Below are 288,358 nucleotides of genomic sequence, written 5' to 3'. Positions count from 1 at the left end.
AAGAAAAATACAAAATTGCCTTCAGATATACAGTATTCATAAATGTTCTATACAAATATATTATGGTATTTGGTTGAAAAGGAAATTCAGGAGGCTTCTTTGTAAAAAGATCAACATATAATCATCAGTATCAGTATAAATCAGCAATACATGCTTAGAAAATATAATTGACCAGGGATTTATTTACAGTAGGCACCAACGATAAACAAAATCCTAGTATCCAATGGCCTTGTCTACAAAGCAGACATCTTTTCCATCTTCCTTGCTAACAGAATTCTTGTGGTATTCAGCTTCTTATCTCTGAAAGCAGAGGACACCATTCTCAGCTCAGCAGAAAATCCTATAGAAGACTAAGTTAATCATTGACTTTTACCTTTCTTTTCACACACGATTGGTTTTTGAGTAGCCAGTGAGACTGAGAAAGGTATTGGTGTTCCTCAGAAAGATTTGTTGCTTTTAAAATGTTACACTAGCAGCTTTTCAACTAGTTCTTTCCATGTCGGTATTTGATGCCCATGTGGCAGCCACCCAATTGGAAAGAAGGGAACAAGCCGAAGGACAAAAGAGAAACACTGAGGCTGACTGAGCTGAAAGGTGGAAAGAACCCAGATCCTGGATGATTATGGAAACCACAGAGTTGACTAAATCCATAAGATAGCTACTCTAGAATTCTTGCTGTAGACAAAAATTATATATTATACATGTTCAAGCCTTTCGAGGTTTTTACTTGCTTCTGGATCTTCATGACAAAGACATCCAAAACAAATAAAGAAAGCAATAGACTCAGGATATTATTCATGATACATCTAACTATCAAGAATTAGCATCCAGAAACAAAGTACTTATAAATTAATAAAAAACTATGGACAATCCAATAGAAAGATCAGCAGATGATATAAACAGGGAATTTACAGACAATGACAATAGAATATTCATGAAAATAATATAAAACAATGCCCAACTCAGTAGAAATAAGAGAAATGCAGAGTAAAATAAAGTGAGCATTTTTTCCAACTCATCTGACTGGTAATAGAAAAAGAAGTCTGACAAAATTAAAATCACGTGGATGACGGTATGAATAATGATCAACTTTGGAGTCTAATAGGAGAATGAGTTTATGTAGCACATATAAAAACAGTTATACCATGTCTGGCTGAAAATGTCCATATCCTTCAATTCAGTAGTTTATCATCCAGATATAATTCTTAATGAAACTCTATCATAGGTGCACAGAAACACATATACAATAACACCTGTAGCACTTTGTGATATAAAGAGCAAACTGCTTAAATAAACTGCTTAAATATCTGTTATAAAGAGTGTAATAATAACATTTATTCAATGGCATAGTATACTGTAGTTGAAATAAATAAAAATACGTACAAAACTCAGATGCATTTTATGCAATATAATAGTGAGAGACTTAAAAATGCAATACTACCTATCCAGTGTAATATCCATTAATAAGGTTGAAAATACGTAATACATGCTCTGTTTTGGATGCACAGTTACATGGAGAAGCAAAAAAGACACATTGGGATGATAGCACTACATTAAGGGGAGTAGTTTCTTCTGCATCATACAGAGAAACTCCAAATTTTTGTAATCTTTTGAAGTCTTTTGAATTCTTTTGAAATTCCACATTTTAAAAGTTAACATTTCTAAAACTGATCACTTGATTTTCTGAAAAACAGCCCCCCAAAACGCCTTAAAATTTTAAAAATTAAAAACCTTTCCTTTACCAGCATTCCTCAGAATTCATTATTAATAACAAACCCTTTTGTCCAGGTGCACAAATGAAAATCCTTGGTGGCACCCCCAGCGTCTTGCCCAAGATCATTTACAGCCAGCTTCGTGACTGTGTACCCAATGCAGTTGCTTTGAAAAGAACCCTTCCTTTAAATGGGTCCACACTAACGAATGCTGTACTATTGCTGTCTCAACATTAATACATATTGAATAATGTGTCCTGCATTTTAATTTTGTATTAGGTTCTTCAAATTATGTAGCTAATCCTTCTTGGATCTAAAACTGGGTTGTCATTCTCTGATAAATTCATTCTTAATCAGTACACTCTTCGACTTCTCTTCTGAGATAGGCAGGGGACTATTATTCATTTCTTCAACAAATATCAACTGCATCTCTGCTGTGTGTTAGATACTATACTAAACACTGAGAATACAATTGACATGAATAAGGCAATGTTCCCACAATCACGAAGTCTATTTTAGTAGAGACACATACAATAAATAAATTAATAATCAAAAACATAGGATAGTGATACATTCTATGAATAAAATTAAACCAAAGTAATAGGGTTGAAAGTAACTTGTAGCTGCTGTAGATTGGTCAATGAAGGATGACATTTAGAAACAAGATCCATTCCTGGGCACAGTGGCTGAGTCCTGTAATCTCAGCACTTTGGAAGACTGAGGTGGGAGGATTGCTTGAGGCTAGGAGTTCAAGACAAGCCTGGGCAACATAGTAAGACCCTGTCTCCACAAAAAGTAAATTAAGTGAGCTTAGTTGGGCATGGTGGCACATGCCTGTAGTCCTAACTACTGAGGAGGCTGAGGTGGGAGGATTGCTTGAGGTTGCAATGAGCTGTGATTGACCACTGCACTCAAACAGAGACAACATAGCCAGATTCTGTCTGTAAAAAACCTTTTTTTACAGAAAATCTGAGGAGAAGGCACCACTTATGGGAAAGTCTGAAGGAATAATGTTTCTCTAAGTTCTACTTTTGCTCTTTATCTTCAGATGAAAAAGAATTGACCAAACAAAAAAAAGAAAATATTTATTAGTCTAGGAAATGAATTAATGTTATAACATTCTCTTCCTCACTGTAGATGCTTTTAAAAAATTTTTGGTTTCTGGCTAATTTATTTTTCAAAATGGAAATTGTATTTTAAAGATTATTGAGAGAGCTTAGTATCTCTCATACTGAAATGCCAAAGGAATTTGTTAGTGATTTATGTGTATGTAAATTGAACTCGGTATGCTTAGTAAAATCTGGCCATCATGCCAATTAATTGCAATGAGAATAAGACATAATTGATTAAAATACTGACATCAAATCTGGGTTGCCATGTGCTCTACATAAAAAGTGGCACCTGGACTCATGCAATGCAGCGTCATTGATCAGAAATTTACTTACAGCATGTGCTTTCCAAAATCAGTAGAAATATAAAATATTATAACTTAGAGGCTTTATTTCATAGACAAGGAAAGTAAGACCCAGTAGTTTCCTTAAACGGTCAAAGGCAGTTCAGTTCTTGCCTGGTGATTTTTTTTTAATTCAAAAGCAAGAATAATCAATTAAATATGAGATATCATGGCACATTTCTATTGAAAATGTGAACCATGGAGCAAGTCAGGAGTGCCTGAAGAAAATTAGATTTTTTGAAATGCTGATTATGTCCCACCTGATATACCCTTACCTTTACCACATGGAGACCCTAATTCTACCTCTGCATGCGACCCCTCATGCACTCCTTATTCAGGATGAAGAATGTAAGATCCTTATTTAATACTAGTGTTTAAAATTTTATAATTAAAACAAGGACCCATTAATGAGATCATTTTATTCTTCCTTATATTTCCTGCATTTCTTAAGAGTTGCAGACAGGCTACACTAAATTTCTCTTCACAAAAATAAGGGAAAGATACTATCAGCATATTTTGCTCAATTAATAACAATTTCTTTCACATGATTTTTTAGGAAAAAAATGTTCTCTTATACTGATGATCAATTACTTGTAATTGGAATCTACTTTCCTTCATTTATCAAACTCTACAGTACTGAAAATAACAACCCCCCAAAATTTGAACAAACAACTAGCACAGTCAGAAATAGGAAAATCCTTGTTTTTTAAGTAATTTGGGAAAGTTTTACTCTTGGATTTCTAGTTAGAAATCTCAAGGTGTGTTTTCACCTATTTGGAAACTCATTGGCTCCAGCTTCTTAGGGAGCCATATTTTTGACACTGGTTATTCATAGATAGAAAATAATTTTCCCAAACTCAGTTACTTTCTAAAAAGTCAATGGATTTTTGACGACAAATAGAGGAAGATTTTTAAAGGCCCAAGTATTGGGAGCTGGGTGAGACACCATCATGGTTTTCAAGCCAAAGACCCAGGGTTCCAGAGAGATCCCTCAGCAACAGGATGCCTGTGGGGGTGGAGATGGTGAGGAGTAAGGAAAAACTGGAAGGAGCACCTGGGAGGGCAACCAGCTCCTCCTTTCATCATAGTAGACTCTGCTTATTTTTTCTGTATATTGGGATTCAGAGAAAAGTGTATATTTTAAAAATTTAAATGATGACAAATCTAGTAAGCCACCCCTTTCTTCATCAAGATTTTTGTTGTTGTAAGAAACATAAATAAATTTTAAACAAGTTCAAGATGAATACACTAAAAAATAATAAGAAAGAAAAAGGAAGGCAGGAAGGGAGAGAGGGAGGGAGGAAGGAAGGGAGGGAGGGAAGGAGGGAGGAAGGAAGGAAGGAAGGAAAAAAAGAGAAGACAGAGAGTAAGGGAGGAAAAGAGAGAGGGAGCTGGGGGGTGGGGTGAAGAATTTGTTGAAAGTATAATAGAGTTTCTCATAGAATCTCAAGAAGAATACCAACAGCCATGGAGTGAGTAGGGCAAAGGCCATGGACTGGAGAGCTACCCCAGAGCTCCTGAATTTTTTGCCTACATTTCAATAATTCAGCCTGTACAGATCAATGGCTCTTGGTATCCCAGTTCCAAATTTCAAGGAGAATATGACTAACTCGGCTGACTGCTGTGGAACAGTGAACTATGGACAAGGGGAGCGGGTTCACAGGGCACAAAAGTGACTCCATAAAGGAGCAGGTCAACTGAAAGAAAGGTGGGACTGGAGGTACCCCACCATCCATCCCAGCACTGAGGTTGCTAGCAATTCAGAGAACATTGTTGGGTGTGCAGCCAAAGGTCATTGCTATGGGCTGAACTGTGCTCCACCAAAATTCATATGTTGAAGTTCTAACCTTCCGTACCTTAGAATGTGACCTTAATTGAAAATCAGGATTTTTATAGAGGCAATCAAGTTAAAATGAGGTTGTTAGTTTAGGCCTTACTCCAATATGACTGTAGTCCTTACAAACAGTGAAAATTTGGACATGGATATGCACAGAGGGAAGATGTGAAGATACAGGGAGAATGCCATGTGAACCTGAAGGCAACCATCTACAAACCAAGGAGAGAGGCCCAGAACAGATCTTTCCTTCACAGCTCTTAGAAGGAACCCACTTTGCCAACACCTTGATTTCTGACTTCTAGCCTCCAGAACTCAGAGAAAAAATTCTATTGTTTAAGCCACCCAGTTTGTGGTACTTTGTTACAGTAATCTTAGCAAACTGGTATGGTCATTATAAGAGATAGTGTCTCTGCAGGTTACAAAAATTCATCCCCCCAAAAAGAAACAATTTGAAGAGTCAAGTCACTTAAACTGCTGTGTTATTTCAGGAAAGCCACAAAAATGTTCAGAGTCCCAGTGTCTTTGCCTCATGGCTTCCCTGATGCTTCAACTACGTCCAGTTTGGTTATGAGATTTTTGAGGAAGAACTAACACATTGTATTTGAGAGTTCTCTGAAGAATGTGAAGCAATCTTAGAATATCTTCTAAGTTCTATGAAAAATCAACAAAATTGCATCTAGTGGTCTAATAAGATAATATTAATTCATTAATGGGAAAATTTATAATAGAAGCATTTTAAGCATTACTACTTTCACAGTTATACATTAAAGCGGTGAAAATAAACAAGACATCTTCAATTCACAGTGGTAAAACAACCTAAGTTAATAGAATCACTTACTTTAAAGCTTAATTATGTTTTTCAGCTCAGTAATGATTGCTTTTTCCCTTGTTTCTTAAAACCTTGTCATTTTGCCTAGTGAGAATTTAATAGCCATTCCAGTGATTAATAAGAATCTTTTTAATATTCAAAAACTTGAAAATATCTTGTTATATTACCTTATATTTAAGTATACTATAACATAGCCAAGATAGAAATATTACCCTTCATTAAGCCTAGTTTGGGGCTATTTATGATAACTATGATACCATAGTGTGGATTTCGGCTTCATAAAGCTAGTGTGCATATAAACATATGCACACACATGCAGCATGTGCTTGATCTAATTTAACAGCTCTTGCTGACCTATGACATGTTTTTACTGGTGTAACACTAGATCAGAAGCCATCCTATCTCCATGTTGGATAAATATGCAATTATTGAGTCTGTTGCACTTGGCATCGTAGAACTTGGCTTAGAGATTTTTGTGGGAGATTGCTTTGTGGCAACTTCCTTGAAATCCACTGTGAAACTTGGCTTTCTGCTGTGTATTTGCAAACACTCACATAAATAAAATGCAATTTCATTAGTTACTAAGTTGACTTTACCCAGATTTCACATAACATACTAACATGATTTTTCCTGAGGAGGTTTTTTTATTATAACTACATTCACTGTATTTATTAGGTTGAAGAGACAAGCTGGATTTTTTAAAAATTGATCTTTAAAAAACTACAAATCTAGCATACATCTTTTGAATGGTCAAACGATTTCTAGTTCTTTGTAAATAATAAATTAGTTCAGCATTGACTAAGTTCACTGATGTCATTTAACAAATGATCTACAGCTACAATTTTAAAAAATATCTCTCCTTACGTGTTCTTCTCATTATTCTTTTATATTAAATAATTGAAGCAAATATCTAATAGAGATACTGACAGGACTTGACAAAGCAGTTTCTTTGTTGTAACTCTCCTCCTACTCATAGCTTCTCTACATAGCTGTTTAATCTGTGTCAGACAAAGTGCTAAAAACACAATGCTGCATGTGACCTGACATAAATAGGTAATTTGACTTATACCTTTCCTTAAATTTACTAATATTTTATATGTGGTGCTAAAACACAGATTGATTTGTAGTTTACACATCACATAAAATGTGTAGATTAACTTATACTCCGTGTATCCTTACTAATAGACATTTAGCCAATGACCTTTTTACATTAGAGCTCCATGCTCAAATTCCAGACCATTTCTGAAATTATGACAAACTTGCCCTCCATTATTTACATTAGGAGGCTCAGAGTCATTTTATTATATTACCCTTTCTTGATCGTCCCCAATTCAAATCAATTTATGAAATCTTTCTACTTTACTTTTGAACATTTTTAGTCCTTTTTGTTCTCAGCACCTCTCCATAATGAGGCAACCTTCTTTATTTCTCATCTGCATTAGTATAATGGCTGCCTAACTAGTTCTTGCACCTTGTCTATCTTCTCATCCATCTCTACAGTTTCTTTTTTTTCTTTTTTCTTTCTTTCTTTCTTTCTTTCTTCTTTCTTTCTTTCTTTCTTTCTTTCTTTCTTTTCATTATATTTTAAGTTCTAGGGTACATGTGCATAACGTGCAGGTTTGTTACATATGTATACTTGTGCCATGTTGGTGTGCTGCACCCATCAACTCGTCAGCACCCATCAATTCATCATTTATATCATGTATAACTTCCCAGTGCAATCCCTCCCCCCTCCCCCCTCCCCATGATAGGCCCCAGTGTGTGATGTTCCACTTCCCGAGTCCAAGTGATCTCATTGTTCAGTTCCCACCTATGAGTGAGAACATGCGGTGTTTGGTTTTCTCTTCTTGTGATAGTTTGCTAAGAATGATGGTTTCCAGCTGCATCCATGTCCCTACAAAGGACGCAAACTCATCCTTTTTGATGGCTGCATAGTATTCCATGGTGTATATGTGCCACATTTTCTTAATCCAGTCTGTCACAGATGGACATTTGGTTTGATTCCAAGTCTTTGCTATTGTGAATAGTGCCGCAATGAACATACGTGTGCATGTGTCTTTGTAGTAGAATAATTTATAATCCTTTGGGTATATACCCAGTAGTGGGATGGCTGGGTCATATGGTACATCTAGTTCTAGATCCTTGAGGAATTGCCATACTGTTTTCCGTAATGGTTGAACTAGTTTACAATCCCACCAACAGTGTAAAAACACCAAAAGCAATGGCAGCAAAAGCCAAAATTGACAAATGAGATCTAATTAAACTAAAGAGCTTCTGCACAGCAAAAGAAACTACCATCAGAGTGAACAGGCAACCTACAGAATGGGAGAAAATTTTTGCAATCTACTCATCTGACAAAGGGCTAATATCCAGAATCTACAAAGAACTCAAACAAATATACAAGAAAAAAACAAACAACCCCATCAAAAAGTGGGCAAAGGATATGAACAGACATTTCTCAAAAGAAGACATTCATACAGCCAACAGACACATGAAAAAATGCTCATCATCACTCGCCATCAGAGAAATGCAAATCAAAACCACAATGAGATACCATCTCACACCAGTTAGAACGGCAATCATTAAAAAATCAGGAAACAACAGGTATTGGAGAGGATGTGGAGAAATAGGAACACTTTTACAGTCAATTTCAATCTGACTTCTATACATCCACCAGATCGTCTTTCTTAAAAGGAAGACATAATCCTGGCATTCTGTACTCAAAACGTTGCACGGATCGCTATGCCTAACAAACTGCAGATTCCTTGGTATTACATGCCTTTTAAGTTTTGTCCCCTAACTTTTATTCCTATACCTTACAACTCTAACCTCCTACTCTCCTCCTACTTCAGCCTATTCCTTGGTATTCCATGCCTTTTAAGTTTTGTCCCCTTTTATTTCTATACCTTACAACCTTAACCTCCTACTCTCCTCCTGCTTCAGCCTATCCACTATTCTCTGGACATGATCTTTCATGTCTCCAAACCTTTGCTTATGCCATTTTTATATGATACGTATACATATATCATATATGTATACATATATGATATATGTTAAACTTTTATAAAATTTTATAGAAATAGCAGAAAGCCATGTATGCTTATATACATCTATGTATATAGATGTATATATAAATATATTTATATACATATACATATATGTGTATATAAATATATGCATACACATATGCATACATGTGTAATACATTAATATATGCATATACATATATGATATACATGTATGCATGCTATACATATATGTATTTACATATATGTATAAATCATATATTAATATGCATAATATATGCATATATTAATATGTGTGATATATACATATGTGTGTATTGTATATGCATATATTAATATGTGATATACACATATATTGATATGTGTGATATATATGTATATATCACACAGATACATATATTAATGTATGTGATGCATGCATACATATGTATATCACATATACATATATTAATGTATGTGATATATGCGTACATGTGTATATCACATGTACATATATTAATGTATGTATGTATACATACACGTGTACATCAAATATATATGAATAAATGCATGTATACATATATGAGTATATGAATGTATATATGTACATATATGTATACATATATGAGTATATGTATACATAAACACATATGTATACATGCATGTGTATGCATGTATATGTATACATATACATATATGTATATATCGCATATACATATATTAATATATGTATATATCGCATATATACATATATTAATATATGTATATATCGCATATATACATATATTAATATATGTATATATCGCATATATACATATATTAATATATGATATATACATAAGTGGTTTTCTGTTATTTTTATAAAATTTTAACAAAATATATCAAGAACTTTCAGTAAATAAACCAACATTTTTCTAGTAGATTTTAATTCTACATTACAAATGAAGTTTCCCACATAGATACAAATTTTAATTTGGACTCTGTAATCTGAACCGTAAATCTATTTGTCATTTTTGTGTTAATAAAAAACTGTTCAATTGCAATATATTTATCCTACTAAATTGGAAATAATTTAATGAGTATACTATTGTCTGTATTATGTAATTTAACAAATGAAATTTAACATGTATTAGTTATATGCTTGTATGATCATTTGATAGTTTTTCCCTCTAGATTGTAAGATCGATGAGAATAGGAAATGTTCTCTTTTGCTTGCTCTGTGTCCCCATCACATAGCGCACTGCCTGGAATATTGCAGATACTTAAAGACATATGTTAGATGAATAAACAACAATTGAATGCACATATAAATTTATAGATTTTAAAGAATATGATACTAAACATTAAAATTATCATGCCACGGGCATTTCATTCCTTTATACAGAAACATATAATTGCAAAGTAATCTTATAGAGTCACTTTGTTGTATCATTTTAGGGCTTGTTTGTTGATATTGATAAAATACAGGTCCCCTATGCACATGACTAATATAAATGAAAGCAACTTAATAATCAACAGAGAAAATGATTCTGTGTCCAAGAAACTCTTCTCATTAAAACAGTCAAGATTCAGAGCTTTTAAGATACACTTCCGCTCCCTCTCAAAATGTTCACTATTTTATAGTGGCTGCTTTTGTCTGCAGGTCTTATGATAACCACTTTCTGTGAAAAGAGAGATTAGCTATTTTTAGATAACTGATATCCAACTGCGTTTTCTCTTTGATAACCAGAACTCAAATTGTTCTGAAAAATGAGGGTTCTGGATAGAAAGTCATTACCTATCAGAAGCATTTTATTTTGGAATAAATGCTAATACAATTTGTCTAGTCTAAACACCTCTAAAGTCCCACTGGCTAGGAAGAACAAACATTATCCCTGTATTTTTCAAACCAATTATCTCTGGTCATTTAAAGTCCCAGCCAAAGTGATTATTCAGCACTTTTCAGCACCCTTCCTGCATTTGTGGCATGGGCCTTAATGTATTCTTTATAACACTACATTACATAGAAACAAGAAATGAAATATTGAAACACATTTAACCTCTAAAGTCCAGGTAAGTATTTAACTTATGATATTCAATCCAATAGTGATTATTTTTCAAAAATTTTAAATGTATAATATTTGTCATTATAAAACAGTAATGTACTGAATTAATAAATGAGTCAATCAATTAATCATCTGATAATTAGACAAGCAGTCAATGAAGTCAAAGCCTCCGTTATCTGGAGCCAAGTTTTCCAACTTGGCTTAGTACAATTCTTCCCTTGCTGACATTGATGTCTCTCTTGGAATGTCTTCCATCATCATTTCTGTCAGTGGCAAGCCTCTCCATCCTTCAAGCTGCATCTGAAAGTCAGTCTGGCACAATGACGCAGGCTCAAGTTCTGACTTCAGACAAATTTAGTTTTATGTACCTGCTTAGTCACTTTCAAACTCTATGAGCTTGAATGAGATTTCTAAACAAACTTTCTAATCTATAAAATACAGATAATAATCGTGTTAACCTGATAGATTTATTTTGAAGAAAAGACATAGCATGTGAAAAATGTTTCCAACATTGTAGGTTTTCAATATATATTAGCTTAAGAACATATTGGATAGTATTTACTTTATGACTCCTTCCTTGAGTACCAGATCCCCACAGCATAGTAAAGTAGTAGTCTCCAAACTTGTTTGTATCTTAGAATCAAATGTAGGATCATAATATCCAGGATTGGGGGTGGGTGGGACACAGGCATTTATAATTTTTAAAGTTCTTTCAGTATCCAATGTACAGACAAATCTGGGAACTATGGCAAGAGTTCCCCAAACTGTTTGATCATAAGAATCAACTGGAATTTGTATTAAATAATGTTAAAAGCCTCTACCTCAGATCTAAGAATCTGAATCTCCAAGACAGAGACACATGAGTCACTATTTTTGATTTATCATAAGTAAGTCACATTATCAGGCAGGTCTGGAGACACACTATTGATAGACTGGATGTATAGCTATGTGCCCCATGATGACATTTCAGTCAACAATAGGCCTCATATAGGACAGATTTTAATACTGTATTTTTACTGTACCTTTTCTATGTTTAGATATGTTTAGATACACACACACCTATCATTGTGTTACAATTGCCTAGAGTATTCAGTACAATAACATGCTGTACCGATTTGTAACCTAGAGGCAATAGGCTGGACCATATAACCTAGGTGTGTAGTGGGTTATACCATCTAGGTTTGTGTAAGTACACTGTATGTTCACTCGACAATGAGATTGCCTAACGATGTTTCTCAGAACATATCCCTGTTGTTAAGCAACCGAGGACTGTACTTCTATATTAGATTCTCTTACTAATTTATGAACTCTTTTCAATGCAGGGGCAGTGTTTCTTTTAACTCTATATTTTCTAACATACTGGCTGCACATATTAGTCATGCAATACATGTTTGGAGTTGAATTAAAGAACATGAAAGTACAGTAAAGATTATAAATATATCTCCTAATTGAGACATTTCTAATTTGTATCAAAGGGTGGAGATGGAAATTAGTATTCAAATATAAACAGGTGCACATAATCTGACATCTCAAAAGTGTTGTCATTAGTCTAAACTTTGCCACCACTAAACTTCAGGACCTTGGAATGCCACTTAGCTTCTCTGGGCCTCAGTTACCTTATATGCCTAATGCTGTCCGTATGCACACAGATTAGATTAGATGAGATCTCTAAGTTTATTCATACTGAATGCCAAGCTAAGTCCACATTTTATTAAGTATGCATGAGGAGAAAGTTAAGCTACGTTTTCCTATTTTAAAGTGTCTCTCCATTATTCTTCCTGGAAATAATTCCATCACTTTTCTACAGCAAAACATTCATTCATGTTTTACGGGGCTTTTTAGTATCTGCAGATGAAATGTGCTCAGAGCCCTGATGCCATTGCCCATCCTACAGTGCCGGCAGCCTCTGCCACCACACTCTGCCGTCTACTCATAATGTCCAAGCTTATTTTTATTCAGGGGCTTCTCTCTCATTGTCTGGTTTGTGAGTTATGTGTCTGCTTTCTGCTTCCTGCCAGAATGTTCACTCCTCACCACTCGATCGTCTTTCATCAGTAGAGATACATAATCATCACACTCATTGATAATTCTCCCTCCACACCAAATGAAAAACATTTATTTTTGTTGTATTTAACTCTATTTCTTCTCACTTTTCCGTGAATCTAGCTTTAAGATTAAGATGATCAGATTAAGAGAACACATAAGCGATGTTAGTCCCTGGTCTTCCTACTCACATATTATAACAGAATCAACCTCTGAAAAAATGGAATTATTAACTTGATTTATTTTTCATAAGTTATATGGAAAAAGTATAGATACTGAAAAACATTTGATCACAGTAAACTTATATGACTATAACAGCACACACATAAGGGACAACATATGTGATAATAAGTACAATTTTTATTTAGCATAACTAAAATTGCTATTGTCTTCATTATTTGGTTAATAAAGATTTACTTGTTTTAATATTTAGGATAAAAGGGATATTAAGTGAAATTCTAGTGATTAAAATATAAATAATCTTTGGTATCAAAATATTTTTAAAAGAAATATTTTAGAAATAGAATCATGATATATGTTTTATATAAGAACATATTTTTCTTCAGTGTTGCCTTTTGAGAAAATGTAATTGAAAACATTATCAAAAAAGGTACTAAAATTTTACAACTGAGTCTAACCTGGTCTTCATATCAACACCCATTTCATTTCATCACTTGTCAGACTGATTGTTAGGTGCAGGTTAAATGTCCATGGCAATTCTGTAGGAAACTCAAATACCCATAGTGACGATTAATCATATAATATAATACCAGGAATACAAATATTTTATGGTGGCTGTATTTCTGTATCTGTGTGAAACTAGAGAAGAAATTTTTCAGTAAGACATCTGTAACCTTATATTGGCCCTAAGTTTTAAAAAATTAATAAATCTCTGTTCAATATTGCTACACATGTTAGAAGATAAAGAGGAAGATAAAGAAGAGCAAAGAATAACTCTCATTTCAATCTTTAAAGTACATATTGAGGACTGACTCTGCAGTAATGGCAATTGAAGATACAAAGATAACTGTCACAACACATGATTTTGAGATAGATGGTTTTAATAAACTCAGGAATTATACATCTAATTGAATTCTGTTCCTACATTCATGTGAGTGCCATTCCTCGGGGTAATCACTTTGAACAAATATACAATATTTTCTATAAGTGACATTACTCAAAACAATTTTGAAATATCTCTTTTGTTAAAGATATGCATCTTCCATATGACAAATTTACCCGTTAGTGGTGAGCTCTAATTTTTTATTGTTTTTGATAATATATGCTATTAGCATATATGTATCCATTGCAAAGTGGCTAAAAACAAAGACTGAGTCCAAAATACCTGTTTTTAAATCCCAACTCTACCAATTTTGACGTGTAGGACCTTGAACGAGTAACTTATCTATACATTAATTTATTCCTAACTCTGTACGTAATTTTCAGAGAAGTTGTGAGTAGTACATTTACATACATATAATCATTCACATATCAATATGTGTGTATACTATCATTGTATACATGTAACGTGCTATATAAATGTTTGCCATTATTATTATAATTAATTACAGGACATCCTTCTCTTAATGTTTTTTTATGAGAAATTTTCTCTGAACTTATTTTACTTTTTGCTTTGTAAATAATATCTTTAACCATAAGTATAGCTTTTTAAAACTTACAATTTTTTTTTTTTTTTTTTTTTTGAGACCGAGTCTCACTCTGTTGCCCAGGCTGGAGTGCAGTGGCCGGATCTCGGCTCACTGCAAGCTCCGCCTCCCCGGTTTACGCCATTCTCCTGCCTCAGCCTCCCGAGTAGCTGGGACTACAGGCACCCGCCACGTAAAACTTACAATTTTTTATAAGTATAGTTAATATAATAATTTCAATAAAATTCTTGGTATGATAATCTCAGTATGGTGAATAATAATTATTGCATGTTATTTCTTCCACATTGTTTTAGAATCATTTTGAAACGACTTTTAAGTTTTTGTATAAATTTGAGAGGGGTGGAGCAAGATGGTGAAATGGAAACCTGTACCATTGATCCTCCCCACTGGAACATCAGATTTTAACAACTATCTGCACACAGAAAAGCACCTTCACAAGAACAAAAAATCAGGTGAGTGATTACAGTACCTGGTTTTAACTTCATATAGCCAAAAGAGACGTTGAGGAGAGCCACAGAAACAGTCTTGAATCACCAACACCACCTGTCCCCCATTCCCAGCAGTGGCTGGGCAGCACAGTGAGAGATTCTTTGCACTTTGGGGAGCACGAGTGCAATGACTGGGGTCTTTACATTGAACTTAGTGCTACCCTGTCACAGCAGAGAATAAAGGTCCCAAGTTTCTCAGCAAGCCTCACCACTGTGGGCCGAAGGGCTCTGGGGTCCTATGTAAACTTGAAAGGCAGTCTAGGGCACAAAAACTGCAACTTGGAGGCAACTCTCAGTGCTAAGCTGTGCTTGGAGTCAGATAAATAGGGTAGCACGTGACCTCAGAGATATCGGCTGGCGTGGCTAAGAGAGTGCCTGCACCATCCCTCCCCCAATCTGAGTCACTGCAATTCACAGCAACAAAAGTGATGCCTTCCTTCTTCTTAAGGAGAAGAGAGCAAAGGGTAAAGAGGACTTTGTCTTGCATCTTGGTACCAATTTAGCCACAGTAGGATAGGTCACCAGGAAGAGTCATAATGTCCCCATTCCAGGCCCTTCCTCCTGGACAATATATCTAGACACACCCTTGGCCGAAAATGAATTCCTTGCTTTGAAGAGGAGGACCAAATCCTGGCAGGATTCATCACTTGCTGTCTAAAGAGCTCTTGGGCCCTGAATAACCAGCAGTGATACCCAGGGAGTATGCTGTGGCCCTTGAGCTCTGAGATGTGCGACTTCAAGAGTGCATTCCCTGCTGTAGTAACTACAAGACTCTTTCTTCTTTGAGAAAAGGAGTGGAAAAAGAAAGGAGACATTTACTTGCATCTTAGGTACCAGCTCAGCCACAATGAGGTAAAGCAACAAGAAGGCTTTTAGGGTCCCCAAGTCCATGGTAAGGCTCTTGCACAGCATTTTTGGACATATCCTGGACAGAAGGGAGGGATCTACCCTGAAGGGTGAGTCCCAGGCATGGCAGTATTCACCACAAAATGACAGGAGAGACCAGGGGTTTTAAATGAACATCAGCAGTGACCTGACAAAACCCCTGTGGATCAGTGGGGGTGGTGGCCACAGGAAGAGGCTCCTCTTCTCATGGAAAGGACAAGAAAGAGCAGAAAGAACTCTGTATTGTGGTGTGAGTGCCAGTTTAGATGGAGTAGAATGGAATATAAGGTAAACTACTAAGGTTTTTTACTCTAATCTCTGGACCCCAGACAACATCCATGGACTTGCCTGGGGCCTGGGGGATCTTACCATATTAAAGGGTGGGGCCTTGAGCAAGACCTAGAGCTATGCTTAATTCAGGTTCCACCCAGTGCAGTCCAAATGTTGGTGGACACATGGGTGCTTACAGCATCACACTCCCAACTCTGGGTGGTTCAGCACCGGTGAGAGACTCCATTTAGTTGGGAGAAAGGAAGAGAAAAGAGCAACAGTCTCTGCCTGGAAAGGTCAGGTCACCTACAAAGCAAAGCCCATCAGACTAATAGCAGACCTCTCAGCAGAAACCCTATAAGTCAGAAGAGATTGGGGGCAAATATTCAACATTCTTAAAGAAAAAAATTATCAACCCAGAATTTTATATCTAGCCAAACTAAGTTTCATAAATGAAAGCCAAATAAAATCCTTTCCAGACAAGCAGATGCTGAGGGACTTCATCACCACCAGAGCTGCCTTGCAAGAGCTTCTTGCAATTTAGTAATGGAAGCACTAAATATGGAAAGGAAAAACTGCTACAAATCACTTCAAAAACACATCAAAATATAAAGACCAATGACGTTATGAAGAAACTTTGTCAACTAATGTGGAAAATAACCAGACAGCATTATGATGACAGGATCAAATTCACACATAAATGTAAACAGGCTAAAAGATACACACTGGTAAATTGGATAAAGCATCAAGACCCATTGGTGTACTGTATTCAGGAGACCCATCTCACATGTAAAGACACACATAGGCTCAAAATAAAGGGATGGAGGAAAATGTACCAAGCAAATGGAAAGCAAAAAAAAAAAAAAAAAAAAAAGCAGGCATTGCAATCCTAGTCTGTGACAAAACAGACTTCAAACCAACAAAGATCAAAAAAGACAAAGAAGGGCATAACATAATGGGAAAGGGAAAAATTCAACAAGAAGAGCTAACTATCCTAAATATATATGTACACAATTCAGGAGTGTCCAGATTCATAAAACAAGGTCTTAGAGACCTACAAAGAGACTTAAACTCCCACACAATGATAATGGGAAAATTTAACACCCCACTGTCAATATTAGACAGATCAACGAGACAGAAAATTAACAGGATATTTAGGACTTGAACTCAGCTCTGCCTCAAATGGACCTAAGAGACATGTACAGAAATCTCTGCCCCAAATCAACAGAGTATACATTCTTCTTAGTGCAAGATGGCACTTATTCTACAATTGACTACATAATTGGAAGTAAAATACTCCTCAGTAAATGAAAAAGAACTGAAATCATAACAAACAGTCAGTGAGAGCACGGTGCAATCAAACTAGAACTCAGGATTAAGAAACTCACTCAAAACAACACAATTACATGGAAATTGAACAACCTGCTCCTGAATGACTCCTGGTTAAATAATGAAATTAAGGCAGAAATCAAGAAGTTATTTGAAATCAATGAGAAGAAGGAGACAGCATCCCAGACTATCTGGGACACAGCAAAAGCAGTGTTAAGAGGGAAATGTAATGCACTAAACGCCCACCTCAGAAAGCTAAAAAAATCTCAAATCAACACCCTAACATCACAATTAAAAGAGTTAGAGAGGCAAGAGCAAACTAATCCCAAAGCTAGCAGAAGACAAGAAATAACTAAAACCAGAGCAGAACTGAAGGAGAAAGAGACACAAAAAATTCTCCAAAAAGTCAATGAATCCAGGAGTTGGGTTTTTTTTTTTAATTTTAAAAGAAGATAAACCACTACCTAGACAAATAAAGAAGAAAAAGAGAAGAATAGACACAATAAACAATGATAAAGGGGATATCACCACTGACCCCACAGAAACACAAACTATCATCAGAGAATACCATAAATACTTCTATGCAAATAAACTAGAAAATCTAGAAGAAACTGATAAATTCCTGAACATATACACCCTGTCAAGACTAAGCCAGGAAGAAGTTGAATCCCTGAATAGATCAATAACAAGTTCTGAAATTGAGGTAGTAATTAATAGCCTACCAACCAAAAAAAAAGCTGAGGACCAGAGAGATTCACAGCCAAATTCTACCAGAGATACAAAGAGGAGCTGGTAGCATTTTTCTAAAACTATTCCAAACAATTCAAAACGACAGACTCCTCCCTAACTCATTTTATAAAGCCAGCATTATCCTGGTATCGAAACCTGGCAGAGACCCAACAACAACAACAGCAAAAGCTTCAGGCCAATATCCCTGATGTATATCTGTGAGAAAATCTGCAATATAATACTGGCAAATCGAATCCAGCAGCACATCAAAAAACTCATCCACCATGATCAAGTTGGCTTCATCCTTGGGATACAAGGCTGATTCAACATATGCAAATCAATAATACAATTCAACACATAAACAGAACCAAAGACAAAAATCACATGATTATCTGAATAGATGCAGAAAAGGCCTTTGATAAAATTCAACATCCCTTCATGTTAAAAACTCTCAAGAAACTAGGTATTGATGGAACCTATCTTGAAATAATAAAATCTATTTATGACAAACCCACAGTCAATATCGTGTTGAATGGGCAAAAGCTGGAAACATTCCATCTGAAAACTGGTACAAGACAAGGATGCCCTCTTTCACCACTCCTATTCACCACAGTATTGGAAGTTCTGGCCAGGGTAATCAGGCAAGAGAAAGAAATAAAGATATTCAAATAGGAAGACAGGAAGTCAAATTGTCTCTGTTTGTAGATAACATAATTCTATATTTAGAAAATCCATCATCTAAGCCCCAAAACTCCTTAAGCTGATAAGCAACTTCAGCAAGTTCTCAGAATACAAAATCAATGTGCAAAAATCACAAGCATTCTTTTACATCAACAATAGACAAGCAGAGAGCCAAATCATTAATGAACTCCCATTCATATTTGCTACAAAGAGGATAAAGTACCTAGGAACACACTTACAAGGGATGTGAAGAACTTCTTCAAGAACTACAGACCACTGCTCAAGTAAATCGGAGAGGACACAAACAAATGGAAAAACATTCCACACTCATGGATAGGAAGAATCAATATCATGAAAATGGCCATACTGCACAAAGTAATTTGTAGATTCAATGCTATTCTCATCAAACTGCCATTGACATAGTTCACAGAATTATAAAAAATGACTTTAAATTTCATATGGAATCAAAGAAGACCCTATATAGCCAAGACAAACCTAAGCAAAAAGAACAAAGCTGGAGGCATCACACCACCTGTCTTCAAACTATACTACAAGGCTACAGTAACCAAAACAGTATGGTACTGGTGCAAACACATACAAATAGACCAATGGAACAGAACAGCTACCTCAGAAATAGCACCACACATCTACAACCATCTGATTTTCAACAAACCTGGCAAAAACAAGCAATGGGGAAAGAATCTTCTATTCAATAAATGGTCCTGAGAAAACTGGCTAGCCATAGGCAGAAAACATAAACTGGACCCCTTCCTTACACTTTATACAAAAATTAACTCAAGATGGATTAAAGACTTAAATGTAAGCCCCAAACCATAAAATCCCTAGAAGAAAACGTAGGCAATACCATACAGGACATAAGCATGGGCAAAGACTTCGTGACGAAAATGCCAAAAGCAATTGCCACTAAAGCAAAACTTGACAAATGGGATATAAATAAACTAAAGAGCTTCTGCACAGTAAAAGATACTATCATCAGAGTTAACAGGCAACCTACAGAATGGGAGAAATTTTTGCAATTGACCCATCTGACAAAGGTCTAATATTTTGAATTTACAAGGAACTTCAACAAACTTACAAGAAAAAACAAACAACCTTATCAAAAAGTGTGCAAAGGAAATAAATGGACACTTCTGAAGAGAAGACATTTTTTGCAGCAAACAAACATACAAAAAAAAAGCTCAACATCACTGAACATTAGAGAAATGCAAATCAAAACCACAATGAGATACCACCTCATTCCAGTCAGAATGACAATTATTTAAAAGTCAAGAAACAATAGATGCTGATGAAGCTGTGGAGAAATAGGAACACTTTTACATTGCTGGTGGGAATGTAAATTAGTTCAACCATTGTGAAAGACAGTATGGTGATTCCTCAAGGATCTAAAACCAGAAATACCCTTTGACCCAGCAAACCCATGACTGGGTATATACCCAAAAGAATATAAATCATTCTACTATAAAGTCACATGGACGCATATGTTTATTGCAGCACTATTTACAATAGTAAAGTCATGGAACAAACCCAAATTCCCCTCAATGATAGACTGAATCAAGAAAATGTGGCACATATACACCATGTAATACTATACAGCCACAAAAAGAATGAAATCATGTCCTTTGCAGGGACATAGATAAAGCTGGAAGTTATCATCCTCAGCAAACTAACACAGAAACAGAAAACCAAACACCACATGTTTTGGTTTGAATATAGTGGGAACTGAACAATGAGAACACATGGACACAGGGAGAACAACACCCAACAGGGCCTTTGGGAGGATGGGAAGGTGAAGAGAGGGAACTTAGAGGACCAGTCAATAGGTGCAGCAAACCATCATGGCACATGTATATCAATGTAACAAACGTGCACATTCTGCACGTGTATCCTAGAACTTAAAAAAAAAAAAAAAGAAAAGAAAAGTTGGCCAGGTGCTGTGGCTCACACCTGTAATCCCAGCACTTTGGGAGGCCAACGTGGGTGGATCACAAGGTCAGGAGATTGAGACCATCCTGGCTAACACAGTGAAACCTCATCTTTATTAAAAATAAAAAATAAAATAAAATTAGCCGGGCGTGGTGGTGGGTGCCTGTAGTCCCAGCTACTCAGGAGGCTGAGGCAGGAGAATGGCATGAACCTGGGAGGTGGAGCTTTCAGTGAGCCGAGATTGTGCCACTGCACTCCAGCCTGGGCGACAGAGTGAGACTCCATCTCAAAAAAAAAAAAAAAAAAAAGACAAAAAAAAACACTGCCTAGTATTCCAGAGGATTCTTCTATATATTATCCAAGACTACCAAAATGGTATCTCTACAACTATGCAAAAACCACAGGATTACACAGTGTTATTGGCTTTGGAGCCCAAGTCCCTTTAGTTACCTGTAAAACCTTCCCAAGAAAGACAGGCACAAAAGAAGCCCAGGCTGTGAAGACTACAATAAATATCTAACTCTGCAATGCACAGACACTGACAAACATCTACAAGCATCAACAACATCCAGGAAAACATTACCCCAACAAATGAACTAAATATGGCACCAGGGACTAATCTTGGAGAAACAGATATATGATTTTTCAGACAGATAATTCAGAATAGCTCTTTTGAGGAAACTCAAAAAATTCAAGATAACACAGAGAAGTAATTCAAAATTCTATCAGATAAATGTAACAAAGAAATTGAAATAATTAAAAAGAATCAAGTAGAAATTCTAGAGTTGAAAAATGCAATTGACATACTGAATAATGCTTCAGAGTCTCTTAAAAATAGAATTAATCAAACAGAAGGGTTAGGAAACTTGAACACAGACTACTTGAAAATACACAGTCAGAGGAGACAAAAGAAAATAGAATAAAAAGTAGTGTGAAGCACACCTACCAGATCTATAAAATGGCCTCAGCAAGGCAAATCTAAAAGTTATTGTCCTTAAAATGGAGATAGAGAAAGACAGGGGTAGAATGTTGATTCAAAGGGATAATAACAGAGAATATCCCAAACCTAGAGAGAGATACCAATATCTAAGTACAAGAAGATTATAGAATATGAAGCAGATTTAACCAAAAGAAGACTACACCAAGGCATTTAATAATCAGACCCCCAAAGGTCAAGGATAAAGAAAAGATCCTAAAAGCAGCAAGAAAAGAAACAAATAACATCCAAGGGAGCGCCAATATGTTTGACAACAGACTTTTTAGTGGAAACCTTACAGGTTAGGAGAGAGTGAAAGGACACATTTAAAGTGCTAAAGACAAAAACTCTTTACCCTAGAATAGTACATCCATTCAAAATATTCTTCAAGCATGAACCAGAAATAAAGAGCTTCCCAAACAAACAAAAGCTGAGGGATTTCATCAATACCAGATATGTCCTATAAGAAATGCTAAAGGGAATTCTTCAAACAGAAAGAAAAATATGCTAATGAGCAAGAAGAAATCATCTGAAGGTACAAAACTTACTGGTAACAGTGAGCACATAGAAAACCACAGAACGCCATAATACTGTAATAGTAATGTGTAAACTACACTTGTCTTAGGTAAAAAGACTAAAGGATGAACAAAACACAGTAATAACTACAACTTTTCAAGACATTGACAGTACAATAAGACATTTAAGGAGAAACAACAAAAAATTAAAAAGGGTAAGTGTAGAGTTTTTATTAATTTTGCTTTTTCATTTTTTAGTTGGTAAATGCAATCAGTGTTCACCCATCATCAGTTTAAAATAATGGGTTATAAAATAGTATCTGCAAGCCTCATGGTAACCGCAAATTAAAAAACATACAATGGATACACAAAAAAATTAAAAGCAAGAAATTAAAGCATACCACCAGAGAAATATCACCTTCACTAAACAGAAGACAGTAAGGAAGAAAAGAAGAAAGAAAAGACTGCAAAACACTAAACACTCCACCAAACAACTGTTAGAACTCACGAATTCGGTAAAAGTTGCAGAATACAAAAGCAACACACAAAAATCAGTAGCATTTCTATATACCAACAGTGAACAATATGAAAAAGAAATTTAAAAAGTAATTCAATTTACTGTAGCAACAAATGAAGTTAAATACCTAGAAATTAACTTGAACAAGAAGTGAAAGATCTCTACAATGAAAACTATTAAACACTAATGAAAATAATTGAAGAGGACACTAAAAAATGAAAAGATATTCCATGTTAATGGATTGAAAGAATCAGTATTATTAAAATGTCCACATTACCAAAAGCAATCTACAGATTCAAGACAAACCACATCAAAATAATAATGGCATTCTTCACAGTTATAGAAAAAAATTCTAAAATTTACATGAAATCACAAAAGACTCAGAATAAGCAAAGCTATCTTAAGCAAAAAGAGCAAAAGTGGAGGAATCATATTACCTTATTTCAAATTATACTACAGAGATATAGTAATCAAAACAGCAGAGTATGGCATAAAAACAGACACATAGACCAATAGAACAGAATAGAGAACCCAGCAGTAAATCTGGGCAACTACAGTGAACTCATTTTCAACAAAAGTGCCAAGAACATACACTGGGGAAAAAATAGCCTCTTCAATAAATAGTGATGAGAAAACTGAATATCCATGTGCAGAAGAATGAAACTAGACCTCTATCTCTCATTATCATTTTTTTATACAAAAGTCAAATCAAAATGGATTAAAGACTTAAATCTGAGACCTCAAACTATGAAGCTAATATAAGAAAACATTGGGGAAATTGTCCGGGACATGGTCTGGGCAAAAATTTCTAGAGTAATACCCCACGAGCAAAGGTAGCCAAAGCAAAAAAATGGACAAATAGCATCACAACAAATTAAAAAGCTTCTGCACAGCAAAGGGAACAGCCAAGAAACTGAAAAGACAACCTACAGAATGGGAAAACAATTGCTTGCAAACTACCCATCTGACAGGGGATTAATAACCACAATATATAAAGGAGCTCAAACAACTCTATAGGGAAAAAAAAAAAAACTAATAATCCAATCACAAAATGGGCAAAAGATTTGAATAAACATTTCTTGAAATAAGACATATAAATGACAAACAGGCATATGAAAAGCTTCTCAATATCATTGATCATCAAATAAATGAAAATCAAAACTGCATGAGATATCATCTCACCCCAGTTAAAATGGCTTTCATCCAAAAGACAGGCAATTACAAATGCTGGCAAGGAAGTGGGAAAAAAGGAACCCTTGTATATTGTTGGTGGAAAGATAAATTAGTACAACCACTGTGGATAACAATTTGGAGGTGCCTCAAAAAACTAAAAATAGAGCTTCCAACAGCAATCCCACTGCTGGATATATACCCAAAAGAAAGGAAGTCAGTATATCAAGGTGATATCTGCACTCCCATGTTTGTGACAGCAGTATTCGTAGTTGCTAATATTTGGAAGCAACCTAAGGGTCCATCAACAGATGAATGGATAAAGAAAATGTGGTACATATACACAGTGGAGTACTATTCATCCATAAAAAATAATGAGATCAGTTTTTTTTTTGTTTTGTTTTGTTTTTTTGCAACAACATGAATGGAACTGGAGGTGATTATATTAAGTAAAAAAAGCCAGGCACAGGCCGGGCGCGGTGACTCAAGCCTGTGATCCCAGCACTTTGGGAGGCCGAGACGGGCGGATCACGAGGTCAAGAGATCGAGACCATCCTGGCTAACACGGTGAAACCCCGTCTCTACTAAAAAAAAATACAAAAAACTAGCCGGGCGAGGTGGCGGGAGCCTGTAGTCCCAGCTACTCAGGAGGCTGAGGCAGGAGAATGGCGTAAACCCGGGAGGCGGAGCTTGCAGTGAGCTGAGGTCCAGCCACTGCACTCCAGCCTGGGCTGCGACAGAGCGAGACTCCGTCTCAAAAAAAAAAAAAAAAAAGCCAGGCACAGAAAGATAAACATCATATGTTCTCACTTATTTGTGGGATCTAAAAATCAAAACAATTGTACTCATGGAGATATATGAGTAAAAGAATGGTTACCAGAGACTGGGAAATGTAGTGGAGAGATGGGTGGGAAGAGGTGGAGATGGTTAAGGGGTACAAAAAAATTGAGAGTGAGTAAGACCTACTAATTGATAACACAACAGTGGGGCTATAGTCAATAATAATTTAATTGTATATTTTAAAATAACTAAAAAAGTATAATTGAATTGTTTATAGGACAAAGAATAAATGATTTAGTGGATGGACATTGAATGTTCCATGATACAATTATCACCTGTACCAAAACATCTCATGTACCCCATAAATATATAAACCTATTATGTGCACATAAAAATTAAAAATTGAAAAAATATAAATATACATTTAGGAGAAAATAGTTATGTGATAGTTAATCATTCTACATAAGTAGATAGCTTGTCCATTTTCAATCTTTCTTTTAATGTTGCACATTAATATTTTGTAGATTACTTTCTATTATTATTCATAAGTATTTTACATTTTTGCTGCAATTTATTATGAATAAAATAAATTTCCATCACATTTTCTAACAGGCCATTGCTTATGTCTTAGGCTCTTTCCCCCAAAAGCAGATGCTGAGCAAGGATTCATGTGCAAGTAATTTGTTAAGAAATTGTTCCCAGGTAAAACCAGTAAAGGAGTGGGGAAAAGGAAGGAAGGGAAGGGATCAAAGACAAGCAAGGGTAGAATCTCAGACCTGCAAAAGACAACTTCCTCTTGATCCTGCAGGGAACTGTGGAGTGTCAGCTGAGAGTCATGGCAAGGAAGCTAGAACTGTCCTACCTCAAGATGTGTCAATCAATGATAAATGGATGTACCCACAAAGTACACATTCCCAACCAATTCTGGATGTCCATTCAAGCAAAGTAGGCATCAGTAACCTGAAGGCTGTTACATAAAAACAAGTGTTACAAATGCTAACTTTTAGAGGCAAAAGCACACTAAAGGCTTGGCACATAAAAATAGTAAATAAAACATATTAAGGGGGTCTTTGCAGAATACCCAAATTGTCCACTTCAGTCCAAGCCTTGAACTTCTTAGATCCACTCCCATAATATATTAAGTCCACTCCATCCAAAACAGATTCTTCAAAATCATGGCTGATCAGAATTTCTACGTAAAAGCGTAGAAAAAAAGTCTGCATTTGGAAAAGGAGCACAATTGTGATTATCTCCTGATGTGGTTTAAAATAATGCAGTCCTTTTCAAAGAACCATCACATTTTGTGTAGACCAACAGGAAGATATCAAAGAGGATGTGAACAGCATCACTGCCCTGCATCTTTGAGGTCTTTCATGGGCTACAATTATTTCTGCAATTTCCAAAAGAGTACAATGTTACTTTGGGGTTCAATATTCTGCCTGTGCGAGCTGGCAGGGAGGGGAAGTTCTGGCAGCTTTCACTTATCCTTTCTGTACTAATAACCCTCGCTCCCTGGCTTAGAGAACCAGTCTGAGGATACCGCCAATGTCAGTGCCAGGTAGGTCCATTTTAATTATACATTTAGGGTATAGAGACCCACACAGAGTGAGTCCATGCACTTACTGGATGCTGGGTGATTCATACTTGGTCCACACCTTCATTTCTTATCTATTATAATTGCACATTGGTATTGTGAGTACCCCAAAACTTATGTCAGTCCCCAAAAGCATGGCTATGCCATCTTCTCCAATGCAAAATCACCCTAATAATTGTCCTCATGTCACTTTTGACAAAGTCAGAGGAAGAGAAATGGTAGATTCCTATGGCAGTAGAGCAAAACTCTCCTTCAGTCAAGAGGCTTGAGTTCTGTAAACTGACTTAAGTCTAGAATGAGGGGAAAGGATGTGGTTCTTCATTGTGGTGACTCAAATCATGGATTTGACCTTTAACCTGAAAGTTTTCTTATTATGTATATCAAATACTGTTTTACTGGGTTGAACATTTACTTTATTTTAGGCACATGTGATTGACCCGATAGAGATCTCTGTGGGTAAAAACTTCAACCCCAGAGCACATTATACTTAATGTGCCCACCTAGCCTCTGGCAGTTAAACGTTGCATTTTCTTTATGGAAAGCTCAACTGAATGATGGCATCTCCAAACATTATACCTGACCTATAGAGGGCATCCCCATATTTCAAGAAGATGGACGGCCGGGAGCGGTGGCTAAAGCTTGTAATCCCAGCACTTTGGGAGGCCGAGATGGGCGGATCACAAGGTCAGGAGATTGAGACCATCCTGGCTAACCCGGTGAAACCCCGTCTCTACTAAAAAATACAAAAAACTAGCCGGGCGAGGTGGCGGGCACCTGTAGTCCCAGCTACTCAGGAGGCTGAGGCAGGAGAATGGCGTAAACCCGGGAGGCGGAGCTTGCAGTGTAACTAATGAAGTTTCTCAATAACTTAATGAAGGGGGCACCCTTTGGACCCCTTTAGGAAAAAACAAACTGTGGGAAGAACTAGTTGCATGTGATAAAGCCATTTCAGTTTGCCTATTTTTCTAAACCTTTGGATTAATTCCTGTATATTACATGAGGGAAGTTCTTGTGTCTCAACATCACACTCAGGTAAAATGTTAGAGCTTCTTTCACCTACCAAACTAGCACATGAAATTCAGACTCTGTTAGATGTACCTGCGTCAATATATTTGGCTTCATCCATTTATATGCATTTTGGAGTACAATCTACTTCCTTCCAAGTCACTTTGTACATATCCTCCTGGGGCATGCTGAAAATTGACACTAATCATAAGATACTAAACACAGGAAGGACTGCTTCCACCAGCAAAGAAAATTCAGAATGATCCAATTCAATGCTCAATATCATCCAAGTCTTCCGAAATATCTCTATTCCAAGTCTCAGGGTCCCACTCCTTCTCGATCAATGCCCTAACTTCACGAGTCACTTTAATGAAGGTGCAAACTCACCCTCGGCAATCCATACAATTAATTTTAGTTTCTTTTTTTTTTTTTTTCAGAGACATTATCATAGCACGTAAAGAAACAAGAGATAAATTTAAATTTTCCATAGGCATTATCTGTTTCTACTAATGGGACCTGTCTGAGAGTCCTATCACCTGAAAGTTTAAGGATGTGAGATATTTTATTTCTAAAAGTGCTTCCTTGCACTGAGGAGCAACCATCTCATGCTACAATGTTTTTAGTAATTATTGCAGTCGCAAGATTTAAACACAGCAGGCTTCAAGTGCACCACACATTTGCTTCACTGAGCACTTCACCACCATCAACTGCATATGAAAAGTTTGACAATAATATGTCCTGCATATCATGACTTATTTGGATACTATTTCCTTTCAGTAAGGATCTGAGCACTGCATTCAAGCTTAGTTGAAAAGAAAACTGAACCAATCCCCAAATACAATACAAATGTCTGAAAAGACAAACACATACTGGGAGATGCATTTAACTATAAATGGTTAATATCTAGAATAGAAAAATGAATTTCAACAATTTATAAAAGAAGGACAAACAACAAGAGAAAATAAGCAAGGCACGTTAAATGCCAGTTGTACACAGGGAACTGGCCAAAAGATATGGTAATGTGATTTACTCAGCATTTGATACTTAAGTAGTAGTTCTCTTTATTTCTATTTTTTGACTTAAATGTAATTTGTTGATATTAATATGTCAATATTAAGTTCTTTTGGTTAATTTCTTCTGCGTACTTTTACCTTTTGTCATCTTTTTTGGAACCTTAAGTTATTGGGTTTAACTTGCATATAGTTGATAATTTTTAACATAATCTGTAAATCTTTTTTCAGTGGTGAGAATCATCCATTTATGTTTATTGTGATTATTGATATATTTGGAATCTTTCTACCATTTTATTTTGTGTTTGCTGTTTGTCCTGCTTTTATAGCATATTTTATTTCCATATACGTTTGTCTAAGGTTAATTTCTCTTCTTTTCTTTTCTCTCTTCTTTCATAATTTATGCACCCTATTTCTATTTTTCTAATGGTTTTCCTGAAAATTTTAATATGAAAATGAAATTAGCATTTTCTCTTTCTGCTCTTTCAAACAACAAAAGAGACCTTACAACACTTTAACCCCGATCAACTCCAACTTATCTTTCATGATATTGTTGTGCAGCATTTTATATCTGACTTATTTAACACAAAATTAGACATTATTGTTTTATATGTTCAACATATGTTCTATACGTTTATTTATACTTGTTATATTTTATATTCTTTAGCATGTGAGGTTCTTTTTTCTCCATTTGATATTGCATCTCATAGTCTTCCTAGGATAATATTCTTTCATTTTGAAGTACATCCTTTTCAAGGTACTTCAGTGAGTGTCTATTAGAGATAAATTGAGTTTTTATTTGCTCTAATGTTTTTCACCATCATTCTTGAAAAAATATAAAAGTGCCAGATTATTTTCTCTCAACACTTAGAAAGATTCCTCTACTGTCTTCTGCCATCTATTGTTAAGAAATTTGCTGTTAATTTTATACATGTGTAGTCTCATTTTTTTCTGTGGCTTTTTAGACATCTCTCTACCTTTGGTGATCTGTTAGAAAACAATGATGAATTTCTGTATAGATTTCATCTTTGTTATATCTGTTTAAGACTTATTTAGGTTCCGTCTATGGATGGAATTAGGGCCATTATCCTTAGCAAATTAACACAGGAACAGAAAATCAAATACTGCATGTTCTCACTTATAAGTGGGAACTAAATGATGAGAACACATGTACACATAGCAGACAGCAACACACACTGAGGCTTTTCAGAGAGATGAGGGTAGGAGAAGGGAGAAGATCAGGTAAACTAATGGGTATGAGGCTAAATTTTGGGGTCATGAAATAATCTGTACAACAAACCCCCATAACACAAGTTTACCTATATAACAAACCTGTACTTGTACCTCTGAACTTAAAAGTTAAAAAAGGAGTCATTTATGCTTCTTTAATACAAAGATTAATGCCTTTGATTGATTAGGAAAAATCTTAGGCTTTATCTATTTAAAAAGATCCTCTCTCCCCTTGTCTCAATTTTTTTTTCCTAAATGTCCTATTAGATATATATTCAATTATATTTTTCATTACAAGTTGTTTTTGGTTTCTTTATAAAATGTTTTTATTGCATATCCTTATTTTTCATATTTTCCATTGCAATTGTTCTCATTCAGTGGGCTAATTTCGTGTATGTGTTTTAATTTTGATTGTGAATTTATATCCAGTATAACTTTTCTGTGGAATTTCCACCAGGCCTAGAAAAGGCTACAACTCTTTTCAGAAGATTTACATTTTCCTTCTAATGTAATTTAGCATCTTATTTCATGATGCTTATTTTGTTCTTTCTTTCTGTTTGTCTTTTACTGTGCATGCTATAATTCTGTTTGCTTTTGGAGGAACTTAAGTTCATGCCTCAGCTTGAGTTTCCCTAATCCACAGAAATAGTTAAAATTGGAACACCAAACCAATGTGGTTACACACTCCCAGAACCTTTTTATTGTTCGCCCACTGAAAGTAGTAACTAAAACAAATAAGTATTTTTGTATTCTACCTTTCTTCCTAAAAGGTTTTTCTTTTGTTGTTTTTGTTTGTTTTGCTTAGCTTTTTTCCATCTACTCTTTTATTAATATTTTAGCCCTTTTAATTTTCAACTTTCTTCAAGAGCTTCATTTTCAACCTCTCTCTTTTTGCCTAGGTCCAAGGCCTGGTCTCCTGGGAAAGCTTCCTGTTTTTCTGAAACTATTCTGCTGGGTAGTTATAGATTTCAGTTCTATTTCCAAATCAGTTTGCTAATTCTGTTTTTTGTTGTTGTTGTTTTTTGGTTTTTTTTAACTCACAAAGATCCCCTTACATTATAGTGAATACACTGAAAAAATAATGGTTTTACTTTATCCACATAGAAATGTGCATTGTAGTGAGGCTTTTCCAGACATGTATTCTGCATTATTGCCAGAAAAAGCAACCCTGAAATTTTAATTTTAAGTTCATCTTTGATTCAAGAGTTCCTTAGAGGATAACTTTTAATTTCTAAGAAGTTGTGAGTATTATTGTTTGATTTTGAGTTTTATTCAAGCGTTATTCTAAACTATGACCTGCACATTTCCCAAATTGGGGAATTTATTGGAATTTCTTGTATGGCCTACTGATACAGGAGTGCTGGGAAGGGAAGAGGGTGGTGCGTTTAAATGACAGAAGGGGAGAAGGGAAGTGCTGGTTAGCGGAGGGTGTGGTCTCTAGCTAGGACCTAGGTGAGGACAGGCACTCCTGCCTTCAAACCCAACGTTGAATTTTCCAAGACCAACCTGGCCCCCCACACCCCATCCTGGGCCTAGAAATATAAACCGAGATCCTAGTGGGCAGACACACAAGCGGCTGGACGTCGGGAGGAAGATCCATCGGCAGAAGACACAGGCGGCTGGACGTTGGAGGGGCGCACACCAGCAGAAGAGCACACTACAGACACCGGCAGGCGGGCAGGCTATCAACAAGGGGAACTATGCGGAGTTTGGATAGTGTAGTCAAAGGAGAGTCCAGCTCTCAGAGAGGCCTCCAGGGGAAAACTATCTCCCAATGGCTCCCCCATCTGCTGAGAGTGACTTACGCTCACTAAAATCTTAGGCTTGTGTCTGTTGGCTGTATGGATGTCTTCTTTTGAGAAATGTCTGTTCATATCCTTTCCCCACTTTTTGATGGGGTTGTTTGTTTTTTTCTTGTATATTTGTTTGAGTTCTTTGTAGATTCTGGATATTAGCCCTTTGTCAGATGAGTAGGTTGCAAAAATTTTTTCCCATTCTGTAGGTTGCCTGTTCACTCTGATGGTAGTTTCTTTGGCTGTGCAAAAGCTCTTTAGTTTAATTAGATCCCATGTGTCAATTTTTGCTTTTGCTGCCGTTGCTTTTGGTGTTTTAGACATGAAGTCCTTGCCCATGCCTATGTCCTGAATGGTACTACTAATTTTCTTTCTTCTAGGGTTTTTATGTATTAGGTCTAACATTTAAGTCTCTAATCCATCTTGAATTAATTTTCGTATAAGGGGTAAGGAAGGATCCAGTTTCAGCTTTCTACTTATGGCTAGCCAATTTTCCCAGCACCATTTATTAAATAGGGAATCCTTTCCCCATTTCTTGTTTCTCTCAGGTTTGTCAAAGATCAAAGGCTGTAGATGTGTGGTATTATTTCTGAGGACTCTGTTCTGTTCCATTGGTCTATATCTCTGTTGTGGTACCAGTACCATGCTGTTTTGGTACTGTACAGACACATGAAAAAATGCTCATCATCACTGGCCATCAGAGAAATGCAAATCAAAACCACAATGAGATACCATCTCACACCAGTTAGAATGGCAATCATTAAGAAGTCAGTAAACAATAGGTGTTGGAGAGGATGTGGAGAAATAGGACACTTTACACTGTTGGTGGGATTGTAAACTAGTTCAACCATTATGGAAAACAGTATGGCGATTCCTCAAGGATCTAGAACTAGATGTACCATATGACCCAGCCATCCCACTACTGGGTATATACCAAAGGATTATAATTACTCTACTACAAAGACACATGCACACGTTTGTTTATTGCGGCACTATTCACAATAGCAAAGACTTGGAATCAACCCAAATGTCCATCTGTGACAGACTGGATTAAGAAAATGTGGCACATATACACCATGGAATACTATGCAGCCATCAAAAAGGATGAGTTTGCGTCCTTTGTAGGGACATGGAGGCAGCTGGAAACCATCATTCTTAGCAAACTATCACAAGAAGAGAAAACCAAACACCGCATGTTCTCACTCATAGGTGGGAACTGAACAATGAGATCACTTGGACTCGGGAAGGGGAACATCACACACTGGGGCCTATCATGGGGAGGGGGGAGGAGGGAGGGATTGCATTGGGGATTTATACATGATATAAACTCATGCACATGTACCCTAGAACTTAAAGTATAATAAAAAAAAAAAAAAAAAAAAAAAAAAAAAAAAAAAGTATAAACCCTGAAAAAAATAAAATAAAATCTTAGGCTTATTCTCCTAGCCCTGGTGTGATCCGATTCTTCCAGTACACCAAGGCAAGAACCCAGCATATAGAAAGCCCTCTGTCCTTGCGACGAGGTAAAGGGTCTAATTGAGCTGGTTAACACACGCCTATAGACAGCAAAACTAAAAGAGCACCCTGTAACACACGCCCAGTGGGGCTTGAGGAGCTATAAACATTCACCCTTGCACACTGCCATGAGGTCGGAGCCCCACAGCCTGCCCGTCTGTACACTCCCCTAGAGGTTTGAGCAGTGGGGCACTGAAGAAGTGAGCTAGTTCCCCTGTCGCACACCCTGACAAGGGCACAAGGGAACTTTTTCCGTTTCCTTACTACTGTATCATCAATTTGATAAACATTTTAAGAAAAATGAAAAGGGCCGGGCGCGGTGGCTCAAGCCTGTAATCCCAGCACTTTGGGAGGCCGAGACGGGCGGATCACGAGGTCAGGAGATCGAGACCATCCTGGCTAATACGGTGAAACCCTGTCTCTACTTAAAAATACAAAAAAAAAAAAAACTAGCCGGGCGACGAGGCGGGCGCCTGTAGTCCCAGCTACTCGGAGGCTGAGGCAGGAGAATGGCGTGAACCCGGGAGGCGGAGCTTGCAGTGAGCTGAGATCCGGCCACTGCACTCCAGCCTGGGTGGCAGAGCAAGACTCCGTCTCAAAAAAAAAAAAAAGAAAAGAAAAGAAAAATGAAAAGGATGAAACCTTTTTAAAGAAAGAAATGTCGATTGTCATTCTAATAATTAAATCTATTATATTATGTATGCTTACTTATGTCTAATCACCTGTCAAAAATTCAAAGTGGTGATAACATGTCCTGAAATGATTGCATTGTTTTACTTTTTTTCCTTCTTCTCTAGCAATTTCTGTTCTGTATATGTCAAAACCGTGTTATTTGCTCCTTGGAGTTTGATTCTATTATATCTTCAGTGTGGATAATAACTTTTATCTTTCTTCCCTTTGCTGGTTTTGTTTTGGAATTATGTTTAATGAATATCAATAGTCTCACGCCTTTATTTAGTTCTTGTTCGCTGAATATACCTTTGTCTATCCTTTTATTGTTTACTTTTTGGTTATTTTTGTTTTGGGGTAATTCTTGTGTATAGTGCATATTTAGATATATTGGAGTTGCCACATTTTAACTTTTGTAATTTAATAGTGAGTTTAATCTTTAAATTTATCATTGTATCTGAAATATTTAATCACATGAATATCACTGTATTTCATACACGGTTTATTTTGTGGTTTCTTTCTGTCTCCTTTGACTAGTTTTTCCCTATATGGATATTCTGTTTGCTTAATTTCTATAGCAGTTTAGAAGCTACCGTGTTTTATGTTTCTACTGATTACTTAAAAATTTTATATTTAAAATGTATACTGTAATATATATGTTTAAAAATTTCTACATCAGTACAGAAGTGTTATCTATTGACTTCCTCCTATGATAGATGAGAAATGAAGCATGCTTTACTTCCTCTACCCAAGCCACCAACCCAAACCCACTTGTTAGTTTTAATAAACAATATTCTGGAGTATTAGGTTCAATTCAATATTAATGTATACAATGTATCTTTTTGTTTATAATTGTTTTTATATTTACATGAATTTTTATAGCTGTTGATTAAATACAACAATGTTCAAATAGTTTCAATGCTTACCAGCTGTATACTATAGCTTCCTCATTTTTGTGATATCTATTTTAATCTCGTGTTTCATGAAATATTTTTTTCAAAAGTGAATGTGGACAGTGTATTTTCTGAGAATCATCATGTGATAAAAGAACTTTCTGTTGCCAAAGCACAAGACCAATAATTTGGCTGGGTATAGGGTTTTTCAGTGCTAACATTTTCTCTCGAAAAACTATTCTATTTTTTTCCATGGTACATTTAGTAATGAAAGGACAATTCTGATGTCAGCGTTTAAATAATTTTGTATTTTAATGTGATTTTAAAACTATCAGATCAGAGATCCAATTGTCTTGAGGGAAACAGTGAGGGTATCAGAACCCTGCATACCAGCCTTTGCCTCTCTTCCATTTCTTCTGTTGTCTTCTCTTACAAAACAAACAAGCCTTCGCAGGATGAGGCTTTTACTATACGCATAGCTGCGCACACCAGAGAGAAGGTGTGGTGCCACTGTGGCGGGCCAACCTATGTCATCCTTTATGCTGTCAACTCTGTGCTTAATTTGAAAACTGTCTATGCTAGAAGGAATTTCATCAGCCCTCTAATTCTACTGGTGACACCCAGAATAATACGTTCAACAAAGAGAAAAGCAATCCAAGTTGTCTGCCCCCTGAAAACTACAAGTCTACTTTGCCTCCATCTTTCACTTCCTGGTTTAGGTAATGAAAACTATTTTATTCCCCATCCCCAGTCTTCCATATTCATGTATACTTATGAATCCAACTTTTGCTCTTCATAAAAGGAGATGCATGGCCCAGGCTCTAGTCTTGCACTAGTAGCACAAAGCAAAAACTCCTTAGCATAAAAGCAGATCACACAGATCCATGGAATACCTTCTGAATGGGTCTATTTTGACTTTTGCTAAACTACACTTTGGTTTTCTATGCCACCTGCCTTTCTGAAGGACATTAAAGGAAGCCATTCTATGAAACTCACACATTTATTTGTGATAAGATATTGGTGACGGTAGTGTTAATTATGCTGCACAGTAAGGCTATCACCTGCGGGTCCGGCTTTAACCTAGATTTTAAAACCTATCTTTTCCTTAGGCAGATACATTTTAAATCCTGTTCTTGTGTTATGTCTTAACATTCAATTTTACACTATTGTCTTGTAACTCAATTTTAGTAACTGAATCATGCTCTAGTAAGGCTATATCTTTAGTAGCAGGTCTTTGTTCTGTCTTGTCCTTACAGTCTTCCTGGGTGTTAGGGTACTTTCCATAAACTCAAAATTCTATGATAGTATGGTTTCTATTTGCTGTTAGAGGGACTGCTCTGAGATTAGCCCTTCCTGGCCGGTATTTCTCAGCTTACCGTTCTCCATGCACTTCTTGCTTATTGGCTGAAGCTTTCATCAGAGTCTGCTCATTTCCTACCAAGTGCCCACTGCAGGGGATTTCCCACCAAGTGCCCACTGCAGGGGATTTCCCAGATACTTTGTCATAACTCAGTGGACTTAATATGTTCCTAAGAACTTACATTCTTAAGTCCAGCCTGTTCCGCCATCCACCACACCCTCAGTTCTAATATCACACTTATTTTTTATTTATTTATTTATTTTTTACCAGAACTAAGGCAATTTTCAATTATCTGGATTTGCCTATGGGTATCTAAAATTTTATGCAGCAGCAATAAGTATTTGCAAAGGCATTAACTCAATATGCCATAATGTATGAGGGGTGGTTTTTCAGGCTCATTTCCAGTCATCTGATACTCAAATCCAGTTATCTGATACTAAAATCCAGTTTGCTAAAATTGAGATGGTGCCTACTCCACACCAAATGCTTTTACCTGCTTTCAGCGATTGACTTGTGCTTAGACAAATGTTTTTCATTTTCCTTAATGATTCTCACAAAGGAAATGATAAGTGCTATTCTTCACCACTGAGTAACACAAATAAGCAAGAAACAAAAAAGTAGCTCAATCTCTTTTGTTTACCCCTAAGTAAACCTTAACAATATTTCGACAATACTTTCCCAGTAAGTAGAAATTTATTGTTATTTTTATTGTATTTAAGTCAAGAAATGTCTATAAAACCCTGGAGGGATGAAATTTTTCAGAAATTCTCTCTGAATAGTCCCTTTAGAAAGTATGAATTGAAAATATTTGAATCTGATAATAAGGGATAAAACAATCTGACCCTTTCAATAAACATTTGTTTTGTTTCCATGTTAGTCATTTTATCTTCTTGAATCTTGAGCTTATATGATGACTTTGCACATAGTTACTTCTATTTATCAGTGAGCATTTATTGAGTGTCTTGTACCCGTAAGATCCTTTGTTAAAGACTTCATTTATACAAACTCACTCCATTTCACATTAGACCTCCAAGACAAGATCATCATTACCATTTTCTAGATGAGAAAATCGACCCAGATAGCTTCCTAATGCCTTTCACTGTCAAATGGAACTCTAACACAAGCATTCTGGATAGGTAAGGAAAAGAGACCCAATCACTAATATGGAAATATTGACCTGGAGCATAGTGATGCTGTAAAAAAATATATGTTTTATTTTATTTAAAAATAAAAATTTCGGGCACTGTTCTATTTTTTAATTAGTGGGCATAATTTATAAATAGTAACTCATTTGGTCTTCATGACAACAGAAGTAGTATTATTATCTCCATTTTAGACAAGAGAAAACTGAGGTACAGAAAAATTGAGTAATGTGCTCAAGACAGGAAGTGGTGAAGCAGAATTTCAGATCCCAGCAGGTAGGCTTCATGGTGTATCCTTGTCTTCACCATGCTAAAAACAATGTTAGGATAACATAGGCAAGTCTGTGCAGATTGATAACCAGTCATAATATTTCTTCATAATCTTTCCCACAGATCTGAGAATGTTGAATTTTGCAGGTAGCTCCACTGATAAAGACTATCAATGTTTTATGAACCTTTGTCAGGTCTTAAAAGACCTGTATAGTGAAGGAAAAAAATCATTGACTGATAAAGGAAGTTAAAATGAATGTTCATAGTGCTTTCTCCTTTGGAAAAGATACTTGCTAAGAAATGCATTATTCATTTGGGGGATCATAACAAAGCTGGGACATTTGAATGGAACATATTCATAGAATTATTGAATTTGAAATACAAAATGTAAAAAAGAGAACACTACCCATAAGTTGTTTTCTGCAGAAAAATTTTAAATCACCCTAGTTTTAAATCTTATATTCATACATCTTCAGCAATAATGAAGTTATTTATTTGTAAATAAGTGAAATAAACCCCATCTCATGATATGTACTATTAAAGGCGGCACCAGAATACATGTTTTAAATTTTATTTGATTCATTTATATTTTGCATTTTTGTATCTCCCTGCTGTTCCTTAGGAATTTATTTCTTGGACCTCTTTTCAGTTAGTGTCTGCCCCCTGTGGTAAGCTGAGGAGGCAGCAGTCAAATGCCTATGTTCCTGCAGGTTACAGTGTGTGTGAGGGCCCCTGCAGTTCAGCCCTGAGCCAACCCTCTGGTTTTCTTAGAAGGTGTGGCAGGTTCAGTGCAGGACTAGGGGAGGGGAAAACAGCAGTTGAGATGCCCCCTGAAGGGAGCTACAGCATGGCAGGGCCTGACACTGGCATCGTTTTGGGGCATCTGTGATTGCAGCTGGGAAACACGCTTGCCCAGGAAACAATCACGATGGAGTAGAGAGGCTTGCTGTTTCCTCTTTGTGTCTGGGAGACCACATTATTGCTTAGGCTTTTAAGGTTTGAAGGGAAGTGAGCTCATTTGACCTGGCAGAGACCATAATTTATCAATCTGTCAGATACAAATTTGTTAGAGAGTGGTTGTGCTCTGTAGAAAAACGTAAGTCAAAATGGTGACTTCATATATTTAATATTTTACTTTATTTACAAATAGCATGTCAATTATCCACAGAGAGCTATACATCTAGTTAAAATGCACAGTTATGCTAACACCAAATAGAAAGTATTTTTCTTTATTCCCAATGCTGATATTCTGGCAAGGTCTTTACTACATTTTTTTGTTAACACATTGAATATGTTTGTAAGCAGCCTGGAGAAAATAAGAGGTTAAAGGAAGTGAAGAAAGATGGAATGTATTAACACTGACTCTGAATGAATATATTTCACCTCTATTCATTGCTTATAATTCATTTTTTCTGTTGTGACAACATCCTAGTTATGGAAATACTGCTGACTTCAGCTTAGAAATGGAAATTTAAATAGCTGACTTGAGTCAAGTGTGTTGGGAAGAAGCAGGACAGCTCGCAGCCTTGTCAAGCAATGGAAGGCAATATATCAACTGAGCAGTTATGAGTCCTGGATCCACTCCCAGGTCTCTCACTCATCTGCTCCATGGCCTTGGGTAATTTGCTTAACCTTTGTGCCTGACAATTTCCACAGCCACAAAATGGGGTTGATTACATTACTGTGTGAGAAAACTTTCAGGTGCTTTAAAGTGGGGTACAGAGACAACAGATAAACACAGTGATCCCAGGGACTGCTCCTCCCCAGATCATCCTGTTAAGTGCTTTTACCACACAAAAAAGGAGGGGGTTGAGGGGACACAGGGAAACTTTTGGAGATAATGGATATGTTTATTATCTTGATTGTGGTGATAGTATTGCCAATGTACACATACCTCCAAACACATCAAACTTCACACATCAAACGTGCAGTTTTTTACTTATCAATTATATCTCAATAAAGCTATGTAAAAGAGGAGAGACAGAACTCAGTAAGCTATGAAGAAACATGAATGGGAAGGATACTTACAAGATGCTAGACATTTAAGAGGTAGGATGTTCTGGGAGATCCAAAACTCATCATCACTGAGGGCAATCTGCTCTGTAGGGACTTGCTCTGCCTGCAGGAAACAGTTGGATAATTTCCTTCCTTCCCCTTCCACACCCACATAATATTAGTGAAAAAAAAATTGGAAGACTTGATTTTCCTAGGGGGAATATTAAATCATAGATGAGAAGAAGAAAATATGACCTCACAATATTATACCCACTCTATATGTCATACATGTGTAAAGCAACAGGCAGTCATTCTCAAACATGAAAGATATCAAGGATTCTAGAACCCAAAGACCCTTCTCAAATAAACTATTTGACAATAACATTTAGCAAGTCAAGCAATACATCAAAACAAATAAATACGAAAAGGAGATGTGTCAGCATTGAATTTATGGTTACGAAAAAGAATATAAGTTTTATAAATTGGACAATATAAAAACACAACTTAAGAAAAATTGAGACCTAAGAGAGGAGGTTGTGAAGTATAATTATATTTGCAAAGCATGCTGTCAATCAATATTGTCCAATATTAAAATATAAAGTTAAAATAACACAATTACTCAAACTTTAAAAAAAAACATAAAAACAAGATTATTATTTCATAGCTATTAATTAAAATGATGTAGCGTCTATAGTATGATATAGTATGATTTGATATACAAAGACCCAACGTGTGATCCCACAAAACCATGACACACAGCTGATTAAATCTTTGATTTTCAACCATAAAACATACAAAGCTGCCTACTTACGCCTTCCCTTTTAGAATCCATATATTTGGGAGCTCCCTCTGGTGGTTGAATAAAATATAATTTTCATATTAGTAACGCTAAAAATGTTTAAATAAAATAAAAAGCTATGATCTACATTGAAATTACTTCCTGTAGAATATGAAAGTCTTCTTATTTTTAAGATATGATACCCATTGTGGTATGGTGATGATAGTGATTGAGGATGATGATGATGATAAAAAGAATTCTTTTTATTCAACTCTTGACTCGTGTTTATTGCCACAATAGTAGATAACACGGTTGGAAACAATCTGGCAAAACAAGCAGATAAGGCAAATTTCATTGGAAACAAATCAGATATTTTAAATAGTGCAAAAGTTAAAATTAAACTCCAGAAAGTAAAACGGAAATTGAGAAAACATACTGGGACTCACAAACAGTACAAAGTATAACATATATTCCAAAGTATAACAAACGACAAACAAACAGGGCATCAAAACAAGGAAGGTACTACATAATAACACTTTCATTATTACAACAAATGTGTCTCAACAACTTATTGTTTTACCTAATTCTTCCGTCTATTCTTCTGCAGAGTAGTAAGCAGAATGAAGTATTTCAGTGATACATTTCTTAACCCTAAAATCTCCTGGGGGAATCCTAATGTGCAGCCTCTGTCCTTTAACTGGATCAGGTCTTGTCATTGCCTACAGGCCTCTACCATTACTACCTAGGACCGAGTACTCACACAATGATGCCAGGAAGTACTTTGCCATCGCCAAGCCCTGGTGATTGATCCTCTAAGCACAGGATCTGATTTTCTCCTGAAATGCTGACTTCCACTCCATAGTCTGCCCTGTCCCTTTGCCTAACACTTTGTTTCCTGCTAAGATTTGAAGAATTTTCTGAACTCTGAGTCATGTGCCTGAGTCCAGAGACCGTATGTAGGTCAGTCCCTTTCTTTTTGCGTTGGTACCATAGGATGATGGTCCTGCTATCAAGGCTTAGCTCTCTAGGAAAGACTGACAGCCTGGCACCACCTTTCGAACCATGCTGTGAATCACACTTTTTGTGCCTCCACTTGTAGGATGGTATCACTTGGTGTGCATACCTCCAGAGTTAGGAATGAGAGGGATTCAGTATTTCAGTTACTCCGGTCACAACTGAACACCCTCCAATGGGGCAGTTTTGACAGTGAGGTCAGTGTTCTCAATCAGACTCTGGCAGAATCCCCAGATTCCAACATGACCTTAGCCAGCCTCATGCCAAAGAGTCAGTTGGGATACCTGCATCCAACCATGTAACTCCAAATTATTTCTACCACAACAACACTGAGAGTTAGTATGAGAAAAACATTCTACAAACTGTAAAGCCAATGTACATTACATATTAACAGCAAGTAGCTTTGCATATCCATTAATACAGTCCTATCAGATACATTGTGTGTTAAATAGAATCTGTGGGTCTTCCTGAGCTTCTGAATATCATGACTGAACATTGATTTTCAAACAAAATGCACTAAATCCTGAAGCAGCCATTGGCAGAACTCACTCCCAAATAGCCAGTCAAACTGACTATCAAAGCAGTAGCATTTGGTAGATGTAGGTAAAAGGTGCTTTGTTGCAACAAGTTTTCCAAAGAGAAAGTGTGAAACAATAAGATTCTGTCATCATTGTGACATTTTTACTGTATCAGAGAATATCTGCCAATCAAAATAAATAAGGGGCAATGGAGAATTAGCATACAATGGGGAATTAGCATACAAAGTTCTACTTGGCTTTGTATTTCTGATGTCTGCAAGAGACTATGCCCTAATGAAATCTGTACAAAGGGGTTGTGCCATGTCACAGTTTAATGTAATGGGCTGCTAATATATATGCACAATGCCCTTCTTTTTCTGGCTAGATGCACTTAGGTTAGTCAAAGTGTAGAACAAGTCTGCCCTTAATCACAAAGTTTGCTAAAATGCAATTAAGTAGAAAAGTCAGTGTGTCTTTATGCCTTTAAAAACTGATTGGCATCTCCGCAGTAGATGTGTGCATACATGTGTTCACATCTGTTTTTCAGTATTGTCTGATTTCATCCTCACAGGCCATTCATTTCAGCCACCTTATAACTTTTCCCATATACAAAATTCTTTAGCTCCTAAAAACAAAAAACAAACAAGCAAAAAAACCTTTTGTGGAAAATGTGGCCTGATGGTTTTTGTTAACACGAACTTATGCAAACAGAAATTGTCTTCTAAAAATTTTCACATTCTATTCACAGAAAAATATAGTAGCCAAATGAGTGCCTTCATCGGGACTGCTGATATAAGCGTCAGATTTTCTCCTAAATCATATTCTCCACCAAGAGCCAAGTGATACACCCTACTATGCAGCCTCACAACACATGTGACTCAAAGCCATGTCTCAGCAATATTACCAGTCACCACATTGGGCAATTAGGGGGCTGCTCTTGATTTATCAAAACTATGAATGTCTGCTGCTTCAAGGTGGAGAGTTCTGCTGCTTTAATTCACAACCTTTATGGGCTACAGCTCATATGGTGTCTTAGTTCATTCTGTGCTTCTATAACAGCATATCTGAGACTGAAAAATTTGTAATAAACAGAAATATATTTTCTTAAAGTTCTGGAGGTTGAGAAGTCCAAGATGAAGAGGCTGGCACCTGGTGAGAGCCCTCTTGCTGCATCATCCTACGGCAGGAGAGCAAAAGAGCACTCGGGTGAGAGAGAGGAAAGGAGGCCAACGACATCCTTTGATCAGGAATATACTCCTGAAATAACGGTATTAAACCACACATGAAGGCAGATCCCTTATGGCCTAGTTTCATCTTAAAGGTCCTACCTCTCAACACCATTGCATCGGGATTGTTTCTAAGAAATGAACTTTGGGGGACACGTTCAAATCACAGCACATGCTAAATAGCAACAACAAAGACATTCCAGTCCCAGGTCAATTTCCAACAGAGTAGTTAAACCTTTTTCCCTTTTCCTCCCACTTGAGAGATGATGTCAGAAATCAGTGACAATGACATCATAATAAGCATAACCTAGAACATGTTACATTTTGTATTTTATAAAATCATATCATATCACAAACTTAGAAATATTAGTAACTTGCAACATATCTCACAATGATTCACAATACATCCATATATTACAACAGCATGTTTTAAAAGTGTTGGTCTATAGGTTTCGTTGTAAAGCAATGGGATTTTTATAGCATTTTACATGCATTCTTCATTCAATTCTCACAATATCCTTATAAAGTAGCAGGTGAACACACGATTTCCCTCGTATTAAAATTTCCTTTCACACATTTATGGGATCATGAATTAAGCATGGGCCAAATATTTGCTGCATGGATACAGGAGAAGGGAGGCAGTGATTGCTTTTATAATTACATTTGCAAGGCTAACATTTAGATGACTTTTTATTTCTTCTTAACTGCTTCACCTATAATTAGGAAATGATGCTGTTATACGAGTAGTTTTTGGTGTTTGTTATACTAACTTATTTTTCCTTTCTCATAATTTATAGAAAAAATAAAGGCACTAAATTAAATAAGTTATAGGAAATACTGCATATTGTGTCTGTCACAATGTTCTTTTGCATACTCATGGTGTTGAAAAGTCCTTCAGTAAGAAACAACAGACACTGGGGTCTACTTGAGGGTGGAGGGTGGGAGGAGGGAGAGAGCAGAAAAGATGACTACTGGGTCCTGGATTAACAGCTGGGTGATGAAATAATGTGTAAAACAAACTCCCGTGACACCTGTTTACCTATGTAACCAATCTTCATATGTAACTCCAAACCTAAAATAAAGGTTAAAAAATAAAAAAAAAAATAACAACCAAGCTCCATATCTGAAAAAAAAGTCCTTCAGTAAAGAATTACGTTGAATTTTGTTTCACTTCCGTTATTAACATTTTTTTGACCGTGGAAATTTTGCTCCTATAAATGTTGTTAACATGATTTGGAACTGACTTCTGTAGAACATACTTTGAGAACTGCTACATGAAATGTTAACTGTCTCAGGGTTCAAATAATCAAGCGTCCTATAGATGTTTTACTCACTTGTTTTTACATAAAATAAAAAAAAAGTTTCTTCTTATGAGAATTTCTTATAAAAGATTCCTCCAAGAAACTGAGAGATAACCTAAAATAAATACAAATGAGAAAGAAAATGTTCATCAATTCTAAAACCAGTAAATACTGCCAACGATACACAAGTTGAGCATCCCTAATCCAAAAATTCCAAATCCGTAATGCTCCAAAATCTGAAAATTTTGAGCACTGACATGACACCACGAGTGGAAAATTTCACACCTGAACTCATGTGATGGGTCACAGTCAAAGCACAGACGCACAGCATACAGTTTACCAAGCATCCTCAAGAGAAAAAAGATCCCCCAGCCTGCTTCTGCTGCAATATATCTTTTCTGAGCACATCATGACAGTTACACCAAACAACCACAGATTGTCCATATGAATGGCGGAGATAGTGACACCCTTGCTTGCTGATTTAATGTACACAAATTTGTTTCATGTACAAAATTACTAAGAATAATGTATAAAATTACCTTCAGTCCACGGTCATGGGGTGTGTACGAAATATCAGTGAATTTTGTGTTTAGATTCAGGTCCCATCCCCAAGATATCTCATTATGTATATTCAAATATTTCAAAATCCAAAAGAAAACCTGAACTCTGAAACGCTGAGGTTCCAAGCATTTCAGATAAGGGACACTTACTTTGTATCACAACTTTCTGGCAGGAATCTCTGCTAGATACAGTAAATTTGAATCAGCATGAAGAAAAACACCAGATTGATATGAAACTTCCCTTCCTGAAAATGTGCAGTTTTCAGGGAAGTAATTAGAGCAAATTCTGACACCTCTCACTAACAGTAAGTAATTGCAGAACAGGCTGGAAGCACAGGCAGCTTTGGGGAAAATGGGTTTCTGCCATAGACTGTTGTTGTCCCAAGCTAATCAGACTCAGGAAAATGGACAACCACTCCTCAGTACATTGTTATTGTTTGTTTCTTCACTGATGCCGCTCTTCTTAAAAGTAACATATTTTCTCCAATGGGAGAAAGGGATTCTCAGAATCTAGAGACAATGGGAAAGGGATGGCAATGGGAAAGGGATCCTCAGAATCTAGAGACTTTTGAAGCAAGGTTGAACAATTTTCACAGATGTAAATGTTAATATGCAAGAAACAGGAGAAAAAACATAGCCTCAGCACACTGAAAGCCGATAGGCCCGAAGGCTTTTATCCAACCTGACTTCTAATCTAGTTAACATACCTGAATAATCCAAAATCAAAGGCATACTTCTTAGTACCTTCAACCCAGGCTACACACAACCCACTCCCCTCTTCTCCTAGCTCCCTCCACCAACCCACACACACTGGAACTTACACAACACCCTAGAACTGAAATTTAGTGCATTCTTTCCCAGCAAATATATAGAGAAAAAATGCAGAAATAAAGCTCTTCATGGCCATAAATCTTTTCCTACCTGCCCAGGTGCAGCGGAACTGAATTTATATTTAAATTTGAAGGATGAATTAAAATGGCAGCCAGATAAACAGGAGAAACCATGAATGATCTATCCATGCTATTTTTGGAACAAAAGTTGTCTTGTACAGTCTTTGTTCAAAGATGAGTACAAGCAAAAAAAAAAAAAAAAGAAAATGTTTTAAAAATACAGCAGAAAGTGCAGCATGGGAAACAGATTAAGCATATTCTTTGCAAATAGATTTATTTCAGGAAAAAGGAGAAAATTTTAAGGAGGAACTGTAGTGTCAAGGCATACAATAATACAAAGTTATACAATAATACAAACTGTCATACAATTATCATATAATTTCCCATTTTTCAAGTTCTCAGGAAAGCTATTAACTCTGTGTAAAGTGTTCAACCCCGTGCATATAAGTTTAAAAATCTGTTTGAAAGACATTTTTCTTAGAAAAATATAAGTGAACCAAAATAAATCAATAATAAAAGAAAGCCAACAAAGCTATTATAGAACAACAAGTGTTATAGAAGAATTCTTTCAGATTTCAAGGAATTTACTTCTGTGAGCTCAGAGGAAGAAGGAAGGCTTCACATAATTTTATACAAAATCCATGTAACCCCGAAGCAAAACTCAACCAAAAAAACCTACAAATAATAAAACCCCAGACCCATTTCAACATAAATTTAACAGTAAAATTTAGTAATAAGATGTTAATATTTGTAATCCATTGCTGTACTGAAATTCTATTAATGACCAACTGATGTTCATTGCAGAATATAAAAATGGTTTAATGCTAGAAGGTTTGTTAATATAATTTCTCTCATAAATAGACTGAGGAAAAGAATCTGTAGTCACCATATGTTCTAAAAAGTCATCAAACGCCTATTCAACTTTTTAAAAAACTTCTTAATAAAGACCTTTAGCATATTTTTTAAAGAAAAAAAAACTTAACAGCCAGAAATTGTCTCTCTCACCATTACTATTAATATTCTTCTAGGAAAGCTAGCCAAAGGAATCACTAAAAATATTTTCTAAGAATATTATGCATAAACAATCAAAAGGACTCAAATTCTGTTAAATTTTAACAAAATTTTAATAAAGACTCAAAATTTGTTAAATTTTATTTGTAGACAAAATAGTTTGCTACATAAAGAAAACAAGAATATTGACTAAAAGTAACTTAAGATAGAGTGTTCAGCAAAGACAGTTAAGAAATTAATATTTTTAAATGGAGCTTTTCTATAATAAATAAACAACTATTTAAAACAAAACAAAGATATTTCATTCACAATAGCAACTGTTATATGGTAGCCTTTCAGACATGAAATGTTACTAGGGAGAGATAGGACTGGATGTACTTTCTTCCTTCACTTTTTTATTGTCTAGATTTCTATATTTTTTTAAAAATGTGTTAATTTTATTAACAAAAACAAAACATATTATCAAAAACTAAATACCTATTTTCCTTAAAAATTAAAAAACTAAATACATTAAGATAAACATCAAGATATTTTATCATATTTTAATAGATCAAACAATTTAATAAAGATTAACTTCAGATAATTTATCATGCTGAAAGAGTCTTTAGAAGACATCTAACTCAAGCCCGCATTTTCAAGTAAGAAGTTCAGGGCTTTACTGGTTACAGGATTTCTTTAAGGTTTCTAGGCAATGGCAAAACCAGGATTAAAACTCAGGACTTCTGACTTTGAGTCCACAGTTTCTTTATTTTTTCCTGACTTCTCTTACCCATTCTACTCCTTGTTATATTTACAAGAGTAATTCTTAGCTATTCGTGATCTTTCTTCAATCTGACTTAGATTTTAGAGTATTAATGAAACACTCATTCAACTCACACTAATATGTTGAACTTGGAATCAAGATCTGTCAGTGAGTATTTAGGGATTCCGTGGAGCTTGGCACTGCAGAGTCTAGCATTTAGCTTTGCTCATCTGGCACTGACTATTCCGCCACAGCCATAAGGCGTTTATTTTCTGCTAAGTTAATAAAAGTAAAAATGGGAAAATGCTCCTCTTTCCGGGGGCTCCTCTAGCCCTCACTTTCTTTCCTGTTCACATAAGAACAGAATAGGTACATTTCCTACACATTCACAAAAGTATATATCCTTCTTGCCCATTCATTAAATATCCAGAATAAAAGGTTTTTATGGCCAGATGCTATCTATTGTTTATTTTAAAAAGTTTACATTAACTTATAATCAAGTCTCCATAATTCCAATCCACAAACTTGATTCAGAGACAACAGTTCCTTGTTTTAAATCTAGTTATATATCCAAGCTTAGCCAATCATAACCTCCACGGACAACATTAATTCTTAATATAATAACTAATAACAGTAAGTTACAAAGTATGAACAACTGGAGACAAGGATGATATATAAATCACAGGAGTGCAAGCAGTTCAGTTTAGGTAGAGAAAGAGACAGAGGTTCTGGCTGGATTCCTTGGGAAGCAGAGGCAGAAGAGGAGAGAGACTAAGAGTAGAACTCTACTAATTTTTGACCAGCCTAGAAGTACTGAACTACCCTGAGCAACAATGGTCAGAAGGACACCCCTCCTGCAGCCCCACCTCTACATTATTTGTACGTGCTGATTATCTAATCCATTCTCTGGATGATTATTTTCATAAATGTCTTTCTCCCTCCTCATGCTCAACATCTCTCCTACTGTCACTCTCACCCAATGGCTCTGCTTTCTACTTTGCTCAGAAAAAAAAAGAAGAAGAAAAATAAACTGAAGCAATCAGAAGACACTCTAACAAGCTCTCATCATTATATTTGCACCTAATAACTACCTTCACTCTGTTTTCCTTTGTTATAGATAAACTGTCTGCATTCTTACCCAAGGGCAACTCCTCAATCATTCACTGTGTTGCCTTAGGTTATGGTTAACCTATTCAAGGAACCAGCTCCCCAAATCTCTCTTCTTTCTCTTGCAACATCAATTTCCCCACTTCTATATTTTGCCATTTCCATCAGCATACAAGTGTACTGTTACTTCTACCATATGAAACTTTCTCGGCTCACTGCAACTTCTCTCTCCCAAGTTCAAGTGATTATCTTGCCTCAGGCTCCTGAGTAGCTGGAATTACAGGTGTGCACCAGCAGGATCAGCTAATTTTGTATTTTTAGTAGAGACGGGGTTTTACCACGTTGGCCAAGCTCATCTCAAACTCCTGACCTCTGGTGATCCACCCTCCTCGGCCTCCCAAAGTTCTAGGATCACAGGCGTGCGTCACCTTGCCCAGCTGAAACTAATTTTTTAAATGAAACACAATCATTTATCTGTTCCTTGTACCTTCAGGTCCTCCCTTTCTCCTACTCTTGTCACTCTACTGAACCGTGGCTAGATCAAAGTCTTCAGTGACCTAGATATTGCTAAACCACTGGCAAATTCTTAGTTTTCACCTTATTTGACTACCTAGAAACATTTAAAAAGGCTCATTACTTGGCTTTCAAGACAGACTCCTTATTTTCTTCCTCCCCTACTGGTTACTCCTATTCAGTTTCCTGTGTAAGCCCTTCCTCTTCTCCTAGACATTTTAATGCCCAAGTGCCCCACAGCCCAGTCCTTTAGCCACTCTTCTAACTACCTTCACTGCATTGGTCATTTTATCCTGACTCGCAATTTTCAACATCACCCAGTCATAGACAACCTTCAAATTTCTATCTGCAGCTCACAATTCTCCCGTGAATGCCACATCCATATACCTGAAGGTCTAAAATGACACCTACACGTTGGATGAACATATCCAAACAAACATTTTCTTCTCTCCCAAATGCTGCTCCCCTTTCTCATCTCTGTTAATAAAATTACCATCACTCCAGTGCTCACATATAAAACCGTGGACTTATCCTTGACTCCTCTCTGTTCTTCACACCCTACATCCAATCTGATAACAAATTCTGCTTACTCTACCTTCAAATAATCATAGGGTCTGGCCTCTTCCTAATATCCTCACTGTTACTATCTTGGAATAAGCACTAACTTCTATTAACTGGATTAGCACACCATTTTCCAAAATGGTTTTCCTGCTTTTCACCATTTACCCACTCCAGCCTGTTCTCAGCAACACAACCAGAGTGATCAGTTTAAAGTGTAATATCATGTCACTCTTCTGCTTAAACCAGTGCAATAAATACCTCCCCCCTCAAATTCTTACAATTGCCTACAAAGTCCTGTATTTCTGGTCCCACCATTACCCCTCTGATCTCCTCTGCTAATTCTCTTCCCTTTGATCTTTATTCTTCAGTCACAATGGATTTCCTGGTGTTCTTGAAATAAATGAGGATGTTTTTTATCTCAGGGTCTTTGCACTTGTTTTATATCCTACAAACAATCTGTTAACAAATCCTTATGACTCTACCTTCAGTTAACTCCAGAATCCTCACTGCAGCCATTAACCCTCTAGTTATTCCCTAGCCACCTTAAGTTGCTTTATTTTTCTTCATAGTACTTATAACCTTCTTAAATACCATGCAACTTAATCATTTATTAAATTTCATTGTCTATCTCCCCATACCAGAATAGAAGCTCCATAAAGGCACAAATATTTGCTGATTTGTTCACTGATTTATCCCCACTGCTTAGGGCTATACCTGAAACATAGTACATAATTAATAATCTTCAAAAAGATAAAATTGGAACAATAAAACCTTTAAAAAATGGTTTGTACATTAAGAAATTTAGAAATATAACCCTGTCAATATTTGGAAAACTTGTATTTAATGCATAAAATACCATTTTTGCATGTAAGTGTTCTTTGTCACCTTCCTCTAGGTGTTAAAACACAAGGAAATTCACAAAACAATGACTGATAGAGTTAATGCCCATCATTTTTACTTCTCTCTAATATTAAACCAACAGACCAATTCCATGTAGAGTTTCATTTGCAACTTCCTGGGAAATCAAAATAAAGATTAGTGCTTTGAGCTAGCATCATAGAACCTGTTTTTGCATTTGTTTTCTACAAATGCAAAAAAAAAAACCTGGTAATGTGGTTGCTATTATAAGCTCTCTGTATTGTTGGTACTAAGAACATCCATCTTCCTTCTTTCCCAGAACTATCACAGCCCAGCGCCATGAAAAATTCTTTGTAAGGTGAGTCAGGCTAAAGTAAGATGGTGGGATGGTCCATTTCATCAATGAGGAAGACCCGCTTTTAAAGCAGAAGGCTATTGACTTGGTAAGTAAACCTGCCTCTGACCAGGCTGCATCTCCTTGGGTCACCTGTGTGTAGATGTGTGTCACTAGCTCTCTCAACGTCCCTCTCTCTCTCTTCTCTCTCTCTCCCCTCTCTTTTTCTTTGTGTGTGTCTCTGACTCTTTCTCTTGCTGCCTATCTCTGTCTGTCTCTAGCTTTTTCTCTCATTCTGTCTCTGATTCCCCCTCTGTGTTCCCTCTGTTTCTGTCTCTCAGTCTCTCTATATCATTTCTATTTGTATCTCTCTCTTCCTTTCACTCTACCTCCTTTTTTTCTCTCTCTCTCGCTCCCTTTCTCGTGAAAGCGTGCACACACAAACCCATACTCCACCACCATAACTCAGACATACTTCTAATTACACATTTCTGAGTGAAATTTGTAGAACCTCGGTTTTACAGGCTTTTATTGATCTTGTGGTTCTCATCAGACCTTTGTGTTAAAGGAGGAACATCTACGTGTACTTAGTGAGATAATCAAGTATTATATCCTAATACAAATTTTAGAACACATGTCATGTAATGAAAAATATGGTGAGGTAAGTTTTTACTACCTGTGGTGTGTTTTTCTCTAAGCATAGTGGAAGTCTCAATGACTGTAAATTACTTATTGTTTCACTTATACAACTGCAAAACAATTCAAGGGTGTTTCTCATTTGCCTGGCAAAATGCTTCTCAATTTTCAATTTATTTTACTACCACAGGAAAGTCTGAATGACTCAGTGAATAAATAAATTGCTAACTAAAGAGGTACTGAGGAAGAGAACTGTTTCCTGTTCTACTCACAACCTGTTTGCATTGCTGAGTCAGGCATTTCCTCTTTTGACTTCCACAGAGGTCTCTGCTTCCCGCCTGTACACCTTTGGTGAGCTCAGCATCTCTGGAGTGGACAGATCTCCAGGGGGAGGCGAAGCGGCCAAGGTGTTCTGAATCCTCTGAATGGATATTTAACATCAAGAGAAGGTAGCTTAAGGAATAACTCAAAAGCAGATCATCAGAGTTGTCTTTTTAATTTAGGAGAAAGAGTCAAGTCAGTTTTAAGATGAATGTACTAATTACAAAGCTATATTCCTACCAGATAGCATGCAACAACATAAATCATAATGGAATATAGAATTTCATCTTTTAAAACTAGAAAATAGTAAATTCAGAGAAAAACCAATCTATCAGATTTTAGAAGGCCTTTCTCGTAAAATAAGAAAAAAAGTTTTAAATAATTATAGATTACTCAGTAGATAATTTTTAAACCTTTGGACATAAAATACATCATAAAATGATAATAAAAGGCAGTTAATAAATTGGAAATGGTATTTCAGTACCAATGACATGAAAGGGTTACTGTAGCCTAATATATAAACATGTTTTATAAATCAACATAAAGAGTCTACTAGAAAAATAGGCAAATGACATAAATAGCATTTTACCAAAGAACTAAGTATAATAAATATATAAATAACATATAAATGTTCAATAATTATCTGCAACTTCAAATTCACTGATAATGACAAAAATGAATATCAAAAATAATTTGCAATAATATATTTCTAGTAACCTAGGTTATAACACAGCACACATTAATTTCCAAATCTCAGTATTTTAGCAGAAGAAAACTGAGTTCTCCTTTGTAGTACAAGTTGATCACAGTTTGGAGAAGGGCTCTGTTTCCCAAAGTTACTTAGGGATCCAGATGGAGGAACTTATAGCTATTCCATCTGGGACCTGTGCCCTTCTTAGCCAATGAGGATGAGAAGAAGTCTGAGAATTACATATAATCTTTCCTCTGCCTTGGCTCAGAAGGCATATCACTTCTGCTCACAATTATTTCGGCTGGTATTAGTTATATGTGTTTTCAATTCCAGCATTACTCTCCTTGCCAGTCTCTCAAATAGGCAAAGGAAATAAAGAAGAAAAAGGAAGGAAAAGCAAGCAAGCAAGAAAGAAAGGAGGGAGGGAGGGAAGGAAGGAAGGAAGGGCTGATGAAGATATTTCTTGTCAAGAAAGCAGGTGAGTAAAGAGAAAGAGACATGAAGGTGGATGATACTGTTTGGCCCTGTGTCCCCACCCAAATCTCACCCAGAATTATAATAATGCCCATGTGTCAAGGCCAGAGACAAGTGGAGATAATGGCATCATGGGGGCGGTTTCCCCCATACTATTCTCATGATGTTGAACACGTCTCACAAGATCTGATGGTTTTATAAACAGGAGTTCCCCCAGTACAGGCTGTCTTGCCTGCCGCCATGTAAGACCTCCCTTAGCTCTTCCTTTGTCTTCTGCCATGATTGTGAAGCCTTCCCAGCCATGTGGAACTGTGAGTCCATTAAACCTCTTTCCTTGATAAATTCCCCAGTCTTGGGTATGCCTTTGTTAGCAACGTGAGAACAGAACAATACAGTGGATGACGCACTTGGAATTCTCCAAGGTATTTAGCTGGGGGATAAACAATGGTAAGACATAGGTTGGGGAACTAAAGAGAGGACACTTGATAAAGGTCCTTAAAGAGTGACCTTTGTCAGTATGAAGATAATGGTGATTACCGAAGAATGCTGCAATCACATGTGCATTTCGATAGATTTATCTGGCTACTGCAAACAAAACGGAAAAACTGGGGACTAGGAAATGAAAGAAGATGCTATTGCAGGGAGCAATAAAACCATAAATTACAATTTAAGAATGTCAACTTCACGACACATTTGGTAATATCTGTTATGTTAACTTAGGAGAGGGAAGTCATATTCCTATGTACACATCTTATAAAAATTTAGTCTTATAAAGCAACTTAATCAACTATATGACAAAATTCAAAGTTAATATCACAGCTGGGTCAAGAAGATTCAAAATATTTTTTCCTGGCTATTCATACCATCAAGAACTTATCCCAGCACATGACTTTTGTTGTTTTGTTTTTGGATACTGTGGCCTCTTTCCAGTTACTCTGATGAGGTGGATTCCTGCAAGCTGCAGCCTTCAGTAAGCTGGTGACCATCAACAGTATGCCTTCTCTCTTTCAAAGGCCCACAGGGTTCATGCAAACCTTTTCTGATTTCATGAAGGGAGTAGGATTCTTAGTGATGAATTCCTGAAGTAAGTTATTTTTTCCTTCTTTTATGCGGTCTTTCAATTATCTCCGTAGAGTTACTTCAAAGCCCATTTGTTGCCTTTTGCCTTTCCTCCTCTATCATTCCTTCAACTGAGAGACAGCACCATGTAGAAGTTAACAGCACAGAATGAAACCTGACTGCCAGTATTTAAATACTAGTGCCATTGTCTCATTAGTCCATGACCTTGAGCAAGTTGCTTAACCCCGCTATATATTAGTTTCTTCTAAAATAAGGATTAATAACAATATCCTAATAAGTGACAAAACTAGTCCTGTTCTTTACCCCTTCCTGGATGCATACACTTGGCACTTTGTGTATTTTTTCCATCTAGAAGCAAAGTCTATTCCCCACCTCTTGACCTAGGTGTTTTCACTTGATCTGTCCAATAGTATATGTGGGAAGTAACAGTGTGCAGTCCAAGCCTAGGCTTTAAGAAGCATTGCCTGCTTCCGCTCTCTCTCTCTCTGTTAGAACCTTTCTATGGCAATGGAAATAAGTCCAGGCTAGCATTTTGAAAATGAGAGACCATCTAGAGAACAGCCAAGCAGTCCTAACTGAGGCCATCCTATACTCCCAGTACCCATTCAACAAGGCAGCTGACTGTACACAGTTGAATGGACCAAATCAATGTCTTTTGAACTTGGCCAAGATCAGCAGAAACAGTGGCTTGTGAGAAAGAATAAAAAGATCTATTGTTGTAATTATGTTTTTAGAGTTTTATGTTTTGGGGTAGTTTGCTGTATAGCATTATTGTGGCAATACATAACTGATACACTATTTCACAGGGTTGAGGCTTAAATGAGTTTGCACATGTCAAGTTCTTAGAAGAATAGTTGGTATTTATTAGATTTTACTTAAATGTTTGTTTTTATTACTATTTTTGTACTACTACTAATAATAGAATAGAAATGGGATTTAGACTGGAAATACAGATCTGAGAACAAGCCTAAATGTGGCCACAGAAAACATGACAATGGATGGGAGCTAGGAGAAAACATTTAAAGAGCCAATGTCATCTGATTTTTTTTAATGATCAGTAGGATTTACATATATATACACACACACTTTAAGTTCTGGGATGCATGTGCAGAATATGCAGGTTTGTTACTAGGTATATAACAATACCTCTGGTGCCATGGTGGTTTGCTGCACCCATCAACCCATCATATACATTACACATTTCTCTTAACACTATCCCTCCTCTATCCCTCCACCCCCTGACAGGCCCTGGTGTGTGATGTTTCCCTCTCTGTGTCCATGTGTTCTCATTGTTCAACTCCCACTTATGAATGAGAACAGGTGGTGTTTGGTTTTCTGTTCCTGTCTTAGTTTGCTGAGAATGATGGTTTCCAGCTTCATCCATGTCCTTTCAAAGGACATAAACTTATCCTTTTTTATGGCTGCATAGTATTCAATAGTGTATATGTGCCACATTTTCTTTATCCAGTCTATCATTGATGGACATTTGGGTTGGTTCCAAGTCATTGCTATTGTGAATAGTGCTGTAATAAACATACATGTGCATCCATCTTTAAAGCAGAATGATTTATACTCCTTTGGGTATATACCCAGTAATGGTATTGCTGGGTAAAATGATATCCATGGTTCTAGATCCTTGAGGAATTATCACACTGTCTTCCACAATGGTTGAACTAATTTACACTCCCACCCACAGTGTAAAAGCATTCCTATTTCTCCACATCCTCTCCAGCATCTGTTGTTTCCTGACTTTAATGATCACCATTCTAACAGGTGTAAGATGGTATCTCTTTGTGGGTTTGATTTACATTTCTCTAATGACCAGTGATGATGAGCTTTTATTTCATGTTTGTTGGCCACATAAATGTCTTCTTTTGAGAAGTGTCTGTTCATACCCGTCACCCACTTTTTGATAGAGTTGTTTGCTTTTTTCTTGTACATTTGTTTAAGTTCCTTGTAGATTCTGGATATTAGCCCTTTATCAGATGTATAGATTGCAAAATTTCCCCCCATTCTGTAGGATGCCTGTTCACGCTGATGATAATTTTTTTTTTTTTTTTTTTTTTTTTTTGCTGTGCAGAAGCTCCTTAGTTTAATTAGGTCCCATTTGTCAATTTTGGCTTTTGTTGCCAATACTTTTGGTGTTTTAGTCATGGAGTCTTTGCCCATGCCTGTGTCCTGAATGGCATTGCCTAGATTTTCTTCTGGGGATTTTATGGTTTTCGGTCTTAGATTTAAGTCTTTAATCCATCTTGAGTTAATTTTTGTATAAGGTATAATGTAGGCATCCACTTTTGGTTTTCTGCTTATGGCTAGCCAGTTTTCCCAATATTAATTATTAAAGAAGGAATCCTTTCCCCATTGCTTGTTATTGTCGGGTTTGTCAAAGATCAGATGGTTGTAATGTCTGGGGTTATTTCTGAGGTCTCTGTCCTGTTCCATTGGTATATATATCTGTTTTGGTACTGGTACCATGCTGTTTTGGTTAGTATAGCCTTGTAGTATAGTTTGAAGTCAGGTAGTGTGATGTCTCCAGCCTTGTTCTTTTTGGTTAGGATTGTCTTGGCTATATGGGTTCTTTTTTGGTTCTATATGAAATTTAAAGTAGCTTTTTTTCTAATTCTGTGAAGAAAGTCTTGTGATCAAGACTGGTCTGTTCTGTGTTCAAGCCTGGTAGCTTGATCAGGATAGCATTGAATCTATAAACTAGTTTGGGCAGTATGGCAATTTTCATGATATTGATTCTTCCTATCCCTGAGCATGGAATGTTTTTCCATTTATTTGTGTCCTCTTTTATTTCCTTGAGCAGTGGTTTGTAGTTCTCCTTAAAGAGGTCCTTTATATCCCTTGATAGAAAATTGAAATATATCTTTATTTCTGCTATGTCTAGAAACCACCCCAAATTTAAAGAAATAAAAATTGTAAAATTCCACTGAGACAATGAGAATAGAAGGGGGGAGAACAGATGTCAACAAATTTTTGAAAGATATGAGTGGTAACTTAGTAAAAGAAGTGACTTTTAAAAAGTGCCTTCAGAGGTGATCTAATTGAAGACAATGGGTTTCTCTTAGCAAAAAGCCATTTTTCAGGTTGTATGGAAGGTGGGATGAGGATTGTGGCTAAAAATCGAGATTCTGAACACAAGTGTCTATGCAGCTTAGTTTTGATTCCATTCTCACAACTCTGCCATACAAAAATAAGCTATGACTGTTTCCATTCATCTTCCCAACTGCCTCACAGGAGTCTGAAATTTAGGGGAAAATAGAACCTGAGAGACTCAACTTTGGAATAGCAAGAAGAGTGCAAGAAGGACAATTGTGGAGAGAAGAAATCAAGGGGGTTAAGGAAAGTCTACATGCTGAAGAGTAGGCCTTTAGACTCCTCTCTCCCACCATTGATAGCTAGGCTTATCCCAACTACCCCCTTCTAAGAGACAGGAAGAATCTTCTCTGCTTTTAACCACAGAAACAGAAAAAGTAAAGGAAGAGGAAAAAAAGACAAATATACGGAGATAATACAAACACAAAATTGGCATTTAAATCTCTCTCTCTCTCTCTCTCTCTCTCTCTCTCTCTCAACAAAGGAAAATACCACAGCCATAAAACAAAAGCAGATTGGCTGGGCATGGTGGCTCATACCCATAATCCTAGCTCTTTGGAGGCCAAGGTGGTCAGATGGCTTGAGAACAGGAGTTCCAGACAAGCCTGGCCAACTGGCCAACATGCGAAACCCCATCTCCACAAAAAAAATACAAAAAAAAAAAAAAATTGGGGAGTATGGTGGTACATACCTGTAGTCTCAGCTACACAGGTGACTGAGGTGGGAGGATCAACTGATCCCAGGAGGTCAAGGCTGTAGTGAGCCATGATTGTGCCACTGCATTCCAGCCTGGGCAACAGAATGTGACTTTGTTTCAAAAAAACAAACAAACAAACAAAAAAACCAAAAAACAAAGCAGATTGATATACAAAAATAGGAACAGAGAAGAAGAACTCTTGCAAATTAAAATATACATCAGAAATTTAAATCCAGTAGAAGAATTAGAAAATAAAATCAGGGAAACCTCTCACACATTAAAACAAAAAAAGAAGTGTGGGTAATAGAAGAGAAAGTATAAAAAATTAGAAAATCATCCTAGGAAGCCTCATTATCTGATTAATGGAGGATTCAGGGGAGGAGAGGAAGAAAATGGAGAGTAAAAATTTAACAAAGAAAGCTTGCCACAATTGTAGGACATAAATCTCCACACTGAGAGAGATTAAAGCACAATAAATGAAATCCATAGAATGGCCCATTATCATGAACGTTTACAAAATATTAAGGACAAAGGTATAATCCTGAAAGCTTACACAAAGAAGAAATAAAGCCGAAGTATTGGAACTAAGACTAGAGTTAGAACTCTCAATACCAATACTGGAATCTAGAAAACTATGGAGAATGCCTTCAAAAAATCGAAGAAAAATTATTTTAGCACAGTACTTTATAACCAATCAAACTATTCATTAAGTATAAAAGTGAAATAAGGATAAGAGTATTTTAAGACATACAGTTTCTCAAAATATTAATCACTGTTCAATTTAGAGTGATGGAGAACTCAGAATTCAGAAAAACTTTTAAATGAGGAAAACAACAAGTTATGTGAAATAAAATTAAAATCTTAAAAGCAGCTATGTGTTAACAAGAAGGTGAAGAATTAACAGCACAGAGCCAGTGGGAAGACGAGAACCCCAAAATAAGTAAATTCTAACATTGCAGAGAAAAGGCTCTGAAGTTAAGCTAAGCTTTCTGCAGTGTCATGGGGCTATAGAGCAAGAGTCAAAGCCTGGGTTCCACTTAAAATGGAGACTCCAATTGATCATTTATTTCATTAAACTGAGACATAAAAATGTTGTACTTCCATCATAAATAGTAACTGAAAATAAATGAATGTTTCCATAGACTATTAGCCTGGTTGTTTGTCATCTGAATAATCCAGAAAATCTTAAAGCTTGAACTGAGATTAAAATGGTCCCAGACTATTATTTCCAGTTACTTGCAAAAAGTAAAAAAAGTCTTCTTTGAAGGAATATGCTTGTCATCATAGATTTCCAATTATTCTTACAAATTATGCTGAAAAACAATGTCCAACACACTTAAACAGGCATACAGGAAATAAGAATCCAGGAATGAAACCAAGCTGATACAACAGCAAATAGAAACATATCCACAAATGCTTGATATATACTACTCTTGATATACTAGGTTTATCATAAATGAAGTATAAGGCTATAAAAACATACATGCTTATATTATTCACAAAAAAATAAAATATCAAGTATAAATACTTCAGTATGGTGCTATAAACTATAAAAGTTGACATAGCAAATTTGGAAAACAACCAAATAGAAAATAAATAACAGAAAAATGTAATAACTTTGCAAAAAAATTCTATGGGATTTATAATTTGATTAGACACAGTTGAAGAAAGAATTAATAAACTAGAAGCAAGATTAGGAGAAACTAAATGGTAGACAAAGGGATGGAAAATATAAAGGAAGGGGTAGGGACTTTGAGAGTACAATGAGAAAGTATAACATCTCAGAAATAGAACAAAGTGAATATGGCAGAGAAAATATTTAAAGAAATAATAACTGAGATTTTCTAGAACTGATAAAAGATACCAAACCACAAATTCAAGAAGCTCCAAGAATCTAAAGTAAATGAATAAAGTATTATTAAAAATTATAAATAAAAATAATTCCAAAATTGGACATACCTTATTAAAACATTAGAAAAACCAATGAGGATTAGAAAAATCTTAAAAGCAGCCATAGGAAAAATGACACTATATTCAAAGAAGCAAAATATCTTATGGTCCCAGCGATTCTACAAGCTCGAATAAGTTTTACGATGTATACCGAGGGTCCCCAACCCCCAGACCGCGGAAGGATATAGGTTCCTGATATCTTGGGAACCAGGCCGCACAGCAGGAGCCGAGCAGCTGGCAGGAGAGTACAACCACCTGAACTCCGCCTCCTGTCAGATCAGCATTAGATTCTCACAGGAGCAGTACGCTATTGTGAATGTGTATGTGAGGAATCTAGTTGCACGTTCCGTATGAGAATGTAACAAATGCCTGATGATCTGAGGTGGAACAGTTTTATCCCAAACGCATCAGCTTCCCTCATCTGTAGAAAAATCATCTTCCACGAAACCAGGCCCTGGTGCCAGAAAGATTGGGGACCACTGATGTATAGTTTCAATAAGTGAAACTTTAATGCAGAACCAAATACTCACTGTGAGATAGGCCATTCTGTTGTTAGATAGCTCTAAATGTTAGAAAGTGCTTCTTTTGACTAAGTCAATATATCATAACTCTTGTATCCAATAGTATGCTGGTAAATGAGACAATATTTGTATCATTTGCTGATTTCTGAGGTGCAATTAATCTCACCATGCCTTACTTCAACCAACCAATGGGACGCCACTGTATGCAGAGCTGAGAAGAGATGCACACCATCACCTCTTGCAGGCCAGTATGAGCCAGCTCCAACATACAATCGAATGTATTCCTGATTGTATATTTTCTTGTCAAAGTTAAATATCTGTAATTCCCTGGTCACTTCTTCTATATAGTTGCCTATCTGTGTAATAGTCATTCATTCATTCAATGTGTATTTATTAAGAGTCTATTATTTGCCAATAAATATTCTAAAAACTAAGGATAAATCAGTCAACAACAACAACAACAATCTTCATAAAGCTTAGGTTATAGTAGTGAAAAAGACGAATAAGTAAATACACAATCTGTCAAATGCTGATAATGTGATGACAAAAATATGTGAGGATAAAGTAGAAGGAAAATGCTATTTTATATGGGGGAAGACCATATTATATCTTTCCATTCTGCCTCTCACTCTTTGTCATATGTTATTGATAAATTCATGAGAAAAAAATAGTGTGAAGACATTTATATTTATGAAAAGTTTAAGTAAAATCTGCATAGAATATAAGCACTATGAAAATGTACTATTGTAAAGCAGAGATTGCAAATCAAGTGTTGAAAGAACTGAGGCAACATTTAAAACATTGAGATGGTCCAGACAGTATGCAAATTTTCAGCCTAGTCTGCAAGACTGGAAAACCAGGCTATGCTGATCCTGCACTCCAGCATCCTTTACACGTAGCCTGAGCTCTCCAGCTACTACAGTATCCAGCAGACTGTCTGAACTCACTTTACATTACCTATCCAGCACATGCAGGCACTTGAATTTATAATTCTACCAAAATTAATTCATAATTTTTTTCAGAATTCCATTATTTCCTTTTGTTTCTGAATTTTTTCCAACTGTTTTCAAAAATCCAACTCATGATCCATGTGCAAGAATTTTAAAAATAACATGCTGGAGGCTCTAAAACCTACTCTAAGAGAGGTTTCCAAGAAACATTTTGAGGGATGGTAGCATGAGTACAAAAGTATAAATTCACAAGGTAAGCAGTGTGAATGGAAGAAACTGTTAGCAAGTAAATTTTCCAGTGTGTTAAAATACTCATAATAGCTTATAATGATAATTTGAGATACATATTATGCAGATACTTATATTATTGTTTAATGTGTGTCTATCCCAACACATGTTGTTCGTTTGTTCATTTTAGAGCACGATTTCTTCTTGTGATCATTTCTACACTATCAGCATACAGAAATATAATAAAATATGAATGACATTGTATATTTTGAAAATTTTTAACATATATTGGACAATGTGGGGAAGTATCACCAGATTACTTACAAATCAAGGCAAATATTTATTCATCAATGTGTAATGTGAAACTTATCAAATAATCATTCATCCAATTCTGGTAGAATATTTATCTTTCAATAACACATAACAATCGTACATGTTTGTGGAGCACAAGGTGATGTTTTGATACATGTATACATTGCATAATAATCAAGTCAGGGTCATTAACATATACATCACTTCAAACAGTTGTCAATTCTTTAGGGATGTTCAAAATCTTCCCTTCTGGCTATTTTGAGATATATAATACCATATTGTTGACTATAGTCCTTCATACTACTATGCCATTGATCCCAGAACTTTTTCTTCCTTTCTAATTTTAACTTTATACCCACTGGACAAACTCTCTGTATGCCCCCTCTCCTGTACCCTTGTTAATCTCTGGTAATCACTGTTCTATTCAATACCTCTATGAGGCCAACCTTTTAAGATTCTGCAGATGAGTAAGAACATGTGGTATTTGTCGTTCTGTGTCTGGCTTATTTCACTTATAATGTCATCCAGGCTCATCTATGTTGTCTCAAATAACATGACTTCATTTTTTATGGCTGAATGGTATTCCATTGTGTGTATATATTTTATTATCTTTTCATTTACTCATTGTTGGACACATAGTTTGATTTTGTATCTTGGCTATTGTGAATAGTGTTGCAATGCACATGGAAGTGCAGATATTCCTTTGACATACTGATTTCATTTCTTTTGGATATATACACAGTAGTGAGATGGCTGGATTGTATAATTTTTCTATATTTAATATTTTAAGGAAACTCCATATGGCTTTCCATTATGACTGTAGAAATTTACTCTCCCACCAAAACGGTAAAAGGGTTTCCTTTTCTCCACATCGTTACCAACACTCGTTGTCACCTTTTTGATAATAGCTATTCTAATCAGAGTGAGGTGATATCTCATTGTGGTTATAGATTTTCATTTTCCTGATGATCAGTGATGTTGATTATTTTCCAGATACCTTTTGGCCATCTTTATCTCTTCATTTGAGAAATTTCTGTTAGGGTCTTTCTCCCCATTTTTTATATCAGGTTTTTGTTTTGTTTTGCTGTTGAGTTGTTTGAGTTTCTCATATATTCTGGATATTAACCCTTGTCAGATGTATAGTTTGCAAATATTTTCTCCCAATGTATAGGTTGTCTCTTCACTCTATTACCTTTGTTGCACAACAGATTTTTAGTTTAAGGTAATCCCATTTGTCTATGTTTTGCTTTTGTTACTTGTGCTTTTGAGGGCTTAGTCAAAAAATATTTGCCCAGTGCAATGTTGAGAAGCATTTTCCCTATATTTTCTTTAGTAGTTTTATAGTTATTGGTCTTACATTTAAGTCTTTAATTCATTTTCAGTTGATTTTTAGATATGGTAAGGGATCCAATTTCCTCAACACTATTTATTGAGGAGGATGTCCTTACCCTATTGTATGTTCTTGGCAATTTGTTGAAAATGAATTTGTTGTAGGTGTACGAATTTATTTCTGGGCTCTTTATTCTGTTCCATTGGTCTATATGTCTGTTTTTTTGTGTGTCAGTAACATGCTGTTTTGGTTACTATATCTTCATAATATATTTTGAAGTCAGTGTGATTTGCTTCATTCTTTTTGCTCAGGACTGCTTGGATATTTCGGATCTTTTGTGGTTTCACATGAATTTTAGGATTTTTTTCCTACTTCTGTGAAAAATGTTACCAGCATTTTGATAGGGGTTACACTGAATCTGTGGGTGGCTTTGGATAGTATGGGCACTTTAAAAATATTAACTCTTCTAATCGATAAACACAGGATATCTTTTCATTTATTTGTGTCTTCCTCAATTTATTTCATTTTTTAAAAGTTTGCATTGTAGAAATCTTTCACCTCTTTAGTGAAATATATTCCTAGGGGGCTGGGCACAGTGGCTCACACCTGTAATCTCAGCGCTTTGGGAAGTTGAGACAGGAGGATTGCTTAAGATCAGGAGTTTGAGACCAGTTTGAACAAAATAATGAGACCTCATTTTTACTAAAAATAATAATAACTTTAAAAAAAAAATGGGCATGGTGGTGGCTGCCTGTAGTCCCAGGTATTCAGGAGTCTGAGGTAGGAGGACCATTTGAACCAGGGACATTGAGGCTTCAGTGAACTGAAATTATACCACCGTAGTCCAGCCTGGGCAACAGAGTGAAACCCTGTCTCAAAAAACAAACAAACAAAAATCTTAGGCATTTTATTTTATTTCATTTCATTTTATTTTATTTTTGTAGCTATTGTAAATGGGGTTGCTTTTTCTTCATTTCTTTTTCAGATAGTTCAGTACTAATGTATTAAAAACCTACTGATTTTTATATGTTGATTTTTTACCCTGCAACTTTACTGAATTTCTGTGTTAGTTCTAACAGACTCTATCTATCTATCTATCTATCTATCTATCTATCTATCTATCTATCTGGGTTTTCTATATATATGTTATGTTATATGCAAACAAAGACAATTGGACTTCATCTTTTCCAATTTAGGTGACTTTTATTTCTTTATCTTGCCAAATTGCTCTGACGGGGAATTCTAGTACATGTTGAATAGAAGCAGTAAAAGTGGGAATTATTGTTTTTATCCTGATCTTAGAAGAAAAGCTTTAACCTTTTCTCCACTGAGTACAATGTTAGCTGTAGGTCTGTCACATATGGCCATTATTATGTCTACAAAATTCGTTGAGAGTTTTATGAAGGGGTGTTGAATTTTTTTGAATGCTTCTTCTGTATCTGTTAGAATGATCATGTGATTTTGTCCTTTTTTTCTATTAATGTGGTGTATCACATACATTGATTACTTCCATTCAATCATTCCTGCATCCTGGGATACATTCCACTTGATTATGGTGGATGACATTTTTAATGTACTGTTGAACTTGGTTTGCTAGTATTTTGTTTAGGACATTTGCTTCTACATTTGTCAGGTATATTGACCTACAGTATTTCTTGTTGTGTCTTTGGTTTTGGTATCAGAATAATGCTGGCCTTGTCAAATGAGTTTGGAAGTTTTCCCTCCGCTTCAATTTTCTGGAATAATTTGAGAAGAATTGATATTAGTTCCTTAAATATTTGGTAGAATTCAGCAGTAATACCATTAGGTTCTGGGTTTATCTCTGATGGAGACTTTTAATTGCTGAATTAATTTTCTTACTTATTACAAGTCTATTCTACTTCATAATTTCACTTTGTTAAGTTATATGTGTCCAGGGATTTATCTATTTCTCCCGGGTTATTAAATTTGTTGGAATATAATTGTTCATAACAGTCTCTTACAATCCTTTGTATTTCTGTTGTTTCAGTTGCAATGTCTTTTTCTTTCATTTATCATTTTGTTTATTTAAGTATGCTTTTTTTTTTAAATAGTCTAACTAAGGGTTTATTGATCTTATCGTTAGCCCTGAGTTATGAAAGCCAACTCTTTGTTTTGTTGATCTTTTGTATGTGTTTAGTCTCTACTTCATTTATTATTGCACTTATCTTTATTATTTTTGTCCTTTGACCAATTTCGGGTTTACTTTTTCTAGTTTCTTGAGGTGTAATGTTACTTTGTTTTTGGAACCATTCTTATTTTTGCTGTAGGCATTTATTGCTATAAAATTTCCTCTTAGAACTGCTTTGCTGTATCCCATAGCTTTTGGTATGCTGTGTTTTCATTGTCATTTGTCTCAACACTTTTTAAAATATCTCTTTTAATTTCTTCATTTACTCTGTGGTTATTCAAAAGCATGTTGTTTAATTTCCATGTATTTATAAAATTTATGAGTTTCCTGTTGTCATTAATTACTAATCTTATACCATTGTGGTCAGAAAAGATTCTTGACAGGATCTCTATCTTCTTAAGTTTATTAAAATTTATTTTATGGCCTAACATATGATCTGCTGTGAAGAATGCTTCATGTACTACTGAGAAGATTGTGTATTTTGCAGTTGTTGGATGACATGTTCTATAAATGTCAGTTCGGTCCATTTGGTCTATGGTGCAGTTTAAGTCCAATGCTTCTTTGTTGATTTTCAGTCTAGATGATCTATCCATTGTTGAAAGTGGGGTTATGAAGTCCCCTTTAAATATTCTACCAAATATTTAAAGAACTAATACCAATTCTTCTCAAACTATTCCAGAAAATTGAAGTGGAAGGAAAACTTTCAAACTCATTTGACAAGGCCAGCAAATGTAATACAATACTATTATTGTATTACATTTAGAATATTTTATATTCACAATTCTAAAATATAAATAAACTTCAAAACCAACACCTTCACTAGTTTATAGAACATATTTTGTGGACTCAATTCATGCAACATAACCTTCCATCTGCTAAGACACAAAATTCTATTTATAATGCTGCCTAGAAACCACCATTAGTCATCATAAATATTGTTATAACAAACAATTCCCACAAACTGAACATGGCAAAGAAAAACAAGTGATTCTGGAATACTTTCTAGGGCCAGTATCCTCAATTTCAAATGATTTGTTTGCCTGTTTTTGAGAAGAAACAGGAAGAAAATAAAATCTAAAGTTGATCTAATAATTAAAATATTTTTCAATTTAATCATACAATTTAAAGGGAAATGTTTAAATAAATGTTTAACATAAGAAGCTAGTTTGTATTTAGCTAAATTTTGTTCCTCCTCACAGTCCTATGTTATTATATCTATTTCTCACTCTGGAACAAAACACACACACACACAAACACAAGCACACACATATTTAGCTAACATTAAATCCATCTGGAGACCATTTTTAAAAATAAAGTCTTATTTTACGTTGATAGTGTTTCCCTACTTAGATTGTATGATATTTCTGAGTATTAAATACCACAAGATAGGAACTATTTCTTATACTTAGAGCTGCCTTTTGAACATAGCCATATATGTAGATACCACTGTTGAGATCAGATATGCATGATGGAATCATAATAGTGGATTTGTTGTTTACAGTATGACTAAATTGAATATATCTAAAAGGGGGAGTCAGTCTACATCTAGAATTTCTTGGTAGTGAGTTACTCTAATCTATATCCCAGTTGCCAGTTGATGATAACAGAATGAAATAATACATTTAAATGTGATATTGATTATACCATTACTGAGTAACCATGATATCCAGAGACTATACTAAATTGAGAATAGAACCACAAATAAGATATGTATCTGCCCTCTGGAAACTGTGTAAGTATAACAATTTGACATGTAACAGTAGAAGTAGCCACTCATTCATGCAACAAACTTACCTTAAATACTTAAGGCAAGACAGGTACTGTGCTAGACTCAAAAGATACCACAAACAAAAGGGAAGTCTGTGCTTTCAAAGATCCCACATTGTGGGGATACAATTGTCAAAACAACTGCACTATATCCAATATGCACTTGAGAGAATAAAGACCTAATCCATATGAGTAATGTTACACAGAACATCCCTGAAGAAATAAAACCTAAGTTAACCTCACGCATGGAGTGGGAAAGGCTAAAAGTACAGCATGTGCAGAGGTTGGGAAGCTTGATAGTATGAAATAATTGAGGCTCTATCTGGTAGGACACATAAGTGATTAGAGGATGGCAGAATAAATTATGAAGAACTTTGTATTCCAAGCAGAGTGTACGTGTACAGTACCTCAGGAAACAGGAAGCCACTGAAAAACTTTAAACGGTTTTCTCAAAAACATCTGTTAAGGAGGTTTTGTAGTCAAGAAGAAATAGAGAAATAACCCAATCAAAGGCAGCAGGAATGGATGAAATGGGAGTTACTAGGAAGTAGTTGGTATCAATACGGTTTAGTGATTAATTTTATTATTCCCAGGTCTATAGTCCAGGTGATAAATATATAGTCAAAGTTCATACAGGGAGGACATATGGTGGGGAAAATGAGGTAGAAAACATGAGCACATTTTTGTGCATGTTGAGTCTAAGATATATTTAAGAAACTCAGGTAGAGTACTCTGTTGGATTATAGGGTTGGAACATGAAATCATGTATGACTAGATTGAGAATACAACATGTGGCCGGGCGCGGTGGCTCAAGCCTGTAATCCCAGCACTTTGGGAGGCCGAGACGGGCGGATCACGAGGTCAGGAGATCGAGACCATCCTGGCTAACACGGTGAAACGCCGTCTCTACTAAAAAAAAAAAAAAACAAAAAACTAGCCGGGCGAGGTGGCGGGCGCCTGTAGTCCCAGCTACTAGGAGGCTGAGGCAGGAGAATGGCATGAACCCGGGAGGCAGAGCTTGCAGTGAGCTGAGAACCGGCCACTGCACTCCAGCCTGGGCGACAGAGCGAGACTCCATCTCAAAAAAAAAAAAAAAAAAAGAGAGAATACAACATGTACACAATAAGTGTGATGCTGTGGTTAAAACCATTGGTGTGGATAAAGTGACACATGACAATGCCAAGGGCAGAACTCTGGGGAGTAGAAATAATATGGTCAACAGGCAGAGGAAGAAAATCCAAAGAATGAGAAGGCAAGATTAAGTCTGTAAAACTGGAATCAGGAGAGTGATCTCAGACTCAACATAGGAGGGAAAATATCCAAGAAAGAGAGAACAAGTGCCAAATGCATCAGAGATATCAAGTGTTAAAATGTACCCAAAATGCTTTTGCAAGACCACTTCCAAACCAAGTAGTTAGACATAGGGCATTGTTTTAAAAGTTATGGGCCATTCATATATAATTCAGGTAGTATAAAATAACAGCAAAAAGATATATATTTTCTGCTATGGAAAATATTTACCTATTGGAAGAAGATAAAAAAGAGTGGAAGGTATAAAACTGGTAGAACTTGAACATATAAAACTTCTGTGACATCACTTTCTATACAACTAAAGTTTTCAAAAATACCAAAGAAAACGAATGTAAGCAAATAAATGTAATCATATATTAAACTGGCAAAATAACCATTAATAGAATGCTGGATTATAAGTCACTTTAGAATACAGGATTTTGATGTCACATATGTCCTTAAAAGGATGCATTCATGAAACACAAATAACTATTAAGACAATTTAAATTTCCCTTATAAGTTATACTGTTTGGTATAATATCAGTATTGATATTTTATAGCAACTTTATTTATAAATATTTATTATTAAGTAATTAATATTTTCAATAAAAAGATAAAGTTATTAGTTTAAACTCAGTGAAAAAGCTAAACTATTAATTAAAATACAATTGGAAACATGAATGCAAACTCATAAGTTTTCTAGCTATACCCACAGAAATGACCCAGAAATGTTTAACATTTCTAGTGCCCAGGTTGTAGTTGCTAATACAATAATCAACTAAAAAACCCCAGAGCTCCAATGAATTAACATTTAGGGGACAGTTTTCTAAATTTAAACATTTGGATATTAAAGAATTTATTAAAATATAAATGTGGAAATCATTGAAAGCAAACCATGTTGCAGAACAATATTTATAGTATGATGTCATTAGGGTTAAAAATACATATATTAGAATGGACCTATGTACATATGTCCACAGAGTTAATAAAGACATGCAAGGCAGGACTATCCTTGAGGGCTTTGCCCCTGCAGTGAATGTCCGCCTGGACATCCAGGTATTTCCATACATCCTCTGAAATCTAGGTGGAGGTTCCCAAACCTCAGTTCTTTACTTCTGTGTACCTGCAGGCTCAACATCACATGGAAGCTGCCAAGGCTTGGGGCTTGCATCCTCTGAAGCAATGGCCTGAGCTAACCTTGGCTCCTTTTAGCCATGGCTGATGCAGCTGGGATGCAGGGCGCCAAGTCCCTAGGCTTCACACAGCAAGGGGCCCCTAAGCCCATGGAAGCATTTTTTCCCCCTAGGCTCCAAAGCCTGTGATAGAAGGGGCTGCTGAGAAGGTTTCTGATATGCCCTGAGACATTTTCCCCATTGTCTTGGTGATTAACATTCTTGGCTTCTGTTACTTATGCAGATTTCTGCAGCTGTCTTTAATTTCTCCCCCAGAAAATGGGTTTTTCTTTTCTGTTGCCTTGTCAGGCAAATTTTCCAAAGTTTTATGCTCTGCTTCCTCTTGAATGTTTTGCCGCTCAGAAATTTCTTCTGCTAGATACCCTAAATCGTCTCTCTCAAGTTCAAAGTTCCACAGATCTCTAGGGCAGGGGCAAAATGCCCCCAGTCTCTTTGCTAAAGCATAACAAGAGTCAGCTTTGCTCCATTTCCCAACAAGTTCCTCATCTTCATCTGAGACCACCTCACCTGGACTTCATTGTCGATATCACTATTAGCATTTTGGTCAAAGTCATTCAACAAGTCTTTAGGAAGTTCCAAACTTTCCCACATCTTTCTGTCTTCTTATGAGCCCTCCAAATTGCTCCAACCTCTGCCTGCTACCCAGTTTAAAAGTCAATTCCATATTTTTGGGTATCTTTACAGCAGCACCCCACTCTGCCACTACCAATTTATTGTATTAGTTCATTCTCATACTGCTAGTAAAGACATACACAAGACAGGGTAATTTATAAAGCAAAGAGGTTTAATTGACTCAGAGTTCAGCATGGCTGAAGAGGCCTCAGGACAGCTACAATCATGGCGGAAGGGGAACCAAACAAATCCTTCTTCACATGGCAGCAGGAAGGAGAAGGATCAGTGCCCAGCAAAGGTGGAAGCCCCTTATAAACCTATCAAATCTTGTGAGAACTCACTATCACAAGAACAGAATGAGGGAAACTGCCCCCATGATGCAATTATCTCCACCTGGTCCATCCCACAACATGTGGGGATTATGGGAATTAAAATTCAAGATAAGATTTTGGTGGAGACACAGCCAAACCATATCAGATGCATTCAAAGAACAGAAATAACTATGAAGACCATTTAAACTTCCCTTATAATTATATCGTTTGGTGTAATATCAGTATTGATATTTCATAAGAACTTTATTTATAAGAATCTATTATTAATAAGTAATTAAGTCAATATTTTCAATTAAAGTGAAAAGAGTAAAGTTATTTACTTAAATAAAATAAAAAAGCTAAACTATTTCTTAAAATACAATTGGAAACATGAATACAAGCTCATAACTTTTCTAGCTATAAGCACAGAAATGGCCCAGAAACAGATCTCCAATGCAACTAACATTTTGGGAGCAATTTTGGAAATTTAACCATTTGAATATTAGATAAAGAACTTTTTGAAATATAAATTGGAGGTCATTGACAGAAAACAAACCATGTTGCAGAACAATATGTACAGTATTATCTCATTAGGGTTGAAAATACATACATACAGTCATACATCACTAAATGACAGCTATTTGTTCTAAGAAATGCTTCATTAGACAATTTTGTAATTGTGCAATCACAGAGTGTCCTTACACAAACCTAGACTGTAGAGCCTACTACACACCGAGGATATAAAGCATATCCTGTTGTTCCTAGGCTACAAACTTGTTTAACATGTTATTACACTAAATACTGTAAGAACTTGTAACACAATGGTAAGTATTTGTGTATCTAAACATAAAAAAGGTACAGTAAAAATACAGTGTTATAATCTCATGGGATAGACTGTCATATATGTGGTTTGTCATTCACTGAAATACTGTTATGTGGTACCATACTGTACATAAACATTTATGTGTGCAGAGAGCAATTATGTAGTAGGGTATTAACAGCATGATTGTCACAAATTATATGAAGTTTTGCTTTAAAATTTTAATTCCATTTATTAAACATTTACATTTTGCATGTTTCTGTTTCATAATTTTTAAATGGCTATTTAAGTAGTAACATCAAAAACTGGCCAACTAGTTCATTGGTGATTTCAGACACAGCAGACAGAAGTCAAAGTGCAGTGGAGTGGAGAATAATAGGAGCAGAAACAGTAAGTGTAAAACTATGCAGAATGAGCCCAGTATGTAAGAACAGAAAGAGAAAGGAGAGTAACTGAGAGCGGACAGCTTGAAGTTTCAAGGCAGGCACTTGCCTTAGGACTCTAGTGCTGCCTTGGCTCTCTCCAGAAACCACTTCTTATTTGTATCCACATGGCTCACTCACTCATGTTTTTCACATCTTACTCAAAAGTTACTTTCCCACTAAGGCCTATTTAAAATCATAACACTTCCTCCACACCTCACACACAAATTCTCTACCCTGATTCTACTTTTTTTTCCCCGTAGAACTTAATAACTATCTAGCATTTTATACAATTGATATTCTTTACTATATATTGTGTAGCTGTTTCACTAATAGGTGAACTCAGTTTCAAAGAAATTATTTTTGGATATTGGACACTGATATATCTTGAGGACCTAGAACACTGTATGGCACATAAGATTACTTGATAACTGTATGTTGAATTAAAAGAAAAGTTATTTAGGATTGGAGAGACTTGAGCACATTTACAAGCTAATCTTTACTATTTCCAGAAAGAAGAATGAGTCTCATCAATGAAGTGCAGGACAACAGACCAATCCTTATGAGATTTCCTTTGATTCTTCAGACAGTGTATATAGTATATTTACAGTAGTAAACAGATAAAACCTGTTCAGGAAATCTTACAGGGCAGTAAAGAGTAAAACTGATTACCATTATGTGTCTTTGCCATTTGGCCTTTATTTCTTTTTCTTTCTTCTTCTTTCTTTCTTTCTTTTTTTTTTCAAGAAGGAGTCTTGCTTTGTTGCCCAGGCTAGAGTGCAGTGGTACAATCTCGACTCATTGCAACCTTCACCTCATAGGTTCAAACAATTCTCCTGCCTCAGCCTCCTGAGTAGCTGGGATTACGGGTGCGTGCCACCACACCGGCTAATGTTTTGTATTTTTAGTAGAGATGGAGTTTCACCATGTTGGCCAGAATGGTCTCGAACTCCCAACCTTGTGATCCACCCACCTCAGCCTCCCAAAGTGCTGGGATTACAGGCATGATCCACTGCACCCAGCCTGGTCTTTATTTCTAGTAACGAAAGATGCACACTGCTAGAACAAATAGCTATGCAAAAATTTTGTTGGTGCTTTTTCAGAGAAAGAAACTCATTGTCTTGGCAATAATGTTTGGGAAACACACAATGTTTGAACCACTACTTATTATCATGATAATCAAAATTCCAGTTAATTCCATTTCCTGATATAGTATATTGAAATAGCTGCACCAAAACCGTGGGAAAGTACTGAAAGAGAACTTCCAAAGAAGTGTACTTGCAAGAACAGTTTTGTGATAGAGTTCAATTATTTTCTTTTGCAGTTTAATATTCAATAAAGATGTTACAGGATGAAGAAAAGAAGAAGTTATATTAATTCAAATTCAGGCCAAGAAAACAAATATTTATTGAGGGTATTAAGGGCCTATAAAGACTCATTAAAAAATTTAAAGTCATAAAGAAGACAGTCATGGTAGTCAAGATTAAAACAACAACAAACAGGAAATTGCCCTGCTTGGTATCTCCTGATCTTTTCTAGATTTAACCCTTGGGGTTTTCCTTGGATTTTTCTTTTCTTTTCTTTTCTTTTTTTTTTTTTTTTTTTTTTTTGCCTTTTAATACTGATCCATGTGGCTGTTGAAAGTCTTCCATTCTATTGTTTTATGTTTTGGGGGTTTGGTTAGTTTTGGATTTTATTTTTAAATCACTGATTTAAATCTGGTAATTATTGGAGAATGACTGCAAAAACCTCTAGTCTCAACCATTGGCTTATTCTTAAATGATCGATACACCTGAACACACAATATTTTTGTTCTTGTTTTGCTTTCCCGTTAGACCTCATTGTAGGTTATAAGACCACTCAAATAAAGGGAAAACTATATGTACTGAAAAGCTTAAAAATAAAACTCAAATAGCTTAATATAGACAGATATATTTGTTTGGTAAATAGCTCTAATTTTGGCCAAGTGCAGTGGCTCATGCCTGTAATCTCAACTCTTTGGGAGGCCGAGGCAGGTAGATTACCTGAGGCCAGGAGTTTGAGACCAGCCTGGCCAACATGGTGAAACCTCATCTCTACCAAAAATACCAAAAAAAAAAAAAAAAAAACCCAGTGTGGTGGCAGATGCCTATAATCCCAGCTACTCAGGAGGCTGAGGCAGGAGAATTGCTTGAACCCAGGAGGGGGAGGCTGCAGTGAACCTAGATCGTGCCACCATACTCCAGCCTGGCCAAAAAGAGTGAAACTCTGCCAAAAAAAAAGCCCTAATTTCATGAAATATATTTTAGAATAGGAAAGTTATAAAAGTTTCTATTAGTTTAGAGATAGAATCAAAACGATCTCCTTTTCCTAATTTAGATAAAAACTTAAAGGTCTCAGAGAATGAAAATAATTCAGAATATCATTTTGAAATGATGAAAATAACAGAAAATATAAAATTTTACATTATGCTGATTAAAGCAATGTATTACCAAGGAAGATCAGAAAAAAAAAAAAAACAAAAAAAAACTATGTGGTTACAAAAGATAGAGAGAAGACAAATTATCTCTTTCTCTCTTCTGTAACTGGGACAGACTTATTTTCTTGCCCTTGGAAATGAGAACTCCAGGTTCATCAGACTTTGGACTCCAAGACTGAGAGTCCAGGACCAGTGGCCCCAAGGTTCTCAAGTTTTTGGCCTTGTACTGATTGGTATACACCATTAGTTTCCCTGGTTGTGAGGCTTTCAGACTTGGACTAAGCCATAGTACTGGTTTTCCTAGTTCTGCAGCTTGCTAACAGATGGCCTATTGTGGAACTTCTTAGCCTCCACAATCGCATTCTTCTGCTGATTTTCCATTTAAAGGATGGCTTTATAATTATTCATAATGTATTCAGATAGAGAACAAAATGGCAGAGTAGAACTCTCCAGTGATAATCCCTCCGCAGAAACATCAATTTAAATAACTCTTCACATACGAACATACTTTCATAAGAGCCAAGGAAGCAAGGTGAGAGATCATAGTTCCTGATTGTGGGACAACAATAAGAAAAGATGCATGAAAGAGGGTAAGAAGAAGAGTTTTGGATTGTTTGCATCACCCCTCCCCCAAACCCAGGCAGCACAGCATGTAGGAAGATACTGTACACTTGGAAGAAACAGAGGGAAGTGAGCACAGGACTCTACCTTGAACCCCAGCACTGGGCCCACCACAGTAAATCCAGCACTTGGGAGAGCCCCAGGGTCCCATATTCCAGACTTGTACCCCTGAAATTAACTTATAGGCCTGCCTTCCCTCATAACCAGTGGGACCACACAGGCTAAGGCTTCACTCTTAAGTGGCATATTCAATCTCTATCCCACACCACTGGGCTGATGTCAGGAGATCCAGGCTCCACACAGCCCTCTGTAGCAGGCAGGCCTCAATGGCCCTGGGCTTCCAGCTCATTCCAGCATTGTGCCTGTCATAGCAGGTTCCAGTTTTCTGGCAGTGACATGTCAGCCATAGCTGCATTGGAATTCTGGTCTACTCCAGCACTGCACTGGCCTCATCTGCCCCTGGTTTCTAGTCCATGCCAGTGCTGCACCAACCACAGTGGACTCCAAACTTCTGGAAATAGCAAGCTAGTCGCAATTTCCCCAACTTCTGGCATACATCAGTGCTATGCTTATCATAGGGCTTTGCAAGAAAAACAAACAAACCAACCAAAAAAACCAGTCTATAAAGAATAAGATGAGTACCTACTTTAAATACACAGACTTCAAAACACAACCACAAAGATCACAAACAATCAATGAAATACATCACTAAACAGACAAAATAAGGTGCCAGTAATAGATGCTAAATAAATGGACATGTATTAACTACCTGACAAAGAATTCAAAATAACTATTTTAAGGAAGCTTGGAGTACTTTAGGAAAATTCAGAAACACAATTCAATGAAATGAGGAAAACCATGTGACCAAAATGAAAAACTTGGTAGAAAAATTGAAGTAATAAAAAAACCAAATAGAAATTCTGGAGCTGAAAATACAATGAAAGAAATAACAAGTGCACTTGAGAGCATGAACAGCAGAATTATTCAGGTAGAGAAAAGAATCTTTGAACTCAAAATTAGGTTATTTGAAAATATACCTTGGGAGGCCGAGACGGGCGGATCACGGGGTCAGGAGATCGAGACCATCCTGGCTAATACGGTGAAACCCCGTCTCTACTAAAAAATACAAAAAACTAGCCGGGCGACGTGGCGGGAGCCTGTAGTCCCAGCTACTCGGGAGGCTGAGGCAGGAGAATGGCGTAAACCCAGGAGGCGGAGCTTGCAGTGAGCTGAGATCCGGCCACTGCACTCCAGCCTGGGCGGCAGAGCGAGACTCCGTCTCAAAAAAAAAAAAAAAACAAAAAAAAAACAAAAAAAAGAAAATATACCGTCAGAGAATAAATAAACAAATAAACAAATAAAGCTTACAGCATTTATGGAACAGTCTCGAAAGGACATTAAACGTTCAAGACATTAGACTTCAAGAAGGAAAAGAGAAAACTAAAGAAGCAGAAACCTTACTTAAAGAAATAGTAGCAGGAAATTTTCCAAACCTTAACATAGTTGTAAATATCTAGACACTAAAGATCAAAGGTCTCCAATCAGATTCAATGTGAATAAGACTACCCCAACACAAATGTCAAAACTATGAAAAATCAGTGACAAAGAGAGGATTTTGGAAGCAGCAAAAGAAAATAAACAAATAATATATAGGAAGTTTCAATAGAGATAACAGCAGACTTCTCAATTAAAACTTTACAAAAGCCAGTAGAGAGTAGGATGATTTATACAAAGGGAAAAAATAAAGAAAGAAAGAAGAAGCCTGCTACACACTTGCCAACCAAAAATACTGCACCTATCAAAGTTGTCCAGAAATATAGGCGTTATAAAGACCTTCCCAGAAGAACAAAAGCTGAAGGTGTTATAAGACCAGAATGGTCTTATAAGAAATGCTAAAGAGAGTTTTTCGGTCAGAAAGAAAAGAATGCTGATATGTAACACAAAAACATCTGAAAGTATAAAACTCATGGGAAAAAGTACACAAATTGAGAATACTCTAATATTGTAAAAATGGTGTGGAAATTATTTGTATCTTTAGGATGAAGATAAAAAGATAACACTATTAAAAATAATAGCTAAAAGAATTTGTTAAGGGATGTGCAATACGAAAAGATGTAAATTGCAAACAAAAATTTAAAATGTGGAGGGAGAAATGGAGTAAAATCATAGAGGTCTTTTGGTTTTCTTGTTCTTTTTTTTATTTTAATGAGTTTAAAATAACCTGTTACAAATACAAGAAGTTTTTTGTAACCTTCATGGCAATCACAAAGCAAAATCCTGTAAGTAGAAACAGACACACACACACACAAACACACACACACGCACATGCTCAAGCAAGGAGTCAAAACATGTTGCTAGAGAAAATCACTTAGCCGCAAAAGAAGACAGCAAGAAAGGAAGAAAGAACAAAAGATCTACAAAACAACTAGAAAATGGCAATATCTTTACCTATTAATAATTATGTTGATTAAATTATCCAATAAAAAGATATGGAGTGACTGAATGCATAAAAAAAGACTCAACTACTTTGTGTCTACAAGAAGATCACTTCACCTAAAAAGATATTCCATGGAAATGGAAGCCAAAAGAGAGCAGGAGTAGCTATACTTCTATCAAATAAAATAAGCCTTAAGTAAAATACTGTAAAAAGAGACAAAGAAAGTCATTATATTAATGACTCTTCTTTACAGAGGTCATTATATAAATGACCTCCTTAGTAAAAAGAGACAAAAATGCATTATATAATGGCATTTTCAGTAAGAAGACATAACAACTGTAAATATATATGCACCCAATTATCAGAGCACCTAAATATATAAAGCAAGTATTAGCAGATCTTAAGGTAGATATAGACCGCAATACAATAATAATAGGGACATCCCACTTTCAGCAATAGAGATCATTCACATAGAAAATTAATTAGGAATAATAAGACTTAACCTATTATACTGTAGATCAAACGGACCTATCAAACGTATACATAACATTCTAACCAACAGCTGCAAAATACACATTCTTCTCAACTACACATAGAATATTATTCAGGATAGATGATGTGTTAGGCCAGAAAACAAGTTTTAACACATTTTAAAATACTAAAATTGTATCAAGTTTATTTTCTCACTACAATGGCATAAAACTAGAAATCAGTAACAAAAGGAGCTTTGGAAAATTCACAAATACATGGAAATTAAGCAGCATGCTCCTGGACAACCAACGGGTCAATGAAAAAATTAAAAGAGATATTAAAAATATCTTGATACAAATGTAAGTGAAAACACAACATACCAAAACCTATGGAATAAAGCAAAAACAGTTTTAAGAGAGAAGTTTATAGCAATAAAACCTTCATCAAAAGAAGAAAGATCTCAAATACATACCCTAACACTGTCTCTCTAGGAACTAGAAAAGAAGAACAAACTAAGACCAAAGTTAGGAGAAGGAAGAAAACAACAAAGACTAGAACAAAAGTAAATTAAATATAGACTAGAAAAAATAAACAGAATTTTTTTGAATAGGCAAAACTTTAAGAGAGTAAGAAAGAAAAGAAGACTCAAATACAATCCAAAATAAAAAAGAAGAGACATTACAACCAATAAAACAAGAATACGAAGGATCATACAAGGTTATTACGAACAATTACACATTAACAAATTGGATAACCTAGAAAAAATGAATGAATTCCGTGATGCATACCTCCTTCCAAGATTATCAATTATCAAGAAGTAGAAAATCTTAACAGATCAAAAACAGGTAAGGAGATTGAATCGGAAATAAAGAAGAGCCTCCCACCAAATAAAAACCCAGGACTGGGTGGCATTATTGCTGAATTCTATTAAACATGCAAAGAAGAACTAATACCAATTATTTTCAAACTGTTCCAAAAAAAGAGGAGGATGGAATACTTACAAATTCATTTCATGAGGCCAGCATTATCCTGATACCAAAACCAGACGAAGACACTACAAAAAAAGAAAACTACAGGCAAATGTCCCTGATGAACATAGATGCAAAAAATCCTCAACAAAATGCTAGCAACCCAAATTCAATAGTACATTTTAAAAAGTCATTTGCCAAGATCTCATAGGATTCATCCCAGGGATGCAAGGATGATTCAACATTCATAAATCAATAATTGTGGTACATCACATTAATAGAATTAAAGGCAAGAATCATATGATCATTTCAATAGAGGCAGAAAAAGTGACAAAATGCAACATACATTAAAAAATAGGTATAAAATAAACGTACCTCAATACAGTGAAGGCCACATATGGCAAAACCACAGCTAGCATTATACTCAATGGGGAAAACTTGAAAGGTTTTTCTCTAAATCTAGAACATGACAAGGATGCTTATTCTTGTCACATCCATTTAATATAGGACTGGAGGTCCTAGCCAGAACAATTAGGCAAAAGAAAGAAATGAAAGTTCCAAACTGGAAAGAAAGGAGTCAAATTTTCCCTTTGCAAATGACATGGTCTTATATATAGAAACTATACACATATAATATATTGGAATTAATAAAGAAACTCAGTAAAGTTGCAGGATACGAAATCAACATACAAAAATCATTTTTTATACACTAACAGTAAACAGTCTAAAAAAATCAAGAAAACAATCCCATTTACAATAGCTACAAAAGAAATTAAATACTCAGGATTAAATTTAATCCAGGAGGTGTAAGATATCTACACTGAAAACTATAAAACACTGATGAAATAAATTGAGGAAGACACAAATAAATGGGAACATATTGAATGTTTATGGGTTGAAAGAATTAACATTGTTAAAATATCAACACCACTAAAAACAATCAACAGATACAACACAATCTCTGTCAAGTCACTAATGACACTCTTTACAGAAATACAAAAAGAAATCCTAAAATTTGTGTGAAACCGCAAAGGACCCCAAAGAGCAAAGGCCATCTTGAGCAAAGAGAGTAAAGCAAGAGGCATCACACTCTCTGACTTCAAAATATACTACAAAGCTATATTAACTAAAACCCATCATGGTATTGGCATAAAAATAGAACATATGCCAATGGAACAAAATAGAAACCCCAGGCAAAAATCCACACATTTATAACCAACTAATTTTTGACAAAGGAGCCAAGAACATGCAATAGGGAAAAGACAATCTCTTCAATAAATGATTTCAGGAAAACTAGATATCCAAATGCAGAAGAATGAAATTAGATTCTTATCTCAGATCATATACCAAAATTAACTCAAAATGGATTAAAGATTTAAATGTAAGACCTAAAACGGTGAAACTATTAAAAGAAAACATAGGAGAAAAACTCCATGACATGGACCGGGTCAATGACTTTTTGGATATGACTCCAAAAACACAGGCTACAAAAGCAAAAATCAAAAACTAGGACTACATCAAACTAAAAACCTTCTGCACAGACAACAAAACAATCAACAGAGAGAGGAGACACCTACAAAATGGAAGAAAATATTTGTAAATGATAGACTTGTTAAGAGGTTAATATCCAAAATATATAAGGAATGCAAACAATGCAATAGCAAGTAAACAAATAACTTGATTTAAAAATGGGCAAAGGATCTGAATAGACATTTGTCAAAGAAGACATACAAATAATCAACAGATATATGAAAAAAAGTTCAACATCACTAATCATTGGGGCAATTCAAACTAAAACCACAATGAGGCATTACCAAACTCCTGTTAGAATGTTCATTATGAAAAAGTCATACGATAATAACTTTAGAGTGGATGTGAATTAAAGGCAACACTTGAACACTGTTGGTAGGAATGTAAATTAATACAGCCATTATGGAAAATGGTGTGTAAGTTTCTCAACAAAATAAAAATAGAACTACCATATGACCCAGTGATCCTGCTACTTGGTATACAACCAAAGGAAATGAAATCAGTATTTCAAATAGATATCTGCACTCCTGTGTTTATAGCATCATTATTTACAATGGCCAATATGTATAATCAATCTAAATGTCCATCAGTGGATGAATGAATAAAAAAATATGGTGTATACACATAATGGAATACTATCCAGCCATAAAAAGAATGCAGTTCTGTGGTATGCAATAAAATTGATGATCCTGGAGGACATTATGTTAAATGACATAAGCCAGGCACAGAAGGACAAATACTGCCTGATCTTATTCATTCTTATGTAGAATCTAAAAAAGAGCTGATCTAGAAATAAGGAGAAGAATTATGGTTACCAGGGGCTGGAGTGGTTGTGGGGGAAGTAGAGGAGATGTTGGTCAAAGTATATAGAATTTCAGTTAGACAGAATAAATAAGTTCAAGAGATCTACTGTACAATATGGTGATATAGTTAATAACAATATATTATATTCTTGAAAAATGCTGAGAGTGAAGGTAAGTGTTCTTATCATAAAAATGATAACTATGTGGGGTAATGCATATGGTAACTAGATTATTCATTTCACAATTTATATATACTTGAAATCAGACAATTTTATCAGTCAATGCAAAAAAAATTGAAAACATTAAATGAGAAACACATAATTGAAAAACATTTTAGTAAAGCATAGGGGAGAATTGTTAGAAAAAGAAACAAGGAAATGAAAGCATACAGCCGACATTTAATAAAACGTTACTCAAGAAATAGATGACACACTGCTTCGTGGTTTGAAGAAGAAATCACCGGCACATGAAACTCCATGACTTAGTGTTTTCGTCTCTTAAAAATTTCAATTTTTGTGCTCTTCTCATTGAAATATATATGTCACTGCCAGATAATATATTAAATTATTTGGAGAAAACATTAATGGCAGTTCCAGGCTTGTAGGATGACAGTTAATTGACACATTATTGGCATAGAACAATGACTGATACCCCAGAAACTCAGGGACATATAATATCTTTCTAGATTATGATTTCATTACTGTTGCAATAAACCTAATGATTTTACATCGTATATGAGTTATTGGATGTACTAAGAGTCCAATCATAGTCTAAGGCAATGAGACACCTGACTTGTACCAAACCTGGCTTGCCTGAAGGAAAGGTAGTTTGGATTAATTTCTAATCTAACAATAAAAGGATTTCAACAAGACAGACTTCCATATTAGGAAGTCTTCCATATCAGGAAAAGAAGTCTAAATCTATATTAAATATTAGAATTTTAACAAGCTTCTCAGAACTTTAGATATATCAATATCAATCAGTAGCTGGTTTTGTAACATTCTTGGATGTTATCACAAGTTCTCTCAGATACTGGTTTTGTGTAATAACAGCAAGTCAAGACTTGTGCAGTCTGATGTCTCCCTTTTCCACAAGTCATACTTGGGTAGAATTTGTAAATGGAAAGGTATTCTGCTGACTACAGAGAATTCCAGGTTGAATAAGATAGTAACTGCTCTCCAAGAGCTCATAAGAACAGTTTGACATCTTCATATAGTAACTGGATCATATAAAGGGAATCTATCCAGTGATTTAAACAAAATATGTTTATATTTTTTTCAGTTTGCATGAAGAGATTTGTTGTAGGTGTATTCTTTTCTAATTAATGTTCTATAAAGGCAATGGTTAAAAGCATAGTCCCTCCAAAATCTAGCACAATCATGCATTGTATAAAAAAGAACTGCATATAGGACAGTGGTCTAAGATTATAATGGAGCTGAACAATGCCTATCACCTAGTGACATTGTAGCTATTGTAACAACTTTAGCACAACCCATTACTCATGTGTTTGTGGTGATGCTGTCATAAACAAACCTACTGCACTGCCAGTCCTATAAAAGTATAGCACATGCAGTACTGTATAGTACCCAATACTTGATAATAAACAATTATGTTATTGGTTTATGTTTTTACTATACTTTTATCACTATTTTAGAGTGTACTCCTTCCACTTATTAAAAAAAGAGTTAACTGTAAAACAGCCTGGGGCAGCTCCCTCAGGAGATATTCCAGGAGAAGGCATTGTCATCATAGGAAATGACAGCTCATGCATGTCATTGTTCCTGAAGAATTTTCCAGTGGGACAAGATGTAGAGATGGAAGACAGTGATGATGATCCTGACACCGTGTAGGCCTAAGCTAATATGTGTGTTTGTGTCTTAGTTTCTAACAAAAAAGTTTAAAAAGTAAGGAAAAAGCATATAGAATAAGGATATAAAGACAGAAAATATTTTGAACAGCTGTACAATGTGTTCATGTTTTAAGTCAAATGTTATGACAAGAGTCAAAAAGTTGAAAAAAAATTAGAAGTTTATAAAGTAAAAAAGTTACAGTAAGCAAAGGTGAATTTTTTTATTTCTCAGAATATATTGTTAAGCTATGCCAGACTGTATATACAAGAAAGCCCTGATTGCCAACAATGCAACATTAGCATATAAAGGGATTGGATAATGCAATCTATGTAAAAGCTACAGTTGCCCTCTCTGAAAGGCGATTTGGGAAATATTAGACTTCTTTCTTAGACAAGCCAATACTCAATCCAGAATTAGACGAGTGCCAATGGCAACATTTCAGTAAGAAACATAAATGTAGGTCCCAGATAGAGAGTGGATTCTGATTGCTCAGAATTATAGGATTTTGGGTCAGAAATTAAAGAGGAGGGAGAAATGGAGAGAAAATAAGAAAAACAAATCAACGGAGTATCTTGGGTTTCTAGGTTCCATGTTTTCCCCGTTCTGCGGAACCTAATTTTATCAATTAATATATAAATATGCTCAAGTGTTTCTTATAATTGAAAATAAAAAACTCCATGCCTTTCAAATCATTACCCTATCCGTTTTATTATTACCAAACATTTTGTAAAAGTTGTACTCTGTTACTTTATTTCTTTCTTCCCTCAACCCCTGCAAACTAGAATATTGTTTGCATCTACACTGCTCTTCTCAAACTGTTGCCATGAGGATCATGGATAATCTCTGCTCTGCCAAATTTAACAGACACACTTTTCAGTCTCCATCTTATTCATCCTCTTTGTGACATTTGGAAATACTGGCTACTTACTCTATCTTGAAATTCTATTTTCCGTTGCCTTCTGGGACACTGACTTCTGACTTTTCCACTTTGCTACCTACTATGTATTTGTCTGTTTTGTTGATGGGCACCCCTTTCTCCACCCCTTTCTCAACTTTTTAGGGTTGCTCATGCCCCAAGTTTCCTGCTAGCATTAGTTCTGCCTTCTGTCTTCTAACACACAGGTTGAGTATCTGAATTCATTTCCATGGCTCTGGCCATCACTGATATGCTAACATACCCATCTCCAGCAAAGTTCTGACAGTCTGACATGGCCATTTTGATTCAGCCTTCAAAATAAACCCTTTTTCGTTTTCATACTTGTAATGCTCAAAACTAATAGTGTCATCCTATCCCTGGGCTTCATCCATGGAATCAAGTAAGTTTTATTGTTGAACTCCAGTAAGTCTGTCAGAAACAAATATGTTTAAACACATATTTCACGTATTTAAACAGTTGACAGTTTTAGAAAACAATAGAATTCCCAATTTACTTTATGAAACTAGCGTAACCTGACAAAACTAGCCCAATATCAGTTGAATATAAAATGAAAAATAAACATAACCCAATTATGACTACAACTGTAAAATTCTAGGTTAAATATTACCAATTTGAATGTTGCATTATGTCAAATTTATGGTTTATTTAGGAATGCAGCAAAAAAACCCATGATCATGTAAATAGATGTTCATTAGTCATTTGGTAAGATTTAAATTTTATCAAATTACAGGTCATCCTCTCATAGCTGCTTGTTTGTTGGGCAGGTAAATTAGTCTTCATGGATCTGCATTTAACTATAAAAACGGGCCTATACTACTTTAAACTTCTGATTCACATAATATATCATGTTTCCCTTTTAATAATATTTTTCATCTTTGAAATTAGATATTTAACACCTGTTTTTCCCACCAAACTGAAATCACCTCAAAGACATGCACTGCTATCCACAATGTGTAACTTAACATGTATGAATGTGCATGACCGTTATAGAATTTATGAAACCCAGTGCAAAATGAAAATAAGAGTCCCTTTATCTAAAAATGAGGTATTTCAATACAGTGACAGCAGAGCATCAAATGAAGTACAAAGCCCTGTGCAATTACACAGATCATATATCCATAATGTTGGCTGTGTGGCTGTGTGTATGTTTTAAATATGTTGAATATTATTACTGGAAAGTTAAATAAAAATAACTTCATACTACCCATAGATACAATGATAGATAGAATTCAGATCACAGACTATAAAAAGTGGTCATATTAAGTTGGGTAAAAATAATTCAGATATTAATCAAAAAATATTTTCCGGTTTATAATTATTGACTATTTTGACTGAAGACTGCAGAACATTAAAAAGATATTGGTTAATGTTCAGTAATTTTCTCTTTAAATTGACATCATATAATTTTATTTGAACTTCTTCTGTTACATTATATTGATCATTCTGAGAATGTTGTCTTCTCTTTTAACATTTATTTACCATAATTCATAAAATGTATTTACTATTTTGTCTCCTTAAAGGCTTTTTTGTCTTGTTCAATGAGTCTATGAACAAATATAATAGTAACCACTCCATTTATTTAATCATAAAACATTAGCATTTAAAAAATTTATAAAACATTTTGTCCTTGTTCATCTATCTTATAAAAATAATATTCAGTTTATCAAAATATCAAAAGCTAATTTAAAACTTCATTTTGGATTTTTTCTAAATGGCACTAATTATCTCATAGACAGAAAAATAAATCATTACTTGATGTTGTTAGAATGTGCCCATTTCATATAACCATAACAATTCCCAAAGCTTTATGAATATTCTCTTCAGACAGATTCTTTATAGTTGGGGGCAGAATCCAGTGTAACATTTACATTGCCATTCCTGCAGCTCTGAATAACTTCCTTTCAGGCTTCCCAAAAGTTCAGGTATGTACAACCCTTATTTTGCCTGGATTTATGGTGATTGTGATAAAAAGGAAGACGGATTTCCTTTTGTGTAAATTATTGATGGATGCTCTTTTACTTTGTTTCTGGAAAGTTTAAAAAAAAAAAAAAAGGTGCAGGCTGTGAATAGTTACATACTTCAATGCTGCTGTTAGGGATTTAAAATAAATAAATCCCCAAGCTAGGCGTGTTTCATTATATAAATCATTTTTAAAGCTCACTCCAGTGTCATGTCTGTCCTCCTCCCCACCTCCCATTCTAGGTTCCAGTCAAATGGAAATATGTGGCTTTTCTCACTCCATTCTGTCTCTCTTTTCCATTTGCTTACCCCCTTCTCTTCCTCTTTCATTCTATTTCCTTCTGCTTTCATGCACTTTCTCTTTCACACATATTCACTCATGCATTCCCATTCACCTGTTCTCTCTTACTCTATCACCCTGTGCCAGCCATGGGCTAGAGACCAACTAAGTGGACGCTGGGCAACAAGAGAAATGCCAGTGTGGCTGGAGGATAGTGACATGGTGCCAGGAAACGTCAGAGAGGGCAGCAGGGCCCAGATCACCAGGGCACTGAGGGCCTGGTACCCAGTGGGAAGTGACCAGAGGGCGGGGCACAAAGTGGAATCAGATATCCTGCTGCTCTGAGAAGAATGAAGGGTTGCCGGCAAAAGTGAAAGCCGGAAGATCCCTTAGACAGTCTCTATAGTCACCTTAGGGTTAATTTTGGAGGTGGAGCAGACAGCACTTGTCTATGGATTTGATGTGGGAAGTGAGACGAAAAAAGGAAATCAGAGACCCGAGTTTCAGGCTTGAGCAACTCTGTTTTCACTAGTTCATTGCCATTCTTTTTTTTTTTTTTTCCTTTCTCCTTCCCTCCTCTTTTCCTCTTCCTTGTTCACACTATGATAGAATGTGACATACTCCTTATCAGCCCCAAGTTCATTCCTCTTCAAGTGTCAATTTAGAAGTCACAAACTCCTGGAACCGTTCCTGAAGTCCCCACACTGGGGCAAAGCCACACACGTCCTGTCGTCTCCCTCCCGGCATCAGTGTGCACATTATTACTTTATTCACAGGAGTTCCAAGCAGGAGTTTCTACAGCCCAAATGCAGCAAGTCTGTGTCTAAGCTCAGTTAGCTAAGTGAACTTTCGAAAGTTACTTAAGGAAGTCTCAGTCCCCACATCTGTAAAGTGCAGATAAGAAAATGGTCTGCCTCACACAAAGTTTTACCAGAGATGATATACATAAAATACTTAGCCCAACACTAACAGAGAGCAAATGCTAGATAAATGATAGTTGTTATTATTATCGCTGTTGTTACTGGTTTACATTATCCACCTTTATTTAAGCAGGGTTTCTGCAGAATAGCAGAAACCAAACTAATGTAGCAAATAAGCTACATAATTCAAGCCCAGGAAAAAGTTAACATTTCAGTGGCACACATTCAAGATGGTTAGTTTGATTTATTAACCAATTCAGATAAATGTGCACGTGGAAGTCATAGTCAAATGTTATTGTCAGTTTCCACGTCTTCTATTTAATTTGGGGTTTGATTTTCCAAATGTAACACTTACCAGATTAGGTGGACCCACAGGATTATTTTTCCTTGAGGTCTCACCTGAGCAGGTGCATGTACAGTAGACAGAACAGAAAGAGACTGATTAGAGAGGTTGGAGTGGTAGAGGGCGTGACCCTCTTAATCATTCTTCACTTCCTCTTTTTAAGAGACAACTTGGCAACGTCCACCACATCCGCGTCAACGCCTCCTTGGTGTCGTCCGCTTCCAATAACCCAGCTTGCGTCTTGCACACTTGTGGCTTCCGTGCACATATTAACAACTCACGGTTTTAGCTCCCAGTTGCCAAGCGTTGCCAAGGCGTTGAGAGGTCATCTGGAAAGTCTTTTACCCAGAATTGCTTTGATTCAGGCCAGTTGATTTCTCCTGAGGTGATTCGGAAATTCGCGCCCTCCTCTGGTCCTCGTCCAGGTGCGCGGGAAGCAGGTGCCCAGGAGAGAGGGGATAATGAAGGTTCCGTGCTAATTATCCCAAAAATCGAACCTGCAGACCAAGCGCAAAGTAGAAACTGAAAGTACATTGCTGGCAGATCCTACGGAAGTTATGGAAAAGGCAAAGCGCAGAACCAGGCCGTGGTGTGTGCCGCCCCCCCTGGGATGGATGAAACAGCAGGCGCGGCGTGGGTAAGAGGAACCAGCTTCAGAGATCACCCTGCCCAACGCAGACTCGGCAACTCCGCGGAAGACCAGGGTCCTGGGAGTGACTATGGGCGGTGAGAGCTTGCTCCTGCTCCAGTTGCGGTCATCATGACTACGCCCACCTCCCGCAGACCATGTTCCATGGTAAGCACTCTTCTCCCTTGCGCACAAGTTCGCGCGCCAGGCGCGCCGGGGCAATCCGGGACGCGCTGGGGGCCCCTGCGCCTAGGCAAGTCCGGGAATAACCTGGCCTTGCACTTTGGACCTGCGGAGAGCACTGGCTCTCCCACGGGCGGCCGCCAGCTGCGCTTGAGTATCCTGGCCCATAGTCACTTGAACCTGGGGCTGCTGCTGCCCCTGGCAGGCTGCGAGTAGCAGTCCCCGACGCCTGCTTTCTGTCCGGAGACGGAACGCTGTAGCCTCCGCGCCGCTCAGCGGTGGCAGCCTACAGCCGGTCTCAGAGGCAGCCAAATGCTCTCTGTCTGGCGCCCTTCCCGTGCTCCTGGACGCTCCAAGTTACTCACGCAGACGACCCGGGTTCGACAAGTAGCTGGGCTCTTGCAGCTCAGAACTCCCTAGAGAAGTGAAAGCGAAGCTCCCACGCGACGCGCTTTTAAACCCTAGGGAAACAGGTCTCCGGAAAACCCCATTTTTCCCCCTGAGTGAGGCTGGGAGTTTCCGACAAGGGCTGTACCTTGCGCCTATTGCTGGGAAACCAGTCCTGGGGCTGGCGCTGAGACAAGGCCAGCTTCTATTTTGTTGTTGTTGTTGTTGTTGTTATTGTTATTTTTTTTTTCCTACGGGCGTTTCTTGATGGAGGCAGAATGAAATAGGCATGACTCTGACTTCTAGGCCAGTGTTGAGACCTAGTATGTCTTATTTGTGCAGAATAAGGATTTAGAATGGACAGGGACAGAATTCAGGAGGGTTGGATTCGGATGGCAGTCATGTATGACCAATGAAAGAGCCAAAACAGTTACTGGAATAAAAAAAGAGGGAAAAGGGATGTGAGGGGAAAAGATCTGCTTAGGGAAATTGGAATGCTTTACAGTAACTACTTCCTCAAGCAAGAAGACAGCTGGGGGTGGGGGGGGTGCGTGCAGGAATAGGAAACTGACTGCTCTTTCTTTTGATGGCTACTCCATCAGATCATGACTTCTTTCCACTCCCGTGAGTAAAGAATCAAGAACTGACACAACCAAGGAGTACCAGCTCAGTAACAAAACACAGATAGGGATAGCGGAAAGAATAGCCGACATAATTATGGAAGACTTCTAAGGAGTGTCCTCCGGGAGCTTAATGTAAAACTAAAAATTGAGCACAACCCTATTTTCCTTGCAATGCCCATAGTTCTCCTGCAGTTTCTTCTTTCTGGGTCACCTTTGGTTCTAATCCTTGCAACACCTCTGCTCTAAAGTAGAAAGGTAAACCGAGAAAAGGAAGCTAGCGTGTGCATTTTTCAGAAAGAGTCTTTAGTTTCTGAAGTACAGCTATATGAATTATGGGTTATAAGTTTTCATTAGCAGACAAAATATTAAATTTCTAATAATAATGATTATAATGCATGGCTTCCTGCAGTTTGTTTCAAGAGATTTCACTAAAAGTTTGTTCCATCAAGAGTGCACGTAAGGTTACTCTTTACCCTTTGTTTTTGCCATTTCTTTTGAGAGTTGAAGTAGTTGAGGATCTACTATGTGGTTATCTGGTTAGGGTAATTTCATCATATTTGAGGACGAAAAAGTTGAATAGCAATAAAAACAGACTCTACTCGGGAGGCTGAGGCAGGAGGATTGCTTGAACCTGGAAGTCAAGGCTGCCGTGAGCCATGACCTTACAACTATACTCCAGCCTAGGCAACAGAGTGATGCCCTGTCTCAAAAACTAATAATAGAGAACTAACATTAGAAACCCTGAACAGGTATAAAGTAGAATTACAAACTGCATCCCATTAGTGTTTGAATATTTTTTAAAAACATGGAAAAGGCCATTTCATAGAACGAACTTACATGTCATATTCACACTCATGTATGTGACTTTTTTTCTGCTTTTAACCCTGACACATAACCTACTGTAATAAGAACAAATATTTAGTGTTTTTCTGAAATAAGAGCATATGATGCAGTATCACAGTTTGGCCAGGAAGTACCCTAGTGAGGTTCATGCACAAGAAGATAGGTTTTTGTACAATCCCCTTGACTACACATATATGGTTATTTTTTAAGAAAGCAATGTAGTTCAGTGCCTAAAAGCTGAGGTTCTAGACTCTTCAACGTGACAGACTTGGATTTGAATTCCATATCTATTATATACAGGAATTTTCCAGCCAGGCGTGGTGGCTCAAGCCTGTGATCCCAACAGTTGGGGAGGCTGAGGTGGGCAGATCACCTTAGGTCAGGAGTTGGAGACCAGGCTGGCCAACATGGTGAAACCTTGTCTCTACTAAAAATACAAAAAAAAATTAGCCAGGCGTTGTGGCTAGCGCCTATAATCCCAGCTACTCAGGGGGCTGAGGCAGGAGAATCACTGGAACCTGGGAAGCTGAGGTTGCAGTGAGCCGAGATCGCACCATTACACTCCAGCCTAGGTGACAGAATGAGACTCCATCAAAAGAAAGAAAGAAAGAAAGAAAAAAGAAAGAAAGAAAGAAGAAAGAAAGAAAGAAAGAAGGAAGGAAGGAAGGAAGGAAGGAAGGAAGGAAGGAAGGAAGGAAGGAAGGAAGGAAGGAAGGAAGGAGAGAGAGAGAAAAGGAGTTTTCTTTCTTTTTCTTTTCTTCTTTTTTTTTTTTTTTTTGAGACTGGGCCTGGCTCTGTCACCCAGGCTGGAGTGCAGTGGCGCAATCTCCGCTCACTGCAAGCTCCGCCTCCCGGGTTCACGCCATTCTCCTGCTCAGCCCTCAGCCTTCCCAGTAGCTGGGACTATAGGTGCCCGCCACCACGCCCGGCTAATTTTTTGCTTTTAGTAGCGATGGGGTTTCACCGTGTTAGCCAGGGTGGTTTCCATCTCCTGACCTCGTGATCCGCCCGCCTCGGCCTCCCAAAGTGCTGGGATTACAGGCGTGAGCCACCATGCCCTGCCTGGAGTTTTCCTACATAACTGTTTTTGTGCCCCAGATTCTCCATCTATAAATTTGAATAACTTGTAGTACTTACCTACTTCCTCATGAAGTGGTTATGGAATCAAATTATCGGTGAAAATAGGTCTAGGCAATGGACATTCAGTAAAAACTGGTTTTAAAGACTGATAAATACTGGAGTTGATGGATTGTAGAAAATTATTTATGTTCACTTTTACCCCCATAACTTAAGCATCTGAGGATTGAATGTATTATTTGGCTTACATTAAAAACCAACAAGAATTTTTAGACAGACCTCATTCTGGTTTAACCAAATTCCCTACTGAAAACAAATTCTCCAATTTCAGCCTCTTCAGGGGAAGTAAGGGCAATCCCACAAGCCCACTCTTGCCTTGCATTGTTCTTATGGTTTATCTTTTTGGTAACCTAAATAAAAGTTCAGGATGGTGGGGAGTGGGTGTGACAACAATGTCCAAAGCACTCTCAAACCAGCCAATCTTAATATGTTACTCTCTATGTGATGTAGGAGAAAGGTCTTCAATTACAGACCAAACTACCAAGCTACATCATTAATGGGAGAGCTGGGGACCTATGAGATGTGGGTCCAAGGCCCTAGGTATGTTTGCAGCATTGTCCCTGAGGCAATTTCAGATCTAAAGAGTTTCTGCATTTAGATGGCCAGGTAGATTCTTAGAATAAGGTGTCTGCGAGATGAAAAAGATCATTTAGTCTAAAGTTTTCATTTTAGAAATCAGGTAAGTGATTTTAAGAGATGCTGTTCATTTACACAGTCACACAAACCATTGTCTTGGCAAGTCAAAAGTCTCAAATGTCTATATTCCAAAACCTCTGTGCTTTTAACATTGCCACAGTCTGTCTGGGACTAATTATTCAATGACAACAATGGCAACAGAAAACACTCTTAACAGGCAAGACAAATTATGTTTCAAAATTGAGAAAGTATATGTAATACACAAAAAGACTGAATTTTCCAACAACCATCATTGGAAAGAGTGGACAAAATGCTATCCAGTCAATAAATAGGTTGATTTAAATGTGGGGAGCACTTGACTACAGAAAATTGTGGTGAAGAAGACAGCTAGTACTCATAGAAAGTAAAACAACCTCATGTATTAAAACAAAAGCTGGACCTTTGAAATAATATTTATGATAATGGTAAAAGTATCGCTTTCACTCTAGCATTTAATCATTTTATTATATTCTCCTTTAAGCTCATTTCAAGTTATATGTTATATAATTTTTCCCCTGTCATCTACTCCTCCTGAAGTATATCTTTTGGACACCTGTAAGATGACAGAGAAAATAAAAGTATGATTCCATACAATCTATACAAATCTGATTATAAGGTCAGAATCTGATGAATAACTAGCAATTGATCATCCAAATGTCCATCAACAGAGGATTGGATAAAGAAAATGCGGTATGGCCAGGCATGGTGGCTTATGCTTGTAATTCTGACACTCAAGAAGGCCAAGGCTGGAAGATTGCTTGAGCCCAGGAGTTCAAGACCAGCCTGGGCAAAAGAGTAAGAGCCATCCTCTAAAAACAAATTTTTAAAAATTAGCTGGGCATGGTGGAGCACACTTGTTGTCCTAGTTACTCAAAATGCTGAGGTAGGAGGATCTCTTGAACCCAGGAATTTGAGACTTTGGTGAGCTATGATCATGCCACTGCACTCCAGCCTGGGCAGCAGAGTGAGACCCTGTCTCAAAAAGAGGAGAAAAAAAAGAAAATGTGGTACATGTATACCATGGAATAGTACTCAGCCATAAGAGTTAAATCATGTCTTTTGCATCAAAATGGATGAAACTCGAGGCCATTATCTAAGTGAAATGACTCAGAAAGCCAAATACTGCATGTTCTTACTTATAACTGGGAGCTAAACAGTGGTACAAATGGACATACAGAGTGGAATAATAGGCATTGGAGACTCGGAAAGGTGGGAGAGCAGGAGGAGGATAAGGATTACAAAATTACCCATTGGGTACAATGTTCACTATTCAAATGATAGATACACAGACTTCACCACTGTACAGTATATTACATATGTATTATTAAGAAATCTGCTCTGGTCCCCCTTAAATCTGAGTGTACATTTTTAATTGCCAAACTATTTTTTTAAATTAGCAATCAATCACTGAGGAGCTTTAGGATGAAGGAACAGGAGTAGAAGAGAGAGGCGAAACTTCATTCAGAAGACAAATGTGATTACATGTTATCAATAGATTATGGCCATTGTTAATCAAATCCTGGTAAAGCAACAAATTCAGGTTAGCATCCATACCTGGCACCTACTATGCATGTGTTACAGAAAGACTAACTTGCAGATCTTTTTGGAAATTTACAAATTATATATATATATATAGACACACACACACACACACACACGCACACACACATACACGCACCCATATATACATATATATGTATTAGGGATTTTATATATAAAGTTCCCGACACATGGCAGGTACTCAATTAAAGGTAACTAGCATCATCATCATTATCTGTCTCCTGAGTTAATTCATGCTCATCATGCATATAGGCACTTAGTGGCAGAGTTATGAATAGATTTGTATAAATAAAATTATTGGATTTTTGTTTCTCTTATTTTCTTGTCACATATGCAGATGAGAAGTTAGATTTTTGTTTGTTTTCATAACTGCTGCCCAGACAATGTTCTCTATTTGCAATAACATTTGTCATTTGATTTATTGGGAGGTGTTATTGATTGTTTAATATGACAGATCATGATATAATAGATGACAGTGATACTGGAAACTTTGTGATATCCCTAACAGTCTTCAGGCTGTCACAATATTAGTTCCTTGGGTTTGAAGGAGTGTTGCTTGTGCTCGTAATCGGAGAAGGCACACAAGTGAAATGTCTTGCATTTGAGTACAATTAAAGTTCATTTGGGAAATTCCCAGGAAATATATCATCAATACGCCTCAGAGTTTACAAAAAGATATAAATAAAACAGTATGGCAGGTTTATGAAGAAATAGGTTCCTGTATGATCAGATTTTAATGTTTGTGGGAACCACTGGCTTTCTATGTTTCTGCCTGAAATAATACCATTTATTTCAGTCCTTTTGATGAGACAATTGCTCCTAATTGGGAAGAGTTATCAAAAACAGGTAGAAATAATTGGTTTCTATCTGAGGATGTGAATTTATTTATTGAGTTTTTCTAACATGACAAGAAGCTGGACAGCACTGTGTTTGAAAGGAATCTGAGTCTCTGGGGATTCAGAGACAGAAGATAGTGAAAGGATAAGAGAGGAGTCCCAAAATACAAACATAAACTTTGTAAGACTTTTGGGAATGTAAACCCTTCAGGGTTCATTATTAAAAAGAAAGAGTGCAGTTACAGTAGTTACAGTGCAATCCCTCCCACAGTGTTGCCTGCAATATCAAATAGACATACAAACTACCATCAAGTTTTACAAAAATATACAATTACGTGCAGTACATCATAAAATTTCAACAATATGTAACTCTTTGAAATGTAGCCTTTTCTTATGGGGATGTTCAACATAAATTCAAATTGATTAACACCCTTGAGTGCTTTTCAGAAGCAGTCTCTGATTTCATCACCCTTGTTTTACACTTTCCTAAAGAGTAATTGCAAAATAAAAAAGTGAAAGGACGCTACACTCCAAAACACTGTTCCACTTTGGTTGTTACATAAGTTCAACTTTTGGGGTTCTTCCTGTAGTATCTCCAAACCAAGATTATTTTTAAAATTATTAGAAATAAGTGGTCCAGTCCATTGAAACCCCACAATCAAATGCAATATGATATAACATTTAGCACATTTTTATTTACTGTTGAATTTAGTTTCTTTTAGGTATATCTTTGGACTTCCTCCCCTGATCCTTGTTCTGTTGCCAGTAGCATCATCTGATTGTGATATTGAAGGTAAAGATGGCAAACAATATGAGAGTGTTCTAATGGTCAGCATCGATCAATTATTGGTATGTGCTTATTTTGTTTTACTCACATTTTCATGCATTGGGAAAATTTGAACTTTTTTTTGGTATGTAGTTTTATATCAAGTATTCATCTTTCTTGACAAGAAAGTGAAATAACTACAGAATAAAATTTAATGAGCTACTAACTGCATATTTTTATAGCTGACATAATTATGTAGCTTAAAAATAATTCTTTTCTAGACTCTAAGATTCTCACGACTATTCATTTCGGTCCTATTCACTAGTAAATTTCTTGAAAGCATAATTCAGTATCACTGCCTAAATTTCCTCACCTCTCCTTTACCATGTTAGTCCCTGTAGAAGCCTTACATTAAGAGAGGGAAAATAACAGAGTAAATATTTAAAACTTATGGTGAATAGATGTGTTTTATTTGGATGTGTATATGTAGATGCATAGTTATTTATATGTGTGTATTTTATATCTATGTGTAATCAATAATTTGTTGTGAGTTAAATTGTCTGTTTTTGATGGGTAAAGCTTTTCTAATTAATATATTTTATACCTTAGAGCCAGCTTAGGTTTCTAGAAAATTTGAACAGAAAACAGAAAATTCCCATAGGCTCTCTCTCCCTCTGCACTCTTTCCCTTATCTTACATCAGTATGGTACATTTATTACAATTGATGAGCCAGCATTAATACATTACATAAGTGCATATTTAACATTAGGGTTCATTCTTTATGTTTTATAGTTTTATGGGTTTTGATAAATGTATAACATCACGTATCTGTGATTACATATCATACAAATCATATGGTAAAAATCTATCCACCAACTCATCCTTCCCTTTTTACCCCTGAATGCCTAGTAACCACTGATTTGTTTATATCTCTGTAGTTTTGCCTTCTTTAGAATGTCATGTAGTTAGAATCATGCGGTCTGTATGTGGCCTCTTTAGACTGGATTCTTTCACTTAGCAATGTGAATCAAAGCATCCCCCATACATTTTTGTGGCTTGATATTTCATTTTTTCTTATTGCTGGATAACAGTCTATTGAGTGACTATACCACAACTTGTTTATTTTTTCACTGATTGAAAAATGTGTCTCAGTTGCTTCCAATATTTGGAAATTATGAATAAAACTTCTATAAACATATACATGCAGGGTTTTTTGTAGACATAAGTTTCCAACTCAGGTAAATACCTACAAACATGACTGCTGGATCATATGGTAAGACTGTGTTTAGCTTTGTACAAAACTGCCAAACTTTCTTCCAAAGTGGCTGTGCCATTTTGCATCCTTACCAGCAATGAATGAGATCCTAATGACGTCCATCTTTGCCAGCGTTTGGTATTGTCAGTGTTTCAGATTTTAACCATTGTAATAGGCTTGCCATAGTATCTCAGTGTTGTTTTAATTTTCCATTCCATAATGACATACAATGTTGACCATCTTTTCAGATACTTATTGCCATTTGTATATCTGCTTTACTGAGGTGTCTAAACTCACATCTTTACTGAAATCTTAACAATATTGAGTCTTCTTAGCCATTATCATGCACTATCTCTTTTTAAATTTTTTTCATCATCTAATTTTATTATCTGGACAGAGAACAAATGAGTATTTGGCAACATTTGTAAATAATTATATGTGTGTAAAACTCTGCAAAAGAAGATGTGATTGAAAATGCAAACTTTCATCAGAGCTTTGTTCTTTTCATCATACAAATCCTGAAAATATTTTATTAGATTTATACCTAAGTATTTCATATTTTAGTGCTATTGTAAATGGTGTGTTTCTAATTTCAAATTTTAGGTGTTTATTCCTGGTACATAGGAAAGCAATTGATTTTCGTATATTAACCTACGTCCTGCAACCTTACTATAATCACTTGTTTGTTCTAGAAGTCTGTTATTGATTACTAGGAATTTTCTTTTTTTCTTTTGTTTTATTTTTTATTATACTTTAAGTTCCAGGGTACATGTGCATAACGTGCAGGTTTGTTACATATGTATACTTGTGCCATGTTGGTGTGCTGCACCCATCAACTCATCAGCACCCATCAACTCGTCATTTACATCAGGTATAACTCCCAGTGCAATCCCTCCCCCCTCCCCCCTCCCCCCTCCCCATGATAGGCCCTGGTGTGTGATGTTCCCCTTCCTGAGTCCAAGTGATCTCATTGCTCAGCTCCCACCTATGAGTGAGAACATGCAGTGTTTGGTTTTCTGTTCTTGCGATAGTTTGCTGAGAATGATGGTTTCCAGCTGCATCCATGTCCCTACAAAGGACACAAACTCATCCTTTTTTATGGCTGCATAGTATTCCATGGTGTATGTGTGCCACATTTTCTTAATCCACTCTGTCACTGATGGACATTTGGGTTGATTCCAAGTCTTTGCTATTGTGAATAGTGCCACAATAAACATACATGTGCATGTGTCTTTATGCAGCATGCTTTATAATCCTTTGGGTATATACCCAGTAATGGGATGGCTGGGTCATATGGTACTTCTAGCTCTAGATCCTTGAGAAATTGCCATACTGTTTTCCATAATGGTTGAACTAGTTCACAATCCCACCAACAGTGTAAAAGTGTTCCTATTTCTCCACATCCTCTTCAGCACCTGTTGTTTCCCGACTTTTTAATGATTGCCATTCTAACTGGTGTGAGATGGTATCTCATTGTGGTTTTGATTTGCATTTCTCTGATGGCCAGTGATGATGAGCATTTTTTCATGTGTCTGTTGGCTGTATGAATGTCTTCTTTTGAGGAATGTCTGTTCATATCCTTTGCCCACTTTTTGATGGGGTTGTTTGTTTTTTTCTTGTATATTTGTTTGAGTTCTTTGTAGGTTCTGGATATTAGCCCTTTGTCTGATAAGTAGATGGCAAAAATTTTCTCCCATTCTGTAGGTTGCCTGTTCACTCTGATGGTAGTTTCTTTTGCTGTACAGAAGCTCTTTAGTTTAATTAGATCCCATTTGTCAATTTTTGCTTTTGTTACCATTGCTTTTGGTGTTTTAGACATGAAGTCTTTGCCCATGCCTATGTCCTGAATGGTATTACCTAGGTTTTCTTCTAGGGTTTTTATGGTGTTAGGTCTAACATTTAAGTCTCTAATCCATCTTGAATTAATTTTCGTATAAGGAGTAAGAAAAGGATCCAGTTTCAGCTTTCTACTTATAGCTGGCCAATTTTCCCAGCACCATTTATTAAATAGGGAATCCTTTCCCCATATCTTGTTTTTGTCGGGTTTGTCAAAGATCAGATGGCTGTAGATGTGTAGTATTATTTCTGAGGACTCTGTTCTGTTCCATTGGTCTATATCTCTGTTTTGGAACCAGTACCATGCTGTTTTGGTTACTGTAGCCTTGTAGTATAGTTTGAAGTCAGGTAGCGTGATGCCTCTAGCTTTGTTCTTTTGGCTTAGGATTGTCTTGGAAATGTGGCCTCTTTTTTGGTTCCATATGAACTTTAAAGCCGTTTTTTCCAATTCTGTGAAGAAACTCATTGGTAGCTTGATGGGGATGGCATTGAATCTATAAATTACCTTGGGCAGTATGGCCATTTTCACGATATTGATTCTTCCTATCCATGAGCATGGTATGTTCTTCCATTTGTGTGTGTCCTCTTTTATTTCACTGAGCAGTGGTTTGTAGTTCTCCTTGAAGAAGTCCTTTACATCCCTTGTAAGTTGGATTCCTAGGTATTTGATTCTCTTTGAAGCAATTGTGAATGGAAGTTCATTCCTGATTTGGCTCTCTGTTTGTCTGTTACTGGTGTATAAGAATGCTTGTGATTTTTGCACATTAATTTTGTATCCTGAGACTTTGCTGAAGTTTCTTATCAGCTTAAGGAGATTTTGGGCTGAGACAATGGGGTTTTCTAAATATACAATCATGTCATCTGCAAACAGGGACAATTTGACTTCTTCAGGAATTTTCTACATAGACAACCATGTCATCTGCAAGAGTTAATTTTTTCCAAGGTTTCAGAGTTGTATCAATACAATGTGATTGATGTATTGTTTTAACATATAATTAGTCTTTTTTCAATTGGATTGAAACTCTGAATAGCAAAGGAAAACTCCCTCAAATGTTCATAAGATAGGAGAAATTGTCTAATCTGTCCCCCCTTTTACTCCACTGTCTCTTCTACATACTCATACTGAAGTGGCATGATGCCTTGAGGAATTTAGTGTTATACCTCTTGTAGGAATATGGAAACAAAAAAGAGATACTGCACTACACTGTACATTGTAATCCAGAGGTCCCTGATTTTGCCTGATTTTGACAAGAAAAAAAAATAGGGCATAGTAAATGTTAATTTAGATTTCTTGCTAATTTGGACATTGCATTAGATGATGCTACTAAATTAATCTTTTGAGTCAAGATAATATTTCTCATTTAATTTTATTATCTGGGCAGAGAACAAACTAGTGCTAGTTCAACATTTATAGACAACTATATGTGTATAAAACTTCAAAAGAATATGCCATTAAAATTCCATAAAAGGAGAGTTTCATCAAATAGACTCATGGCACATTTTTTTGGTGGGAGAATATAGAGGAGCTAATCTCATTAACATACAAAACAAGAACAAGTACGTCAGCACCAATAATAATACTATTTTCAAAAAACAAAACATGGCTACTCTTCTTAAGGAGGTTAATTCACAAGACATGGAAAAGAACACAGCTAGTCAGTCCAACTTAGTAGTTCCATAGTAACTTTAAGAATGTTTTCTATACATAGAAGAGGATAAATTTGAGGTAAGGAGAAAGTCTCAGCGAATTATTAATATCAACATGACTGGTAGAGCAGATTTAGTTACTCATTCACTCAGTGTGGACTAGATGCTTTGCAGACATTACTGTGTTTAAGTTTTGGGGAGACCACAATGGTAATAGTTATGAAGTGCTTGTTATGTTCTTAGTGCTTTCCACGTGTTAACTAATTTAATCCTTACAACACCCCCTGAGAAAGGCACTCTTACTACCTCTGTTTCAAAACAGAAGAATCTGAGGCCCAGGGTTACCCAGTTTACAAGTGACTGAGCCAGAATCTTTGTCTATGCTCTCTACCCAACTCTCCTACCTCCCAAGTACAATCTCTGTGATAGTTTATTCGTTCCGCAAACATTTATTTAGGGCCTGATATGTACAAGTTACTATGAAAAACCCATTTATGTGGGTGATGTTGGGTTTGGGTGTGAATACAATGATGGACCAAGTACAGATCCTTCTTTTAAGAAGCTTACATTTTGGTGAGGGTTAAAGGTTGGTGGTGTATAATGCAAGTTACAGTTTTAAAAGTAGGAAGAGTGACTACCTGTTTGTTAGATGTCTGCTTATCATCTAACAAATAGACTGGTTGTAAACCAAACTCAGAAACAAAAAAATGTAAATGGTGCTCTGGAAGTAGTAAAGAAGCAATTTTGGCCTGTGTAGAAGTTTCAGCAAGTTATCCAGAAGGTCTAGCTAAGATAATTGGTAAAAGTGGCTACACTAAACAACAGACTTCAATGTAGATGAAACATCCTTCTACTGGAAATAGGTGACATCTAGAACTTTCATAGCTAAAGAAGAGAAGTCAATGCCTGGCTTCAAAGCTTAAGAGGACAAACTGACTCTCTTGTTAGGGAGAAATGCAACTGGTGACTTTAAGTTTCAGCAAAATATTACTGCTCGTTGACAGTACAAAATTGGTCACCCAAGAGTATTGATGGATATTAATGTTTTCATAACTGCTAATATAACATCTGTTTTTCAGCCTGTAAATCAAAGAGTAATTTCAACTTTCAAGTCTTGTTATTTAAGATATATATTTTGTAAGGCTATGGCTGCCAGAGATAATGATTCATCTAATGGATCTGAGCAAAGAATTGAAACCTTGTAAACAGGATTCATTGTTCTGTAATAGATGCCCTTAAAAGCATTTGTGATTCATGGGAGGAGGTCAAAATATCCACATTAATAGGAGTTTGGAAGAAGTTGATTCCAACTCTCATAGATGACTTTGAGGGGTTCAAGACTTCAATAGAGAGAACAAATGCAGATATGGTGGAAATAGCAAGAGAATTAGAATTAGAAGTGGAGCCTGAAGATGTGACTGAAATGCTGAAATCTCAGGATAAAACTGGAATGGATGAGGGGCTGCTTCTCAAGTATGAGCAAAGAAAGTGGTTTCTTGAAATAATTTTACTTTGAGTAAAGATGCTGTGAACATTGCTGAAATGACAAGAAAACATTTAGAATATTACACAAAATTAGTTAAAGCAATGGAAGGATTTGAGAGGATTGCCTCTAATTTTAAAAGAAGTTCTACTGTGGATAAAATGCTTTCTAACAGTATCACATGCTACAGAAGAATCTTTTGTGAAAGAAAGAGTTAATCTATGTGGCAAACTGCATTGTTGCCTTATTTTAAAAATTACTACAGCCACCCAACCTTCAGCAACCACCACTCTCATCAGTCAGCATCCACTAATGTTGAAGCAAGACCCTCTACCAGCAAAAAAGTTTACAATATCCTGAAGTCTCAGATGATTGTTAGCATTTTTCAGCAAAAAAGTCCTTTTAAATTAAGATATATACATTGTTATTTTAGACATAAGGCTATTGTACACATAATAGACTACAGTATAATATAAACATAACTTTTATATGCTGGGAAACCAAACAACATTGTGTGACTCACTTTATTGTGATACTTGCTTTGCTGCAGTGGAACCAAACCCACAGTATCTCTGAGGTATGCCTGCAATAAATTATGCAATCATTATCACTATCTAATTCTAGAATATTTTCATCATTGCCAAAAGAAATATTCTACCTGTTAGCAGTAACTCTTTATTCCCCATCACCAGCCTCTGGCAGCCACTATTCTGCATTCTGCTTTCTGTCTCTAGGAATTTACCTATTCTGGACATTTCATATAAGTCTTGTATATAATTCATATGGATGATATGCAACTTTTTGTATTGATCTTGTTTGCCTTAGCATAATGTTTTTAAGATTAATCCATATGATAACAGGAGTTGGTATTTCATTTCTCTTCACGGATCAATAAAATTCTGTTGTATGGATATGCCACATTTTGTTTATTCATTCATCAATTTTTGGACATTTGGGTTTCCCATTCTTTGACTATGCAAGTTTTTATGCAATTCTCTTAGAATGTTCCTAGTAGTCAAATTGTTGGATTATATGGTCACTCTGTTAAACTTTTTGAGGAACTGCAAACTGTTTCTAAAGAGGCTGCACCATTTGCATTTCTACCAGCAGTTTGTTAAGGCTCTGATTTCTCTACATTCTCAGCAAAACTTGTTGTCATCTAACTTTTTTATTCGAGCTATCTCTGTGGGTGTGAAATAGTATCTCATAGTGATAATGATTTTCATTTCCTTGATGACTAATGATGTCAAGCATGTTTTCATTATTGGCTGTTATTATCAGCCATTTTGCATATCTTCTTTTGGAGAATTGTTTATTCAAAATTTTCACCCACTTTTAAATTGGGTTATTTGTTTTTTCAGTTTTATATTTGTAAGAGTTCTTTATATGCTCTGTATCCTAGAACTTTATCAGATATTATAATTTTTCCTCCCATCATTTGTATTATGTTTTATTTTCTTGATAGTGTCCTTTGAAGGACATTTTTACTTTTTATGAAGTTCAATTCATTTACTCTTTGTGCTCATGTTTTTGTTTTCATGTCAAAGAAACTATTGCTTAATCCAAGACAACAAAGATTTACAGGTATGTTTTATTCTAAGAGCTTTATAGTTTCAGTCTCACATGTTGGTCTTTGATTCATATTGAGTTAATTTATGTATATGGTGTGAGGTAGGGGTCCAACTTCATTCTTTTTCATGTGGTTATCCAATAGTTCCTGCATCTGATATTGAAAATTATATTTTCCCTCATTGAATGTCTTGATACCCTTGTTGAAAATAAACTGAACTCAAATGTATGGGTTTATTTCTGACCTCTCAATGGTAATCCATTGATATATAATCCCTATGCCAGGGCCAGACAATTTCAATAACTGTAGCTTGGTATTTAGTTTTGAAATCAGTTTTGTCTTTCACTTGTGTTTTTATTTCCTTAAAATCTTTTATACTGATGAAATTACTGATATTTATTTTATGGATTGACTACCTTTTTTTAGGGATTAGTATATTAAATAGCTTTATAATTTAAATGCAATATAAATCTCTCTAGTGATGTCATATCTCTGAGCAATTACTAAACCATGTGACTCCATATACTAGTAAGTATGGTCAAGTGAGTGGTATGGACAGAAGCAATGACAGACTGTAGAGAAGTGGTGGGGAGCTTAAGAGTATTCTCTTCCTTACAGCTCTCAAGATCCATTTTCATTCTCCCATTAGATTTTGATGATATTCTCATCATTTGGTAAGAGTACATTATAATATATTAAGTATAACTTAATTTATTAATTTAGAGACAGAGTTTCACTCCATCACCCAGGCTGGAGTGCAATTGTGTGTTCTCAGCTCATTGCAATCTCCACCTCCCAGGTTCAAGCAATTCTTGTGCTTCTGCCTACCAAGTAGCTAGGATTACAGGCACGTGCCACCACACCCAGCTAATTTTTGTAGTTTTAGTAGAGATAGGTTTTTGCCATGTTGATCAGGTTGTTCCCAAACTCCTGATCTCAAGTGATCTGCCTGCTTCAGCCTCTCAAAGTGCTGGTATTACAGGCATGAGTTACTGTGCTTGGCCTAAGTATAACTCTATAATTGTCCTATCTGTTTAAAACATCTTTCCATTCATAATTCCCTTAGTTTCTTACTTTTGATAGATAATTTTATTTTTATGTAGTGACATCTATATAATAAAATTTCAGAGGGTTCAATTTGGGCACCAAGGTGGGAGGGATCAGGGGCTGGTGTGAAATTTATACAGAAATAGTTTTCCTATAAAGCCACAAATAGGTGACACTTGGAGAAGAAATAACTTGTCTTTCCTCTTGAATAATGTTGGCATCCTCATCAAACATCACTTCACCAGAGATATTTCTGGACTCTGCAATTCCATTTTGTTTATCTATATATCTGTCCTGGGTCAGTACCAGACTGTCTTTGTTACTCTTTCTTTGGATAAGCTTTGAAATCAGGAAATATGAATCCTTCTACTTGTTTTTTTTTTTGTTTTTTGTTTTTTTTTCTCTTGAGATTGTTTTGGTTATTTCAGTTCCCCTGGAATTCCACGTGAAAATTTTAGAATCAGCTTGTCAAATTTCTACAAAGAAGTCAGCTGGGATTCTGATAGGGATTTTGTTTCATGCATAAATTAATTTAGGAATATCATCTTCTTAATAATGCTTAAAAATGCTTGTGGCCCATGAACATGGAATCTTTTATCCATTTATTTGTATCTTTTATTTATTTATTTATTTTATTTTATTTTATTATTATAATACTTTAAGTTCTAGGGTACATGTGCATAACGTGCAGGTTTGTTACATATGTATACTTGTGCCATGTTGGTGTGCTGCACCCATCAACTCATCAGCACCCATCAACTCATCAGCACCCATCAACTCGTCATTTACATCAGGTATAACTCCCAGTGCAATCCCTCCCCCCTCCCCCCTCCCCATGATAGGCCCCGGTGTGTGATGTTCCCCTTCCCAAGTCTCTTTGCTCAGTTCCCACCTATGAGTGAGAATATGCGGTGTTTGGTTTTCTGTTCTTGCGATAGTTTGCTGAGAATGATGGTTTCCAGCTGCATCCATGTCCCTACAAAGGACACAAACTCATCCTTTTTAATGGCTGCATAGTATTCCATGGTGTATATGTGCCACATTTTCTTAATCCAGTCTGTCACTGATGGACATTTGGGTTGATTGCAAGTCTTTGCTATTATGAATAGTGCCGCAATAAACATACGTGTGCATGTGTCTTTATAGCAGCATGCTTTATAATCCTTTGGGTATATACCCAGTAATGGGATGGCTGGGTCATATGGTACTTCTAGTTCTAGATCCTTGAGGAATCGCCATACTGTTTTCCATAATGGTTGAACTAGTTTACAATCCCACCAACAGTGTAAAAGTGTTCCTATTTCTCCACATCCTCTCCAACACCTGTTGTTTCCTGACTTTTTAATGATTGCCATTCTAACTGGTGTGAGACAGTATCTCATTGTGGTTTTGATTTGCATTTCTCTGATGGCCAGTGATGATGAGCATTTTTTCATGTGTCTGTTGGCTGTATGAATGTTTTCTTTTGAGGAATGTCTGTTCATATCCTTTGCCCACTTTTTGATGGGGTTGTTTGTTTTTTTCTTGTAAATTTGTTTGAGTTCTTTGTAGATTCTGGATATTAGCCCTTTGTCTGATGAGTAGATTGCAAAAATTTTCTGCCATTCTGTGGGTTGCCTGTTCACTCTGATGGTAGTTTCTTTTGCTGTGCAGAAGCTCTTTAGTTTAATTAGATCCCATTTGTCAATTTTTGCTTTTGCTGCCATTGCTTTTGGTGTTTTAGACATGAAGTCCTTGCCCATGCCTATGTCCTGAATGGTATTACCTAGGTTTTCTTCTAGGGTTTTTACGGTATTAGGTCTAACATTTAAGTCTCTAATCCATCTTGAATTAATTTTCATATAAGGAGTAAGGAAAAGATCCAGTTTCAGCTTTCTACTTATGGCTAGCCAATTTTCCCAGCACCATTTATTAAATAGGGAATCCTTTCCCCATTTCTTGTTTTTGTCGGGTTTGTCAAAGATCAGATGGCTGTAGATGTGTGGTATTATTTCTGAGGACTCTGTTCTGTTCCATTGGTCTATATCTTTGTTTTCGTACCAGTACCATGCTGTTTTGGTTACTGTAGCCTTGTAGTATAAAATTTGACAGTATTTTATAGTTTTCAGAATATAGGTTTCACCTTTCTTTTGTTAAAGTTATTCCTAAGTATCTTGTGTCTCTTTAATGCTATTGCAAATGGAATTTTTTCTTTATTTTATTTTAAAATTATCTATGATTTCTAACTCTCCACTCCTTGTATACTTACCTAAGTATGCGTCTTATTTCCCCATACTAGTCTATATCTATATAGTAAGGACAGATTTTATGTTTGAGTTATCTTTGTATCTCACAGACTATTAGCCCAGCATCTTAAACGTGGTGGTTTTTCAAATGTTTAATAAATAGTTTACGGATTGTTAACACCATAAATTAATGAGAACCCAGAGCTAATTTTGAATAATCTAGGAAGCCTGTTTTTTTAACATATGTTTCTTTGGAAATTTGTTATGAATCAAATGTCAGGTACTTTTCGATATCAATATGAACTAGTTTTGGATGTTGTACAATATTTTTATCCATAAAAAATTATTTTACCTAAATATAACTCATGTGGTTGAACTACATAACTCTTAGTCACCAGAGCAAAGGCTGCTTCAAAATATAAAGGCTGCCAGAAATGGCCAAATGCTTTCTAGAAATAACTCAGTCTAATTGTAGGCAAATACAGGGCTATCCTTTTATTTTAAATTATAAACCTATAAATCTAATGATTAATCAGTTATAATGGGCTTTCACAACTTCCAATGTTTTTAACTGTGACTCTATTCTAGAGGCTTTCACAGATTCAACTTTTGTTTTTGCACTGACAGCTCTCATATAGCCTGAAGTCTACATTTCTCCACGAACTCTAGGACCATTTAATTCAAATACCAAGTAGATATTTCTACCCAGATGTACTATGGCACCTCATGCCTAATAGTGAACTAATTTATCATCACATTTAGCCTGTTCCTGCTTCTGTATTCTCTATCTTAGGTAATCTTAGCATTTTCCCAGTCTTTCGATTCTGAAAGCCTTCATCTCATCCATCACCAAATTCTATAGTTTAGTATATCATCTTAACACCTGTATTCTCCATTTATTCTATAGACTTCTACTACTAGTCTTAGTTCAAGTAGTTGCCAGATCTCACTGGGACCACTTCTGCAGCCATCAATGGGCCCTGACTAACCTTCCTGCCTCCCCTGTGTGTCTGAACTTTTTAATGACGCTTGAGTTATTTGTCCCATTTCAAATCTGGTACCATTTTTCTTCTTCTTCTTTTTTTTTTTTTTTGAGACGGAGTCTCACTCTGTCGCCTGGGCTGGAGTGCAGTGGCCGGATCTCAGCTCACTGCAACCTCCGCCTCCCAGGTTTACTCCATTCTCCCGCCTCAGCCTCCCGAGTAGCTGGGACTACAGGCGCCTGGCACCTCGCCCGGCTCGTTTTTTGTATTTTTTTAGTAGAGACGAGGTTTCACCGTGTTAGCCAGGATGGTCTCGATCTCCTGACCTCGTGATCTGCCCGTCTCGGCCTCCCAAAGTTTTTCTTCTTCTTAAACTCTTTAATAAAGCATCTCTCCCCCAGCACGTATCAGGATTTAGTCTTGCATTTTATTGATTTGCTAACAGAAGTAGCCAAAGAAGGATCAAATTCTTGTCAATTATTACTTCAAAAATATGTGTAAATAAATGGACAATGTTTAAATAATTGTAGTTAACAAATAAAAGCAAATGTAAATTGATTACAATAAAAATTAGTTTTTTAATATCACATTGTGCTAAAATATAAATTTCCCGTTTATATGACTCAGTAGCATGACTAATCAGTTGCAATTTAACAAGAGACATTGCTTTTTAAGAGGCAAGGCATTTTGTTTTATGAATCACTTTTTTCTAGTTATAAAAATTAAATAAAAATAGACTAATTAAAATATGGAGACTGCCTGAGTAGATTTTAAAAACCTATGTTGTCTAAAAGAAACCTACTTTAAATATAAAGATACACATAGATTGAAAGTATTATGATGGGGAATGATACACGATGTTAACACTAATCAAAATGGGAGTAGCTATATTCATTTCAGTCAAAGTCAACTTCAGAGCAAGGCAGACTGTCATGGATATACAGAGTGTGCATTATATAATAATAAAGGGCTAACTATCCAAGAAGACATAAGAATCCTTGCTCTGTACATACCTAACAACAGCATCAAACTCTGTGAAGCAAAAACTGATAAACTACAATATATAATATAATAGATGGAATAGATAATATTCCATCTATTATGATAGTTGGAAACTTCACAGCCTTCTGTCAGTAACTGACAGATTCTGCAGGGAGGAAATCAATAAGGTTACAGATAAGCTTGAAATCACCATAAATCAACTGGATCTAATTGACAGTTATAAAATGCTTCATCAAACAACAGCATAATGCACATTTTTATCAAGCTCACATGGAATATTCCCTAAGATTGAACATGTACTGAGCCATAAAACACACCTTAACAAATTTTTATAAGTACAAGTCATGCATAGCATTCTCTCAACCAAAATGTAATTGAAATAGGAATCAATAAAATAAGAAAAATAGAGGGAAAATTCCCAAATATTTGGAAATTAAAAACACAATCTTTGATAACATATAGGTCAAACAAAATGTCTCAAAAGAAATTTTAAAATATTTTGAATTAAGTGAAAATAAAATAGATATTTGTGTGATACAGTGAGAACAGTGCTTAGGGTATTAAATGCATAGAAAGAAAAGAAAAAGATATAAAATCAATAGTCTAATTTTCCACCTTAGGAAAATAGAAATGAGAGAGAAAATTAAAACTAAATTAATCAGAAGTAAATAAATGATGAAATTAGAGATGAAATTGAGAACAAGACATTAATAGAGGAAAATCAATGAAAGCAAAACTGGTTCTTTGAAAAGATCAATAAAATTAATAAGCCTCCAGTCAGGCTGACCATGAAAATAAGAAAAAGATACAAATTACTACTATCAGAAGTGAAAAGAGAGCCATCACTACTGATTCCATGGGTATTAAAAAGATAATGAGGTAATAGTATTTTGATAGTTAATTTTATGCATCAACTTAGCTTGGCCAAGGAACACCAAGGATTGCCAGCAGCCACCAAAATCTATGAGAAAGTCATGAAATGATTTCGCCACAGAGCCTCCAAGAGGACAACCCTCCCAACACTTTGATATCAGACTAATGGTTTCCAGAACTGTGAGAGAGTAAATTTCTGTTGTTTTAAGCCACGCTGTTCTTGGACATTTGTTATAGAAGCCCTAGGAAACTCAAATAAGTGGTGACAAAAGTGGACAACATCCTGAAAAAAAATTCACTAACACTACACTTTGAAGAGAGGTCGTGGAAATGTCTACTGGAGAAAAGCAAGTGAATTGGGAAAATGACCCCTAAATATGGTAGTCTCTATGAAAAGCAAAACACCTCTTTCTCAATTGGGAGGAAACTTGAAGACCAAATGAGAACACATTATTCATGCAGGCCAGCTCACCATACACCATGATGCACTTTAACAAAAGGTAAATTGTTAAAAAGAGAGCACAGTGTTGATAACAGGGAAAGCCATGCATGTGTGGGGACAGAGAGTATCTGTAGAAAAAAAACAGTTTTATTATTCTCTCCTTCAACAACAATCAACACAGAAGACTTCTGTGACCAAATATGTGGGAGATTTTTCCCTCATATTCTAAGTAAGGAATCAATTCTGCAAAGGACACAAGCTGGTTGTCAATTCAATTATGACACTATCTACCTGGAGACAGCATCATATAACACAGGTTAAGGCTGTCTTCATGACTCCTCTTTCCCCTCCACCCACATTTCAGATGCCAATCATAAACCCTAGGTTGTCTAACCTGTGCTTCTGACCAACTGGCTGTACAATGGGGATCCTACAACCTGCTCCTTGGGTTTAACTAATTTGCTAGAGCAGCTCTCAGAACGTGAGGAAATACTAATATTTAGCATGTATTATAAAGAATATTACGAAGGTATAGATGAAGAGATTCATGGGCAAGTTATGGGAGAGCAGGTCTGGAGCTTTCATGCCCTCTCCGGGTGTGCCACCCTCCAAATACCTCCACATGTTCAGCTATTTGTAAGCTCTCTGGAGAGTTAGGCATGACTGATTAAATCATTGGCCATTGGTGATCAACATAACCTTCATCCCCTCTCCCCTCCCCAGAAGTTGGGGGATGGGGGTGGGGCTGAAAGTCCCAACCCTCTATTTACGCTTTGTTATCCTAGGGGCTGGGACTGGGGCTGGAGCTAGGGGCTACCTACGGGCTGCCAGTCACCAGTCATCTCATCAACCCTGAAAAAGACATCCCTTTGGAGGTTTCAAGGATTTTATGGGTTGTGTGTCAGGAATCTGGGAAAAAGACCAAACATGCACAGTCATATGACATAATGTTTCAGTCAATGAGAGACTGCATATACCATGGTGGCCCCAAAGATTATAATGGAGTTGCAACATTCATATTCCCTAGTGACATGATAGGTGTGGTAATGTCTTAGAATGGATTACTCACATGTTTGTGATGATACTGATGTAAACAAACCCATTGCACTGCCAGCCATATAAACGTATAGCACAGTAGTTTACACAGTAGTGTGCTAGGCCTTCACATTCACTCATCACTCACTCACTGACTCATCCAGAGCAACTTGCACTTCTGCAAGCTCCATTCATGGAAGGTCCCCTATACAAGTGTACTATTTTTAATATTTTATACCCTATTTTTACTGTACCTCTTCTATATTTAGATATGTTTAGACATACAAATACTTACCATTGTGTTATTATTGTCTATAGTATTTAGTGCATGCTATACAGGTTTGTAGCCTGAGAGCAATAGGCTATACCTTATAACCTAGGTATGTAGTAGGCTATACCATTTAGGTTTGGGTTTTATGATGTTTGTGCAATGATGAAATCATCTAATGGCACCATTACTTAATGACACATTTCTCAGAACATATCCCCCATCATTAAGTGACACATAACTGTATTTCACAGTGTCATCATGTATATGAGGAATCTCTATACCTTCTTCTCATTTTTTTGTGAACCTAAAACCACTCTGTAAAATAGTCTTTAATAAAAAGAAAGTGGACAGTCCCTGTCCACCAACAAAATTGACCACAGATTTTCCCACTTCTCAGTGCACTACCATTGCCACATACCCCTTCCCAAAAAGCTGTGTTCCCAGGCTTTCTAAGAGCACACAGAGCAGATAATACTGTGGCTTAACTTAGAAATTCAACAGAGAAGAGACTATAATAAGTGAGAAGAGGATCATGAGATATAGAGTCAAATAAATATCAGCACAGAGTGTTCCACTTTAAATTTAAGATGAAAATAAATTTAAGATGAAAATAAATTTAAGATGAATTTCTGTGATAACCACACAGAAATTCCACAGCAAAATAAAAAGAACTAAAAGAAACCTAGAATATGAGAGTTCATTCTGGAAGGAGGGCAGACACCAAGAAATAGAATAAAAACCTTCATTTGTACTTCACACCATAGTTTTAAAGTACACATGAATTTTACAAAAGAATATCAAAGAGTAGTTGATAAAAGAATGCAATGAGATGAAAGAGGATATTATACAACCAAGGAAATACATTGAAATACAAAATTATGCACTCCCTCCATTTTGGACCTGACAAAAATGTTAGCAATAACAAGAAGAATAAACAAAAAATATGAAATAGATTTGTTATAATAACCATGAATGCAAAGTAAAAATACAAATTACAAACAGTTGCTGAAACAATAAGAGATAAGAAGAGATGATAGTGAGCCATTTTATGAATAATTGTTCCTACCAAAGACAATTCATCAAAATGGAAGAGTGAAACAACCTATGACGGAGGAAAATTTTTCCACAAATTAAAGCAAAAATGGAATGAACCGTACATGCTAAGTAGTATATCATGTACTATAAAAATTGATTCAACATGATTGTTACTAAGTTATATCTTGGAAAAGTGACTGAATTTCAAGAGCAAGGAAGAATAATTCTAAAGGTGGAAATGGCAAGCAAGTCATTTGGAGGAGAATTAGAGTAGCTTCAGATTTTTCACATCTAAATGCAAAAGATAATGGAATAATGTCTACAAAATCCTGAGAGATAAAAATGTGACTTAGATTTTGATACGTAGACAAGTTATTGTTCAAATATAAAGTGCACAGGCAGAAACTTATGTATGTCAGAATTTAGGCAATACAGCACTCATGAGCCTTTTCAAGGAGAAGGTGGTGGGGGAGGGGAGCTACTGAATATAAAATCCAAGCAACCAAGAGAAAAATGCAGACACTAGTAAAAGGTCAATTGATGGCACAAAACTCACTTCCTTGTAAAATTAGAGTGGCCTCTTCAAAATATATTGTATTTTTTAATTTTCCTCATGGTTCTTGCTACTGTCTGAAATTATCGTATTTTTAGGACAGAGACTCTTGATAACCCTTGTATCCCCAACATCTAGAATGTTACCTGTTACAGACAAGACCCTTCATAAATATTTATTGACTGACTGAGTGAATGAACATAGTTTACATTTTAAAAACTTAAATGTTATTTTAAAGTTATAAAATTACAGTGTAGCATAAAATTGTATGTTATATCATGTATATTGTATAATTCAAAATTATGTTGTAAAGATGTTGATATATGTAAGTGACTGTGTTAGACACTTCTGGCTGCTATGTCAAAGAACCATGGACTTTGCTACTTTGGTGGCTTATAAACAACAGAAATTTATTCCTCACAGTTCTGGAGGCTGGAAGCCCAAGATTGGGCTGGCAGTACGGTTGGGTTCTGGTGAAGGACCTCTTCCAGATTATGGACTGCCAGCTTCTCATATCTTCTTGTGGCAGAATGTGAAATTTTCAAATGGCTAGAGAACTCTCTGGTGTTTCTTTATAAGGCACTACTACCATTCATTAGAGGTTCACCTTCATGACTTAATTACCTCCCAAAGGCCTCATTTTCTAATGCCAACACATTGGGGGTTAGGGTTTCAACACATGAATTTTGAGGAGACACAAATATTCAGTTCATAACAGTGATATTGTAAAATCATTATATGACTTACAGTCTTCACCATATTGGTTCTATCAGTGACTTCTCACTATTGGTTTATGTGCTACTCATATATTTACTTGCAGTTTACCTAATGGCTTGCTTATTTTTGCTTAACCAGGTGGTGTTTAAAGTTATGCTCTCGAAACAAAACACTCTCTTCTGACAGTTTGGTTTATCATATTTGGCTACTTTGCTTTCCATATTTCTTTAGTAAATCTTTATTTTTGATCCGCCTGTTACCACCCCACTTCAGCTCACCAGAATGTTCGAATATATCCATCTCATACTTCGTCTCTCAAATTGTCTCATTAATTATAGGTTCTATAGTTGAAATTGATATTTAAAGTTCAAGTAAATAGTAAGACAGTTATAAAGTACAGCATATAAGCACTTGTGATTATAAATTTACAGTTGCAACAAAAATAGCATGGTACTAGTACAAAAACAGACACGTAGACCAATGGAACACGTAGACCAATGGTTGCTGTAGTCTTATAGTATATAGTTTGAAGTCGGGTAGCATGGTGCCTCCAGCTTTGTTCTTTTTGCTTAGGATTGTCTTGGCAATACTGGCTCTTTTTTGGGTCCATATGAATTTTATGGTAGTTTCTTCTAATTCTGTGAAGAATGTTAATGGTAATTAGATTGCTGCTTGTAGGATAGTATATAACCATTACTGCATATTAACCTTAAGACTAATGAGTGAGAGCTGGGCCATGATGGCTGACTAGAAACAGCTGCAGTTGGAGGCGCCCACCAAGAATAACAAAAATAGCAAGTGAATCCTGCACTGGCAACTAAGGTATCCAGGTTCTCTTATTTGGACTGACTAGGTGGTTGGCACAAATGACAGAAAGCAAAGAAATCAGAGTGGAATAATGGCCCACCTGGGGGCTGCAGGGGTACGTGGGACTCCCAACACCAGCCAAGGGAGGCAGTGAGTGATTGTGCTACCCTGCCCGGGAAACCACACTTTTTCCATGGATGGGTGCAACCTGCAAATCAGGAGATTCCCATCATAAGCCCATGCCAAAAGGGTCTTGGGTTGCAAACACAGAGCAATGCATATTCTCTCAGTGGCCACTGGACTGGGGGCTGCCTAAGACTACAGAGTTCCTAGAGGGAAGGGCAGCCACCATCACTATGTCTACCTGCTGCCTAAGATGACTGAACTTAAAAGAGGGTCAGCTACCATCACTGTAGCCTCCAGTCTGCCTTTTCCCCTGCTGGTGCCAGAGATATTGGCTGGTTCAGATTCAGGAGAAATTCTCCACAGTGCAACACAGCAGCTGTGGCAGATATCACCAGACTGCCTCTTTAGGCTGCACCTGAACCCATCCCTCTTCACTGCATGTGGCCTCCCTCTGGGAATTTCATCATCTCCAGCCAGGGGTTTACGGACAAAGCTCTGATACACCTGGGATGGAGCTTCTAGTGGGAGGAGCGGTTATTGTCTCCATGGATCAACAGACTTAGTCTTTTCCCTTGCTGGCTCTGAGGAATCCAGGCAGTTCAGACGAGTGGGATTCCAGCCAGAGTGCTTCATTAAGTAGGTCCTTGATCCTGTTCTCCTGACTGGGTGAGACCAACCCCAACAGGGGTCACCGGATACCTTATATAAAAACATTCCCACTAACATGAGGTCAGTAACCCTCTGGGATGGAGCTCCCAGAGGAAGGAGCAGTCAGCCATCTTTGCTGTTCTGCAGCCTCCACTAGTGACACCCCCAGGGGTGGGAGAGACCCAGGCAAATAGGATCTGGAGTGGACCCCCAGCAAACGACAGCAGCCTTATGGAAGAGGGGCCTGATTGTTGAAAGAAAAGAAAACAGAAAGCAATAACAACAGGATCAACAAAAAGGTACCCACAAAAACTCCATCAAAGGTAGATAACCTCAGCAAGATGAGAAAGAATCAATGAAAAAAAACACTGAAAACTCAAAAAGCCAGAATACCTCTTCTCCTTGAAATGATTGCAACACCTTTCCAACAAGGGCACAGAACTGAGCTGAGGCTAAGATGGATAAACTGGCAGAAGTAGGCTTCAGAAGGTGGGTAATAATGACCTTCACTGAGCCAAAGGAGCATGTTCTAACTCAATGTGAAGAAGTTAAGAACCATGATAAAACATTATAGGAGCTGTTAACCAGAATAATGTTTGGTGAGATACGTAAATTACCTGATGGAGCTGAAAAATACAACACAAGAACTTTCCAGTGCAACCACAGGTATCAATAGCTGAAAAGATCAAGTGGAGGAAAGCATTTCATAACTTGAGGACTATCTTGCTGAAATAAAACACAAAATTAGAGAAAAAAGGGCATGGAAAGAAATGAACAGAACCTGTGAGAACTATGGGATTATGTACACACAGAACCTATGCCTGATTGGGGTACCTGAAAGATATGGTGAGAATTGAACTAAGTTGGAAAACATATTTTAGGATGTCATCCAGGAGAACTTCCTCAACCTAGCAAGACAGGCCAACAGTCAAAATCAGGAAGTACAGAGAGCCCCAGTAAGATAAGCCATGAGAAGAACCACTCCAAGACACATGATCGTTAGATTCTCCAAGGTTGAAATGAAGGAAAAAAATATTAAGGGCAGCCAGAGAGAAAGGCCAGGTCACCTACAAAGGGAAGCCCATCAGAATAACGGCAGGCCTCTCAGCAGAAACCCTGCAAGCCAGAAGAGATTGGGGGTCAATATTCAACACTCTTAAAAAAAAAATGTTTCTAACCAGAATTTCATATCCAGTGAAACTAAGCTTTATAAGCAAAGGAGAAATAAAATCCTTTCCAGACAGGCAAATGCTGAGGAAATTTGTCACCACTAGGCCTGCCATGCAAGAGTTCCTGAAGGAAGCACTAAATACAGAAAGGAAAAATCATTACCAGCCACTACAAAAACACACTGAAGTACATAGACCAATGATAGTATGAAGCAACTACATCACAAGTCTGTAAAATAACCAGCTGGCATCATGATGACAGGATCAACTTCACACACAGGAATATTAACCTTAAAGGTAAATGGGCTAAATGCCCCAATTAAAAAGCACACAGTGGCAAGCTGGATAAAGAGTCAAGGCCCACTGGTGTACTGTATTTAAGAGACCCATCTCATGTACAAAGACACACATAGGCTCAAAATAGGAAAATCTACCAAGCAAATGGAAAACAGAAAAAAATCAGGGGTTGCAATCCTAGTTTCTGACCAAACAGATTTTAAACCAATAAAGATAAAAAAAAGATAAAGAAAGGCATTACATAATTGTAAAGGGTCCAATTCAACAAGAAGAGCTAATTGTCCTACATATATATGCACCCAATACAGGAGCACCCAGATCCATAAAACACATTCTTAGAGACATACAAAGAGACTTGGACTCCCACAGAATAATGGTGAGAGAATTTAACACTGCACTGTCAATATTAGACAGATTATTGAGGCAGAAAATTAACAAGGATATTCAGGACTTGAACTCAGTTCTGGATCAAGTGGACCTGATAGATATCTACAGAACTCTCCACCCCAAAATAACAGAATGTACATTCTTCTTGGCACCACATGGCACTTACTATAAAATCAGTCACATAATTGGAAGTAAAACACTCCTCAGCAAATGCCAAAAACTGAAATCACAAGAAACAGTCTCTTAGACCACAGCACAATCAAATTAGAACTCAATTTTAAGAAACTCACTCAAAACCATACAATTACATGGAAATTGAACAACCTGCTCCTGAATGACTCCTGGGTAAATAATGAACTTAAGGCAGAAATCAAGAAGTTCTTTGAAATCAATGAAAATAAAGAGGCAATGTACCAGAATCTTTGGAATGCAGTGACAGCAGTGTTAAGAGGGAAATTTATAAAACTAAATGTCCACATTAAAAAGCCAGAAAGATCTCTAATTGACATCCTAACATCACAACTAAAAGAACTAGAGAACCAAGTGCAAGCAAACCCCAAAGCTAGCAGAAGACAAGAAATAACCAAGATCAGAGAAGAATCGAAGCAGATATAGACATAAAAAACCCTTCAAAATATTAATGAATCCACGAGCTGGTTTTTGAAAAAATTAATAAAATAGACTGCTAGTTAGACTAATAAAGAAGAAAAGTGAGAAGAATCAAATATACACAATAAAATGACAAGATAAATATCATCACTGGCCCCACAGAAATACAAACAACCATCAGACAATACCATAAACATCTCTATGCAAATAAACCAGAAAATCTAGAAGAAATGGATAAATTCCTGGACACATATATCCTCCCAAGACTGAACCAGGAAGAGGTTGAATCCTTCCATGAGCCAATAGCAAGTTCTGAAATTGAGGCAGTAATAAATAGCCTACCAACCAAAAAAAAAAAACACTGGGACCAGACAGATTTAGAGCCGAATTCTACCAGAGGTACAAAGAGGAGCTGGTATCATTTATTCTGAAACTATTCCAAACAATTGAAAAGGAGGGACTCCTTAACTCATTTTATGAAGCCAGTATCATCCTTATACCAAAACCTGGCAGAGATACTACAAAAAAAACAAAACTTCAGGTCACTATCTCTGATGAACGTCAATACAAAAATGCTCTGTAAAATACTGCCAAACCAAATCCAGGAGCACATCAAAAAGATTATCCACCATGATCAAGTTGACTTCATCTCTGGGATGTAAGGCTGGTGCAATGTACAAAAATCATTAAATGCATTAAATGTAATTCATCACATAAACTGAACTAAAGGCAAAAACCACATGATTGTCTCAATAAATGTAGAAAAGACCTTTGATAAAATTCAACATCCCACCCCCCATGTTAAAAACTCTCAATAAACTAGATACTGATGGAACATACCTCAAAATAACAAGAACCATTTATGACAAACCCACAGCCAATATCATACTGAATGGACAAAAGCTGGAAGCATTCCCCTTGAAAACTAGCACAAGACAAGGATGCCACTCTCACCACTACTATTCAACATAGTATTGGAAGTTCTGGTCAGTGCAATCAGGCAAGAGAAAGAAATAAAGGGTATTCAAATAGGAAGAGAGGAAGTCAAACTGCTTGCCAATGACATGATTTTATATCTAGAAAACCCCATTGTCTCAGCCCAAAAGCTTCTTAAGCTGATAAGCAACTTCAGCAAAGTCTCAGAATACAAAATCAATGTGCAAAAATCACAAGCGTTCCTATACACCAACAATACACAAGGAGAAAACCAAATCATGAATGAACTCCCATTCAAAATTGCTACAAAGAGGGTAAAATACTTAGGAATACAGCTAACAAGGGGAAGTGAAGATCTCTTCAAGGAGAACTACAAACCACTGCTCAAGTATACCAGAGAGGACACAAACAAATGAAAAAACATTTCGTGCTCATGGATAGGAAGAATCAACATTGTGAAAATGGCCATACTGCCCAAAGTAATTTATAGATCCAATGCTACTCCCATTAAATTACTATTAATATTCTTCACAGAATTAGAAGAAACTACCATAAAATTCATATGGACCCAAAAAAGAGCCAGTATTGCCAAGACAATCCTAAGCAAAAAGAACAAAGCTGGAGGCACCATGCTATCCAACTTCAAACTATATACTACAAGCCTACAGCAACCAAAATAGCATGGAGTGTAATGGTAGTGATAGTTGTTAGATATTGCTTGCACTGTCCATTATTTTAGGAAGAAGTGTTCCTGGAATATGAAATATGACTGATTATTTTCCCAAAGGAGAAGAAGGAACTTCCTCCTCTCTTTGGAATTAGAAATGACTTACTTTAAAAATCTCAGTTAAGAGAGGACTAGAGCTGTTCCAGTGCTATGACTGTATTCCCCTAACCATGTGAAGGTACAGCAGGAGCAAGCCTTTCATTTGTAGGAGTGGCTGCAACAGAAAGGGGGGCAGTTTTTAGACCAGCCAGACACAAGGTATTCATTTTTGAACCCTCCAGGCTCAAGAAGGTGTGCTTTCTTAGCATGTGTATTTGTGTCAGTATGCTTTCATGTATAATTAGTAGAAAACTGAACATAAATGGACTTAAACATTAAAGAGTTATTTAATGGCCTGTGGACTGAAAAGACCTCAGTTGAATGCTTTCAATTGTGGCTTAGAATTTCAACTTTATTTCTTTGCAATTTTTTGACTCTGCATTTCTCCATGTGGCATTAATCTTCATGTTGTGGCTTACCGGTAGCCACCAGGGTTTTTCTTCTTTCATATCCAGGAGAATGATAATTCCCTTGCTTACAGTTAACTAAGGTCTTAGATGTACTCTGATTGGATTATCTATGAAAAAATCTGTATGTCAGTGGAAGACCGAGGTCTCAACTGCCTTAGACCTTGTTTAATTGAGCAAGTTGCTTTGGACAGAGAGCTGGGATGACCCTCATTAGCTTAGTATCTAAGTCTTAGACCAATCAAAGCTCAGGTCAGAGATGGAAGTGGTATTAACTTTCATTTAAAAAATGACTACTAAATAATGGAGAGAGAGAAACAGGAAAGACATTGAATGAAAACCAGAATGTCTATTGCACTGGGAGGTTTTGGAGCTCCAACAGCCAGGAAACAGCTAGGAAAACACTTTCTGACACAATAAGATCTGTCCCCTCTCCACAACTGGAGTGGGAACATTAGTGATTCCCACTAGAGAAGTAGCTTTGCCTAGGAAAGCGGTGGCTTCATGAAGTTCATCATTTCTATGACAGCAAGTTGTGGAGACCAAGGAGAAGAACCTGAAGAGTTTATTGCAGAACATACATTAGACTCCACTATGGGAATTTTCAGAAATTACATGGTGCTTTCAGAGGAGTTTATCTCCATCAGATAGGAAGTTAAAGGCTTAAATTATAATGTGTGTATAAAAAAAGAAGAGTGATTTTACGATATAATCACTGGATAGACAAAAATGTAAAGATCTCCTATAAAGCAAAAGGAAATAATTTATGTATCTGTCTACATACTATCTTCCGACCTATCTCACTTTGTGTGTGTGTGTGTGTGGTGTGTGTGTGTGTGTCTTTGCATATTGGTCTGTGTATGCATATGTATATATAATTAAGAGAAGATGATTGATACCATACACAGAGCAGAGAGCTAATCTATAAATAATAAGTGTTTCTGAAGAGAAAATAGCCCAGCAAAATAGAAGTGAAAGTTCAGAATAGGAGATCTATTTCTGTATTAAAATCTTAAACTTGTTGATTATGACTCAACAGTAAGAGACAAACACTAGGATATATCAAGGTGAATTTTTTCAAGGAAGCATCCTTCCTGCAAGAGAGGGAAAACATGTCAACAAAAGGATACAATTAGGTTAACCTCTATTTTTTTTTTTTAACCATGTTTAGCTCCAATTGACCAAGCTCTACTGAATTTTGTGATAACTACTAAGTTTTGTGACTGTGGGTTCACAGTCTTAGACCCAGGCAAATTTTATTGAATGTACCAAGAATAATAAAGACACACATAAGCCAGCAAGGGTACTGCTTCTTTATTCATAAAAACCTGACTTTAAGATTACTCCATTTGAACAAGATATTAATAAATATCAATAATAGAGAAAAAGTGATATAAAACAATCACTATTAAATGCTGCAGCATTTGGTGATTTCTATTAGACATAGATACAATAGATAACTATCGTAAATATTGAAACACAAAAATAACATGTTTCACCTAAGATCTAAGGATATAAAAAGTGTGTGGTTATAGAAGGACTGAGAAAGCTAAAAAGATGATAAATCCCTCCCTTATATTAGAATGATTAGTGGACATGTATACTAATTAGATTGGTAGAGAATATAATTTTAATAATTATTGGAAAACACTCTTAAAAGAATTAGAGTCTTTCAAATTACAAAGGAAAAGGAAAATACAATGTAGTCACTTAAATATTAAAATTACAGTAAAATTATAAAATAAAGGAAAAGGAACAAAAAGAAATAGAATGACTGACAATAAATATAAACTATGTTAAGCCCCAAAGTTAACCTGATTATTCACACACACACACACTCACTCATTCACACTGTATGCAGTATATAAGAGATAAATCTAAAGTAAAATACTGAAAGTTTTTTTAATTGCTTATATAAAATTATCAACTGATCATTAAAAGACAAAAAACATAAGAAAGTGGATAAGAACACACTATTCATAGAAAAGAAGATGCAAATTGTTAATTAACATGAAATGATGTTAATCTTCAAGTAGTTGCAAAAATGCAAATCTAAGCTATAATGAGGCATAATTTTTCACTTCTCAGGACTGGTAAAAATGGTAAAGACTGATGACATCTGATCGAAGTAAGAATGTTACAGAATGGCCTCCTTTATATGCTGGTAGAAGCACAAATTATTTTAAAAATACATATACCATTTTATTCAGCAAATCTCACTTTTGGGAACTAAGTCTACAGAAATGCAAGCATTAATATAAAATGAGATAACAAACACATACAGATATACATACAAAGATGTCTGTTATAGAATTGTTGGTAGGAGCAAATGTTTGGCTATTAATCAATAAGAGAAGTATTGAATAATTTGTGGAATACACTTAATGTGGAATATTATGCAGTTATAAAAAATTTGTTCTAGTATGTTTGACCTAGAATGATGGTCATGATATAAAGTGAGAATGATACAAAAATTGAAGTGTGATGTATACACCATGATCCTATTTTTTAACAAAATGAAAAAGGAAAATACCCTCATAAAACCCTATATATGCATCTATATGTGTGTATTTTCTATGCCTGCACACCTAACACGCATAGGCATAGGATGCTGAGCTGAAAGTACAGAGGTCCCATATACTCCTTGTCCCCACAGACAAATTTCCCCACTATCAACAGTCATTCTCACAGTGGTACATTTATTATGATCAATGACTGTACACATCATTGTCTCCCAAAGTCCATAGTTTCAATTAAGATTCACTCTTGGTGTTGTACATTCTATGGGTTTTGCCAAATGTCTTCAATCCAAATTATATTACAGAATAGTTTCACTGCGCTAACAACTTCACTGTTCATTCTTTGTACCTCTCCTATTCATCCACTTGCACCCTCTTAAATCATAACAAACCACAAATCTTTTTATTGTCTCTAGTTTTACCTTTTCCAGAATGTTACATAGTTGCACTCAAACTGTATATAGTCTTTTTCAGATTGGCTTCTTTCACTTAGTATTATGCATTTAAGGTCCTTGCATGTTTTCTCATTGTTTAATAGCTCATTTCATTTCAGAACTGAAAAAAATATTCCATTGTCTGGAAGCACTACAGTTTACTTACTCATTCACCTACCAAAGGACATATTCAACCCTTCCAAGTTTTGGTCATTACGAACAAAGTCGCTATAATTATTCACATGGGGGTTTTGTGTGGCCACAAATTTTCAAATCCTTTGGGTAAATAGCAAGGATTGCTGCATTAAATGATAAGAGATTGTTTATTTTTGTAGAAGACCACCAAACTGTCTTTCAAAGTGGCTGTACCATTTCACCTTCCCATTAGCAATGAATGAAAATTCTTTTTGTTCTACATCTTTGTCAGCACTTAGTGTAGTCAATGTTTTGGGTTTTGGCCATTCTAATAGGGTGTCATAGTATCTCATTGTTCTTTAATTTGCATTTCTCTGATAGCATATGCTGTTGAATAACGTTTCATATGCTTATTAGATATCTGTGTATCTTCTTTGCTGAGGTACTTATTCAGGGTTTTTGCCCATTTTTATTGGGTTGTAAATTTTCTTATTTTAGATTTTTGAGAGTTCTGTATAAAATTTGGGTAATATTCTTTTATCAGATATGTCCTTTGTAAATAGTTTTTCTAGTCTGTCACTTGTCTTCTCATTCTCCTGATGCTGCTTTTTGCAAAGCAGCAGTTCTGAATTTTAATGGAGTTCAACTTATCAATCACCTCTTTCATGGATCATGCCTTTGGTATTTTATTTAAAATGCTATCTCAATGCCCAAGTTCACCAAGAATTTCTCCTATGTCATTATTCAGGATTTTTGTAATCTTGCATTTTACATTGAAGTCTGTGATCCATTTTGAGCTAATTTTTGTGAAAGGTTCAAGATGTGTGTCTAGATTAATGTTAGGGGTGAGGATGTGAATGTCCAGTTGTCTTAACACCATTTGTTGAAAAGAGACTGCTCCATTTTATTAATAGCCTTTGCCCCTTTGTCAAAGATCAATGGATTATACTTAGTGAGTCTATTTCTGAGCTCATATTCTGGTCCATTGATTTATTTGTCTGTTTTTTCACTAATACTATAGTGTCTTGATTACTGTATGTTTATAGTAGGTTTTGAAATTGAGTGGTGTCAGTCCTCTAACTTTGCTCTTTTCTTTCAATATTGAATTTACTCTCCTGGGTCTTTTTCCTCTTCACATAAACTTTAGAACCAATTTGTCAATTTCTACAAAATAACTTCCTGGGATTCTGATTGGAATTGCATTGAGTCTGTATATTCATTTGGAAAGAACTGCCATTATGACAATATTGAGTCTTTCTACCCATGACCTGGAATATCTCTCCATTTATTTTTTTCTTTTTTGATATTATTTATCAGAGTTTTGTAGTTTTCCTCATATGTACCTTGGATTTTTTTTTAGATTTACACTTAAGTATTTTATTTTTAGGGCTGCTAATGTAAGTGGCAATGAGTTTTTAATTTCAAGTTTCACTTGTTCATTGATGGTACATAGAAAAGTGATTGACTTATTTCTCTTGTATCCTGCAACTTTTATAAAATTGCTTGTTAGTTATCAGATTGTTTTACAGATTTAAAAAATTTTTCTACATAGACAACTATATCATCTGCAAAGACTGTATTATTTTCTTCTTACCAATCTGTATACATTTTATTTCCTTTTTTTGTCTTATTGCAGTAGCTAAGTGTTGCAGTAAGATGTTGAAAGCAGAAGTGAAGGGGGATAGCTTTGCTTTGTTAGGAAGCCTTCAAATTTCTTATTATTAAGTATGATATTAGCTATAGGACTTTTGTAGATGTCCTTTATCAAGTTGAGGAAGCCCCTCTCTATTCCTAGTGTGTTAAAATTTTTTATCATGAATGAGTGTTGAATGTTGTCAGATGCTTTTTCTGCATCTATTGATATGATTATGTGATTTTTCTTCATTGGCCTATTGATGTGATGGATTAAATGATATTCCAATGTTAAAACAGCTTTCCATACCTGAAATAAAATCCACTTGATTGTGGTGTAGATGATAAGTGCTATCTCCAATGGCAAACTTAATCCAATAATGTATAAAAGTATACACTTTTATGTTGAGGATTTTTGTATCTATGTTCATGAGAAGTACTTGTCTATAGTTTTATTTTCTTGCAATGTCCTTGAATTTTTATATTAGGGTAATGCTGACCTTATAGAATGAGTTGGGGAGTATTCCTCCTGCTTCTGTCTTCTGTAAGATACTATGGAGCATTGATATAATATTGTCCTTAAATATTTGATAGAATTCACCAATAAACTCATCTGAGATTAGTAATTTTTGTTTTTTAACATCATTTTTTATTTAATTTCTTGAATAGATATAGTCCTATTCAGATTTTCTACTTCTTTTTGTGTGAGTTTTGGCAGATTGTGTCTTTTGAGTAATTGATGCATTTCATATAGGTTATCAAATTTGTGGACTTAGAGTTGCTCATAATATTTGTTTATTATCTGTTTAATGTCTATTGGATCTAGAGTGATGTCTCTGTATCATTTTTATATGAACAATTTGCATTCAATATCAACCTAAATCTACTTCCAAATAACATTATACCACTTCATAGGAGGTACAAGTAATTTATGGTAACAAAATATTACTAATTTCTCCCTCCTAAACTTTTATCATTGCTATCATTCATTTCACTTATAAATAAACATATAAGCATAATTGAATACATGGTTGCTATTATTATTTGAAGATATTCACTTTTATATCAATTAAGAATAAGAAAAATAGGCTGGGGGTGTGAGAATTAGCCCACCCCATGTGCCATAACTGCCACCAACAAATGCTGTCCAGGGGGCTACATATTGGCCAGTTCTACTCACCACTGACAGTACTTGTGTGCACTATCTAGTGGCAAGAGGACAGGCCCACCTCACCATAATTTTCACTAACAACCAGAGCCTAAGCCAATGAAGAACTCTCAGACAATGCTGACATTGATTGCATCCAAATAGAACATACAGAGACAATACTACTGTGCCAGCCCAGAATTAAAGTCAAAACATCCTCCCCAAACAATACCCTAAATACAGCAACAGGAAAAGTCTTTCTCTATGAAAGAAGCCAATCCATGAAATTAAAAGAGAAACCATTAAAATAGATGCACAGATAAGGTAAGGACATAAGAAATATGAAAATTCAAGAAAAAAATGACACCTCTGAAGGAATACGATAATTCTTCAGTAAAATATCCCAAAGAAATGTAAACATGTTTAAAAGCCTGAAAAAGAATTCAAAATAATGTTCTTAAGAAAATGCAGTGAGATACAAGAGGACACAGATACAAATACAAGAGACACAATAAAAAAAAAAAAAAGCCGTTGGGAAGGAAATTCATGTCTTCAATGAGAATTTCACGAAAGAGAGACAGATATAAAAAAGGAACCCAACAGAAATCCTGGAAATAAATCATTCAATGGATGAAATTAAAAATTATATATACAATCAAGAGTTCAACAGTAGACTAAATCAAGCAGAAGAATTTTTGAACTTGGTTTTTTAAAATAACAAAGCCAGATTTTTTTTTTAAAGGTGAGGGGGAATAAAAGAATAAAAGAGAATGAAGAAAGCCTACTGACATATAGGACACCATAAAGCAAACAAATATTTGAATTTTATAAGTTCCATAAGAATAAGAACAGGGAAATGCCATAGACAACCTATTTATTGAAATAATATCTGAAAACTTCTTCCTTCTTGTGAAAGATACAGACATCTAGATATAGAAAGCTAAAATATCTACTAGTAGATTGAATAAAAATATAAATGTTCTCCAAGGCACATTAAAGTTACACTGTCAAAAGTTGAAGACAGAGGGAGAATTTTAAAAACAGCAAGAGAAAAACATCAAGTCACATGGGGGGGTAAATCCCATCAGACTAGCAGCCTATTACTCAGTAAAACTCTTGTAGGCCAGGAGAGCATGAGATCCTATATTCAAAGTGCTGAGAGAAAAATGTCAGTGAAGAATACTACTCCCAGGAAAGCTATCCTTTAAAAAGGATGGAGAAATAACATCTTTTTCAGACAAGTAAAAACTGAAGGAAATTCATCACTACTAGATCAATCATATGAGAAATGCTTCAGGGAGTACAACATCTATAAATAAAAGGATGATGTCTACTATTTAGAAAGCAAAAGAAAGAATTAAACTCATGGGTAGAGCAGATACATTAATGAAAACAAGAAAGAAATCAAAGCTTGTCACTACAGAAAATGACCAAATTGTAAAGATAAATATTAAAAGAGGAAAGAGGAACAAAGGATATACAGAACATTCAGAGAACAGCTATCAAAATGACAGTAGTAAGTTCTCACCTATTTTTAACAACATTGAATGTAAATGGTTTAAATTCTACAATTCTAAGACATAGACTGGCTGAATGGGTAGAAAATAAAACACAAAAGACTCAATTATATGCTGCCAAGAAGAAATTCACATCATGTGTAAAGACACTGTATTAAGTCTGTCCTCATGCTGCTAATAAAGACATACCTGAGACTGGGTAGTTCATAAAGGAAAGAGGTTTAATGGACTTACAGTTCCACATGTCTGGGAAGACCTCACGATCATGGTGGAAAATGAAAGAAGAACAAAGGGATATCTTACTTGACAGCTGGCAATAGAGCTTGCATAAGGAAATTCTAATTTATAAAACCATGAGATCTCGTGAGAGTTATTCACTATCACAAGAACAGCATGGGAAAGATTCACAATCATGAGTCACTTACCTCCCACTGGGTCCCTCCCACAACACATGGGAATTATGGGAGCTACAATTCAAGATGAGATTTGGGTGAGGACACAGCCAAACCATATCAGACACAAATAGATTGAAAGTGAAATGATAGAAAAAAATATCCCATGCATATGAAAGCCAAAACCTTGCAGGAGTAGCTATACTTACATCGGACAAAGTAGACTTTAAGTCAAAGAACATAACAAGAGATAAAGAGGGCCAGTATGTAATGATGAAGGGATCAATTCATTGACAGGATATAATAATTGTAAATATATATGGACTCAACACTGGAGCACTAAGATATATAAAGCAAATATTATTAGAGCTAAAGAGAGAGACTCCAATACAGTATGATGGAAATTTCAACACCCCACTTTCAGCATTGGGTAGATCATCTAGAAAGAAAATCAACAAAGAAATATTGGACTTAATCTGTGCTATAGACCAAGTGGACCTAGCAGGTATTTATGTACTATTTTATCCAACAGCTACAGAATACACATTATTTTCACCAGCACATGGAACATTCTTCAGGATAAACCATATGCTAGTCCACAAAACAAGTCTCAAAAAATTTTTAAAGATCAAAATTATATTGAGTACCTTCCCAAAGTACAATGGAATAAAACTATAGATCAATAATAAGAGAAATTTTGGAAACTATACAAATATATTGAAATAAAGCAACAGGCTTCAAAGTGATCATTAGATTAATGAAAAAATTAAGATCAAAATGAAAAAATTTCTGAAAAAGATGAAAACGTAAACACAACATACCCAAACCTATGGAATAGAGTAAAAGTAGTACTAAGAGGGAATTTTATAGCAATAGCCATCTACGTCAAAAAAGTGGAAAGATTTCAGATAAACATCCTAACAGTGCACCACAAGGAACTAGAAAAGCAAGAGGGATCCAAGCCCAAAGTTAATACAAAGAAGGAAAAAATAAAGCGCAGAAATAAAGGAAATAGAAACTAAAAGCTAAATTAAACTAATTAATAAAATGATTAACAAAACAGAATTTTATTTCTTGAAAAGATAAACATAAACAAAATCAATAAACCACTAGCTAGACTAACTAATAAAAAGAGAGAGGACCCAAGTAAGTAAATCAGAAATAAATAAAGCACACATTACAACTGATACCACAGAAATATAAAGGATTATCAGAGATTATTTTGAGCAACTGTACACTAACAAATTGGAAAGCCTAGAGGAAATGAATCAATTCCTAAATACATCTGCCCTTGTCAAGACAGAACCAGGAATAAATAGGAAACAGGAATAGACCAATAATGAGTAACAAGATTGAATCAATAATAAAAAGTCTCCCAAAAAAGAAAAGCCCAGGACCAGATGGCTTTATTTCTGAGTTCTACCAAAATTTTAAAGCAGAACAAATGCCAATTCTTCTCAAGCTATTCTTAAAAAAAAAAAATGAAAAGGAGAGAATTCTTCTTAATTCATTCTACAAAGCAGCATTACCCTGATAGCAAAACCAGACAAAGAGACAACAAAAAGGAAAACTTCAAGCCAATATGCAAAATTTCCCAACAAAATACTAACAAACTGAATCTAACAACACATCTAAAAAATAGTAGAATATAATAGAGAAGGATTTATCCCAAGGAGGCAAAGAAGGTTCAACATACACAAATCAATAAATGTGATACATTGCTTCAGAAGAGCGAAGAACAAAAACCATATGCTTATCTCAATTGGCACAGAAAAAAAGCATTTGATAGAATTCAAGAACTCTTTATGATGAAAACTCTTAACAGATTGGCATAGAAACAAAGTATTTCAACTCAATAAAGGCCACATCTGATTAATACACAGCTATCATCTTACAGAATGAGGAAAAACTGAAAGTCTTTCTTATAGGAACTGGAATAAGACAAGGATGCCCACTTTTACCACACCTATTCAACATCTCACTGGAAGCCCTAGCCAGAGAAATTAGACAAGATGAAGAAAGATAGGGCATCCAAATTGGAAAAGAAGAAGTCAATTGTCCCTCTTTGCAGATGACATGATTATACATAGAAAAATCTAACTACTCCACCAGAAAACTCTTGGAACTGATAAATGAATTCAGTAAAGTTGCCAGATACAAAATTAACATATGAGAATCAGTAGCATTTCTTTAAACCATAATGAACTAGCTGAAAGAGAAATCAAGAAAGCAATCTGATTTACAATTTTTACGAGGAAAATAAAATAAAAATAAAAACGTAGAAATAAATTTAACCAAGGAGGTGAAGACCCCTACAATGATAACTACAGAACACTAATGAAAGACTGAAGAGAATACAAACAACTATAAAGACATATTACGCCTATGGATTGGAAAAATTGTTAAAGTGACCATACTACACAAAGCAATCTACAAATTTAATGCAATCCCTATCATAACATCAATGACATTTTTCACAGAAAGAGAAAAAAAGTCCTAAAATTTGTATGGAAATACAAAAGACTTGAATAGCAAAAGTAATACTGAGCAAAAAGAACAAAGCTGGAGGTCTCACACTATACAATTTCAAAATATACTACAAAGCTCTAACCAAAACAACATAGCACTGGTATAAAAACAGACACATAGACCAAGGGAACAGAATAGAGAAGCTAGAAATAAATCAATGTATTTATAGCCAACTTATTTTTGGCAAATATGTAAGAACATACCTGGGAAAATGATGGTCTCTTTAATGAATAGTGCTAGGAAATCTGGATGTTCATAGGCAGAAGAATGAAACTAGACCCCTATCTCTCACCATATATATGAGTCAACTCAAAATGGATAAAAGACTTAAACATAAAATCCAGAAATATAAAACCACTAGAAGGGAATATAGGAGAAATGCTTCAGAACATTTTTAGGGAGGGATATTGTGGTCAAGATTTCCAAAGCACAAGTAACAAAAACAAAAAGAAACAAATGTGACTGTATTAAACTAAAAACTTCCACACAGCAATGGAAATAATTAACAGAGTGGAGAGACAGCCTGTAGAATGGGACAAAATATGTGCAAGTTATTCATACAACAAGGGATTAATTTTCAGAATATATAAGGAATTCATACAGCTCAACAGCAAAACAAAACAACAACAAAAATCTGATTAAAAAGTGAGCAAAGCCTTGTAGTATAGTTTGAAGTCAGGTAGTGTGACACCTCCACTTTGTTCGTTTTGCTTAGGATTGTCTTGGCTATACGGGCTCTTTTTTCGTCCCGTGTGAAATTTAAAGTAGCTTTTTCTAACACTGTGAAGAAATGTCAAATGGTAGCTTGATGGGAATAGCAGTGAATCTATAAATTACTTTGGACAGTATGGCCATTTTCACATTGATTCTTCCTATCCATGAGCATCGAATGTTTTTCCATTTGCTTGTGTCCTCTCTTATTTCCTTGAGCAGTGGTTTGTAGTTCTCCTTGAAGAGGTCCTTCACATCCCTTCTAAGTTGTATTCCTAGTTATTTTATTCTCTTTGTAGCAATTGTGAATTGGAGCTTTCTCATGATTTGGCTGTCTGTCTATTATTGGTTTATAGGGATGCTTGTGATTTTTGCACATTGATTTTGTATCCTGAGACTTTGCTGAAGTTGCTTATCAGCTTAAGGAATTTTGGGGCTGAGACGATGAGGTTTTCTAAATATACAATCATGCCATCTGCAAACAGAGATAATTTCACTTCCTCTCTTCCTATTTGAATACCCTGTATTTCTTTCTCTTGCCTGATTGCCCTGGCCAGAACTTCCAGTACTATGTTGAATAGGAGTGGTGAGAGATGGCATCCTTGTTTTGTGCCGGTTTTCAAAGGGAATGTAACTGAACAGCATGGTAATGGTACCAAAACAGATATATAGACCAATTGAACAGAACCAAGGCCTCAGAAATAACACCACACATCTACAACCATCTTTGACAAACCTGACAAAACCAAGAAATGGGGAAAAGTTTCCCTATTTAATAAATGGTGCTAGGAAAACTGACTAGTCATATGCAGAAAACTGAAACTGGACCCCTTCCTTACACCTTATACAAGAATTAACTCAAGATGGATTAAAGACTTACATGTAAAGACCTAAAACCATAAAACCCTAGAAGAAAACTTATGCAATACCATTCAGGACATAGGCATGGGCAAAGACTTCATGACTAAAACACCAAAAGCAATGGCAACAAAAGCCAAAACTGACAAGGTATATATCTAAACTAAAGAGCTTCTGCACAGCAAAAGAAACTATAATCAGAGTGAACAGGCTACCTACAGAATGGGAGAAAATGTTTGCAATTTATCCACCTGACAAAGACCTAATATCCAGAATCTACAAGGAACTTAAACAAATTTACAAGAAAAAAAACAAATAACCCCATCAAAAAGTGGGCAAAGAATATGAACAGACACTTTTCCAAAGAAGACATTTGTGCAGCCAACAAACATATGAAAAAAAGTTCATCATCACTGGTGATTAGAGAAATGCAAATCAAAACCACAAAGAGTACCATCTTCACACCTGTTAGAATGGTGATCATTAAAAAGTCAGGAAACAACAGATGCTGGAGAGGATGTGGAGAAATAGGAAGGTTTTGCACTGTTTGTAGGAGTGTAAATTAATTCAACCATTGTGGAAGGCAGCGTGGTGATTCCTCAAGGATCTAGAACTATAAATACCATTTGACCCACCAATCCCATTATTGGGTATATACCCAGAGGATTTTAAATCATTCTACTATAAAGACACATGCACATATATGTTTATTGCAGCACTTTTCACAATAGCAAAGACTTAGAACCAACCCAAATGCCCATCAATGTTAGACTGGATAAAGAAAATGTGGCACATATACACCATGGAATACTATGCAGCCATAAAAAAGAATGAGTTCATGTCCTTTGCAGGGACATGGATGAAGCTGGAAACCATCATTCTCAACAAACTAACACAGAAACAGAAAACCAAAGACCGCAAGTTCTCACTCCTAAATGGGAGTTGAACAATGAGAACATACGAGCACAGGGAGGGGAACATCACACATCGCGGCCTGTCGGGGAGTGGGGGACAATGGGAGAGATAGCATTAAGAGAGATACCTAATAGAGATGACGGGTTGAGGGGTACAGCAAAACACCATGGCACATGTATACCTATGTAACAAGCCCGCACGTTCTGTATCCCGGAACTTCAAGTATAATAATAATAATAATAAACAATGAGCAAAGGATCTGAATAGACATTTATGAAAATAAAACATACAAATGGCCAATAAGTATGTGAAAAAATGCTCAAGATCACTAATCACCGGAAAAAATGCAAATCAATACCACAATGAGCTATCACCTCACACCTGTCAGAATGGCTACTATCAAAAAGACAAAAGATAAGTGTTGATGCGGACGTGAAGAAAAGGAAACCATTGGAACTGTTGGTGGGAATGTGAATTAGTACTGCCATTATTGAAAACAGTATGAAGTTTCCTCAAAAAATTAAAAATGGAACTAGTATGTGCTCCTGCAATCTCACTACCAAGCATTTATCCAAAGGAAAAGAAATCAGTCTATCAAACGAATACCTGTACCTTAATGTTTATTGCAGCAGTATTCACAATGGCTAAGACATGGAATTAATTTAAGTGTCCATCAACAAACAAATGGATGAAGAAAATTAGTGTATATACTCAATGAAATAAGCTTCAGGTATAAATATGTATGAAATCCTGTCACTCACAGCAACATAGATGAGCCTGGAGGACATTATAGTAAGCCAAATTAGTCAGTCACAGAAAGATAAATACCACATGCTGTCATTCATATGTGGGAGCTAAAACATAATTGAGTTCATGGAAGTAGAGAATAGAATTGTGGGTATGAAAGGCAGAGAAGGGTAAGAGGTAGGGGACAATAGGGAGAGGCTGGTTAACAGATACAAAATTATAACTAGATAGGAGGAATAAGCCCTGACATTCTGTAGCACTATAGGGTGAACATGGTTTATTATAATTTATTGTATATTCTCAGAAGGCTAGAATAGAGGATTTTGAATGTTCATAACACAAAGAAATGATGAATGTTTGAGGGGATGGATATGCTAATTACCCTGATTTGATCATTACATATTGTATATCACATATGGAAATATCACATATGGAAATATCACTGTGTCATACATAAATATGTACAATTATTGCATCAACTAAAAATGAAAGAAAATAAAAGTAAAAATAAGGGAAAGTATTTATTTTACCTTCACTTATTCTCTGATGCTGTTCCTTCCTTTATTTGGATCCATGTTTCTGACTTATGTCATTTTCCTTCTTCCTGAATAGCTTCTGCTAAGATTTCTTGCAAGGCAGATTTACTTGTGACAAATTTTCTCAATTTTTGTTTGTCTGAGAAAGTCTTTATTCCTCCTTCGCTTTTGAAGGATAAATTCACAGAGTACAGAATTTAAACAGTGTTTTTTTACTCTCAACATTTTGAATATTTCATTCCACTCTCTTTTTGCTTGCATGATTTCTGTGGTGAAGCTGGATGTAATTCTTATCTTTGCTCTTCTTTAGGTAAGTTGTTTCTTTTCTCCACTTTCATTCTTTTCTAGATATTTTCTTCATCCCTTGATTTTTCTTTTTCTCTCTCTTCTCCTTTTTAATATTCCCATTACATGTATGCTACTCCTTTTGTAGTTGTCCCACAGTTCTCAGCTATTCTATTCCTTTTTATCAGTTTTTTATTATTATTATCTTTGCTTCTCAGTTTTGGAAGTTTCTGTTGTCCTATCATTAGACTCCGAGATTCTTTCCTCAGCTATGTGAAGTCTACTAATGAGCCCATGAAAGGCATATTTTATTTCTGTTTTATTATTATTATTATTATTATACTTTATGTTCTAGGGTACATGTGCATAACGTGCAGGTTTGTTACATATGTATACTTGTGCCATGTTGGTGTGCTGCACCCATCAACTCGTCAGCACCCATCAATTCGTCATTTATATCAGGTATAACTCCCAATGCACTCCCTCTCCCCTCCCCCCTCCCCAGATAGGCCCTGGTGTGTGATGTTCCCCTTCCCGAGTCCAAGTGATCTCATTGTTCAGTTCCCACCTATGAGTGAGAACATGAGGTGTTTGGTTTTCTGTTCTTGTGATAGTTTGCTAAAAATGATGTTTTTTGATCTTTATCATTTTACAAATATTTCCTAGAATTTTAATCTGTCTGCTTACATTTTCTATCTGTTCTTGTCTGTTGTCTAATTTTTTCATTACAGCTCTGACAGCTCTGAGCATATTAATCATAGACTTTTTTTTTTTTTTTTTTTTTTTTGAGATGAAGTCTCGCTCTGTTGCCCAGGCTGGAGTGCAGTGGCACGATCTCGGCTCACTGCAACCTCCACTTTTCGGGTTCACACCATTCTCCTGCCTCAACCTCCTGAGTAGCTGGAACTACAGGTGCCCGCCACCATGCCCGGCTAATTTTTTTGTATTTTTAGTAGAGAAGGGGTTTCACTGTGTTAGACAGGATGGTCTTGATCTCCTGACCTTGTCATCTGCCTGCCTCAGCCTCCCAAAGTGCTAGGATTACAGGCATGAACCGCCACGCCTGGCCTCAATCATAGACTTTTAAAAAGATTTCTGTTCTGATAATTCCAACCTCATGGCCATATATAAGTCTGGTCCTTATGCTTGCTCTGGCTCTTCAAACTGTGTTTTTTGCCTTCTAGTATGCCTTATAATTTTTTTTCATAGCTGATTATAACGTTCTGAGTAAAAGAAACTGTGATAAATAGGCCTTTAGTGATGTCATGATATGGCGTGGAAAAAGGGGATGTGTTCTATAAGCCTGTGGTTAGGTCCTAGTCTTTTGGTGAGCCTGCGCCCTGGACTGTGAACTTTACCAGTGCTGCTCTTTTTCTCCCCCTCCTTAGGGGATACAGGGCAGCCTTCCAACATGTGAAAAACTAGAGGACCCTGGAGTTGGGTATTTTTTTCCCCCAGGCAGATCAGACTCTGATAAAACCTCAGAAGGTTAGGCTCTGGTAAAATAGTCTCCCTTGAGGTTAGGCCCTTTAAAGGAGCGCAAACTATTCAGCTTTTTAGAAATTATTATTATTTTTGTGAGACAGGGTCTTACTGTCACCCAGACTGGAATGCAGCGATATAAATCATGGCTCACTGCAGCCTTGACCTCCTGGGTTCAAGTGATGCTCCTACCTCAACCTGAGTAGCTGGGACGATCGGCATGTGCCACCATGCCTGTCTGATTTTTTGTAATTATTTGTAAAGATAGGATCTCACTATGTTCTCCAGGCTGGTCTCAAACTTCTGGGCTCAAGTGATCCTCCCACCTCTGGCTGATTTTATAGTAGCTTTTTCCCCTCCTCCTACCAAAAGCACAAGAGGACTTTCTCATCTGATATTTACCATGAGGACCTAGTAGAGCTCCTAAAGGTCAAACTCATAAAAGTATGTAGCCCCCCCACTATGACTGGGTACCTTTGGAGTTTTTAATTCTCAAAGTTGTTTCACACTGAGCCTTCAGCAATTTGCCAACTACAGTTTAATTATTTCTATCCCCACAATGGTTGCTATGCAGGTTTCTGCTCATGGATCTCTGCTTCAGTAAGTTGTGGTTCTGTTTCTCTAATTTGGGGGTCCTCTCTGTCTTTCCAACTTCAGGGCAGTAGTTTGCCCTGTGACCTCACTTCTCTGATCTAAGAGAGTTGTTGTTTTTTTTTAATGAGTTTAGCTTTTTTACTTGTAAGTATTGATTGGCAACTTCTAAGCTTCCTGCATGCCAAACTGAAAAGTAGAAGTTCTCAAAAGAACTATATTTATACTAATGTTTTATTGATTTATATAGTATTAAGTATTATAATTAAATGCTAAGTATAACTTAGTGTTAAGGAATTGACTTAGTAAAAAGCAGCTGAAATGTTGGAAAAAAATATACACGAGCACATAAGAAACTAAACTACTAGTCTGGAGTCTTCATTGTTCTCTGAGCATTAGTCAATATGTTTTGGCAGAAGGAATAGAAACTATTGATCATGCAGAAAGTCAGTTAAATGAAAGTTAAAAAGCTTCTGCTAGATAAGTGTGTTCAAGTGTCTACATATGCATTCACATTTAAATATAGCCTTCTACATAGTACCTTTTCCTCTTAATGTTTTATTATAGATTCATCACTTGTTTATAAACATTACCTGAAAACAAATATATCTGCTTAATATTCTATTTTATTTTCCATCATCTATTTTACCATTCCATTATTAGCTTTTTTTTCTACTTTAGCTTGTTTTCTTTATGTAGATAAATTTTGAACAAGATTCAAGTTACCTGACCTTTTAATTGGCATTTACTGTGGACCACTACTTCCTCAAAATGATCTATTCTCTTGGCTTTCCGTCTAACTCTCTGGCTTCACTATTTGTCTTTTATCTGTTCCTGAATCTTTGAAAGTCAGCTCAAACATCATCTGTTTAAAACCTAACACGTAATTTATACACTCCACCTCTTCTTCTATTTCCTGTCTCAATGGCAACATAATACTAATGATAACCAGCTTACCATAGTTAGACTTATAATCTTTGAATTTCCAATGGGCTTATGGGAATGTAAACCCATTTAAGTCAAGGAGCATCTGAGTCTTTTGTTGTACACACCAGACAAGTCAGGAATGATCCTTGATATGTCCATCCTGCTTAGTTTTTATTTTCAAATCACATTAAATTTGCTTCCTATTTCTCAAATATATTCACATATTTCAAGATTCTCTGTTACCATCAAGTGCAATAAACCATTATCTTAAGCACTGACTATGTAATAGCCTCATAAAGATTCACCCATATACTTTCTTGAACCTCTCTCCAAACCATCTGGCATGTGGCTGTTAATATGATCATTGAAAAAAGTAAACCAGAAAAGCTATTCCCACGTTTGTAAGTAGAAATACATTAATTATTGCTTTTAGGATTGACACAAAACTTCTTAAAATATCCTTAAGGCCACACATAATTTGATCTCTTCCAGCCCTTGCTTTATGTTGAACCAGTTCTGTCTCTTCCTCTCTCAGCCATATTCCTACTTTCCCTTGCTCTCTTGTTTCTAGCCACATACAGGCCATATTCCCTCCCTCTTCAAAGTAGTCACCTATATTGTTTGCTATTGAATCCCCCTTTTCCCTAGGGTACTTATGATTGAGATCTCCTGTGAAGTATCCTCCTCTGGGAAGTATTCATTGAGGTTGTTAAATAAAATCTTCTTGTATAGGCTTCATGGCAGCATATATCTTGTATTTATAGCAGTTATCAAGTTGAGAAGTGATTGCTGCTATTGGATTAATGTTTTTGCCACCAAATAGTAAACTTCTTGAGGGAAGGAGCCATGTATGATTTTGATCCCTGTTGTATTCCTAATACTAAATGGCACATGGTAGGTGCTAAAGTATTTGATCAAAGAATAAATGACTTTAATTTAAACTAAGAATTAACTATTAAGTCATACTATAATCTGCTAAGCTACTTGACAAATGGTAAAAATTGTAGCAAATGAAATAGAATTCCAGGAACAATATGTGCCTTTTTCAAATTTCACACAGAGTAGATTTTCTAAAAAATAAGCAGTGCATTTTCAAAGTCCCCCTAAACATGGCTTCAGATGGCACAAGGCCATGGATAGGTTATCATAGTGATGATCAGAAATGAAAATTATTTCTACTATACTTGAATTCAGGAGTTTGAGACCAGCCTGGCCAACATGGCGAAACCCAGTCTCTATTAAAAATACAAAAATTACGGGCTGTGGTGGTGCATGCCTGGAATCCAGTTACTCAGGAAGCTGAGGCAGGAGAATTGCTTGAACCCAGGAGGCAGAGGTTGCGGCGAGCCGAGACTGTGCCACTGCACTCCAGCTTGGACGACAGACCCCATTTCCAAAAAAAAAAAAAAAAAAAGCAATGAAATATATTTCTGTAGGGAGGGACCAAGTTCATTTATAGCAAGAGACATGAGACTGAACATAGTCTATGCCAAAACTTTCCAATCCTTAGAACCAGCCCTACAAAAAGAAGGAAAAAAGAACATAAAGGAAGCAGCAATCAGTTATGAGCAATAATTAGACATTAGTTTGCTAGCTCTAACACATGTGACCATGAAGAGTAACTGTGAACCATATTGACTTTCTCTCCTAAAAAGAAAAATATGAAAAAATTAAGAAGAAAATTGTCCTATGACAGAGAATACAGAAATTTGATAAGAATGAACAGCTGTTTCATTTCATTACCTTTGCCCTTTTCCACCTTTATTTTTGGAAAATTAGTTGATCTAAAAAGCAATAGTTCTCTACCAGTCAGTTTTTGCTACAAACACATACACACACAGAAAGACAGAAAGGCATACAGTAATATGCATTTACCTTAGGTTCACAGGTATACAGTTTAGCTGAGTTTGATTACCTCCACATGTTTCATTCTAAGTCATAAGATGAAAGGAGCAGCTGTGTGGGAATTTTAACATACGCCCACAAATTATTTGATACTCCACCTTACAAGAGGTACTGCTTAAATTCCCTCCTCTTGAGTGTGGATTGGAATTAGTGACTCACTGCAAGGCAATTGAATAATGTGGAAATGGCAGTGTGTGACTTCCATGTAATAAAAGACATGGCTTCCTCCTTGTTTTCTCTTACATTGATACTTGGGGGAAAGTCAGCAACTATCTTGGAAGGATATTGAAGAAAGCCTGTGGAGAAGCTCATGTGGTGAGAAATTGAGGCATTCTGCCAATAACTACATGAATGGGTCATCTTGGGAATAGATCCTCTAGTCCTGATGAAGTCCAGGTGACTACAGACACGACCAACATCTTGACTACCCCCTCATGGAAGATGCAGAACCAGAAGCTCCCAGTTAAGCAGCTTCCAAATTCTTGTCTCACAGAAACTATACAGAAAGCATCAATTTCTTACCACATGTCTTTTGGACAAACGCAACATTAATGGACAGAGGAACATACTTCTGTATAGCAGATTAAATAATGGCCACCCAGATTAAAAAAACTCTAATCTCTGGAAATGTATAAGGTAAAGAAGTCTACAGATGTGATTGAATTAAGAATATTGGTATGATAAGTTTAGTTTGGATTATCTTGGTGGACCCTAAATGCTATCACAAGTTCCTTCTAAGAGAAAAGCAGGAGGAGACTTGACACCCACACAAAGAAGGTGATGTGAAGATGGAGGCAGAGACTGGTGCCATGAGGCGACAAGCCAAGAAACACTAAGGAATGCTGGCAGACAACAGAAAATGAAAGAGGCAAACAATGCATGCTCTACCAGAACCTCTAGAAATGTGAGATACTAAGTTTTTATTCTTCTAAGTCTCCAAGGTTTTGGTAATTTGTTATGTCAGCCATATGGAATGAATACATCCTCTCATTTGGTGAGATTAGATGTTAAATATTGGCTGAACAATAATCTACTCTACTTTAGCATCCCTCCAAAAATAATCAGAAAATTTAAAAGGAACATTATGCACTGATACTAGCAAAATAAATGAACAAATGAATTAACACAAAAAAAGGCAAAAGGAAAATGAAGTATTAAGACCACAGTTTAATTATCCATGAATGCAATGGAAAATGTGAAGTCTCTAAGAAACCAAAGTAAAAAGAGCTAAAAACAATATAGCATGAAAGAAACCAGAAAGAAACGAATGTTCTTTGGATTTAGGGGAAATATAGAGACTAAAATAAAAACCGGAAAGGAATACTCCATTAAAACAGGCATATGAAAGACAGGATGTGTAAAACCATACAAAATGAAATTGTGTGTGTGTATATGTATTTGTGTACATACACACACGAAAAGAAAAAGTTCAATAGAAAATTCATTTTTTATGTAATTAGTGTTTCTAAAGAATAGACTTAAAATATAATTTAAAAATTCAAAGATAGGAGAAAACTATGCTGAAATTAAAGAAGATCTAATTCTATAAATGTAAATAACATTATGTGTTTTAAGAACTTGAAAGAAAAGGAGTTGGGAAGTGGCCAAGATGGCCAACTAGAAGTAGCTCTTGTGAGTGGCTCTCACAAAGAGGAAAAAAAGGGCAAGTAAATACAGCACCTTCAGTTGAAACATCCAAGTTCTCGCATTGGGACTAATCAAGGAGACAACTTGACCCATGGAGAACATAGAAGAGAAAGTCAGGACGACAGCCCACCTGGGCACGACACCCAGCCAGGTGAACCTCACCTGCCCAGAGAAGCGGTGAATAAATATGGGACCCGGAAACTACACTCTTCCCACGGATCTTTGCAACCTCGAGTTGGGAGATCCCCTCTTGAACCCACTCCACCAGGGCTTTCAGTCTAACACACAGAGATATGGGAGTCTTGGCAGAGCAGTTGCTCAGGCACATGTTGGAGAACAGGAAATGTAGATATTCCAACTCCAGGCTTCCTGGCAAAAGTAACTGCAACTCCAGAAAAGCAGGAGATTAGATCTGTGTGCACACCCTTAGGAACGAGGCTGAATCCAGGGGCCAAGGAGCGATGGTCTGTGGGCCCCACTTCCATGGTGCCTCAAAGGATAAGACACATTGTCTTGGAATTCCAGCCAGCCACCAGCAGCAGTGTTGTGCCTACCTGGGACAGAGTTCCCAGGGAGGGAGCAGACCACCATCTTCACTGTTTGGGTGAGTCACCTTTTTCAGCCTGCAGGCTTTGAAGAGTCCAAACCTATCAGGGGCAGAAGGGATCCCCCAACACAGCACAACTGCTCTGACCAACATGTGGTCAGACTCAGGTCCCTGAGCCATCCCTCCTTATTGGGCAGGACCTCCCAAGCAAGGCCTCCAGCCATCCCCGCGGGTGTTCTCTGGCCTACAGAGATCTGAAAACTGCCTGGGACAGAAGTTCCAGAGGGAGGGGTGGGCTGCCATCTCTGCTATTTTAGTACTGAGCCTGTCCAGCCTGCAGGCTTTGGAGAGCCCAAGCCAAAAGGCGGTGAAGCGTTACCCCAGCACTGCACAGCTGCTCTACAAAAGCATGGCCAGACTTCTTCTATAAGTGGGTCCTGATACTCTTTCTCCTGACTGGGCAAGACCTCCCAACCAGGATCTCCAGCCACCTCCTGCAGGTGCGTTCCACCGGGCAACAGGTTCGTAACTCCCTGGGCCAGAGCTCCTAGAAGTGGCAGGCTGCCATCTTTACTGTTCTGCAGCCTTCATTGGTGATACCTTCAGCTACTGAAAAATCCAAGGCAACTAGGGACTGGAGTACACCCCCAGCAAACCACAGCATCCCTATGGCAAAGTGGCTGAATTGTGCCAGGAAAAAAAAAAAGAAAAAAAAAATCCAAAGTTAAGCAACATCGAACATTGAAGGTAGATTAGATAAGCTCACAGAAATGAGAAAGAATCAGGGCAAGAATGCTGAAAACTCAAAAAGCCTGAGTGCCCTCTTTCTTCCAACTGACCTCATTACCTCTCCAGTAAGGGTTCAGAATACCCAGTATAGAGAAGAACTTAATCCTCCTGATAGGGCTGAAAAACACACTACAAGAATTTCATAATAAAATCACAAGTATTAGTAGTAGAATAGACCAAACAGAGGAAAGAATTTCAGAGCTTGAAGACTGACTTTATGAAATATGGCGGGCAGACAGGAGTAGAGAAAAAGGAATGAGAAGGAATGAACACAACCTCCAAGAAATATGGAATACCATATCACACCAGTCAGAATGGCTATAATTAAAAAGTCAAAAAATAACATGCTGGCAAGGTTGTGAAGAAAAGGGAATGCTTATACACTGTTAGTGGGAATGTAAATCAGTTCAGCCATTGTGGAAGATGATATGGCAATTTCTCAAAGACCTAAAGACAGATATACCATTCGACTCAGCAGTCCCATTACTGGGCATATACCCAAAGGAATATAAATCATTCTGTTTTAAAGACACATGCACATGTATGTTCACTGCAGCACTATTCACAATGGCAAAGACATGGAATCAACCTAAAAGACCATCAATAACAGACTGGATAAAGAAAATGTGGTACATATACACCATGGAACACTATGCAGCCATATAAAAGAATGAGATCAATGAGATCATGTCCTTTGCAGGGACATGGATGGAGCTGGAGGCAGTTATCCTTAGCAAACTAATACAGGAACAGAAAACCAAATACCACATGTTCTCACTTATAAGTGGCAGCTAAATAATGAGAACACATGGACACACACAGGGGAACAATACACACCGGGGCTTTTTGCAGGATGGACGGTAGGAAGAGGGAGAGGATCAAAAAACAACTAATGGATACTAGGTTTAGGCCGGGCGCGGTGGCTCAAGCCTGTAATCCCAGCACTCTGGGAGGCCGAGACGGCCGGATCACGAGGTCAGGAGATCGAGACCATCCTGGCTAACATGGTGAAACCCCGTCTTTACTAAAAAATACAAAAAACTAGCCAGGTGAGGTGGCGGGCATCTGTAGTCCCAGCTACTCGGGAGGCTGAGGCAGGAGAATGGCGTGAACCCGGGAGGCGGAGCTTGCAGTGAGCTGAGATCCGGCCACTGCACTCCAGCCTGGGTGACAGAGCGAGACTCCATCTCTAAATAAATAAATAAATAAATAACTTCACCTAAAAAAAAGAACTTAGACAATGTCATGTTTTGTACTAGAAAATACTGCAGTTCAGTCTTATAATCCTGGCTTTTCTCTTTTGATTTTCCACATTCATAAAATATTTGAAGAAATTTGCTTATGTGCATCTTGACATATGTGATATATGATTTGTTTCTTCTTCTTTTTTTTTTTTTTTTCCTGAGACAAAGTCTTGCTCTGTTGCCCAGGCTGGAGTGCAGTGGTGTGATCTCGGCTCACTGCAAGCTCTGCCTCCTGCGTTCAAGTGATTCTCCTACCTCAGCCTCCCAAGTAGCTGAGATTACAGGCATGTGCCAACACACCTGGCTAATTTTTTTTTTTTTTGGATTTTTAGTAGGGATGGGGTTTCACAATGTTGGCCAGGCTGGTCTGGGACTACTGACCTCACGAACTACCCGCCTTGGCCTCCCGAAGTGCTGGGATTACAAGCATGAGCCACCGTGCCCAGCTGTCATTTCTTATTTGCATCTGGACATATGTAACATGTGAATAATAAACAATTATTGTGACTTTGGTCAAGTAATTCTGTTCTTTGTTAAATCAAAAGATGGCCATCTAAGTTTCTTTCCAACACCATGTATCTATAATTCTTACTCTGAGCCATTCTTCTGACTGGGCATGAATGAAGAGTATTTTAGAAAGCAACAGTAATTGGCAGTCAAATAGATCTATATTGGATGCATTAATAAAATGTACTAAGGTCGATGAATTAATAACTGTGACCTCTATAGGAGTCAACCTTTTAAGGCTATAGTAACACATTTACATTCTGTATCAAGCATTAGGTAAAAAAAAAAATCAACTGGTATAACATTATCTTTCTGTGGATCTGCCAAAAATAAGTTTTATTAATAACCTAGAACAGCCACCTAACCAATATGGCTTTTTAAATATTCGTGTGTCATGCAATTTGCTAAAATGTTTCAAGAAATTGGCATTCATTATGTGACATATTGTCTCATATGATATTTTTGGTGAATTGGAAGATATCATATAGAGTAGCTGCACATATTTCACCTTCTTTTTTGAAGGATGACATGGTAAAAATTAAAAACTCTATGTTTTATCAAAGAAAAAATTATGTATGAGTTATTGTCCTTTGGGTAAGAGGAAGTCAACATGAAAATAACTTAATAGGCAAATATTAATTATCCACTACATTTTCAGGTATATGTACAATGGCAATGTGAAGATATTTATTGAAAATGTATCTTTTACACTTGAGATGTATGTATTCAGACACTTCTTCCAGATAAAACTGATAGTATATACATTTTAAAATCAGGGTAAACCCAGACATCATCATGCTTTTCATAGGAGATAAGAGTAATGAATACTTTTCTGAGAGGCAGATGAAGATTCAAAGCCCATGACTAAATCCTGCCATTGCTCCATGTCTTATCCTGTTGTAGGCTAAGATTGTTTTTAGTCCTAGAAGCTCTGATAGTATGGAATTGCTAGTTTGCTGGACAGAGTTATTCCAACACGGTGCATACAAAAATCTGAAACCTTACGAAGTTTTTCCTAATATCAACTAAATTATTGATTTAGGTAATCTCTACCTTCTTCTACTACATTCCTTATAAATGAAAAAAAAAAAATAGAGCACATATCAGTCTGCTTTCCCACTCCTATGTTTATAATACACACACATGCAATTACACCGTGTCTCAGGAAAATTCTACCTTAACCATCCCAGAAAATTGGATTGCTAAAAGCGTTGTGAATAAATTTCAACCTTAATTCTCACTGTCAATTTCAAAGTACCGTCTAATGCAGATAGGTTTTATATTCCTTGCACATCCAATTAATTAGTTGTGACTGTTGAAAATGCTATGTTGATTATAAGCCTGCAGTCTTGGCTCAACTGAAAAGATGTAAAACAGACAACTGAAATCTTCTTGGCTAGGAAGGGGTAAAGGTCTTAGGTATGTCATATATTTGTGATTCTTTCTCTTATGTGTTGAGCTTTGTATGGATCCCTTAATTCTAATATAAGTTTCCTTTCTGGTTGTTTGTTGATGGGAGGAAATTTGACTGAATAACCTCTTAAATTCATCTCAACTTAATGACTTCACATTTTATAATACTTTGTCTATATAGCATAACTTCTAAAATAGATACTTTTATTTCCCTAGATGAGCCAGATTCTCTTAGTGAATTTTGGGATCCAATTATGGGATCTGGGAGGGGCTCTAAATATGGAAGAATTTGTGTACACACTTATTTATCCTTCAACAATAGGAAACTATTCCTCATGTTTAGTCAGCTGAGCCAGGCAAAAGTTATTTTCCTTAAAATGCACATATAAATACCAGATATTATAAGATTATTATTTTTATAATTATAAGATATTAGAAAAGTACTCAGTTTTAACCGTATTATTTTATGTTATTTATTACAGGACAGCATGAAAGAAATTGGTAGCAATTGCCTGAATAATGAATTTAACTTTTTTAAAAGACATTTATGTGATGATAATAAGGTAATGATAATTATTTGGAGTTTGTCATTCAAGCTTGATTTTATAGAAGCTTATATTTTTTGTGCCTCTGTTAGAGAATTATATGAATACCATTAATATTTGCAGTCTGACCACATAATTCCCATTGATTAGATCATACTATGGTCCAATTTTATATTTTTGTTTTACAAATAGCCCTGTGCTTATTAGATAAATTTTTTTCTGTTTAACCATTCTATTTTTTTACCTTGGAAATACTAGAATTGTCGAATTCAAAGACACATCTATCTCTTATTTCTAAATTTCTTTCTTTCTCTTTTTTTTGGAGGCGGAGTCTCACTCTGTCGCCAGACTAGAGTGTAGTGGCGCAATCTCGGCTCACTGTAACCTCCGCCTCCTGGGTTCAAGCGATTCTCCTGCCTCAGTCTCTCGAGTAAATGGGTCCACAGGCATGCACTACCACACCCAGCTAATTTTGTATTTTTAGTGGAGACAGAGTTTCTCGATCTCCTGACCTAGTGATTCGCCTGCGTAGGCCTCCCAAAACGCTGGGATTATAGGCATGAGCCACCGTGCCCGGCCTCTAAAAGTTCTTATACAGAAAAATACTTGTTAATGTGATTGCTTGCACACATACAAATATAAGTCATTGGTATAATTTAGTCGGGAGCATTTTGAAAATTTTTCTGTCAGTATTTGCTTATCTCTAAATGATTATCACATCTAGTTGGTATAATATTACACTTGACAAAACCTAAAAAGTTTATGTCATTTCTCCTTACAGAAACGGGTGTGCTATTTCATAGTCTTTTAAAAACTCACAGTAGCTAAGTTAGCCTCATGGCATCTCAAAACCATAAATTCTTTTTAAAAAATATCTTAATTTAAATAACTGCAAAACTTATGTTTTAGGTGACTACAGTCCTTTATTTTCTTATTATCAGCTATACATCCATAGCTCAAAAGATGCAAGAAATAATAAGAAAAAACCACACATACCTCTTGTAATATATTGTTGCTTCCAGAAGCCTTCTCCTTCAGCTATCATGTTTAAAATTGAATAATCTTGTAATACATTCACATATAAGCGATAAGATCATATAAGCATAATAGAGAAAACAAACTTTAAAAGTCAAGATAATCATTAAACCAAGTTCCAAGAACTTCTTGCTGTCACCTAGGAGTCAAACAGTTTTAGTTCTGTTACTTGTCAGTCACATGATTAACTGGAACAGACAGCTGGGGTGGAGGTGGGGCATTATCTACCAATATAGCTCAAGCTCTAGGCTCCTTAAGAAAGCTTATCATTTCTTAATATTTTATTTGAACCATGGCCCTTCTGACTTTTTCTTATAATAGGAAGGTATGTTCTTATTCCGTGCTGCTCGCAAGTTGAGGCAATTTCTTAAAATGAATAGCACTGGTGATTTTGATCTCCACTTATTAAAAGTTTCAGAAGGCACAACAATACTATTGAACTGCACTGGCAAGGTAAGCTAAGGACTATTTACTTTGAATGAAAATATTAAGTACTCCTGTGCCAAGATACCACTGTTCTCTGGTGATCATATCCATTATCATAGAATCCTAAGTGTTTATTATCATCTAAAGTTGAAATATATTTACTCAATCCTAGAAGAGGAAAGGCTCGGTTTGGAAATACCTGTTTATATCTTGGCTAGAGTGAATTGTTTGTGAAAGGGGAGTAAAAAATAAATAAATAAATGCTTCATTGCCATAATAACTTCCAAGGATACTAGGGTGATATATTGGGTGGGGAATGGTAAATTTCTATATCTAAAACTCATTAATAGCTTTAATCCATATATGTACACATTTATAAGAACTCCTAGTGAATAAAACAGGAAATCAAATGTATTTAACAAATATCTTTTTATGCTTAAACTAGACATATATATGTCCAACAATTTCCCCTTCTTTAAATAATTTTGATACAAATAGGGCTAATATTTTCCTACATTTCTACTAGTGGTTATGAACTAAAACAACAAAACCAAATATGGAAGACATCATCTAGAGACTGGACAGCAGTTTCCTTATCTACGAAATGCAGAAAAACATAATATCTATATTGTGGGATTTGAAAGGATTAAATGGCATAACACATGTAAAGTGCTTAGTACTAAAAAGTTTTCAATATTTAATACAATGTTTTATTTTATTTGTATTATTTACCTCTTTATGGATTTTTACCAGCTGCCACACAAAATCAAAAGGTTATTTTACGGTTTTAAATGTTTTCTTAAATAACATTTTTATGACTTAAAAAATAATTTTGTTTTGTTTGAGCACTAGTAGTTTCCCATGGAAGGTAAAATGGTAAGATTATCTTTGAACCCTATTGATGTGATAAAAATGTAGATTGTCTATTATATAACTTGGACAGCCTCATTTATCATTGCTTTATGTACTCGATGGAAGCCAGTCTCCTCTTAGTGTGCTGGATTTGCCAAGCTTATTTCCAAACCTGAGTCCTTACGTTTGTCCCCTAGAGAGCATTTCTACTTTTTTTTCCCTATAAATTGGATCTATTTTGTTCTATGCTTTCAAGGTTCAGCTCAAGATTCATGAAGACTTCTTACTCTAGTCTACCATTTCTTCATTCCTGCTTATAGTTATTTCAAAGTGCTGTCTAATGCAAATAAGTTGTATGTTGCTTGTACATCCAATTAATTAGTTATGACTGTTGAAAATACTATGTTGATTATAAGCCTCCACTCTTGGTTCAACTGAAAAAAGTGTAAAACAGACAACTGATATCACCTCTTGGTCTAGGAAGGGGTAAAGGTCTTAGATATGTTATATATTTGTGATTCTTTCTCTTATGTGTTGAGCTTTGTATGGATCATCATGTTCCAAAATTAACTAACTGTAGAGAAAGAAAATATGCAAATAATTTAAATCTTTGAAATTAAATTATATTACAACATTGATTAACTTGATACAAATTACCCTTTTCTTGAAATAACAAGGCAAGATGTTAAAACAATCAGCTACACTGAATTTTCTTCATGAGCCAGGCATGCTACATGCTTTTTACTATTGTTTTATTTCACTTTGTTTCTGATAAGTGAAGCTTAATAAAATGTATGGCCAGGATTTAACAATTTCTTGTTAACTTTATTTTTATATTGATTAAAATTCAAGTTTTATCTCTGCTAGTATACCCTACTATGTTAATTTTTCTTTTTTTTTTCTTTTTTTTTTTTTTTTTTTTTTTTTTTTGAGACGGAGTCTCGCTCTGTCGCCCAGGCTGGAGTGCAGTGGCCGGATCTCAGCTCACTGCAAGCTCCGCCTCCCGGGTTTACGCCATTCTCTCGCCTCAGCCTCCCGAGTAGCTGGGACTACAGGCGCCCGCCATCTCGCCCGGCTAATTTTTTGTATTTTTTTAGTAGAGACGGGGTTTCACCGTGTTAGCCAGGATGGTCTCGATCTCCTGACCTCGTGATCCGCCCATCTCGGCCTCCCAAAGTGCTGGGATTACAGGCTTGAGCCACCGCGCCCGGCCTATTTTTCACAGTGCTAGGCATACCTACAAAATTATGGATTCTGGGTGTTCAAAAGATTGAACTCTCTTGCTTCTTCCTTTACCCTGACATTCCATTTCTAAATCATATTAATGTTTTACTTTCTTAACAATAAGAAATTTAAAGTAGAGTCTCAAATAGATTAGATGAGCTGAAGGCAATATGAAAATTAGCAATTACAAACAATTGGAGGAGCAATGAAGAAATATTCAATATCATAAATGTGACTTTGTTTTTAAGGTTAAAGGAAGAAAACCAGCTGCCCTGGGTGAACCCCAACCAACAAAGAGTTTGGTGAGAATAATTGTATAATTTTCCTTATGGTTCATCAACTTTTCACTCAACTTAATTCCTAATTTTTCATCTTGAATTGTTTCCTTCTTATAGCTGGTTTTGAAATAATTTATCATAGCATTGATAAAAGGAGAATTGAGGAGCCCCTCAAAAATTTGAGTCATTTAAATTGCATTTTTAAACCCACTATTTTAAAAGAGAAGCTGTTAGGGCAAATGCCAAAGCATGATTTTTTTTAGAAGCAGCAACATTAAAATATTGTAGCTAGTAGGTAAAAGAAATAAACAAATAATTTATATAGGAGAAAATAAACTAGATGACAAATACATGAAGAAAAAAAGCCATCCCTGTTAGTTTGTAAAGAAATAAAAATTAAACAATAAGAACTTATACCTCTTTTATTATTGTAGATGTACAGTATAATATATAATAGTATATAAACATATATTTATACATATACTACTAGATTTTATTAGATAAATTATATAATAATATGAAAAATATTTATGAATGACTTAATAAGGCAGAATACTTAACTGGATCTGACTAAACTTTAAAATGATATAGATATTAATTATGTTGAGGCATGGAAAAATGAGCACACCTGGTTCATAAAAGTGATGGTTTCTTCTTTTACATTTCCATTATTTGACCAATAGCTATGTGGCAACATGGAAATTCCTTATTCTTTTCAGAAAAGCAAAGTGAGCCTGTACACTCAGATTTAGGAAACTCTAGGGATTCCATGCAAAGTGGAACATCTGAAATTAATACAGGAGCTAAAAACAATATAAACACCCTGAAGGTTTTCGACTAAGATAATTTGAAAAGGAAGTTTAGAAAAGAAAGGTTGGGTGCGATGGCTTACGCCTGTAATCCTAGCACTTTGGGAGTCTGAGGTGGGCAGATCACGAGGTGGAAAGATCAAGACCATCCTGGCCAACATGGTGAAACCCCGTCTCTACTAAAAATACAGAAGTTAGCTGGGCATGGTGCACGCATGTAGTCCCAGCTACTCAGGAGGCTGAGGCAGGAGAAACACTTGAACCCAGGAGACGGAGGTTGTAGTGAGCCAAGATCGTGCCACTGCACTCTAGCCTGGGCAATAGAGTGGGACTCCATCTCAAAACAAAAACCAAAAACAACAACAAAAAAAGACAAGAAAAGAAAACAACTGTTTTCCCAGGATGCAGTGGTAAAACCAAGATTCCCTGTTTTTTGGTTTTTAGTGAATGCTTATTCTCAGTGTCCGAGGAAAAGTATGAAATTTTCACATCTATATATTTCAAATCTGCTTAGGCAAGTCAACTTCAACTTGTACTTAAAAAAATTGTCCAGGACCCCTTATTGAAAATAATATGAAAAGTTTGCCTTTATATTTCCCTTTGAGATCTGTTGTTTAATCTTTGAAATGTATTCTTTAAAAAGTATGTGCTAGTGTTACTAATACATGACAAAAAGAGCTCTGAATTTGTGGCCAAATTAAATATAGGACAGAGGAGCTCAAGATTCACTCATTATATTTACTTGACACATACGGTAGCAGCTTATTTATCTTCCTGCATATCAGTTTTTGCATCTGTGAAATGAGTTCAAATCATCAAGTTCAGAAGATGATTAAGCAAATAAAATGAAGTAAATTATGTAAAACACTGAGCACAATACATGACTGAGAGAATACCCAATAACCTGCTATCTAAATTATCTAGTTACTGAATAGCTAGTTGTAATAACTAGTTATAATAGTTTTTATATTGTTTGCACATTCATTTACTTAGTAGTGATGGTTGAAAACACTATGTTGATTTTAACCCTCAAGTCTGGGCTCAACTGTAAAGAGTGTAAAACAAACGACTGATAGCACCTCCTGTTGTAGGAAGGGGTAAAAGTCACTAGTATGCTTTATATTTGTGATTAACTAGTTGTTGTCTAAGTGAAGAATTACTCTACCCTGCAGTATTCCCATTCTCACAGGTCAGAGAACTCAGAGAAATATAACTGAGTCTATACGGAGTTACTCCTTTATATGTCTGTTCATGCCAAGTATCTCTTTCTTCCTATAGGTTGTACAGGTAGCCCTTTTTAAGATTCTTGTCAGGTGCTAAAACCTAGCTTATGAGGCGGGCATCTGACATACTCTGGTGAAGTTAATTGTTGGAGTAGACCTTAGGGTACAAGCTCCATCAGCTGTATCCTTATTAATTATCTTTGGTAAAATAATCTGAGTATTTTCAATGTTGATTATTCTTCCCACTAAAAATACATTTTTCTACATTAAAGAAACTCAACTGAGGCCGGGCGCGGTGGCTCAAGCCTGTAATCCCAGCACTTTGGGAGGCCGAGACGGGTGGATCACGGGGTCAGGAGATCGAGACCATCCTGGCTAACCTGGTGAAACCCCGTCTCTACTAAAAAATAAAAAAAATTAGCCGGGCGAGGTGGCGGGCGCCTGTAGTCCCAGCTATTCGGGAGGCTGAAGCAGGAGAACGGCGTAAACCCGGGAGGCGGAGCTTGCAGTGAGCTGAGATCCGGCCACTGCACTCCAGCCTGGGCGACAGAGCGAGACACTGTCTCAAAAAAAAAAAAAAAAAAAAAAAGCATCTCAGAAACTCAACTGAGTAATCTACAATTACCTTTCTCATGAAATTCTAAACAGTATTATTATGTCCACTGTTAAACTGTGAAACTGCAGGTCAGCTGATATAGCTCTTTGGAGAATCCTAAATCTTTAATCACACCAACTTTGAATTTTCTACGTGTCATTTATCACAAGGGTAGTTAGAAACCATCATCTTTAAAATGTCACACAAAATTCTACCTTTTCATTGCACCAGTTTTTCAGCATAAAGTAATATGATGAAAAATTGAGTATTTTAAAATATATATTTTTGTAAAAATGTGAAGTTTAAACTTTTAAAACTCTATTCTCTAGGAAGAAAATAAATCTTTAAAGGAACAGAAAAAACTGAATGACTCGTGTTTCCTAAAGAGACTACTACAAAAGATAAAAACTTGTTGGAATAAAATTTTGATGGGCACTAAAGAACACTGAAAAATATGGAGTGGCAATATAGAAACGCGAACTTTAGTTGCATCCTCCAAGAATCTATCTGCTGCAGTTTTTCAGAGTGGAATGCTTCCTAGAAGTTACTGAATGCACCATGGTCAAAACGGATTAGAACAATTGAGAAATGCATATTGTATTACTAGAAGATGGATACAAGCAATGGAAACTGAATGCTCCAGTCAACAAACTATTTCTTACATATGTGAACATATATCAATCAGTATAATTCTGTACTGATTTTTGTAAGACAATCCATGTAAGTTATCAGTTGCAATAATACTTTTTAAACCTGTTTAGGTATTTCCAGACATTAAATCTGTGAAGTATATAATGGTTTCAAAGATTCAAAATTGACATTGCTTTGCTGTCAAAATAATTTTATGGTTCACTATGAATCTATTATACTGTATTTAGAGTGAAAATTGTCATCTTCTGTGCTGGAGATGTTTTAGGGTTAACAATGATATATGGATAATGGCCATGAGAATAAGAGAGTCATATACCTAAGTAAGCAACAGCATAACAAGGTCCAAGATACCTAAAAGAGATTTCAAGAGATTTAACTAATCATGAATGTGTAACACAGTACCTTCAATAAATGGTATAGCAAATGTTTTGACATGAAAAAGGATAATTTCAAAAAAATAAAATAAAATAAAAATAAATTCACCTAGTCTAAGGATGTTAAACCTTAGTACTGAGTTACTTTGTCATTTATATAGATTATAACTTATCTAAGTAAGTTTGCAATTTGGGAGGTATATTTTTAAGATAATAATATATGTTTACCTTTTAATTAATGAAATATGTGTATTTAATTTTGACACTATATCTGTATATAAAATATTTTCATACAGTATTACAAATTGCTTACTTTGGATAACATTTCTACTTTGATAAAATAAATGAGCTATGTATTAACACTGCCAGATTCAGTTAATAAATCTCAACAGAATTTTTAAGATGAGATTTTTAATACTACACTGCTCTTTGATTTTCTACTTTCATTGAATGTATGACCTTTAATAGCCTATTACCAACAATCAACATGAGACAGTACCTTCTATGTTAAATTTTAGTCTTTTAAAAGAAACCTGTTTGGAAATGTCTGCAGTCTTCATTCACTGATAAAGGGAAATGGAAACACTATTCTAAGCAGGCCAAAATCCACAAATAGCTGTCAGTTTGCATTGCACTGAACTCATATCCTTCACGCTCTTTCTCAGCTTCATCACCATCTACTTATGTGCTGATGGGCTTTATTTGATCTACAGAGGATGCTCTGGTGACATCCTCAGTGTGTGTTGGTAACACCTTCCTGCCTTCTCTCACTTTCCCTGACCCATATGACATTTCACCTTCACTGGTGCAAAAGCTGTATAGAATTGTATACACTTCCGTACAATTTACTGAACTGCCCCGTTAACAGGACTTTGAGTCAAGTATTTTTTCTGTTTGGTTATCACTGTTAACTCCAGAAAGATGAGTTGACTAACTCTTTTTAGAAGCAAATGACTCTTCACCAAGCTTTCTTTCTTCAGATGGACTTTTCTAAGTAGGCTATGCTCCCTCCATCATAAAACATGGTCAACCATGTGGTATATCTCTACCCTGATTACTGGAGCGATTGGTAAACCATTAGTTAGAGAAATGAGGAAATTTACATTTCTAAAGGTAAACTCTTCAAACTATCCTTGAAAATGTTTCCTTCAAGGCTATCTATAATGTTCCCTAACAGTGTTAAAAAAAAAATTCTCCCTGATATTGTGGCAAAATAAGGGTCAATATTTTTTAAATGCTTGTTTAAAAACATTATTAAAATTTTCTTCCTTGGTTTCTGTCACTTGTTATAGATTTGAATTTTTGAGAAAATTGGACTCAAACAGTGTATTCAGCTTGTACTGTGTGCCAAACGTTTGGAAAAATTACCCATACACTTATTGTTGCATTTTCTTTCTTTGTTTCTTATCCACTAGCAAGATAGGTTGGCTAATAATGATTTGGGAGAGTATAAGTGTATCTACTCCAAAATTAGAGACTTATCTCAATAAATATTTTCTTTTAAATATATATGTAGATGTTTTAAGTCAGAATTTTTTAAAGTTTGTCCCAAGAAATGCTAATCCTTGTCATTGCTACAAAAAGAAAAAAAGTAAGGAGGGAAGATACGTATTTTTGATGAGAGTTAAATTTTCTCTTGGAGGTTCACAATTCATGTAAGTATATTAAAGGCTCTGAAAACTCACTCATGTAGCTGTGAAAAAAAGTTAATAGTAATATAGCATTTCTAAAACTTACTTGATTATATAACATATTTTTACATTAAAAAACCCTAATCTAACACAAGGTTAATATAATTCATAGAATTAAAGCTAATATAACAGCAAGGAGAATCCTGCTTTATACAAAGGGTTTTGGTTAAAAGTATTTTAAAACAGGTTTTCATGTAATATGCTGAAGGAAATACTCTTTTCAGGATTAAGATAATTTTCTTAAAATTGATCCATGGGAAACCTGAACTAGAAAAGTTTCTTTGCTTTAGGCCATACTTTCATTGACAGTCAACGTAAGAAGGACGTTTTGTCAACCCTACCATGCCATATAAATATTTCTCTAGAAACACATATCTTGTATTGTAGGTCAAATAATCTTTATGGTGTTCTGTACGTGCAATCTTCATTCATCATGTTCTTACTGCTTAGAATGTTGTTGCGAATTCTACGCCAGTCTTGCTTAAGGTCCAAGGGGCATCTCAATTCCTTTTCCTCAATTGCTATGACTTCCATGATAATTCTAGATAGTATTAATATATGTTCCCTTAGTTGTTCATAGCACTTAAGCCTGCATCATTCATTATTGTTTGACCAGATTCATCTTAGTATTTTATCTTAAATACAATTTAAATAATCTGTTCATTTGAAATGCTTTATCTACCCTAAAATAATTATGATCTTTGTCTTCCCTTCAGCTCCTAAGGGGAAAAGCTAGACATACGGTAGTTAGCAAGTCTACAGGAACTGCATTGTGCCATTCTGTTATTAATACCCATTTAAATCATCTAGAAAACACATTTCTACAATAAAATATAATTTACTTAAAGATGGGTATGATAGGACCACAAAACATAACTAATTTAGGACAATATGGCCCAACAACTTTATGTACTCAAAATCACCATGCATTCTGGGTGCATTCTGGATTATATGGCAGAATTTTCCTTGATTTGTAAATTTCATTTGTTGTGAAACATCTTTTAGCTTTGATTCTGACCAAATAATAGAATCTATGGAAATATTGTAGGACAAGACAATGAAATAAGTAGGTGTAATGATAATTACAAATTCTAAAAGTTTTTTATGTCTAAATATAAAAATACATGCAGTCATAGACCCATAAAGTTAATATTTGAGAAAGGTGCTAAATCATCATTTTGTCTTGGGAATAATCTGGGGTTTGCTTTGCATCCTTCACATAAAAAGTGGTAAGAATGAAGTGCATTTTTCTATATAAGGCAACAATTTTCTAAATGGGGGAGAGGTCATTGTTACTTAAGATACTGTTCTAAAAGTGAGCTAATTTCATATTCATATTTTACACGAAGAAAGTTAAGGTAAGTGGCAACATTAAAATTTAGTTGTTTATTGTTGATTACTGATTTATTCTTTTTCTTCAATCTAAGTGTTTCATTCTTTCTGAAGCTGTCCCAGGCAAAACTGATCATTCCTTCATGTGTGCCTCCACTGCTCAGCTCAACAAGTAACTCTTAATAACCTACCGCCTGTTACCTCTGGAAGGGGGATATATGTTTGCCAATTTCTATCTTCAAGGCTTATAACAAATTTTCTTATATTTGAAATCATCTGATTCAAATGAGAACTTTAACCGAAAAATTTAATTGGAAAGAAAACCTTATAACATATTCTGGAAATGGTCCAAATACTATCACAAATGGAAGGAGTTCAGCTTGAAGAGCATCCAATCAAGTGAGGTAAAAGTCTTGTAGTAGAACCAGCATGATCTTCCAGAAAATTACAAAGTAACCATTATCTACCCCATCATCTCCTTCTTGCCTGGCATCCCCAGAGCTGAAGAAAGGGAAGAAAAAGAATGGATTTTTTTTTTTTTTTTTTTTTTGCCATGAAAAATCTTAATGTAAAGACTAATGCATCTTGCTGCTTAACAGAGAGGTGTTACTTTCCCTCGGGGTAAATTAAATACTAGGATTGAGACTAATCTGTTCACAGCCAAATAGGGGTTTACTGAAGCTGCAAGGTTTAAATAAAGACCACTTATTGGGAAGACGCAACAAAAAACATATAATTCATTCACTCAACAAATAGCATCCATCTCTGGTGTGCCAGTTCTGGCCCTGGAGGTACAACAACGTTCCTGCCTTCATGGAGCATATACCTTAGAAAAGGAAAAACAGTCAGAAAAAAGTTCCATGGGGAGAACATCAGAAAGATTGGTGGAGAAAGGTAGTATTTTAGGTTAGATGAAACAGGAAAGCTTTTTCAAAGAGGACACATTTGAAAATATTTTATTGGTCTCAAATTTTTAACATATAATACATGACTGGTAATATTTACACATTTAATAAATTTAACTGAAGAATCAAAGTGATTTTGCAAGACATCAAAGCAGAATACATCTGCTACAGTACATGATGGCTTCACAGAAATAAATTAGGAAATTATTAAATGTTAGACTTTGAAGTATAGTCTATTGCCCTGAAGAGTTGCAAAGGGAGTACAAAGCATTCCCATACACCCTTTACCAAGTTTCTGTTCCTCTAAAAAGGGTTACTTACATAACCATGGTATATTTATCCAGACTAGAAAGTGGCATTTTTGTGTGTGTGACAGTGACTGTGCTGTGCATTGTGGGATATTCCATGGTATCCCTGGTCTGCACCCACTAGATGCCAGTGATCTCTTCCCCCAAGTACTGACAGTCAAAACCGTCTCTATACATTGTCTCTGGGAGACAAAAGTTACTCCCACTTGAAAGCATTGCTCTAGAAGTTGTAGTTTTATGTTTTACATTTAGGTTCATGACTTATTTTTGTACGAGACATAAAATGTGTATCAAGTTTCATTTTATGCATATGGACATCCAATTGTTTCATCACCATTTGTTGAAAAGACTACTTTCTCAAATGAATTGTCTTTGCACTATTGTAAATTTTGGTAGATTATATTTATGTGTGCATATTTATGGATGCTCTGCTCTGTTCTGATGATCTATGTATCCTTTCTCCAATACCATAGTTTTGATTACTATGGCTTTATAACATTTCTAGAAATTAGGTCATTCGAGTCCTCCAGCTTTTATTTTTCAAAGTTGTTTTGCCTATTCTAGTTGCTTTGCCTTTCTATATACATTTTATAATCAGTCTATCAAATCAGTAAAAAAAAGCTTGTTGAAATATCAGCAGAGATTGCACGGAGACTATAGATTAAATTGGGGGAGAAATGGCATTTGTACTCTGTTATTCCTTGGGATTAAGGAACATGGTGTATTTCTCTATTTAGTTTTTCTTTGAATTCTTTCCTTAGTGTTTTATAGTTTTCATCATACACATTCTATACCTATTTCATTAGATATACGCATGACTATTTATTTGGGTTTGTATGCACATGTCTGCTTCTACAAATGGTATTATAATATTCAAATTCAGAATTCATAGCTGATATATAATAATGACTTACTTTTGTATATTGTTCTTATATCCTATGGATACAGGATTATTAAACTCACTTATTAGTTCTAGCTGTTTATGGAGTGATATTTTCTACAGACAGTAATGACATCTGCAAAATAGAAATCTTGCCTCTGTGAACACAGAACTTTATGAAATCTCACTTTTAAAATTCTTAATTTATCTTCTGCATAGCCCCCCAGCCAAGATTGTGTAAACTTACTTTCTGATGTTTGTATTATAAAAATAATAGATATATTGAATTTGCCTTTTAAAATAACCCATTGCCCCCTCATCAGGAGGTTTAGATACATATTTCTCAGGGGTTTGTCACTCTACTGCTGTTAAGAAATTCAGCACTAAATTAATAGTTATAGAGAGTTATGATACATTTCTACATTTCCACTTCAAGCAAATTTCAGATTTTCTAGTTTGACTCTTAAAATGTAAACAAATACTTGTTATTGAAATATGTCCATCATTCCTTGTAATGTCAACATGACCTGAAAAGGATTCTGCACTATTACTTTTCTTTTAATTTTATTAATATTCTGCACATGCATTCTAAGTGGCCATGTTCTTTAATCATGTGAACTCATTCCTCTGTCCCAACTAAAGGGAAGAGAGAATAAGGCAACTCCCCTAAGTGCAACTAATTAACAGGCTGGCTAATAACCTATTATATATGTCATGCAGCTTGAAAAGATGTGGTGATTGACGTGCTCTATGCCAGGAATTACAACCACAATCTCACATGAATTTGCTCCAAATCACAATGAAAAGGAGAAGAAGTTGCAAGGTTTAATTAAGTTGGGCACTGGCAAGCTGAAAGAAAAGGAAAGTAAAAAAGATACACCACAGTGAAGAAGACAACAGAGAATGGACAGATGAACTACGAGAGGCATAGAGGTCCACAGATATACTAGTCCTTGGAGCTTTCTCAGGACCTAATGGTCTCAGGACCTTTCTCAGGACCAGTTTTTATCCATATGCACCTTCTGTCAAGCTCTTTTTCTCAAGGTAACTGAAAGGATCTCTGTCCCTTGTATATGAAAGTTCTATTGAGATTATTTTACATTGATGAATGAGGAAATGACAATGACAAGTAAATTTATGAACATTAGATACTATAATAAGAAACCAGAATTAATGACTAATCTTTGCATCCTAAGCAAGACAAAGTAGTTGAGTCAATAACAAATAGGGCTTTATTTCTAATGACTGGGACTAAGGATGAGAGATTAGAGGACAGGAGGGCACTATTACGGAAATTGATCATTTTGTTTTACACTCAGGTGAGGGAGGAAAGTCTCAGTTTGCTTCAACTCTACAATATACCATGTAATACTTTTCTTAAAACTGAGTGCTAAGAATACTTAATTTGATCAATACCACTTTAGGGAGGAATGGGAGACAATTATTTTCTCTTGCTTTTATGTCTCACTAATTTAGGGGCTAAAATGTATATTCAGGTTATATGTTTAAGCCAGATCAGGTCACTCTCCTATTCCCATCTTACTCTGAGTAAGCCAAAGTCATATGAATGGCCTCTAAAGCATACATAATCCGGCTGGCTGGTTACATGACTAATTTTCTCCTCTTTTCCACGCACACACCATTCCAGAGGCACTGGGCTCCCACCACAGAGCCTGTGCTCTTATTTAACCCTTTTCATGAAATACTCTTTCCTCTCTTGTACATTTGTACATATCAATCATATTGAACACTCTAACAGAAAGCACTAAATGTTAAAGGAAAATAATTCAAGAAACAAGTATAGAAAACAAAAAAAGATACACAATAATGGCTCACCCCTCTTTCAGGTCTGTGCTCAAATATCACTTTTTCAATGAAATCATCCCTGAACACCCTATCTAAAATTGTAACCCTCTTCCACCCTCTCTCACATTTTCCTTCTAACCCCCTTTCCCATGCTTTTTCTCCATGGCATTGTCAGAATTTAATGTGAAGCATATTTACTTGCTTGACATATTTATTTTCAATCTTCATATATTAGAATGTGAATTCAAAAAAACAGAGATTTTTGACTGCATTGTTCACTGCACCTAAAATAGTGCCAAGTGGGAATTAAATAAAATAAATATTTGATCAACATCTAACACTCACATATATCTAACATTATGTAATAAATAATTCATAACATTTACTGAGGCCTATTAAATGTCACAGATTGTGGCAAAGATTTTATACATGTTACTGATAATCCTCAAATTCATCCTGCAAGATGCATATAATTATACTCAAAGCACACTTCTTAAATTCAGTTTGTGGTTATCTAACACTATGATTGGGTTAAGGAAGCTGTCTTGTTTCAGTATATTTAATATTCTTTCCAGTAAAATATGATTTTAACACATCCCCCATTACTACAGCCACTGTAAAAGGAAAGTACAAGTTATACCAAATTTGGTTATTGAAGAGTTTTTGAGTGCAAACAGCAGATCCCAGTCTAGTCAGTTTAAGCAAAAAATAATAATAATAACTAAAAGCTATTGGGAAATGCACAGAATCTCTGGGAGAGCCAGATAGTCAAGTTTGGAGGCTGTTCAGGCAGAAACAATGCCCAAGTTATAATCACAAACTTGGCACTCTTTCTGGCTGAACAGCCTCCAAACTTGGAGGGGAGGGCAGTCAGTTAAAGTGCTACCATGGGGAACAGGCCACATGTTGCAATAAGGGTGTCACTTCTTGATGCTCTGCCACAGTTACCTTAGAAGCTCAGTGTCTCTCCATTAAACTCTACCATCCTCACTAGGAAATGGAGGCTGCAGTGTCCATTTCATATTACTCGTTTCAGAATCCAAGCCTGTTTAGTAGTTCCCAAGTCACATGAATACTCCCTCGGTGTAAGAAAGTATAGAAAACAATAAATTCTAGCTACAATTTTGATGCAGTGAGATTTTCACCATGGAAAATTTGCCAAACATAGGATTTTCAAAAGGTGTTAGCCATAATGATGACAAATGCCCATTACAGATAAAAACAAAATTTAGATTTGAAATACATCACAAATAAAAATAATTTTTCACTAGGAGATATGAGTTGGGCAGTGTTTTATATTGTTCAATGTTTTCTACTTAAATTATGGTACCTGAGCCAATAGGTGGTAAGACCTCTTCCTCCTCGAAAATAGCTTTCTGGTAATGACATCAGTGAGAAACAGTCTTTCTAGTGATATGAGAGGGAGAAACATGACAGTGTTTACTAAAAGGGAAGGGCATGAGAATAGACTGTCTCAGAGAGGGTATAAAGCTGCTCTAGCATACAAGTTGCTTATTCAAATGCATTTTGATTTCACTGATAGTAAGACATATGGAAAAACCTATTTTTGAATTTTCAAATTAATAGTTAATTGAATAATATGTTTCCAAAGTGAATCACAGTTAAGGAATTAACTTTTAAAATAAAATTTAAAGTTCCTGATATTTCTTGAAGAGTTTATATGAGTTTTCCCTATAAGAATTATACATTTGAGAAGATAAGTAAAATATATATATTTTTAAAACTTTCTAGTTCTTAAAATGTTCCCCTTGACAATAATTAGAAGAAAAATAATAAAACTTTTTTTAAATTAAGCTTTAAGTAGGCAAATATATGAAAACAGATCTAAATATTTCATACATATGTAGATATACAGAAATGTAAATATATATTTACTCCAGCTCAACAATAGCATGGCAAAATACCTCTTAAATATTTAGATCAACTGTTTTTATTCTATGCTTTATATAGTAAAACTTTACTTGTATTACCTGGACTCTGAAAATCATAGGTGATAAAAAGAGAAAGAAAAAAAAAACCTGTTTTAAAATGTTCTCTTGCTGGTCGGATTCCGAGCTCTTCTAGCTCTTCCCTGTGGCCGATCTTGAGGAGTTGTGAGTTTCTTCACCAGCCCCCAGAACCTACCTTTTCTCCCTCACCTTCAGACGCCTTTCAGCATCTTCCCCACATGTCCAGTGAGTTTGGGCTGGCCAGTTCTGAGCACGAGCAACGGCCGAATGGTAGACCTGCTGGAGAAAGTGGAGATGCATATCCTTTCCCCACTTTTTGATGGGGTTGTTTGTTTTTTTCTTGTAAATTTGTTTGAGTTCTTTGTAGATTCTGGATATTAGCCCTTTGTCAGATGAGTAGGTTGCAAAAATTTTCTCCCATTCTGCAGGTTGCCTGTTCACTCTGATGGTAGTTTCTTTTGCTGTGCAGAAGCTCTTTAGTTTAATTAGATCCCATTTGTCAATTTTTGCTTTTGCTGCCATTGCTTTTGGTGTTTTAGACATGAAGTCTTTGCCCATGCCTATGTCCTGAATGGTATTACCTAGATTTTCTTCTAGGGTTTTTATGGTATTAGGTCTAACATTTAAGTCTCTAATCCATCTTGAATTAATTTTCGTATAAGGGGTAAGGAAAGGATCCAGTTTCAGCTTTCTACTTATGGCTAGCCAATTTTCCCAGCACCATTTATTAAATAGGGAATCCTTTCCCCATTTCTTGTTTTTGTCAGGTTTGTCAAAGATCAGATGGCTGTAGATGTGTGGTATTATTTCTGAGGACTCTGTTCTGTTCCATTGGTCTATATCTCTGTTGTGGTACCAGTACCATGCTGTTTTGGTTACTGTAGCCTTGTAGTATAGTTTGAAGTCAGGTAGTGTGACGCCTCCAGCTTTGTCCTTTTGACCTAGGATTGTCTTGGCAATGCAGACATTTCTCAAAAGAAGACATCCATACAGCCAACAGACACATGAAAAAATGCTCGTCATCACTCGCCATCAGAGAAATGCAAATCAAAACCACAATGAGATACCATCTCACACCAGTTAGAATGGCAATCATTAAGAAGTCAGGAAACAATAGATGCTGGAGAGGATGTGGAGAAATAGGAACACTTTTACACTGTTGGTGGGATTGTAAACTAGTTCAACCATTATGGAAAACAGTATGGCGATTCCTCAAGGATCTAGAACTAGATGTACCATATGACCCAGCCATCCCACTACTGGGTATATACCCAAAGGATTATAAATTACTCTACTACAAAGACACATGCACACGTATGTTTATTGCGGCACTATTCACAATAGCAAAGACTTGGAATCAACCCAAATGTCCATCTGTGACAGACTGGATTAAGAAAATGTGGCACATATACACCATGGAATACTATGCAGCCATAAAAAAGGATGAGTTTGCGTCCTTTGTAGGGACATGGATGCAGCTGGAAACCATCATTCTTAGCAAACTATCACAAGAAGAGAAAACCAAACACCGCATGTTCTCACTCATAGGTGGGAACTGAACAATGAGATCACTTGGACTCGGGAAGGGGAACATCACACACTGGGGCCTATCAGGGGGAGGGGGGAGGAGGGAGGGATTGCATTGGGGAGTTATACATGATATAAACGTTATGCACATGTACCCTAGAACTTAAAGTATAATAAAATAAATAAATAAATAAAAAGAAAGTGGAGATGCAGATCAGAGTTGCAGTATTTTCATTAACCAATTTCTTGAGTTCACATCTGCAGTATCAGCTCAAGTGGAAGAGCTTGTCTTCAAATGTACAGAAAATGCATGTTTCCTTAAAACCTGGTGGGACCTCTGGAAAGAAGGCTATGATTCTTTGAAACCTGATGACTGATTTGGTGTGCTTTGTTATTAATGATTGTGTCATAACTCATACTTCCTCATATATGATATTTGCACATGTACTACATGTATAGAAAGATCTCTTTCCAGCAGTTCTGTATATACTCAGAATAATTTTTTTCTTGGTTTTCTTGGCTTTTGTAAAAGCAAAAAGCTGATGCTATTTTTATTGCTGACCAGTACTTGTTTATCCATTAGTATTTTCTGCCCTTTAAACTTTTTTATAATCCTTTATGAAAGTTAATTTCATCAGTAGATAGTTAATAGTGTCAAAGTGCTACCAGTGGCAAACTAGGTAGATCGTTATTTGTTTTCAACAAGATGCCAAGCATGTCAGAGTTTGAAGTTGAGCTTCAACTTAAGTACAAAGGGAGGTAATTTTAAGGTTGCCAGTGATAGATGCAGTTCCATTAGGTTTAGTTCTCCAGAGCTAATGATTGTTTCTAATTTATTTCTACATCCCTAGCACCTAAAACAGTGTCACACAATAGTCACTAAATGTTTATTGAATAAAAGAGTGAACAAACATAATTAAAAGCTAATTTTCTTCCTATATATAGCATGAAGATTGTAATTGCTTCTCTAGAAAATGTATGAATCCAAACTTTACTAACTTGAGGAAAAACATTCTCTTTATAGAGATTTGAACTTTGATGACAGGTTTCATATATATATATATATATGTGTGTGTGTGTAATTTTATATTTTTATAGAAGGCTTTCCTTTGGAAAATGAAAGACTAGAAAGAATGCATACATTACTCCGTATTTTTATGGTTACTACTTTTACAGTTCTTTTTTTTTTTTTTTGTAGTTGGTATTTTTATGTTTGATTGCTTTATTTATTTATTTATTTATTTATTTATTTATTTATTTATTTATTTATTTTTTGAGACAGAGTCTCGCTCTGTCGCCCAGGCTGGAGCGCAGTGGCCAGATCTCAGCTCACTGCAAGCTCCGCCTCCCTGGTTTAAGCCATTCTCTTGCCTCAGCCTCCCAAGTGGCTGGGACTACAGGTGCCCGCCACCTCGCCCGGCTAGTTTTTTGTATTTTTTAGTAGAGACGGGGTTTCACCGTGTTAGCCAGGATGGTCTCGATCTCCTGACCTCGTGATCCGCCCGTCTCGGCCTCCCAAAGTGCTGGGATTACAGGCTTGAGCCACCGCGCCTGGCTGATTGCTATCATTAAAGTACCTTATCAAATTTATGGCTCTGTGCTGTTACCTTTTGAGCTTTGCAAACTGTTTACATAATAATTATAAAGTTACTTTGTTTCCAATGCATCAAACTTAAACGATGTGATGGTTTTTCTACTAATTGGCCTTAATGACAATGCTCTATTTTGCTTGTCCTGTATTTATATTGCTTTTGGTGTTTTGTATTATGTGTCAAGGATAAGCCAATTAATTCTCTACCATATATAACTTCTGAACATATATGGCATCTTAATTCTTCGTAGATATGGAGATATGTACAGAACTATATTCTAAAGTCCCAGAATGGGGCTATGAAACGGGACAGATGGATGGGCAAAGAATAGTTTTGTTTATCATATTAGATCATAGGTCTTGATCAGTTTTTTTAGTTAAAGATCACACATAGGGTGTGATTTCTATACCAAAGACATGCTTATTTCAGTATTAGAAAAATATTTTTCTTACACATCCTGAAAATTGCAATTTTTAAAATGTGCAAAATTCTTACTGAAAGCAAAAAATAAAAGATTAAAAGTTTAAAATATAGAATGTCCTCTTGAATGACATTTAGGAAAAATAATTTCATTAAAATTATACCTATAATTGATAGACCACTTTCAGCAATACAGCTATTATAAAAACAAACTAGCTTAACTAGATCACAAGACATTTGTGAACATTAGAAAACAATGTAAAAGGTGGCAGTTTCAGATTAAATATTGGCAGATGAACATGATTAACTCTGAAAAACAGAAACCTTTTGCTTTTTAAAAATTATAATGGTAATGTGCATTTATTTTAAAAATTGACAATATACAAAATATAAAAGATAACTTACCAAATATCCTTTGGTAGAAATAAGCACAATATATTGAGAAATATATTTCTAGTCTTTTGTCTATGCACTTTTTTATGTAATTGGAATATTTTATATACAAACATTATTTGAAAATTTTTATCTTAGCAATAAAACAAACTTGTTATGCCATTAAATTTATTTAAAATTGCTATAATGGCCAATTTCTTCAATTTTACCACTATACAATATTATCATGTTTTGCAAAAATATTTTCCTATATTTAGATTATTTCCCTAAGTGTGTCTTAGAAATAAAATTACTAGGTTATGAAGCACAAATGTTTTAAAGGCTTTTAACGTAAATTTAGTTGACCTTTTCAAAAATTATGATCAATTTATATTTCCACCATCAGTACATAAGGGCATTCATCTTAACGCCTCAGGTTTTCAGTTTTATGATAATTTAAGATTTCTTATTTGATGAGTAAAAATCAGGATTTCACTGTTAAGTGTACTTGATAGTACTCAGCACTACTGGCTGTCTCCTATCCCCAGCCTCACTGTTGCAAATTCAAAGTAGGCACAGAAGTAGAGGTATTTGGGCAGAGAAAGAAAGAGAGGAAAAAGTGAGGTAAGACTGAACAGCTGGAGTTATCAGTAACTTTTACTCAACATCTCTTTTCCTCAGTCCTCAGGATTACGGAAGCAGTTCACATTTTACAGATCAAATGGACCACATACACGTTCTTTCCACTGCAAACTGTCCTTTCTCCACTAAAAGGTAAAATAGTTCTTGTTCATACTCTGGTTTCCTCCCAAGCATTGGCACAAGGAAGAAAAGAAAAATGGGACATGGTCAGCTGTATAATTTATGGTTCTAGGAAGCTCCCTCTTTAATATTTCTGCCACACTTTGTTGGTACCTTCATGATAAACAAAAGTTCCATTAAAATAAATCACTTATTTTTGTCCCACGTTGTTATTGTCTGTTTGGGTATCAGTTTCTCCAAATGAATTGTATCAACTTGAGGGTAGACACTTCATCACTTCTTATTCTCTTGATCCCCATCATTGCATAACCAGAAAGAGCACATAAAAGCGTTGTTCAATGGTAAGTACAAAGCTTTAGCTTTGTGCACCTTACAGTACTTGGTCTAACCACTTATTAGCTTCCTATTTAAATAGATCATACTCTCATGTGTTAGGTAATGTTAAATTAGACCAGAGGATTGGGGAAAAAAAGATCCTTATCTTAAATGAGACTATAACCTACTAAACTGTGGTAGAACTAAGATGAAATATTAAAGTAATATTTCAAGGAGTATTTACTAACCCATGTAATGTCCATAAGTGACATGCTTGAGACGCATAATTTTGCTAACAAAATATCGTTAAGTGTAATTATTAAATATCTCTAACAATTACTGCAATCCTGGTGCCCCAATAGAGCTGGGCCAAATTTCTAAGATATAAACACATTATTAAAATCACAACAAAACAAAGAAAACTACCCTTATAAATCTCTGTAATTTCGTGTCGTCAAAAAATCATATGTATATTGCTGAGAGGCCTCTAAAAATAATAGGCCAGTAATATTATGAAATAATTATCCAAATGCACCCTCTAGTGGCTAAAAAGCAATTCACATACAAGCTAAGTAAAACTGTGTTTAAAAAACGGAGCAGAGTAACATTTAACTGAAATTTTTCTAAATGAAAATAAAAATTATTGTGGCTTTAATTTATCCACAGTTCTATTTAATAATACAGTCATTTGAAAAAAATCAACCTATCTCAATATTAAAAAATACCATGTAAAATACATACACATTCAATGAAAATAAATACCCAAGCATTCTGATGATTCTTTGTTATCTGTGTTTTCTAATATTTTTTCATCTCCAGAGTTTCTACTCATGGTTAAGTGTTCACCTCTAACCTAAGGAAAAAATTAAACATGTCTAATCTGAAATTTTCACTAAATTCCTTTTTAATTTTAAATATGATGGTCTAAAATACTAAATATTCATCACAGATAACTTTTGCCATTAAACTGTATCGTTGTTAACTAGAAACGTCCATGTTTCCTATTAACCTTGACATCACAAATGTTTGATTGTTAAATATATTGTCTATGAAAAAATGCCTTAAAATACTTGTAACAAAAACATTTCTAATACTTTGATGTCCGAAAACACTTCAATAAAATGGTAATACATTTTAAAAAGCTGATGGCATAAGAATACAGCCAATGAAGAGCTACTTTTTATTTGTAAAAATCTGTATTTTTGACTTCAAATATTGTATTTATATTTCGTTGGGTTCCTATCTTTCTATGTATGACTAAAAGACATCAGTGAATACGAACTAGCATTTTTATGCTTCATGTCTTTATTGAATAGGTTTAAATATGAAGACATTATTGGTGAAAAAACAAAAAAAAAACATATAGTGGACAAGAAATAATAGTCACCACAATCATCTTACTTTTTCAACCTAACACATTTCAGAATACACAAGCAATTTTTACACTTTTATCTTACAATCATCTTTTATTCTACCATAGTGTCAAATACTTGTGAAAATAAATACAAATAAAATACATGATGCACAGGAAGTTTTTAAAACTGAACTATTGCACAAATCAATGTGAGAATATGCAAGTAATGTAAAAATGCATTTAAATATATTGTCACAACATATTTCGTAAGTCATAAATCTATTTCACCTACTGTTTATAATCTCTGGGCTCTGGAACTAGATGATTTCTTACTAACTCATCTCCATATGGTACATTATAACATTTATTTACTACTGTAAAATTCAGTGAGAAACAAATGTGTGCCAAGTATTTAACCTTTCTTTGAACAGACAAAAACATTATGGTTTTAAAAAAATACTTAAAAAAAAACAAGTTTTAAGTTCTTCGGACGATTTGTAACACAAGCGATTTAAATGGAAATCTAAAATGTGCATTCATCTTCTAAATTCATTACAGCTTATTTTAGTTGATGGACTATTTGTTTGTTTTGACCAATATGACTGAATAAAGATAACTGAAGGGAAAAAAATAATCAGGAAAGAAACTGTAAGTAAAATGACAATTCCTATTAAGTTTATAACTCCTGCCCAAACTAAACAAAGCTAATAAGTTTTAGAGAAATTATAAGCCAGAAATCTTTACATTGTGTCTTATAGTTGATCAGAATCATAAATAAAAAGCTAGGAATTATATAAAAAAATTGCTTGTACCTTTACAGTAAGATCAAAGCTCTCTTAGGTTTGATTGAATAGAAATTACTACAGAATTACTGCCATCAAGGAAATCTACTACTAACTACTGTGCTATACTGAAAGTGACAATGATTAAGAGCTGTGTTGTGATCAGATTAAAGAGAAAAAATAATTAAATTTGGGTGTATGTTTAATTAGATGTCAGTTATGCATTAAAACAATACATTTTCAGTGGGTCCTTATTGTGATGTGAATGGTGTTTCAACATTAAACGCTAAAGATGAAAATATGAGTAGGAAAATTAGATATTCTCTTAACCTACTCATAACTACATTTACTTCCAAGAAAAAAAAATTTCAAATATTTTTTATCTGCATGCTCTGCACTAATGATTAGGTTACCACAACTATTATGATTAGGTGAGGTTATTTGTTTTAAGATGCATTAGCATAATTTATTCTAAATTCAGATACAATTACATGTTTTTAAACATGTAAGATTTTGCAGGGAATTCAGTGCCTTCTATATTAAATAATTCATTTTCAAATACAGCAAAAATGAACTAGCAAATTAAAACTATCTTCATGGGTTATGGAAAAGGAAGAAAAAAGTGAAATCTAGAAACAATTGGAAGTAAAAAAATATGTTCAACGAATACATACAGAAGTAAAAAAAAGTCTGTTATAAATAGAATAAGATAGATTTGTATTTTTAGTCCTGTTTTTGAAAAGGAAATTGCATAATTACATTTTTACAAAACGAGTAGGATGTTTACATTACATAACAGAGGATTTTTTTCTCTTAGTTTTTAGGATTTATACAATAATTTGTTGACATGCTCTACAGGAGTGACCTTACATACCTAATGGTAACTAAAACCATTCTCTTCCATTACAAAATTCCCAGCATCTATCCTACTATGATACTATCTGAAGATAGGCACCAATAATACAAATGTTTATTCAAATTTTTTGCTGAAAGTTATAATTATCCTAAAGCCTGAAGGGCTAAGCACTAGAGTATGAGAGTTTGTGGAAATGTACTTAATGTGCTTTAACAACAACGGAAAAGTAACACCTAAATTAATTGTTCCATCTGAAATTATTTTCTGACAGATAAGTGAATATTTCCTTGAATGACACAGTCTGGGGTATCAGATATTTATTATATACAGTATATATACACATATAAACACACACACATTATATAGCCAAAAGATGATGCTCCAAAATTACTGGAAATGGTATTTTGAGTATTTTTAGCACAAACTAACTAAATGATGTGCTCTAGCTGTCCAAGCAGCAATAATCATAAACTCTGAACTTGGCTTTTTTTTTTTTTTTTTTGAGATTCTATTCATAGAATCATTCTTCGAATGCCACATTCACAGCAAAATTTGGCCCATTCTACAGGGTATTTAGTCCCACATTCGTGGCAGAATTTTGGTAAGTTTCCAGGTGAATTTCCTTCAATGCCTTTAATATTTCCACCATTAAGGGAAGATGCACAGTCTCCATCTGGCCTAAAAAAGTAACGAAAAAATGAAAAGATAAAGATCATATCAGTAGTTTTCAACGCATAACCCTGGATAAACAGGGCATAAATATAACAATTATCCTGTTTAATCTCATTTTTAATATTCCTCTAGTTCAAACTTTTTTTAAAAAGTCCTTGTTAGTAAATACTATAATTCTAACATTTTTTTCTTTAACATTATATTTATCTGTGTTATGAGAATTTATCATGACTAAATGCAGCCATGCTTTCTGTATTAGTGCGTTCTCACATTGCTATAAAGAACTACCTGAGACTGGGTAATTTATAAAGAAAAGAGGTTTAACTGACTCACAGTTCTGCAGGCTGTACAGAAAGCTTGGTTGGGGAGGTCTCAGGAAAATTAAAGTCACAGCAGCAGAAGGTAAAAGGGAAGCAAGCATGTCTTACATGGTGGGAACAGAAGAAAAAAAGAGAAGGGGCAGGTACTACACAGTTTTAAACAATCAGATATGGTGAGAACTCACTACCACAAGAACAGCAACGGGGAAGTCCAACCCCATGATCCAATCACCTACCACCAGGCCCCTCCTCCAACACTGAGGGTTACAATTTGACATGAGATTTGAGCAGGGACACAAATCCAAACCACATCACTTTCCATCTGTTCTTTCTGCTAGGAATTTACTACACTGAGAGCAGAAAGAACATTTATGATGTCCTTTCTGCAAACCCATCTCTAAAGAGAAAACTAGAACCCAACCCTGAAGAAAGATAAGAGATCCTTAGGTTTCAAGTTTCTCTCCTTGGTCACAAGGACTGTGAGGTGATACCTCTAGTATTTACTTTAATTTTATTATTTAATGATATTAAATTATTGTGATGCAATAAATAATAAACTCTTATGCATGCCCTCACAGGGAGGTCTCTATTATCTACTAACAAAACAGTAATAAAGGTAAAATAGATGCTAGATGAACTATACACCGTAACAACATTTTAGAGCAAAAAGCTTGAGATTATAAAGGTTTTATCACAAATGTCAGTCATTAAAGAAATCCAGATTCTATTGATGAAATAATTAATTGGAAGAAGAGCTATTTGATTCCTACAGAAATATGTTTACATTCCCTCCTGGCATGTGTTCTTCTGAGAACATGATACTTAATTTAAAGTCCCCAGAAAAGGAACTCTTCATTGCTAGGACAATTATAAGCATGACACTGCTGGAAAAAATAAATTTCTTTTTATATCCACAGAGGTAGTTATTGAAGAATTCTAGGTGCTCCCCAGTTTGAGTGCATCTTTCATACAAGCAATTTAGGAGTGACAAAAACAAACAAACAAATGAACACTGAACTTTCTAATAAAAGGCACTAGGGATCTAAAAGAGACAAAAATAAGGCTAAATGTCCTGCATCAAGAAATATAACCTTAGATACTGAGAGCAAATTTATAGCATAAGCATAATTTATTTAAACCACAAAGAAGTCCCACTAATGAATTAGAAGACATAACCCCAATCAAGAAAGAGTACCAAGGGGAAATACGTCAGCTTTATTGTCAACAATACATGTAAGAACTATTTCAAAAAATAAAAGGTCATTTCAGTGTTAGAGTATACACACTCAAGGAACTCAACACACATACCAACATTAATAAATATCAAAACTTCCACCTAACTAGATATTGCCTAATTTCTTTACATAGTGGCTGGCAAATCTATAGTCTCAATAGTAGTATATGAGGTTTCTTGATGTCTTACATTTTCTAACACAATTCGTACTGTCAAGAGTTTTTTGATTTTGCTAACCTGATGAGAGTGAAATGGATGGTAGCCTACCACTGATATAATGTACATTTCCTGATTGCTTGTAAGGCTGAATATCTTTTCACATGTTTGTGTTATTTTTGCCATTCGGATTTGTCCTACTGTGAATTGACTATTCCCTATCCCCTACTTCCACCAAAACCCAAAGCCATTTTCTACTGTATGAGTTTTTTAAAACTTTATTTGTAGAAATTCCCCACAATTCCTAGAAAATAATTTGTTGATTTATGTATATAGTAAGTATTCTCTCTCAAGCTATCATGCTATCTCATTCTATCCATGGAGCTATTTACAGCACTAGTTTTCCTTTAAATAGGATCAAATATATCAATCTTTTGCCATACAATTTGCATTCACTAAATTATTCAAGAAATCCTTTCCTAAGTCAGATGAAAATGAGACTTTCTTCTGCTTTATTGTAAAATCTGGATAGCCTTCCTTTCTGCATTTAGGCCTAATTTAGTTCAAATGTAACTGATTTTTTTATACCTGACATAAGGTAGAAAGTTTTTCTCTACATAAGGACGGATGTCCAATAGCCCCAGCACTTCCACTTCCCAAATCTGTACTGCTAGTTCTGAAATGTGGCAAATTTCCAGTTACTTACGAGGCTGGGGTCTCTTGCTTACCACCCCATTCTGATAGAGTTCTGTTTGTCTATTCTTGAATCAGTATCACATCTTAATTACTGTGGCTTCATACATCATTCACACATTTTTCTCTTTAACTTGTCCTGGCTAATATTAGGCTTTTGTGCTTCGTATACATTTTGAAAACAACTTGTCAAGATGCATGAATTTCATTTGAAAATTTCACTAAATTTATACATTACTTTTGAGGAGAACAGATAGCTGTACAAGACAGCTGCATGATATTAAAGTTTTTATGTTATAAAGAAGGTACGTAGAGGCATACCTTAGAGACACTGCAGGTTTGGTTCCAGACCATTGCTAAAATGCAAATATTGCAATAAAGCAAATTACATGAATTTGTTTGATTTCTCAGTACATATACAATTTCACATTATACTGTAGTCTATTTAAGTGTGCAACCGTATGTCTAAAACAACAATGTATACATGTACACAATTTAAAAATACTTTACTGCTAAAAGATTCTAACAATCATCTGAGTTTTCAGGGAGTTGTAAACTTTCTGCAAGTAGAGGGTCTTGCCTCAATGTTGATTCCTGCTGACTGATCAAGGATGGTGCCTGCTGAAGGTTGGGGTGGCTGTGGTAATTTCTTAAAATAAAACAATGAAGTGTGCCACATCGATTGACTTCCTTTCATGAATCATTTCTCTGTAGCATGTGATGCTATTTGATAACATTTTACCCACAGAATTTCTTTTGAAATTGGAGTCAACTGTCTCAAACTTTGCTGTTGCCTTATCAACTAAGTTTATGAAATATTCTAAATCCTTTGTTATTTCAACGATGTTGACAGCATCTTCGCCAGGAGTAGATTCCATATCAAGAAACTATTTTTTTTGTTTGTTTGTTTTTTGAGATGGAGTCACGCTCTGTCACCGAGGCTGTAGTGCAGTGGCCCCATCTCAGCTCACTCCAACCTCCGCCTCCCAGGTTCAAGCAATTCTCCTGCTTTGGCCTCCCAAGTAGCTGGGATTACAGGCTTGCACCATGCCCGGCTAATTTTTGTACTTTTAGTAGAAATAGGGTTTCACCATGTTGGCCAGGCTAGTCTCACCTCAGATGATCCACCAGCCTCAGTCTCTCAAAGTGCTGGGATTACAGGCGTGAGTCATCACAACTCCTCATCCATTCCAGTTTTATTGTGAGATTGCAGCAGTTCAATGACATCTGCAGGCTTCCCTTCTGATTCTAATTCTTTTGCTATTTTGCCAGCACATCTGCAGTTACCTCCTCCACTGAAGTCTTAAGCCCCTCAAAGTCATCCATGAAGTTTGGAACTTCTTCCAAACTCTTATTAATGTGTATATTCTGACCTCCTCCCATAAATCACATATGTTCTTAGTGGCATGTAGAATGGTTAATCCTTTACGGAAGGTTTTCAGTTTACTTTGCCCAAATCCATCAGAGGTGTACATCTTAAAAGCCATATTAAAAGGAAAAAAAATCAGGTTTTCTACAAATAGCTTGTTACTTACTTTTGTATATGGTCCTTGGAAAACTATCATATACTCATTTTTATTTTAATTAGGATAGCAGAGCTAAACATACCTGGCTATGTAGCTCTCAGTATACATTTTTCTTTTGTTTGTAAGCACACCTGGGGCAGGATTTCTTGCCAAACTAGGTGGTGTGGAATTTCGAGGTTTGACATTAGCTCTATGAAAAAGAGAAAAATAATGGAAAAGTATTGAACAGTGAGCATGCATTTCTCAAATTACCTACTCATATGATTAGAAAGAATACTTAGAAGCTTCAGAGTTCAAAAGATTAAAGTCCCAATAATTATTTTAAATCTGAAAGCAAATAGCAGTTAATATTAAAGATAAACCAAAGCATTTTGCACTTACTAACACTATTCTGATAGTAAATAAAATCAACTAAAATATGTATATATGCTTTACATGAAATTTATAAGGTAATCATTCCGAAAGACACATTTTTAAAAACAGTTTAAATTTATATTTCCCTCAAAACATATATTCTGATAAATGGTTATGGATAACTGTTAAATAAACACACAAGTTTCATTATTATTCTAAGCATACACGATGTAGTTAAAAAAAGAATTTTTTGCTAGTCACATTAAATAATAATACTCAATTTATGAAAGTTCTAAAAAGCAGCAACTAAAGTAAAGGAGTTAATATAATATGCCCTTTAAAGATTTAATTTTACCAACTGCACAGCCTGGGCTATCCGAAATCAGAGGGACTTCTGGTTGGATCATCCATGAGTGTCCATTGTGAAACTTTAAGAATCAAAGAAGGTTTAGAAAGCTAAATGATGATGATATAACACTAAAAGTAGAGGCTTGGGAATTCAAATGAATTTAGATTCAAATGCCAATGCTACTTACAGTGTTGTGACAGTAAGTCTGAGTCTCATTGTTTATAAAATGATCACTTATAGAAAGGTTATGAGATAAAAAGTACAATTCATATAAACATTTAGATAGTTGATGCTAATACTATTACTACTGTTATTGCCACTACAAGTTAACATTTGTATAATAGTGCTTACTCCATGTCAAGTACAATTCTAACTATTTTGTCCATAGAAATTTATTTATCCTAATAATCCTATGAAATAGGTAGCATTAATAACTCCATTTACAGATAAGACAAATGAGGCAAAGAACCCCTAAGTAACTTACCCAAGGTGACACTGCTAGTATGTTCCAAAGCTAGGATTTAGACATTCATTAAAGCATAGTTCCCTTCTTCTCTATAGAGCTTTAACCAAATCTTTAAATTTCACAGGTGAGCAGTGTTGTGTTATATGAACAGTAGAATACTTTAAAAAAATACCTCCAGATTAGAGGTTCTTCAGTGGAAATTCTTCTTACTCTACTTGCATGACAAAGTAGGAGAGAGTACCCTAAAACTTTAAATAGCTGCTTCCAAAGTACATGCAGGTAATAACATCCACTATTTTTCAAACAACCACTACAAGACAAATATGAAGCCAGGTACTACACATGCCTTACTTAATGTCCCCCAAATCTCAGAAGATATTATTCCTATTTTAAAGTGGAAGCATGTTCAAAGAGATTATATAAATTGTGAGGCTACTATGTGGCTACAGCAGTACTTGAACTTCAGTGGGCTATATTACAGAACTTATATTCAAGATACAATGCTGTTATTCAAAGTGGTTGCTTTGCATGGTTACTTCTTTAAATTACTTCTAAACTTCAACAAGCAAAGAATCACTTCGGTGCATGAATGGAATGCCCTGCACCTCTTCAAATGCACACTCCAAGTTCATTCATGAGGTTTACTCTACTCTTGTGTATAGCCTCTTTTGGGATGTTGTAGAACTACTAGAGTCTCTTTCTAGAAATTCAATCTCTAGGGAATCATTGTCAAAGAATGGAATTTTAATAGGAAGAACACTCTTTTTTTGGGGGGGGCTATAGAATCATCTTAAGTGAATGAAATATACAAACAATACAAACACATCCATGAATATATACACATAATGTCACCATATGGGTAACTTGAGGTTGTTCAAAATGTTTATATTTAGAGGAAAATATAAGAGATTATCATCATTAATAGCTACCAATATTAAATACCTGTCATTTATTTTTAGTAACATCTAGAATGGCCTTGATCACTTAAAACATCTTGCCCCATTCTTACACAGTCCACAAATTTTTCTTTCTGTTCAGAATCTTCAAAGCATTACTCTTAACTCTGTATCTAGAATCTACCTGTTACAACTCTCATTAATAATTAAGAAGGTTTAATTTTGGAATTCTACTTAATCCATCTTACTGCTAGTCACTGTTACTGTGAGATCTGCACCAGAGGGTTCTGACAGTAGAATCAGCAAAATGAAAAACGGCTCACGGCACAAACTCTACCTGCTAAGATGTATCACTAACTACTTAAAAACAGCAAATGGCTGCTGCTAGTATCTTAAAGACTTCTCCTATTTTTATTTACCTAGTTGAATTTATTATTACTTTTCATACATATATACTGAGCAGACTGCTGTAGTAGGTGTTGGTTGAAAAGTTAACTAAGTTACTCTGTTTAATATTTTCCACCATTAATAGGTAAATTAATTTTTAGGTCCTAAAATCATATTTAAAATGCAGGCTAGAATTGAGACCCAAATTAGTAAACCTTGAAAGCTCATGCTGTAGAGTTTCAAAGCAACTGCCATTGCCACACACTCTTTTCAGCCAGCCAAGTCAAAACTGGCTGTGTCATACTCTTTCCCGAGTTTGACTCTTTGGCAGTGTCATACACTTTCCCGGTTGTAGGTGGAATTTACAACCATCTAACAAAAAGACTAAGGACCCTTGGATTGAAAGTTTCCTAAAATCTTTTCTTTTCCCGGGCTTTTTATAATAGTTCACAATATGCCTATCTAAAATATAATCTAACAATATTATAAACTGTACGAGACATTATTTTTCCCAAACTCTACTTTTTAAAACTACTATTATTAAAAAAATCCTAATTACTACTAAAAAGACTTCATAAAAAACAATTAAATGAGACTGCAATTTAAAATCTCCAAAAATTAATATTTAATGGAATAAATGTATATTCTAAAAACAGTTTTATTTAGTACAACAGAAATGCTTACTAAAAAATCAAAATGTTTTAAATCCTAGATTATTCAACACATTTTGGCTTAGAAATTATTAAACTTTTTTTTAAGTATAGGACAGTAAAACTTACATTATTCCATTACATAAAGCTTTTAAGGAAATATCTGAAAAATATTAACCAAACTGAATTACAAATACTTACTTGTAAATAGGTAATAACTCATGTCTTTTGATGGCACTGTCTGACTTTGTATCACTGTCATACAACCTTTGCAAAAGTCTTCCCGTTCGAAGTGGAGGGCCTAACTTGTCCATATTACTATTAAAATATATAAAGGTGTACCCATAAGGCGATTGCTACTGTTTCTTTATATAAAGTTTTTTTTTTTAAGACATTATTCTGGTTTATCAGAAATCTACTCCCCAAGTCCTTAATTTTATCTGACTGTCAAGGTAAGAACTAATGTCCAAAAGAATCCTCAGAGAGAGTTCATACAATGTCCATTATTAGGTCTGAAAATTCTGACTACACAGGCTACCCTACACATCCAAACAAATGTTAAATTATACACAGCAGGGCAATGGAATCAATGAAGAAACTTAGGAAAGACAACTATTTCAAAAAAAAAAATCATGAGGCTATAAGTGAACTGAATGCTGTTATTCACAAACAATTTTTCTTCCTCCCTGAATTCATAGAAACTTTCTCTATTCTTCATATTATTTATTTCTGTGTTTTTTAAAATTCCAAAAATAAGGAATTGAATAAATAACATTTACCCCATCTTTTCTAACTCCACCAACTTCTAACAAAAAAAGTGACTTTATTTCTGAAATGCATCCAAAGTAAAACAGGACTCGGCATGGAAAAAAAACCTTGGATGGCAATTCTAAAAATCACATGTAATAATGGTAAGGGGCCATTCCATCTAAATATGTATATACACACACACACACATTTTGACCAAAATTATAAAGGATCTCCACCTAGAGGACAGCAGGACAAACTGCAGGTTTGTAGGATATTTCACTGTTTTAAATCAACCAACCAAATAACTGAATCATATAAACTATCACCAACCAACATCTAGTCATAGTAGGAAGCAGGGAAAATTGAATTACGAAATTAGGAAAGAAATGTATCTGCCTACTGAATAACACATCACTGCTTGTTAACTCTAAAAGTCCATTCTTTTTAAGAGATATTTGCTCACTCATTTCTTCACTTACTCACTGACTATAAACCCTGAGCATCTATTATGTGTCAGGCACTGTCCTACATTCTGAGGATGTGGTGGTAAATAAGATAGATCTGATGCTTTTTCTTATGGAGTTTAGTGTCTGAAAAGAATGTGTTCATTTTCCTAGATTACAGATATCTAAGAGGAGGGACACATTTTATTAATTTCTGTCTCCTTTTAGTAGCTTATACATAGCAGGCATTTTGTTGAAAAAGTTGATGATAATACTTTGCAGGTGGTGGTGTTTATGTGAGGATTTAAAGTTCTTAAAAGCAGCCTTCATTAAATAGATGTATTAAGTAAAATTTCTAAAATATTTTAAATTAAAATTTGTTTTTAATTTGTTAAAGTACTAAGAAAGCCATCTACTGGAATTTTAATTAAACATTCAGATTTTATTCTAAATCCTTAATTATCAAAACATTTTTGTTCCAGTGGTTATCTAAGAAAAGGCATCTATGATTCTGGAAATAATGAGTACAATTTTTCTTTCTCAGAAAAAAATTACTGAAAGTAAAATTTAGAAAATTTTTTATTATATTTTAAAAACATATTCCTCTTATATGATAAGAAATGGTCAAATCCTACAAGTGATACAATAAAGTTCAGTTCAAGAAAGATGTGTAAAATATAATAAAAATCTAAAGGTAATTATCTAATTGAAAGGTAATTATCTAATGGAAATATTACATACATAAAAAGATTGCCAATATTTTCACATTTTGAAAACCTAATTGAAGGACACGTTCCAATAATGATTTGAACCGTACCTGTAACATTCAATTCGATTTATATGTGTGCATATATATACACACATGTACATTCACAACTCAAATGTTACTTAGGCTGAAAGTTAATGAACGCTATTTTTAGGCTAAAATGACTTAATAACGTATTCTAAGTTGCCATTAGGCTACCAAAAACAAAATCTATAAATCTCAATAACAATCAAGATTTTACACATATAATACTTTTACAGGCCTTCAAAATACTCACAGCTGAATGAGTATGGTGACGACATCAACCTATCCATGATTTGAAATAAACTTTAACACAGGAAAAGTCGTTTACTGTTGATACCAGGAGAGTGAATTCACTTAGGAAATAAGTAATGTTAGTGTGGCTTACTAAGTACCTTGTAGGAGTGTAGCAAGTACTGTAGATTGAGATATAACAAAAAGATGATTTCTGAAATAATATTGGGAAAGAATTTACCAGATGGTATTTTGTATCTTTGTACACCACTGTAATTATGATGCTATAAGGTAATCTTGTCCAACCTGCAGCTCGCAGGCCACATGCCACCCAAGATGGCTTTGAATGGGGGCTTATACAAATTCATAAACTTTCTTAAAACATTATGAGATTTTTTTTTTTCCAGTTCATCAGCTATCATTAGTGCTCGTGTATTTTATATGTGGTCCAAGACAATTCTTCTTTCAGTGTGGCTCAGGGAAGCCAAAAGACTGAACACCCCCCTACTCTAAGGCAGTTGTGAAATGTGTCATACCTCTACTTTTGATCCTACATTCATCAATCCTACACAAATAATTAGTACCTCAATTCCATGGCAAAGTTAGCTCCCTATCCAAAATCTTCAATCATTGTTATCCACATAAGAAGCCAAGCTCTGAATTCTAGGTTATCACAAGCATTTCTAGATCAACAATAAAAAACAAGCTCATAAAAATTTACATAACATTCCACACAAATTCAATTCACACACATCAAAAGACTGGATTATGACAACAGCATGTTTCCTATTCATATAAAAATGTACTCAAAAACTAAAGACATTTACTTCTTAACGTTTTTAATAAGGTATGAGAAACAAAATACAATTTTTTAAATTAAAAAATGCTCCATACATGCCTTTGGTTGCTCTAATTTTATGTGTATTACAGTTGCTCTCCAAAGTAAATGTGTTTTTCATAGTAACTAATCTTTGATATATGATAGTTTCGCTACCGAAAATTATTAACTGAGCTATCCATTTAAACTGGTAATAAGGTACAACTGTGTAAACTCTAGGAAACAATTCAAATGGGGAAATATTTATTTAAAAGATCTGTGATTCATTATACTTCTAAAATTTCCTGGAATTAAAGATAATCATCTTTTGGCTGGGTGCAGTGGCTCACACCTGTAATCCCAGCATTTTGGAAAACCGAGGTGAGTGGATCACTTGAGGTCGGGAGTTTGAGACCAGTCTAACATGGTGAAAACCCATCTGTATTAAAAATACAAGATTAGCCAGACATGGTGGCACACACCTGTTCCAGTTAATGGGGAGGCTGAGGCAGGAGACTCACTTGAACCCAGGAGGCAGGGTTACAGTGAGTCAAGATCACTCATTGCACTACATCCTGGGAAACAACAGCAAAACTCCATCTCAAAAAAAAAAAAGATAATCATCTTTTAGAAGAAGGGAAAAACTTTCCACTTGGGTGTGTTTTGTTGTTTTTTAAACAAATCTGTTAAAATTGACCTAGAAATTGATTTGATTGCTTTTTTTATATTAAAGGTTTTATATATTTTTTTTTTAATGGAGATGAGGTCTTGCTATGTTGCCCAGGCAAGTCTCAAACTCCTGGGCTCAAGCAACTCTCCCACCTCACTCTCCCAAAGTGTTGGGATTACAGGTGTGAGCCACTGCACCTGGCCTAATCCACAAACAGTCTAGAAGCAAACAACCAAACACATGAGAATTTTTCCGAGTGCAAAAATAAATTTCTTTGTGGCATGATTCTATTACAGATCACTGGTATGCCTGATTAAAGTGGACCACAATAAAGATTACATACAGCAGACTTTAAACAATTGCAATCCACTGAAATAACAGCATTTACTAATCTCAGCGAATGCTCAATTTATTGAGCATTACACCTGACCAAATGTCTTAATTCAAACTTTATCCAATCTGAATCATCTGTATAAATCGAAATAACAGTTGTCATACAAACTTCAAGTAATTCTTTCACTTGTACCAGATGATAATTTTATGACGTGCCTATAGATTAACAGATGAGGGAATTAATTTATCTTTTTTCACTTATTAACCAAAATTTTTTTGTTAGCCTAGGCATTCTGCTAGATTTTAGTTACAAATGGAAGCAAGGCAGACATAGTCTTTGCCATCATGGAGCTTACAATCTAGCAAGAGAAACAAATCATTACTTCACTAATTCTTTAAAAAAAAAAGGAACTCTGTGACTAAATAGACAGCTATGAATGGTTCTAATTTAATATAGTAACATGATAATGTTCCAGTTAATATAGTTATATATTGGTAGAAATGAGCTCCACCACTCTCTTTCCAGTAGCTGGAAATCTCCCTTTAATCTGTAAGGATCTTATACAGAATGGACAATCAGAATTTGAACAGATGATTGAAAGTTAAATATGATGTGGGACAGCCAAAAAAAGTTATGTACTCTTCATGGCATTATAAGCAATGCACAACTGACAAAATTATTGTACTCAAAATCTCTGCTTGCTGGCAAAAGCGTATTTTCCATTACTAACCAGGTATGTTGGTCAGATTTTCTTGGATCAATTGTCCAGGTCTAAGCAGAGTCACAGATGTTGTCACAGTCAGACAACATGTCACAGCATGACAAAGAGATACATGCCCAAAGCTATTTAGTGGCAGAGTATGATGTAGAAATCTAGTCTTCTAACTGCAAGGTCAGCGCCTCTCTTCATTATACCAGCCAGCTTTACACGCCCTATCTAGGAATACTGTGTCAGTACAATTTAATATTGCCAATTGACAAAACTGCCAGTACTATAGAAATACTGAAAAATGTCAGCTTTTAATCTATGATCAACTGTAAGTGAAACTATAAACAACACTATGAACAAACATTATTACCTAACATGGAGGCCAATTCTCTGTGATATGGTAAAATGACTGCAAAATTAAAGCACAAACTGTTATGTCTATACTTCACTTAACCATCCAATGAGTCAACTCATTGGAGAAGAAAATAAATCAGATCAGTTTCTTACCATTAAAAGATAAAAATGTTTTACTTTTCAACTACTTGATCTACTGATAATCTGTCTCTTTCTTATGGATAGCCTGTCTCTTCTTTTTGGAAGCACAACAGTAAGAAAAATCACTTATCTCATAAGATATTGTTGATTTATATATTCCTTTTATATAATAATAATTATATTATATTCCTTTAGGTCTTCCATTTTCTATGTAGTCTGAGTTGAGAAGTAAAAGGTAGTTACTGTCATTTGACAGATATCTTTGTATATATTTCCCACATAAAAAACAAAATGAATGTGAGCCACATATAACTTATACTTGAAAATAACATGAAAAGGGGTGAGTAAATACAGTACCTTCATCTGTAACATCCATGTACTTGCATTGGGACTAATCAAGGAAACAACTTGACCCATGGAGAACAAAGAAAAGAGAGGCAGGATGACAGCCCACCTTGGAGTGACACAGAGCAAGGGGAACCTCCCTGGCCCAGGAAGTGGTGAGTGAACGTGTGATCCTGGGAAACCACAGTTCCGTGAAGCCACTCCATTAAGGCCTTCAGTCTGACATATAGATACGGGGAATCTTGGCAAAGCAGCTGCTCAGGCACATGTGAAGACCCAGGAACTCCAAACTTCCCAGCAAAAGTAACTGCAACTCCAGCAAAGCAGGATGTTAGACCCCCGTACATATCCTTAAGAAAAAGGCTGAATCAAGGGGACCAAGTAAGGATGATCTGCAGGTCTCACTTTCATAACACCTCATAGGATAAGACCCACTGGCTTGGAATTCCAGCCAGCCACTAGTAGCAGTTTTGAGTCTACCTGGAATGGAACTCCCAGGGGAAGGGACGGGCTGCCATCTTTCCTGTTTGGGTAACTCAGCTGTTCTGCAGGCTTTGCAGAGTACAAACCAACCAGGGGCAGAGAGGATCCCCCAGCACAGTACAACTGCTTTACCAAAATGTGGTCAGACTGCTGGTTAAGCCAGTTCCCAATCCGTTCCTCCTCACTGGGCAGGACCTCACAACCAGGACCTCCAGCCATCCCTGCTGGTATTTTCCGGCCCACAGAGATTTGAAAATTGCCTGGGACAGAGCTCCCAGAGGGAGGGGTAGGCTGCCATCACTGCTGTTTGGGTGACTTAGCTATTCCAACCAGCAGGCTTTGGAGAGCTAAAGGCAACCATGATGAAAGCGGTACCCCAGCACAGCACAGCTGCTCCAGCAAATTGTGGCCACACTGCTTCTTTAAATAGGTCCCCAATACTGCCCCTCCTCACTGGAAAGAACCTCCCAACTGGGACCTCCAGCCAGCCCTGCTGGTGTTCTCTGGCCTACAGAGATTTGCAGAGTCCCTGGGATAGAACTCCCATAGGGTGTGCAGGCCACCATCTTTGCTCTTTGGGCAACTCAGCAGTTCCAGTCTTGGGTTTGGAGAGACCATGCTGACCCATGGGTGGAAGTGGTACCCCAGCACATCACAGTGGTCCCATGAAAATGTGGTCAGACTGCTTTTTTAAGCAGGCTCCCAGTCCCATTCCTCATCACCAGGTAGAGCTCCCAACTGGGGTCTCCAACCACACCCAGAGGTGTTCTACGGCTGACAGAGGTTTGAGGCCTCCCTAAAACGAAGCTCCCAGGAGGAGGGGCAGGCCGCTACCTTGGCTGATTTATAGCCTTCACTGGTGATACCTCCAGCTACTGAAAAATCCAGGGTGACTAGTGACTAGAGTGGACACCTAGTATATACAAGCAGCCCTGTGGAAAAGTGGTCAGACTTGTTCAAAAAAACAAACCCATCTGAAGGTAAGCAACCTCAAAGACTCAAGTTAGGTAAGCTCACAAAGATGAGAAAGAATCAGCACAAGAATGCTGAAAACTCAAAAAGCCAGAGTGTCCTCTTTTCCTCCAAGTGACCACATCACCTCTCCAACAGGGGTTCAGAATCAGGCTGAGGCTGAGACAGCTGAAATGAAACAAGCAGAATTCAGGATATGGACAGGAACGAAGTTCACTGAGCTAAAGCAATACATTGTAATCCAATGAAAGGAAGCTAAAAATCATGATAAAACATTGCAGGGGTAGACAGATGAAACAGCCAATATAGAGAAGAACATAACAAACCTGATAGAGATGAAAAACACACTACAAGAATTTCATAATGGAATCACAAGTATTAATAGCAGAAGAGACCAAGCAAAGAAGGAATCTCAGAGCTTGAAGACTGGCTTTCTGAAATAAGACACGCTGACAAGAATAGAGAAAAAAAGAATGAAAATGAAGGAACAAAAGCTCCAAGAAGTATGACATTATATAAAGAGACCAAATCTATGACTGACTGGTATATCCGAAAGAGATGAGGAGAATGGTATCAATTTGAAAAAATATTTCAGGATGTCATCCATGAAAACTTTCCTAACCTAGCTAGACAGGCCAACATTCAAACTCAGGAAATGTAGAGAACCCCAGTAAGATACTCATGAGATGATCACCCACAAGACACATAATCATCAGATTCTCCAAGACTGAAATGAAAGAAGTGTTAAAGGCAGCTAGAGAGAAAAGGCCAGGTCACCTACACAGGAAAGCACATCAGAATAACAGCAGACCTCTCAGTGGAAACCCTACAAGCCGGAAGATATTGGGAACCAATATTTAACATTCCTTTTTTTGGGGGCGGGGGATGGCGTCTCACTCTGTCGCCCAGGCTGGAGTGCAATGGCATGATCTCAGCTCACTACAACCTCTGCCCCCTGGGTTTGAGCAATTCCCTTGCCTCAGACTCCCAAATAGCTGGGACTACAGGCATGCAGAACCACACCTGGCTAAGTTTTTTTTTTTTTTCTTTTTTTTAAATAGAGACAGGGTTTCACCACATTGGTCTGGCTGGTCTTGAACTCCTGATCTCAGGTGATCCACTCACCTCCGTCTCCCAAAGTGCTGGTATTACAGGGATGAGCCACCACACCTGGCTAACATTCTTAAAGAAAAGAAATTCCAACCCAAAATTTCATATCAGGCCACACTAAGCTTCATAAGAGAAGGAGAAATAAAATCTTTTTCAGACCAGCAAATGCTGTGGGAATTTGTTACCACCAGACCTGCCTTACAAGAGCTCCTGAAGGAAGTACTAAATATGGAAAGAAAAGACAATTACAAGCCACTACAAAAACACAATGAAGTACACAGACCAGTAATACTATAAAACTTAGTTACATAAACAAGTCTGCAAAATAACCAGCTAGCATCATTATGACAGGATCAAATCCCACACGCATCAATACTAATCTTAAATGTAAATGGGCTAAATGACACAATTAAAAGACACAGAGTGGCAAGTGTGATAAAGAACCACGACCCATTGGTATGCTGTCTTCAAGAGACCCATCTCACATGCAATGATACACATGGGATCAAAATAAAGGGATGGAGAAAAATTTACCAAATAAATGGAAAACAGAAAAAAGCAGGGGTTGTAATCCTAATTTCTGACAAAACAGACTTTACACCAACAAAAAGAAGGGTATTACATAATGGTAAAGGGTTCAATTTGACAATCAAAGTTAACTATCCTAAATACAAACGCACCCAACACAGGAGTACTCAGATTCATAAACCAAGTTCTTAGAGACCTTCAATGAGACTTAAGACTCTTACACAATGATAGTGAGAGACTTTAACACCTCACTGACAATATTAGACAGATTATCAAGACAGAAAATTAACAAATATATATTTAGGATGTGAACTCAGCACTGGATCAAATGGACCTGATAGATATTTACAGAACTCTATACTCCAAAACAACAGAATACAGTGTTCTCATCACCATCTGGTACATACTCTAAAATTGATCACATGGGCCTGGTGCAGTGGCTCACTCCAGTAATCCCAACACTTTGGGAGGCCAATATAGGCAGATGACCTGAGGTTAGGGCTTCGAGACTGGCCTGGCCAACATGGGGAAACCCCATCTCTACTAAAAATACAAAAATTAGCCAGGTGTGATGGCACATCCCTGTAATTCCAGCTAGTCAAGAGGCTGAGGCAGAAGAATTGCTTGAACCCAGGAGGCAGAGGTTGCAGTGAGCCAAGACCATGCCATGGCACTATAGCCTGGGTGACATAGTGAAACTCCATCTCAAAAATAAAATAAAATAAAAGTGATCAAATAATTGGATGTAAAACATCCTCAGTAAAAGCAAAAGAACTGAAATCATAACAAATATTATCTCAAATCACAGAACAATTAAATTAGAAATCAAGATTAAGAAATTAACTCAAAACCATACAACTACATAGAAACTGAATAATCTCCTGAATGATTTTTGGATAAATAATGAAATTAAGGCAGAAATCAGGAAGTTCTTTGAAACTATAGACTACAAAGAAACAACATACCAGAATCTCTAGAACACAGCTAAGGTACTGTGAAGAGGGAAATTTATAGGACTAAATGTCCACATCAAAAGTTAGAAAGATCTCAAGTTAACAACCTAAGATCACAACTAAAAGTACTAGAAAACCAAGAACAAACAAATCACAAAGCTAGCAGAAGACAAGAAACAGTCAAAATCAGAGCTAAACTGAAGAAGATACATGAAAAACCATTCAAAAGATCAACGAATCTAGGAGCTGTTTTTTAAAAAAATTCATAAAATATAGGCTGCTAGTTACACTAAAAAGAAGAAAATAGAGAGTATTCAAATAAACACAATCAGAAATGACAAGAGGGATATTACCACTTGACCCCATAGAAATACAAGTCATCAGAGAATATTATGAACAGCTCAATACACATAAACTAGAAAATCTAGAAGAAATGGATACATTTCTGGACACATACACCCTCCCAAGACTGAACCAGGAAGAAACTGAATCCCTGAACAGACAAATAATGAGTTCTGAAACTGAGGCAGTAATAAATAGCCTACCAACCAAAAAAAAGCCCAGGACCAGATGGATTCACAGCTGAATTCTACTAGATGTACAAAGAACTGGTACAATTCCTACTGATATTATTCCAAAAAATTAAGGAGGGACTCGACTCTAGCTCATTCTATGAAGCCAGCATCGCCCTGATACCAAAACCTGGCAGAGATACAACAAAAAAAGGAAACTTCAGGCCAATAACCTCGATAAACATCAATGCAAAAATCCTCAACAAACTACTAGCCAATCAAATCCAGCAGCACATCAAAAAGCTTATCCACCAGGATCAAGTAAGCTTCACCCCTGGGATGCAAAGTTGATTCTGCATATGCAAATTAATAAATGCTATTCATCACCACAGAACTAAAGACAAAAACCATATGATTATCTTAACAGATGAAGAAAAGGTTTTCAATAAAATTCAACATCCCTTCATGTTAAAAACTCTCAATAAACTAGGTATTGCAGGAACATACCTCAAAATAATAAGAGCCATTTATGATGAATCCACAGCCAACACCATACTGAATGGGCAAAAGTTGGAAGTATTCTCCCTCAAAAACTTGCACAAGACAAAGATGCCCTCTCTCATCACTCCTATTCAACATAGTATTGGAAATTCTAGCCAGTGCAATCAGGCAAGAGAAAGAAATAAAGGGGCTTCCCAATAGGAAGAGAGGAAGTCAAACTATCCCTGATGGCAGATGACATGATCCTATATCTAGAAAACCCCATTCTATCAGCTCAAAAGCTTCTTAACCTGATAAGCAACTTTAGCAAAGTCTCAGGATTCAAAATCAATGTGCAACAATCACTAGCATTCCTATACACTAACAACAGTTAAGCAGAAAGCCTAATCAGGAACAATCTCCCATTCACAACTGCCACAAAAAGAATAAAATACCTAAGAATACAGGTAACTGGGGAGGTGAAAGATCTATACAAGGAGGACTACAAGCCAGTGCTCAAAGAAATTAAAGATGACACAAATAAATGAAAAAATATTCCATGCTCATGGATAGGGAGAATCAATATCATTAAAATGGCGATACTGCCTAAAGCAATTTCTAGATTCAATGCTATTCCCATTAAACTATCAGTGACATTCTTCACAGAACCAGAGAAAACTATTTCAACATTAATATAGAATAAAAAATGAGTCAAACTAACCAAGGCAATTCTAAGCAAAAAGAACAATGCTGGAGGCATCATGCTGCCTGACTTCAAGCTATACTACAGGGCTACAGTAACCAAAACAGCATGGTACTGGAACACAGACCAGTGGAACAGAATAGTGAGTCCAGAAGTAGGACCACACACCTACTACTATCTGATATTTGACAAATCTGACGAAAATAAGCAATGGAAAAATAATTCCCTATTTAATAAAAGGTGCTGGGATAACTGGCTAGCAATATGCAGAAGATTGAAACTGGATCCCTTCCTTCCACCATATACAAAAATTAACACAAGATGGATTAAAGACTAATGTAAAACCGAAAACTATAAAAATCCTGGAAGACACCTAGTCAATACCATTCAGGGCATAGGCAGCAGCAAAGATTTTATAATGAAGATGCCAAAAGCAATTGCAACAAAACACAAATGGACAAATGGGCTCTAATTAAACTAAAGAGTTTTTGCACAGCAAAAGAAACTATCAACAGAGTAAACAGAAAACCTACAGAATGGGAGAAAATTTTTGCAAATTATGCATCCAACAAAGGTCTAATATCCAGCATCTATAATTTAACAAACAAGCTTACAAAGTTAAACAAACTTACAAGAAAAAAAGAAACTTACAAGAAAAAAACAAACAATCCCATTAAAAAGTGGACAACGGACATGAACAGACACTTTTCAAAAGAAGACATACATGCAGTCAACAGTCATATGAAAAAAGCTCAACATCACCGATCACTAGAGAAATGCAAATCAGAACCACAATGAGGTATTATCTCACAATAGTCAGAATGGCTGCTGTTAAAAAGACAAAAAATAACAGATGCTGGTGAGGTTGTGGAGAAGAAAGAATGCTTATACATTGTTGATGGGAATGTAAATTACTTCAGCCACTGTGAAAGACAGTGTGACAATTCCTCAAAGACCTAAAGACAGAACTACCATTTGCCCCAGCAATCCCATTACTGAGTATATACCCAAAGGAACATATATAATTCTATTATATAGACACACACATATGTTCATTGCAGCACTATTCGTAATACTGAAGACAGGGAATTAACCTAAATGTCCATCAATGATATACTGGATAAAGAAAATGTGGTACATAAATACCATGGAATACTATGCAGCCATAAAAAGGAATTAGATCACGTCCTTTGAAGGGACATGAATGGAGCTGGAGGCCATTTTCCTTAGGAAACTAACACAGGAACAGAAAACCAAATACTGCATGTTCTCACTTATAAGTGGAAGCTAAATTATGAGACTACATGGACACATAGAGGGGAAAAACACATACTGGAGCCTTTTGGAGGATGGAGGGTAAGAGGAGAGAGAGGATCAGGAAAAATAACTGATGGGTACTAGGCTTAATACCTGGATGATGAAATAATCCATACAACAAACCCCTATGACACAAGTTTACCTATGTAACAAACCTGCACTTGTATCCCTGAAATTAAAAGTTAAAATTAAAAAAAGAAAATAATGTGTGCTGTATTTCATTAATCAACTGTACCAGTATATGTAAAGATATAGACATACACCTTCATTCTAATGGTCCAGTAGCAATCCCTTAATTTTCTGATATATCAAAATACAAAATAGGTAAATTTCTAAAAATATATGGCCTTATATTAATATCTCCACTGTTACAATTTTTCCCATTACTATTGAAAGTTTATATACTTCATTAAAAGCCATGTAAATATAACTGTAGAAAAATATAAAAAAGTATTAAATTAAGAGAATCACCCCACTGTTTCTATCATACTATACATGGAGTTTAGTAGCTAACACTTTTCTCTTAACAGAATCACCTTATTAAAATGTATATACATACTATATTTGCAAAATACCCCTTTATAGATTTTCATAATTTACTATTCAAACAAAGATAGACATTTTGGTGATTTATTTTTAACATTATAATAAAAACGTGAAAAGAGTCTAATGTTTACAGTCAAAGAGATCCCAATTTATGTATTGCTTCTAACTTTAACAGCTATGTGGCTTTGAGCAAACTGAGCTTCTCTGATCTTATCTCTTGATTATGAAGTGGTTTTAACAAAAATATATGCAAAATGTCTAGTACAGTGCCTGATACATAGTGCTTAGTAAATTATAGCTAGTATAAAAATCTTCAACATATCAATTTATTTCCTTATACTAAATTCTCAGAAGTAAAATTATTCAATTTAAGTTATGATTTCTAAGGCTTTTGATACCGGATTATTTTCTATAATTTGTATAAATGATTATACAAATTTAGCTACTCAACAGCAGTGAGTGTGCTCCTGACCAGAAAAATGTTAAAAGACAAATGAACTTAGGAAATGCAGATTAATGAAAAAGCAATTATCAAAACATAATAAAACTTTAGTATCATTTAATTATATACCACTAATAATTATATCCAATGTAGACTTACCCTGCATGAGGGGCTGCTATCCCTTTATGAGAGGGAGATAAGGTCTGAAGTTTGTTTCCCAAAGAGCTGCTACTTGAAGACACTTTGCCTGAAGGCACACCTTATAATAAAAAAGCATTATTTTTAACAATACTATAAAAAAAAGTTACATAAAACAGAGCATCTAACAAAGAAAACAATGATTTTGTAATAATCTCTGTAACTATAAATCAAGTTTTCATTGAAGACTTTTAAATGGCATTTCCAGGGGACAACATACAGCATCCTTCATTTCTAATTTCTAAATTTCTTTTCTTATAATTTATATATAAATAAAGGTACATATCAGTGGTCCATATCTTCTTCTAACTATTAAGTATTTGTCTACCAAGAACAATTGCCAAGTTCAGAAAGCTATGAAGAGCTAGTGTAAAATGAGAGGAAAATTCTGGATCAAAGAATCAAAAAAGTACTGGGCTGACTATTCTAAACAGATGGTACATCAATAACAACATCTGGGGCAAACATTTAAGCTGAAAAAACAACAAAATAAATGGCCAGGCACCGTGGTGGCTCACGCCAGTAATCTCAGCACTTTGGGAAGCTGAGGTTGGGGGATCACAAGTTCAGGAGATTGAGACTATCCTGGCTAACTTGGTGAAACCCCATCTCTATTAAAAATACAAAAAATTAGGTGGGCATGGTGGCACCCGCCTATAGTCCTAGTTACTCAGGAGGCTAAGGCAGGAGAATCACTCAAACCTGGGAGGCGGAGGTTGCAGTGAGCCGACACTGCACCCTGCACTCCAGCCTGGGCGACAGAGCAACACTCTGTCTCAAAAAAAAAAAAAAAGTTAAAAGTAGAAACTACTCAAAGTTATCTTATTTTCAGAAATAATTACTTATCTTTTACATCTCTTCTTAATTATAAATCTATCTTAATACTCCAAAATAGACCACTATCTTTATTTCCTGCTCTGCCAACATGGTTTTAAAAACAAATCAAGTTGCTTTACGGCTATCATTACCTACAACAGTTTTGCCAGTGCCACTTGGCTGCGGTAATCGTGAAGATCCTGATGATGCAGTTCCAGGAGAATTTGACTTTTTAAGTGCGGGTGGCTTATACTAAAATAATGAAAAAAAATTTTTTAATCAACATCACTTTTTGATTATGGATTGTAAACTAGTGGTTCAAAACTTAACATTCTTTGGGTTTAGGATTTCGGTCTTATAAGATGAAAAGAGTTATGGAGATGAATGGTGATGATGGTTGCACATCATTAATGTATTGAGATACACTTGTAAGTACACACTGAATTGTACTCTCAAAAATGATTAAGATGGTAAAGTTCCTGCTACATGTATTATACCACAGTAAAAAAAAAAATTGGAAATAGCTCACATTCCCTTAAATGAACAGTCTTTTTATTAGCTACTGAATTATACAAATTGAGGAAGTATGGATTAAAATATGTCACCTCGAAAGTTTTCTAAAATAGACTCCCTCTCAGATGTTCCACTGCTAAAACAAACTAACAGCAACTTTTCCAGTTCACAGGAAAAAGAAAAAAGGTCTAATGGAAAATACTTCCTCAAAGTTAAGATTGTAATCACCAAATAAACATTAGTAGAAAAACTTAGAAACAGCTGGTGATGCTCACTTGGTGGTGCAGCTTTAAAGGTTAAGATTTTTACATGTTCCTAGATGTGGTTTTATATTCCATATATATAATTCAGCCATATTTCCTACTGATAAAAATCATAAGATGACCTATTACCTGAACAAGTTTTACAACAGCTGCCTTATGGATTTCCCCGATATGAAGAGAAAGAGCTAATTCTGGCTTCACTATCCTCACCAGACCACCTTAAATTAATGGAGTATGGATTGACATAAGTCAAGATATTTCAGCTTATCTTGGATTTTTATATTTCTCTACTTGTCTAAAGAGATATCTTTATTAATTTTATTTTACTTTCTCTTTTTGAGCCAAATTTTGCTCAGTTACCTGACTATAATAAAGTATTTTACTGATCACCTGCTTCAATAGCAAGAAATGAACTTGCCCAGGGTTATGCCCCAACTTCACAACAGAGCAGGAATTTACACTCATGCTGGTTCTAGCCCAATGCTTCAACCGTAAGGTGAAAATCTTACTTGCATATGTGCTTGGAATTTAGCCCAATACGGTTCAAGATTTCATGTGAAAAATTGGTTTTAAACATCATTTTCAAAAATCAAATCATATTTTATAACCAATAATCAATATAAAATTTAAGATGCACTACTACCAAAAACCGCTAGCTAAAATCAATTCTGAAGTCAAACATTATATCCTTCTAACTCTGCATGTGAATTTTTAAAAAGTTAAATCTTGATAAAGGATCACACAAAAAAAGTAGCATGTACATTTTGCACTATTATGCCAGCATCTGAAAAATAGAAAACTGAAACCTTCAGTAAATGTCTTTCAAATTAACAAATGTCTATGAGACTTTGGGAGATGAACCATATCATGATACTGATTTTTTAAAATCTTAGAGGTGCGGAGGGGGGTGGAGCAAGATGGCCGAATAGGAACAGCTCCAGTCTCCAACTCCCAGCGCGAGTAACACAGAAGACCGGTGATTTCTGCATTTTCAACTGAGGTACTGGGGTCATCTCTCTAGGGAGTGCCGGACAATCGGTGCTGGTCAGCTGCTGCAGCCTGACCAGCGTGAGCTGAAGCAGGGCGAGGCATCGCCTCACCTGGAAGCGCAAGGGGGAAGGAAATCCGTTTTCCTAGCCAGGGGAACTGAGACACATAACACCTGGAAAATCGCGTAACTCCCACCCCAATACTGCGCTTTAAGGAAACAGGCACACCAGGAGAATATATCCCACACCTGGCCGGGAGGGTCCCACGCCCACGGAGCCTCCCTCACTGCTAACACAGCCGTCTGCGGCGATCTATCCGCAAGGCAGCAGCGAGGCTGGGGGAGGGGCGCCCGCCATTGCTGAGGCTTAAGTAGGTAAACAAAGCCGCTGGGAAGCTCGAACTGGGTGGAGCTCACAGCAGCTCAAGGAAACCTGCCTGTCTCTGTAGACTCCACCTCTGGGGACAGCCCACAGCTGAGGTCCAATAGGGAAAGCAGCGGGGGCGGTGCAGAGGCGAACGACTCTGTCTGACAGCTTTGGGGAGAGCCGTGGATCTCCCAACGCGGAGGTTGAGATCCGAGAACGGACAGACTGCCTGCTCAGGTGGGTCCCTGACCCCTGAGTAGCCTAGCTGGGAGACATCCCCCACTGGGGCAGTCTGACACCCCACACCTCACAGGGTGGAGTCATCCCTGAGAGGAAACTTCCAAAGGAAGAATCAGACAGGTACACTCGCTGCTCAGCAATATTCTATCTTTGGCAACCTCTGCTGCTGATACCCAGGCAAACAGGGTCTGGAGTGGTCCTCAAGCAATCTCCAACAGACCAACAGACAGTCCTTCTGACTGTCAGACGGAAAACTATCAAACAGGAAGGACACCTATACCAAAACCCCATCAGTACGTCACCATCATCAAAGACCAGAGACAGATAAAACCACAAAGATGGGGAAAAAGCAGGGCAGAAAAGCTGGAAATTCAAAAAATAAGAGCGCATCTCCCCCTGCAAAGGAGCGCAGCCCATCGCCAGCAACGGATCAAAGCTGGTCAGAGAATGACTTTGACGAGATGAGAGAAGAAGGCTTCAGTCCATCAAACTTCTCAGAGCTAAAGGAGGAATTACGTACCCAGCGCAAAGAAACTAAAAATCTTGAAAAAAAAGTGGAAGAATTGACAGCTAGACTAATTAATGCAGAGAAGATCATAAACGAAATGACAGAGATGAAAACCATGACACGAGAAATACGTGACAAATGCACAAGCTTCGGTAACCGACTCGATCAACTGGAAGAAAGAGTATCAGCGATTGAGGATCAAATGAATGAAATGAAGCGAGAAGAGAAACCAAAAGAAAAAAGAAGAAAAAGAAATGAACAAAGCCTGCAAGAAGTATGGGATTATGTAAAAAGACCAAATCTACGTCTGATTGGGGTGCCTGAAAGTGAGGGGGAAAATGGAACCAAGTTGGAAAACACTCTTCAGGATATCATCCAGGAGAACTTCCCCAACCTAGTAGGGCAGGCCAACATTCAAATTCAGGAAATACAGAGAACGCCACAAAGATACTCCTCCAGAAGAGCAACTCCAAGACACATAATTGCCAGATTCACCAAAGTTGAAATGAAGGAAAAAATCTTAAGGGCAGCCAGAGAGAAAGGTCGGGTTACCCACAAAGGGAACCCCATCAGACTAACAGCAGATCTCTCGGCAGAAACTCTACAAGCCAGAAGAGAGTGGGGGCCAATATTCAATGTTCTTAAAGAAAAGAATTTTCAACCCAGAATTTCATATCCAGCCAAACTAAGTTTCATCAGTGAAGGAGAAATAAAATCCTTTACAGATAAGCAAATGCTTAGAGATTTTGTCACCACCAGGCCTGCCTTACAAGAGACCCTGAAGGAAGCCCTAAACATGGAAAGGAACAACCGGTACCAGCCATTGCAAAACATGCCAAAATGTAAAGACCATCGAGGCTAGGAAGAAACTGCATCAACTAATGAGCAAAATAACCAGTTAATATCATAATGACAGGATCAAGTTCACACATAACAATATTAACCTTAAATGTAAATGGACTAAATGCTCCAATTAAAAGACACAGACTGGCAAACTGGATAAAGAGTCAAGACCCATCAGTCTGCTGTATTCAGGAGACCCATCTCACATGCAGAGACATACATAGGCTCAAAATAAGGGATGGAGAAAGATCTACCAAGCAAATGGAGAACAAAAAAAAGCAGGGGTTGCAATCCTAGTCTCTGATAAAACAGACTTTAAACCATCAAAGATCAAAAGAGACAAAGAAGGCCATTACATAATGGTAAAGGGATCAATTCAACAGGAAGAGCTAACTCTCCTAAATATATATGCACCCAATACAGGAGCACCCAGATTCATAAAGCAAGTCCTTAGAGACCTACAAAGAGACTTAGACTCCCATACAATAATAATGGGAGATTTCAACACTCCACTGTCAACATTAGACAGATCAACGAGACAGAAAGTTAACAAGGATATCCAGGAATTGAACTCATCTCTGCACCAAGCGGACCTAATAGACATCTATAGAACTCTCCACCCCAAATCAACAGAATATACATTCTTCTCAGCACCACATCGCACTTATTCCAAAATTGACCACATAATTGGAAGTAAAGCACTCCTCAGCAAATGTACAAGAACAGAAATTATAACAAACTGTCTCTCAGACCACAGTGCAATCAAACTAGAACTCAGGACTAAGAAACTCAATCAAAACCGCTCAACTACATGGAAACTGAATAACCTGCTCCTGAATGACTACTGGGTACATAACGAAATGAAAGCAGAAATAAAGATGTTCTTTGAAACCAATGAGAACAAAGATACAACATACCAGAATCTCTGGGACACATTTAAAGCAGTGTGTAGAGGGAAATTTATAGCACTAAATGCCCACAAGAGAAAGCAGGAAAGATCTAAAATTGACACTTTAACATCACAATTAAAAGAACTAGAGAGGCAAGAGCAAACACATTCAAAAGCTAGCAGAAGGCAAGAAATAACTAAGATCAGAGCAGAACTGAAGGAGATAGAGTCACAAAAAACCCTCCAAAAAATCAATGAATCCAGGAGTTGGTTTTTTGAAAAGATCAACAAAATTGACAGACCGCTAGCAAGACTAATAAAGAAGAAAAGAGAGAGGAATCAAATAGACGCAATAAAAAATGATAAAGGGGATATCACCACCGACCCCACAGAAATACAAACAACCATCAGAGAATACTATAAATGCCTCTACGCAAATCGACTAGAAAATCTAGAAGAAATGGATAATTTCCTGGACACTTACACTCTCCCAAGACTGAACCAGGAAGAAGTTGAATCCCTGAATAGACCAATAACAGGCTCTGAAATTGAGGCAACAATTAATAGCCTACCCACGAAAAAAAGTCCAGGACCAGATGGATTCACAGCTGAATTCTACCAGAGGTACAAGGAGGAGCTGGTACCATTCCTTCTGAAACTATTCCAATCAATAGAAAAAGAGGGAATCCTCCCTAACTCATTTTATGAGGCCAACATCATCCTGATACCAAAGCCTGGCAGAGACACAACAAAAAAAGAGAATTTTAGACCAATATCCCTGATGAACATCGATGCAAAAATTCTCAATAAAATACTGGCAAACCGGATTCAGCAGCACATCAAAAAGCTTATCCACCATGATCAAGTGGGCTTCATCCCTGGGATGCAAGGCTGGTTCAACATTCGCAAATCAATAAACGTAATCCAGCATATAAACAGAACCAAAGACAAGAACCACATGATTATCTCAATAGATGCAGAAAAGGCTTTTGACAAAATTCAACAGCCCTTCATGCTAAAAACGCTCAATAAATTCGGTATTGATGGAACGTACCTCAAAATAATAAGAGCTATTTACGACAAACCCACAGCTAATATCATACTGAATGGGCAAAAACTGGAAAAATTCCCTTTGAAAACTGGCACAAGACAGGGATGCCCTCTCTCACCACTCCTATTCAACATAGTGTTGGAAGTTCTGGCTAGGGCAATCAGGCAAGAGAAAGAAATCAAGGGTATCCAGTTAGGAAAAGAAGAAGTCAAATTGTCCCTGTTTGCAGATGACATGATTGTATATTTAGAAAAACCATCGTCTCAGCCCAAAATCTCCTTAAGCTGATAAGCAACTTCAGCAAAGTCTCAGGATACAAAATTAATGTGCAAAAATCACAAGCATTCTTATACACCAGTAACAGACAAGCAGAGAGCCAAGTCAGGAATGAACTTCCATTCACAATTGCTTCAAAGAGAATAAAATACCTAGGAATCCAGCTTACAAGGGATGTAAAGGACCTCTTCAAGGAGAACTACAAACCACTGCTCAGTGAAATCAAAGAGGACACAAACAAATGGAAGAACATACCATGCTCATGGATAGGAAGAATCAATATCGTGAAAATGGCCATACTGCCCAAGGTTATTTATAGATTCAATGCCATCCCCATCAAGCTACCAATGAGTTTCTTCACAGAATTGGAAAAAACTGCTTTAAAGTTCATATGGAACCAAAAAAGAGCCCGCATTGCCAAGACAATCCTAGGTCAAAAGGACAAAGCTGGAGGCATCACGCTACCTGACTTCAAACTATACTACAAGGCTACAGTAACCAAAACAGCATGGTACTGGTACCACAACAGAGAAATAGACCAGTGGAACAGAACAGAGTCCTCAGAAATAATACCACACATCTACAGCCATCTGATCTTTGACAAACCTGACAAAAACAAGAAATGGGGAAAGGATTCCCTATTTAATAAATGGTGCTGGGAAAATTGGCTAGCCACAAGTAGAAAGCTGAAACTGGATCCTTTTCTTACCCCTTATACGAAAATTAATTCAAGATGGATTAGAGACTTAAATGTTAGACCTAATACCATAAAAACCCTAGAAGAAAATCTAGGTAGTACCATTCAGGACATAGGCATGGGCAAGGACTTCATGTCTAAAACACCAAAAGCAACGGCAGCAAAAGCCAAAATTGACAAATGGGATCTCATTAAACTAAAGAGCTTTTGCACAGCAAAAGAAACTACCATCAGAGTGAACAGGCAACCTACAGAATGGGAGAAAATTTTTGCAACCTACTCATCTGACAAAGGGCTAATATCCAGAATCTACAAAGAACTCAAACAAATATACAAGAAAAAAACAAACAACCCCATCAAAAAGTGGGGAAAGGATATGAACAGACATTTCTCAAAAGAAGACATCCATACAGCCAACAGACACATGAAAAAATGCTCGTCATCACTGGTCATCAGAGAAATGCAAATCAAAACCACAATGAGATACCATCTCACACCAGTTAGAATGGCAATCATTAAGAAGTCAGGAAACAATAGATGTTGGAGAGGATGTGGAGAAATAGGAACACTTTTACACTGTTGGTGGGATTGTAAACTAGTTCAACCATTATGGAAAACAGTATGGCGATTCCTCAAGGATCTAGAACTAGATGTACCATATGACCCAGCCATCCCACTACTGGGTATATACCCAAAGGATTATAAATTACTCTACTACAAAGACACATGCACACGTATGTTTATTGCGGCACTATTCACAATAGCAAAGACTTGGAATCAACCCAAATGTCCATCTGTGACAGACTGGATTAAGAAAATGTGGCACATATACACCATGGAATACTATGCAGCCATCAAAAAGGATGAGTTTGCGTCCTTTGTAGGGACATGGATGCAGCTGGAAACCATCATTCTTAGCAAACTATCACAAGAAGAGAAAACCAACACCGCATGTTCTCACTCATAGGTGGGAACTGAACAATGAGATCACTTGGACTCGGGAAGGGGAACATCACACACTGGGGCCTATCATGGGGAGGGGGGAGGAGGGAGGGATTGCATTGGGGAGTTATACATGATATAAACGTTATGCACATGTACCCTAGAACTTAAAGTATAATAAAAAATAAAAAAATAAAAAAATAAAAAAATAAAAAAAAAAAAAAAAAAAAAAAAAAAGAAAAAAAAAAAAAAAAAATCTTAGAGGTGCTTCTGGTTTAAAAGGGCTTCTGGGCCACTATATAAATAGGGAGAGAGAAAGACACATTAGAAAAAAACTTAAAATTATAGCAACAGGGAAAAAAAAATCTAACAAAGATTTGTCAAACTATGAGAGGTATGTCTATAAAAACAGAGTTTATAAAATCAGATTAGGAAACACTCAAATTGTGCAAATAATCAAAAAAGAGCAAAATGATTAGCATAAACAAAGTGTGCTGATGTGGCCTATTACATATTGAGTGGTCAAGTCTTTAGGCAGGACACAGGCAGAAAGGTTTCTGGTAGCATTACATAATGGAGACTAAAGATGTTTATGTTTATAATAGAAATTATTAACAACTTAATGGCTTACAAATACTTAGGCAGGACATGTCTCCAAAAAACGTTTTGCTTTTCCCCTCTCTATATAAGACTTACGACTATTTTACTAAATTTTATTGTTGAATTTTCTGAGATATTCAGAAGCTAGAACAACCTTATCTATATCCTATAATATTTCCCATTACTTTCAACAAGAACTAGTCAGGTTAGTTTCCTTTCCGAATACCACTTGTATAAAACATTATTCACCTCTCCCCCAGTATCTTGCTGTTTCCCTGACCTAGATAATCTGACTCCTTCCTTTCTGAGCTATATTCTGTCTATTCTACAACATCAAGCTGAAAGTCTACTGGTACATAAAGACTTTCAGAATGACTCTATCAATCAAGTTTTGTGTGCTATTATGAAGACTTTCAGAATGACTCTATCAACCAATAATTTTATATAAATCAATTTTAATGATGAGGAGAATGAAATCATTTTATACAATTATATTCAACATATTTCTTTCATTCATTATTATTTGGTAATTATTATTTTGTGTTTTTATGCTGCTCACAAATCTCATACATTTCCTCGCAAAAATATTTATACAAAGACTAATGACTAATGAAATTGGAAAAAGTCTAAAGAACTTGCAGGACATCCATTTCTGACAAAATGGTAGAATTTACTATTTAGACCAACCTTCAACTAACAACTAAAAATGCTCAGGAAAGAATAAGAAATCATTGTAAAAGCACTGAATGTCAAATGAGAGGAAAAGAAGAAATTTCCAGGCCAAAGCATATGGGATTATAATAACGACCTGAACATCACATGGATTTGCTGTATAAATTTGCATTATTAGGCTGGTCAAGCAAACTAAGTCAATAATTTAATTTCAAATGTTTCCAGACTGATAACACTCATAGATACCTAAAAGGAATAAGCACACATCTTCTCTGGAAGAAGGCATGAACGATAATTATGAATAATTTTTTACTTGTAACAAGTGGTAAAGGTCAATAATAATCAGGGAAATAAGGATATAAGGAACCTGAATGAGAAAAAAAAAAAACAAGGAACATATCCATACAGGTCACCTGATACTGCTATTAATTATCAGACACACATTACAACAATTATGAGTACTACATTTAAAGAAATAGGAGAAAACTATGAATATATTAATAGAAAATTACAAACTATAAAAAAACAAGAAATTAGAAAAATAGCCAGCCAACTGCAAGAAATTAAAAACACAATAACAAATTACAAGCTCAATGTTGGAGGAGTGAAGTGGCTATATAACCATCCTACAGATAGCAATTACAACAAAACAGATGACTGGAAACCACTGGAAAACCTACACTGTACACCCTGGATTTAACCACCTACACTTAGAACTCCTTACTGCTCCTCGCCTAAAAAAGGAAAGAAAGTAAAAACACTTTGCAAACAAACAAAACAGAAATTGATATATAAATAGCCTACCATGTGATGTCTAGTTTTCAACCAAACATTACTAGCAAAGAAACAGAAAACATGATCCATATTTAGCAAAAATGTCAACAGAAACTAACTGCAAATGAACACAGGTGGCAGATTTAGTAGTTAAGGATCAAATAATAATAATAATAAATAAGACTGAACTATAGGGATTGGAATTGGAGAAATTAAGCCAGGCACAGGCATATGAATACCACATGTCCTCACTTACATGTAGAATCTAAAACAATGGAACTCTAAGCAGCAGAGAACTGAATGGTAGTTACCAGAGGCTAGAATGAGGGGGAAAGGGGGGAAAGAATAAGGAGAAGATGATGGTCAAAGGCGTAAGTTTTTGTTGTGGTCTTTATTTTGAGATATACTGCATAGCATGGTGAATACCGTAAATGATAACGTATCATACCTTTCAAAATTGCAAAGAGAAAACATTTTCAAATGTTCTTACCACAAAAAAATGGTAAGCACTTGAGGTGACAGTATGTTAATTAGCTTGATTTCATCATTCCACATTGCATTCATGAATCATAATATCACTTTTTACCCCATAAATATATACAACTATAATCTGCAAATTTATAATTTCAATAAATATATATAATAAGGCAGTAAGTATAACAATACAAATCAAGAGTACTGATAGGCTTACAATGTCTAGAGTTACATATATGAAACAATAGCACTAACCGGTCAGAGATAAATAAAAATATCCATAGATATGGGTAAGTCAAAGATGCATTTTTTATTCCTAGAGCAATCACTTTTAAAAACTGCAAAGAGTTATAGCTAGAAAGCCAATAAAGAAAATGAAATCTTATGAATACAAAAGGGAAAATAAATGATGACTTTTTAAAAAAATTACAAAAAGAGAAAACAGATGACAGACCTAAACATAACCAAATCAATAATTGCATCAAATGTAAATGACAGGCAATTTGACCAACCAGATGAAGTTAGTAGATTTGATTTTAAAAAAAGAAATACAAAAACCATTTATAGCAAGGCAAAAACACATACATAAGTTAAGGAACAGAGAGAAAAGAAGTGAGCATAATTATGCTAAAATGGCTATATTCTTATCACATGAAACATACTGCAACACAAAGAATATTGCCACAGACAAAAAGGAACACTTCATAATGATAAAAGGGTCAATAAATGGGGAAGACATAACAATTTATAAGTGCATATGCAAACAATAAGAGAAATTCAAAATTTTGAATCAAAAGCAGGCAAAACTAAAGAGAAATGTAAAAAAGTCATAATTTTAACATATTTCCCTCAGTAATTGATGGAACATCATACACAATGGTGAGAAACAATGCTTTTCACCTAAGAACAGAAAAACAAGGCAAGGAGGTCCACTCTCATTACCTCTATTAAACATTAGTCTAGCCCATGTAGTAAATATCAAAAAAGAAATAAAAGCCAAAAGGTTGGAGGGAAGAAAATAAAACTGTCCTTATTTACAGGTGATATGACTGTATACATAGAAAAGTCCTAAGAAATCTATAAGAAGACTATTATTAGTAAATGAATTTAGCAAAATAGCAGGGTATAAGATTAATATACAAAAATCCAGTTTTTTTAAACAACTAAAAATGAAATAAAATAAAATTCCATTTACAAGATCATCCATATACATGATATATTTGGAAAAATCCAACAAAATATGTGTATGACCTATATAATATAAACTACAAAACACTGCTAAAATAAAACCTAAATGGGCCGGACGCGGTGGCTCAAGCCTGTAATCCCAGCACTTTGGGAGGCCAAGACAGGCGGATCACGAGGTCAGGAGATCGAGACCATCCTGGCTAACATGGTGAAACTCCGTCTCTACTAAAAATACAAAAAAAAAAAACTAGCTGGGCGAGGTGGCGGGCGCCTATAGTCCCAGCTACTCCGGAGGCTGAGGCAGGAGAATGGCGTAAACCCGGGAGGCAGAGCTTGCAGTGAGCTGAGATCCGGCCACTGCACTCCAGCCAGGGCGACAGAGCAAGACTCCATCTCAAAAAAAAAAAAAAAAACCTAAATGATCAGAAAATATAGCAGGTTCATGAACTGAACAATTCAATACTGTTAAAATGTCAATTCTCCTCAAATTGATTTATGAATTTAATATAATCTCAGTCAAATGCTAGAAGTCATTTTTTGTAGATGTTGACTAGTCAATTATAAAATGTATATATAAGCATAAATCAAGAATAGCCAAAGATAATTTTTTTTTTTTTTTTTTTTTGAGACAGAGTCTTGCTCTGTCGTCCAGGCTGGAGTGCAGTGGTGCGATCTAGGCTCACGGCAAGCTCATCCTCCTGGGTTCACACCATTCTCCCGCCTCAGCCTCCCTCAGCTGGGACTACAGGTGCCCGCCACCATGCCCGGCTAATTTTTTGTATTTTTATAAGAGACGGGGTTTCACCATGTTAGCCAGGATGGTCCTGATCTCCTGACATCGTGATCTGCCCACCTCGGCCTCCCAAAGTGCTGGGACTACAGGTGTGAGCCACTGCACCTGGCTTGCCAAAGAAAACTTTAAAAGGAATTCAAGTAGGAAAATTTAGACGACTTGATTTTAAGACTTATTAAGGTTCACTATTCAGTATAGTGAGAATGCGGTATTGACTAAAGGACAGGGATATAAATCAATGGAACTGAACAGCATGTCCTGAAATACACCCATACATTTATATTCAACTGATTTCCAACCAAGGTGTCTCGGTAATTCATCAGGGAAAGAAAAGTCCTTTAAACAAATTGTGCTAAAACAATAGAATATCCACATAGAAAATAAAAGGAAAACCTGCCCCTTACTTCACACTATACACAAATACTAGCCTAAAATGATTTATAGATGTAAGAGCTAAAAACATAAAACTTATAGAAGACATGGGAGAAAAATCTTTGCAACCCTAGTACAGGCAAAGATTTCTTTGATACAACATAAGGAGCATAAATCGTAAAGAATTAATAAATTGGACTTAATCACATTTTAAAATTTTTGCTCTTCAAAAGACATCCTTAAGAAAATGAAAAGCCATGTCACAGGATGGGAGAAAATATTCTTAATACACATCTGAGAAAAGACCAAGAATATATAACAAGCTCTTTCATTCAATCTAAAAACATGTATACGGCCGGGCGCGGTGGCTCAAGCCTGTAATCCCAGCACTTTGGGAGGCCGAGACGGGCGGATCACGAGGTCAGGAGATCGAGACCATCCTGGCTAACACGGTGAAACCCCGTCTCTACTAAAATATACAAAAAACTATCCGGGCGAGGTGGCGGGCGCCTGTAGTCCCAGCTACTCGGGAGGCTGAGGCAGGAGAATGGCGTGAACCCAGGAGGCGGAGCTTGCAGTGAGCTGAGATCCGGCCACTGCACTCCAGCCCCGGTGACAGAGTGAGACTCCGTCTCAAAAAAAAAAAAAACATGTATACATATATAGTTTTTTTATATATTATGTATGTATATATACAAAACGTGCTAAGACAATAGAATATCCACACAGAAAAAAAGGAACAGTTGCCCCTTACTTCACACTATACACAATTAGCTTGAAATGATTTACAGATAAAAGAGCTAAAAGTATACAACTGTTATATAAAACTATATATATAACTATATATATATATATAAAAGCAGGTGAGAAAAATACAGTCTAATGTCATGAAAAGCATAAACAATAATCTATGAAAGTCAATGAGCTATTTTCTCATTTATAGCAATTATTAAAACTGAACTTATCACCTGTGTCCGAGAAGTTGGTTTTCCTTTGGTATCTGTAGAAAATTTGCCTTTATTACTAATACGTGCTGCCTGTTCTTTACAGAAATTTATATGTCTATCAGCTGCATTTTCATTGAATCTCCTCTGACAATATGGACACTGAATATAATCTATAAGTGATAAAAACAGAAACAGATTAATAGCATAGTACTTGAAATGGACATTAAAAAATCTTAAGTTTCTATGCAGAGTCATTCAAAAAATATAAGTAATAACGTCTGATAAGAAAAACTCCCATATCCTTATAACTACCCAGTTTGACTTGTCTAAACTCAGTAAAGACTTAAAGAAAAAGTCTGCTGGCACATGAATTCCAATTTTCTCCTAGCTTTGAATCAAATGTGTGAAGGAAAAAAACAAAAGATAAATCCTTAGTACAAAAGAGTAAGCAGAGGAAAAACATTATTTCTTTTTCGCCTTTATGTTTTCATTTATAATGGATATATATTTTATATAGCAGACTAGTTAGGAAGTAATAATATGTGACATTAAAATATATTTTAAAATATAGGCTCATCTATTAAAATTTTTTATTTCATCTAATGGAAAACTGTCAAGAAATAGTTTACTTATCTTTAAAGTGCTATTTTCTCTTAAAAGTCTCAACAGATGGAAGAAGTGATTAAAATATATCTCACTGACATAATTCAAATTTAAGAAACAGCAAATGTTTCCAAGATAAAATATCTTCCCAAAGTGTAAAACATACTGTAAATTAAACTTCTTTTGAAATTATTCCAGAATCATATTTTACAGCATTGTAAAATAACTAAATGAGACACTGGGAATAAATGTAAAAATTTAGAAGTGTCAAAAAAGAATCTTAACAGGTTTACAATTTATTTTAACAGGTTTACTTTTTGATAGAGAGTTTGCCCTTAACAATTTATATTCATCTGCAGCTCAAGAATTCGTCCTGCTTACTACTGGAGTAGGTCTTAAACCTCTCATAACAAAGAAATAAGCGGTTTTTGTCAGGCCCAAAAGATTAAAAAAACTTCTAAAGCCCAAATGATCCCGAAGAACTGGTACCCTCTCACTCTCTTATATTAGACACGAGAAATGTAGCTACGTAGAGTAAGACACAATATCTAAATATCTTCAAAGCAGAGAGATAACTCAAGTTCATGAAGAAAATAAAGGTAGTATTAAAAGAGACCCAGGATCAGTTGAAGCATACCAAAAACATTCATTCATATAAGTTAATTATTAATACTCTAGAACAGGGTTTCACGAAGTATGGCCCATGGGCCAAATCCAGCCTGCCTGTAGCCTGTCTTTGTAAACGAAGTTTTACAGAAACACAGCCATGCTCATTCATTTATATATTTGTCTATAGCTTATTTGTTGCAACAGAAACCTAATGGCATATAAAATCTACGATATTTATTATATCTGTAAATATACTATATCTCTCCTCTATAATAAAATGTCAAAAACGATCATATCTAGATTTGCTAAAGAACTTTCTCTGTTAGAAAATAAATCCCAATCTAGAGTACTAACATAATATTAATGTGGCTACCCTGTTACATTAACAACCTCTTTAGGCTGCTCTAATAACGAATGTCAAAGTGTCACCTTTGTCACTTTAAGTCTTTCGGTATCTCAGCATCTCAAAGCCCAAGCGTTAAGGAGGCCAATGCCTTATCCATTAGGCCACTGGGGGCTCTGGTATCTCAGTATCTCATACAGGGTTGCAAAAATCTTGCTTTGCTTTTAGTAACAATGAATCAAGCAACTTTTACGTGCTCAATGAAAAAAAATTAACAATATACAAATTTAAGGCATAAATGTAGTTGAGCCACATGAATTACACATTCTAGGAAAGTTACGTTTTTTTTTTTTTTATCAATCCCAGATGAGAAGATACCAAGGAACCAGGCAACAAAATTACATGACTCCTACTGAATGACTACATTTCAATCCGCAGTGAGCATGGTTAAAATATTTGCTGTAATACTCACATTTAATAGTTATCATAATAATTTTTAAACGATATTATAATGCCTTATGCTTAAATAAAAGTATTAAAATAAAAACATAATACACTTCTGTGTTCCAAATTAATGTCTTTATAAGCCTACATGACTAGATTACCACCACTGTTTTACACCAAATCATTTAAAGATTATGCTTCATAAAACTCCATGATTATACGTTAAGCTTAACAAGTTAAAATTTACAAAAACTCTATCATTATTTTCTTCCCACATGAACATTTCTGTCAACAATATTCCATATACCAGGATCATAAGAAGGTGGAGGAGGAGGAGGAAGTTTGCCACCCTCTTTGAGGGCCTGATCAAGGCCTTTAGCTGCTCTTATGGTAGCAATGAATTCTTCATGTTTTCTTCTCCAATTAGATGGTTTCTTTGGTGGTTCTGGCTATAAATAAATAAATACATAAACAAACAGTATCTTTTTAGTATATTGAAACAAAATATCAGATAATGCCATATCATTTTAAATGTTCTCTTATCAGGAGTCCTTAAATAATATCCTTCTCAAATTTATAATTTTAAAGAGAAACTTTATGCAACTACATTGCAATTTTATATTCAATTTCTTAATGCAGTTCTCATTGTAAAAGACACTGCTAAAATGCCTTCTGTAGGTGCTACATCCATTTATCCTGCCACTAAGACTGTTGCTGTGGTTGAATGTTCCCTCCAAAACTCACGTTAAAATGTAATTAATATTATAACAGTATTACAAGGTGGGGACATCTGAAAGATGATTAAGTCATTACGGTTCCGCCCTCATGATGGATTAATGCCATTATCCCAGTAGCAGATTAGTTATTGAAGGAGTGGGTTCCTGATAAAAGAGTGAGTTTGGCCCCCACTTTCTCTGTTTCACATGCACACCTGCCCTTACATCATGGGATTATGCAGTAAGAAGGCCCTTGCCAGATGCCAGCACTATGCTCCTGGACTTCCCAACCTCCAGAACTGTGAGAGATACATTTATTTTCTTTACAAATTACCCTGTTTGTGGCATTCTATTATAGCAGCAGAAACGAGACTAAGACAGTGTATTTCCCTGTTTTCCCATAGATCTTCTAATAGAGTATATTATCTATCATTTGTGTTTTGAACCAATTAGAAACATGAAAAATAATCCTTACTTTCTGTATTTAATTAGATTTTCTCTTATAATGATTGAGACTGGGCACCTTTTTAAATTGTTAAGAATCATTTAATGTATTGCCTTTACTGTGGACTGTTTCTATTCCTCATCAACTTACTCAATGAGTCATTGGCCTTTAATGTAATAATTTGAAGTAATTTTTATAGGAAATTATTCCCTCCCTCCCACCAACAATCTGTCTTTTGACCTTGTCTATGGATCATTTTTTACTATGTATACTTATTTTTTAATTACAGTTTAATTAACTAATCTTTTATGGCCTCTGGATCTGCATTAGCCAGGTGCAACCTCACACCAAGAAAAAATAAAATTTTCCCATGTTTACTTCTACAACTTTCAGTATCAATTAAAATTTCTTAAATATTTTATTCATGTGGAATTTATCCTGCTGTGTGTGGAGTGTCAAATTGAATCAAATTTTGCTTTTTTTTTTTTTACATGGCTATGAACTTTTCCTGTCCTTTAGTGGCTCTCCCCTCCCTGCTTCCCCCCACCAACAGAATTGAAATAACACCTGTATAATACACTAAATTCCTTTCTGAATTTGGGTCTACTTCTGTTCCACGGTTCTGATTATCCTGTCTTAGCACCAGTATTTTCAATATTAAGACAATATATTTTAATATCTGATAGGGTAATATTTTATTAAGCTTTTTTAATATTTTCCTAGTTATTCATGTATATAAATTTTTCCATGTAAACTTTTGAATCAACTTGTCTAATTTTTAAAAATTAAGAATCACATTTATAAACAAGTTGAGAAACTTAAAATCTTTATTAGGTTGAACCTACCGATACAAGAATATGGGATATATTTCCATTTGAAAAACAGTTCATTTTTATCTTTCAGTAGTATTTTTTTTTCTTTGTGGAAGTCTTGTATTTTTATTACAAAGTTTAATCCTAAGTATTTCATACTTTGTGTTGTTCTTTTGCAGAGGGTCCTTTCCTCATTGTTATGTCTCAAGAGCCTGTTTGGTGAGTATATGAAGCTTAGTAATTTTTGCATAGTAACCTACCACATTACTTCCCTTTACTCCTATTGTTTGTAGTAATTTCTCACTTAATTCTCTTGGGTTTTCCAGGTATATCTTCTAATAATGATGGTTTTACCTAGTCTTTTCAAATATCTATTGATATAGTTTGGCTGTGTCCCCACTCAAATCTCATCTTGAATTGTAGCTCCCATAATCCCCACGTGTTATGGGGGGTACTCAGTGGGAGGTAATTGAATCACGGGGGCAGGTTTGCCCTGTGCCGTTCTCATGACAGTGAATAAGTCTCATGAGATCTGATGGTTTTACAAAGGGCAGATCCCCTGCACACATGCTCTTGCCTGCCATCATGTAAGATGTGCCTTTGATCCTCCTTCACCTTCCACCATGATTGTGAGACCTCCCCAGACATGTGAAACTGTGAGTCCGTTAAATCTCTTTTTCTTTATAAATTGCCCAGACTTAGGCATTTCTTCATAGCAGTAAGAAAATGGACGAATACAGTAAGTTGGTACTGGTGGAGTGGGATACTGCTATTAATATAACCCAAAATGTGTAAGCAACTTTGGAACTAGGTAACAAGCAGAGGCTGAAACAGTTTGGAGGGATCAGAAGAAGACAGAAAAATGTGGGAAAGTCTGGAACTTCCTAGAAACTTGTTGAATGGATCTGACCAAAATGCTAATAGTGATATGGACAACAAAGTCCAGGCTAAGGTGATCTCAGATGGAGATGAAGAATTTGTTGGGAAATGGAGTAAAGGTGACTCCTGTTATGCTTTAGCAAAGAGACTGGCAGCATTTTGCTCTTGCCATAGAGATCTGTGGCTTTAAAATTGGGAAAGATGATTTAGGGTTTCTGGTGGGAGAAATTTCTGGGGAGCAAAGCATTCAAGAGGAAGCAGAACATACAAGTTTGGAAAATTTACAGCCTAACAATGTAATAGAAAAGAAATCCATTTTCTGGGGAGAGATTCATGCCTGCTGCAGAAATTTGTATAAGTAATAAGGAATGGAATATTAATCACCAAGACAAAGGGGAAAATGTCTCCAGGGCACATCAGAGACCTTCATGGCAGCCCCTCCCATCACAGGTTCAGAGGCCTAGAAGGGAAATATTGTTTCCTAGGCCAGGTCAAGGGTCCCCCTACTGTGTGCAGCCTAGGGACTTGGTGCCCTACGTCCCAGCTGCTTCAAGCATGGCTAAAAGGGGCAAAGGCACAAGTTGAGCCATGGCTTCCAGAGGTGCAAGCCACAAGCTTTGGCAGCTTTCACATGGTGTTGAGCCTGCAGGTGCACAGAAATCAAGAGTTGAGGTTTGGGAACCTCTGCCTAGATTTCAGAGAATATATGGAAACACCTGGATGTCCAGGAAGAAGTTTGCTCCAGGGGCGGGCCTCTCATGGAGAACCTCTGCTAGGGCACTACAGAAGGGAAATATGAGATTGAAGTCCCTGCCCAAGGCCATGGGAGCCCACCTTTAGAACCAGCATGACCTGGATGTGAGACACGGAGTCCAAGTTTCAGAGCTTTAAGGTTTAATGACCGCCCTAATGGATTTCAGACTTGCATGGAGCCTGTGGCCTCTTTGTTTTGGCCAGTTTCTCTGATTTAGAATGGGTATATTTACCCAATGCCTGTATCCCTGTTGTATCTAGGAAGTAACTAACTTGTTTTTGATTTTAGAGACTCACAGGCAGAAGAAACTTGCCTTGTCTCAGATGAGACTTTGAATTGTGGACTTTAGACTTAATGCTGAAATGAGTTAAGACTTTGGGGGACTGCTGGGAAGGCATGATTGGTTTTGAAATGTAAGGACGTGAAATTTGGGAGTGGTCAGAGACAGAATTATATGATTTGGCGGCGTCCCCATACAAATTTCATCTTGAAGTGTAGTTCTCATAATCCCCCACAGGTTGTAGGAGGAACCCGTTAGGAAGTAATTGAATCATGGGGGTAGTTTTTCCTGTGTTGTGCTCGTGATAGTGAATAATTCTTGCAAGATCTGATGGTTTTATTAAAAAGGGAAGTTTCCTTGCACACGTGATCTTGTCTGCCACCATGGAAGATGTGACTGTTCCTTCTTCACCTTCCACCATGATGTAAGGCCTCCCCAGCCACATGGAACTGTGAGTCCATTAAACCTCTTTTTCTTTATAAAGTACCCAGTCTCCAGTATTTCTTAATAGCAGTAGGAAAATGGACTAATACATCTATGTGTCTAATTTCTTCTTCTTATCTAACTGTATCGGCTGGCATTTACTGTATTGGTTACAGTTTAACCTTCTCCTTGATTTTAATGAGAACTGCCTCTAGTATCCTCCACTAAACATGATGCTGGCTCACATGCTACAGATTATTTTGTAATATTATTGAGATACCCAACTATTCCTATTATGTCTATATTTTTAAAATCAAGATTTACATGTGGAATCCACAAAGTCAAAAGATGGTACTTTAAAAGATGGCTGGGTATGACGGCTCATGTCTGTAATCCCAACATTTTGTGAGGTGAAAGTGGGAGAAATCACCTGAGGCCAGGAGTTCAACACCAGCCTGGTCAACATAGTAAGATCCCTGTCTCAAAAAAAAAAGAAAAAAGAAAATAAAGAAACAAAAAGGAAAAAAGATAACTCAAATTATTAAGGAATGAAAAATAATACACAAATATGAGAAAGACAAGAAGATATTATAAAGAAACTGCATGCCAATAAATTTGACAATTATGACAAAATGGGCAATGTCCTTGGAAAACACAAAACAGATACCAGAACAAATATAAAATCAAAATAGTCATATTTATCTTAGAAAATATTTTCCTTCCCACAAAGAAACCTCCTGGCTCAGCTGCCCTTAATTTTTAATGTTTGTAGACATATAAGAAAAGACTAGTATCAATATTACACAAACTCTTTCAGAGAATAGAAAACAACAAAACAACTTTCCAGATAGTGTTCTGAGAGCAGCAAAACTCCGACAAAAAGAAGAATTACATATCTACTTCTCTGATTAATATGAATGCAAAAATCTTAAATGTCAGCAAATTTACATGTTTGAGATTACTGACTTTTTAAAGTTTTTTATTTTATAGCAAAATATCTGATCATAACATTCACCTGCTCTGATTATTACTCATCTACTGGTAAATTTTGCTGTTCTTTTCTACCTTTTTTCTCATAGCATCTTTTATCGATGCTGAGCTAATACACTTTCTATTATTCATCACTTCTATTATTCATTTCTACTATTCAGCATGATTTCCTGGTTCAGCTATTTGCAAGAAGTTTTAGGGAGGAGAGGCCCAGGGTAGCTACACAAACCAGCAGCTCTCCTCTCTATTGCAACAGATTCAGACTAGTTCCTGCAAATAAGGCGTCTCTGTGTAATTACACCCTGCTTCCCTCAGATCCTATGAGAACCACTTCAAAAAAGAAAGGCCACAGCCTTTTAGGTCAGGCCCTTCATCTTCAGGAAAGGTATTTTCACTAATGTTTTCTAAGGGCCTCTGATACTAGGCCTCCTCAACAATCTATTCCTACTCCCACCATTCTCTCCCTCCTGGCTTTTATACAATTTCAGCCCTGCTCATTCCAGCTGGTAGCTATCCAAATTCCTTCAGCTCCTCCCAGTTTCTGCCTTGGCTGTACTAAACAATAGTAAAGATACTATCTGATAAGATCTCTCACCTTTAAGGAATCACTTTTAAGATGAGGAAACCCCTCACCTTTAAGGTAGATTCTGGAAATCTTTCCAGAATCCAGCCACAGGCCACCAAGCAATTGCCTAGACCTCCTCTTATGGGTAATTTCTCCTGGATTTCAACTGCTTTGGGGCAGTCCTTACGTATATTGGTAATCTATGAATTATGCCTACCTTTTGTTTTTCCAAAAATGAAGTTTATATTTGCTTTGCCCCACTCTTCTTTTTTTTTTTTTTTTTTTTTTTTTTTTTTTTTTTTTTTTTTGCCCCACTCTTCTTATGATTTTGTAGGATTTTCTTGATACAGGTAAATATATTAAGAACTACACTTACAACATACAAAGCTTCTAAGACACTGCTTCTCAAACTTTAATGTGCATATGACTCACCCAAGGATATTCTTAAAATGATTCTAATTTAGTATGTTTGGGAGGAGGCTTAGATTCTGCATGTCTAACAAGTTCCCAAATACTGCCGCTATTACTGCTCTGTGGGCCACAGTTTTAGGTAACAAGGCAATGAACACTTAATTCAAAGCAATGGTTTTTCACTTTGCTTTTTCCTATAATTCAATTTTTAAATTTACAACCCCAATTCCTTATAAAAGAAACAAGATGACTAATATTCATCGAAATCACCATGGATAATCTTATGTAATCCCTACAATAACCACACAAGATAAATACTACTACTATCACCATTTTACAGAGAACAGAAGCATAATTACAATTAATAACTTGCTCAGAATAATACGGTATGTAGCAAAGTGAAGGTTAAATTCAGACAGTATGACTGTTGAGCCAATTTTAGCACGCATTATATTATATTGCCTCCAAAGATTTGGCAATTTTATCTACCAAAGCAAGTTAAGGCTAATATAGGTAGCAGGTACCTAAGAAAAACGTCATATATTGATTTATATAGCTTACTCAAACCTTACCATCCTTATTTTAAATGTTCACAGTAAAAATAAAAATGAACATCTAATTTTTCTATCATCAAATGATTTTTTATTAGTAAGATTAATTTCCCTACAGAAAAATGTTCTTATACCACTGGAAGAAGTTATTACCATTAACAGTAGGATTTTGTTTCAAAAACCTATTCAGTCAGGTACTTAGCTTAGACCATTTCACTCAACGATGCTTCACAACTATGCTGAATAAGTACGTAAGTAATTTACTCCTAGCAATACGCAGTTGGCCCTTAGTACTCATGGGTTCCACATTCGTGGCTTGCGCATCCATGGATTCAACCAACCATGAATCAGAAACATTCAGGAAAAAAGTAAACAACCATGTAACAATAAAAAGTAACAAACATTAAAGACACAATTCAACAACTATTTACATTGCATTAAATTATAAGTAATCTAGACATAAAGTATATGGGAGGATGTGCATAAGTACTATGCCAAAAGGAGTTTGAGTATCCACAGATACTGATATCAGAGGCAGGTCCTGGAACCAATCTCCCACAAATACCAAGGGATTACTATAATACATGACAGATATTAAGGAGAGATCATCACAATAGGTTCATTGTTTTGGTTTCAAGAAAGAAAATAAGCTGACAACAACTACATCTGGACACTGAACAACTGATAAAACTTTTCCTTAGAAACATTATACAGATTACAAATCCTGGCAGTCAATATGTCAAAATAAGCAGTATCTATTATGCTAAAATGTCTGTAAATAATTGCTTAACTTTCTGGATGTAGAGATTATCATAATGGTAGAAGATGTAATAAATAAGAACTTAAGTTATATTGAAAGCTTTTAATAATGAAAAGAATGTGGGACAGCAATTGGCTCTCCAATGCTATAAAAATCTCACTGTAATTGATGGAGTTTGAGACCACACTTTGGTATCTCCTTTGAAGTTTAAAAGCTTATTGTTTAAAATAAAATTTGTTTTATAAGCTTCTGATAATTTCTAAATTGAACATATAATTGTATTCTTTAATCTTAATGTAGCAGATAATCGTGTTTATTCTTAATCTTAATGTAACAGATAATATAATATTTTTCAACATACATAACACCAAGGTTCATACTGTTCAAAAGGTTCTATAGTTACCCTTGGTTTGAGAGGTTTTACTGTTGGAATATCAGTTCCTTCAGCTCTCTGTCTGCTTGAATCAAAAGTCTTCCGTTTTTTAGTAGCAGTTTTCTGGCAAATGGGTCCATGTTTTTTCTGTTAAGAAAAAGAAATGTAGCCTATTATTATCTTTTCTACAGAAGGTAAGACTACAGAACTTTATTTACATTGAGACCAGCTTAAAAATCTAAGACCAAATGAAAAATCTGAATACAAAATAATAAATAAATAAGATATATCTTGCCTTAACCAAAAGTTAAGTTGTAAAAGGTTTATATAATGCATGCTCTAAGTTATCTTTCTCGCTAAAAAAAAAAATATATATATATATTATAAACACTATTCTAACATTTCATTAAGTTATTTAATACTCTTCTCCTAGTTTGTACATTACTAACGTCAGAAGTGTGTGAACCAGAGCAATTCCATCTTAAACAGGAGCTGGGTAAAATGAGGCTGAAACCTACTGGGCTGCATTGCCAGATGGTTATGGCATCCTAAGTCACAGGATAAGATAGGAGATCAGCACAAAATACAGGTCATAAAGATCTTTCTAATAAAACAGGTTGCAGTAAAGGAACCGGACAAAACCCACCAAAAGCACAATGGTGACGAGAGTGACCTCTGGTCAGCCTCACTGCTACACTCCCACCAGTGCCATGACAGTTTACAAATGCCATAGCAACATCAGGAACTAACCCTATATGTTTTAAAAAGAGGAGGCATGAATAATCCACCCCTTGTTTAGCATATCATCAAGAAATAACCATAAAAATGGGCAACCAGCAGCCCTCAGGGCTGCTCTGTCTATGGAGTACCAGTTCTTTCATTACTTTCTTAATAAACTTGCTTTCACTTTGCACTGCGAACTCGCCCTAAACTCGTGTGCAAAATCCAAAAACTCTCTTTTAGGGTCTCCATTGGGACCCTTTTCCTGCAACATATTTCTCTGTCCTGTAACACTAAGAAAAAGTAACAAAGTCAAAATTACTACACTGGGAAAAAAAAAAAAGTCTCCATTAAATACCTTAACATAGATACTAGAAAAAGAAAATACAAAGAATACATTAGTTTTAGGATTACAAAAGTTAACGTAAGAGTAGTAGTTTGGATTACTAAAGTTAACATAATAGTAGTATGCTAATATAAAGTTAACACAACCTAATAGGACAGGTGGTCTGATTTGTGTCCTTCCCTCATACTAATTCTTTTCCTCCCTTCTGGAACTCAAACTTAGCAGTTTTCTTCACCTACGATTTTTCTTGAGCTATCTAGTGTTTAAAACTCCTACAGGTTTTTTTGTTTGTTTGTTTGTTTTTATAGAGTTGTCCATTCATTCATTTATTCAGTTATTCAGTTTAGGGACATTAGAATGGAAGCTGTCTTAAATGACCTCCAGAAAACCAACTGGATAAACATTCTCCCTCCAATATATTAAGCACGATGACTGATGACATCGGTACACTAAATACACTTTTTTCTTTTGTATTTTCATAAACACCGAAGAAGGTAGGACTGTCAAACTTTCTCTGGGAAAAACGAAACCTCAAAACTGGATTATTTGGTGTCTTGGAGCCTCGTAGGCTTTCAGCAGACAATTAGCAATCAACTGCTTTACATACTTATTTTCAGTTTTCATTTCAACAAACAAGCAACGTAATTACAGCTCTTAAGTATTTTTTTTTTTTAAATGAGGCTAGCAGATGACTCTCTAGTGGACCCATGTATATATGTTCCTTATTAAGTTATATATGTCAAGTGTATGTGGTGCTTGTTTCCCAACGTAACTCAAGTTTTAGTTGTTATAACATTATTAAGTTAAATACCACATAAAAGAGAGCAGAAAAAGGCTTTTTTTTTTTATTTGCTGTGAAATTCAGCTGAACACTCTGAAAAATAATAAATTGATAAGAAAAAAATCATTGAATGTGTGGGCAAGATGTTTTTAAAATATTACAAAAAAGCCATCATTATTTAAAAGGTTCTTACAGTCAGAAGGACATTTTGGATCATTAATTCCTCACTTTGCTTTAAAGAAACAAACCAGAAAAAGTAAGAGGATGCACAGTGGAAGAGGGCAGAACTTTAATCAGCAGATCCATATTCACAGAAAAATCCTGTCTTACATCAAAGTATTAATAAATGTGTATTTGTGTTTGAAATTAAAATATGTAAGGTACATAGGCATAATTTTTATTATTCCCTATTTAATTAGGTAATTTTTATTAAGATTAGTTAAAAGCGTTTTTATTTGTACTTACTAAGTAGCTAACATATCTAAAGAACACATAAAAAATTTCAGGTGTACTTTTACATTGAAAAAATCTTTTTCTTTGAAACATTTCAAACATAAGAGGTGACAAAAAAGGATAATTAATTCCCTTTTACTACTTACCACCCAGCTTCAACAGTTACCAATATTTGAACAATTTTGTTTCACCTATCCCTGATTTTTTCCTGAAGTCCTATAAAGCAAATTCCAGACATTATATTATTTTGTATCTGCAAATAATTACCTATTTCTAAGGTATCTGATTTCGTTTGTTGTGATTTTGTTTGTTTTTGGTAAGAGTCTCATAAAACTAGGAATAACTTTAAACTTTAATAGAAGAGTTCTGAAGACCAAATTCTGAAGGAAAGAAAGCATTCTGGAAGAACGGCATAGCTGAAATCAAGACCCTTGAACAAAGAATATTACCCATTAACTCTTGAAAAACTATTCCACATAAGTTCCTCCCATGAGAATTGACCAGAATTATTGAACAATCACAGATCTGTAAAACCATAAAGGTACAAAATCAGTCTACTCACTAATGCTACTGGAAAGAATGTTCTTCCACAAATCTTGCAAGGTAACAATTCTCCAACTTGGACAACACCTCCATTCTCTAAAACAGGAAGGAATTTAATAAATAATTTCTATAATTTAAAATTGTGAAACTTCACATTTTAATCTTTTAGTTTTATAGGTAAATTATCAGTTTTTGTGAAAAATGTTTTACTGCATTTTGAACTAACCAAAATTATCTATTAAAAGGAGCATAATACTTACTTATCAGTGGTGAAAAAGGTCAAGATAAATATGCAAGAGTCATGATTTAAAGATATCCAAACTAATACTGTTGGGAATATCTAGTTTTCTTGTAATTATTTTAAGCAAATCAATTTGTCATATTCTCTTAACTTATAGGCTATCTCTATGGTAAATTACTACATTTTAAGAACAAAATTTATCTTATTAATTTCCAAGGCATGAAGAAATACCATTAGTGATCAGTTCAGCGACTTCCTCCAATGATTTGAAGTATATAGAATAAAAGGAATCTTATTCTGTTTATCACCAAACAATAGAACGTGCAATGCTATCACCTAGTTATGCAATTACATACATTATGTGAATTATTATTTTTTACATATACAACTTATATAAGAGTCAGTGGACTAGTAAATGGAGATATTCTGACCTTACAAACAAAATTAAATAAAGAGGTAGCTACAACTTTCACTCAATTATTAACAAAATTAATATAACTATCATGTACCTGAATACAACAAATGTTATTACTAAAAAGAAAAAAAAAAAAGAAACTACATTCTTTGTGACTCTACATAATTCATTTTGTCATTTTATTTTGTTTCCAAATATCAAACATAAACTTGTTTTCATACCTGTAATTTCCTAAAAATGATACTTAAAACATGTAACATTTTCCCCTTAGTTTCTGCTGAACATTTTAGAGATACTGAAATTCTTTTATCATATGAAAGACAAATAGAAAAACATTTTCCTTTAGAAGTAACAAACTAATTTTTAAAAGTACAATTATGACTCCATATAACCTGGTCCAAGAAATGTAGTGAGTTCACAGAGAACTAAACAGGCAAACCAAAACAGATACTAGTAAGATTGCATTCAAATACAGTAACAGAAGAATTGTTTTGTTTTCTCATTTTCCTGTTACTCCACTGTCCTATTTGACTGGTGGATAGTGACTACTTGTCATCTCAGATGGAGGCAATGTTGTGTAGTGGCAGTTAAGCAGTCAACACTACAAAAGAAAAGCTAAGATTTGCCTGATTTGTCCTTCTCCAACACCAGGAGCAAAGTTATTTAGGGAGAGCATCTCATTTATCTGGATCACTTAAGTCCACTAACAATCCAGAGTTACTAAATGGAAACCATTAGGTTCATTTAGATAAGAATGTCTTCAAAATGATGGTCTAAGTAACATCACATGCTAACTAATCTACTAAATTTGCTTATAGTTTTCATGTATTCTTTTACATACTAAGGAATGATTTTAAAATTCATCAATAAAAATATTAAAAAGCACCACATATTATACTTAAAAGTGTATTTGTTTATCTACTTGTTAAATAGATGACAAAGCAAAATCTTATAAAAATTAACTATTGAGAAAAATAAATTCAGCACATAGAAAAACTACATACTAAGCATGCATTAAGTAATATTATCACAAGGACAGAATAACACAATTATTGTTCTCATAAAGCCAACATAATCTATATTATTTACTTATTAAATAGATCTAAGAACCAAATCATCTATTTTTTATACAAAAAAATTAAAACATAACAGCAACCAGAATATTACCATATAATAAAATCCAGTTCTTGACTGATAGCTTAATTTGATAACTTAATTTCCACAAGCTATCAAACATGTTTAAAAATTTTTTTTAAAAAGAAAATTATCATCACTATAAGGCATAAACACATACAATTCCATTTTAAAATAACGCTATTTGGGGATAATTTAAAAGCAATTATACCCCAAAGAAATCTTTTTTGGAAAAGAATGCAATTACTTCACCCAAAATAAAGATATATATAACATATATATAAATTTATAATGTCTTCTAATATTAGCTGGTCATAGAGTATAGCACTGTAATTGACAAAATACAACATGTGCATGTGTGTTGATGTCAAGACCTACGCAGGGAACTTCTACCCGGTAGCAAGGTAACAATTCTTCAATTTGGACAACGCTTTCATTCTCCAAAACAGAGTATCATTTTATGCCAGTTAGAATGGCGATCATTAAAAAGTCAGGAAACAACAGATGCTGGAGAAGATGTGGAGAAATAGGAACACTTTTACACTGTTGGTGGGAGTGTAAATTAATTCAACCATTGTGGAAGTCAATGTGGTGATTCCTCAAGGATCTAGAACCAGAAATACCATTTGACCCAGCAATCCCATTACTGGATATATACCCAAAGGATTATAAATCATTCTTACTACAAAGACACACACACGTATGCTTACTGCAGCACTATTTACAATAGCAAAGACTTAGACCCAACCCAAATGCCCATCAATAATAGACTGGATGAAGAAAATGTGGCACATATCCACCATGGAATACTATGCAGCCATAAAAAAGAATGAGTTCATGTCCTTTGCAGGGGCATGGATGAAGCTGGAAACCATCATTCTCAGCAAACTAACACAGGAACAGAAAATCAAACACCACATGTTCTCATTCATAAGTGGGAGGTGAACAATGAGAACACATGTACACAGGGAGGCAAACATCACACACCAGGGCCTGTCAGGACGTAGCGAGCAAGAGGAGGGAGATCATTAGGACAAATACCTAATGCATGCAGGGCTTAAAACCTAGATGACAGGTTGATGGGTGCAGCAAACCACCATGGCACATGTTTACCTGTGTAACAAACCTGCACATTCTGCACATGTATCCCAGAACTTAAAGTAAAATTTTTTAAAAAATTTAAAATAATTTCTATAATTTAAATTGTGAAACTTCACATTGTCATGTTTTCTTTAGTTTCATTGGTAAGTTGTCAGTTGCTGTAAAAAATACTTCTTACTGTATTTTGAAGTAAGCAAAATTATCAATTAAAATGGGCTTAAGAGTTATCAGTGGGCAAAAAGACCAGAATAAACACAGAAAAGTCGTAATCTAAGGATAACCAAGCTGATTAGTTGAAAATATGTAGTTTTCTTGTAATTATTTTAAACAAATCAATTTGTCATGTTCTTTTACCTTAAAAGTTATCTCTATGGTAAATTACTAAACCTTAAAAACAAAATTTATCTTATTAATCTTCAAGGCATGAAGAAATACTGCTGGTAATCAGTTAAGTGGCATACTGAGTTGATCTGAAGAGTCTAGGGTAAAACCTTTCACTCAATTAAAATTAAAATAATCATGTGCCTGGATATAAATTTTATTACTAAAATAATTTTTAAAAAACATATTAATGGAACCTTCCATCCAGATCATGATAAATACCTTAGGCCTCAGAGTTAAAAGCCACATTTTGCTCTAATTAAATTCATTAAAAGACATGGCAACTATAGTTGAAAAAGCACTGGAATTTGTCTTATATTATCTGACTTCAAGTCCCCAGCTCTGTCACTGAGAACTATGAGTCCCCAGGCAAGATATTTAAGCTTTCTAAGGTTTAGATTTTCTTATATAAAATAAGGAATTTAAGTTAAATGATATATGGTCCCCTTTTATCTGTAACATACTGTAATTTAACAAAATCTACCTTAAGACCACGTTAGCAAGAAAATTACATAGAAGACCTCTTTCTTACTGATTTTTTAAATAAAGTTTATATATAAGAATGATTAAACCAATTGCAGATGGTAGAATGAATGCTTCAGGTAGTATATACCATGTTGAGGAAATAATTTCCACTTATTTACACAGAGAACTGAGAACCTGAAAGGACTTACAGCAAAGAACTCCTTATTAGAAAAGCCTTTAAGACATGAATTAGAAGGAAATGTATGACCAATCATATAGGCAGACTCAGTTTAACATCTGTTAAATGAGGCTAATATTTGCTCAATTTACTTTAAAATTTCAGAGGATCAACTATTACATATAAAATGCTTCAAAACCTACAGAAATAAAAAATACTACTTTCCAAGACATGCAGGCAAACTCCACTAACCTTTCCTAAGTGGCAAAAACTAGCAAATTTTGTAGCTTACAAAAATACAAGAGAAAGATGATATTCAGAGGGGTGAATATTGTAACAGAAAGCAAATATTGTTGAAATAAGCACTCAAGGTGATAGATAGAACCAAGTCAAAAAAGTACTTTAATATTCTAGAACTCTTAAAAAGTCAATCTCTCCATGCAAAATTCATTTGGCACACACTGTTGATTCCATTATGAGTCGCTTATATTTTGCAACTATGAGTTGCTTATATTTTGCAACTTCAAAACCTGTATGATGATAAGACTTGAAATGGTATCTTTATCTAACACCGTAAGTGATGAGAAATAATTATTTTATTTAAAATAGTTGTGACATTTTAAAATGCATACATTTAAGAACTGTGAGAGAACATTTTCAAAGAAACCTTGGAAATTAAGAACAGTTCTGGCCTCCCTTGTGGCATGTCTATCTCCTTACTGCTGGTAAGTCTTATGTTCTATCATCGTTCATTTGATTCCTTTAATGCTCAACAAACCTTTCCTTTGAAGCACAAAATATGTTATACCACTTTCTTCCCAGTATCCTTTCTAAAATCGAATTACTTCCAAATCAATATTCTCCAGTGTCTCACAAGATTTACCCTTTTCAGCTCATCCTACAAGAGTTTTTGTCTTAACCTAGTCAATGCCTACCCAACTCAACACACAACCTTCATCCTTCACAGCATTTTAGTCACCTGCACTCTAGTTTGGCAAAACTACTGCCTAAACAACCAACTCTGGACTTTAAAACACTCAAGTTTCCTCTTTAATCATAGAATTCTACCTCCTACCTTTCTCTAAGTTACTATCTCGGTCTCAAAGTGAGTTGCTTTTCTTAATAAGCTCATTCCTGGCTGCGTGTCCCTTTCTACCCAGTCTGAACATGACCCATGATTTATACTAGGAATTATCCTCAAATCCCTTGCTTCATGGCCAAATGTTCGGAAAATGGTAGATTAAACTAAGCTAAATGGGTTCTCTTAGAGCAGAATTCCCTTAGTCTTAAAGAGACAATATGTTGTTATTTCCCCAAATTTATTTTATCAGAAATCCTTTGTACTCCCAAGACCAAAGTCCTCCACCAGCGTCCTGAGGAGCACATTTTTTGAAACACTAACTTACATTTTCTGCTTAGTCCTTCCCTATCTCTCATTCACTCGCTGTCTAAATTGCAGGGAGACATTATCAGACCAAGCATTGTATTGAAATACAACCATTCTTCCAGGCATGGTGGCTCACACCTGTAATCCCAGCCCTTTGGGAGGCCAAGGCAGGCGGATCGCCTGCGGTCGGGAGTTCGAAACCAGCCTGACCAACATGGAGAAACCCTGTCTCTACTAAAAATACAAAATTAATTGGGCGTGGTGACACATGCCTGTAATCCCAGCTACTCCAGAGGCTGAGGCAGAAGAATCGCTTGAACCCAGGAGGCAGAGGTTTTGGTGAGCCGAGATCATGCCACTGCACTCTAGCCCGGGCAACAAGAGCAAAACTCCATCTCAAAAAAAAAAAAGAAGTATGAAAGAAAGAAACAAAGAAAGAAATACATCCATTCCTTGACTCAATAAGTATTTGTTGAGCACCTAGCATGAGGCAGAAACTGTTCTAGGAGGTAGGGGTATAAAGATGATAAAAAAAAAACAAAAAACCAAAGACTCTGATCTTATAGAGCTTTCACTCATCTAATAGGGAAAAAACAAATAAAAACTAATATATAAAATGTTACATGGTGATAACCACAATGAAGGTAGAACGAAGTAAGGGGAGAAAAGATGGTCACAATGCTGTCTTGGAGAAGTATGGATAATCAGGGAAAGTTTGTTTAATAAGGAGATAATAATGACATTAAAAAGGAAGGTAACTGATTACTATTAATTTACTAATGGTCAAATCTGAAGCCCTCTTTTGAATCCCCATCCTACTGGGCCTTTCAATAGTCTGAGCCACTGCTGATGAATCCCTTTCACCTTTAAATTCCTTTCTCTCTTGGCTTCAGTATTTCCTTCCCTCCTCCCAAGCTGCTATATTTTACCTATACTGGACCTGCTAACATGCTTTTTGTGATTTTCTCCATCTAACAAACACACACTGAGAGGTCCTCCTATGCACTAGGCACTTAGCTAAATGTTTTACATATATTACATTATTTAATACTTAATATAATTTAGGTAGTTACATATTTAATAGCTCCATTTTTTTCATAGCAGGGAAAATAAGGGTTCAGATTAAGTAAACTGACCAAATCATAGAGCTAAAAAGAAACAGAGCAAGGACTCAAACACAGCCCTCTACAATATACTGTCTATTAAAATATCTGGCATCCAACTCAGTACCAAAAAGCAATAAATGCTAGATAAATGAATAAAGATAAATTATTCAGTAAACTAGTATACATTTATACTACGAAAAAATAAAACAAAACAGAAATTTTGATGAGACATGACTGTCTTTAAACCACTGAAGAGCAGTCAGTCTTCTAATCAAGTTTTAGAGGGCAGTACTAAGATCTAATAATTTCAACAATCTGCAAGAGGAAAGGACAGCCTGACCTCTGCCATAATTTTTATAACCATTTATTAGGGATATGAAGAGAATGACAATACTGTATACAAGGATAAAATCTGCTTAGATTTTACCATCTCTTCATTTGACCAAAAAAAAAAAAAAAGCTTGTAAGAGATTAGAACTCTCCCAAGTCTAGAACTACTTCTATTATCCTTAGATAGATTTTGTAGGGCACAAATTTTATTGAATGAAAAGGCTTTGCTATAATTACCCACAGAAAGTAGAAGTGCTCAGATATTGATTCTACAAAAACATAGATAACTTACATTTGGTTTCAAAGTATAGGGCTTGAGCCTAATACCTCATCTATTGACTATTCAAGAAGTGTAAAGACCCAGAAGACCAAAAGTAAAACAAATGGTATATGATTACATGCAAATAACGTAAAACTTATAAGAAAGAGTAAGATTATCTTTAATAGAAATTTTCAAGAGTCCATATATTTTCTGGTTTTATAGCCAAGATCAATGTCTGATAACTGGTTTCAACTAGAAACATATGTCTAATGCCAGAGTATAATACTTACTCAATTACTCTGACACATTAAGCAAACTTTTGAATATTTCTTACTGGATACCGCAATATAATATTTATTAGACACCTTCAAAGTACTAGACTTTAACTTCCAATAGAGGTAAGAAACTACTTTATCTATCACTGTATCAATGTTTCTAGAATGAAAGAATGGATGAATGAATTAATGAACGGTAAACTTAAGACTCAGAGTTTGATATTTGCAAAGTGTAATCTCTTAGCGGAGGGAGGGGGAGAAGGAGGAAGGGGAGAAAGGCACCATCCTAACTTCAACAGAAAGTTCTCAGAACTTTTATTAAATTGAACCACTTGAAATTACCAGAATTCAACTGTTTTGCCCTACATAATTTAAGGCAACTTCACATATTTCAACCCGATTTATCCAATTAAACACATTATAGTTAATGACAGAATCTTATTTTCTTAAAAAAAAATGTAAAAGTAAAGAGCAAGCACTATTAATATCATAAACTAGGCCCTATAACATCATAAGCTGGGTCCATAAAACATGCCTATAAATACAGAATCCTACCTATTTGTACACCTATCCAACTGAGTATCATAATAGGTTTCCATTACATTTTAAAAACATTCATAGTAAGGTTTCAAAAGTAATATCTTAGCACTGTTAAAATGTAAGGTCCACTAAAATGTAGGTTCGATGAGAGTAAATCTTTATCATTTTTATTCTTTGCTGCATCCTAGAACCTAAAAAGATGCCCGTAATAGACATTTATTTAACAACAAATATTTATTGAGTACCCACTTTGTGTCAGGCATTGTTTTAGGTGCTTAGGATACGTAAGTGAAAAATCAGATGACGATCTTTGTCTTAATAACAAATGTTGAATAAAATAATAAAAATCTGCAAACTGTTAAAAAACACTTTATAGATAATATGTAAAAAACCTTATCATATTGTGTACGATAATCTCATGAGAATTCCAGAACCCATACTCCTACCCATTGTGCTTTAATCCCACCAAGATACAAAAGTATCTTGAAAGTAAAAAAATACTGTACTATCATTACAATTCCTTATTTCATGGAAACTTGAATTATCTTCCAAAAACACCTAAGCAAAAAACAAGACCTTCATTTGGCCATAGCACACTGCAGCTGTCCACAAATGAAAAATTATCAGATTTATTTATCAGAGCAAAAGCACGAAATAAACTCCTACTCACGTTATTACATCTGTTTTTTGGTGAACTTAGGTGACTGAAAAAGTTACCGGTTACCACTTTTCACTTCATCACACAATGTACAATATTTTACTCCCTAGCATGCAACAATACACAAGACTCAAAGCTTCTGCTAATTCTTAATTCCAGCTGAATCTGTGTAAACTAGGAGACAGAAGAAAAGGAGCTAAATCAAGACAAGAAGATCTTTCAATTCTGAAGGTTTGTTCTTCATCAAAACAAATTTAAAAATCTTGAAATTGTTGTTGCCAATGCTAGTTACCGTGGTTTTTTCCTTCCTTTGTTTTTAGGTGAATGCTTTCATTACACAGGATAAAATGGGTAAACAGAATAGAGAAAAAGTGAAAGAACTGGGAACAAAGCAAAATCTGGAGTCATGGTTACAGTACAAAGATAAACCCAAAGATAAGGAATCAATTACAGGCTCTTCCTCACTCAGCGGCCGTGAATAAGCCATCAAATCCTCCTGGTAATCGATTGTACCGGCTCTAAAGCTGGCCAGTGACACTTCCTTAGGAGATGCTCTGACATCCCTCCGACAGAAGATGCTGTCGAAATGTAAAAAAGCGGTTACCTAGGGAAACTAGCCAAGGAACGTCAGGAGCTCGAGGCTGGAGACACACCCCGGGGCTCCAGCACAAACTGGCCTGGTGATGTTAAGGCCGTGGACAATAATGGAGAGAGTCCAGTGCAAGGAAAACAAAACCTGGCCAGAGACTGGGATCACTAAAAGGGCACTCAGGAGTCAAGCAAGATCAGAAAATAGTAGGAAAAGACGTGCAGGCATCTTGCCAGAGGCAGGATCTGGCTCCGGGCTGGCAAGCCCAGTTGAAGACCGTCTGAGGCGGGGCAGCCCGGGAGCGTTCGCTCCACCGCATCGGGGACTGTCCGGCTCCCTACGGCCCCGGCCCTCGGAGACGCGGCGGCGACGCGGTGAGGTCCACCGCTCCGAACCTGCCCTCGCCTTCCTGCTACTGGTGTCCAGGGTCCCCAGCTGTTCCGGGCCCGCTCTAGCCGTCCTGCCCGCATCCCTTCATCGCCTCACCTTCCAGTCCCTCCATTGCGCCACCGCCCCGAGCTCAGCGAGACTCCTCCAGCAGCTCCCGCCGCCGCCCAGCTCTGGCTGTAGCAACCCAGCCGCACCTCCCACCCGCTAACATTCCGGGCTCCCATTGGTTCCGCAGCTGCGGGGGCGGGGATCCGTGGGGGCGGGGCCGCGGCGGAGGCTAGGCTCCTGCGGTCTCCGCCTGGCTGCCACCCGGCTGTGTCTGCCCCGGTTACCCTCCAGGGAGCCGCGAGCCGCTTCAGGTTGCATTCTCCGACGCAACGGCGCCTTTGACTCCAGCCTTGTTTTCCCTCATACCTTATCCTCCTATTTAGAGTACCTCAGCACCTCATGGACTCCGCTTCACCAGTTCCTCAAATCAAGTCAATGCCTCTGACTTCTAGCCGCCATCCCTCCCAGCAGATACTTCAAGCAGGCAAGCAAACCAAACAAACGCCCAGCACGCTTGCATGCAGCACTCTCTGTTTTCCGCTCTTTGGTCGCATGACTTGACCTCAGCGTATCCCCTAGACTTGATCTTCACACACAGCTTCATAGGTTAAGACACTTTTTTTCTAGAGAAATCATACTTTCTATCGGCGATTGTGGAACTGCGATTGTTCTAAGCCCTTGAAAACAATTTCCTCACCACAAAAGCTTGGTCCAAAAATTAGAAGTGAAACCCAGTCCTCCCACTGTCTTCTACTCTTGGCCTACCCTGTCCCTATACTTTATCATCCTTGAACCAAAACAGTCGCCTGGCCTGATAATGTTTGATCTGGGAAGTTTGAGTTGAGGAATTAAGTTACAACCTGACAGAATGAGGCCCACCCGTCTCTAACAGAGTTCAAAAACCTCCTGAAGATGAAAGTAACTTAAAAACTGAGACAATTTTAATTGTTTTGCTTACAATTACCAGAACTACATTTCTTTGAAAATTAGATTTAGCAATCGTAAACAAGCTGTATTGTTTGTTGACTATAGCGTATCTCCTGGCAAGTTACCAGTATTAATGTGTTGTCCATAACAAGCCTCGAATTAATTTTATTGTTAATCTGTTTAATTGAAGAGTTTAACTTCATATCTGACTTTACCTACTATGAAATCAGTTACCTTCAGGAAGCAGGATTCCTCCTACTCTCCACTCACATGAAGGTGTTGTTTAAAAAAGAAAACCAACAGTTGAGGGGGCATCACCTCTTACTGAGAAGGTACTCCAAGTCCATTTGAATGTGGTAGAGTCCATCTGTTGTGTGGAGCCATGTAAAGACCACTTCAACCATGCCTCAATGACTCCGTCTGCCCTTCCCCGGTTCCCCTGCTTCTTCTGTTCCTCTGAGATCCTGGGACTACTTGGCCAACCCGTAGCCTTGCAGGCAATAAGCTACTCTAGACTGGGTGCTGCAGATAGGTCATTTTTCCTCCTCAGTGCTACTAAGGCAAAGGTAGAGTTTTTGGTGGGGAGGGAAGACCTTTTAAGAGAGCATTAAGGAGAAAAAAAAGCACACAGAAGAAAATACAAAAAGAAGCCATTGTTACAAATTACAAGTTCTTTCACTGAAGGCAAGATGAATATTGAGTTGGCTGATACCTTATTCGGCATAAAATCTACAGTAACAATAAAAATAATAAAAATAGCAATAAAGAATAAATCATGTGAGGCATGTTTTAGGCCCTTGTCATATGTTGACGAATCTTCAAAAGAAATCTACAAAGTAGATACTACAATCTTCATTTGTCAGAATTAAAATTTTCATTTTCTAGATGTCTCAGAGCAATTAATATTTTGTCAATATTTGTATCACTAGTGAATGGTAGAGCTTGGTTACACCCTTGACTGTTAAATTCTAAAGCCTATGGTGATTTAATTGGGCTCCTCACTCCCCTTTCTTGCCTTGCATTTTATTATAGCTGCCTCAAGTGTAAACCCAAGTGTTCAGATACGATGTTTAACATATATTTGAGTAGGCATTTCTATAATGAATCTTAATTCTCTAAAACATGATTGCTAGTCTTCCCTACAGGTATTAGTCTCTTCAGAACTTTTACGCTACATCTACCCTGGCTCTGCAGCTTTTCCCTGATTCTGACCCCTGAGTAAAGAGGACTTCTTCCTATCTGCCTTCAGTAATTTCTTTCCTCTGCCGCCTACATACCTAGCCTGAGAGTCTCTTTTGTCTTAGCACTGTATCATGACATTACTTCTGCAGTCTAGTCCATTTTTCAGGATGCATTCATTCAACAAATGTTTGTTGAGTACCTTCTATGCTTCAATTTTATCACTAGCCAGTTACTAAAATGAATGAAACTCAGCTTCTTCTCATGTTTTTAAGCACTTATCTGTACATATTTTTTTACCTGCCATGTGATCTTGTTAACTGAAAATAACATTCATAGATCAATAACAATTTGAGATCTTCCAACCTCCTTATCATACAAAAAGGAAAACAAAGTTTCAGAGATGTTTCTGACTTGGTCAAGATCACAAAACTAGTACTTAATTGAAATAGATATTATATCAGTGTTTTATTACATCATATCCTTGATTCTTTCCACTTTGCATTATATTGCCTTCAACTACCATTCCCCTGAGCAGATCCACATCTGTTCTGTACGTTCTAAAAAGCTGAGCAAGCTGCATATAGCTTCTTGTTTCAAAGCTCCAATCTCTTGAATCCCACACAAAGTTCAAGTCCCCTTTCAGAGAAAGCCATTGGTTCTCATTCAGATCATTTGCAGAGCGCAACTAAAGGAGATTCTGAGTCTCAGTGAAAACTCAGTTTATCACCTCCACTATGTGGGACGTTTCTTCCTTCCATAACCAGCAGAGGAATGACCTACCACAGTTTAGCTTATAAAAATAATCCATATATTTTGTAATAATAAGAAAATGATAATTTTCATCAAAAAACATAAGAAAATATCTCGCTTAAAAGTGTTCTAGATTGAGGAAGCATACTCTGAGTTGGCTCTTGCTAGTTTTATTTGAAGTAAAAATAAAATTTTCTAAGTGTTCAGCGAGAAAATAGTGATAGTTTCTCATGGCCTGGAATAATCAGAAAACATATAGGTAAACTGTCACAGGTGAAGATTTATTGAAGGAAAAGTGTCCTAGACAGGAAACATCAAGAAAAGAAAGAGGGGCTTTAAAAAAGTGAGGACTTAAAGCAAACTTTACCTACTACGTTGATTGAAGGGCTATTTCATTCATAGTGTGATAGCAATTCTAGCTCTATGCTTCTCTACTTTCAAAACTAATTTGCAGCTGCAAAAAGATCAGTTTTTTTCAACTTTCAGCTATGATCTTGCCTATCTATCCCTTTGCATCACAATTTCAAATCTTAACTAAAAATCTATTAACCAAAATGTTTATTGAGGTCCTCTCTAGACTAGTCCATTTTTCTGATGCATTCTTTCAACAAATATTTGTTGAATACCTTCTGTGCTTCAAGTCTATTGTATCACTAGCCAGTTATTAAAATGAATGAAGCTCAGCTTCTTCTCTTAGGTTTTTAAGTATTTGTCTGTACATATTTTTTTACCTGCCATGTGATCTTTTTAACTGAAAATAACATTCTGACCAATAAGAAATTGAGATCTTCCAACCCTGAGTACAACACTGCTCTAGGCACAACAGAAAGCTTCAAAGAAATCTCTCTGATCTCTAGAAAGTTAACATCTAGTAAAGGAAACCCTGAGTAAGGCATAATACAGGGCAATAGAGTGGTTAAGAGTATTATGTTTTAGATGTTGTGGTACAGCTTGTAAAAGCAATGGGTTTCACAAGTCATTTACATGAATGGAACAAGTTTAAAGATTCTATAGAAGTAGAACTTAAATTGTGTCTTGAAGAGTATCATAGAGATCACTGAGGATGCGGGGACAATGGCATAATCCTCCTTAAGAAAATGATGCAAGCCTGGAATGTTTTGGGACAATCTAAAGAATCAAGGAGAATATTTGTATATATTTTGGTTCATGTGTAACATTTGTTCCTTTTTATAGAGCACAAGCATTATGGCTATATAATTTATATCTTTTTAATCTTAGGGGGAGGGTGTTGAGTTAATGATACTTGCTAACACACAGCACATACTTCAACTATTCATGCCAAGGTATCTCTTTTATTTTCCTTTTATTAATTTGTCATTCATCCCCCATTTTCACTCAATTTATCAGCCTCCTCAATATAGGTACAATTCTATTATGTACATATGTCTTTGGATATGTGTGATTCTTTGAAACACATACGGTGCTGTTTTATATATGCATCTGTTTTTAATTTACATAAATGGCATTATTCTATGGCTTTCATTCTGTTTGTCATTTTAAAATTTTAATTTTAATTATTTTATTTAATTTTTAAATTTAATTTTTTTTATCATTCATTCAGAGAGTCACCCATGCCACTGTATGAAATACAAGTTTGTTGCTTCTGGATATCAGATAATAATATTTTACTGTATGCATACACCACCACATTTTACTTACTCATTTCTGTAGTGATGGGCACTGAGCTGATTCTAACCTGCTGCTACAATGAACATCTTTGTGCTTGTCCCCTTATGAACCTGGGCTCAAGTTTCTCTGGGATGCATCCCTGGAATAGATTACTGGATCATATTCACTTCCACTAAGTACACCTAGATTTCTCTCTACAATAATTATACCAGTGTACACTCCCATCAGCAATGTACAGGGCCCATATTTCTATGGCTCAGTAATAGCTGTCTTCGCTCTAATTGTTGAATCAAGAGTTGGCCTTTTCTTCATATACTTGCAAATTCAGATTTGACTTTCAATGAATTGCCTGTTTTTATTCATTTATGTATTGAAATTATCATCTTTTTCTTATGGATATGTAAATTCCTTGTGTATGCTAGATGTTGACCCCTGCTAATTTCTATTATTTAAAAAATCTTTTTCCAGTTTGCCAAATACTTGATAATTTTGTCTATGATACCTTTCCCTGAACAGAAGCCCATAACATTAATTCTATAAAATATGTCAATATATTTCTTTATGAATTGTGCATTGTTTTATTAAAGTTTTCTTCACTTCTAGATTATTGAGAATATTTGCTCACATGTTTTTGTATTAATGTTATCCTTTTAATCTTTCTTAATTAGCTTTTCAACCCATCAGGAATCACCTTTGTATATTATATGTGTTAGGAATCACATGAGTCCATTTTTCCAAAACTATCTCTAAACAGAAAAAGTAAATATAGACATCACAGAATTACAAATACAAGGATATTATGAGCAGCTTTGTTTCTATAAATGTAAAAACTGAGAGGAAATGGATATCATTCTGGATAAAATTTAAAATTGTGAGAAGAAACTTGAGTAGAATGAAAATTGTTAATAAATCAAAATGGTAAAGACATCTCTTCACTTTAATGCCCCAGGTAGAGAAAGATTTACAGGTGAGTTTTACCAAACTTTAAGACAAAGATAATTTCTGTTGTGTCCAGATTTTCAATAAAATTTAAAAAGAGGAAAGGCTTATAATTAATTTTTTAACATTAGCATAATTTTTTACTACAAGCAATATATGAAAAATTATAGGATTGTCTCTTCCAACATTATATATACAAAAGTCATAAAAGAGATGTTAGCAAGCCATATTCAACCAAATTATTATTAAATAAGGTCTATACCAAGAATGAAAGTATAGTTTAATATCAGAAAAAATATCTAAAATTTTAGCTTTTTTCTACTACTGACAAGCAATGAATTCTGCGTTTGAAATATTTATGATACATTCCAGTGACAAGTTTTGTTATTCTTTGTATTGCTGAATCTACCAAAGATAGGTATATGTGATTAATAATGGTGGAAAAAAGAGGGTTGGTATTGACAAGGAAATGTGATTGGTGTCTAGATAATTTGTAGTAATGCTATTTTATTAATTGTACTCCCTCTAAAAAAACAACCAGTTTGGGTGGGGAATGGATAGACAAAAGATAAAGATATATTTCTAGTTTTAAAGATGAAATTCCCTCTTGGATGATTCTACATATTTGGGCATTCGTATCTTAATTTGAAGCACATTTACCTTATGATTAGCTTTGTGGTGTGTCTGACACTGCAGCAGAAGATTGGCATTAGGCCTGGAGAAAGGGATACAGATAGACTGATGTGGGAGAAGGGTTCTGATTTACATGACTGGGACACAGCATGAGTCCATTGGAGGCCTGAATGTGTAGTGAACCCAGAATAGAGATGGGAGGACCTGCAGAGGCCACTAGCTGATCTGTTGTTCTCAGAATAGTATTACTGATATAAAGCTGAGCATATGGCTGTGGAATAAAAACTATAGTTCCCAGCCTTTCTTGCAGCTAAGTAGTCCAGGTGACAAAGAATTCGTAACTTCCATGTGCATAATTTTTAAGCGTCTTTAAAAAAAAGAGAAGATGAGCCATTCTCCTTCTTTTTGTTCTCCTCTGTTGTCTGGCATTTGGGCATGACACCTGAGGCTGGAATAGCCATCTTGGACCATAAGGTGACTTTGGGAGTAGAGTCCATTCATAGAAGAGGTAAAAGACTGAAGAAGCATGGATCTCTTGCATCTGGACCATCAATCTCTAAATTTATACAAGAAATAGAAATAATTTTATCTTAAGCAATTTTTTTGAGTGAAAAGAAAAGGTAAGGGGGATTGTTCTACATTTATAGCCAAACTTAACCCTCATAAAACAGAGATTTAGAGATAAGAAGACAACAAAAACTGTTTTCCCTAGTTTCTTTTATGTTGCTGGGTAACTCTAAAAATTTGCAAAGGTATCAATACCCAGAGCTCTTTTGAGAAGTTATGCACTTCAGCTTTGTCCAATTTTGCCTGTTTTCTCCAGGACAGCCAAGTGTTTTCAGATGCAACTTTCCTTTTGGAGGAAAATAAACAACAACAAAAAGAAAACTATCAAAAGTCCTTTCCTCCTTGCTTCATTATTAATCATAGCAGCTTCATAGGGCCTTGAAAACTTGCTTTAAAATGCTATAAAATATTACAAATATTATATAATGATGATTATGTCAGGGTATTTATACTACAGACAAAGAAAAATTATCCTGTTATCAATCACCTAAATAAATATTTTGACACTTATTCATGATTTTAAAATCCTTATGGTTCTTCTTAAAGAACCATACTCATAAAACAACCAGATTCTTTGGTTTCTGCAGCTGCCTTTTAATGGAAAGAGTGATATGATAATTCAGCCTATAAACATATGCTAATTTATAATATAATTGGTTACTCGATTTTACTTTAAGAAAAAGCTCAAGTTTTTATGGTAGATACACATGTAATTAAAGTTATGCGTTATTAGCTATTTATACAAATGCCATGTTTGCAAACATGACATTCTAGAAAAGTTGCTTGCTTGCATTTTTGTATTGAAGTTATACCATTTTATTAATTTATGTATTGATTTCTTACTTAGATTGTGTATCAAAAGTATGCACCTGGCACATTGTCTATCTAATTTTATCACATGAATCTAACAATTGTCTGCTTGATGTTTCTAAGAGGCAGAGCTTTTTAAGCCTATGTACATTTATGTTTCTTAGCAGCTAATAGATAATCAACAAAACAGAAATAAGAATCTCCTCTGACTCTGTTTTCAAAGCATAATAAAGTTTATGCTTTCATAAGAAAATAAATTCTAGGTACAAAATATTATCTAAAAACATTAGCGTTCCTTAAGTTATATGCAAATTGTTTCTATGAATTTATTTTTATAAAATGAATTTAAATATAATTTACAGGAACACTAATTTTCAAACAATTTGAATGTTATAAAAGACGATAGTGGTTATCAGTCAGTTTTTCTTTGAAACTTCTTTGAAATTTCTTTAAAAGTGAGAGAGCTCTTAAACCTTTGCAGTGCCTTTGTTGTTATTATGAATATTAATGGCCATTCAGAAGTGAAGATTGTTGTTGCCTTTCCAAACTCTCCTGTTCTGGAAGGGATATTCACCCCTACTATTGAGAATGTTGGCTAATGATCTATAACTACTTCTTCTCCATAGAATTGCCCTTCTCATAAAGGGTACTGCCATATCTGAGAGGTTAAGACCCTCCTCTCTGAGGGGAAACTCACAGCCAATGACTAACAGGCAGGCTCCATTGATTCAGGCTAGCCTGAAGTTGGTCTTCACGTAAGACAACATTCTTGCTTACCTTTCTTCTGCCCTCAGGCCGTAACTTGCTTTCCTCACTCAAAGGGAGCTATTTTTCTTTTTTTTTTTTTTTTTTTTTTTGAGACGGAGTCTCGCTCTGTCGCCCAGGCTGGAGTGCAGTGGCCGGATCTCAGCTCACTGCAAGCTCCGCCTCCCGGGTTTACGCCATTCTCTCGCCTCAGCCTCCCGAGTAGCTGGGACTACAGGCGCCCGCCATCTCGCCCGGCTAATTTTTTGTATTTTTTTAGTAGAGACGGGGTTTCACCGTGTTAGCCAGGATGGTCTCGATCTCCTGACCTCGTGATCCGCCCGTCTCGGCCTCCCAAAGTGCTGGGATTACAGGCTTGAGCCACCGCGCCCGGCCGGGAGCTATTTTTCAATAAATAACTTCCACAAGAATCCCCTCAGCTTCTAAGGAAACTGACCTAAGACTCCTTTACAAATGGATAATCGCACCAATTTAACGGCCTACTGCTAGTATTAAATGTTGTTCAATCCCATGCCCAGCTATACTTTTGATCTGAGATGAAAAAATTTGCCCTGACTTTCACTGCTCTCCTGATATACATTCTTGAAACCAAGAATGTAAAATACTGATAGTGATATGTAAACAGACTGCATTTTACCCCTGGAGATTTCAAAGAGCCGATAGTAAATAAACAGATTATCAACTATCTATTCAGTACCTTTGAGAGTAATTCTCTGCATTTTCATAAAACATTATTGTTTTTAAAAGCTTAGTTTTTAATACTTCAGTCATGATATTCAATAAATATTTGCTAAATGACTGGATAAATATGAGCGAATGGGTATGGTCTTCAAAACAGTTAATTTAGGAAAGCAGAGAGGTTTTATTTAGCTCCTAGTGGTTATGGTTAATATGTTATTATGCACACCATTTCCCATATAGACTCATGTGATAATCTACTTGTGAAGTAGGTGTTATTCTTTCCATTTTTATGTTGCAGAAACTAAAATTTACAAATAAATATTATGTAAGGTTAACGATGACGTCAGAGGATTTATACTAAAGACGAAGAAGAAAAACTCTCCTATTATCACTTAAATGATTATCTTAGCACTTCTTCATGGTTTTACAAACCTTATGGCTCTTAAAACAATCAGATCAATCAGATCCTGTGGTTTCTGCAGCTGCCTTTTAATAGAAAAAGCCATATGACAATTCACCCTATAAATATATGCTAATTATAAATATAATTGATTACTTGGTTTTACCTTAAGAACAAGTGACTTTTTCAAAGCTATAGTTGGTGAGTGGCAGGGTTGGATAATGAAAATAAATATTCTGACTTGAGATCCCATTTGTCATAGCATAACTGCTTTTTCTAGTTGACACTGAGTCTGTGGAGAATGACAAAAGGGAAGACCCTGGATTTAAGCTCTCTTGAGTTTCAAATCATAGCTGATAAATTATCCTTAAACTGAAGTAAAAGCAAGCCGTTTGAGTTATATTTCGTTTCCCTCAATGACAGAATCAATGCATGATGGATAATTTTATCTGTTGACATGGCATGGTCATGTAACCAGAGATTTGGTCAAACATTATTCAGGATGTTTCTGTGGAGGTGTTTTAGGATAAGATTGACATTTAAATTGGTAGACTTTGAATAAAGCAGATTACCCTCCATAATATAAATGGGCTTCATCCAATCAGTTGAAGGCCTTAATAAAATAAAGACTGACCTCTGGGCACAGAGAAGTTCTATCAGCAGATTGCCTTTAGGCTCAAACTGCAATGCTTCCCTGGTTCTCTAGCCTGATGTGTTACCCTGCAGATTTTGGACTTGACAAGCCTCCACAGTCATATGAGCCAACCAATTCCTTAAAATAAATTTCTCATTCTTTCTTTCTATATATGCCTGTCCTGTTGACTCCATCTCTCTGAAGAGTTCTGAATGCTTACCCTGTGCTTGCGATGCTTACCAAGGTAGGTAGGCAACCAATTCCTGGAAACCACAAAGTACAAACAAGAATATTCTCTGAAAGAATGTGCAACCTTAATATGACCTGTGTCCTTATTCAAATACCCTACTGGCTGTTTCTAGATGGATGTCTCCTTTGTTCCCATCCTATTTTCAGAAGTAGCTACTTTATCTCTTAGTATAATAAAAATTTGGACCCTGCAGATAGAGACAAACTCATTGCCTAGTTTCCAAAAAACAATAAATACTTTAAAAATTTTAACAATCTTCTCCTACAACAACTTTACCCTGGAAAGACTCAGAAAGGTTTATTAAAAGACTATTCAACAATGACTGGTTGGTTGGCTAAACTAAGGACTGGAACTCAAATCTTCTACCTTCTGACCCTTTGCCCTTCAAGCTGTATTTTTGTGCCTTTTTATATACAAATTATTACAAAGTTCAGTTCAGGAATTGTAAGAATAAAATCTTTTCCTCCCAGGGAACTTAAGATGTAGTTAATTGAGCAAGAATGTATGAAGAATATGGTAATAATACGTAATAAATAAATAGTATATTGAATATAATTAAGGGCCAAATGAAGACTACAGAAAATGAGTACTAAATATACTAATTAAAGAGGTTATTATGGGCTGCTTTACCAGGGACGGATTAATGAGTAAAACCAGGCACTGAAGATGGAAGTCCTACAGTAGTTTATAATCTAAATGAGGTAATAAGACATAAAAGTGATTTAAAAATACATGTTCATGCAACCAACACATATAATGCCAGAATGAAAATTCAGGTCAAAAGAGGCAGAAGAGTTATATGCAAAATAGTCCACATGGCTTAGAATTAGGATAGTTTCCTGTAGGAGATAGAATTTGTATTTTGTTCTTGAAGGTTATATAGGATGATGACAGGCATTTTGAGCAAAGGACTGATCATAGGCTTAACAAAGGTAAAAAAAAGCAGGCATAGTAATGTTACTTTCAGAAAATCATAAAAATATGTTTTAAAGAATGGAAAATTAATTCCACAAGTTTGAACTGAGCACTTATGTGAGAAATCCAAATTGTTATCTTGCGATTACTTGCTTTCTGGCATTTCAGATTGTCTCGATTGAGAAGAACTAATGAGTTATAAGATCTCTTTATCAGAGATTAGGAAGTGTTCTGATTCTTCAGGAAAATTTCCCCTAAAATTTATTTATAAAAAAGCATTTTATGGTGAGACTTGGGATTGGATTGAAGACAAATTAGAAAAGCAGTATGACTTCATATTTTCCAGTTTGAATGATTAAAAGCAAGGCAATTATACTAGGAGAAATAACAAAATTGGCAAAGAAGTTTGTTTGAAACAAAAATGTATGTTTGTTAATGTGTAAGAATAAGAAACCTTACAAAATGAAAAATAAAGCCAACTATTTATGGTATTTTCAGTAATAGATGAAATAGATTTCAGTATTTGACAAAGAAAAACGTATTTGTGTTGCTTTCTTAGAAATGAATTGTTAAGGTCCTTTTTTGTAACAGATATTTCCACAAGCAAGATTATGAAGAACTAAGTGTTTTGGTGCTTTCTGACTAATTAATTAACCACTTGTATATGGGAAATTATAGAATAAAGATAATCGTTGGGAAAACCAGCCTCATACCACCCAGCATGTACCCCGAGTCCGGCGGAGACAGAGGAGTTAGAAAGAGACAGGATAAGCATTTAAAAGGTGGGTCCAGAGGACCGGAGTGTTGGAGGCTTGCTCATGGCCCAGAGCTCTGAGGCTCCGCCCAGTTTATTGGTTTACAATCTCTTTGTTCTCGGGGCAGATGGGAGAGGAAGGAAGGGATGAGGAAAAGGATTGATCAGTTAAGGAGAACTCATGTGTCATTTGGTAAGATGTATAGCAGTGGTGGTTTCTGTGAATTTCCTTGAGCAAAGGCGTGTGTCTAAACTACTTAAGATCTTTAACTTACCAGGACTGAAATGGGTAGGAGCAGGTTTCAGGAGGAGCCAAGATGTTTGATTATACCCCCACTGCTTCAAGAGAGTGTTATCTCCCTGAGCAATCTGTGGAATGCCGCTGAGTGGTTATGCTCTTGGGGCATGAAGACATGCAGGCAATAAGGAGACTTTTCTCCTCAGAGGCCACCCATGGCTTCCCATGGATGTCTCACACAGGGGAGACCAACTCAACTGGCACCCCAGAAACTCTCTTTCCCACATATCCCCCTTTTTTGTCTTTATTAATTTTTTTTGATTAATAACAACCATTGCTATCATGACTCATTCATGGTCTCTGGCTTCTCTCTCAAGGCACTGTCCACATCTGTAGACTAAAAGCAGCATAAACAGACACAAACCAAAATAAAATTTGCAATTGTTGATCCACTTATGGTTTTAATCCACTTTAAAGGATTGGTATTAGAAAGGCCATCAGCAGCTACAGCAAGAATATCAGCTCCAGGCAACAGGGTGAGATGAGCCTGAGATGCCTCAAAAACTTGTTTTTTCAGTTTAGTAATATCTAATGTTAAATTATCTTCTTTTCCTTGTAGGTGATGTCTAATCATCTCCCAATGGTGTTCAATGGCATTATAAGAGCTAGGAGTAATACAAAAATCAAAAGTATTCCAATCACATTGCATTCAAATTCTATGCTCCAAGCTCACAATCTGATCTCCCATTCAAATTACTGTTTGATGGAGATCATTAATTTGATTTGCCAAATTTTTATCTATTTGACTTTGGGAATTCCAGAGCTTAGAAGAACTTTTCTGCCAACTATCCACAAAGCTCGCAGTTTGAATAGAAGAGTGCAAAGCAACACCAGCAGCAGCAGCAGTAGCTGTGACAGCTGTAAGTCCCATGATCACAGCTATTAAAGTAAATATGAATCTCTTTGATCTATTAAGTATTCCTTTTAGTACCTCAGTGATAATATGTATGGAAGGAGAGGCCTCCCAACGTCTATTGAGGGAAACAGGTATCCAAACTCCTTTTTGGGCCTTAACCAGTAAAATGTTATTATCTTTATTAAAGGCAGAATTAATGCAGGTAAAAAGATGACAGCTGATGCCTAATATGGTTTGAGAGTCAAGTAGGATATTGATTTTTCCCACTGCCAACATAAGAGGAGGTTTAACACAACTCCGCAATGGGACCGTCTGATTAGCGGTCATGACTATAACAAATCGAAGTTTTTTACTATGGATCTCTGTTTTATATTCTCCTTTCCAAATCCAAATTGGGGTTTGAGCCATCATTAATTTCCACAATTCTGGATGTTCTGGACTTATAATTGGATCAATCATTTTTGGGCTTGGAGGATCCATACTGTTCTTCTCCCACTTAATAGGGTAATTTGTTTCAATTCTTCTGTAAAATTTTGGTGCATTATTTCTGTAGTCATTTGCGAAAGGAGTCCCTTTACAATCTTCGCACTGTCCAGTACAATTTACTGCAAAGCATCCCCTAGAAGCCTGATCAATGATGATGCCATAGGAATTATTCTGCAGTACAGCAGCACTGTTTACAATACAATCTTCCCAGGTTAGCACCTCTAGATTTCCAGACCATTTAGTGGCCTGCCTAGAGCAGGGCTTCTTATTCAGTTTAAATTTATTCATCTGGCAATGTGTCATAACATAGCGGTGGTCAAGGTATTTAATAGTGTCCAAAGATGGAAATGTTCTTCCACTGATTGCATGAATAGAGGCTTTTGATCCATTATGTGCAGGGACATAAACTATCCAACTTTGTTTATCGTAATTTAAACATCCTGCTACCAGCCCCAGGCAGATGGGAGGAAAGCGATAACCAATGGAAACATTCATTAACATTCCTTCCTCCTCTGGATGAGTAGGACCTTGGTTATCTGTTGGTCCAGGCATCCAGACACTGTCATTAGCACAAACTTCCACCTGGGGGTCTAACCATGTAATAGACCTAAGCAGTGGTGGGAATGAAATGTAGGCCCAATAAGTGTAATTTTGATCTGCATCTCCCTTAATAGGTCTAACTGCTGCCTGACATTCTGTATTCGCATTTTCATATGCAAGCAGCTGAATGATCACTTTCCTGGCATGAGAATCCAAAATAGCCTTTTGAGCCATATCTTGCAAACGGGCAATAAAATCTGGATAAGGCTCCCTTGGACCCCATCAAACTGAATTAAAAGAAGGATAAGTAGTACCAGGGTCATGAATTTTTTCCTAGGCTCTTAGGCATATAGTTCTGAGCTGATCAACAGCCTCATCACCCATTACCATCTGTTGATTTAGAGTACCCCATGCCTGTCCAATTCCAAGCAATTGATCAGATGTGATATTAATGGGAGGTTGGGTTTGAACATTTCTGCATGCCTGACTTGTTGCTTCATCCATCCACCAGGTTTTAAATTGGAGAAACTGAGAGGGGAACAGGGTGGATCAGGCTAATGACTCCCAATCCATAGGTATTAAACACCAGTTATAAGCCACAGATTGTAACAAGGAATGAACACAAGGAGAATTTGGCCCATATTGTCCAATTGCTTGCTTCAAGTCTTTTAATATTTTAAAAGGAAATGGCTCCCAGTGTGCTTGAGCAAGTTCTCTGGGATCCTCAGCTGGAGAAATAATTACCAGAAACTGCCAAGTTCCACATCCACCATTTCTTGTTCCTGATGAATGGATGCCTGGATTCTCTCTGCACCATAATTTGTATTTGGACCAGCTCGCAGCATTCTCTACTATAATTAACAGGTAGACAAGCCTGGATCATTCCCTCACTTTAACTGGCTGTTGGGCAAAGCTGAAGCTTCCCTTTGCCATAGTTAATGGCAGGGCATACAACAATGGGAACGGCAAGCCACGTCTCAGGCTCCTGTTTCAAAAATTCATAAGGCTGAAGTGGGGTAGCCATTCCGGACCTTCCCCTAAAGGCGCAGTAGGTGGCACTGTTTCTGCAGTAGGTGGAACTGTTTCTTTTGTAAGGTTTTGGAGGTTAGCATATATTCCTTCCTGTTTCTCCCCCTTTTTAAAACTAGACTGTGATGGTTGACTTTGCTGATCATCAGACTCCTGATTATTAAACTTTTCTATGTCATCCTGAAACTCCTCCTCTTCTTCCTCAGTGTGGAAGGGCCCCAGTGCTGTTTTAATTGCTGACCACACAGACCAAGCAGAGAAGGAAATATCATGGCCCTCTTGTGCTCATTTTAAGTCTGATACGACCTTGTCCCAATCTTTTACATTCATGGTTCCATATTCCAGGAACCAAGGAGAATACTTTTCTACGAGATTGAACAAAGATGTGAGATTTTGCATACTCACAATTAACCCCCTACAGTGCTATAACTGCTGCACCAGGCTTAAGTAATTAGTAAACTTACTTTCAGCCTGACCCATATTTTCCTGAGGTTAACCTGGACTTCTCCGAGTGCTCTAATTACCCATAGAGCCTGAAGTGAAAATGTACTCTGGCATCCTTTGTCAGTCATCCTCCACTTTCCATGCTCTGGCATTTCTTCACTGGATTATTTTTAGAGATTGTGGGGAGCCCCATGTTGGGCGCCACAAGTTGGGAAACCAGCCCCACACCACCCAGCGGGTACCCTGAGTCTGGCAGATACAAATGAGTTACAAAGAGACAGAATAAGCATTTAAAAGGTGGGTCCAGGGCACCAGAGCGTTGGAGCCTGCTGAAGGCCCAGAGCTCTCGAGCTCCACCCAATTTATTGGTTTGCAAGTTCTTTGTTCTTAGGGCAGATGGGATGGGGAGGAAGGAGTAGGAAAAGGATTAATCAGTGAAGGAGAACTCCTGAGTCATTTGATAAGATGTATAGTAGTGGTCGTTTCTGTGAATTTTCTTGAGCAAAGGCGTATGTCTAAACTACTTAAGATCTTTAACTTATCAGGACTGAAAGGGTGGGAGTAGGTTTCAGGAGGAGCCAAGATATTTGATTATACTCGACTGCTTCAAGGGAGTGTTATCTCCCTGAGCAACCTGTGGAATGCCACTGAGCAGTTATGTTCTTGGGGCATAAAAATGTGAAGGCAATAAGGAGACTTTTCACCTCAGAGGCCACCCATGGCTTCCCATGGGTGTCTCACAAAGGGGAGACCAACTCAACTGACACTCAGAAACTCTCTTTCCCACGGATAATGACACTGAGTTAATTATCACAAGATTGGTAGGCAAAGTTAATGACCTTTTATAACATAGGATTCAACTTTAAGTGAACAAACACAGGTTTCCAAAATAAAAGTATGTAAGAGTTATTTAAAGTTACAAGTGACTATTCTGTGGCATTGTAAACAGCATTTTCACTATTTTATGAAAGTACTTTGACTTTCTTAGCAAATAAGCAGGTAAATATTAAATTTTGTGATACAAATACAAAAATTAAAATATATGTAACCTAAATTTTTTCTGGCATACCTAGATATCCAATAGAATTTTCCTTATGTATGTAGTGCAATATGTAGTGTAATGGTGAGCTAAAGGATCTGTTCAAAAACAACTATGGCAATAATTTCTCATTCTTTCAAGATTTGTCAGTAAATTTCTAACTAAGGCTTGCAGAATTTAGCATCCAAAATATTTTTGCATTCATGGTTGAAAAGAACCAATATATGGTTTATACTTTGTATATCCACATGATAAAGAAGTAAACGCAGTTGGATCTAGTTTGGAGCATGTAGGATACACATCTGAAGTCTGAATATTAGGATTTTCAAATACTATTTTTACTATCTTTATGTCCAGAGATATACTTACTAGGTTTAATATAGCCAAGAAATTTAAAGTAAGTTAAAATTTATTTTCAAATTAAAAATAAGGCTTAAATGATATATCCCTTACAAATAGATATTAGAAATGCAAAAATACTAAGGAACATTCTTATAATTCTGTTAGAATTTTCACTTATTTCTTTATACACAGTGAGGTCTCTTCATAACGACTACTTTATAGTTGTTCCTTAGAAACAACACCAGAAAGAAATTACAGATTACTTTTGTGCTCCAACTCAATGTTGAACACTTCGCTAAGTCTGTGAAGTCTGTCTGAAAATTGCAGCTTTCATGCATCATAGCTTTTATACAATATTAGAACAGAATTGACCCTTCTGAAGTCAACCTCTTCTTTGAGAGCTTTTATTTAAATTAAACACTCTGCTGTGGGAAGTCCAATATTTTTGCAGTTTACAGATTTTATATTCAACTTGTCATATCTGACTCCAAAGACACAGTCCTGCTGACATATCAACTTAACCTCTGATGCTGGGTCTCTTCCCCATGCTTCATGGTAATTTCAATGTGGGAGTCAGACTTTTTTTATATTCCCTAAATACTATTTCCATAAGCATCTGTATGTAGATTTATAAAAACTGCATCTTAAGAATACTACACCAAAGATGTAAGTTCAGATAATGATACTTAAAGATGAAAATGTTAAAGACATAGTTGAAGACTCTAGTAGAAACCTTCATAATTTGATACAAAGCAACTATTAAATCTTGATTTTAAATAACAAGTTTTTTAACAAACTCATTACACAGTGAAATTAAAAGTATATAACTAAAGCCAGCTCTGAAATCAATAGCATTTGTTATCATTAGAAAGTTATATTTTAAATTAAGTCATATCTTTGAATTTTTTAAAATATGGATAAAAATGAAAAAAGTTTGTCTCCTTTGTTTTTTTACATATATTTTCATGTAGATCATTTACAATATTCAAGTGATTCACAGAACTTTCCACATCTTAGTCCAATAGTTCACTCTTACACAGCTGAGAGTCATCTAGGCCATTGTGTCCTGATTTGTAGGAATGTAGTATATAAAATTGAATGACATTTAATATTACATGTTTTCTAACTCAGAGAGTAAACATAGGATAAAATAGACTAAAATGCAGAATGCAGACTAATGTGGTAAAGTTTAATACATGTTGTAAATTTTGGAAAACTAGGAACCTATAAATTGGTTAGATATGAACATCATATTGAAATTAATAGGATTTAGAAAAAAAAAGTTTTAACATTTATTTTAAGTTCAAGGGTACATGTCCAGGATGTGCAGGTTTGTTACATAGGTAAATGTGTGTTAAGGGGATTTGTTGCATAGAGTTTTTTCATCACCCAGGTATTAAGCCTAGTATCCATTTTTTATTTTCCTGATCCTCTCCCTCCTCTCATGCCCAGTGTGCATTGTTCCCCTGTATGTGTCTATGTGTTCTCAGCATTTAGTTACTTCTCACTTATAAGTAAGAACATGTGGTACTTGGTTTTCTGTTTCTTCATTAGTTTGCTAAGGATATTGACCTCCAGTTCCATCCATGTCCCTGCAAAGGATATGATCTCATTCTTTTTATGGCCACATAGTATTCCATGGTGTATATGTACCACATTTTCTTTATCCAGTCTATCATTGATGGGCATTTGAGTTGATTCCATGTCTTTGCTATTGTGAATAGTGCTGCAGTGAGCATATGTGTGCATGTGTCTTTATAATAGAATGATTTATATTCCTTTGGGTGTATACCCAGTAATGGGATTGCTGGGTTGAATGGTATTTCTCCCTTTAGGTCTTTGAGGAATCGCCTCTCTACCTTTCCACAATGGTTGAACTAATTTACACTCCCATCAACAGTGTAAAAGTCTTCCTTTTCTTCCACAACCTCACCAGCATTTATTGTTTTTTTGACTTTTTAATAATAGCTGCAGTTTACTCTGAAGTGAACACCAAGAAATAAGTATTCATACAATTACAGCTGAACTGGGTGGGGAGCAGCTAATGGAACTATTGGAGGGTAATGGAACTATTGGAGGGATCCCCAGATCCAATAGTCTGGTTTGCAGACATGACATACCCAAGGGGACCCCAATCAAGTAAGGTACCATTATCAAACAGAGGTCTTTGATGTGGTGCAGGTTGTCTGCATGGGGACCGGTGGACAGACTCAAACATATTGCCAGTCCCTTCTTGGACAGCATATAGGAAGATTGTTTCATTAGAAATCTCAGTAAGATTAATAGTAACAGCAGAAATAAAAGTCAAGTTTGCGGGCTTAGCATCCCTTTTAGGCTGATAGTGAAGATACTCCTGAAGAATGAGAGTAATGCATGTATCTTGGGCCATTGTGGAAAAACAGAGAGGGGGGTTGCTAGACAATAAAGTTAAGGAGTCATTAAGTTTGATCCATCCCAAATTTTCAGTGAGGGGGTAAGACAGGGGCATCCATCGATCTCCCGCCCAAGAAGTATCATTAGATGACAAAGGCGGGTCAGCATCCTACCATGTAATAACATCAAAAACAGGAGGATTCAGAACATGACTCCAATAAGCATGTTCTTGAGCTGAGCCCACCTGGCAAAGAACAAGAATTACAGCCATGTCTGTCTTACTTTCTCAGAAGCTTACCCCATTACTGCCAGATACATAAGAAACTGGTTCTCTGCCATTACAGGGGCCCCCATGGCGGCAAGCTGGATAGTTGCCTGCTGATCCAATTTCTTTGGCTGTCCTCAAGTAATGTCAGGTGCCTTCCAACTCATCATGATCATTTTTGGTCGATTCTCCTATGACAGCTCCTTCATGATCAGGAGGGGACTGTTTGGTGGTCTCCAACTGATAATATGGTTTCACTCCTTTTATGAGGATTCACTCTACTCCTGTAGTTTCTGAAACACAAACCGCACCTTGACTCCATTGCAATGCTTCATAGGTTTCTCCCAGTTCCCTGTACAAATGTCTCAAATTAACACCTTTCTTTTTGTGACGTCAACTGGTTTCATCCTATGATCAATAGCTGTCCAGGCATCTTGTCCGAGATTCAAAAAATTGAGAGTAAATAATAACATTGCTATCTGTTCTCGAGGTGAGAGCCCCATATTCCCCCTTTTTTGTTTATTAAGATATACTTTAAAAGTTCAATGAACTTGTTCAACAATGGTCTGACCAGTTGAGTTATAAGGAATACCAGTTTTGTGTTGTATATGCCAAAGTTGCGATGTATATCCAAATCGAGTGCTAAGATAGCAAAGACCATGATCAGTTTTTATAGTTTGTGGAAGACCTAAGGTCATAATAGTTCAAAAATATGAGCAATTGCATCTTTAGTTTTTTTCTCCAGTTTGGGGAGTAGCATGTGTCAGGCTCATATAAGTGTCCATGGTAACGTGGAGAAATTTGAAGTGTCCAAAGGGTGGATGCTGAGTAACATCAGTTTGCCAGATAGCATTAGGCACCAGACCTCATGGGTTGGCACCAAGTCCCAATGAAAAAGAGGAGAGAGAATGCTGTTGGCAATAAGGACAAGTTTTAATAATCATGCAAGCTTGAGCAAGTGTCAAAGAAACTGTTGTTTAAGACTGTGTACAATCTGACGAAAAAAGAAATGATCAGCTTGAGCTCACAAAAATGCAGAAGAGTCTGCAAACCACATCTGTGGTCGTGCCAGAGCATCAGCTCAAGAGTTCTCTTCTGATAAGGGACTAGGTAGCCCAGAATGAGGTGAATATGTGTGATGTAAAAAGGGTGATGATGGGCAAAGAGGAGCATCTACACTTTGAGAAATAGGGTTAGTAGGGGTTCATTAGTAATGCCTTTCAGATGTGTGAGATCTAAATGAATAACGCTGTACACTGCATAAGCAGAATCACTATATTTATGTCTTGGTGAGGAAAAGTTTGTAAGACCAATATTAGGGAACCTAACTTTGCCTGTTGTGTAGCTGTGAAATCCCAGCTGTGGATTTTTTTTCTGCCAGTTTGCATGGCATCTTGCAACACTATGGCTGCCTTTTCCGTTTTTCCTGAAGCATCTGTGAAGACAGTAGTAGCATGAAGCAGGGCTCAGAGACAACAATAAATACAATTTAACAGGCACAGTTTGTAAAAAGTTCAGGAGCTTAGAGGCTGGTAAATGGAAACTGATATTTCCAATAAAGTCAGCCATTGCGACTTGGCAATCAAGATCACAAGTTAAGAGAGTATGAACTTGTTCCTTCCTTAAAGGTAGGAAAAGAGTAATAGGGTCATATCCTGATAATTGGATGCAACTTCGGTGTCCCTTTATGAGAAGAGAAGCTATTAAATCTGTAGTCTTTTGCATATGTTTATAAGGGTTATGAGACAGTTAAAGCCATTCCAAAGGAGAGACATCTGTTACAACTTGCCCAAGCATCCCTGTAGGACTATGAGGGGTATTAAAGATAGAAAGATCTATAGGTCTGTCAGAATCTAAATGTGAGATGCACTGTTGGACCAAATCTTGCTCCACAGTGTTAAGCTCTGCCTGTGCTAGCAGAGAGAGGTCTCACAGCGAATTTAAAGCAGGGCCACCTTTCAAGGTGTCAAAAGATTAGTCAAAGAAGTTGTGGGAATGTCTAAATAAGGGTATATCCAATTAATCTGTCCTAGGACTTGCTGTGATGTATTAAGGCTTAAGTGCTGTGGGAGAATTATTTTTGTAAGCTGCAGCCTCAGAGTAGTAGACAAAATAAGACTTCCTAAATAGAGCCATGGAGTCATCAGCTGAATCTTTTCTTGTGCAATAACGAGACTATACTGTGACATATGCTGTACTACCATTGCATAAAGTTGATGCAGTAATGACTATTGCTGAGCAGCTATCAAAATATCATCCATATAGTGGAAGATTTTTGCCTGGGGGAAGGATTGATGCATAAGAAGTAAAGCTTTGTGTACGTAAAGCTAACATATAGTAGGGCTATTCATCATCCTTTGGGGTAGAACTGTCCATTGATAGCATTGAACTGGCTGTTGATTATTATAAGTGGGAATGGTAAAAGCAAATTTTTCTCAATCCTCAGGATGCAAGGGTATGGTGAAAAAAAAAATCCTTTATATCAATGACAATAGGAGGCCAGTCTTTGGGGATCATAACCGGAGAAGGCAATCCTGGTTGCAAAGGTCCCATAGGAAACATTACAGCATTAATAGCATGGAGGTCATACAATAACCTCCATTTTCCTGACCTTTTTGGAATAGTAAAAATAGGAGTGTTCTAGGGACTGGTAGTAGGCTCAATGTGGCCAGCATCTGGTTGTTCTTGTACTAGACATTGAATATGCTCCAGTTTTGCCTTCTTAATGGGCCATTGCTCCACCCATACCGGACTGGTAGTTTTCCACTTGATTCTGATAATTTTCAAAGGAGCAGGGGCCCCTACTAAAAGGGTGGTGGAACAGAGAGGTTTAAGTCCCACTTTGCTAGGGCATCTTGTCCCCACAGAGATAACGGAATTTCTAAGATAAAAGGCTGAAGATGGGCAACCTTGCCTTCCCTACCCAAAAGTGGATGGATATGCCTACTTTTAAACTGCTGTTGATACCTTCCAACACCCATGATAGAACATAAGGCAGGAGAGGAAGACCAAATTTGAAGGCCACTGTTTTTTAGCTATAATAGTTTGATTGGCCCTGTGTCAATAATTCCCATAAAAATAACTCCATTAATTGTTACTTCCAAGTATGGACTATAAGATGACACTAAACTACTCCAAAAAACTTTCATGCCTGAATGGCCAAATCCTGAAGCCCTGCGGGTCTCTGTCGAGCATTACCTTGAAGAGCAGGAATAAGAATAATCCAAGCAAGGTGAGTTCCTTTAGAGATGGCGTGGACCCCTGACACCTGTGCCATAAGTTTTATTTCTCCTAGATAATCTGAATCTATAATTCCAGGGAAAATTTGAATTCCTTTAAGTGAACTAGAAGACCTTCCAATAATCAATCCAAATGTCCCTCTGGGTAACGGGCCATAGATCCCAATTGAAACCATCTGGACCCCATCTTGCTCTTAAAGCACCATGTCCGTTATGACTGCGAGGTCCAGCTCTGCACTGCCAGAGGTGGTGGAAGAGAGGTCATGGATGCTATTTCCGGTCCTGACTTGGAAGGGAAAGCCATTCCCAAGTTTGGAGGTTGGTGTTCCTCCATGGACTTTTCTGGCTGCTGAAGGTCTCACCCCTTTTCTCGTTTCCCGATAATGGGTTTCCATCCTTATCAAATTTTGATTTGTTAGCCCAGTGCTTACATTTACCACATCACGGGCATTCTTTAGAGGGTATTTTAGGGGCCTTTGATTTCTTTGGGACTCCCTTTTGTCGGCATTCTTTGACCATATGCCTAGTTCGACCACAATTATAACATGTGGCCCTGGTCATCATTGCAGGAAAAGTCTGAGCCAGATGAGTTGTAGTGCCTACATCCTGGCACACTTTAATAAACACACCGATTTCAGTGGCAGTGGCTCGGACTGGGGTTGTTGCTGCCTGACAATCCTTATTTGCATTTTCAAAAGTCAATTGCAACATAAGAAGTTTGATGGCTTCAGGATGGGGTACCTGTCTTTCAATTGCAGCCAGCAATTGGTTGATAAATTCAATGTATGTTTTTGTGGGACCCCGTCTACCTGTCACAGAGGAACCATGGGATTGTCCCATGGGTATTCTCTTCCATGCCTGTATCATCAGCTGCGAGCATTGAGGAAATAGACAGCCGTTCACCTCAGCCTGAGCTAAAGCAAAAGGCCCTGTTGCCAATAGCATATCAAGCTGTACTGGGATATTATTATCCAAATTTTGCAAAGATTGCTGCATGGCTAGATCACTATACTCACTCCACCACACAGTATATTCGGCAGCTGAGACCAAACCTTTTACCAGCGTTTTCCAATCATGTGGAATCATCTTATAACCATTTCCCAGGGCCTCAACCATCCCAAGTAAAGGATGAATGTATGCCACTTTTGCGGATACTTTTTTTTTTTTTGAATCCTTAAAGACAGCAACAGGCAAGTTCTCATGCTGTCTCCTGTTATTTTGAACAATGACAGGAAATGCACCAAAAAGCACCTCAGGATCTCCCCAAGTCCCTCCTGGAGGCACCTCTCTAGTAGGGAAGTTTGTCGAGGGGATGCGGCCACCGGGTCATATAGATATTCTCTGACTGGAGGTCTTATCTAAGAATCATCTCTTGGGTGGCCTCCAAGCTCCTCAAGGGAGATGGGAGATGCTGTTGTCTGAAGGGGCCAATGGATGAAAGTCTTCTTAAGAGTGGAGGCAAAAAGGGCAATGGCTTTTCTTTTGGGGGAGGAAAAGGCTCCAGTCCATCCTCATCATCACTAGAAAAAGTCTCTTCTTTATGCCCCACTGAAGGGAATGAATTTGGGGGAGGAGCCCCTCCCTGTTGTTCCAGTTCCTGTGTTTACTTTCCCTGTAAATCTTCTATTCAGACAATTACAGCTGAATGGGATGGGAAGCAGCTCCTCCAAGGGAGTGCTGCGAGCATTGAGAAAATAGATGGCCGTTCACCTGAGCCTGAACTAAAGCGTCTAAAAAGATGGATCTAAAAAGATCCCTCTGCCAAGTATTTATTGAGAAGGTTTGTTGAACTACAATTTAGGCAAACAAGAAATATCCACCAGGTGACTATTTGTGCTTGGGTCATGAGGCGCAAATGGCCTTGTTTATTACATCTAAAAGCACTCAAACCACCTTCTTAGGTGCTGTGTTCAGCACTCCTTATCACACATCCTGTTCCTTGTCCTGTTTTGAGAGTCAAGGAGTTACAGTCTCATGCACGAACAACATGCCCACAGTACCTCAGCATTTTTCCATGCCTCGACCTCAAATGCCTTGCACATAAGCTTGAATGTGTTGTCCTACACCCCTCACAAATAGCCACTCTGATTAGTGTGAGATGGTATCTCATTTGTGGTTTTGATTTGCATTTCTCTAATAATCAGTGACGTTGGGCTTTTTTAATGTGATTTTTGGCCAAAAATATGAGAACTGTCTTTTCTTTTGAGAAGTGTCTGTTCATGTCTGTTGCCCACTTTTTAATGAGATTGTTTTTCTCTTGTAAATTTGTTTAACTTTCTTATAGAGCTGGGTATTAGACCTTTGTCAGATTAGATCCCATTTGTCAATTTTTGCTTTGGTTACAATTGCTTTTGGTGTCTTCATCATCACATCTTTGACAGTGCCTATGTCCTAAATGCTATTGCCTAGGTTTTCTTCTAGGGTTTTTATAGTTTTGGGTTTTACAATTTTTAATCCATCTTGAGTTGATTTTTAGAAAAGCTAATAAAAAAGGTTGAGTCTAATAAGGTTTCATGTTACTTTCTTTAAGAAATGTTGAATTCACTTTTATTTTCTTTTATCTGACTTGTCTTTACATTTTCTCAATCCCTCCTCCTCTTTACCATTTCTCAATTTCTCAAGGCAAAAATTTGAATTGGCTGTTTGCTTAACATCAGCCTTCAATGTTACTTTGTACTGATATTAATAAGCATTGTCTGAAATTTCAGAAGGTAATAAAGTCAGCAACCACTCCTGGAAATATTATCTGGTTGGCTGTGTTTTACAACAAAGGTGGTTAGTTGGATATTCAGTAAATTAAAGGGAATTGATATAATAAAAATAAACAGCAAAAACAAAAACAGTGACAGAAATCTCAAATTTAAAAAGCCCATTCTCAGCCAGACACAGTGGCTTATACCTGTAGTCCCAGAACTTTGGGAGGCCATGGCAAGAGGATCACTTGAGTACAGGAGTTCAAGACTAGCTTGGGCAACATAGTGAGACCCTGCCTCTACAGAAATAAAAAGAAAAAACTGGGTATGGTGGCACACACCTGTAGTCCCAGCTAGTTGGCTGAGGTGGGAGGATCACTTGAGCCTAGGAGGCTGAGGCTGCAGTGAGCCATGATGGCACCATTGCACTCTAGCCTGGGCTACAAAGCAAGATCCTACTTTTTTTTTTTTTTTAAGTCCATTCTACAGAATTATTAAAAAGACAAAAGAGAGCAAGTAAAGATGTAGAGAAAAGGGAGTCTTTGTATAATGTTGGTGGGAATGTAAATTAGTACAGCCATGTAAAAAATAGTATGGCAGGCCGGGCGCGGTGGCTCAAGCCTGTAATCCCAGCACTTTGGGAGGCCGAGACGGGTGGATCACGAGGTCAGGAGATCGAGACCATCCTGGCTAACACGGTGAAACCCCGTCTCTACTAAAAAATACAAAAAACTAGCCGGGCGAGGTGGCGGGCGCCTGTAGTCCCAGCTACTCGGGAGGCTGAGGCAGGAGAATGGCGTAAACCCAGGAGCCGGAGCTTGCAGTGAGCTGAGATCCGGCCACTGCACTTCAGCCTGGGCGGCAGAGCGAGACTCCCTCTCAAAAAAAAAAAAAAAAAAAAAAATAGTATGGCAACTCTTCAAAAAATTAAAAATAGAACTACCACTACAATATGATCCAGAGGGTATGAAATAGATATGTCAAAGAGATATTTGCATCCCCATGTTCATTGCAGCAATATTCAAAATAGCCAAGAAATGGAAACAACCCAAATGTCCAACAGCAGATGAATGAATTTTTAAAATGTTGCATATATACACAATGGAATATGATTCAGCCTTAAAAAATAGGAAATTCTGTCATTTATGACAGCATGGATGAATCAAGAGGACATTATGTTAAGTGAAATAAGCCAGGCACAGAAACACAAATACCTAATGACTTTACATATTTGGAGTGTAAACATGTTGAACTCAGTGAAGTAGTAAAATCGTGGTCACCAAAGGCTGAAGGACAAGGGGGAAATAGGGAGATATTGGTCAAAGGACAACATTTAAATTAGGATGAATAAGTCCAAGAGAGCTGTTGTATATCATACTGACTACAGGTCATAATAATATATTGTATATTTGAAAATTGCTGAAACAGTAGATTTTAAATGTTCTCACTGCAAAAAAAATGATAGTTTTGGAGGTAAGGTATATGTTAAATAGCTTGATCTACTCATTCTACAATGTATACGTATTTCAAAATATCATGTTGTACACTATAAATATGTACAATTTTTACTTGTCAATTTAAATAAACAAATATTTTAATTCTGATAAGTACATGCATTTCTGATAAAATAATAATATAATCATAACTGACTCTCGTCACTTATAACAATGGAAAGCAAGGTCAATTTCATAGGGCTGGATGAGGAAAAAAGTGATTTGCATGGAGAAGTAGGGAATGGTGGCTAGGCCTTTGGTCTCTAGAGCAGAGTTTGGCAAACTACAGTCCGTAGATCAGCTGTCTGTTTTAATAAATAAAATGTTATTGGAACACTGTCATCCACATTAATTTATTAATGCTGTTTTTGCACTGCAATGGCAAAGCTGAGTATTTACAACAGAGATTGCATGGCCTATAATGCCTAAAATATTCACAATATAAATAGAAGAAAAAGAACAAAACAACTAAATAACTATACAACTAGTTAAAGCTAAAACTCAGTAAATAAATTTAAATGGACTACTAAAAATATTCAAGCAATCCAAAAGAAAGTAGGAAATAGGAAACAGAGAAACAAGAACACAAAAGATATCAAGATAAAACAAATAGTAAAATGTTTGATATGTCTCCAAATCTATCAAAAATTACATTAAATGTAAATAGTTTCAATAGATCACTTAAAAGGCATACTATAAAATCATTACAACAAAAATAAGCAACTATATGCTGTTTACAAGAAATTCACTTTTTTTTTTTTTTTTTGAGACAGAATTTTGCTCTTGTTGCCCAGGCTGGAGTGCAGTGGCAGGGTCTCAGCTCACTGCAACCTCTGCCTCTTGGGTTCGAGCGATTCTCCTGCCCCAGCCTTCCCAGTAGCTGGGATTACAGGCGTGTGCCATGGGGTTTCACCATGTTGGTCAGGTTGGTCTCAAACTCTTGACTTCAAGTGATCCACTTGACTCAGCCCCCCAAAGTGCTGGGATTACAGGCGTGAGCCACTGCAACCAGCCAGAAATTCACTTTAAATATGATGATTTGTAGTTTAAAAGCAAAAGGGTAGAGAAATATAAATCATGAAAACACTAATCTTAAGAAACTTTGAGTGCTGTATCAACAGCAAATAAAGTAGACTTTACAGCAAGGAAAACTGAGAGAGATTAAGAAAGACCTTACACAATGATTAAAAGCATCAATTTACCAAGAAGTGATATCAATTAGATTATGTACCAAACAATAGAGCTCCAAAACTGCATGATGGAAATACCAACAGAACTGAAAGGATAAATGGAGAAATTAAAAATTAGAGTTGGAGATTTAAACTATCGTCTCTGGGTAATGAATAGAACAAATATATAACTATTATGTATCCATAATTAAATTTAATTAAAATTTAAATTAAAATTAGAATAAATAGACAAAGCAATAATCAAAAATGTTTTAAAAATTAAACAACACTATCCATCAACTGGAACTAATTGGCATTTATAGACACTCTACTCAACAGTAGAAGAGATGCAAATAATTTTCAAGGGCACATGGAAAATTCAACAAAATAAATAATGCTAAAACAAATTAAAATAAATTTAAAAAATCAATGCATTATTTACACATAGTGGGATTAAATAGAAATCATTTAAAAAGATGTATGGAAAATCCCCCCAACACACATACATACCCAGGCATAGTTGGAAATCGAATATGTTTCTGAATAGCCCATAGGGCAAAAGCAAACTAAAACCACACTGAGATATCACTTCACACCATTAGACACCTCTTAGAACGGCTGAAATAAAAACATATTGACAGTACTGAGGATTGGTAAAAATACAGAGTCATTTGAAGTCTTACATTTTGCTGTTGTGAATGCAAAATGTGACATCTACTCAGAAAAATAGTTTAGAGGTCTCTTATAATGTTGAATATACGCTTAACTGCTTGACCTAGCAATGCTGCTCCTAAGTACTCATCCTAGATAAATGAAAACTTATGTTTAAACAAAACCCTGTACATGAATGTTTATAGTAGTAGTTTTATTCATAATTGCCCCAAACTGGAAACAACTCTAACCCCATGCAATAGTTGAAAAGATCATCTCTGGCACATCCATACAGTGAAAAACCAGTCAGCACTCTAAAAACAACAAACAAACAAACAAACAAAAAAACCCAAACTATTGATACCCTCAACGACATGAACAAATCTCAAAGGTGTTATGCAGAGGGAAAGAAGCTAGTCTCGAAAGGTTTCATTCTCTATTAATTCATTTATATGACAGAAAACGCAAGTCTACAAAGACAGAGAACATATCAGTGGCTGCCAGAGAATAAGGGTGGCAGAGGAGAAAGAGTATGACTATAAAGGGACGGTACAAGGAATATTTTGTGATGATGGAAATGTTCTGTATCTTGATTATTATGGTGGTGACATGAATCTACGCCTGTACTAAAAATTAAAACACTACAGCAAAAAACAAATTGTTTTATTGCATATAAATTTTTAAAAATTATGGTGGCAAAACAAAATACCAGTTTGTGATTTCTTTTTTTTTCTTTTCTTTTCTTTTTTTTTTTTTTTGAGACGGAGTCTCGCTCTGTCACCCAGGCTGGAGTGCCGTGGCGCTATCTCGGTTCACTGCAAGCTCCGCCTCCTGGGTTCATGCCATTCTCCTGCCTCAGCCTCCCGAGTTGCTGGGACTACAGGCACCCGCCACCATGCCCGGCTAATTTTTTGTATTTTTAGTAGAGATGGGATTTCTTCGTGTTAGCCAGGATGGTTTCAATCTCCTGACCTCGTGATCTGCTCACCTCGGCCTCCCAAAGTGCTGGGATTACAGGCGTGAGCCACTGCACTGGCCTGATTTCTTAATTTAGCTTACTTGCTTTATTAATTAGAATAGACAAAAAACTAGAAGCAGGCAGAGACTAGGTCAAAGATGAACTTACTGTATCTTCAGGCAGCATAAGAGACCTAGATGGTTGACCCTTTTACAAAATATTGGAAGTAAGTGTGCATTTTTAAATGGTTGTAATATAACTAATAATGAGCCAAAACCGTATAAATGACTTCTACTTGATACAGTTCTTCTCTTTAATGGTCACATCTGGAGTCTCTTGGTGCATATGCTTTTCCACTGTAATTCAAGTATTCCATTACAAAAATTTTTAGTAAAATGTTTTTTATAAATATGGTTTCTTCCATAGTAGTTTGGATTTGACTGTTTTAAAGTATATATGCCAAGAGGTGCAATATTAATAACCTTAGTCCTTCTGAATGCCAGTACTTCTAGTCCAAGTTCTATCACTAACTGTGTAATCCCTGAGCAAATCAATAAACATCTCTACCTTCATTTTCCTCATTCATAAAACAAGAGTTTTACGCTAACTCTAGGACACAGTTTATCTGAAAATATCCACATTTTGTGATCCCAGTAGTATTCTGCGGCCTATTTTGGAGGGATAGTTTTGGGTAGTTTTTCTTCTAAGAAGGACGTGTTCTTGAAGGTCTACCTCTTCATTGCCTGATTTATTGCCCCATTAGGCAATATAAAGTTAATCTCAAGTACTATTGAACATTGACTGTGTGACAAACTGTTAAGATAGGGTGATTATCTACTTATAAAGGATATTTTGATTAAATAATATATTTCTGGACAATGACAGATCCACGTTAGAATTGTAATCCTGTCTCCTTTCAGCGGTATGACTTTTAACAAGCTCATTGGTTTAAATTTCTCCATCTATAAGACTCAGAATAGCCCCAATAAGGGTGCTGTGAAGAATAAATCAAAGAGTACATTAATATACTTAACAGAATGCCTCGTCCATAATAATTCACTAATATTAGAGTCTTATAAACTCCAACTTCTACTTTTTCTTGATATAAAATAGTTGAGCACTGAACAGTATGTATTTTCAATACACAGTAATGATAAGCACAGCATCAGAGGTTCATCCAAAAGCACACGTACTGCCACCTCTGCACTTGTGGGAGAATGGGGCTAGGAAAAGTGTATTTGTCAGAAATATGCTGAAACTGTGGAAGAAAAAAAAAGAAAATAAATCAATTCCTTAAACTGAGAAACTTAAGTCAGTTTCACCTGTTCTGTAGCACCAATAATGTCCATGACAATGAACATAAAAATAAAACCAAAGAAGATCTAGTTTGAAAAACTAAAAGGTCACTGATACTTTAATTAGGCCATCCTATTCCACTGCAAAACTTTGCATTACTCAGCACACACATTTCATACATAAATCTTCCAGTTTTTAGCTATAATCATTTATGTATTCTTTATTGATAACTGTGATGATTTATAAAGAAGTGCTCTTGTACTAATTTCCTATGGGGCCATTAAAAATAACCATAAACATGGTGGCTTAAAACAACAGAAACTTATTTTCTCACAGTTCTGGAGGACAAAAGTGTATAATTCTGCAGGATCATGTTCCCTCGGAGTGGACTGGGGAGATTCCATTTCTTGCATTGCTCCAATCTCTGCATCTGTCTTCCCATGGCTTTCTCCTCTGTGTGTCTCCCCTCTGTTTGTCTCTTATAAGGACGTTTAACATTGGATTTAGGGCCCAAGTGGACAACCCAGGATGATCTTCTTATTTCAAGACTCTTAACATAATTACATCTGTATAGATTATTTTTCCAAATAAGGTAACACTCGCAGGCTTCCAAGCTTTAGTACATAGTCATATATTTTTGAGTGTCACAGTTCAGCTCTGATACCCTGAAAAACTACGTGTTTCTGATAGTCTTTCAGCTATAGGGTCTTTCCTTTAATCTCTATTCCTTTACTTCTCATGTTCTCCTGTGACTTCCTCTCTTTTCTTTATCACCACCAATTATCATGCCTGATAGATAATTTAAGTGGATAACTGAGTAGGATTTACCAGTTTTTCAAAAGCTAGGGTAAGCAACTGTAGTCTAAAAAAAAAAAAATGATGGTGAAGACCTTGGTCACTAGTCCAATTATTTCTCTTTTTAATCATCCTACAACTATGAAGAGGTTTATGTTAGAGTGCTCCAGACAATACAGAAGTGAAAGAACTAAGATTTTTCTTGAGTAGTGAAATGACAGATCAACATAAACTGGATCTGAACATATATCACTTCATGAAAAGAGTACTTTGGCCAGGCGCAGTGGCTCACACCTGTAATCCCAGCACTTTGGGAGGCTGAGGCAGGAGGATCACTGGAGCCCAGGAGTTACAGAAAAAGAATAATTTTACAGGGGAGAAACTTGATAAACACTACCTCAGCCAAGGTTAGTGTTAAGGTCAACATCAACAGTGATCAGTCGTGGATACCTTTAATGTGATGTAATGAAAACGGCACTTTACCTCTGTGGTATTCTTTCCCCGAAGGCATAAGCCATAGCCCAGGACCAATCATCAAAAAATTCATCAACAAAAACATCAAAGAAATTCCAGTTGAGAGACAGTCTATAAAATACCTGACCTGTATTTCTCAAAAGTTTCATGGTTGTCAAAAACAAGGAAAATCTGAGAAAGTGTCACATGAAATAGAGATTAAAAAAAAGACAGAGTGACTAAATAGTATATGGTTTACTGGATGAAATTCTGGAACAGAGAAAGGACATCAGGTAAAAACTAAATAAATCTTAAAAAAAGTATAGACTTTAGTTAAAAATAATGTATTAATATTGGTTCATTAATTGTAACAAATGTACCACATTAATGGAAGATGTTAGTAATAGGGGAAACAATGGAGGGTATATGGAGTCATTCTGTACTATCTTCCCAAATGTTTTGCAAATTTGAACTGTGCTAAAGGTAAAATTTATCAAAAATATCACCTGCAGGAGATAAGATAGATTTCATTTATTAGTTTAATAATATTTTTGTATCCTTTCCAAGTGGTGGGAGCCAGGCTAGAGACCAAAGATACAGAGGTAAGTAATAGTCAGGGATCTTACCTTGACAGACCTCAGATCCCTTAGTGAACACAGCCATTAAGCAGGTGACTAAATATAATATAAAGTGCTATGACAGGTAGTGCTATCATATGTTGAACATGGTTATAATCTTAAGGCCTCTTTGCATTGCCTGAGTGAGGAAACTTAGTTCCCCGCCCCTCCCCTCCCCTGCCCTCCTCTCTCAATCTCTCTCATCCTCCCTTCATTTCTCTCCCTTCCCCTTCCCTCAACTACTCCAGCTCACTCTCCTCTCACCTTTTATGATAGACTACCGTTTTATACTTGTTTTCAATCCCTCATTGAATCTACCATAGTACCAGGCCCTAAGCAAGGGTTTATAAGCATTGCAATTATTATATATGATTTCATAAATATTTGTTAAACTAAATTAAGATCCAAAATCCTTAAATGGGTAATTTGAGGAATCTGTGAAGGAGAATTTGAAAGCTAAGAGACGAAAGAATAGTTTATAGCAGTAACCAATCTGTCTGCAAACCAATGCTAGAAGTAATATGAAAGTGATATCTTTTGCCCAACCTACTCATCAAGATGCAAAGCTCATCATTAATACAATTTACATTTATTGAGTAGGAGTTCTGTGCCGGACATGCTGCATAATGCATCACACACATTATCTTAGCGAATCCACTGAGCAATCCCCTAAGGTAGTAACTATTTATTCTCCCAATTTTAGGGGTGAGATAACTGTGGCTTAAAGAGGTTAACTAGTTTTCTCAAGGTCACATAATTAGCAAATGACAGAGCTCAGATTCAAACAAAGCTCAGTAGTACAACTCCAGATCACACTGTCTGAAAAACAAGAAGGAAATATTGACTTCCTTATTAATAATAGCCTGCTTCATGGTCTAAAGACCAGGAGAATTGACAGATAATTACTTATTTTTTAAACTACTTCTCTTTCTGTTGTCATTGATTTAAATAATAAATATTCATTCAATTTTTGTAAATAAAATATTTATTTATTGTATAGTTGATCATTGTTCTAGAAATGTCAGTCAATAATTTGTATTTTCTCAAGTTTCTTAATATACTTCAGACCCTTGGGATTAAAACTACTTCTTTTTAAGTCTGTATTATAATTATACTATAAAATTATACTATAGTAATTTTTATTTGTAATTATCAATATATATTTTAATAAGACTTCTCAGGATATACTTCAGGAAAAAATAGAATAAAACAAAAATTTAATTGTATGACAAGAAATTGATTGATTTTCTCAAAATATAACTGCTGCTTATAATTATTATGTTATCAAATAATTTTTCACAGGCTAAGAAATGCTAAGACATTGTTTTCAGAATTACATATTTTATTTTCAAAATTGTGGTTAATTTATATAATTGTGCTTAGTCCACAGGGAATAAAAATTTACTTCTTGCAATGATTAATTTTATGTTTCAATTTGGCTGTGCCAAGGGGTGCCCAGATTAAACGTTATTTTTGGTTTCTCTGTGAGGATGTTTCCAAATAAGATTAGTATTGAGTAGGTGGAACCAGTAAAGTAGATGGTACTCTTCCGTGTGCCTGGGCATACTCCACTTCACTAAGTACCTGAAAAGAATGAAAAAATAAAAAAAATAAAAAAGCAGCAGAAGAAGGAATTCACCGCTTTTCCCTTCTGCCCGATTGTTTGACCTGGAACATCTATACGCACCAGCCTTGGCACTGGAATTCCTAGTTCTCAGGACTTTGGACTTGGACTGAATTATACTGCCAGCTCTCCTAGATCTCCAGGTTGCAGAAGGTAGATTGTAGAATTGCTCAACTTCCATAATTGCCTCTATTAATAAAAGAGTTAGCATGAACCAATTTCTTATAATAAATTTCTTTCAAAATGCATATCCTTTGGTTCTGTTTCTCTGGAGAATTCTGAGTAATACAGTTCTTGTGGAGTAAAAATTTCATAATTCTCATTTGACCTTTATTTAAACTTTAAGAGGATTGCAAATGCTTCATCATATCTTTTATTTAAGACCAAGTGAAATAAGAGAGTTAGAAATAATTAAACTTATTGTGACTAATTGGTATTGAATTCATTTTTTGTTCAAACAATTCTAGTAATGAAAAATCTTCAAGAATACGTATGAAATAATTTACATTAAGGGATATATACAATGTTAATATAACCTAAATAATACTAGTAACCAGAGCAAGAGAAGAAAAGAAAAGGAGGCTTGGTCACCCTCTAGTGGCTTTTCATTAGGAATTAGCTAGGGGAAACTGCAATAGTATGAGAACCACACAAAAAGAAAACATCTGCAAAATTTATTTTATTGAAATAGCTATAGCTATTGAGGCTTAGTTGGTTACATTTAAACTTCATCACTTTCTAGGGTGTAAGTAAACCACTGTAGAAATAGTTAATAATTTTACACTGTTTTGTCAAAAGTTAACTTGTTTTTTCTTTTAAATAAAGGAAAGAAAACATGTTTAATAGCTGCTCGTGGAGAAGGGATAATCTTACTCTATACTTATGATTATTAGAGAATGTTCAGGTCATTTTATTTTTTCTGATTTAAAATTAACATATTTAAAAATTATGTGTTTATATTTTAATAATGTAATCAGAGTTCATAGTGTTATTTTCTAGATCTTAAAGATAGTGTTTTTCATAAATACATAATTGTCAGTGCCATTTTATATACATGTATTTAAATTTCACATTTCCTAAATTTTGTTTGATTCTGATCAGGTATAAAGCATGGCTAAAATAAATTCTTAAAAAATTCTTAAAATTTAGAAATTTAAAGTAAAAACTCTAAATCTGCTTTTTGAATCCTGTTTTGGCTGTTTACTAATATGATTTGAAGCAAATAACAATAATATATTTATCTATCCTGTGTTCTCATCTGCAAGGCAGAAATGTGTATCTTCTGAGAAGCAAATAGTATAATATACCTCTTACCAAGTGAGAAAAGATAATTTTAGGATTTTTCCTGAATGCATTTCTATTCACATTAGCATGAGTTTAGGGTTTTTGTTTTCTTTTCAAATAAAGGAATTTGTTTTGTTCTTTAGAATTATTTAATTTTTTATATTTATTTTTAAATTAGCATTGCTTAACCTATGCTGATAAAGAGTTATGAAATATACATATAAAGTGGACAACTTGTGTTCCATCTGCCATGATTTACAGTTTCCAAGGTTTGTAAAAATTCTCTGTTGCTCTTAAATATGAGGATTTTGTGTAAAATATAAATTGGTAAAATATAATATTTAAAGGAAGGGTGAAATATTGCAGATGCTTGGAGAGGGCATTAGAAATACTGTAGTTTGTCAAAACAGTTGTTATAAGAGAAGGAAAGTGGGAAAGTCATGTAGATGCCACAGGTAGAGCATTATTTTATTCATTATTGTTTAGAACAAGAAAACAGGAACCTGGGACTAAAACGAATCTAGATCAATCTTAGAAGTATATTTCTGTACTTTATCCGTAGTGGTACAGAAACCATTTAAGGAGTGTACTCTTTAAAACTTCTGCAATGACATATGCCTAGTTCTCGGAATTAGGTAAAGAGTAGCAATAATGCCAACATAGTTACCAAAATAACAGAACTCTAGGCATTCCCATTTCCCATAATCTGGAGGATACTTTATCTTAAATATCTGTTCATAATCCTAAAGAAAATAATTGAAAATTAAATGCATCACAATTCTCCCCCCACCCCCCAAATATCCCCTCTGAACTTCTCCAATTTCTGCCTATGGTTAGTACCACTCTACAGAACTAGAAAGCATAATTAACTTCCATCTATGTTTATTTTTTTCCTTGTGGTGAAATTATTTTGAAAATCAAATTTTGAATCTGTTAAGCCTTTTGATTATATATTCTAAAAGTTCTGGCCGGGCATGGTGGCTCACGCCTGTAATCCCAGCACTCTGGGAGGCCGAGGCTGGCGGATCATGAGGTCAGGAGATCGAGACCATCCTGGCTAACACTGCCAAACCCCGTCTCTACTAAAAAATACAAAAAATTCGCCGGGCTGGTGGAGGCACCTGTAGTCCCAGCCACTCGGGAAGCTGAGGCAGGAAAATGGCATGAACCCGGAGACGAGGCTTGCAGTGAGCCCAGATAGCGCCACTGCACTCCAGCCTGGGCGACAGAGCGAGACTCCGTCTCAAAAAAAAAAAAAAAAAAAAAGAAGGAAGGAAGGAAGAAAGAAAGAAAGAAAGAAAGAAAGAAAGAAGAAAGAAAGAAAGAAAGAAAGAAAGAAAGAAAGAAAGAAAGAAGAAAGAAAGAAAAAGAAAGAAAGAAATTCTACTTGATAGATAGAAATGGATAACAAGAAGGCCATTTCTATCTCTGAAAACAGGGGTAGCTGAGCCTATGTGTAAGATTGTTCCTAGAGGCCGGGCGCGGTGGCTCAAGCCTGTAATCCCAGCACTTTGGGAGGCCGAGACGGGCGGATCACGAGGTCAGGAGATCGAGACCATCCTGGCTAACACGGTGAAACCCCGTTTCTACTAAAAAATACAAAAAACTAGCCGGGCAAGGTGGCGGGCGCCTGTAGTCCCAGCTACTCGGGAGGCTGAGGCAGGAGAATGGCGTGAACCCGGGAGGCGGAGCTTGCAGTGAGCTGAGATCCGGCCACTGCACTCCAGCCCGAGCGACAGAGCGAGACTCCGTCTCAAAAAAAAAAAAAAAAAAAAAAAAATACAGAGAGGTATAGCTATAAGATCAGTGAAGGAAGCAATAATATCACATTACGAAAAAGTCAGGAAAGCAGAACAGAGGAACAAAGAAGAGAGGCAAATGGAAAATAAATATAAAGATGGCAGACTTAAAAATCATATCAATAATTGCATTAAATGTAAAGACCATCATCTCCAATTAAAAGGTAGCAATTGTCAGGTTGGATAAAATAGCATGGTCCAACTATGTGCTGTCTTTATGAATCACTGTAAATATAAAACACAGATTGAAAAAGGGTGAAAAAGATGTACCATGCAAAAAGCATAAGAAAGTTGATGTTGCTATATTAACAAAGTAGACTTTAAAACAAGGATATTTTCTAGAAAAAAGGATCATTTATCATAATGAATCAATTGATTAAAAATACATAACAGGCCGAGTACAGTGCCTCATGCTTGTAATCTCAGCACTTTAGAAGGCTGGGGGAGGTGGATCACTTGAGCTCAGGAGATCAAGACCAGCCTGGCATACATGGTGAAACCCCATCTCTACTAAAAATACAAAAATTAACTGGACATGGTGATGCACACCTGTAATCCCAGCTTCTTGGGAGGCTGAGGTGGGAGGATCATTGAGCCTGGGAGGCAGAGGTTGCAGTGAGCCAAGATCATGCCACTGCACTCCAGCCTGGGTGACAGAGCAAGCCTCTGTCTCAAAAAAACAAACAAACAAACAAAACAAAACAAAAAAAACTTGCATGTACCTCACAACAAAGCTTCAAAATATGTGAAACAAAAATTGATGAAACCAAAGAGAAAAAGAGGCAAAACCACAATCATAGCTGAATTTAACACCTCTATCACTAATTGACAGAACTTGTGGAGAAAAAAAGTCAGTAAAGATATAAAAGATTTGAACACCACTATCAACCAACTTGATACTTGGCATTTATGAAGCAGTACACATACCTACAGAATTTAAAAAATAGCAAAATGGCAGACGTAAGTCCCTTCTTATCAGTAATTACAATAAGTACAAAAGGGTTAAATTTACTAACTAAAATGTAGACACTGGCTGAATGGATAAAAATAAAAACAAGCAAAAAACTTCCTGCATGATCCAATTTTATGTTGTCTACAAGAGATCCTTGTTAGATCAAAAGACAGGTTAAAGGTGAGCTGGGTTGGCTATACTAATATCAGACAAAATAGACTAAGTTATAATAAAAATTGTTACATGAGACAAAGGTGATTATATGTTGATAAAAGGTTAATTCCTACAGGAACCATAACGATTATAAGCACATATACATCAAACAACAGAGCCACAAATATATGCAGCAAACTGACAAAAATAAAGGGAGAAGTTTTTCTTCTTTTTTCTGTTTTTAGAGACGGAGGTCTGTCTATGTTGGCCAGGCTGGTTTTAAACTCCTGGCCTCAAGTAGTCCTCCCACCTTGGCCCTCCAAAGTGCTGGGATTACAGGTGTGAGCCACTGCACCTAGCTGACAAATGGTTTTATAATAGTAATTGGAGACTTCATGGCTGTCATCATAGCTACCATTTGTTAAGCACTTACTATATGCCAAGACTATGCTAGGCACTTCACTTTTTTTTTTTTTTTTTTTATACTTTAAGTTCTAGGGTACATGTGCATAACGTGCAGGTTTGTTACATTTGTATACTTGTGCCATGTTGGTGTGCTGCACCCATCAACTCGTCAGCACCCATCAATTCACCATTTACATCAGGTATAACTCCCAATGCAATCCCTTCCCCCTCCCCCCTCCCCCCTCGCCATGATAGGCCCTGGTGTGTGATGTTCCCCTTCCCGAGTCCAAGTGATCTCATTGTTCAGTTCCCACCTATGAGTGAGAACACACGGTGTTTGGTTTTCTGTTCTTGTGATAGTTTGCTAAGAATGATAGTTTCCAGCTGCATCCATGTCCCTATAAAGGATGCAAACTCATCCTTTTTGATGGCTGCATAGTATTCCATGGTGTATATGTGCCACATTTTCTTAATCCAGTCTGTCACAGATGGACATTTGGGTTGATTCCAAGTCTTCGCTATTGTGAATAGTGCCACAATAAACATATGTGTGCATGTGTCTTTATAGCAGCATGATTTATAATCCTTTGGGTATATACCCAGTAGTGGGATGGCTGGGTCATATGGTACATCTAGTTCTAGATCCTTGAGGAATTGCCATACTGTTTTCCATAATGGTTGAACTAGTTTACAATCCCACCAACAGTGTAAAAGTGTTCCTATTTCTCCACATCCTCTCCAACACCTGTTGTTTCCTGACTTCTTAATGATTGCCATTCTAACTGGTGTGAGATGGTATCTCATTGTGGTTTTGATTTGCATTTCTCTGATGGCGAGTGATGATGAGCATTTTTTCATGTGTCTGTTGGCTGTATGAATGTCTTCTTTTGAGAAATGTCTGTTCATATCCTTTGCCCACTTTTTGATGGGGTTGTTTGTTTTTTTCTTGTATATTTGTTTGAGTTCTTTGTAGATTCTGGATATTAGCCCTTTGTCGGATGAGTAGATTGCAAAGATTTTCTCCCATTCTGTAGGTTGCCTGTTCACTCTGATGGTAGTTTCTTTTGCTGTACAGAACCTCTTTAGTTTAATTAGATCCTATTTGTCAATTTTGGCTTTTGCTGCCGTTGCTTTTGGTGTTTTAGACATGAAGTCCTTGCCCATGCCTATGTCCTGAATGGTATTACCTAGGTTTTCTTCTAGGGTTTTTATGGTATTAGGTCTAACATTTAAGTCTCTAATCCATCTTGAATTAATTTTCGTATAAGGAGTAAGGAAAGGATCCAGTTTCAGCTTTCTACTTATGGCTAGCCAATTTTCCCAGCACCATTTATATAAATAGGGAATCCTTTCCCCATTTCTTGTTTCTCTCAGGTTTGTCAAAGATCAGATGGCTGTAGATGTGTGGTATTATTTCTGAGGACTCTGTTCTGTTCCATTGGTCTATATCTCTGTTTTGGTACCAGTACCATGCTGTTTTGGTTACTGTAGCCTTGTAGTATAGTTTGAAGTCAGGTAGCATGACACCTCCAGCTTTGTTCTTTTGACTTAGGATTGTCTTGGCAATGCGGGCTCTTTTTTGGTTCCATATGAACTTTAAAGCAGTTTTTTCCAGTTCTGTGAAGAAACTCATTGGTAGCTTGATGGGGATGGCATTGAATCTATAAATAACCTTGGGCAGTATGGCCATTTTCACGATATTGATTCTTCCTATCCATGAGCATGGTATGTTCTTCCATTTGTTTGTGTCCTCTTTGATTTCACTGAGCAGTGGTTTGTAGTTCTCCTTGAAGAGGTCCTTGACATCCCTTGTAAGTTGGATTCCTAGGTTTTTATTCTCTTTGAAGCAATTGTGAATGGAAGTTCATTCATGATTTGGCTCTCTGTTTGTCTGTTACTGGTGTATAAGAATGCTTGTGATTTTTGCACATTAATTTTGTATCCTGAGACTTTGCTGAAGTTTCTTATCAGCTTAAGGAGATTTTGGGCTGAGACAATGGGGTTTTCTAAATATACAATCATGTCATCTGCAAACAGGGACAATTTGACTTCTTCTTTTCCTGACTGAATACCCTTGATTTCTTTCTCTTGCCTGATTGCCCTAGCCAGAACTTCCAACACTATGTTGAATAGGAGTGGTGACAGAGGACATCCCTGTCTTGTGCCAGTTTTCAAAGGAAATTTTTCCAGTTTTTGCCCATTCAGTATGATATTAACTGTGGATTTGTCATAAATAGCTCTTATTATTTTGAGGTACGTTCCATCAATACCGAATTTATTGAGCGTTTTTAGCATGAAGGGCTGTTGAATTTTGTCAAAAGCCTTTTCTGCATCTATTGAGATAATCATGTGGTTCTTGTCTTTGGTTCTGTTTATATGCTGGATTACGTTTATTGATTTGCGAATGTTGAACCAGCCTTGCATCCCAGGGATGAAGCCCACTTGATCATGGTGAATAAGCTTTTTGATGTGCTGCTGAATCCGGTTTGCCAGTATTTTATTGAGGGTTTTTGCATCGATGTTCATCAGGGATATTGGTCTAAAATTCTCTTTTTTTGTTGTGTCTCTGCCAGGCTTTGGTATCAGGATGATGTTGGCCTCATAAAATGAGTTAGGGAGGATTCCCTCTTTTTCTATTGATTGGAATAGTTTCAGAAGGAATGGTACCATCTCCTCCTTGTACCTCTGGTAGAATTCAGCTGTGAATCCATCTGGTCCTGGACTTTTTTTGGTGGGTAGGCTATTGATTGTTGCCTCAATTTCAGAGCCTGCTGTTGATCTATTCAGGGATTCAACTTCTTCCTGGTTTAGTCTTGGGAGATTGTAAGTGTCCAGGAAATTATCCATTTCTTCTAGATTTTCTAGTTTACTTGCGTAGAGCTGTTTATAATATTCTCTGATGGTAGTTCCCCTTTATCATTTTTTATTGCATCTGTTTGATTCCTCCCTCTTTTCTTCTTTATTAGTCTTGCTAGTGGCCTGTCAATTTTGTTGATCTTTTCAAAAAACCAACTCCTGGATTCATTGATTTTTTGGAGGGTTTTTTGTGTCTCTATCTCCTTCAGTTCTGCTCTGATCTTAGTTATTTCTTGCCTTTTGCTAGCTTTTGAATGTGTTTGCTCTTGCCTCTCTAGTTCTTTTAATTGTGATGTTAGAGTGTCAATTTTAGATCTTTCCTGCTTTCTCTTGTGGGCATTTAGTGCTATAAATTTCCCTCTACACACTGCTTTAAATGTGTCCCAGAGATTCTGGTATGTTGTATCTTTGTTCTCATTGGTTTCAAAGAACATCTTTATTTCTGCCTTCATTTCGTTATGTACCCAGTAGTCATTCAGGAGCAGATTGTTCAGTTTCCATGTAGTTGAGTGGTTTTGATTGAGTTTCTTAGTCCTGAGTTCTAATTTGATTGCACTTTGGTCTGAGAGACAGTTTGTTATAATTTCTGTTCTTTTACATTTGCTGAGGAGTGCTTTACTTCCAATTATGTGGTCAATTTTGGAATAAGTGTGATGTGGTGCTGAGAAGAATGTATATTCTGTTGATTTGCGGTGGAGAGTTCTGTAGATGTCTATTAGGTCCACTTGGTGCAGAGATGAGTTCAATTCCTGGATATCCTTGTTAACTTTCTGTCTCGTTGATCTGTCTAATGTTGACAGTGGAGTGTTGAAGTCTCCCATTATTATTGTATGGGAGTCTAAGTCTCTTTGTAAGTCTCTAAGGACTTGCTTTATGAATCTGGGTGCTCCTGTATTGGGTGCATATATACTTAGCATAGTTAGCACTTCCTGTTGAATTGATCCCTTTACCATTATGTAATGGCCTTCTTTGTCTCTTTTGATCTTTGATGGCTTAAAGTCTGTTTTATCAGAGACTAGGATTGCAACCCCTGCTTTTTTTGTTCTCCATTTGCTTGGTAGATCTTCCTCCATCCCTTTATTTTGAGCCTATGTATGTCTCTGCATGTGAGATGGGTCTCCTGAATACAGCAGACTGATGGGTCTTGACTCTTTCCAGTTTGCCAGTCTGTGTCTTTTAATTGGACCATTTAGTCCATTCACATTTAAGGTTAATATTGTTATGTGTGACCTTGATCCAGCCATTGTGATATTAACTGGTTATTTTGCTCGTTAGTTGATGCAGTTGCTTCCTAGCCTTGATGGTCTTTACATTTTTGCATGTTTTTGCAATGGCTGGTACTGGTGGTTCCTTTCCATGTTTAGGGCTTCCTTCAGGGTCTCTTGTAAGGCAAGCCTGGTGGTGACCAAATCTCTAAGCATTTGCTTATCTGTAAAGGATTTTATTTCTCCTTCACTGATGAAACTTAGTTTGGCTGGATATGAAATTCTGGGTTTAAAATTCTTTTCTTTAAGAATGTTGAATATTGGCCCCCACTCTCTTCTGGCTTGTAGAGTTTCTGCCGAGAGATCTGCTGTTAGTCTGATGGGCTTCCCTTTGTGGGTAACCCGACCTTTCTCTCTGGGTGCCCTTAAGATTCTTTCCTTCATTTCAACTTTGGTGAATTTGGCAATTATGTATCTTGGAGCTGCTCTTCTCAAGGAGTATCTTTGTGGCGTTCTCTGTATTTCCTGAATTTGAATGTTGGCCTGCCCTACTAGGTTGGGGAAGTTCTCCTGGATGATATCCTGAAGAGTGTTTTCCAACTTGGTTCCATTTTCCCCCTCACTTTCAGGTACCCCAATCAGACATAGATTTGGTCTTTTTACATAATCCCATACTTCTTGCAGGCTTTGTTCATTTCTTTTTCTTCTTTTTTCTTTTGGTTTCTCTTCTCATTTTGTTTCATTCATTTGATCCTCAATCGCTGATACTCTTTCTTCCAGTTGATCAAGTCGGTTACTGAAGCTTGTGCATTTGTCATGTATTTCTCGTGTCATGGTTTTCATCTCTGTCATTTCGTTTATGACCTTCTCTTCATTAATTGGTCTAGCTGTCAATTCTTCCACTCTTTTATCAAGATTTTTAGTTTCTTTGCCCTCAGTACGTAATTCCTCCTTTAGCTCTGAGAGGTTTGATGGACTGAAGCCTTCTTCTCTCATCTCGTCAAAGTCACTCTCTGACCAGCTTTGATCTGTTGCTGGCAATGGGCTGCGCTCCTTTGCAGGGGGAGATGCGCTCTTATTTTTTTGAATTTCCATCTTTTCTGCCCTGCTTTTTCCCATCTTTGTGGTTTTATCTGCCTCTGGTCTTTGATGATGGTGATGTACTGATGGGGTTTTGGTCTAGGTGTCCTTCCTGTTTGATAGTTTTCCTTCTAACATTCAGGACCCTCAGCTGTAGGTCTGTTGGAGATTGCTTGATGTCCACTCCAGACCCTGTTTGCCTGGGTATCAGCAGGAGAGGTTGCAGAAGATAGAATATTGCTGAACAGCGAGTGTACCTGTCTGATTTTCACTTTGGAAGCTTCCTCTCAGGGGTGTACTCCACCCTGTGAGGTGTGGGGTGTCAGACTGCCCCTAGTGGGGGATGTCTCCCAGTTAGGCTACTCAGGGGGTCAGGGACCCACTTGAGCAGGCAGTCTGTCCCTTCTCAGATCTCAACCTCTGTGTTGGGAGATCCACCGCTCTCTTCAAAGCTGTCAGACAGAGTCGTTTGCGTCTGCAAAGGTTTCTGCTGCTTTTGTTGTTGTTGTTGTTAACTGTGCCCTGTCCCCAGAGGTGGAGTCTACAGAGACAGGCAGGTTTCCTTGAGCTGCTGTGAGCTCCACCCAGTTCGAGCTTCCCAGTGGCTTTGTTTACCTACTTAAGCCTCAGCAATGGCGGGCGCCCCTCCCCCAGCCTCGCTGCTGCCTTGTGGTTAGATCACAGACTGCTGTGTTAGCAATGAGGGAGGCTCCGTGGGCGTGGGACCCTTCCGGCCAGGTATGGGATATATTCTCCTTGTGTGCCCGTTTGCTTAAAGCACAGTATTGGGGTGGGAGTTACCCGATTTTCCAGGTGTTGTGTGTCTCAGTTCCCCTGGCTAGGAAAAGGGATTCCCTTCCCCCTTGCGCTTCCCAGGTGAGGCGATGCCTCGCCCTGCTTCAGCTCTCGCTGGTCGGGCTGCAGCAACTGACCAGCACCGATTGTCCGGCACTCCCTAATGTGATGACCCCAGTACCTCAGTTGAAAATGCAGAAATCACCGGTCTTCTGTGTTGCTCGCGCTGGGAGTTGGAGACTGGAGCTGTTCCTATTCGGCCATCTTGCTCCGTCCCTCCACTTCCCTCTGTCAAATCTTAAAAATAAACATGATGTTACAAATTGGCCAGAGACCAGAGAGGACATCAAAACTGGTAAAAAAACTTTCTTACTTCAGCACACATGTTATACCCAACAAAACAGATATAAAGCTGAATATTAGAACTTTTGAAGTGATAGTAATTAAAATAACTAAATCCTGTTAGCTTCTTACAAGAGGGCTCCTATTATAGTCTTATTTAATAAAATTAGAACAATGAATATTAAATTAAATGTATCATGTGTGTGTGTATATATGTCAAAGAGTACGTTAAGAGATGATTTTTGCAGCAGAAGGAAAATAGAATTTGATGTTACAATAGCTGCCCTCAAAGAAACTTATAATTTGGAAGATGAATGTATACACCAGTAAAAAAAGCAGTACACACAGACTGACAGTGGGAAGTAGAGGGGTCTGAATATGCTTTAGGTTGTTAAAGCAAGACACATCTACTACAACTATCTGAATCTTTTATGAATTAGAGAGAGATTACAATTGGATTTCATAATAGTATCCTATTGCAAAAATTATCGTTTTATTGTAGCATATTTAAGTGTCCTCCTCTGTCCTTTGTTATAGGACCAGGGCCTGTTTTGGAGGCATGGAGTTCGAATTGAGTTGGAGAGATGATGGTAACAGTAGCTTCTAAATATAAACCTGATGCTTATACAACCAATTTAACAAGAGTAAAAGTAGCTGTTCAATTCCTTTCTGTGGAGCATGGAAGATTCTTTCTATTTGCATATGCTATAGGTCATTCATAATCAAATTTGAATATATAATAAGCCGTTCATAGTTGATAGCTTTGGGAAAATGAATTAATTTCTTTACATCTGCGTATCCTCTCATATAAAAGGGGATACAAGCATTCAACATCCAAGGCTGCTATGAGGACCAGGTGCAAAGAAGACCTTTAATCACACATTGACCCCTCCCCTGCTTCCTGACTTTCTAAGTTATTCATTTGTAACACAATTATTCTCTTAAGGTTGTCCTTGATATTTCGTTTTAGACTAATTTTATCTGCACAATTTTAGGGACTGAAAAGGAGAATATACAACATAGTTTGTCCAGAAACACTTAGTAGATGACTCTTCTTATAGTCTAATTTTGTAGTCCATAAAACATGTGAAATATTTAGTCTATGACAATTTCAGAGCAATGTGACAGACTAGATTCAACCGTAATTGGAATCAAAATAATTACCACAGAGATGTATTATTTTTTCCCATATCCTCAGAACAGTAAATCGTTTAAGGCAACTGTAGACACTAGTTCATTTCCTGTGGGGGAATGTTCTCTGTGGCACCTGTAATACAATCTTCCTTACTAAACTCCACTTATTTTCAATGATTTTTTTTTTTTATGAAACGAATATGGCATTCTCAACTAAAGTTAGGAAAGCATAATAATTATGTTTCTCTTTAAATTAAGCTGTTTCCATCCCAAAAGCAAATACACAGTCCTAACAGGGAACCTGGGACATAAAGGGGCCATTTGGTGTCTTGTTTAACAGACAAAGACAACTGCAGGGCAGCCAGAGGACAGATTTAAATCCTGTTAAGAATAGCAGGAAATATTTTAGTTCACAGCAGTATGACACCACTTGTGGTTTCCTTAGGCATACAAGACAAGTCAACTCAAGCCTGTGGATTTTTTGGGTGAATGGAAATAACTCCCTTCTGTGCTTGTTTTTCACTGGAATGCTGACATGTGCAACGCTTGAAAATTCAGATCAGCCAGAGTTTACCCTGGCACTTGAAAAGAAGAAATTATTTTAGTAGTACCGCGGTGTTCACTTTCAAGTGAGCAAAAGTGTAGTATGGTAGATGTAGAGAAGAAAATTACTGGTTATTTTTCTTAAACTCAGCAGAAATAGTAGAACAATCAAGAAATACTATCCCTTCTATTAAAACACTAGAATATAGACAACTTATGAATTTCAGATTAAAATTCTTCATACAGGTCCATAGTTCTCCACAAATGTGAACCTTTCCAAGTCTGTGACTGTGGAAATAGTTTGGTCATTCAGGGCTGTGGCTGTGAGCTATATGTATGTTGTCTGCCTGAGCAGAAATGCTGCCCAGTGAAACATCAAGTGGAATATGGAGGTATAATTGGTAGTAAAGATAACAGTTTGCTGAGTGCCTAAGATGTGCCCAGCAACTTAAATTCAGTTTGGTTAGGGTTAACATTAATAGCAGTCGCTAGTTATAACATTGTACTGTGGAACCCTATTAGGGAAAGAAGTTGTTTTTATGTTGGAGTCAGTGAGGTGCTGCTTGTCAAAGAGGTCCCTTGAGTTCCATAATTTTCTTTAGTTATGGATGAATCCCTGATTTGTTAGTTTTGTTTTATTCAAAATTTATGTCTCACATATCTCTCAGTCTGGATTTTCTAGGAAGCACATATCATATTTAATGTCTTTAAAAGATGCATTCTTTCTGACCTTACATTAACTTTAGGATACATTTTTTCTATAGGCCAGGGACATTGCTCAATATTTTCAAGTATGACTTTCAGTAAAAATGCAGAAACGTTTTTATAGTGCATGATTTTTATACTTTCACCAATGCTGAGAGTTGAAAGACAATCTTAACACTGAGAAGGCATTTTTGAAATGGGAGATTGTAATAATGTGATTCAAGTGTATTGCATACTGAGCATTTAATCTCATCAAGAGCCGAAGATTTTAGGTCACAAGGAGGTACTATTTTAGTGAGTTCATAAAGCTGCATCTCTTATACAACTTGTTTTTCCAAGGAAGACTTTATCAAATGCTGAATCACAATGTATTCTTATTTATACTTCCTGAAATGCAAAATATCAATATTCTTTAGAGTTTTAAATGGTACTTATAGTCATCTAAAACCAGGACTCCTGGAAGCAAAGTCTGCACATTGGCTTCTTTCTCCACCTCAGAGGAGAAGGTTTTCCACTTCTCCATTGAGACATGTTCCAGGTCCAGCTGAAGGAGGCAAAAAATGTTCTTCAGATAACTTGTGTAGACTAACACATGGATAAATGTGGATTTTCTAAAATTTAATAAAATTCTTGCCAGACTTGGTAGAAAAATAAGAAAATTTTACAACAAACCAATCTCATTTACACATATTAATTCAAAAAATACTAAGTGAAATATTAGCAAACAAAATCTATCACCACATTTAAAAATAACAAAGCATTCTGTGTGTTGTCTCATCACTTTGCTGAGTGCATCCCTTGCTATGCAGAAGGTTTTTATCTTGATGTGGTTCCATTTGTCTATTTTTGTTTTGGTTGCCTGGACTTTTGAAGTCTTACTCAGGAAATCTTTGCCCAGTCCAGTGTCCTAGAGTGCTTCTCCAATGTTTTCTTCTAGAAGTTTTAGAGTTTCAGGTCCTAAGTTTGTCTTTAATCCATTTTGAGTTTATTGTTGCATGTAACAAGAGATAGCAATCTAGTTTCATTCTTCTGTGTGTGAATATCAATTTCTTTGTGCTTAGTATTGCTTTAGCTATTCTGGATCTTTTGTGGTTCTATACAAATTTTAAGCCTTTTCCCCTCATTTCTGTGAATAATGTTGTTGGTATTTTGATAGTATTGCACTGAATCTATAGATTGCTTTGGAGAGTATTGACTTTTTAATAATATTGAATCTTCCAGTATATGAACATGGAATATCTTTTCATTTTATTGTGTCCTCTTAAATTTATTTTATCAATGTTTTATAGTATTCTTTGCAGAAATCTTTCACTTCTTTGATTAAATTTATTTTTAGGTATTGGAGGAAAATACTTCTAAATTGTTCATGTGACAAGGGATTAATATCCAAAATATATAAGCAGCTCAAACAACTCAGTAGCAAAAATGGGGAAAATATCTGGTTAGACATTTTTCAAAATAAGACCTAAAAATGGCCAAAATGGATATGAAAAAGAATACTTGATATTACCAGCCATCAGAGAAATACATATCAAAATTACAATGAGATGTCACCTCATCCCAATTAAAGTGGCTTTTTCTCAAGAAGACAGACCATAACTGACACTGGCAAGGATGCAGGGAGAGGGGAATCACTGTACACTGTGGGTGAGAAAGTAAAGTAGTACAGTGACTATGGAGAACAATATGAAGGTTTCTCAAAAACCTGAAAACAGAACTACCATATGATCCAGCAATCCTACTGCTGGATATATATCCCCAAAAAAGAAAATCAGTACATCAAAGATATATCTCCACTTCCATGTTTATTGCAGCACTTTTTGCAATAGCCAAGATATAGAATCAACCTAAGTATCTATCAGTGGATGAATGGATAAAAAATACGGTATATCTACACAGTGGAATATTATTCAGCCACAAAAATGAAATTCTGTTATTTCCAACAACATGAATGAAACTGGAGGACATTATGTTTAGTGAAATAAACCAGGTAGATAAAGAGAGTTATGTGTTCTCCTTCATATGTGGAAGCAGAAATATTAGAACTCAGGAGATAGAGAGTAGAATAATGGTTATCAGAGGCTTGGAAGTGTAGTGCGGAGGGAGGGTAAAGGCAGAATGATTAGTGGGCACAAAACCTCTAGATAGAAGGAATAAGCTTAAGCATTTAGTATGCTTATACATACAGTATGGAGACTATAGTTAATAATTTATTGTATATTTCAAAATAAGTAGAAGAGTGAAATTGGAATATTTCCAACATAAAGAAATGATAAATGCATGAGGTGATAGTTATCCAAATTATCTTGATTGGCTCATTACGCATTATATGCTTGCATCAAAATGTCACATATACCCACAAATATTTAAGTGTTAGATATTCACAAAAATTAAAAGTAAAAAAAAAACTAAAAGGTAAATAAACATGACAAACTGGTATTTATTATAGGAATCTAAGGGATATTCAATATCAGAAAACTATAAATTGAAACATATCAATTCAAAAGGGGGTAGTAATAAAATAATACTGGCCTCTTCTTAGGTATAGAAAGGCCAAAAATGCCAATTCATGTTTAAAAACTCAAATAAATAGAAATTGATGGACTCCTATTTAACATACTTTCCATATACAGTAGCTCAAGAGCAAATGTCTTAACGGTAAAGTAGCAGAGATTCTCTAGTACAATGAGCTGTACAAGGATGCCTGTTAGCTTCACTGTTATTTCTCATTAACTTGTAAATAGTAGCCAATAAAATAGAGAACAAAAGCATTTAGTGACAACACTTTTGAAAAGCTAATACTATTTTTATTCACAGATTATACAATCGTATATCAGAAAAACTAAAAAAGTATCAATGCAAAAATACAACAAATAATTGGTCAATATATAACAATAAATTGTCTTCATATGGGTAAGCAAAACCAGTTAGAAAATTTAATGGAATAAAAATAAATCCTACTTATGTAGCAAAAAACAAAACATAGTCAACTAAACAAAAATACAAAAAAATTTCCAAACTTGGCATAAGCATAAAAAGAAATGCCCCAAACCTATGTGACAAAAAGTATAAAATACTCCTGTAAGGTGCAAAAGTTGAATTAAATAAATAGAAAACAACTTATATTCCTGAAGAGAAAAACAGCATCAAAGTGATGTCAACCCCTTCTAAGTTAATTTAAAATTTTTAAATAATGCTAATAACCATACCACAATAGTTTTTTTTCTGGAGATGAAAATTTGATTATAAAGTTCATTTGAAAGAATAAATAAACAACAAATGGTTAAGAAAAACCTTGGGGAGGGGGTACAATAGCATAGGTGATAAACTACCATCCTTAGCAGATATTAAAGCATCTTATATTTTTTTCTCTATAATTAAAAGGGTATGGTGTGCTTGCTTGACTGGACCTACCAAAAATAGAACAGAAAACAAACTCCAGAAATAGACCCAACTGCATATGAATATTTAAAATATGACAGTGGTGGCTTTTCAAATTTATGAAGTCAAGACAGACATTTTAATAAGTAGTATTAGAAATCCATATCAAATAAGATAAATTGCATCTGTTCTGTCATGACAAATTCCAAATTAATCAGAAACTTAAATGTAAAAAGTAAGATTATAGATAGAGGTTCCTAGATGGCCGAATAGGAACAGCTCCAGCCTGCACCTCCCAGCATTAGCGACACAGAAGATGGGTATTTCTGCATTTCCAACTGAGGTACTGGGTTCATCTCACTGGGGCTTGTCAGATAGTGGGTGCAGCCCATGGAGCAAGGTGGGGCATCGCCTCACCCAGGAAGCACAAGAGGTCGGGGAATTCCCTTTCCTAGCAAAGGGAAGCCTTGACAGACAGTACCTGGAAAATCAGGACACTCCCACCCTAATACTGTGCTTTTCCAACGGCCTTAGCAAATGGCACAGCAGGAGATTATATCCCATGCCTGGCTTGGAGGGTCCCATGCCCATGGAGCCTCGCTCACTGCTAGTACAGTAGCCTGAGATCGAACTACAAGGCTGGGGGAGGGGTGTCTGCCATTGCTGAGGCTTGAGTAGCTAAACAAAGTGGCCAGAAAGCTCGAACTGGGTGGAGGCCAACGCAGGTCAAGGAGCCTGCCTGCCCCTGTAGACTCCACCTCTGGGGGCAGGGCATAGCTGAACAAAAGGCAGCAGAAACTTCTGCAGACTTAATAGTGCCTGTCTGACAGTTTTGAAGAGAGCAGTGTTTCTCCAAGCACAGAGTTTGAGATCTGAGAATGGACAGACTGCCTCCGCAAGTGGGTTCCTGACCCCTGAGTAGCCTAACTGGGAGACACCTCCTAGTAGGGGCCGACTGACACCTCATACAGCTGAGTGCCCCTCTGAGACGAAGTTTCCAGAGGAAGGATCAGGCAGAAACATCTGCTGTTCTGCAATATTTGCTGTTCTTCAGCCTCTGCTGGTGATACCCAGGCAAACAGGGTCTGGAGTAGACCTCCAGCAAACTCCAACAGACCTGCAGCTGAGGGTCCTGACTGTTAGAAGGAAAACTAACAAACAGAAAGGACATCCACACCAAAACCCCGTCTGTACATCACCATCATCAAAGACCAAAGGTAGACAAAACCACAAAGATGGGGAGAAACCAGAGCAGAAAAGCTGAAAATTCTAAAAATCAGAGCACCTCTTCTCCTCCAAAGGAAGGCAGCTCCTTGCCAGCAATAGAACAAAGCTGGATGGAGAATGACTTTGACAGCTGAGAGAAGGCTCCTCTTATTAGACGATTGGTAATAACAAACTTCTCCAAGTTAAAGGAGGATGTTCGAATCCATTGCAAAGAAGCTAAAAACCTTGAAAAAAGAGTAGATGAATCACTAACTAGAATAAACAGTGTAGAGAAGTCCTTAAATGACCTGATGGAGCTGAAAACCATGGCATGAGAACTATGTGACGCATGCACAAGCTTCAGTAGCCGATTCAACCAACTGGAAGAAGGGGTATCAGTGATTGAAGATCAAATGAATGAAATGAAGTGAGAAGAGAAGTTTAGAGAAAAAAGAGTAAAAACAAATGAACAAAGTCTCCAAGAAATATGGTACTATGTGAAAAGACCAATTCTGTGTCTGATTGGTGTACCTGAAAGTGATGGGGAGAATGGAACCAAGTTGGAAAACACTCTTCAGGATATTATCCAGGAAAACTTCCCTAACCTAATGAGGCAGGCCAACATTCAAATTCAGGAAATATGGAGAATGCCACAAAGATACTCTTTGAGAAGAGCAACTCCAAGACACATAATTTTCAGATTCACCAAAGTTGAAACGAAGGAAAAAATGTTAAGGGTAGCCAAAGAGAAAAGCCAGCTTACCCACAAAGGGAAGCCCATCAGACAAACAGCAGATCTCTTGGCAGAAACTCTACAAACCAGAAGAGAGTGAGGGCCAATATTCAATTATTCTTAAAGAAAAGAATTTCCAACCCAGAATTTCATATCCAGCCAAACTAAGCTTCATAAGCAAAGGATAAATTAAATCCTTTATAGACAAACAAATGCTGAGAGATTTTGTCACCACCAGGCCTGCCTTACAAGAGCTTCTGAAGGAAGCACTAAACATGGAAAGGAACAACTGGTACCAGCCACTGCAAAAACATGCCAAATTGTAAAGATCATCAATGCTAGGAAGAAACTGCATCAACTAACAAGCAAAATAACCGGCTATCATCATAATGACAAGATCAAATTCACACATAACAATATTGATCTTAAATGTAAATGGGTTAAATGGTCCAATTAAAAGACACAGAGTGGCAGATTGGATAAAAAGTCAAGACCCATCAGTGTGCTGTATTCAGGAGACCCATCTCATGTGCAGAGATACACATAGGCTCAAAATAAAGGGATGGAGGAAGATCTACCAAGCAAATGGGAAACAACAAAAAAGCAGGGGTTGCAATCCTAGTCTCTGATAAAACAGACTTTAAACCATCAAAGATCAAAAGAGATCAAGAAGGCCATTACATAATGGTAAAGGGATCAATTCAACAAGAAGAGCTAACTATCCTAAATATATATGCACCCAATACAGGAACATGCAGATTCATAAAGCAAGTCCTTAGAGACCCACAAAGAGACTTAGACTCCCACACAATAATAATGGGAGACTTTAACACCCCACTGTTGACATTAGACAGATCCAGGAGACAGAAAGTTAACAAGGATATCCAGGAATTGAACTCAACTCTGCACCAAGTGGACCTAATAGACATCTACAGAACTCTCCACCCCAAATCAACAGAATATACATTCTTCTCAGCACCACATCACACTTTTCCAAAATTGACCACATAGTTGGAAGTAAAGCACTCCTCAGCAAATGTAAAAGAACAGAAATTATAACAAACTGTCTCTCAGACCACAGTGCAATCAAACTAGAGCTCAAGATTAAGAAAGTCACTCAAAACTGCTCAACTACATGGGACACATTTAAAGCAGTGTGTAGAGGCAAATTCATAGCACTAAATGCCCACAAGAGAAAGCAGGAAAGATCAAAATTGACACCCTAACATCACAATTAAAAGAACTAGAGAGGCAAGAGCAAACACATTCAAAAGCTAGCAGAAGGCAAGAAATAACAGAGTGGAACTGAAGGAGATAGAGACACAAAGTACCCTTCAAAAAAATCAATGAATCCAGGAACTGGTTTTTTGAAAAGATCAACAAAATTGATAGACTAATAAAGAAGAAAAGAGAGAAGAATCAAATAAATGCAATATAAAGGGGATATCACCAGTGATCCCACAGAAATACAAACTACCATCAGAGAATACTATAAACACCTCTACACAAATATATATGTGTGTATATATATATATACCACACACACACACACACATGCACACGCACATATACATATATATTTAGGGAGTCAGAGGATCCCAGGAAAGAATGCAGGCTGTCACAAGGCCATCTAACTGAATTAAAAATACACAGGACAATCTCACTTAGTATAGTGGTGTCTACTTTAGTAACTTTAGAAATAAATGGAGATAGTATGATTAAAGGCAAAAATAACAGCATGCATAAGTGTTGTACTGTAGTTGATAAATTTGTGTCCAGGTAGGTATAGACTAGCAACTGTGACATAGTTACACATGTAAACTGGAATGGGACAATAAATAAATGGATATTGGATAGTGGGAGCCAATTTTCTTATTGAGGAAATGGGAATTTTTATGTAAATAAGGGGAAAAGGCTAAAATGATTCAAGTCATAATGGATTAGAGTTGGAGACATTAGTATGAACTTATGTCTAATGTAATATAGGTACAGATGATAACATCTAGAAGTATTTATAGGTACAAGTTGAGCATCCATCACCTGAAAATCTAAAACCCAACCTGCTCTGAAAACCAAAACTTTCTGAGCACTGATGCCACAAGTAGAAAATTCCCCACTTGACCTCATGTGACAGGTCACAGTCAAAACACAATTAACACTTTGTTTCATACACAGAAATATTTAAAAATATTATATGAAGGCCGGGCACAGTGGTTCATGCCTATAATCCCAGCACTTTGGAAGGCTTAGGAGGGCGGATCACAAGGTCAGGAGATCGACACCATCCTGGCTAACATGGTGAAACCCTGTCTGTACTAAAAATACAAAAAATTAGCTGGGCATGGTGGCACCCACCTGCAGTCCCAGCTAGTAGAGAAGCTGAATCAGGAGAATCGCTTTAACTCGGGAGGTGGAGGTTGCAGTGAGCCGAGATCGCTCCACTGCATTCCAGCCTTGCAACAAAGCGAGACTCCATCTCAAAAACAAACAAACAAAAAAATTACACAAAATTACCTTCAGGCTATGTGTATAAGGTATACATGAAACATAAATTTCATGTTTAGAATTAGGTCACATCCCAGAGATATCTATTTTTGTATATGCAAATATTCCAAAATCCCCCCAAAATTCCAAAATTCAAAACTCTTTCGGTCTCAAGAATTTCAGATAAGGGATGCTCAACTTCTGTGCCTATATACATAGCTTGGTACACACACATATATTTATTTCGTGTGTCAGATGAGACAGCCTAAAAGAAATGAGACTCCAGTAGCAATGGATGCATCTAGTTCCCATGTCTTGAGTTCTAATATCGTTCTCCAATTAAAGAATCAGGGCTCCTTGGAGAAAATGGCTGATTCTAGAACTAGGCAGAAATAGTCAAGGTGAGCCTAGATCATCTTGTAGTGCCAGAAAGTAAGAAAGTATTCAATTACCAAAACCAAAACAAAAGCCAAAACGAAACCCCCAAAATAGCTTACACTGGTTTGTGATTGGGATATATCAAAGGGGCACAGGAGCTCATTGAAAGAGTTTCCAATGACCAAAGCTGAAACTATTTGAGTAATAAATAGAGAAGCACTTTATTATAATCTAAAACATAACATAAATATCTGAATCTATAAGAACTGAATAAATAAGTTAATGGGAGAGAAGAGATAAATCTCCCATGCAGAAGAACCCCGAAGAAATTATACAGAAACCCCACCCCAAAGGAAGTTGCATGAGTCCCCACAACTTAGTGTGAGCTTCAAATCATGTCTTCTTTCTCAAAGGTATGGTATAGCAAAGAGGGAAATTAAAAGAATTACTTTACAAGAGAGAAACCTGACAAAAATGCCTTCTCCTGGGTAATTAAGGTCAACATCAACAGTGATAAGTCAGGGTGATAATACGTATCCTTAATATGACATAACGAAAATGGCACTTTGCCTTCACAGTCTCCTTCCCCCAAACCCGTAACCTCAGTCTAATCATGATAAAAACATAAAACACATTTAAATTGAGGGACAACCTACAAAACATCTGACTCAATACTCAACAAAACCATCAAGTAATTAAAAAGAAGGAAAGTCTGAAAAATTGCCACAGGCAAGAAGAGCCTAAAGAGCTATGACAAGATGTATACACAATGTGGTAACCTGAGTAAGATCCTACAATAGAGAAAAGATATTAGGTGAAAACAAGGAAATCTGAATAACATACGAACTTGAGCTAATATCTATCTATCTATCTATCTATCTATCGTGAAGAGTCTTGCTCTGTGGCCCAGGCTGGAGTGTAGTGTTGCTTTCTTGGCTCACTGCAGTCTCCACCTCCCGGGTTCAAGCTATTCTCCTGCCTCAGCCTCCCGAGTAGCTGTGATTACAGGCGCACCCAACCACACCTGGCTAATTTTTGGTAGAGACAGGGTTTCACCATACTGGCCAGGCTGGTCTCAAACTCCTGACCTCAAGTGATCTGCCTGCCTCAGCTTCCCGAAGTGCTGGGATTACAGGCGTGGTTCATTGGTTCTAATAAATTTACCATACTAATGTAAGATGCCAGTAACTAGAGGAACTGTGTGCAAGGTTTATATGGGAACTTTCTGTAATGTGTGCTCAATTAATCTGCAAATCTAAAACTGTTCTAAATAATAAAACCTATCATTAGGTTGGTGCAAAAGTAATGTGGTTTTTGCCATTAATTTTAAGGCCAAAAGCTGCAATTACTTTTGCACCAACCTAATAATAAAAAGTTTTAAGGGACTTAACAATAATTACAGTATATGGATCTATTATGAACCCAGATTTAAACCAACTAACTATATAGTCCTTTATGAGACAATTGTAAACTGGAAGGGTGACTATTTGATAATAAGGCATTGCTCTTTCTTTAAGTTATAATAATGCTATTATGATTATGTGTAAAATACTATTTCAGTGATGCAAACTGAAGTATTTAAAACTAAAATGATGGGATGTTTGGATCGTCCTCAAAGTAATCCAGTGGGTTATACTTCCTGTGGGAATATAGACAAAAAAAGATTTTCCAAGAATGTTGGAGGTGGATTGGAGCTCTATAATGGCTACATGGAAGTTCATTGCACTACTTTTTACTTGATATATGCATATTTCTATAGGTATTTTTAAAAATTATAATTCATATTAGAGAACTATAGTGTTTGTCCTTAATAATCAAATATATTATTTCTTCCTGTGAATTGTTTCTTCAGTTGTTTAAGCAAGCGTTCATCTATGATAATATAACTGTGCTATATTTCTCAAAAAATAATTTTAAAAAAGGGAGAAAGAAAATATTTCTGATAGAGTTTAAAGAAATATCTTGTATACCTGTATGTTCAGCGGCATGGGTTCAGTTAACTTGTTTGTTGTGTTTGTTACTTATGTTAAAATGATAACCATTCAATCCTCCCTCATCTGCAGACCAGCGCTAATCACTAACGTGTTTGGAATAAAACATAAATATGTTCTGTATCACTTTTCCAACAGCATCTTCATATTTCAATAAAAAGTGATTTAAGTAGTTAATTAGTCTTGGGTTAGTTTATCTAATCATTTAAAAATTACATGATAATCTTAACTGCTCTTAATGTCTGTTGAAATGTGTTTCTTGTATTCAAAATATTCTGTATTGTAAAGTTTGTAAGTACTTAAGTCAAATATTTATTACTTACTTGAAATGCAATATATTTCACTGTTTTGTTCTACTAAGGCAATGCTTCAAAAATTAAGATTTTTGATAATTTATAGTTTAAAAAGTTGCTTCAGTTAATTATTGTTTTGGCAAAGCCTCCTACATTTCTATTAGTTAGTTACAGTGCTATGCTTCTGTCAAGGCATGTTTGGTACTTCCCAAGAGGTTTATTACGTTGCCAGGTAAAGACACTTAAGCAAACAAAAAAGCATGTGTTTTTTTCTGGCCATATCTGATTGACCAAGGAGATTTTAGATCAGGGAAACTCACATGAAGCATATTCTGGTTAGCTAAAGATAACAAAGGCAAACTGTACTGTAAGATCTCGGAGTTTTAGGGAAGATATTCTTGATAAATATATTAGAATTGCCAGGCAAACATTTTAATTCATTTCAATTTGGTTTTCCTAAGCATATTTTGAAGCTCATGTGCGTATATTAATGGCTCACAAGTCGACTGAGTGAAAAGGGGACCTGTTGTGTTCCACAGTGTTCTTGGAAGACAGTCATATTGGCTACCACTGTTGACTTGTTCCCTGATTGGCATCAAGCCAACCTACATTGCTTTTCTGAATAAGCAGTTTTCTAAAACAAAATCCTTTTGTTGTGCTTTAATAGACACAGAGTACTTTTTTTTCCCTCTTGGAACTGCATATGGCCACCAGGAGGCAGATATCTATTACTTATTATTTGTCATATTTATAGAAATAAAGATTATAAAATAGAAATACAGAAACATAGAAAAACACAGAAATACATAAAGATATGCTTTTATCTTTTACTTGTGGTATATGAAAGACTGGTTTAATTATTGTTAAGTAACCTGGCTTTCCTATCTGATTGAGAAATATGATTTATTAAACACAGATATTTATTCAAAGATACTTATAGTAAAATTTGATTACCCAGAATGTCTGTTATGTGGAGTTTTCTTAGGTATGAAAGGAAAATACTTTTTATTTTACTATTGTGTAACTAATTTTAAAAGTTAGCTATTCTAGTTGAGTAAATAGATTGACAATCATCATAGCCCCTATATATCTTGTTAAGAATATGTGAGTTTCAGGACTGTCTTTTTCTAAATCAGCCAGAAAATACTTCATCAGTGTGTGTGAATAACATGTCAATGTTACGTTAATCACATAATTAATACTATATGTGAAAGTAGGTATTTATTTAAAGATAGTTTTCATAATACATCTAACTAGCAGAAGACGAGTCTCTCTTAGGCTAGAAACTGGAATGGGAGGAAGAGCCTATAGCTAAGAAGGGGAAATTTTCTAGACAATACCTAATCTTTCTTTGGAGGATCTCATGAACAATACGAAGGCCTGGAGATCCTGGGCTGCGGTTAACTAGATTATAAAAATTAAAAAAAAATTAAAAAGAGAAATCTTCATTTAGTCAGCTGGTAAATCTGTACTCTCTGTTTTTCTTCTTTTTGTTCTTCCTCAAGGTTTACCAGACTCTGCCTGGTCTCAGTTTTACTAAGAGAGCCAAGAGAATGGGATTTTATCTGCACTTAAATCAGAAAATTATCAAGAAAGCAGCTGTCAGAGGTGCCAAAGGAAATGTCATCAAATGAGTAAGTTTATCGATGCTTCTTACTGTCCTTCCAGTGCCAATCTCTGAAGGCTTTACAATTTATATAATTAAGAGAATTTATGTCCCCTTTTACTATCTAGTGACACTGTGAAACTGCAAAGGTAACAGTTGTTAAGAAAAAGTTAGGACTGAACTTCTTATGTTGACTTGAAGATAGTCCCGACGTCTCTCTCTCTCTCTCTCTCTCTGTCTCTGTCTCTCTCTCTCTCTCTCTCTCTCTCTCTTATTCTTTGTCTCTGTCTCTGTATTTCTCTCTCTTCATCTCATAACTCTTGATTCAAATAGTTAATAACACTTTGCTCCACCAAATTTGGCTTTTCTACACTAAACTAGAGGAAATCCTCTAACATAAATATTTGATTTGCTGGGATGCAATTAAACTGAGTTTTATGACTGTGGTTAAGTCATTGGATAGCAAGCATCTTGAAAATATCTGACACATATTAGGTGGGAACTCCTTCATATCTGTTCTGTAAATAAATGAATAAAATATCTGTGCAGATAAGGGCACTAATTTATAAGAGCTAAAAGCCATTTGACTGATCTCTGAGTCATTTAATACTATAATCAACATATCTCATATAATGACAAAACAACAACCACATTAGAAGCTAATATTTATTTACACAAAGTGTCAGGCACTGTTCCCATTACTTTACATTTATTGATTAATCTCAACCTTTTAACGTTCTTCTTAGGAGCTATTAGTCAACATTACTAAGAGATGCTATATTATTTCCTTTTACAGATAGGAAACTGAGACCGGGAATGGTTAAGTAAATGGTCCAAAATCATACATTTAATGAGTGAGGAGTATAGATTCTGAGGCTATGGCGATTAAAATAAGCTTTTCACATATATTTTTTCCAAGTGTTTTCTAAAATTGTCAGTCATTTGGAATGACACTGGATGGACAGATGACAAATCATGGTGTCTCTCTGATGTTTGGGGAACTCGTAAAAGTTCTGATTCTCATGGTGGCAGCAGTTAGTGGAACTGGGTACCACCCACTACCTCTCTCCTAGTTGATGAATGACTCAGAGGTGTCATTCAGTTGATGAATAATAGAGGTGAAGACTACTCTTACCACCAGCGTTATTTATACATCCCTC

The 288,358-nt window shown here is 36.1% G+C and overlaps 2 protein-coding genes and 2 long non-coding RNA genes across 8 annotated transcripts; 2 read left to right on the top strand and 2 right to left on the bottom strand.

Annotated features, from left to right (window-relative positions):
* Nucleotides 1-79,913: 79,913 nt before the first annotated feature.
* On the bottom strand, nucleotides 79,914-146,119 carry LOC117079494. The gene is made up of 3 exons (XR_004435475.1): nucleotides 145,969-146,119; nucleotides 87,207-88,825; nucleotides 79,914-85,718 (listed from the first exon to the last, which is right to left on the bottom strand). It is a non-coding gene; the product is annotated as an uncharacterized LOC117079494 (long non-coding RNA).
* On the top strand, nucleotides 87,380-153,721 carry IL7 (interleukin 7). Of its 3 annotated transcripts, XM_033203407.1 has the most exons (6): nucleotides 87,380-87,990; nucleotides 94,779-94,915; nucleotides 144,910-144,990; nucleotides 146,329-146,460; nucleotides 148,758-148,811; nucleotides 151,744-153,721. In XM_033203407.1, the coding sequence occupies exons 1-6, from the start codon at nucleotides 87,981-87,983 to the stop codon at nucleotides 151,861-151,863; spliced, it is 534 nt and encodes a 177-aa protein (XP_033059298.1). In that variant the 5' UTR covers nucleotides 87,380-87,980; the 3' UTR covers nucleotides 151,864-153,721. The 3 variants fall into 3 exon arrangements, with proteins under 3 accessions (XP_033059298.1, XP_033059299.1, XP_033059300.1); XM_033203408.1 differs by lacking the exon at nucleotides 148,758-148,811; XM_033203409.1 differs by lacking the exons at nucleotides 87,380-87,990; nucleotides 94,779-94,915 and adding an exon at nucleotides 137,783-139,184.
* On the top strand, nucleotides 108,923-132,042 carry LOC117079495. Its single transcript, XR_004435476.1, has 3 exons — nucleotides 108,923-108,933; nucleotides 118,466-118,471; nucleotides 131,857-132,042. It is a non-coding gene; the product is annotated as an uncharacterized LOC117079495 (long non-coding RNA).
* A 14,751-nt stretch (nucleotides 153,722-168,472) lies between the features above and the next one.
* Nucleotides 168,473-227,522, bottom strand: ZC2HC1A (zinc finger C2HC-type containing 1A). 3 transcript variants are annotated; one of them, XM_033203406.1, is made up of 11 exons: nucleotides 227,405-227,522; nucleotides 217,876-217,952; nucleotides 215,044-215,160; nucleotides 207,362-207,503; nucleotides 205,077-205,225; nucleotides 191,811-191,910; nucleotides 190,804-190,903; nucleotides 177,216-177,332; nucleotides 173,995-174,102; nucleotides 172,708-172,742; nucleotides 169,879-169,989 (listed from the first exon to the last, which is right to left on the bottom strand). In XM_033203406.1, exons 1-10 carry the CDS (start codon nucleotides 227,418-227,420, stop codon nucleotides 172,709-172,711), a joined length of 960 nt encoding a protein of 319 aa, XP_033059297.1. In that variant the 5' UTR covers nucleotides 227,421-227,522; the 3' UTR covers nucleotides 169,879-169,989; nucleotide 172,708. The 3 variants fall into 3 exon arrangements, with proteins under 3 accessions (XP_033059295.1, XP_033059296.1, XP_033059297.1); XM_033203404.1 differs by lacking the exon at nucleotides 172,708-172,742 and having other exon boundaries at nucleotides 168,473-169,989; XM_033203405.1 differs by lacking the exons at nucleotides 172,708-172,742; nucleotides 177,216-177,332 and having other exon boundaries at nucleotides 168,473-169,989.
* Nucleotides 227,523-288,358: the final 60,836 nt, after the last annotated feature.

Source organism: Trachypithecus francoisi, unplaced genomic scaffold (assembly GCF_009764315.1).
Source record: "Trachypithecus francoisi isolate TF-2019V2 unplaced genomic scaffold, Tfra_2.0 Lachesis_group7, whole genome shotgun sequence".
NCBI classification, from domain to species: Eukaryota; Metazoa; Chordata; class Mammalia; order Primates; family Cercopithecidae; genus Trachypithecus; species Trachypithecus francoisi.
This window is presented reverse-complemented; position numbering and strand designations above follow the sequence as displayed.

What these genes read in the sequence shown, in the direction of transcription:
- IL7 (XM_033203407.1), top strand. An exon ending in TCAGCATCGATCAATTATTG is followed by an intron (nt 94,916 to 144,909) that starts GTATGTGCTTAT and finishes TATTTATTACAG; the next exon opens with GACAGCATGAAAGAAATTGG. An exon ending in ATTTATGTGATGATAATAAG is followed by an intron (nt 144,991 to 146,328) that starts GTAATGATAATT and finishes TTCTTATAATAG; the next exon opens with GAAGGTATGTTCTTATTCCG.
- ZC2HC1A (XM_033203404.1), bottom strand. An exon ending in TAAAACCTCTCAAACCAAGG is followed by an intron (nt 207,504 to 215,043) that starts GTAACTATAGAA and finishes ATTTATTTATAG; the next exon opens with CCAGAACCACCAAAGAAACC. An exon ending in ATAGCAGCCCCTCATGCAGG is followed by an intron (nt 177,333 to 190,803) that starts GTAAGTCTACAT and finishes ATATTTTAATAG; the next exon opens with TAATATGGACAAGTTAGGCC.